This window comes from Oncorhynchus keta, chromosome 25 (genome assembly GCF_023373465.1).
Source record: "Oncorhynchus keta strain PuntledgeMale-10-30-2019 chromosome 25, Oket_V2, whole genome shotgun sequence".
In the NCBI taxonomy this organism is placed as follows: Eukaryota; Metazoa; Chordata; class Actinopteri; order Salmoniformes; family Salmonidae; genus Oncorhynchus; species Oncorhynchus keta.
In genome coordinates this window covers 48,266,476-48,554,833 of record NC_068445.1, presented here as the reverse complement: position 1 = coordinate 48,554,833, position 288,358 = coordinate 48,266,476, and the positions used below count along the sequence as shown (strand labels likewise).

General features: G+C 47.9%; 5 protein-coding genes and 9 long non-coding RNA genes across 32 annotated transcripts; 3 read left to right on the top strand and 11 right to left on the bottom strand.

The window, feature by feature from the left end:
* Positions 1–50,207: 50,207 nt before the first annotated feature.
* ppil2 (peptidylprolyl isomerase (cyclophilin)-like 2) lies at positions 50,208–106,049 on the bottom strand. Of its 2 annotated transcripts, none has more exons than XM_052479813.1 (20): positions 105,902–106,049; positions 100,865–100,914; positions 100,667–100,712; positions 100,463–100,525; positions 100,090–100,141; positions 95,545–95,596; positions 94,928–95,019; positions 93,506–93,595; positions 93,284–93,359; positions 91,648–91,808; positions 89,296–89,371; positions 85,410–85,516; positions 80,606–80,695; positions 72,520–72,553; positions 64,791–64,908; positions 60,511–60,567; positions 58,154–58,226; positions 57,042–57,104; positions 50,558–50,709; positions 50,208–50,324 (listed from the first exon to the last, which is right to left on the bottom strand). In XM_052479813.1, the coding sequence occupies exons 1-20, from the start codon at positions 105,931–105,933 to the stop codon at positions 50,231–50,233; spliced, it is 1,578 nt and encodes a 525-aa protein (XP_052335773.1). In that variant the 5' UTR covers positions 105,934–106,049; the 3' UTR covers positions 50,208–50,230. The 2 variants fall into 2 exon arrangements, with proteins under 2 accessions (XP_052335773.1, XP_052335774.1); XM_052479814.1 differs by lacking the exon at positions 105,902–106,049 and adding an exon at positions 105,473–105,491.
* On the bottom strand, positions 102,607–104,449 carry LOC127911876 (uncharacterized). Of its 4 annotated transcripts, none has more exons than XR_008079744.1 (4): positions 104,013–104,449; positions 103,628–103,957; positions 103,280–103,572; positions 102,607–102,747 (listed from the first exon to the last, which is right to left on the bottom strand). It is a non-coding gene; the product is annotated as an uncharacterized LOC127911876 (long non-coding RNA). The 4 variants fall into 4 exon arrangements; XR_008079741.1 differs by lacking the exon at positions 102,607–102,747 and adding an exon at positions 102,790–103,132 and having other exon boundaries at positions 103,500–103,572; XR_008079742.1 differs by lacking the exons at positions 102,607–102,747; positions 103,280–103,572 and adding an exon at positions 102,776–103,150.
* A 7,037-nt stretch (positions 106,050–113,086) lies between the features above and the next one.
* Positions 113,087–154,732, bottom strand: LOC118372989 (phosphoserine aminotransferase). The gene is given in 10 exon segments (XM_052479812.1): positions 113,087–113,594; positions 117,693–117,765; positions 117,768–117,823; positions 119,792–119,920; positions 139,821–139,990; positions 142,757–142,929; positions 148,219–148,424; positions 153,382–153,451; positions 153,825–153,885; positions 154,519–154,732. Coding segments are annotated over 10 exon segments (1,104 nt in total). The 5' UTR covers positions 154,576–154,732; the 3' UTR covers positions 113,087–113,485.
* Positions 154,733–155,034: 302 nt separating this feature from the next.
* LOC127911875 (uncharacterized) lies at positions 155,035–201,819 on the bottom strand. 3 transcript variants are annotated; one of them, XM_052479810.1, is made up of 5 exons: positions 201,656–201,815; positions 200,597–201,013; positions 168,417–168,519; positions 164,301–164,403; positions 155,035–156,550 (listed from the first exon to the last, which is right to left on the bottom strand). In XM_052479810.1, exons 1-4 carry the CDS (start codon positions 201,710–201,712, stop codon positions 164,306–164,308), a joined length of 675 nt encoding a protein of 224 aa, XP_052335770.1. In that variant the 5' UTR covers positions 201,713–201,815; the 3' UTR covers positions 155,035–156,550; positions 164,301–164,305. The 3 variants fall into 3 exon arrangements, with proteins under 3 accessions (XP_052335770.1, XP_052335771.1, XP_052335769.1); XM_052479811.1 differs by lacking the exon at positions 164,301–164,403 and having other exon boundaries at positions 201,656–201,819; XM_052479809.1 differs by lacking the exon at positions 155,035–156,550 and having other exon boundaries at positions 158,968–164,403; positions 201,656–201,813.
* Positions 201,820–202,157: 338 nt separating this feature from the next.
* LOC127911874 (uncharacterized) lies at positions 202,158–204,195 on the bottom strand. The gene is made up of 2 exons (XR_008079740.1): positions 202,791–204,195; positions 202,158–202,741 (listed from the first exon to the last, which is right to left on the bottom strand). It is a non-coding gene; the product is annotated as an uncharacterized LOC127911874 (long non-coding RNA).
* A 23-nt stretch (positions 204,196–204,218) lies between these two features.
* Positions 204,219–213,253, bottom strand: LOC118379733 (iron-sulfur cluster assembly 1 homolog, mitochondrial). Its single transcript, XM_035766747.2, has 4 exons — positions 213,097–213,253; positions 210,257–210,310; positions 208,998–209,103; positions 204,219–205,695 (listed from the first exon to the last, which is right to left on the bottom strand). Exons 1-4 carry the CDS (start codon positions 213,178–213,180, stop codon positions 205,547–205,549), a joined length of 393 nt encoding a protein of 130 aa, XP_035622640.1. The 5' UTR covers positions 213,181–213,253; the 3' UTR covers positions 204,219–205,546.
* Positions 209,142–209,725, bottom strand: LOC127911873 (uncharacterized). 2 transcript variants are annotated; one of them, XR_008079738.1, is made up of 3 exons: positions 209,709–209,725; positions 209,401–209,461; positions 209,142–209,213 (listed from the first exon to the last, which is right to left on the bottom strand). It is a non-coding gene; the product is annotated as an uncharacterized LOC127911873 (long non-coding RNA). The 2 variants fall into 2 exon arrangements; XR_008079739.1 differs by lacking the exon at positions 209,709–209,725 and adding an exon at positions 209,648–209,664.
* A 5,807-nt stretch (positions 213,254–219,060) lies between the features above and the next one.
* Positions 219,061–277,931, bottom strand: LOC118378004 (terminal uridylyltransferase 7-like). Its single transcript, XM_052479969.1, has 26 exons — positions 277,790–277,931; positions 276,410–276,700; positions 276,019–276,152; positions 275,243–275,400; positions 266,406–266,522; positions 266,123–266,300; positions 263,266–263,354; positions 261,924–261,975; positions 261,696–261,765; positions 261,363–261,489; positions 260,661–260,780; positions 260,210–260,341; positions 259,096–259,273; positions 249,288–249,957; positions 242,457–242,551; positions 241,036–241,139; positions 240,841–240,930; positions 239,594–239,638; positions 239,440–239,514; positions 238,479–238,556; positions 238,154–238,325; positions 237,385–237,432; positions 237,174–237,265; positions 225,151–225,266; positions 219,929–220,167; positions 219,061–219,182 (listed from the first exon to the last, which is right to left on the bottom strand). Exons 2-26 carry the CDS (start codon positions 276,682–276,684, stop codon positions 219,112–219,114), a joined length of 3,525 nt encoding a protein of 1,174 aa, XP_052335929.1. The 5' UTR covers positions 276,685–276,700; positions 277,790–277,931; the 3' UTR covers positions 219,061–219,111.
* LOC127911868 (uncharacterized) lies at positions 229,551–233,050 on the bottom strand. 5 transcript variants are annotated; one of them, XR_008079728.1, is made up of 4 exons: positions 229,986–233,050; positions 229,866–229,907; positions 229,703–229,786; positions 229,551–229,660 (listed from the first exon to the last, which is right to left on the bottom strand). It is a non-coding gene; the product is annotated as an uncharacterized LOC127911868 (long non-coding RNA). The 5 variants fall into 5 exon arrangements; XR_008079730.1 differs by lacking the exon at positions 229,866–229,907 and having other exon boundaries at positions 229,703–229,828; positions 230,028–233,050; XR_008079727.1 differs by having other exon boundaries at positions 229,563–229,786.
* On the top strand, positions 235,373–236,524 carry LOC127911872 (uncharacterized). The gene is made up of 5 exons (XR_008079737.1): positions 235,373–235,465; positions 235,595–235,723; positions 235,768–235,939; positions 236,209–236,295; positions 236,425–236,524. It is a non-coding gene; the product is annotated as an uncharacterized LOC127911872 (long non-coding RNA).
* Positions 238,565–239,192, top strand: LOC127911870 (uncharacterized). Of its 2 annotated transcripts, none has more exons than XR_008079735.1 (3): positions 238,565–238,935; positions 239,011–239,076; positions 239,110–239,192. It is a non-coding gene; the product is annotated as an uncharacterized LOC127911870 (long non-coding RNA). The 2 variants fall into 2 exon arrangements; XR_008079734.1 differs by having other exon boundaries at positions 238,978–239,076.
* Positions 243,329–245,220, bottom strand: LOC127911867 (uncharacterized). Of its 7 annotated transcripts, none has more exons than XR_008079724.1 (4): positions 245,181–245,220; positions 245,060–245,119; positions 243,566–244,663; positions 243,329–243,529 (listed from the first exon to the last, which is right to left on the bottom strand). It is a non-coding gene; the product is annotated as an uncharacterized LOC127911867 (long non-coding RNA). The 7 variants fall into 7 exon arrangements; XR_008079725.1 differs by having other exon boundaries at positions 243,329–243,637; positions 243,674–244,663; XR_008079722.1 differs by having other exon boundaries at positions 243,329–243,601; positions 243,674–244,663.
* LOC127911869 (uncharacterized) lies at positions 262,073–263,258 on the top strand. The gene is made up of 3 exons (XR_008079733.1): positions 262,073–262,448; positions 262,666–262,758; positions 263,163–263,258. It is a non-coding gene; the product is annotated as an uncharacterized LOC127911869 (long non-coding RNA).
* Positions 267,054–269,287, bottom strand: LOC127911871 (uncharacterized). The gene is made up of 3 exons (XR_008079736.1): positions 267,319–269,287; positions 267,216–267,285; positions 267,054–267,182 (listed from the first exon to the last, which is right to left on the bottom strand). It is a non-coding gene; the product is annotated as an uncharacterized LOC127911871 (long non-coding RNA).
* Positions 277,932–288,358: the final 10,427 nt, after the last annotated feature.

Here is a 288,358-nt window from a genome sequence, read left to right as displayed (position 1 = left end):
TTATTCTCTAAGTTGATTACACACCCTGTCTCGCCCTGACCATAGAGAGCTGTTTATTCTCTAAGTTGATTAAGCACCCCTTACAGTTGCACTTGACACATTTATGAAATTGCTTATCCCATTTACTAATAAACACCCATTTAGAAAATGACTGTAAAAACTGTTCAATCCCAGTGGATTGATGAGGAATTTAAAAATTGTATGGTTGAGAGATACGAGGCTATCAAAATAAAGAAAGCCGCACACTCCATGTGTAATCTCCCAGCAATTTAATGGGTTTTTACCAACGTTTCAGCATCACTGTGCCAATTTAATGGGTTTTTACCAATGTTTCAGCATCACTGTGCCAATTTAATGGGTTTTTACCAACGTTTCAGCATCACTGTGCCAATTTAATGGGTTTTTACCAACGTTTCAGCATCACTGTGCCAATTTAATGGGTTTTTACCAACGTTTCAGCATCACTGTGCCAATTTAATGGGTTTTTACCAACGTTTCAGCATCACTGTGCAAATTTAATGGGTTTTTACCAACGTTTCAGCATCACTGTGCCAATTTAATGGGTTTTTACCAACGTTTCAGCATCACTGTGCCAATTTAATGGGTTTTTACCAACGTTTCAGCATCACTGTGCCAATTTAATGGGTTTTTACCAACGTTTCAGCATCACTGTGCCAATTTAATGGGTTTTTACCAACGTTTCAGCATCACTGTGCCAATTTAATGGGTTTTTACCAACGTTTCAGCATCACTGTGCCAATTTAATGGGTTTTTACCAACGTTTCAGCATCACTGTGCCAATTTAATGGGTTTTTACCAACGTTTCGGCATCACTGTGCCAATTTAATGTTTTTTTACCAACGTTTCAGCATCACTGTGCCAATTTAATGGGTTTTTACCAACGTTTCAGCATCACTGTGCCAATTTAATGGGTTTTTACCAACGTTTCAGCATCACTGTGCCTTACTCAAGGGTGAGCAAATTGAGAAATCACGTGACTAAACTGAATAAAAAGAAGAAGAATCTACTCTATGAAACAAAGATAAATGACATAAAGAATGATAGTAAAATGCTTTGGAGCACCTTAAATTCATTGAATCAGAAAACCCACTCATATTGCCTACTACTTCAATCATTGTTTCATTGGCAAGATTAGCAAATGTAGAAATGAAATGTGGATGAGGTGAACAAATGATTGTCTATCAACAATGACAAGCCACCGGGGTCTGACAACTTGGATGGAAAATTACTGAGGATAATAGCGGACGGTATTGCCACTTCTATTTGTCATATCTTCAATTGAAGCCTACTAGAGAGTGTGTGCCCTCAGGCCTGGGGGGAAGCAAAAGTCATTGCGCTACCCAAGAATATCAAAGTGCTGTTTACTGACTCAACTAGCCGACCAATCAGCCTGCTACCAACCCTTAGTAAACAGACTTTCAGCATGCTTATAGGGAAGTAAATTCAACAAGCACAGCACTTACACAAATGACTGATTATTGGCTGAGAGAAATTGACAATACAAATATTGTGGGGGCTGTTTTGTTAGTCTTCAGTGCAGCTTTTGATATTATCGATCATAGTCTGCTGCTGGAAAAACGTATGTGTTATGGCTTTACACCCTCTGCTATAATGTGGATAAAGAGTTACCTGTCTAACAGAACACAGAGGGTGTTCTTTAATGGAAGCCTCTCCAAAATAAATTCCTGGAATTCCCCAGGGCAGCTGTCTAGGCCCCCTACTTTTTTCAATATTTACTAATGACATGCCACTGACTTTGAGAAAAGCCAAAGTGCCTATGTATGCTGATGACTCAACACTAGATACGTCAGCTACAACAGTGACTGAAATGACTGCAACACTTAACAAAGAGCTGCAGTTAGTTTCAGAGTGGGTGGCAAGAAAATAGTTAGCCCTAAATATTTAAAAAACTAAGAACATTGTATTTGGGACAAATCATTCACTAAACCCTAAACCTCAACTAAATATTGTAACGAGTAATGTGGAATTTAGCAAGTTGAGGTGCCTAAACTGCTTGGAGTAACCCTGGATTGTAAACTGTCATGGTCAAAACATATTGATACAACAGTAGCTAAGATGGAGAGAAGTCTGTCTATAATAAAGCGATGCTCTACCTTCTTAACAGCACTATCAACAAGGCAGGTCCTACAGGCCCTAGTTTCTACCTTCTTAACAACACTATCAACAAGGCAGGTCCTACAGGCCCTAGTTTCTACCTTCTTAACAGCACTATCAATAAGGCAGGTCCTACAGGCCCTAGTTTCTACCTTCTTAACAACACTATCAACAAGGCAGGTTCTACAGGCCCTAGTTTCTACCTTCTTAATAACACTATCAACAAGGCAGGTACTACAGGCCCTAGTTTCTACCTTCTTACCAACACAATCAACAAGGCAGGTCCTAGTTTCTACCTTCTTAACAACACTATCAACAAGGCATGTCCTACAGGCCAATAAGGCAGGTTTATACCTAGTTTTACCAACACAATCAACAAGGCAGGTCCTAGTTTATCTACCTTCTTAATAACACTATCAACAAGGCAGGTCCTAGTTTATACCTTCTTAACAACACTATCAATAAGGCAGGTCCTACAGGCCCTAGTTTCTACCCTTAACAACACTATCAACAACAACAGGCCCTAGTTTCTACCTTCTTAACAACACTATCAACAAGGCAACAGGTAACAACACTATCAACCTAGTTTCTACCTTCTTAACAACACTATCAACAAGGCAGGTACTACAGGCCCTAGTTTCTACCTTCTTAACAACACTCTTAATAACAACAAGGCATGTCCTACAGGCCCTAGTTTCTACCTTCTTAACAGCACTTCAATAAGGGTCCTACAGGCCCTAGTTTCTACCTTCTTAATAACACAATCAACAAGGCAGGTCCTACAGGCCCTAGTTTCTACCTAACACTTCAACAAGGCAGGCCCTGGTTTCACTATCTATCAACAAGGCAGGTCCTACAGGCCCTAGTTTCTACCTTCTTAACAACACTATCAACAAGGCAGGTCCTACAGGCCCTAGTTTCTACCTTCTTAACAACACTATCAACAAGGCAGGTCCTACAGGCCCTAGTTTCTACCTTCTTAACAACACTATCAACAAGGCAGGTCCTACAGGCCCTAGTTTCTACCTTCTTAACAGCACTATCAATAAGGCAGGTCCTACAGGCCCTAGTTTCTACCTTCTTAACAACATTATCAACAAGGCAGGTTCTACAGGCACTAGTTTATACCTTCTTAACAACACTATCAACAAGGCAGGTCCTACAGGCCCGAGTTTCTACCTTCTTAATAACACTATCAACAAAACAAAAAAATGACTCTAGGTCTATCCTATAGCCTGTGTTGTAGTGTGACTCCAAGAAGCTCCGTTTATATTATTAATTTAGCGGGCTAATACCCGCTAATTATCCAAATCCAGAAAAGAGACTTTAAATTCTACAACCACCTAAAAGGACAAAGCCATCATCTACAGAGAAATTAACCTGGAGAAGAGTCCCCTAAGCAAGCTGGTCTTGGGGCTCTGTTCACAAACACACCCCACAGAGCCCCAGAACAGAAACACAATTAGACCCAACCAAATCACGAGAAAACAAAAAGATAATTACTTGAAATATTGGAAAGAATCATCATGTCATCAAGTCATCATGTCAGGTAGTCCTGAGGCATGGTCCTAGGGCTCAGGTCCTCCGAAAGAGAGAATTAGAGAGAACGTACTTAAAAGATGCTTAAAATAGTTTTTCCTGGCCACCGTGCTTCTACACCTGCATTGCTTTCTGTTTGGGGTTTTAGGCTGGGTTTCTGTACAGCACTTTGAGATATCAGCGGATGTACGAAGGGCTATATAAATACATTTGATTTGATTTGTAAGTGCTGTTATTGTGAAGTGAAAACATCTAGGAGCAACAACGGATCAGCCATGAAGTGGTAGACCACACAAGCTCAAAGAACGGGACGGCCGTGTGCTGAAGTGCATAGCGCGTAAAAATTGCCTGTCCTCGGTTTCAACACTCACTACCGAGTTCCTAACTGCCACTGGTAGCAACATCAGCACAAGAACAGTTGCACAATCACACTAACCTACAGACAACAACAACAGCCTCATCATCAGTTGGTTGAGGTCACTGTAGATCAAAGTTTCCCAGCCAATCAATGATCCTGATCCATACAGTCACATGTCTGTCTCTCCTCTACCCTCCTTTTCTGGAATGATTAAAAGAACAACACCCTCACTCTCACCCAAACCTCAAACCTCTCAGCCAACTAAAATACAACACCTTCACCCTCACCAAAACCTCAAACCTCTCAGCCAACTAAAATACAACACCTTCACCTTCACCCAAAACCTCAAACCTCTCAGCCAACTAAAATACAAGAACCAATCCATACAAACTAACCTCAGGTCACTATATAGATAATGATGTGAGATGGATGAGCAGATCAATGTTGAGTTGTCACACACAGGTGCTGTTCACTGCCGACCTTACAATAACAGACAGCGACGAGATGTTGTTCTGTGTGCATGTGTCTATGTCCTCACAATGCTGATATGTGTCTATGTCCTCACAATGCTGATATGTGTCTATGTCCTCACAATGCTGATATGTGTCTATGTCCTCACAATGCTGATATGTGTCTATGTCCTCACAATGCTGATATGTGTCTATGTCCTCACAATGCTGGTATGTGTCTATGTCCTCACAATGCTGATATGTGTCTATGTCCTCACAATGCTGATATGTGTCTATGTCCTCACAATGCTGATATGTGTCTATGTCCTCACAATGCTGATATGTGTCTATGTCCTCTGATACAATGCTGATATGTGTCTATGTCCTCACAATGCTGATATGTGTCTATGTCCTCACAATGCTGGTATGTGTCTATGTCCTCACAATGCTGGTAATGCAATGCTGATATGTGTCTATGTCCTCACAATGCTGATATGTGTCTATGTCCTCACAATGCTGATATGTGTCTATGTCCTCACAATGCTGATATGTGTCTATGTCCTCACAATGCTGATATGTGTCTATGTCCTCACAATGCTGATATGTGTCTATGTCCTCACAATGCTGATATGTGTCTATGTCCTCACAATGCTGGTATGTGTCTATGTCCTCACAATGCTGATATGTGTGTACATACACTACCGTTGAAAAGTTTGGGGTCACTTAGAAATGTCCTTGTTTTCCATGAAAACATACAGTGCCTTGTGAAAGTATTCGGCCCCCTTGAACTTTGACCTTTTGCCACATTTCAGGCTTCAAACATAAAGATATAAAACTGTATTTTTTTGTGAAGAATCAACAACAAGTGGGACACAATCATGAAGTGGAACGACATTTATTGGATATTTCAAACTTTTTTAACAAATCAAAAACTGAAAAATTGGGCTTGCAAAATTATTTTCAGCCCCCTTAAGTTAATACTTATTATAATTGCAATTATTTATAAGGTTATAAATAATGACTTTTAATTGAAATAATAATTGTGTCTTTCAGACTTTGCTTTTGTCAAAGAATCCTCCATTTGCAGCAACTACAGCCTTGCAGATCTTTGGCATTCTAGTTGTCAATGTTTATTTTTATTTTTTATTTCACCTTTATTTAACCAGGTAGGCTAGTTGAGAACAAGTTCTCATTTGCAACTGCGACCTGGCCAAGATAAAGCATAGCAGTGTGAACAGACAACACAGAGTTACACATGGAGTAAACAATTAGCAAGTCAATAACACAGTAGAAAAAAATGGGCAGTCTATATACAATGTGTGCAAAAGGCATGAGGAGGTAGGCGAATAATACAATTTTGCAGATTAACACTGGAGTGATAAATGATCAGATGGTCATGTACAGGTAGAGATATTGGTGTGCAAAAGAGCAGAAAAGTAAATAAATAAAAACAGTATAAAAAATGTGTTGAGGTCATCTGAAGATATATCACCCCATGCTTCCTGAAGCACCTCCTACAAGTTGGATTGGCTTGTTTGGCACTTCTTATGTACCAAGCTGCTCCCACAACAGCTCAATAGGGTTGAGATCCAGCGACTGTCCTGGCCACTCCAAGTTTTGTAGTGATTAAAATGTTGTTGATGTAAATAATATTTGTTGGTCTGTGGTGTGTAATGAGAAGCAACCAGACGCTGCTGGTCTGTGGTGTGTAAATGAGGAGCAACCAGACGCTGCTGGTCTGTGGTGTGTAATGAGGAGCAACCAGACGCTGCTGGTCTGTGGTGTGTAATGAGGAGCAACCAGACGCTGCTGGTCTGTGGTGTGTAATGAGGAGCAACCAGACGCTGCTGGTCTGTGGTGTGTAATGAGGAGCAACCAGACGCTGCTGGTCTGTGGTGTGTAATGAGGAGCAACCAGACGCTGCTGGTCTGTGGTGTGTAATGAGGAGCAACCAGACGCTGCTGGTCTGTGGTGTGTAATAAGGAGCAACCAGACGCTGCTGGTCTGTGGTGTATAATGAGGAGCAACCAGACGCTGCTGGTCTGTGGTGAGTAATGAGGAGCAACCAGACGCTGCTGGTCTGTGGTGAGTAATGAGGAGCAACCAGACGCTGCTGGTCTGTGGTGTGTAATGAGGAGCAACCAGACGCTGCTGGTCTGTGGTGTGTAATGAGGAGCAACCAGACGCTGCTGGTCTGTGGTGTGTAATGAGGAGCAACCAGACGCTGCTGGTCTGTGGTGTGCAATGAGGAGCAACCAGACGCTGCTGGTCTGTGGTGTGTAATGAGGAGCAAACAGACGCTGCTGGTCTGTGGTGTGTAATGAGGAGCAACCAGATGCTGCTGGTCTGTGGTATGTAATGAGGAGCAAACAGACGCTGCTGGTCTGTGGTGTGTAATGAGAAGCAAACAGACGCTGCTGGTCTATGGTGTGTAATGAGAAGCAAACAGGCGCTGCTGGTCTGTGGTGTGTAATGAGGAGCAACCAGGTGCTGCTGGTCTGTAGTGAGTAATGAGGAACAACCAGATGCTGCTGGTCTGTGGTGTGTAATGAGGAGCAACCAGATGCTGCTGGTCTGTGGTGTGTAATGAGGAGCAACCAGATGCTGCTGGTCTGTGGTGTGTAATGAGGAGCAACCAGATGCTGCTGGTCTGTGGTGTGTAATGAGGAGCAACCAGACGCTGCTGGTCTGTGGTGTGTAATGAGGAGCAACCAGACGCTGCTGGTCTGTGGTGTGTAATGAGGAGCAACCAGATGCTGCTGGTCTGTGGTGTGTAATGAGGAGCAACCAGACGCTGCTGGTCTGTGGTGTGTAATGAGGAGCAACCAGACGCTGCTGGTCTGTGGTGTGTAAATGAGGAGCAACCAGACGCTGCTGGTCTGTGGTGTGTAATGAGGAGCAACCAGACGCTGCTGGTCTGTGGTGTGTAAATGAGGAGCAACCAGACGCTGCTGGTCTGTGATGTGTAATAAGGAGCAACCAGACGCTGCTGGTCTGTGGTGTGTAATGAGGAGCAACCAGACGCTGCTGGTCTGTGGTGTGTAATGAGGAGCAACCAGACGCTGCTGGTCTGTGGTGTGTAATGAGGAGCAACCAGACGCTGCTGGTCTGTGGTGTGTAATGAGGAGCAACCAGATGCTGCTGGTCTGTGGTGTGTAATGAGGAGCAACCAGACGCTGCTGGTCTGTGGTGTGTAATGAGGAGCAACCAGACGCTGCTGGTCTGTGGTGTGTAATGAGGAGCAACCAGACGCTGCTGGTCTGTGGTGTGTAATGAGGAGCAACCAGACGCTGCTGGTCTGTGGTGTGTAATGAGGAGCAACCAGACACTGCACACATTTATGAAACTACTTATTCCAGTTACTAATAAGACCATTCAGAAAAGGACTGTAAAAACTGTTAAATCCCCATGGATTGATGAGGAATTGTATGGTTGAGAGGGATGAGGCAAAGGGTATGGCAATTAAGTCTGGTAGCACAACTGATTGGTAAACGTACTGCAAATCAAGAAATCATGTGACTAAACTGAATAAAAAAATAAACTACACTATGAAACAAAGATGGGGCGGAAGGGTAGCCTAGTGGTTAGAGCATTGGACTAGTAACCGAAAGGTTGCAAGTTCAAATCCCCGAGCTGACAAGGTACGAAATCCGTCATTCTGCCCCTGAACAGGCAGTTAACCCACTGTTCCTTGGCCGTCATTGAAAATAAGAATTTGTTCTTAATAATTCTTGTTCCTAGTTAAAATAAAGGTTAAAAAGATACATTATATAAAGAGTGATAGTAAAAAGCTTTGGAGCACCTTAAATGAAAACTCAGCACCATCATTCATTGAATCAGATGGCTCAGTCATCACAAAGCACACTGATATTGCAAACTACTTTAATTGCTTTTTTATTGGCAAGATAAGCTAAATTATGAAAGACAAGAATTGTACTTTTGAATTCTGTAAAGTCAGTATGGAAGAGGTGAAAAATTAACAATCTGGATGGAAAATTACTGAGGATAATAGCAGACAACATAGCCACTCCTATTTGCCACATCTTCATTCTAAGCCTACTAGAAAGTGTGTTCCCTCAGGCCTGGAGGGAAGCTCAAATCATTCCGCTAGCCATCAATAGTAAAGCCCCCTTCACTGGCTCAAATAGCCAACCAATTGTCTTGTTACCAACCCTTGGTGTTTGTGTTTGACTAGATAAAATGCTATTTCACAGTAAACAAATTGACAACAGACTTTCAGCATGATTATAAGGAAGGACATTCAACAAGCACAGCACTTACACAAATGACTGATGATTGGCTGAGAGAAATTGATGATAAATGATTGTGGGGGCTATTTTGTTAGACTTCAGTGCAGCCTTTGACACTATCCGTCATAGTCAGCCGCTGGAAAAACTTGTGTTATGGCTTTACACCCCCTGCTATAATGTGGATAAAGAGTTACTTGTCTAACAGAACACAGAGGGTGTTCTTTAATGGAAGCCTCTCCAACACAATCCAGGTAGAATCAGGAATTCCCCAGGGAAGCTGTTTAGGCCCCTTGCTTTTTTCAATTTTTACGAACGACATGCCACTTTAACTTTGAGTAAAGCCAGTGTGTCTATGTATGAGGATGACTCAACACTAGACACGTCAGCTATTACAGTGACTGAAATGACTGCAACACTCAACAAGGAGCTGCAGTTAGTTTCAGAATGGGTAGCAAGGAATAAGTTACTCCTAAATATTACAATTTTTTAAAGCATTGTATTTGGGACAGATCATTCACTAAACCCTAAACCTCAACTAAATCTTGTAATAAATCATGTGGAAACTGAGCAGGTTGACATGATTAAACTGCTTGGAGTAACCCTAGATTGTAAACTGTCCTGGTCAAAGCATATTGACACAACAATAGTAGCTAAGATGGGGGGGGAAGTCTGTCCATAATAAAGATCTGCTCTTAACAACACTATCAATAAGACAGGTCCTACAGGTCCTAGTTTAGTTGTACCTGAATGACTGTTCAGTCGTGTGGTCAGGTGACACAAACAAGTACTTAGGAAAATTGCAATTGGCTCAGAACAGGGCAGCAGTACTAAGAGCATAGCACTAAGAGCCATGTCTGCATGGAACTCTAATTCCACATCAAGTAACTGATGCAGCAGTACAATTAGATTTATAAAACAGATTTAAAAAACACCTGATGGGGACCGTGAAGCAACACAAACAGACACATGCAGACACACACATGATAACATACACACTATACATACACATGGATTTAGTAGATTAGAGGTCAACCGATTATGATTTTTCAACGCAGATCCCAATTATTGGAGGACCAAAAAAGCAGATGCCGATTTTTTACATTTATTTGTAATAATGACAATCACAACAATACTGAATGAACACTTATTTTAACTTCATATAAAACATCAATAAAAATCTATTTAGCCTCAAATAAATAATGAAACATGTTTAATTTGGTTTAAATAATGCAAAAACAAAGTGTTGGAGAAGAAAGTAAAAGTGCAATATGTGCCATGTAAGAAAGCTAATGTTTAAGTTCCTTGCTCAGAACATGAGAACATATGAAAGCTGGTGGTTCCTTCTAACATGAGACTTCAATATTCAAAGGTAAGAAGTTTTAGGTTGAAGTTATTATAGGAATTATAGGACTATTTCTCTCTATACCATTTGTATTTCATATACATTTGACTATTGGATGTTCTTATAGGCATTTTAGTAATGCCAGTGTAACAGTATAGCTTCCGTCCCTCTCGGTCCTCACCTGGGCTTGAACCAGGAACACAACGACAACAGCCACCATCGAAGCAGCGTTACCCATGCAGAGCAAGGGGAACAACTACTCCAAGTCTCAGAGCAAGTGATGTTTGAAACGCTATTAGCGAGCACCCCGCTAACTAGCCGGCCATTTCACTTCGGTTACACCAGTCTCATCTCGGGAGATGATGGGCTTGAAGTTATAAACAGCTCAATGCTTGAAGCACAGCGAAGAGCTGCTGGCAAAACGTATGAAAGTGCTGAATGCTTACGAGCCTGCTGCTGCCTACCACCACTCAGTCAGACTGCTCTATCAAATATCAAATCATAGACTTAATTATAACATAACACACAGAAATACTTTGGTCATTAATATGGTCGAATCTGGAAACTATAATTTAGAAAACAAAACGTTTATTATTTCAGTGAAATACGGAACCATTCCGTATTTTATCTAACGGGTGGCATCCATAAGTCTAAATATTGCTGTTACATTGTACAATCTTCAATGAATGTTATGTCATAATTATGTAAAATTCTGGAAAATTAGTTCTCAATGAGCCAGGCGGCCCAAACTGTTGCATATTCCCTGACTCTGCGTGCAATGAACGCAAGAGAAGTGACAATTTCACCTGGTGGTGAGAGCATTAGACTAGTTAACTGTAAGGTTGCAAGATTGAATCCCCGAGCTGACAAGGTACTAATCTGTCCTTCTGCCCCTGAACAAGGCAGTTAACCCACTGTTCCCCGGTAGGCCGTCATTGAAAATAAGAATTTGTTCTTAACTGACTTGCCTTGTTAAATAAAGGTGTGGAAAAAAATATATATATAAAAAAATTGTCCAAAACTGATTTCCGATTGTCATGAAAACTTGAAATCGGCCTTAATTAATCGGCCATTCTGATTAATCTGTCGACCTCTACTGTAGATATGTGGTAGTGGTGGAGTAGGGGCCTGAGGGCACACAGTATGTTGTGAAATCTGTGAATGTATTACAACGTAGACATCGTTAATGTTGTAAATAACTATTGTAGCTAGAAACTGAAGATTTTTTATGGAATATCTACATAGGCAAACAGAGGCCCATTATCAGGAACCATTCCTCCGGTGTTCTAATAGCACGTTGTGTTAGCTAATCCAAGTTTATCATTTTAAAAGGCTAATTGATTATTAGAAAATTGTTATGTTAGCACAGCTGAAAACTGTTGTTCTGATTAAAGAAACAATAAAACTGGCCTTCTTTAGACTAGTTGAGTATCTGGAGCATCAGCATTTGGGGGTTCGATTACAGGCTCAAAATGGCCAGAAACAAAGACCTTTCTTCTATAACTCATCAGTCTATTCTTGTTCTGAGAAATGAAGGCTATTCCATGCGAGAACTTGCCAAGAAACTGGAGATCTTGTACAACTCTGTGTACTACTCCCTTCACAGAACAGGGAAAACTGGCTCTAACCAGAATAGAAAGAGGAGTGGGAGGCCCCGGTGCACAACTGAGCAAGAGGACAAGCACATTAGAGTATCTAGTTTGAGAAATAGACATATCACAAGTCCTCAACTGGGAGATGGTAGCCAGGACTAGAGCTAGGAGATGGGAGCCAGGACATGGGAGCCAGGACTAGAGCTGGGAGATGGGAGCCAGGGCTAAAGCTAGGAGATGGGCACCAGGACTAGAGCTAGGAGATGGGAGCCAGGACTAGAGCTGGGAGATGGGAGCCAGGGGCTAAAGCTAGGAGATGGGCACCAGGACTAGAGCTAGGAGATGGGAGCCAGGACTAGAGCTAGGAGATGGGAGCCAGGAGATGGGAGCCAGGACTAGAGCTGGGAGATGGGAGCCAGGACTAGAGCTGGGAGATGGGAGCCAGGACTAGAGCTAGGAAATGGGAGCCAGGACTAGAGCTAGGAGATGGGAGCCAGGATTAGAACTGGGAGATGGGAGCCAGGACTAGAGCTAGGAGATGGGAGCCAGGACTAGAGCTGGGAGATGGTGGGAGCCAGGACTAGAGCTAGGAGATGGGAGCCAGGACTAGAGCTGGGAGATGGGAGCCAGGACTAGAGCTAGGAGATGGGAGCCAGGATTAGAGCTGGGAGATGGGAGCCAGGACTAGAGCTGGAAGATGGGAGCCAGGTAGAGGAAGACCAAGAACAAGGACAGTAATCTCTGATGAAATTCAGGCGGCTGTGGTGGACCATGTGGTCCTTGAGAGAGGCTGGGCAGAGATGTCAGCACAATCTGAGCCGCTTCACCATAACAGCCATCATGCGGACGTTCCAAAATGGGAATAGGTACAGTGGGGCAAAAAAGTATTTAGTCAGCCACCAATTGTGCAAGTTCTTCCACTTAAAAAGATGAGAGAGGCCTGTAATTTTCATCATAGGTTCAACTTCACTTCAACTATGACAGACAAAATTAGAAAAGAAATCCAGAAAATCACATTCTAGGATTTTTAATGAATTTATTTGCAAATTATGGTGGAGAGACTAGACAAGGATCATATCACCTCCAACCTACCTGACACCCTAGACCCACTCCAATTTGCTTACCACCCCAATAGGTCCACAGACGACACAATCTCAATCACACTGCCCTAACCCATCTGGACAAGAGGAATACCTATGGAAGAATGCTGTTCATCGATTACAGCTCAGCATTTAACACCATAGTACCCTCCAAACTTGTCATTAAGCTGGTCTCGACCCCGCCCTGTGCAACTGGGTCCTGGACTTTGACGGGCCGCCCCCAGGTGGTGAGGGTAGGAAACAACATCTCCACCCCGCTGATCCTCAACACTGGGGCCCCACAAGGGTGTGTTCTCAGCCCTCTCCTATACTCCCTGTTCACCCATGACTGCATGACCACGCCTCCAACTCAATCATCAAGTTTGCAGATGATTCTGTCGTAACTGGGAGGCCCATGGGGCCAATTGGCCCAGCGTCATCCGGGTTCGGGAGGGTTTGGCCGGCAGGGATATCCTTGTCTCATCGCGCACTAGCAACTCCTGTGGTGGGCCGGGTGCAGTGCATGCTGACCAGGTCGCCAGGTGTCCAGGTCGCCAGGTGTACAGTGTTTCCTCTGACACATTGGTGCGGCTGGCTTCCGGGTTGGATGGGCATTGTGTTAAGAAGCAATGAGGCTTGGTTTGGTTGTGTTTCAGAGGACGCATGGCTCTCGACCTTCGCCTCTCCTGAGTCCGTACAGGAGTTGCAGCGATGAGACAAGACTGTAACTACTACCAATTGGATACCACGAAATTGGAGAGAAAAAAAGTATGATTTTTTTTTTTTAAGTTTGCAGACGACACTACAGTGGTAGGCTTGATTACCAACAACGACGAGACGGTCTACAGGGAGGAGGTGAGGGCCCTCGAAGTGTGGTGTCAGGAAAACAACTGGAAGCTCTAGTCCTGGCTCCTATCTCCCAGCTCTATTTCAGATGGTAAATTAATTACAAAAAATAGATATATCTGTCGCTCTATTTTGCGGTTGGGGAACACTGACTGGACCAGGAATAGAGTACCCTAACTACTCTCCCTTCCTAGCTTGCACTTAACGTTCTGAGAACCTTACTGCTTGGTGAGAGCAGCTTTCTGCTGAACGGTTTCAACTTTCTGGGAACGGTGCAGGATAGTTGCTTGTCTTTGAAACATTCTCAGCGTATTTAAAGAACTTAACAAAAACATATTTTTGGGGGGCATTGCATTACTTTAATAGAACATTTCAAACATGGTTTTACATTTAATTTAAATTTTGGTCATGTTATAGGAAGGTTTTCCAACTGGTTTGACATTGGGAATATTTTCAAATAGTTCAGAGAACATTACGAAACAACGCTGTTGAACTTTCAGTACTTCAGCATAATTGTTTCATACAGGTTTGCTCATGGTTCTATTGAAATTCATGATCTCAATTTGTTCCAAGAACGTTAATTAAGAAAACGTCAAAACCACAAGAAAACATTGGTTACGTTCCGACTATGTTCTAAGAATGTTATTTAAAAACAAACATTCCGTTCTCAGCATCTATGAAACTCTCTCTATCCTCTATCTTAAGTGTGTTCAGGTGTGTTCACCACACCCACTAATTGGCCAAACCGGATCTTAATGAGTACTTGTTTTCTTTGAAATGGGGTCTGATTGATTAGACTAAAATGAACAGCTTTGTATGAGTAATAAAACATGGCATGCTAGCTCCATACTAGCTCCATGCTAGCTCCATACTAGCTCCATGCTAGCTCCATGCTAGCTCCATGCTAGCTCCATGCTCGCTCCATACTAGCTCCATACTAGCTCCATGCTAGCTCCATGCTAGCTCCATGCTAGCTCCATACTAGCTCCATACTAGCTCCATGCTAGCTCCATGCTAGCTCCATACTAGCTCCATGCTAGCTCCATGCTAGCTCCATGCTAGCTCCATACTAGCTCCATGCTAGCTCCATGCTAGCTCCATACTAGCTCCATGCTAGCTCCATACTAGCTCCATACTAGCTCCATGCTAGCTCCATGCTCGCTCCATACTAGCTCCATACTAGCTCCATGCTAGCTCCATGCTAGCTCCATGCTAGCTCCATACTAGCTCCATGCTCGCTCCATACTAGCTCCATACTAGCTCCATCCTGGTGGCACAGTGGACTAATTCCATTGGATAAAAAAACAAGATTATAGTTTCGAATCTCACTGATGCATGTCAAAATAAAAACAAATTAAATGCGTTTGCGTGATTAATGTCAAAGGAATTCATTTCTATGTGTTTTATCTGTGCTTGGACTTCAACAAGGTTATCCCAAAATAAACTAGCAGTGTTATTAAACATTTAATTGAAACAAATACCAGGGATGTAGTGGAGGGTAAACACACGTAAAAGCCATTTATGCACCTTTTTGTTTTGTTAATAATGTTTTCCCACTTATTATTACGTTCCCAGCGATGTTCAACACTCAGAAGGCTTCTCGATCTGTGTTCTAATTTAACCTTTGATGTGCTCCTCATGTTCCCCTGCTCCCCTCTGATTGGCCGTGTTACCAGCACATTCATTCACCACTATCCAACTGCAAACTCCGCCCACGGCGGGCCCGAGACGTGAAATGAACTACCTCAGCCCAGACCAATGCTGGCAAGTAGCAGAGAGACGCCGTGGATTTTCAAGATGCCAGGACATAACGTCATTGCTTTAACGGCCCTCGAACCCTGCCGTGTCAACAGACATCCCCTAAAGAGAAAACACAAACTCTCAGAGAATGAGTGAGTGTACAGTCTACCACTGGTAAATAGTCGCTGAAATTTCAGTCAGATGGCTAGCTAGCTAGCTCAAGGGCTTTGGCTACTGCTAGCCAGGGAGCTAGCTATAATTAGCTGGCTAGAAGAATGGAGTTAGAAGCTAACATTGCACAAAGCCTGACCTCAGCAGGAGCAGTTTAAGCTAATTAAACTAATTATAATCTTAAGAAAAGATGGGCTACTTAAGTTCTCATAACAAAATAACTTTGCTTTACAGAGAGTAGTGAGACAGAAAGTGTTGGGTCATGCTGCAATGAGAGAGGAAGCATTAAGCAAGCAGGGAGAGAGGTTCTACACAGAGAGAGGAAGCAAGCAGGGAGAGAGGTTAATACACAGAGAGAGGAAGCATTGAAGCAAGCAGGGAGAGAGGTTCTACACAGAGAGAGGAAGCAAGCAGGGAGAGAGGTTCTACACAGAGAGAGGAAGCAAGCAGGGAGAGAGGTTCTACACAGAGAGAGGAAGCAAGCAGGGAGAGAGGTTCTACACAGAGAGAGGAAGCAAGCAGGGAGAGAGGTTCTACACAGAGAGAGGAAGCAAGCAGGGAGAGAGGTTCTACACAGAGAGAGGAAGCAAGCAGGGAGAGAGGTTCTACACAGAGAGAGGAAGCAAGCAGGGAGAGAGGTTCTACACAGAGAGAGGAAGCAAGCAGGGAGAGAGGTTCTACACAGAGAGAGGAAACATTGAAGCAAGCAGGGAGAGAGGTTCTACACAGAGAGAGGAAGCAAGCAGGGAGAGAGGTTTTCTACACAGAGAGAGAAAACATTGAAGCAAGCAGGGAGGGAGGTTAGTAGCACACTGGTTCCCAAACTTGGGGTCCGGGACCCACAAGTTTCACTGTGCATGAAGTTTCAAATGCAAATCTGTCATTACTAAATGTGTTATAGGTATTTTAACAAAAAAAAAAAAACATTAAAAAAATATGGCATCAGTCATCTTCGTCAAATAAATGGGAAAATGATGGAATCGTTGTTAAAGGGGAGGGAATCTGATTTCATTGGTCTCAGACACTTTATTCTGGATAAATGGAGTTGGTTCGAAGTCAGCCTGCCTGGAATCAGGTTAGTTCCGATGGATTTGTTGCCTCAGAACGATTCCTGGCTAAAAGGTGAGCCACTTTCGTAATATCTGTGTTTTTTCAGAGTTTAACTTTGGTCAACATCCTCACTAACTCCTCAGGACAGGTACATCGTATAGGGCTTCTGGTCTACAGAGACTTCATATGATATGCCTGGAGGTTTCACATGTCCGTGTCTGAGATTTAATATGTCTTTCGGATCAGTGTCGGATCAGTGTCTCAATTTCTTAACCTATTTCTGTTGGATGCTAAGCTACGTCGTAAGAAAACAACAGAACAGCATGATCTGCTATGACGCTCCTGTCTGGTCTGGCTATACTGCCTTGAGATGACACTGTGACATGCTCGCTCCCTCCCTCCCTGCTATCTATTCTCTCTCATCTCACTCTACGAAGAATCAGGTCAGCAGTACGTAAACACAGACGATGTGTCTCAGAACAGAGAGGGAAAAGAGGAACTCCATATATGGAAGCTATACGGACATAGAGAGGGAAAAGAGGAACTCCATATATGGAAGCTATACGGACATAGAGAGGGAAAAGAGAGAGACAGAAGGGGCTCTACGCTGAACTCGTCACAAGGAGCACGTGTGCACACAAAATACATTTAGGAGCACAGTGAAAAATATTAGAAGTAAAAACAAATTTTCTAGGCTCGCTGATGCTTCTAAATTCAAAATTCCAGGTTGGACAGCACAAATTGTTACGGTGTAAAATGGTCGCACTGTAGAGCCCTGAGGGGGTTTGAGGTAAATGTAATTTAGAAAGCAATTTCAGGAGGAGCGTTAAAAGCTTATGATGATATCAAATCCACAGCAGGAACTGTTCCTTCATATTGGAATGCAGCCTTCGAGCAGGAAATCCATACACGGGCACAGACGTTCCTATTGGAATGCAGCCTTCGAGCAGGAACTCCATACACGGGCACAGACGTTCCTATTGGAATGCAGCCTTCGAGCAGGAAATCCATACACGGGCACAGACGTTCCTATTGGAATGTAGCCTTCGAGCAGGAACTCCATACATGGGCACAGACGTTCCTATTGGAATGCTGCCCAGAACAGGAACTCCATACATGGGCACAGATTATCCTATTGGAATGCTGCCCAGAACAGGAACGCTGCCCAGAACAGGAACTCCATACGAAATTCATATTGTAACATGGCCATGGAGCAGGAACTCCATATATGGAAGCTATACGGACATAGAGAGGGGACCTTGCTAATTCCAAACCTGCATCCAGTCTTCATTAGCCACAAGCCCGCCTCACTCACCTGAATCCCCTTGCTTCATCAACCCCCCTCATAGTATTTAAACGGTATCCTTCTTCACTCCATCTGTCTCACATGCAGACCGTACTGCAGGATTCCTGCACAACGGCAGGCCAGCTCAACCCCGGTCGACTACCAGGGGCTGTCCCCGCCAGCAGGGGGACCAGCACAATCTCTGATTATGGCTGGGGGTTGGCCTCGCCAGCAGGCTCAGCAAAACCAGAGTTCATGACTGGGGGCTGACCCTGTTAGGCCAGATACCAACCTCGGTCCATGACCACCATCCATGCCAGAACCCTCTACTACTACCCCCACCTTCTACGACACCTCTGCTACCTTCTACGACACCTCTACTACCTTCTACGACACCTCTACTACCTTCTGACACCTCTACTACCTTCTGACACCTCTACCACCTTCTACGACACCTCTACCACCTTCTGACACCTGTACTACCTTCTACGACACCTCTACTACCTTCTGACACCTCTACCACCTTCTACGACACCTCTACCACCTTCTGACACCTGTACTACCTTCTACGACACCTCTACTACCTTCTGACACCTCTACCACCTTCTACGACACCTCTACCAACTTCTGACACCTCTACTACCTTCTGACACCTCTACCACCTTCTACGACACCTCTACCAACTTCTGACACCTCTACTACCTTCTGACACCTCTACCACCTTCTACGACACCTCTACCACCTTCTGACACCTCTACCACCTTCTACGACACCTCTACCACCTTCTGACACCTCTACTACCTTCTGACACCTCTACTACCTTCTGACACCTCTACGACCTTCTACGACACCTCTACCACCTTCTGACACATCTACTACCTTCTGACACCTCTACTACCTTCTGACACCTCTACTACCTTCTGACACCTCTACCACCTTCTGACACCTCTACTACCTTCTGACACCTCTACTACCTTCTGACACCTCTACCACCTTCTGACACCTCTACTACCTTCTGACACCTCTACCACCTTCTACGACACCTCTACCACCTTCTGACACCTGTACTACCTTCTACGACACCTCTACTACCTTCTGACACCTCTACCACCTTCTACGACACCTCTACCAACTTCTGACACCTCTACTACCTTCTGACACCTCTACTACCTTCTGACACCTCTACTACCTTCTACAACACCTCTACCACCTTCTGACACATCTACTACCTTCTGACACCTCTACTACCTTCTGACACCTCTACTACCTTCTGACACCTCTACTACCTTCTGACACCTCTACCACCTTCTACGACACCTCTACCACCTTCTCACACCTGTACTACCTTCTACGACACCTCTACTACCTTCTGACACCTCTACCACCTTCTACGACACCTCTACCAACTTCTGACACCTCTACTACCTTCTGACACCTCTACCACCTTCTACGACACCTCTACCACCTTCTGACACCTCTACTACCTTCTACGACACCTCTACTACCTTCTGACACCTCTACTACCTTCTGACAACTCTACCACCTTCTACGACACCTCTACCACCTTCTGACACCTGTACTACCTTCTGACACCTCTACTACCTTCTGACACCTCTACCACCTTCTACGACACCTCTACCACCTTCTGACACCTGTACTACCTTCTGACACCTCTACTACCTTCTGACACCTCTACCACCTTCTACGACACCTCTACCAACTTCTGACACCTCTACTACCTTCTGACACCTCTACCACCTTCTACGACACCTCTACCACCTTCTGACACCTCTACCACCTTCTACGACACCTCTACCACCTTCTGACACCTCTACTACCTTCTGACACCTCTACTACCTTCTGACACCTCTACGACCTTCTACGACACCTCTACCACCTTCTGACACACCTCTACTGACACCTTACTACCTTCTGACACCTCTACTACCTTCTGACACCTCTACCACCTTCTGACACCTACTACCTTCTGACACTACCTTCTGACACCTCTACCACCTTCTGACACCTCTACTACCTTCTGACACCTCTACCACCTTCTACGACACCTCTACCACCTTCTGACACCTGTACTACCTTCTACGACACCTCTACTACCTTCTGACACCTCTACCACCTTCTACGACACCTCTACCACCTTCTGACACCTCTACTACCTTCTGACACCTCTACTACCTTCTGACACCTCTACTACCTTCTGACACCTCTACTACCTTCTACGACACCTCTACCACCTTCTGACACATCTACTACCTTCTGACACCTCTACTACCTTCTGACACCTCTACTACCTTCTGACACCTCTACTACCTTCTGACACCTCTACCACCTTCTACGACACCTCTACCACCTTCTCACACCTCTACTACCTTCTACGACACCTCTACTACCTTCTGACACCTCTACCACCTTCTACGACACCTCTACCAACTTCTGACACCTCTACTACCTTCTGACACCTCTACCACCTTCTACGACACCTCTACCACCTTCTGACACCTCTACTACCTTCTGACACCTCTACTACCTTCTGACACCTCTACTACCTTCTGACACCTCTACTACCTTCTGACACCTCTACTACCTTCTACGACACCTCTACCACCTTCTGACACATCTACTACCTTCTGACACCTCTACTACCTTCTGACACCTCTACTACCTTCTGACACCTCTACTACCTTCTGACACCTCTACCACCTTCTACGACACCTCTACCACCTTCTGACACCTGTACTACCTTCTACGACACCTCTACTACCTTCTGACACCTCTACCACCTTCTACGACACCTCTACCAACTTCTACGACACCTCTACTACCTTCTACGACACCTCTACCACCTTCTGACACCTCTACCACCTTCTGACACCTCTACTACCTTCTGACACCTCTACCACCTTCTGACACCTCTACTACCTTCTGACACCTCTACTACCTTCTGACACCTCTACTACCTTCTGACACCTCTATCACCTTCTGACACCTCTACTACCTTCTACGACACCTCTACTACCTTCTGAAACCTCTACTACCTTCTGACACCTCCACGACACTTCTACCACCTTCTGACACCTCTACTACCTTCGAACACCTCTACGACACCTCTACCACATTCTACGACACGTCTATCACCTTCTGACGCCTCTACCACCTTCTACGGCACCTCTACCACCTTCTGACACCTCTACCACCTTCTACGACCTCTACCACCTTCTTACGACACCTCTACTACCTTCTGACACCTCTACTACCTTCTACGACACCTCTACGACACCTCTACCACCTTCTACGACACCTCTATCACCTTCTGACGCCTCTACCACGGTCTACGGCACCTCTACCACCTTCTGACACCTCTACCACCTTCTACGACCTCTGCCACATTCTTACGACACCTCTACTACCTTCTGACACCTCTACTACCTTCTACGACACCTCTACCACCTTCTACGACACCTCTACCACCTTCTGACACCTCTACCACTTTCTACGACACCTCTACCACCTTCTGACACCTCTACCACCTTCTGACACCTCTACTACCTTCTTACACCTCTACTACCTTCTGACACCTCTACTACCTTCTACGACACCTCTACCACCTTCTGACACCTCTACCACCTTCTGACACCTCTACCACCTTCTACGACACCTCTACCACCTTCTGACACCTCTACTACCTTCTTACACCTCTACTACCTTCTGACACCTCTACTACCTTCTACGACACCTCTACCACCTTCTGACACCTCTACCACCTTCTACGACCTCTACCACCTTCTGACACGTCTACTACATTCTACGACACCTCTACTACCTTCTGACACCTCTACTACCTTCTGACACCTCTACCACCTTCTACGACCTCTACCACCTTCTGACACGTCTACTACCTTCTACGACACCTCTACTACCTTCTGACACCTCTACTACCTTCTGACACCTCTACTACCTTCTACGACACCTCTACCACCTTCTAACACCTCTACCACCTTCTGACGACCTCTACCACCTTCTGACACCTCTACCACCTTCTACGACACCTCTACCACCTTCTGACACCTCTACCACCTTCTGACACCTCTACTACCTTCTTAAAACCTCTACTACCTTCTGACACCTCTACTACCTTCTGACACCTCTACTACCTTCTGACACCTCTACTACCTTCTGACACCTCTATCACCTTCTGACACCTCTACTACCTTCTACGACACCTCTACTACCTTCTGAAACCTCTACTACCTTCTGACACCTCCACGACACTTCTACCACCTTCTGACACCTCTACTACCTTCGAACACCTCTACGACACCTTCTGACACATTCTACTGACACCTCTATCACCTTCTGACGCCTCTACCACCTTCTACGGCACCTCTACCACCTTCTGACACCTCTACCACCTTCTACGACCTCTACCACCTTCTTACGACACCTCTACTACCTTCTGACACCTCTACTACCTTCTACGACACCTCTACGACACCTCTACCACCTTCTACGACACCTCTATCACCTTCTGACGCCTCTACCACGGTCTACGGCACCTCTACCACCTTCTGACACCTCTACCACCTTCTACGACCTCTGCCACATTCTTACGACACCTCTACTACCTTCTGACACCTCTACTACCTTCTACGACACCTCTACCACCTTCTGACACCTCTACCACCTTCTGACACCTCTACCACCTTCTGACACCTCTACCACCTTCTGACACCTCTACCACCTTCTGACACCTCTACTACCTTCTTACACCTCTACTACCTTCTGACACCTCTACTACATTCTACGACACCTCTACCACCTTCTGACACATCTACTACCTTCTGACACCTCTACCACCTTCTGACACGTCTACTACATTCTACGACATCTCTACTACCTTCTGACACCTCTACTACCTTCTGACACCTCTACTACCTTCTACGACACCTCTACCACCTTCTGACACCTCTACCACCTTCTACGACCTCTACCACCTTCTGACACGTCTACTACCTTCTACGACACCTCTACTACCTTCTACGACACCTCTACCACCTTCTGACACCTCTACCACCTTCTATGACCTCTACCACCTTCTGACATGTCTACTACCTTCTACGACACCTCTACTACCTTCTGACACCTCTACTACCTTCTGACACCTCTACTACCTTCTACGACACCTCTACCACCTTCTAACACCTCTACCACCTTCTACGACCTCTACCACCTTCTGACACCTCTACCACCTTCTACGACACCTCTACCACCTTCTGACACCTCTACCACCTTCTGACACCTCTACTACCTTCTTACACCTCTACTACCTTCTGACACCTCTACTACCTTCTGACACCTCTACTACCTTCTGACACCTCTACTACCTTCTACGACACCTCTACCACCTTCTGACACCTCTACCACCTTCTACGACCTCTACCACCTTCTGACACGTCTACTACCTTCTACAACACCTCTACCACCTTCTGACACCTCTACCACCTTCTACGACCTCTACCACCTTCTGACACCTCTACTACCTTCTACGACACCTCTACCACCTTCTGACACCTCTACTACCTTCTACGACCTCTACCACCTTCTACGACATCTCTACCACCTTCTATGACACCTCTACCGCCTTCTACGACACCTCTACTACCTTCTGACACCTCTACTACCTTCTGACACCTCTACTACCTTCTACATTTACATAATTTACATTTAAGTCATTTAGCAGACACTCTTATCCAGAGCGACTTACAAATTGGTGCATTCACCTTATGACATCCACGACACCTACCACCTTCCACGACACCTCTACCACCTTCTACGACACCTCTACTACCTTCTACGACACCTCTACCACCTTCTGACACCTCTACTACCTTCTACGACACCTCTACTACCTTCTGACACCTCTACTACCTTCTGACACCTCTACTACCTTCTGACACCTTTACTACCTTCTGACACCTCTACGACACCTCTACCACCTTCTGACACCTCTACTACCTTCTGACACCTCTACTACCTTCTGACACCTCTACGACACCTCTACCACCTTCTGACACCTCTACTACCTTCTACGACACCTCTATCACCTTCTACGACACCTCTATCACCTTCTGACACCTCTATCACCTTCTATGGCACCTCTACCACCTTCTGACACCTCTACCACCTTCTACGACACCTCTACTACCTTCTGACACCTCTACTACCTTCTGACACCTCTACTACCTTCTGACACCTCTACTACCTTCTGACACCTCTACTACCTTCTGACACCTCTACTACCTTCTGAAACCTCTACTACCTTCTGACACCTCTACTACATTCTGACACCTCTACTACATTCTGACACCTCTACTACCTTCTAACACCTCTACTACCTTCTAACACCTCTACTACCTTCTGACACCTCTACTACCTTCTGACACCTCTACTACCTTCTACGACACCTCTACTACCTTCTACGACACCTCTACTACCTTCTGACACCTCTACTACCTTCTGACACCTCTACTACCTTCTGACAACTCTACTACCTTCTACGACACCTCTACTACCTTCTGACACCTCTACTACCTTCTACGACACCTCTACTACCTTCTGACACCTCTACTACCTGCTGACACCTCTACCACCTTCTGACACCTCTACTACCTTCTACATTTACATAATTTACATTTAAGTCATTTAGCAGACACTCTTATCCAGAGCGACTTACAAATTGGTGCATTCACCTTATGACATCCACGACACCTACCACCTTCCACGACACCTCTACCACCTTCTACGACACCTCTACTACCTTCTACGACACCTCTACCACCTTCTGACACCTCTACTACCTTCTACGACACCTCTACTACCTTCTGACACCTCTACTACCTTCTGACACCTCTACTACCTTCTGACACCTTTACTACCTTCTGACACCTCTACGACACCTCTACCACCTTCTGACACCTCTACTACCTTCTGACACCTCTACTACCTTCTGACACCTCTACGACACCTCTACCACCTTCTGACACCTCTACCACCTTCTGACACCTCTACTACCTTCTGACACCTCTATCACCCTCTGACACCTCTATCACCTTCTATGGCACCTCTACCACCTTCTGACACCTCTACCACCTTCTACGACACCTCTACTACCTTCTGACACCTCTACTACCTTCTGACACCTCTACTACCTTCTGACACCTCTACTACCTTCTGACACCTCTACTACCTTCTGACACCTCTATCACCTTCTGAAACCTCTACTACCTTCTGACACCTCTACTACCTTCTACGACACCTCTACTACATTCTGACACCTCTACTACCTTCTAACACCTCTACTACCTTCTAACACCTCTACTACCTTCTGACACCTCTACTACCTTCTGACACCTCTACTACCTTCTACGACACCTCTACTACCTTCTACGACACCTCTACTACCTTCTGACACCTCTACTACCTTCTGACACCTCTACTACCTTCTGACAACTCTACTACCTTCTACGACACCTCTACTACCTTCTGACACCTCTACTACCTTCTACGACACCTCTACTACCTTCTGACACCTCTACTACCTGCTGACACCTCTACCACCTTCTGACACCTCTACCACCTTCTACGACACCTCTACCACCTTCTACGACACCTTCCACCTTCTACGACACCTACCACCTTCTACGACACCTCTACCACCTTCTACGACACCTCTACTACCTTCTGACACCTCTACTACCTGCTGACACCTCTACCACCTTCTGACACCTCTACCACCTTCTGACACCTCTACCACCTTCTGACACCTCTACTACCTTCTACGACACCTCTACCACCTTCTGACACCTCTACCACCTTCTACGACACCTCTACCACCTTCTACGACACCTACCACCTTCTACGACACCTACCACCTTCTACGACACCTCTACCACCTTCTACGACACCTCTACTACCTTCTGACACCTCTACTACCTGCTGACACCTCTACCACCTTCTGACACCTCTACCACCTTCTGACACCTCTACTACCTTCTACGACACCTCTACCACCTTCTGACACCTCTACCACCTTCTGACACCTCTACTACCTTCTACGACACCTCTACCACCTTCTGACACCTCTACCACCTTCTACGACACCTCTACAACCACCTACGACACCTACTACCTTCTACGACCTCTACCACCTTCTACGACCTCTACCACCTTCTACCACCTTCTACGACACCTCTACTACCTTCTACGACGTCTACCACCTTCTATGACACCTATATCACCTTCTACGACACCTCTACCACCTTCTACGACACCTACCACCTTCTGATACCTCTATGACACCTTCTACGACACCTCTACCACCTTCTACGACACCTCTACTACCTTCTGACACCTCTACTACCTTCTGACACCTCTACTACCTTCTACGACACCTCTACTACCTTCTGACACCTCTACTACCTTCTACGACACCTCTACTACCTTCTACGACACCTACCACCTTCTGACACCTCTATGACACCTTCTACGACACCTCTACCACCTTATATGACACCTCTACCACCTTCTACGACACCTCTATCACCTTCTACGACACCTCTATCACCTTCTACGACACCTCTACCACCTTCTACGACACCTACCACCTTCTACGACACCTACCACCTTCTACGACACCTCTACCACCTTCTACGACACCTCTACAACCACCTACGACACCTACCACCTTCTACGACACCTCTACTACCTTCTACGACACCTCTACAACCACCTACGACACCTACCACCTTCTACGACACCTACCACCTTCTACGACACCTCTACAACCACCTACGACACCTCTACTACCTTCTACAACCTACGGCACCTCTACCATCTTCTACGACCTCTACCACCTTCTACGACACCTCTACCACCTTCTACGACACCTCTAGCACCTTCTGACACCTCTACCACCTTCTACGACCTCTCCCACCCTCTGACACCTCTACCACCTTCTGACACCTCTACCACCTTCTACGACACCTCTACCACCTTCTACGACACCTCTACCACCTTCTACGACCTCTCCCACCCTCTGACACCTCTACCACCTTCTGACACCTCTACCACCTTCTACGACACCTCTACCACCTTCTACGACACCTACCACCTTCTACGACACCTACCACCTTCTACGACACCTACCACCTTCTACGACACCTCTACCACCTTCTACGAAACCTCTACCACCTTCTGACACCTCTACCACCTTCTACGACACCTCTACAACCACCTACTGCACCTCTACCACCTTCTACGGCACCTCGGACACCCTCTACTGCACCTCTACCACCTTCTACGACACCTCTACAACCTTCTACGACACCTCTACCACCTTCTACGACATCTCTATCACCTTCTACGACACCTCTACCACCTTCTGACACCTCTACCACCTTCTACGACACCTCTACCACCTTCTACGACACCTCTACCACCTTCTACGACACCTCTACCACCTTCTGACACCTCTACCACCCTCTACTGCACCTCTACAACCTTCTACGACACCTCTACAACCTACGGCACCTCTACCACCTTCTACGACACCTCTATCACCTTCTACGACACCTCTACCACCTTCTACGACACCTCTACCACCTTCTACGACACCTCTACAACCTTCTACGCCACCTCTACAACCTTCTACGGCACCTCTACCACCTTCTGACACCTCTACAACCTTCTACGGCACCTCTACCACCTTCTACGACATCTCTACCACCTTCTACGACACCTCTACCACCTACGGCACCTCTAGCACCTTCTACAACACCTCTACTACCTTCGGACACCTCTACCACCTTCGGACCCCTCTACGACACCTCTACAACCTTCTACGACACCTCTGACTACTCTACCCAAACTACATCAACTATTACTCCGACCGACTTTGTTAGTTTTTCAGATGGCGAGAAGACGAACTCTTGGGATGACAACATCCTGATTAGGAGGGAAGAGAGAGAGGCTGGTGTCCTCATTTTAAAGAGACTCCAAATGTCAACACTGCTGGTGCTTCTCTGTCTGGTCAAAACTGTTCCGTCAAACTCTGTTCTACTGAATTCTACTGTATTTGATTGAACTTTTCTTCTTCTTCCGGGACTCCATCTAGCTTCTGATGTGATCTCTCTCACAGCTGGATGTAGTGGTCACACATACTCCCTCCCTCCCGGCCACTCAGTAGGCTCCCACTGCTTTAAGCCCCGGTGTTGCTGCTGCTATTTACAGAACAGTGACATCGTCAGAGGGAGGGGCCAACGTCCTTGGTGAGTCAGAGAGAAAGTAGCAGGAATAAAGAGCCTACAAGAACGTTCCCTAAATGTTCTCCTGCGACGTTTCCCTGCCAGCCGTCACCCCGGGTAACAGACTGATGGGAGCAACAAAACGACAACAGAGTCCCCAGATAGCCATCACACTATGAGCTGGAGAGAGATCCCCCCTACACCACGGGAAGGGGGAGGAGGGACAGCAGAGAGCTGCAGTTAGACAGGTGGGGGTGGGGCACTCGGGCAAGGGGGCCCAATCTCCACCTGCTACCAAGGCCGCAAAGGGGCACCACTCCATCCAGCCAGCTCCCTACCCCAGCTATAGGCCTCAGCCCTACACACAACGGAGGCCCAGTGGGCCAAAACAAAAAGGTTGACAGAACAGCCACAGAGGACCACATACAACAGAGCTCTTCATCTTCATCTTCCTCACACCTTTTGCACTATCTTCAACTCAATCTCAACGTATGTTTACGTTGAAATTAGATTGATGGAACAACCTGTTTAGTCAGGTTAAGTCATTGTATTGGAGTTGCGGTTTTACTCTAATTTCAATGTCTACAACACTGGTTGAAATTAGATGAAAACAGTTTGATGCTTGATGACTTTTTGCAAATCCAAATATGTTTTCAAGATGGATTCTACAGGTTAACAAATTAATTTGAAACAACGTTGATTCAACCAGTGTGTGTGGTCAGTGGGATGGAGCTGGTTGGCGGCCATATTGGAAAATGTGTCCCCTATGATTAAAATCAGTAGTAGCTAGGCACCATTGTGTAGACCCCATAAACTCAACTCTGGACCTCCCAGCCAGTTCCACTGCATTTAAAAAAAAATGTTCCCCTCTAATCAGGGACTGAGTTAGACCTGTGACACCAGGTGTGTGATTCCCCTCTAATCAGGGACTGAGGTAGACCTGTAACACCAGGTGTGTGATTCCCCTCTAATCAGGGACTGGTTTAGACCTGTAACACCAGGTGGGTGATTCCCCTCTAATCAGGGACTGGTTTAGACCTGTAACACCAGGTGTGTGATTCCCCTCTAATCAGGGACTGGTTTAGACCTGTGACACCAGGTGTGTGATTCCCCTCTAATCAGGGACTGGTTTAGACCTGTAACACCAGGTGTGTGACTAATCAGGGACAGGTGACACCAGGTGTGTGATTCCCCTCTAATCAGGGACTGAGTTAGACCTGTGACACCAGGTGTGTGATTCCCCTCTAATCAGGGACTGAGGTAGACCTGTGACACCAGGTGTGTGATTCCCCTCTAATCAGGGACTGAGTTAGACCTGTGACACCAGGTGTGTGATTCCCCTCTAATCAGGGACTGGTTTAGACCTGTGACACCAGGTGTGTGATTCCCCTCTAATCAGGGACTGGGTTAGACCTGTGACACCAGGTGTGTGATTCCCCTCTAATCAGGGACTGAGTTAGACCTGTGACACCAGGTGTGTGATTCCCCTCTAATCAGGGACTGGTTTAGACCTGTGACACCAGGTGTGTGATTCCCCTCTAATCAGGGACTGGTTTAGACCTGTGACACCAGGTGTGTGATTCCCCTCTAATCAGGGACTGGTTTAGACCTGTGACACCAGGTGTGTGATTCCCCTCTAATCAGGGACTGGTTTAGACCTGTGACACCAGGTGTGTGATTCCCCTCTAATCAGGGACTGAGTTAGACCTGTGACACCAGGTGTGTGATTCCCCTCTAATCAGGGACTGAGTTAGACCTGTGACACCAGGTGTGTGATTCCCCTCTAATCAGGGACTGAGGTAGACCTGTGACACCAGGTGTGTGATTCCCCTCTAATCAGGGACTGAGTTAGACCTGTGACACCAGGTGTGTGATTCCCCTCTAATCAGGGACTGAGTTAGACCTGTGACACCAGGTGTGTGATTCCCCTCTAATCAGGGACTGAGGTAGACCTGTGACACCAGGTGTGTGATTCCCCTCTAATCAGGGACTGAGTTAGACCTGTGACACCAGGTGTGTGATTCCCCTCTAATCAGGGACTGAGGTAGACCTGTGACACCAGGTGTGTGATTCCCCTCTAATCAGGGACTGAGGTAGACCTGTGACACCAGGTGTGTGATTCCCCTCTAATCAGGGACTGAGGTAGACCTGTGACACCAGGTGTGTGATTCCCCTCTAATCAGGGACTGGTTTAGACCTGTGACACCAGGTGTGTGATTCCCCTCTAATCAGGGACTGAGGTAGACCTGTGACACCAGGTGTGTGATTCCCCTCTAATCAGGGACTGAGTTAGACCTGTGACACCAGGTGTGTGATTCCCCTCTAATCAGGGACTGAGTTAGACCTGTGACACCAGGTGTGTGATTCCCCTCTAATCAGGGACTGAGGTAGACCTGTGACACCAGGTGTGTGATTCCCCTCTAATCAGGGACTGGTTTAGACCTGTGACACCAGGTGTGTGATTCCCCTCTAATCAGGGACTGGTTTAGACCTGTGACACCAGGTGTGATTCCCCCTAATCAGGGACTGAGGTAGACCTGTGACACCAGGTGTGTGATTCCCCTCTAATCAGGGACTGGGTTAGACCTGTGACACCAGGTGTGTGATTCCCCTCTAATCAGGGACTGAGGTAGACCTGTGACACCAGGTGTGTGATTCCCCTCTAATCAGGGACTGGTTTAGACCTGTGACACCAGGTGTGTGATTCCCCTCTAATCAGGGACTGAGGTAGACCTGTGACACCAGGTGTGTGATTCCCCTCTAATCAGGGACTGAGGTAGACCTGTGACACCAGGTGTGTGATTCCCCTCTAATCAGGGACTGAGGTAGACCTGTGACACCAGGTGTGTGATTCCCCTCTAATCAGGGACTGAGGTAGACCTGTGACACCAGGTGTGTGATTCCCCTCTAATCAGGGACTGAGGTAGACCTGTGACACCAGGTGTGTGATTCCCCTCTAATCAGGGACTGAGGTAGACCTGTGACACCAGGTGTGTGATTCCCCTCTAATCAGGGACTGAGTTAGACCTGTGACACCAGGTGTGTGATTCCCCTCTAATCAGGGACTGAGTTAGACCTGTGACACCAGGTGTGTGATTCCCCTCTAATCAGGGACTGAGGTAGACCTGTGACACCAGGTGTGTGATTCCCCTCTAATCAGGGACTGAGGTAGACCTGTGACACCAGGTGTGTGATTCCCCTCTAATCAGGGACTGAGTTAGACCTGTGACACCAGGTGTGTGATTCCCCTCTAATCAGGGACTGAGTTAGACCTGTGACACCAGGTGTGTGATTCCCCTCTAATCAGGGACTGAGTTAGACCTGTGACACCAGGTGTGTGATTCCCCTCTAATCAGGGACTGAGTTAGACCTGTGACACCAGGTGTGTGATTCCCCTCTAATCAGGGACTGGTTTAGACCTGTGACACCAGGTGTGTGATTCCCCTCTAATCAGGGACTGAGGTAGACCTGTGACACCAGGTGTGTGATTCCCCTCTAATCAGGGACTGAGGTAGACCTGTGACACCAGGTGTGTGATTCCCCTCTAATCAGGGACTGAGGTAGACCTGTGACACCAGGTGTGTGATTCCCCTCTAATCAGGGACTGAGGTAGACCTGTGACACCAGGTGTGTGATTCCCCTCTAATCAGGGACTGAGTTAGACCTGTGACACCAGGTGTGTGCAATGAATTATCAGGTAGAACAGAAAACCAGCAGGCGTCTTACCTCATAGAGCCAGAGTTCAGAACCATCTGGTTTAGACTTTCCCTCGATTTATGTCAAATTTGGTGCAGTCATTACGAAGTCATTTAGCAGAAATGGTTAATTAACCTGTCTAACTGCAGCTCTCTGCTGGACCTAATGCCTTCCTATTGGATTTCATATAGGGTGCAATGTACGAGGAACTTCTTATTAACACAAGTTATAGAATCAATGCATTTCATTTTAATCAAGACATCTGTAAACACACAATATATATATATATATATATATATACACAGTGGGGCAAAAAAGTATTTAGTCAGCCACCAATTGTGCAAGTTAACCCACTTAAAAAGATGAGAAGCCTGTAATTATCATCATAGGTACACTTCAACTATGACAGACAAAATTAGAAAATCACATTGTAGGATTTTTAATGAATTTATTTCAAGGTATGGTGGGAAGTCGGACCAAACTGCAGCGTGTAGATTAAGGTAATATTTTGAAAAAACAAACGATAATAAACACAAAACACTACAAAACAATAAATAATGAAAACCCAAACAGCCTATTTGTCAACTAAATACAGCGACAGGAACAAAGACACTAAGGACAATCACCCACTCACAAACTCATGAATATATTTCTAAATATGGTTCCCAATCAGAGACATGACGATAAATTTCTGCCTCTGATTGAGAACCATTTCCAGACAGCCATAGACTTTCTAGATCACCCCATGCTACAATCCCAAATACATTCTACCAAAACCCCAAGACAAAACACTACAATTTCAAAAACTCCATGACTCTGACCCAATACATGAAGAAAAACACAACATATTTAGACCATGACTGACATTTCTACCATGAATTTATTTCAAATTATGGTGAAAATAAGTACTGTGTTTTACCATGATATATTTGAAACAGATGACTCTATTTCTACCATGACTCTATTTCTACCATGACTCTATTTCTACCATTGGCTAAATACATATAAACATCCCTGGTCATTTAGCATTTTCCTCAATGTAACTCTGGAGCTCTGTCAGAGTGACCTCCCTGGTCACCTTGGTCACCTCCCTGACCAAGGTCCTTCTCCCCCGATTGCTCAGTTTGTCCAGGCGGCCAGCTCTAGGAAGAGTCTTGGTGGTTCCAAACTTCTTCCATTTAAGAATGATGGAGGCCACTGTGTTCTTGGGGACCTTCAATGCTAAAGAAATGTTTTGGTACCCTTCCCCAGATCTGTGCCTCGACAATCCTGTCTTGGAGCTCTACGGACAATTCCTTCAACCTCATGGCTTGGTTTTTGCTCTGACATTCACTGTCAACTGTGGGACCTTATATAGACAGGTGTCTGCCTTTCCATATCATGTCCAATCAATTGAATTTACCACAGGTGGACTCCAAGTTGTAGAAACATCTCAAGGATGATCAATGGAAACAGGAGGCACTTGAGCTCAATTATGATTCTCATAGCAAAGGGTCTGAATACTTAAGTAAATAAGGTATCTGTTTTTTATTATGGGGTATTGTGTGTAGATTTATTTTTATTTAAATCAATCCTCATCAATTTTAGATTAAGGCTGTAACGTAACAAAATGTGGAAGGAGGGAAGGGGTCTGAATACTTCCTGAATGCTCTGTATATTCAAAACATACTTCAGCAAAAGTACTGACCTTGAAAAATCCTCAAAGAACTCGGAAAACCTACTCAATTACAGTAAGGATTACAGTAACGATTACAGTAAGGATTACAGTAAGGAGAGTATTTAGTTACCCCTGGATGTCATTACTGTTACACATTCCAACCCTGAGTTGCACATTTCACTCCCACCACTCACAACAGGAGCCTGAGTCTCTAGGGAGCACTATGAGCCTGCCTCTCAAATGCTCTCTGACCTGCGTGACCTGTGCCCTGGTAGGTTGCCAGGGAGGTTACTAGGGGGCCGTACATCTGCCCATCTCGACTCCACAGGTCACACAGTACTGTCAGTCTCCCTCAAGCAGTGGCCAGACCGCAACATCTCAGTGGCCAGACAGCAACGTCTCAGTCTCTGTGGCCAGACAGCAACGTCTCTGTCTCTGTGGCCAGGCCGCAACGTCTCAGTCTCTGTGGCCAGACAGCAACGTCTCAGTCTCTGTGGCCAGGCCAGCAACGTCTCAGTCTCTGTGGCCAGGCCGCAACGTCTCAGTCTCTGTGGCCAGGCCGCAACGTCTCAGTCTCTGAGGCCAGGCCGCAACGTCTCAGTCTCTGTGGCCAGCCACGTCTCAGTGTCCAGACCGCAACGTCTCAGTCTCTGTGGCCAGACAGCAACGTCTCAGTCTCTGTGGCCAGACAGCAACGTCTCAGTCTCTGTGGCCAGACAGCAACGTCTCAGTCTCTGTGGCCAGACAGCAACGTCTCAGTCTCTGTGGCCAGACAGCAACGTCTCAGTCTCTGTGGCCAGACAGCAACGTCTCAGTCTCTGTGGCCAGACAGCAACGTCTCAGTCTCTGTGGCCAGACAGCAACGTCTCAGTCTCTGTGGCCAGACAGCAACGTCTCAGTCTCTGTGGCCAGACAGCAACGTCTCAGTCTCTGTGGCCAGACAGCAACGTCTCAGTCTCTGTGGCCAGACAGCAACGTCTCAGTCTCTGTGGCCAGACAGCAACGTCTCAGTCTCTGTGGCCAGACAGCAACGTCTCAGTCTCTGTGGCCAGACAGCAACGTCTCAGTCTCTGTGGCCAGACAGCAAAGTCTCAGTCTCTGTGTCTCAGTCTCTGTGGCCAGACCGCAACGTCTCAGTCTCTGCCCATCAACACCTGGACTCAAACATCTTTCTGGACTTGTGAGATGGTGTGTGAGGTCAAAGAGAGTTGTGTGACATGTTCATGTTGTTCTTTATAGTTAGTTGATAGTATTATATGTTGCCCTCTGAGTTGACTGGGTGGTGTAATACTCTGCATGTGGCATATATCATCTATACAGTCCTTACTGCTAGATTCTGTATCTGTGACCTGGTGTTTTCCACTACATCTGTTCCAGTCCATCACAGAACCACTGTTATTCCACTACAGAACCACTGTTATTCCACTACAGAACCACTGTTATTCCACTACATCTGTTCCAGTCCATCACAGAACCACTGTTATTCCACTACAGAACCACTGTTATTCCACTACCTCTGTTCCAGTCCATCACAGAACCACTGTTATTCCACTACCTCTGTTCCAGTCCATCACAGAACCACTGCTATTCCACTACAGAACCACTGTTATTCCACTACAGAACCACTGTTATTCCACTACAGAACCACTGTTATTCCACTACAGAACCACTGTTATTCCACTACCTCTGTTCCAGTACATCACAGAACCACTGTTATTCACTACAGAACCACTGTTATTCCACTACAGAACCACTGTTATTCCACACCTCTGTTCCAGTACATCCCAGAACCACTGTTATTCCACTACAGAACCACTGTTATTCCACTACATCTATTCCAGTCCATCCCAGAACCACTGCTATTCCACTACATCTGTCCCAGTCCATCCCAGAACCACTGCTATTCCACTACATCTGTTCCAGTCCATCACAGAACCACTGCTATTCCACCATCTGTCCCAGTCCATCCCAGAACCACTGCTATTCCATTACATCTGTTCCAGTCCATCACAGAACCACCATTCCACTACAGAACCACTGTTATTCCACTACAGAACCACTGTTATTCCACTACAGAACCACTGTTATTCCACTACATCTGTTCCAGTCCATCCCAGAACCACTGCTATTCCACTACATCTTCCCAGTCCATCCCAGAACCACTGTTAATCCACTACCTCTGTTCCAGTCCATCCCAGAACCACTGTTATTCCACTACAGAACCACTGTTATTCCACTACAGAACCACTGCTATTCCACTACCTCTGTTCCAGTCCATCACAGAACCACTGTTATTCCACTACAGAACCACTGTTATTCCACTACAGAACCACTGCTATTCCACTACATCTGTTCCAGTCCATCACAGAACCACTGCTATTCCACTACAGAACCACTGTTATTCCACTACCTCTGTTCCAGTACATCACAGAACCACTGCTATTCCACTACATCTGTTCCAGTCCATCCCAGAACCACTGCTATTCCACTACCTCTGTTCCAGTACATCACAGAACCACTGTTATTCCACTACAGAACCACTGTTATTCCACTACAGAACCACTGTTATTCCACTACAGAACCACTGTTATTCCACTACCTCTGTTCCAGTCCATCCCAGAACCACTGTTATTCACAGAACCACTGTTATTCCACTACAGAACCACTGTTATTCCACTACAGAACCACTGTTATTCCACTACAGAACCACTGTTATTCCACTACAGAACCACTGTTATTCCACTACCTCTGTTCCAGTCCATCACAGAACCACTGTTATTCCACTACAGAACCACTGTTATTCCACTACAGAACCACTGTTATTCCACTACAGAACCACTGTTATTCCACTACCTCTGTTCCAGTCCATCACAGAACCACTGTTATTCCACTACAGAACCACTGTTATTCCACTACCTCTGTTCCAGTCCATCACAGAACCACTGTTATTCCACTACAGAACCACTGTTATTCCACTACATCTGTTCCAGTCCATCACAGAACCACTGTTATTCCACTACCTCTGTTCCAGTCCATCACAGAACCACTGTTATTCCACTACCTCTGTTCCAGTCCATCCCAGAACCACTGTTATTCCACTACAGAACCACTGTTATTCCACTACAGAACCACTGTTATTCCACTACAGAACCACTGTTATTCCACTACAGAACCACTGTTATTCCACTACAGAACCACTGTTATTCCACTACCTCTGTTCCAGTCCATCACAGAACCACTGTTATTCCACTAACTCTCTCACTATTCATCTTCCTCCTGTGTGTTTAAATAAAGCTCCTGTTAACTCTGGGGCTGATTTATTCCCCTATAACGGGAGGCGGTGTCAGTGAGTCACAGAGCAGTGAAACACGTACTGCCGGGTAGCTCTCTCTTCATTATGTTTTCATGTTGACATAAAACTCCTGTCAGCCAAACACAGACACTGTTTTCATTATTTCTCACGACTTTTAAATCAAAGACTAGAGCGGTTAAAGCGTTGGGTCAGTAACAGAAAAGTCGCTAGTTTGAATCCGCGCGCTGACAATGTGCAGATTTTGCCCCCCCCCATCATAGAGAACCAGGAATAACCTCCTCCCCCATCATAGAGAACCAGGAAGAACCCCCTCCCCCATCATAGAGAACCAGGAAGAACCCCTCACCCATCACAGAGAACCAGGAAGAACCCCTCCCCATCATAGAGAACCAGGAAGAACCCCTCCCCCATCATAGAGAACCAGGAAGAACCCCTCCCCCATAATGAAGAGAACCAGGAAGAGCCCCTCCCCCATAATGAAGAGAACCAGGAAGAACCCCCTCCCCCATAATGAATAGGACCAGGAAGAACCCCTCCCCCATAATGAAGAGAACCAGGAAGAACCCCCATCCCATCATAAAGAGAACCAGGAAGAACCCCCTCCCCCCATAATGAAGAGAAACAGGAGGAACCACTTCCCCCATAATGAAGAGAACCAGGAAGAACCCCCTCCCCCCATAATGAAGAGAACCAGGAAGAACCCCCCCCCCATAATGAAGAGAACCAGGAAGAACCCCCTCCCCCCATAATGAAGAGAACCAGGAAGAACCCCCTCCCCCCATAATGAAGAGAACCAGGAAGAACCCCTCCCCCATAATGAAGAGAACCAGGAAGAACCCCTCCCCCATAATGAAGAGAACCAGGAAGAACCCCTCCCCCATAATGAAGAGAACCAGGAATAACCCCTCCCCCATAATGAAGAGAACCAGGAAGAACCCCTCCCCCATAATGAAGAGAACCAGGAAGAACCCTCTCCCCCATAATGAAGAGAACCAGGAAGAACCCCTCACCCCCATCATAGAGATCCAGGAAGAACCCCTCCCCCATAATGAAGAGAACCAGGAAGAACCCCCTACCCCCATCATAGAGATCCAGGAAGAACCCCCTCCCCCATCATAGAGAACCAGGAAGAACCCCTCCCCCATAATGAAGAGAACCAGGAAGAACCCCTCCCCCATCATAGAGAACCAGGAAGAACCCCTCCCCCATAATAAGGAGAACCAGGAAGAACCCCTCCCCCATCATAGAGAACCAGGAAGAACCCCTCCCCCATAATGAAGAGAACCAGGAAGAACCCCCCCCCCATAATGAAGAGAACCAGGAAGAACCCCCTCCCCCCATAATGAAGAGAACCAGGAAGAACCCCTCCCCCATAATGAAGAGAACCAGGAAGAACCCCTCCCCCATAATGAAGAGAACCAGGAAGAACCCCTCCCCCATAATGAAGAGAACCAGGAAGAACCCCTCCCCCATAATGAAGAGAACCAGGAAGAACCCCTCCCCCATAATGAAGAGAACCAGGAAGAACCCCTCCCCCATAATGAAGAGAACCAGGAAGAACCCCTCCCCCCATAATGAAGAGAACCAGGAAGAACCCCCTCCCCCATAATGAAGAGAACCAGGAAGAACCCCTCCCCCATAATGAAGAGAACCAGGAAGAACCCCCATCCCATCATAAAGAGAACCAGGAAGAACCCCTCCCCCATAATGAAGAGAACCAGGAAGAACCCCTCCCCCATAATGAAGAGAACCAGGAAGAACCCCTCCCCCATAATGAAGAGAACCAGGAAGAACCCCTCCCCCATAATGAAGAGAACCAGGAAGAACCCCTCCCCCATAATGAAGAGAACCAGGAAGAACCCCCCCCCCATAATGAAGAGAACCAGGAAGAACCCCCTCCCCCCATCATAGAGAACCAGGAAGAACCCCCTCCCCCATAATGAAGAGAACCAGGAAGAACCCCTCCCCCATCATAGAGAACCAGGAAGAACCCCCCATAATGAAGAGAACCAGGAAGAACCCCTCCCCCATCATAGAGAACCAGGAAGAACCCCTCCCCCATCATAGAGAACCAGGAAGAACCCCCTCCCCCATCATAGAGAACCAGGAAGAACCCCTCCCCCCATCATAGAGAACCAGGAAGAACCCCTCCCCCATCATAGAGAACCAGGAAGAACCCCTCCCCCATCATAGAGAACCAGGAAGAACCCCTCCCCCATAATGAAGAGAACCAGGAAGAACCCCTCCCCCATAATGAAGAGAACCAGGAAGAACCCCTCCCCCATCATAGAGAACCAGGAAGAACCCCTCCCCCATCATAGAGAACCAGGAAGAACCCCTCCCCCATCATAGAGAACCAGGAAGAACCCCTCCCCCATCATAGAGACCAGGAAGAACCCCTCCCCCATCATAGAGAACCAGGAAGAACCCCTCCCCCATCATAGAGAACCAGGAAGAACCCCTCCCCCATCATAGAGAACCAGGAAGAACCCCTCCCCCATCATAGAGAACCAGGAAGAACCCCCTCCCCCCATCATAGAGAACCAGGAAGAACCCCTCCCCCATCATAGAGAACCAGGAAGAACCCCCTCCCCCCATCATAGAGAACCAGGAAGAACCCCCTCCCCCATCATAGAGAACCAGGAAGAACCCCCTCCCCCCATCATAGAGAACCAGGAAGAACCCCTCCCCCATCATAGAGAACCAGGAAGAACCCCCTCCCCCCATCATAGAGAACCAGGAAGAACCCCTCCCCCATCATAGAGAACCAGGAAGAACCCCCTTCCCCCATCATAGAGATCCAGGAAGAACCCCCTCCCCCCATCATAGAGATCCAGGAAGAACCCCCTCCCCCCATCATAGAGAACCAGGAAGAACCCCCTCCCCCCATCATAGAGAACCAGGAAGAACCCCTCCCCCATCATAGAGATCCAGGAAGAACCCCCTTCCCCCATCATAGAGAACCAGGAAGAACCCCCCCCCCATCATAGAGATCCAGGAAGAACCCCCTCCCCCCATCATAGAGATCCAGGAAGAACCCCCTCCCCCCATCATAGAGATCCAGGCCTCTCTCTGCGCTGCATCTATTATCCAACACTCACGTCACAGGTCAACGTTAGCTCTAAATAAAGACCTGCTGTTTATTTCAACCACACAGGGTTGGGTGGGTTACTTTTTAAATGTAATCTGTTACTAGTTACCGGTCTAAAATACCTCAACTCAGTCATGTAATCTGATTACTTTCAGTTACTTTTGGATTATTTCACCCGTAAATTAGTATTTTTTTCTTGTTTTAACATTTATTTCAGGATGTTTGAGCCACTAATTTTGAGCCACATTAGAACAGATCACAAAACATTGTGTCCAGAATGTATTAAAGCCCTGAATACCTGCCTCTAACATGTGTCCTTCATCCTGATCTGATTTACACCCATAAGATCTGATCACAGTCAGGCCACAATGCATATTTTAATCATGTACGCCTGTTAAGATCTGATCACAGTCAGGCCACAATGCATATTTTAATCATGTACGCCTGTTAAGATCTGATCACAGTCAGACCACAATGCATATTTTAATCATGTACGCCTGTCTAAAAAGTGGGCACAAACACAACATGCAGGACAAAAGATACATTTTAAAACCTGGATCAGAGAGTCTGTTAAATGACTCACTACTGTAGTGGATCAGAGTCTGTTAAATGACTCACTACTGTAGTGGCTCTGGATCAGAGTCTACTAAATGACTCACTACTGTAGTGGCTCTGGATCAGAGAGTCTGCTAAATGACTCACTACTGTAGTGGCTCTGGATCAGAGTCTGCTAAATGACTCACTACTGTAGTGGCTCAGAGAGTCTGCTAAATGACTCACTACTGTAGTGGATCTGGATCAGAGAGTCTGTTAAATGACTCACTACTGTAGTGGCTCAGAGAGTCTGCTAAATGACTCACTACTGTAGTGGATCAGAGAGTCTGCTAAATGACTCACTACTGTAGTGGATCTGGATCAGAGAGTCTGTTAAATGACTCACTACTGTAGTGGCTCAGAGAGTCTGTTAAATGACTCACTACTGTAGTGGCTCTGGATCAGAGAGTCTGCTAAATGACTCACTACTGTAGTGGATCAGAGAGTCTGTTAAATGACTCACTACTGTAGTGGCTCTGGATCAGAGAGTCTGTTAAATGACTCACTACTGTAGTGGCTCTGGATCAGAGTCTGCTAAATGACTCACTACTGTAGTGGATCAGAGAGTCTGTTAAATGACTCACTACTGTAGTGGATCAGAGAGTCTGTTAAATGACTCACTACTGTAGTGGCTCTGGATCAGAGTCTGCTAAATGACTCACTACTGTAGTGGCTCTGGATCAGAGAGTCTACTAAATGACTCACTACTGTAGTGGCTCTGGATCAGAGAGTCTGTTAAATGACTCACTACTGTAGTGGCTCTGGATCAGAGAGTCTGTTAAATGACTCACTACTGTAGTGTCTCTGGATCAGAGAGTCTGCTAAATGACTCACTACTGTAGTGGCTCTGGATCAGAGTCTGCTAAATGACTCACTACTGTAGTGGCTCTGGATCAGTCTGTTAAATGACTCACTACTGTAGTGGCTCTGGATCAGAGAGTCTGTTAAATGACTCACTACTGTAGTGGATCAGAGAGTCTGTTAAATGATTCACTACTGTAGTGACTCTGGATCAGAGAGTCTGCTAAATGACTCAATGGATCAGAGAGTCACTAAATGACTCACTACTGTAGTGGCTCTGGATCAGAGAGTCTGCTAAATGACTCACTACTGTAGTGTCTCTGGATAAGAGAGTCTGTTAAATGACTCACTACTGTAGTGTCTCTGGATCAGAGAGTCTGCTAAATGACTCACTACTGTAGTGGATCAGAGAGTCTGTTAAATGACTCACTACTGTAGTGTCTCTGGATCAGTCTGCTAAATGACTCACTACTGTAGTGACTCTGGATCAGAGAGTCTACTAAATGACTCACTACTGTAGTGGCTCTGGATCAGAGAGTCTGTTAAATGACTCACTACTGTAGTGGCTCTGGATCAGAGAGTCTGCTAAATGACTCACTACTGTAATGGCTCTGGATCAGAGAGTCTGTTAAATGACTCACTACTGTAGTGGATCAGAGAGTCTGCTAAATGACTCACTACTGTAGTGGCTCTGGATCAGAGAGTCTACTAAATGACTCACTACAGTAGTGGCTCTGGATCAGAGTCTGCTAAATGACTCACTACTGTAGTGGCTCTGGATCAGAGAGTCTACTAAATGACTCACTACTGTAGTGGCTCTGGATCAGAGAGTCTGCTAAATGACTCACTACTGTAGTGGCTCTGGATCAGAGAGTCTGCTAAATGACTCACTACTGTAGTGGCTCTGGATCAGAGAGTCTGTTAAATGACTCACTACTGTAGTGGATCAGAGAGTCTGTTAAATGACTCACTACTGTAGTGGCTCAGAGAGTCTGTTAAATGACTCACTACTGTAGTGGCTCTGGATCAGAGAGTCTGCTAAATGACTCACTACTGTAGTGGCTCTGGATCAGAGAGTCTGCTAAATGACTCACTACTGTAGTGGCTCTGGATCAGAGAGTCTGCTAAATGACTCACTACTGTAGTGGCTCTGGATCAGAGAGTCTACTAAATGACTCACTACAGTAGTGGCTCTGGATCAGAGAGTCTGCTAAATGACTCACTACTGTAGTGGCTCTGGATCAGAGAGTCTGTTAAATGACTCACTACTGTAGTGGCTCTGGATCAGAGTCTGCTAAATGACTCACTACTGTAGTGGCTCTGGATCAGAGAGTCTGCTAAATGACTCACTACTGTAGTGGCTCTGGATCAGAGAGTCTGCTAAATGACTCACTACTGTAGTGGCTCTGGATCAGAGAGTCTACTAAATGACTCACTACTGTAGTGGCTCTGGATCAGAGTCTGCTAAATGACTCACTACTGTAGTGGCTCTGGATCAGAGAGTCTGTTAAATGACTCACTACTGTAGTGGCTCTGGATCAGAGAGTCTGCTAAATGACTCACTACTGTAGTGGCTCTGGATCAGAGAGTCTACTAAATGACTCACTACAGTAGTGGCTCTGGATCAGAGTCTGCTAAATGACTCACTACTGTAGTGGCTCTGGATCAGAGAGTCTACTAAATGACTCACTACAGTAGTGGCTCTGGATCAGAGAGTCTGTTAAATGACTCACTACTGTAGTGGCTCTGGATCAGAGTCTGTTAAATGACTCACTACTGTAGTGACTCTGGATCAGAGTCTGCTAAATGACTCACTACTGTAGTGGCTCTGGATCAGAGTCTGTTAAATGACTCACTACTGTAGTGTCTCTGGATAAGAGAGTCTGTTAAATGACTCACTACTGTAGTGTCTCTGGATCAGAGAGTCTGTTAAATGACTCACTACTGTAGTGACTCTGGATCAGAGAGTCTGTTAAATGACTCACTACTGTAGTGTCTCTGGATAAGAGAGTCTGTTAAATGACTCACTACTGTAGTGGCTCTGGATCAGAGAGTCTACTAAATGACTCACTACTGTAGTGGCTCTGGATCAGAGAGTCTACTAAATGACTCACTACTGTAGTGACTCTGGATCAGAGAGTCTGTTAAATGACTCACTACTGCAGTGGCTCTGGATCAGAGTCTGCTAAATGACTCACTACTGTAGTGGCTCTGGATCAGAGAGTCTGTTAAATGACTCACTACTGTAGTGACTCTGGATCAGAGAGTCTGTTAAATGACTCACTACTGTAGTGGCTCTGGATCAGAGAGTCTGCTAAATGACTCACTACTGTAGTGGCTCTGGGTCAGAGAGTCTGTTAAATGACTCACTACTGTAGTGTCTCTGGATCAGAGTCTGTTAAATGACTCACTACTGTAGTGGCTCTGGATCAGAGAGTCTGTTAAATGACTCACCACCTCATTGGTGGAGGTGAGGTTGAGGGTGCGCTATACAACGTCGATGTGGAGAGAGGAAAAGATTCTTGCTCAACAACCTCACTCCATCATCCGTCTCTTCAATACCACTGAACTCCCAGAATGCCTTGACAAAAAGGAGCTTACACTGTCTGTCACTGTGGCCCTCACTTTGTGCAGAAATTTAAAGAAGTCTGCATGTATTTCACTTAACGTGGCAACAATCACATCATAGGTGTGATTTCCTCTGTCTCGCACAAACCAAAGCAGCCGGCTTCCTCTCCAAGGCATTCTCCTCGATCCAGTGGCATGTCATGGCGAGAGAGCTTCGGTTATGGGCAAACCGGATGTCTGCTGTGGTGCACACCGACTGGTGGAGAGAGAGAGCTTCGGTTATGGGCAGCCCAGATGTCTGCTGTGGTGCACACCGACTGGTGGAGAGAGAGAGCTTCGGTTATGGGCAGCCCAGATGTCTGCTGTGGTGCACACCGACTGGTGGAGAGAGAGAGCTTTGGTTATGGGCAGCCCAGATGTCTGCTGTGGTGCACACCGACTGGTGGAGAGAGAGAGCTTGGTTATGGGCAGCCCAGATGTCTGCTGTGGTGCACACCGACTGGTGGAGAGAGAGAGCTTCGGTTATGGGCAGCCCAGATGTCTGCTGTGGTGCACACCGACTGGTGGAGAGAGAGAGCTTGGTTATGGGCAGCCCAGATGTCTGCTGTGGTGCACACCGACTGGTGGAGTTATGGGAGCCCAGATGTCTGCTGTGGTGCACACCGACTGGTGGAGAGAGAGAGCGGTTATGGGCAGCCCGGATGTCTGCTGTGGTGCACACCGACTGGTGGAGAGAGAGAGTTATGGGCAGCCCGGATGTCTGCTGTGGTGCACACCGACTGGTGGAGAGAGAGAGCTTTGGTTATGGGCAGCCCAGATGTCTGCTGTGGTGCACACTGACTGGTGGAGAGAGAGAGCTTTGGTTATGGGCAGCCCGGATGTCTGCTGTGGTGCACACCGACTGGTGGAGAGAGCTTCGGTTATGGGCAAACCGGATGTCTGCTGTGGTGCACACCGACTGGTGGAGAGAGAGAGCTTCGGTTATGGGCAGCCCAGATGTCTGCTGTGGTGCACACCGACTGGTGGAGAGAGAGAGCTTCTTTCATGGACTCAAATTCCCTTTCGGTTTGTCGCGTCATCATTCTCCAACCAGCGATTCCTTCTTACTAGCTATGCAGAATGAAGGCTCTCTACTAAGTGAACAGTGTTACACATCTTCTACGATGAAGTGAAATATCAGGTGATTAAGCCGGCTTTGTGAGCTGTGTGGTCGTCCTGGTTGTAGTTTTGCTTGTTTCAGTGGTGTAAAATATGTCCCTTTTTGGCCATCTGTAGACGGCTGGGCATCTCTGCACTCCTTCCTACATGTCACCTGGCTGGCTGTTCCCACTCGGGGTCCTTCCATTGTTATGCCTCCTCTGAAAAAAAAACCCATGTCAATGACTTAACTATGACGCTACAGTAGAAGTAGAACAACAGTGGGAGTGAACACCTTGTTATTGTTTTATTTTATTGTTTTACCCAACTTTTGTCCACCATTTTGAAACACATATGTTACACTTTATATTGTTGTCGCACTGCTTTGTTTCATCTTGGCTTCAGTCACACCAGTATCTCGACTCGTCTTTATTCCATGTGTAACTCTGTGTTGTTGTTTCTGTCGCATCTTGGCCAGGCCTCAGTCACACCAGTATCTCTACTTGCATCACCATCTTTTATTTCTATTGTGTTATTGACTGTATTGGCCTCTTTACTCCATGTTAACTCTGCCATCTTTTATTTGTTTCTGTCACACTGTACACTTAGCTTTATTCTTGTAACTCTGTGTTGATGTTGTAAATGAGAACTTGTTCTCAACTGGCCTACCTGGTTGTAAATGAGAAGGTGTTCTCAACTGGCCTACCTGGTTCAATAAAGGTGTTCTCAACTGGCCTACCTGGTTAAATAAAGGTGTTCTCAACTGGCCTACCTGGTTCAATAAAGGTGTTCTCAACTGGCCTACCTGGTTAAATAAAGGTGTTCTCAACTGGCCTACCTGGTTAAATAAAGGTGTTCTCAACTAGCCTACCTGGTTAAATAAAGGTGTTCTCAACTGGCCACCTGGTTAAATAAAGGTGTTCTCAACTGGCCTACCTGGTTAAATAAAGGTGTTCTCAACTAGCCTACCTGGTTAAATAAAGGTGTTCTCAACTGGCCTACCTGGTTAAATAAAGGTGTTCTCAACTAGCCTACCTGGTTCAATAAAGGTGTTCTCAACTGGCCACCTGATTCAATAAAGGTGTTCTCAACTGGCCTACCTGGTTAAATAAAGGTGTTCTCAACTGGCCTACCTGGTTAAATAAAGGTGTTCTCAACTGGCCTACCTGGTTAAATAAAGGTGTTCTCAACTAGCCTACCTGGTTAAATAAAGGTGTTCTCAACTGGCCTACCTGATTAAATAAAGGTGTTCTCAACTGGCCACCTGATTAAATAAAGGTGTTCTCAACTAGCCTACCTGGTTAAATAAAGGTGTTCTCAACTGGCCTACCTGGTTAAATAAAGGTGTTCTCAACTGGCCTACCTGGTTAAATAAAGGTGTTCTCAACTGGCCTACCTGGTTAAATAAAGGTGTTCTCAACTGGCCTACCTGGTTAAATAAAGGTGTTCTCAACTGGCCTACCTGGTTAAATAAAGGTGTTCTAAACTGGCCTACCTGGTTAAATAAAGGTGTTCTAAACTGGCCTACCTGGTTAAATAAAGGTGTTCTCAACTGGCCTACCTGGTTAAATAAAGGTGTTCTCAACTGGCCTACCTGGTTAAATAAAGGTGTTCTCAACTGGCCTACCTGGTTAAATAAAGGTGTTCTAAACTGGCCTACCTGGTTAAATAAAGGTGTTCTCAACTGGCCTACCTGGTTAAATAAAGGTGTTCTCAACTGGCCTACCTGGTTAAATAAAGGTGTTCTCAACTGGCCTACCTGGTTAAATAAAGGTGTTCTCAACTGGCCTACCTGGTTAAATAAAGGTGTTCTTAACTGGCCTACCTGGTTCAATAAAGGTGTTCTCAACTGGCCTACCTGGTTAAATAAAGGTGTTCTCAACTGGCCTACCTGGTTAAATAAAGGTGTTCTCAACTGGCCTACCTGGTTAAATAAAGGTGTTCTTAACTGGCCTACCTGGTTAAATAAAGGTGTTCTCAACTGGCCTACCTGGTTCAATAAAGGTGTTCTCAACTGGCCTACCTGGTTAAATAAAGGTGTTCTCAACTGGCCACCTGGTTAAATAAAGGTGTTCTCAACTGGCCTATCTGGTTAAATAAAGGTGTTCTCAACTGGCCTACCTGGTTAAATAAAGGTGTTCTCAACTGGCCTACCTGGTTAAATAAAGGTGTTCTCAACTGGCCTACCTGGTTAAATAAAGGTGTTCTTATAAACCTTGGATCTTATCATTAGTTGTCTGTCTTTTTCCTCCATGTGTGTATTCCAATATTTGTGGGTATCAGATTTCTGAAATTAAACTCTTTTTCATCTTAGTCTTTCTTGATGTTTTTCTATCCCGCAATTAATTAATTAATATATATATATCCGGTCATATGACCGGTACCGACCGAATATATATAAGCATTAGAGATGACACATTTCTAGAACAAATTCATATATATATATAAATATCTGCTAACCAGACCTCTCATTAAGCGACAGTCAGACGATGGTCTTGTATTGCTAAAGAATTCAGATGGTTAGTCATTCATTAAGGGCTGGGTTTCATCCATATCACAGAAGATCCAGGTTCAAATGTTAAGGTACACATATACATATACACACACTTTTGCTGACCTTTTGCCCTATGACCCCTGCCCTATGGGCCGTATGCTGCTGACTGTTGCCCAGGGCCCATAGGATAGTAGTGCACTATACAGGGGATAGGGTGCCATAGGGCTCTGGTCTATAGTAGTGCACTATATAGGGATAGGGTGCCATATGGCTCTGGTCTATAGTAGTGCACTATATAGGGATAGGGTGCCATATGGCTCTGGTCTATAGTAGTGCACTATATAGGGGATAGGGTGCCATATGGCTCTGGTCTATAGTAGTGCACTATATAGGGGATAGGGTGCCATATGGCTCTGGTCTATAGTAGTGCACTATATAGGGGATAGGGTGCCATATGGCTCTGGTCTATAGTAGTGCACTATATAGGGGATAGGGTGCCATAGGGCTCTGGTCTATAGTAGTGCACTATATAGGGGATAGGGTGCCATATGGCTCTGGTCTATAGTAGTGCACTATATAGGGGATAGGGTGCCATAGGGCTCTGGTCTATAGTAGTGCACTATATAGGGGATAGGGTGCCATAGGGCTCTGGTCTATAGTAGTGCACTATATAGGGGATAGGGTGCCATAGGGCTCTGGTCTATAGTAGTGCACTATATAGGGGATAGGGTGCCATATGGCTCTGGTCTATAGTAGTGCACTATATAGGGGATAGGGTGCCATATGGCTCTGGTCTATAGTAGTGCACTATATAGGGGATAGGGTGCCATATGGCTCTGGTCTATAGTAGTGCACTATATAGGGGATAGGGTGCCATATGGCTCTGGTCTATAGTAGTGCACTATATAGGGGATAGGGTGCCATATGGCTCTGGTCTATAGTAGTGCACTATATAGGGATAGGGTGCCATAGGGCTCTGGTCCTGCACTATAAACCGGGAAAGGTGCCAATTTGTCAAATAGTAGTGCATATAGGGATAAAATACTGGGCTCTGGTCTTATTAACTACAAAATAAAAGGGTGCCATATGGCCAACATCTATTAGTGATGTCACTATATAGGGGATAGGGTGCCATATGGCTCTGGTCTATAGTAGTGCACTATATAGGGGATAGGGTGCCATAGGGCCCAGAAAATAAAACAAAATGGGATGAGGTGCCATATGGCTCTGGTCTATAGTAGTGCACTATATAGGGGATAGGGGGTGACTAGTAGTAGCAGGGGATAGGGTGCCATAGGGCTCTGGTCTATAGTAGGGCACTATATAGGGATAGGGTGGGCTGACTGGTCTAGTAGTAGTGCACTATATAGGGATCAGGGTGCCATAGGGGGTCTAGGGTATCAGGGGGTGACTATAGTAGCAGGGGGTAATATACCAGGGTGCCATAGGGCTCTGGTCTATAGTAGTGACTATATAGGGGATAGGGTGCCATAGGGCTCAGGTCTATAGTAGTGACTATAGTAGCAGGGATAGGGCCATATCAGGGGTCTATAGTAGTGCACTATATAGGGGATAGGGTGCCATAGGGCTCTGGTCTATAGTAGTGCACTATATAGGGGATAGGGTGCCATATAAAAAACAGCAGGGCTCGGCCTCACAAGAAACCGATGAAAGATATGAATTTGTGCAAATTGTGAAGCATTAATAAAAATACTGGAAAAAACTTGAATTTATTAAAACACAAAAAAAAAATGCATCATTAGAAAGCCAACATTATTTGATGATGTCATACTAAGTGAAAGACAACATTCTATATAATTCACATGACCCAGAAAATAAAAACAAAATGTCTATGAGAGGCGAATGGCAGGGGGTGACTGGTAGTAGCAGGGGGGTAATAGGGTATCAGGGGGTGACTGGTAGTAGCAGGGGGGTAATAGGGTATCAGGGGGTGACTGGTAGTAGCAGGGGGGTAATAGGGTATCAGGGGGTGACTGGTAGTAGCAGGGGGGTAATAGGGTATCAGGGGGTGACTGGTAGTAGCAGGGGGGTAATAGGGTATCAGGGGGTGACTGGTAGTAGCAGGGGGGTAATAGGGTATCAGGGGGTGACTGGTAGTAGCAGGGGGGTAATAGGGTATCAGGGGGTGACTGGTAGTAGCAGGGGGGTAATAGGGTATCAGGGCGTAACTGGTAGTAGCAGGGGGTAATAGGGTATCAGGGGGTGACTGGTAGTAGCAGGGGGTAATAGGGTATCAGGGGTGACTGGTAGTATCAGGGGTAATAGTAGCAGGGGGGGTGACAGGGGGTAGGGTATCAGGGGGTGACTGGTAGTAGCAGGGGGTAATAGGGTATCAGGGGTGACTGGTAGTAGCAGGGGGTAATAGGGTATCAGGGGTGACTGGTAGTAGCAGGGGTAATATACCAGCGTATCAGGGAGTGACTGGTAGTAGCAGGGGGTAATAGGGTATCAGGGGTGACTGCACTATTTCGGGAACAGGGTGCCATAGGCTCTGGTCTAAACTGGTAGTAGCACTATATAGGGAATAGGGCTCTGGTCTAAAGTAGGGGCTATGTAGGGAATAGGGCTCTGGTCTAAAGTAGTGGTGGGACACAGAGGTGTCCAAGGGGCTGTGTGTCCAAGGGGCTGTGTGTCCAAGGGGCTGTGTGTCCAAGGGGCTGTGTGTCCACGGGGCTGTGTGTCCACGGGGCTGTGTGTCCAAGGAGTTACCAGGAGCTGAAGTCTCCAAAGCCAGTCTTTCCTTTGGGCTTCTTGGCTCCGCTGGTAGACGGTCCGCTGTCCTCTACTGCTGGACGTTTCCTACACACACACACACACAGGATGGGGTTAATGGTGTGTGTGTGGTGTGTGTGTGCGCGGGGTGTGTGGTGTGCGTGCGGGGTGTGGTGTGCGTGTGTGTGCGTGCGGGGTGTGTGCGTGTGTGTGTGTGTGTGGTGTGTGGTGTGTGTGCGTGTGTGGTGTGTGGTGTGTGTGGTGTGCGGTGTGTATGGTGTGGTGTGCGTGGTGTGTGGTGTGTGTGTGTGGTGTCTCACGTGGTGGTAGAGGTCACAGGGTTGATGTATTTCCCTATGCCAGCCTTGAAGGTCTTGGGAGCTTGATCTGCTTTAGTCTTCCTCTGAGACAAACTGGTCTGAGCTCGATCCTCCTCCTGCTTCTCAAACTCCTTCTGACGCTCCGCTGCAATCTACACACACAAGACGGTAGTGTATTTTACAATCTCAGTGCTCATCAGAAACTCAGGTCTCCTGATTGTATGTTTAGTTGAAACGCGTCGGGCAGCTAACCGACAACAGTTGAAACGCGTCGGGCAGCTAACCGACAACAGTTGAAACGCGTCGGGCAGCTAACCGACAACAGTTGAAACGCGTCGGGCAGCTAACCGACAACAGTTGAAAGACAACAGTTGAAACGCGTCGGGCAGCTAACCGACAACAGTTGAAACGCGTCGGGCAGCTAACCGACAACAGTTGAAACGCGTCGGGCAGCTAACCGACAACAGTTGAAACGCGTCGGGCAGCTAACCGACAACAGTTGAAACGCGTCGGGCAGCTAACCGACAACAGTTGAAACGCGTCGGGCAGCTAACCGACAACAGTTGAAACGCGTCGGGCAGCTAACCGACAACAGTTGAAACGCGTCGGGCAGCTAACCGACAACAGTTGAAACGCGTCGGGCAGCTAACCGACAACAGGGCAGCTAACCGACAACAGTTGAAACGCGTCGGGCAGCTAACCGACAACAGTTGAAACGCGTCGGGCAGCTAACCGACAACAGTTGAAACGCGTCGGGCAGCTAACCGACAACAGTTGAAACGCGTCGGGCAGCTAACCGACAACAGTTGAAACGCGTCGGGCAGCTAACGGACAACAGTTGAAACGCGTCGGGCAGCTAACTGACAACAGTTGAAACGCGTCAGGCAGCTAACTGACAACAGTTGAAACGCGTCAAGCAGCTAACTGACAACAGTTGAAAGGCAGCTAACCGACAACAGTTGAAACGCGTCGGGCAGCTAACCGACAACAGTTGAAACGGGCGCTCGGGCAGCTAACTGACAACAGTTGAAACGCGTCAGGCAGCTAACCGACAACAGTTGAAACGCGTCAGGCAGCTAACCGACAACAGTTGAAACGCGTCAGGCAGCTAACCGACAACAGTTGAAACGCTTCATGCAGCTAACCGACAACAGTTGAAACGCGTCAGGCAGCTAACTGACAACAGTTGAAACGCGTCGGGCAGCTAACTGACAACAGTTGAAACGCGTCGGGCAGCTAACCGACAACAGTTGAAACGCGTCGGGCAGCTAACCGACAACAGTTGAAAGGCGTCGGGCAGCTAACTGACAACAGTTGAAACGCGTCAGGGAGTCAGGCAGCTAACCGACAACAGTTGAAACGCGTGTCGGGCAGCTAACCGACAACAGTTGAAACGCGTCGGGCAGCTAACTGACAACAGTTGAAACGCGCCAGGCAGCTAACTGACAACAGGCAGCGACAACAGTTGAAACGCAGCTAACTGACAACAGTTGAAACGCGTCAGGCAGCTAACCGACAACAGTTGAAACGCGTCAGGCAGCTAACCGACAACAGTCGTCGGGCAGCTAATTGACAACAGTTGAAACGCGTCGGGCAGCTAACTGAGAACAGTTGAAACGCGTCAAGCAGCTAACTGACAACAGTTGAAAGCGTCGGGCAGCTAACTGACAACAGTTGAAACGCGTCGGGCAGCTAACTGACAACAGTTGAAACGCATCAGGCAGCTAACCGACAACAGTTGAAACGCTGGCGTCGGGCAGCTAACTGACAACAGTTGAAACGCGTCATGCAGCTAACTGACAACAGTTGAAACCGACAACGCGTCAGGGGAGTCAGCTAACTGACAACAGTTGAAACGCGTCGGGCAGCTAATTGACAACAGTTGAACAGTTGAAAGGCGTCGGGCAGCTAACTGACAACAGTTGAAACGCATCAGGCAGCTAACGACAACAGTTGAAACGCAGGGGAGTCGGGCAGCTAACTGAGAACAGTTGAAACGCAGTCGGGCAGCTAACCGACAACAGTTGAAACGCATCAGGCAGCTAACCGACAACAGTTGAAAGCGTCAGGCAGCTAACTGACAACAGTTGAAAGCGTCAGGCAGCTAACTGACAACAGTTGAAAAGCGTCGGGCAGCTAACTGACAACAGTTGAAACGCGTCAGGCAGCTAACTGACAACAGTTGAAACGCGTCAGGCAGCTAACTGACAACAGTTGAAACGCGTCGGGCAGCTAATTGACAACAGTTGAAACGCTCAGGGGAGTCGGGCAGCTAACTGACAACAGTTGAAACGCATCAGGCAGCTAACTGACAACAGTTGAAACGCTGGCGTCGGGCAGCTAACTGAGAACAGTTGAAACGCGTCAAGCAGCTAACTGAGAACAGTTGAAACGCATCAGGCAGCTAACCGACAACAGTTGAAAAGCGTCAGGCAGCTAACTGACAACAGTTGAAAAGCGTCAGGCAGCTAACTGACAACAGTTGCAAAAGCGTCAAGCAGCTAACTGACAACAGTTGAAAAGCGTCAAGCAGCTAACTGACAACAGTTGAAACGCTCAGGGAGTCGGGCAGCTAACCGACAACAGTTGAAACGCGCGTCAGGCAGCTAACCGACAACAGTTGAAACGCGTCAGGCAGTTAACCGACAACAGTTGAAACGCGTCGGGCAGCTAACCGACAACAGTTGAAAGGCGTCATGCAGCTAACTGACAACAGTTGAAACGCGTCAGGGGAGTCAGGCAGCTAACTGACAACAGTTGAAACGCGTCGGGCAGCTAACCGACAACAGTTGAAACGCGTCAGGCAGCTAACCGACAACAGTTGAAACGCGTCAGGCAGCTAACTGACAACAGTTGAAACGCGTCAGGCAGCTAACTGACAACAGTTGAAACGCGTCAGGGGAGTCAGGCAGCTAACTGACAACAGTTGAAACGCGTCGGGCAGCTAACCGACAACAGTTGAAACGCGTCGGGCAGCTAACTGACAACAGTTGAAACGCGTCAGGCAGCTAACTGACAACAGTTGAAACGCGTCAGGCAGCTAACTGACAACAGTTGAAACGCGTCGGGCAGCTAATTGACAACAGTTGAAACGCGCAGCCGGGCAGCTAACCGACAACAGTTGAAACGCATCAGGCAGCTAACCGACAACAGTTGAAACGCGTCGGGCAGCTAACCGACAACAGTTGAAACGCGTCGGGCAGCTAACTGACAACAGTTGAAACGCATCAGGCAGCTAACCGACAACAGTTGAAAAGCGTCGGGCAGCTAACTGACAACAGTTGAAAAGCGTCGGGCAGCTAACCGACAACAGTTGAAAAGCGTCGGGCAGCTAACCGACAACAGTTGAAACGCGTCGGGCAGCTAACCGACAACAGTTGAAACGCGTCGGGCAGCGACAACAGACAACAGTCGGGCAGCTAACCGACAACAGTTGAAACGCGTCGGGCAGCTAACTGACAACAGTTGAAACGCGTCAGGCAGCTAACCGACAACAGTTGAAACGCGTCAGGCAGCTAACTGACAACAGTTGAAACGCGTCGGGCAGCTAACTGACAACAGTTGAAACGCGTCAGGCAGCTAACTGACAACAGTTGAAACAGCGCGTCAGGCAGCTAACTGACAACAGTTGAAACGCGTCAGGCAGCTAACTGACACAGTTGAAACAGTTGACAACAGTTGAAAAGCGTCAGGCAGCTAACTGACAACAGTTGAAACGCGTCAGGCAGCTAACTGACAACAGTTGAAAGCGTCAGGCAGCTAACTGACAACAGTTGAAACGCGTCAGGCAGCTAACCGACAACAGTTGAAAGCGTCGGGCAGCTAATTGACAACAGTTGAAACGCGTCAAGCAGCTAACTGACAACAGTTGAAACGCGGGCAGCTAACCGACAACAGTTGAAACGCGTCGGGCAGCTAACTGACAACAGTTGAAACGCGTCGGGCAGCTAACTGACAACAGTTGAAACGCGTCAGGGGAGTCAGGCAGCTAACCGACAACAGTTGAAACGTGTCGGGCAGCTAACTGACAACAGTTGAAACGCGTCGGGCAGCTAACTGACAACAGTTGAAACGCGCCAGGCAGCTAACTGACAACAGTTGAAACGCGTCAGGCAGCTAACTGACAACAGTTGAAACGCATCAGGCAGCTAACTGACAACAGTTGAAACGCGTCGGGCAGCTAACTGACAACAGTTGAAAAGCGTCAAGCAGCTAACTGACAACAGTTGAAAACGCGCCGGGCAGCTAATTGACAACAGTTGAAACGCGTCGGGCAGCTAACTGACAACAGTTGAAACGCGTCAGGCAGCTAACCGACAACAGTTGAAACGCGTCGGGCAGCTAACCGACAACAGTTGAAACGCGTCGGGCAGCTAACTGACAACAGTTGAAACGCATCAGGCAGCTAACCGACAACAGTTGAAACGCGTCGGGCAGCTAACTGACAACAGTTGAAAGCGCGTCGGGCAGCTAACTGACAACAGTTGAAACGCAGTCGGGCAGCTAACTGACAACAGTTGAAATGCATCAGGCAGCTAACCGACAACAGTTGAAACGCGTCGGGCAGCTAACTGACAACAGTTGAAACGCGTCGGGCAGCTAACTGACAACAGTTGAAACGCATCAGGCAGCTAACCGACAACAGTTGAAAAGCGTCAGGCAGCTAACTGACAACAGTTGAAAAGCGTCAGGCAGCTAACTGACAACAGTTGAAAAGCGTCGGGCAGCTAACTGACAACAGTTGAAACGCGTCAGGCAGCTAACTGACAACAGTTGAAACGCGTCAGGCAGCTAACTGACAACAGTTGAAACGCGTCGGGCAGCTAACTGACAACAGTTGAAACGCGTCAGGCAGCTAACTGACAACAGTTGAAACGCATCAGGCAGCTAACTGACAACAGTTGAAACGCGTCAGGCAGCTAACTGACAACAGTTGAAACGCGTCAAGCAGCTAACTGACAACAGTTGAACGCATCAGGCAGCTAACCGACAACAGTTGAAAAGCGTCAGGCAGCTAACTGACAACAGTTGAAAAGCGTCGGGCAGCTAACTGACAACAGTTGAAAAGCGTCAAGCAGCTAACTGACAACAGTTGAAAAGCGTCAAGCAGCTAACTGACAACAGTTGAAACGCGTCGGGCAGCTAACCGACAACAGTTGAAAGTCGGGCAGAAACAGTTGACGTCAGGCAGTTGAAAGCGTCAGGCAGCTAACTGACAACAGTTGAAACGCGTCAGGCAGCTAACCGACAACAGTTGAAACGCGTCGGGCAGCTAACCGACAACAGTTGAAAGGCGCTAACTGACAACAGTTGCAGCTAACTGACAACAGTTGAAACGCGTCGGGCAGCTAATTGACACAGTTGAAAGTCAGGCAGCTAACTGACAACAGTTGAAACGCGTCGGGCAGCTAACCGACAACAGTTGAAACGCGTCAGGAGTCAGGCAGCTAACTGACAACAGTTGAAACGCGTCAGGCAGCTAATTGACAACAGTTGAAACGCGTCAGGCAGCTAACTGACAACAGTTGAAACGCGTCAGGCAGCTAACCGACAACAGTTGAAACGCGTCAGGCAGCTAACTGACAACAGTTGAAACGCGTCAGGCAGCTAACGACAACAGTTGAAACGCGTCAGGCAGCTAACGACAACAGTTGAAACGCGTCGGGCAGCTAACTGACAACAGTTGAAACGCGCCGGGCAGCTAATTGACAACAGTTGAAACGCGTCGGGCAGCTAACTGACAACAGTTGAAACGCATCAGGCAGCTAACCGACAACAGTTGAAACGCGTCGGGCAGCTAACTGAGAACAGTTGAAGCGCGTCAAGCAGCTAACTGACAACAGTTGAAACGCATCAGGCAGCTAACCGACAACAGTTGAAAAGCGTCAAGCAGCTAACTGACAACAGTTGAAAAGCGTCGGGCAGCTAACTGACAACAGTTGAAAAGCGTCGGGCAGCTAACTGACAACAGTTGAAACGCGTCGGGCAGCTAACCGACAACAGTTGAAACGCGTCAGGCAGCTAACCGACAACAGTTGAAACGCGTCAGGCAGCTAACCGACAACAGTTGAAACGCGTCGGGCAGCTAACCGACAACAGTTGAAACGCGTCGGGCAGCTAACCGACAACAGTTGAAACGCGGGCAACTAACCGACAACAGTTGGAGTCAGGCAGCTAACCGACAACAGTTGAAACGCGTCGGGCAGCTAACCAACAACAGTTGAAACGCAGGGGAGTCGGGCAGCTAACTGACAACAGTTGAAACGCGTCAGGCAGCTAACTGACAACAGTTGAAACGCGTCGGGCAGCTAACTGACAACAGTTGAAACGCGTCAGGCAGCTAACTGACAACAGTTGAAACGCGTCAGGCAGCTAACTGACAACAGTTGAAACGCGTCAGGCAGCTAACTGACATCAGTTGAAACGCGTCGGGCAGCTAACTGACAACATCTTACTGTATCATAGACCAAACACACAAACCAACCTGGGCATCTGCCTCTTCATACGGGTCCACGAACACAGTGGCACTCAGCAGCTTGATCTCAGACTGGAGATGGAGAAGAGAGAGTATAGTTTAAGCCCTCGATGGGTTAGTGGTCGCTGGTGTCTTCAGTCAGTTCTAGATAAGTTACAACTGAATTCTGGGAGTCTGTTTCTACTTAAGTGAGTGACAGGTAACAGGTGTGAACAGGGGATCACAACAGCAGACAGGAGGAAGGAGATAAAACGAGGGATATTGATTGTACTTCTCTGCTCCATACAGTGTGGGTGTCAGTTTCCGTTAGCCGGTAATAGCTGGCTTTTAGCCGATGAATAAAAATAAAAAAAGATAGAAAAGACGATAAATAAGATTGCCGCTGGCCCATTGTCCGAGAGAAGAAGAAAAATAATGCTTTTTAGCATATCCATTGATGGAAATACATTTGACTGAACATGCTTATCAGTCGGTGAATTTGCATAATTGAGTGGAATGCGTTAAACGTGTACAGTGAACATGCTGTTGACAGTGTTCTCCCGTTTACACTGTGGATCTCACATTTACGCATCGCCTACTAACCCTAAGTCATTGCTGCGCTTACGTGAATAAATTGTCGAGCAACATTTTAAGCTAAACGTTCTGATCTGTTGCATTAGACACTTAACTTTTTTAATTTTTAAATTCAAAATGTAGCCTAGGCCTGCTGGTTGTATGAATTAGGGATCTGTCATCCCACAACTGTCCCAGAGTCTGTTTGAGAAGAGGCCGTTTTTTTCTCAACAAGCTGACCAATAGAATAGGTTCACTTTTCTACTCTGGCAGACGGTAGATTTACATTGGCTAGTGATTTTTGCTGTTCGTTACTCGTCTCGTTGGCTGATGAAAAGTAAACTTAACATCCTCAAAGTGGGTAAGAAGGGCCCCCCATATCTCTGTTTCCTCGACTTGTTCTGTTAAGACTGTATGAATTACTATATTCTAAATGTTATTTCATATTAACCCAATGCATATGGGTCCTGTACATTTCTCAAAATGTCCAGTCAATTTAAAACGCTGCTGGTTAAAATATACCACGCCACATTTTCCTAACGGAAACCCTGGTGTGTGTGTGTGTGTACCTTGGGTTTATCGGATTTAGGATCAGCTTCTATGTTCTCCATGGCTGTCAGAGCCTCGAATCCTCCCACCACCCTGGGAAGAAACAAGACAACATCTTCAAAACTACACAAAGCTTCCCTTCTACGTGTCGGCCGGACAGAACCACAACGTCGGGTGAGCTTAAGGGGGGGGTGTCTCTGTTTGCAGCAGCTGGTGTGTGAGCTTTAATATTAAGGAAGTCTCGAGGTTATTCTCTCCTCCGTTAGAATACCTCATGATCAGCTGTAGACCATACTATTTACCAAGAGAGTTCATCTATATTTTTCGTAGCCGTCTATATACCATCTGAGCTGTAAAAAAGGCCATAAGCAAACAAGAAAACGCTCATTCAGAGGTGGCGCTCCTAGTGGCTGGGGACTTTAATGCAGGCAAACTTAAATCAGTTTCACCTCATTTCTACCAATATGGTCACGTGTGCAACCAGAAGGGGAAAAAAACCCTCTAGATTATCTTCACTCTTCACACTGTGACACATACATACAGTGCCTTTGGAAAGTATTCAGACCCCTTGACTTTTTCCACTTTGCGAGGCTACAACCTTTTTCTAAAATTGATTAAATTGTTATTTATTTGTCCTGATGGAAGGTGAACCTTCACCCCAGTCTGAGGTCCTGAGCGCAATCAAGGATCTCTGTACTTTGATCCGTTCATCTTTGCCTCGATCCTGACTAGTCTCCCAGTCCCTGCCACTGAATAACATCCCCACAGCATGATGCTGCCACCACCACGCTTCACTGTAGGGATGGTGCCAGATTTCCTCCAGAAGTGGCAAAGATTGGCATTCAGGCCAAAGAGTTCAATCTTGGTTTCATCAGACCAGAGAATCTTGTTTCTCATAGTCTGAGAGTCCTTCGGGTGTATTTTGGCAAATTCCATGCGGGCCCTTGTGCCTTTTACTGAGGAGTGGCTTCCGTCTGGCCACTCTACCATAAAGGCCTGATTAGTGGAGTGCTGCAGAGATGGTTGTCCTTCTGGAAGGTTCTCCCAACCTGTTTAGGGGTCTGAATATTTTCTGAATACCCTGTACGTGGTAGTAGAGTAGTGGCCTGAGGGGGAACAACACTGTGTTGCCAAAAGTGTTTTGAAATGTCATGTATACTGAACTAAAATATAAAAGCAACCATTTTGAAACAGTTTACTGAGTTACAGTTCATATAAGGAAATCAGTCCACTTAAATTCAAATTCATATGGATTTGACATGACTGGGAATACAGATATGACTCTGTTGGTCACAGACACCTTAAATAAAAGTAGGGTCGTGGATCAGAAAACCAGTCAGTATCTGGTGTGACCATTTGCCTCATGCAGCGTGACATATCCCCTTCACATAGAGTTGATCAGGCTGTTGATTATGGACTGTGGAATATTGTCCCACTCCTCTTCAATGGCTGTGAGAAGTTGATGGATATTGGTGGGAACTGGAACACAACGATCCAGAGCATCCCAAACATGCTCAATGGGTGACATGTCTGGTGAGTACGCAGGCCATGGAAGAACTGGGACATTTTCAGCTGCCAGCTGCCTTTTATTGTCCCCAGCACAAGGTGCACCTGTGTAATGATCCGCTTCTTGATATGTCACACTTGTCAGGTGGCTGAATTAAACAAATTGTGCACAAAAGTTGAGAGAAACTTGACTGGCCTGCAGAGCCCTGACCTCAACCCCATCGAACACCTTTGGGATGAACTGGAACGCCGACTGCGAGCCAGGCCTAATCGCCCAACAGCAGTGCTCAGCCTCACTAATGCTCTTGTTCCTACATCTAGTGGAAAGCCTTCCCAGAAGAGTGGAGGCTGTTATAGCAGCAATGTTTCAACATCTAGTGGAAAGCCTTCCCAGAAGAGTGGAGGCTGTTATAGCAGCAATGTTCCAACATCTAGTGGAAAGCCTTCCCAGAAGAGTGGAGGCTGTTATAGCAGTAATGTTCCGACATCTAGTGGAAAGCCTTCCCAGAAGAGTAGAGGCTGTTATAGCAGCAATGTTCCGACATCTAGTGGAAAGCCTTCCCAGAAGAGTGGAGGCTGTTATAGCAGCAAAGGAGGGACCATCTCCATATTAATGCCCATTACAACCAAACCGGGCTCTCCGGTCCGGGGTTAGAACCCGGGCTCTCCGGTCCGGGGTTAGAACCCGGGCTCTCCGGTCCGGGGTTAGAACCCGGGCTCTCCGGTCCGGGGTTAGAACCCAGGCTCTCTTTTCCGGGGTTAGAACCCGGGCTCTGGCCAGTCTGGTACCCAGAGCACAGACATGCCATCTGCATCACATATTCAACCAATACAACAGAGATATTTTAAATGAAATCTGTATGTCTCTTACCTTCCAAACACGGTATGTTTCCTGTCCAGGTAGGGACATGACCGGAAGGTGATGAAGCTAGGAAACAACACATTCAAGTATGGTCAATGTCTCTTCGGCCCCACTAACGGGAGGAAATGGGGGGGGGACTAACGGGAGGAAATGGGGGGGGACTAACGGGAGGAAATGGGGGACTAACGGGAGGAAATGGGGGACTAACGGGAGGAAATGGGGGACTAACAGGAGGAATGGGGGACTAACGGGAGGAAATGGGGGACTAACGGGAGGAAATGGGGGACTAACGGGAGGAAATGGGGGGGACTAACGGGAGGAAATGGGGGGGACTAACGGGAGGAAATGGGGGGACACTAACGGGAGGAAATGGGGGACACTAACGGGAGGAAATGGGGGACTAACGGGAGGAAATGGGGGACTAACGGGAGGAAATGGGGGGACTAACGGGAGGAAATGGGGGACTAACGGGAGGAAATGGGGGGACTAACGGGAGGAAATGGGGGACTAACGGGAGGAAATGGGGGACTAACGGGAGGAAATGGGGGACTAACGGGAGGAAATGGGGGACTAACGGGAGGAAATGGGGGGGACTAACGGGAGGAAATGGGGGGACTAACGGGAGGAAATGGGGGGACTAACGGGAGGAAATGGGGGGACTAACGGGAGGAAATGGGGGGGGACTAACGGGAGGAAATGGGGGGACTAACGGGAGGAAATGGGGGGGGACTAACGGGAGGAAATGGGGGGGGACTAACGGGAGGAAATGGGGGACTAACAGGAGGAAATGGGGGGACTAACAGGAGGAAATGGGGGACTAACAGGAGGAAATGGGGGGACTAACAGGAGGAAATGGGGGAACTAACAGGAGGAAATGGGGGACTAACGGGAGGAAATGGGGGACTAACGGGAGGAAATGGGGGTACTAACGGGAGGAAATGGGGGGACTAACAGGAGGAAATGGGGGGACTAACAGGAGGAAATGGGGGACTAACAGGAGGAAATGGGGGACTAACAGGGGAGGAAATGGGGGACTAACGGGAGGAAATGGGGGACTAACGGGAGGAAATGGGGGACTAACGGGAGGAAATGGGGGGACTAACGGAGGAAATGGGGGGGACTAACGGGAGAAATGGGGGACTAACGGGAGGAAATGGGGGACTAACGGGAGGAAATGGGGGACTAACGGGAGGAAATGGGGGGACTAACGGGAGGAAATGGGGGGACTAACGGGAGGAAATGGGGGGGACTAACGGGAGGAAATGGGGGGACTAACGGGAGGAAATGGGGGGGGACTAACGGGAGGAAATGGGGTGGGGACTAACGGGAGGAAATGGGGGGACTAACGGGAGGAAATGGGGGGACTAACGGGAGGAAATGGGGGATTAACGGGAGGAAATGGGGGATTAACGGGAGGAAATGGGGGACTAACGGGAGAAATGGGGGGGACTAACGGGAGGAAATGGGGGGGACTAACAGGAGGAAATGGGGGGATTAACGGGAGGAAATGGGGGATTAACGGGAGGAAATGGGGGGACTAACGGGAGAAATGGGGGACTAACGGGAGGAAATGGGGGACTAACGGGAGGAAATGGGGGGACTAACGGGAGAAATGGGGGGGGACTAACGGGAGGAAAACGGGAGGAAATGGGGGGGGACTAACGGGAGGAAATGGGGGGACTAACGGGAGGAAATGGGGGGACTAACGGGAGGAAATGGGGGGGACTAACGGGGAGGAAATGGGGGACTAACGGGAGGAAATGGGGGACTAACGGGAGGAAATGGGGGACTAACGGGAGGAAATGGGGGACTAACGGGAGGAAATGGGGGACTAACGGGAGGAAATGGGGGTGGGACTAACGGGAGGAAATGGGGTGGGGACTAACGGGAGGAAATGGGGGGGGACTAACGGGAGGAAATGGGGGGGGGGACTAACGGGAGGAAATGGGGGGATTAACGGGAGGAAATGGGGGACTAACGGGAGGAAATGGGGTGGGGGGAGGAAATGGGGGATTAACGGGAGGAAATGGGGGGGGACGGGAGAAATGGGAGATTAACGGGGGAAATGGGGGACTAACGGGAGAAATGGGGGACTAACGGGAGAAATGGGGGGACTAACGGGAGGAAATGGGGGATTAACGGGAGGAAATGGGGGATTAACGGGAGGAAATGGGGGACTAACGGGAGGAAATGGGGGGGGGACTAACGGGAGGAAATGGGGTGGGGACTAACGGGAGGAAATGGGGGATTAACGGGAGGAAATGGGGGGATTAACGGAGAAATGGGGGATTAACGGGAGGAAATGGGGGACTAACGGGAGGAAATGGGGGACTAACGGGAGAAATGGGGGACTAACGGGAGGAAATGGGGGATTAACGGGAGGAAATGGGGGATTAACGGGAGGAAATGGGGGGGATTAACGGGGAGGAAATGGGGGGGACTAACGGGAGGAAATGGGGGACTAACGGGAGGAAATGGGGGACTAACGGGAGGAAATGGGGGTGACTAACGGGAGGAAATGGGGGTGACTAACGGGCGGAAATGGGGGTGACTAACAGGAGGAAATGGGGGGACTAACAGGAGGAAATGGGGGGGACTAACAGGAGGAAATGGGGGGGACTAACAGGAGGAAATGGGGGGACTAACAGGAGGAAATGGGGGGCCTAACAGGAGGAAATGGGGGGGCCTAACAGGAGGAAATGGGGGACTAACGGGAGGAAATGGGGGGACTAACGGGAGGAAATGGGGGACTAACGGGAGGAAATGGGGGACTAACGGGAGGAAATGGGGGACTAACGGGAGGAAATGGGGGACTAACGGGGAGGAAATGGGGGTAGACTAACGGGAGAAATGGGGGACTAACGGGAGGAAATGGGGGACTAACGGGAGGAAATGGGGGACTAACGGGAGAAATGGGGTGGGACTAACGGGAGGAAATGGGGTGGGGACTAACGGGAGGAAATGGGGGGTACTAACGGGAGGAAATGGGGGACTAACGGGAGAAATGGGGGATTAACGGGAGGAAATGGGGGATTAACGGGGGGAGGAAATGGGGGATTAACGGGAGGAAATGGGGGACTAACGGGAGAAATAGAGGGGGGACTAACAGGAGGAAATGGGGGATTAAGGAGGAAAGGGGGATTAACGGGAGAAATGGGGGGGATTAACGGGAGAAATGGGGGGATTAACGGGAGGAAATGGGGGACTAACGGGAGGAAATGGGGGACTAACGGGAGGAAATGGGGGGGACTAACGGGAGAAATGGGGGACTAACGGGAGGAAATGGGGGTGACTAACGGGAGGAAATGGGGGTGACTAACGGGGGGCGGAAATGGGGGTGACTAACAGGAGGAAATGGGGGACTAACAGGAGGAAATGGGGGACTAACAGGAGGAAATGGGGGGACTAACAGGAGGAAATGGGGGGACTAACAGGAGGAAATGGGGGGACTAACAGGAGGAAATGGGGGGGACTAACAGGAGGAAATGGGGGACTAACAGGAGGAAATGGGGGACTAACAGGAGGAAATGGGGGGACTAACAGGAGGAAATGGGGGGACTAACAGGAGGAAATGGGGGACTAACAGGAGGAAGTGGGGGGACTAACGGGAGGAAGTGGGGGGACTAACGGGAGGAAGTGGGGGGACTAACGGGAGGAAGTGGGGGGACTAACGGGAGGAAGTGGGGGGACTAACAGGAGGAAATGGGGGAGGGACTAACAGGAGGAAATGGGGGAGGGACTAACAGGAGGGGGGGGACTAACAGGAGGAAATGGGGGGGAGGGACTAACAGGAGGAAATGGGGGGGGAGGGACTAACAGGAGGAAATGGGGGGAGGGACTAACAGGAGGAAATGGGGGACTAACAGGGAAATGGGGGGGTGACTAACAGGAGGAAATGGGGGAGACTAACAGGAGGAAATGGGGGGGACTAACGGGAGGAAATGGGGGGGGACTAACAGGAGGAAATGGGGGGACTAACAGGAGGAAGGGGGGACTAACGGGAGGAAATGGGGGGACTAACAGGAGGAAATGGGGGACTAACAGGAGGAAATGGGGGACTAACAGGAGGAAATGGGGGGAGCAAAAGACAGTATCACTTCATGCTGAAGTGTACACTCGTTCACTGCTTCCCACAAATTTAAAAGCATTGGAGACGGCTTGGGCTAGTGGAGGTTTCCACCACATTTCTGATACCAGCCATTTCCTTTCAGATCGGTTAAGGGAAGTGAACAAGTGCACACTTTAGGAGGAAAGAGGGCTAACTGGGACATAAGACAATGACAACTCACAACTGGGACTTGTTGGTGTTGGGCCCTGAGTTGGCCATGCTGAGAACCCCTCGTCCAGTGTGGGACAGGTTGGGACGAAACTCATCTTTGAAGGGCTTACCCCAGAATGACTCTCCTCCTGAAGAGGGGCAGAGAGCGAGGGGCAGACAGAGAGCGAGCAAGCGAAGGGGGGACAGAGAGAGCGAGAGAGAGAGAGGGGGGTGGGGCAGACAGAGAGAGAGCAAGCGAAGGGGGGACAGACAGAGTGAGAGAGCAGACAGAAAGAGAGCGAGGGGGGGGTGGGGCAGACAGAGAGAGAGAGCAGACAGAAAGAGAGCGAGCGAGCGGGGGGTGGGGCAGACAGAGAGAGAGAGCAGACAGAAAGAGAGCGAGGGGGGGGGCAGACAGAGAGAGAGAGCAGACAGAAAGAGAGCGAGCGAGCGGGGGGTGGGGCAGACAGAGAGAGAGAGCAGACAGAAAGAGAGCGAGCGAGCGGGGGGGCAGACAGAGTGAGATATACCAACTTGTAATTAGGATTCTAAGTATGGGGAGAAAAATCCAATAGAACATCTAGACCCATAATGATCCGACATGAAGGAGCAGTATTCAGACGACTCCCTTTGACTGGAAATCTAAATTACAGGGAAATGGTGGCACCATTGGAAATGAAGTCACAAAACCTCCTAATAATTCAATGCACTGAAAACCCAAGGGATGAACCCTGAGAGAGTCTCCTGTTAAAACCACTAAACACCGTTATTCAAACACACAAGGAAATCAAATCCACGCCCCTGCGTCGCCCGCCCCGCCCCGCGTCGCCACCCCGCGTCGCCGCCGCCCCTAGGGCCGCCCCCTGCGTCGCCGCCGCCCTAGGGCCGCCCCTGCGTCGCCGCCGCCCTAGGGCCGCCCCTGCGCCGCCGCCCTAGGGCCGCCCCTGCGTCGCCGCCGCCCTAGGGCCGCCCCTGCGTCGCCGCCCTAGGGCCGCCCCCTGCGTCGCCGCCCTAGGGCCGCCCCCTGCGTCGCCGCCCCTAGGGCCGCCCCCTGCGTCGCCGCCCTAGGGCCGCCCCCTGCGTCGCCGCCCTAGGGCCGCCCCCTGCGTCACCGCCAAATAACATCCTTTTAAAAACATAAAATAATGTATACCCTGAAATGATATTTTGGCCATATTGCCCAGCCCAACAGGACCGGTGTCTTGTCTAAACCAGACCTTGTTAAACATTCATTTCAAAACAAGCTGGCTAGGATCTCGTCTTTTCACAACGACAACGGAGAATCTATTGAACGGAGGAGTGTTCTACTGTGTGTGTGCGCCATGCTGGGATCATTTTACAGCTAGCTGGCCAATCATCTCCTGATTGTCTCCTCTCATCCATAAACACACCTGGTGACATTAGTGCATAATTTATCACCTGGCTGACACATTTCCCTCCGCACAGCGGGCTCTCTGCCAAACATACAGACATTATCACATCCACCCAGGGCTACAAATTAACATCCGCAACCTGACAAATGGCGGTCGATTTTGGTGGGTAAGATGTCCACTTCACCAGCCTAGTTGGTGGGTCAGATGTCCACTTCACCAGCCTAGTTGGTGGGTCAGATGTCCACTTCACCAGCCTAGTTGGTGGGTCAGATGTCCACTTCACCAGTCTAGTTGGTGGGTCAGATGTCCACTTCACCAGCCTAGTTGGTGGGTCAGATGTCCACTTCACCAGCCTAGTTGGTGGGTCAGATGTCCACTTCACCAGCCTAGTTGGTGGGTCAGATGTCCACTTCACCAGCCTAGTTGGTGGGTCAGATGTCCACTTCACCAGCCTAGTTGGTGGGTAAGATGTCCACTTCACCAGCCTAGTTGGTGGGTCAGATGTCCACTTCGCCAGCCTAGTTGGTGGGTCAGATGTCCACTTCGCCAGCCTAGTAGGTGGGTAAGATGTCCACTTCACCAGCCTAGTTGGTGGGTCAGATGTCCACTTCACCAGCCTAGTTGGTGGGTCAGATGTCCACTTCGCCAGCCTAGTTGGTGGGTCAGATGTCCACTTCGCCAGCCTAGTTGGTGGGTCAGATGTCCACTTCGCCAGCCTAGTAGGTGGGTAAGATGTCCACTTCACCAGCCTAGTTGGTGGGTCAGATGTCCACTTCACCAGCCTAGTTGGTGGGTCAGATGTCCACTTCACCAGCCTAGTTGGTGGGTAAGATGTCCACTTCACCAGCCTAGTTGGTGGGTCAGATGTCCACTTCACCAGCCTAGTTGGTGGGTCAGATGTCCACTTCACCAGCCTAGTTGGTGGGTCAGATGTCCACTTCACCAGCCTAGTTGGTGGGTCAGATGTCCACTTCACCAGCCTAGTTGGTGGGTCAGATGTCCACTTCACCAGCCTAGTTGGTGGGTCAGATGTCCACTTCACCAGCCTAGTTGGTGGGTCAGATGTCCACTTCACCAGCCTAGTTGGTGGGTCAGATGTCCACTTCACCAGCCTAGTTGGTGGGTCAGATGTCCACTTCACCAGCCTAGTTGGTGGGTCAGATGTCCACTTCACCAGCCTAGTTGGTGGGTCAGATGTCCACTTCACCAGCCTAGTTGGTGGGTCAGATGTCCACTTCACCAGCCTAGTTGGTGGGTCAGATGTCCACTTCACCAGCCTAGTTGGTGGGTCAGATGTCCACTTCACCAGCCTAGTTGGTGGGTCAGATGTCCACTTCGCCATCCTAGTAGGTGGGTCAGATGTCCACTTCACCAGCCTAGTTGGTGGGTCAGATGTCCACTTCACCAGCCTAGTTGGTGGGTCAGATGTCCACTTCACCAGCCTAGTTGGTGGGTCAGATGTCCACTTCACCAGCCTAGTTGGTGGGTCAGATGTCCACTTCACCAGCCTAGTTGGTGGGTCAGATGTCCACTTCACCAGCCTAGTTGGTGGGTAAGATGTCCACTTCGCGAGCCTAGTTGGCGGGTCAGATGTCCACTTCACCAGCCTAGTTGGTGGGTCAGATGTCCACTTCGCCAGCCTAGTAGGTGGGTCAGATGTCCACTTCACCAGCCTAGTTGGTGGGTCAGATGTCCACTTCACCAGCCTAGTTGGTGGGTAAGATGTCCACTTCGCGAGCCTAGTTGGCGGGTCAGATGTCCACTTCACCAGCCTAGTTGGTGGGTCAGATGTCCACTTCACCAGCCTAGTTGGTGGGTCAGATGTCCACTTCACCAGCCTAGTTGGTGGGTCAGATGTCCACTTCACCAGCCTAGTTGACAACTCCATTGTGTCCTCCTCCCAGAGCGCTAAGAACCTTGGCGTGATCCTGGACAACACCCTGTCGTTCTCAACTAACATCAAGGCGGTGGCCCGTTCCTGTAGGTTCATGCTCTACAACATCCGCAGAGTACGACCCTGCCTCACACAGGAAGCGGCGCAGGTCCTAATCCAGGCACTTGTCATCTCCCGTCTGGACTACTGCAACTCGCTGTTGGCTGGGCTCCCTGCCTGTGCCATTAAACCCCTACAACTCATCCAGAACGCCGCAGCCCGTCTGGTGTTCAACCTTCCCAAGTTCTCTCACATCACCCCGCTCCTCCGCTCTCTCCACTGGCTTCCAGTTGAAGCTCGCATCTGCTACAAGACCATGGTGCTTGCCTACGGAGCTGTGAGGGGAACGGCACCTCAGTACCTCCAGGCTCTGATCAGGCCCTACACCCAAACAAGGGCACTGCGTTCATCCACCTCTGGCCTGCCCGGCTCCCTACCACTGAGGAAGTACAGTTCCCGCTCAGCCCAGTCAAAACTGTTCGCTGCTCTGGCCCCCAATGGTGGAACAAACTCCCTCACGACGCCAGGACAGCGGAGTCAATCACCACCTTCCGGAGACACCTGAAACCCCACCTCTTTAAGGAATATCCTTCTCACCCCCCTTTAAGATTTAGATGCACTATTGTAAAGTGACTATTCTACTGGATGTCATAAGGTGAATGCACCAATTTGTAAGTCGCTCTGGATAAGAGCGTCTGCTAAATGACTTAAATGTAAATGTAAATGTAGTTGGTGGGTCAGATGTCCACTTCACCAGCCTAGTTGGTGGGTCAGATGTCCACTTCACCAGTCTAGTTGGTGGGTCAGATGTCCACTTCACCAGCCTAGTTGGTGGGTCAGATGTCCACTTCACCAGCCTAGTTGGTGGGTCAGATGTCCACTTCACCAGCCTAGTTGGTGGGTCAGATGTCCACTTCACCAGCCTAGTTGGTGGGTCAGATGTCCACTTCACCAGCCTAGTTGGTGGGTCAGATGTCCACTTCACCAGCCTAGTTGGTGGGCAAGATGTCCACTTCACCAGCCTAGTTGGTGGGTCAGATATCCACTTCACCAGCCTAGTTGGTGGGCAAGATGTCCACTTCACCAGCCTAGTTGGTGGGTCAGATGTCCACTTCACCAGCCTAGTTGGTGGGTCAGATGTCCACTTCACCAGCCTAGTTGGTGGGTCAGATGTCCACTTCACCAGCCTAGTTGGTGGGTCAGATGTCCACTTCGCGAGCCTAGTTGGTGGGTCAGATGTCCACTTCGCGAGCCTAGTTGGTGGGTCAGATGTCCACTTCACCAGCCTAGTTGGTGGGTCAGATGTCCACTTCACCAGCCTAGTTGGTGGGTCAGATGTCCACTTCACCAGCCTAGTTGGTGGGTCAGATGTCCACTTCACCAGCCTAGTTGGTGGGTCAGATGTCCACTTCACCAGCCTAGTTGGTGGGTCAGATGTCCACTTCACCAGCCTAGTTGGTGGGTCAGATGTCCACTTCACCAGCCTAGTTGGTGGGTCAGATGTCCACTTCCCCAGCCTAGTTGGTGGGTCAGATGTCCACTTCCCCAGCCTAGTTGGTGGGTCAGATGTCCACTTCACCAGCCTAGTTGGTGGGTCAGATGTCCACTTCACCAGCCTAGTTGGTGGGTCAGATGTCCACTTCACTAGCCTAGTAGGTGGGTAAGATGTCCACTTCACCAGCCTAGTTGGTGGGTCAGATGTCCACTTCACCAGCCTAGTTGGTGGGTCAGATGTCCACTTCGCCATCCTAGTTGGTGGGTCAGATGTCCACTTCACCAGCCTAGTTGGTGGGTCAGATGTCCACTTCACCAGCCTAGTTGGTGGGTCAGATGTCCACTTCACCATCCTAGTAGGTGGGTCAGATGTCCACTTCACCAGCCTAGTTGGTGGGTCAGATGTCCACTTCACCATCCTAGTAGGTGGGTCAGATGTCCACTTCCCCAGCCTAGTTGGTGGGTCAGATGTCCACTTCGCCATCCTAGTTGGTGGGTCAGATGTCCACTTCACCAGCCTAGTTGGTGGGTCAGATGTCCACTTCACCAGCCTAGTTGGTGGGTCAGATGTCCACTTCACCAGCCTAGTAGGTGGGTCAGATGTCCACTTCCCCAGCCTAGTTGGTGGGTCAGATGTCCACTTCACCAGCCTAGTTGGTGGGTCAGATGTCCACTTCACCAGCCTAGTTGGTGGGTCAGATGTCCACTTCACCAGCCTAGTTGGTGGGTCAGATGTCCACTTCCCCAGCCTAGTTGGTGGGTCAGATGTCCACTTCACCAGCCTAGTTGGTGGGTCAGATGTCCACTTCACCAGCCTAGTTGGTGGGTCAGATGTCCACTTCACCAGCCTAGTTGACAACTCCATTGTGTCCTCCTCCCAGAGCGCTAAGAACCTTGGCGTGATCCTGGACAACACCCTGTCGTTCTCAACTAACATCAAGGCGGTGGCCCGTTCCTGTAGGTTCATGCTCTACAACATCCGCAGAGTACGACCCTGCCTCACACAGGAAGCGGCGCAGGTCCTAATCCAGGCACTTGTCATCTCCGTCTGGACTACTGCAACTCGCTGTTGGCTGGGCTCCCTGCCTGTGCCATTAAACCCCTACAACTCATCCAGAACGCCGCAGCCCGTCTGGTGTTCAACCTTCCCAAGTTCTCTCACATCACCCCGCTCCTCCGCTCTCTCCACTGGCTTCCAGTTGAAGCTCGCATCTGCTACAAGACCATGGTGCTTGCCTACGGAGCTGTGAGGGGAACGGCACCTCAGTACCTCCAGGCTCTGATCAGGCCCTACACCCAAACAAGGGCACTGCGTTCATCCACCTCTGGCCTGCCCGGCTCCCTACCACTGAGGAAGTACAGTTCCCGCTCAGCCCAGTCAAAACTGTTCGCTGCTCTGGCCCCCCAATGGTGGAACAAACTCCCTCACGACGCCAGGACAGCGGAGTCAATCACCACCTTCCGGAGACACCTGAAACCCCACCTCTTTAAGGAATATCCTTCTCACCCCCCCCTTTAAGATTTAGATGCACTATTGTAAAGTGACTATTCTACTGGATGTCATAAGGTGAATGCACCAATTTGTAAGTCGCTCTGGATAAGAGCGTCTGCTAAATGACTTAAATGTAAATGTAGTTGGTGGGTCAGATGTCCACTTCACCAGCCTAGTTGGTGGGTCAGATGTCCACTTCACCAGCCTAGTTGGTGGGTCAGATGTCCACTTCACCAGCCTAGTTGGTGGGTCAGATGTCCACTTCACCAGCCTAGTTGGTGGGTCAGATGTCCACTCCGCCAGCCTAGTTGGTGGGTAAGATGTCCACTTCGCGAGCCTAGTTGGTGGGTAAGATGTCCACTTCCCCAGCCTAGTTGGTGGGTCAGATGTCCACTTCCCCAGCCTAGTTGGTGGGTCAGATGTCCACTTCACCAGCCTAGTTGGTGGGTCAGATGTCCACTTCACCAGCCTAGTTGGTGGGTCAGATGTCCACTTCACCAGCCTAGTTGACAGGTGGTCAGTGAGACTTTGTTGTTGTGTTTCTTGAATATTTACATTGTTTTGTTCACAAGCTGGGTTGTTTTTCTCCTAACGTTTGACTTTCAACTGCTAGGGAAGAAAAGACAAGGCTTCTACTAGTCAGACTCAATCTCACAGGCACTAACATGACCCCAGTGACGTTACCACGGTAAGCTCCCGCCCTTAAAGGGGCAGGTGAACATTTTTGACGTCGTCTCTATGATATTTTGGTTAAAAGACTCGGGCCACGAAATGTTTAATTATTACATTTACCAGTTACCTCTTACCAGTAATAGATGTGTTGTTTCAGAGACATCAAAGCTCATTCTTTTTTCTTGGAGTAATTTTAGTGTCCCAGACATATTTTGGCTGGCACACACACAAACTAGTCTAATAGGTAGTACTGGGGGCAATAAAGGCCCCTCCTCCGCCTGCTAGAGCAGCTACCCCCCCCAATAGTACGGCCCCCGCCCCCTCCCCACACACACATAGTCTAATAGGTAGTATATATATATATATGCCATTTAGCAGACGCTTTTATCCTTATTGCGACTGGGGGGGGGGTCGCAATAAAGGCCCCTCCTCCGCCTGCTAGAGCAGCTACCCCCCCAATAGTACGGCCCACGCCCCCACCCCACACACACTAGTCTAATAGGTAGTACTGGGGGTCGCAATAAAGGCCCCTCCCCCTTGCCCACAGTACGGCCCCCTCTCCCCCACAGTACGGCCCCCCCTCCCCCACAGTACGGCCGTCCCTCCCCCACAGTACGGCCGTCCCTCTCCCCCACAGTACGGCCGTCCCTCCCCCACAGTACGGCCCCCTCCCCCACAGTACGGCCCCCCCTTCCCCACAGTACGGCCCCCCCTCCCCCACAGTACGGCCCCCCCTCCCCCTCAGTTGTCAAGGGGTTTTACTCTCCACTACTCATGTTGTAGGGTCTAAACTTACCTAAACCAGTCCCAGTTGGGTCTCCTCCTTGGATCTGAAACACATTGGGAAATATATCTATTTACAAACATTGATGAATTAACCATGTGTTTGTTGTGGTAACAGGTGGTGAGTATAGTTAATTCTAGACAGAGTCAGAGAGAAGCAGTAGTGACGAGACAGGCGAGTCAGAGAGAAGCAGTCGTGATGAGACAGGCGAGTCATAATGAATCAGTAGTGATGAGACAGGCGAGTCATAATGAATCAGTAGTGATGAGACAGGCGAGTCAGAGAGAATCAGTAGTGAAGAGACAGGCGAGTCATAATGAATCAGTAGTGACGAGACAGGTGAGTCATAATGAATCAGTAGTGACGAGACAGGCGAGTCATAATGAATCAGTAGTGATGAGACAGGTGAGTCATAATGAATCAGTAGTGACGAGACAGGCGAGTCAGAGAGAATCAGTAGTGATGAGACAGGCGAGTCATAATGAATCAGTAGTGACGAGACAGGCGAGTCATAATGAATCAGTAGTGACGAGACAGGCGAGTCATAATGAATCAGCCGTGATGAGACAGGCGAGTCATAATGAATCAGTAGTGATGAGACAGGCGAGTCATAATGAATCAGTAGTGATGAGACAGGCGAGTCATAATGAATCAGTAGTGATGAGACAGGCGAGTCAGAGAGAAGCAGTAGTGATGAGACAGGCGAGTCAGAGAGAAGCAGTAGTGATGAGACAGGCGAGTCATAATGAATCAGCCGTGATGAGACAGGCGAGTCATAATGAATCAGTAGTGATGAGACAGGCGAGTCATAATGAATCAGTAGTGATGAGACAGGCGAGTCAGAGAGAATCAGTAGTGATGAGACAGGCGAGTCATAATGAATCAGTAGTGATGAGACAGGTGAGTCAGAGAGAAGCAGTAGTGATGAGACAGGCGAGTCATAATGAATCAGTAGTGATGAGACAGGTGAGTCAGAGAGAAGCAGTAGTGATGAGACAGGCGAGTCAGAGAGAAGCAGTAGTGATGAGACAGGCGAGTCATAATGAATCAGTAGTGATGAGACAGGCGAGTCATAATGAATCAGTAGTGATGAGACAGGCGAGTCATAATGAATCAGTAGTGATGAGACAGGCGAGTCATAATGAATCAGTAGTGATGAGACAGGCGAGTCATAATAAATCAGTAGTGATGAGACAGGTGAGTCATAATGAATCAGTAGTGATGAGACAGGCGAGTCAGAGAGAATCAGTAGTGATGAGACAGGCGAGTCATAATAAATCAGTAGTGATGAGACAGGCGAGTCATAATAAATCAGTAGTGATGAGACAGGCGAGTCATAATGAATCAGTAGTGATGAGACAGGCGAGTCAGAGAGAATCAGTAGTGACGAGACAGGCGAGTCATAATGAATCAGTAGTGATGAGACAGGCGAGTCAGAGAGAATCAGTAGTGATGAGACAGGCGAGTCAGAGAGAATCAGTAGTGATGAGACAGGCGAGTCAGAGAGAATCAGTAGTGATGAGACAGGCGAGTCAGAGAGAATCAGTAGTGATGAGACAGGCGAGTCAGAGAGAAGCAGTAGTGATGAGACAGGCGAGTCAGAGAGAAGCAGTAGTGATGAGACAGGCGAGTCATAATGAATCAGTAGTGATGAGACAGGCGAGTCATAATGAATCAGTAGTGATGAGACAGGTGAGTCAGAGAGAAGCAGTAGTGATGAGACAGGCGAGTCATAATGAATCAGTAGTGATGAGACAGGCGAGTCATAATGAATCAGTAGTGATGAGACAGGCGAGTCATAATGAATCAGTAGTGATGAGACAGGTGAGTCATAATGAATCAGTAGTGATGAGACAGGTGAGTCAGAGAGAAGCAGTAGTGATGAGACAGGTGAGTCAGAGAGAAGCAGTAGTGACGAGACAGGCGAGTCATAATGAATCAGTAGTGATGAGACAGGCGAGTCAGAGAGAATCAGTAGTGATGAGACAGGCGAGTCAGAGAGAATCAGTAGTGATGAGACAGGCGAGTCAGAGAGAATCAGTAGTGATGAGACAGGCGAGTCAGAGAGAATCAGTAGTAATGAGACAGGCGAGTCAGAGAGAAGCAGTAGTGATGAGACAGGCGAGTCAGAGAGAAGCAGTAGTGATGAGACAGGCGAGTCATAATGAATCAGTAGTGATGAGACAGGCGAGTCATAATGAATCAGTAGTGATGAGACAGGTGAGTCAGAGAGAAGCAGTAGTGATGAGACAGGCGAGTCATAATGAATCAGTAGTGATGAGACAGGCGAGTCATAATGAATCAGTAGTGATGAGACAGGCGAGTCATAATGAATCAGTAGTGATGAGACAGGTGAGTCATAATGAATCAGTAGTGATGAGACAGGTGAGTCAGAGAGAAGCAGTAGTGATGAGACAGGTGAGTCAGAGAGAAGCAGTAGTGACGAGACAGGCGAGTCATAATGAATCAGCCGTGATGAGACAGGCGAGTCATAATGAATCAGTAGTGATGAGACAGGCGAGTCATAATGAATCAGTAGTGATGAGACAGGCGAGTCATAATGAATCAGTAGTGATGAGACAGGCGAGTCAGAGAGAAGCAGTAGTGATGAGACAGGCGAGTCAGAGAGAAGCAGTAGTGATGAGACAGGCGAGTCATAATGAATCAGCCGTGATGAGACAGGCGAGTCATAATGAATCAGTAGTGATGAGACAGGCGAGTCATAATGAATCAGTAGTGATGAGACAGGCGAGTCAGAGAGAATCAGTAGTGATGAGACAGGCGAGTCATAATGAATCAGTAGTGATGAGACAGGTGAGTCAGAGAGAAGCAGTAGTGATGAGACAGGCGAGTCATAATGAATCAGTAGTGATGAGACAGGCGAGTCAGAGAGAAGCAGTAGTGATGAGACAGGCGAGTCAGAGAGAAGCAGTAGTGATGAGACAGGCGAGTCATAATGAATCAGTAGTGATGAGACAGGCGAGTCATAATGAATCAGTAGTGATGAGACAGGCGAGTCATAATGAATCAGTAGTGATGAGACAGGCGAGTCATAATGAATCAGTAGTGATGAGACAGGCGAGTCATAATGAATCAGTAGTGATGAGACAGGCGAGTCATAATAAATCAGTAGTGATGAGACAGGTGAGTCATAATGAATCAGTAGTGATGAGACAGGCGAGTCAGAGAGAATCAGTAGTGATGAGACAGGCGAGTCATAATAAATCAGTAGTGATGAGACAGGCGAGTCAGAGAGAATCAGTAGTGATGAGACAGGCGAGTCAGAGAGAATCAGTAGTGATGAGACAGGCGAGTCAGAGAGAATCAGTAGTGATGAGACAGGCGAGTCAGAGAGAATCAGTAGTGATGAGACAGGCGAGTCAGAGAGAAGCAGTAGTGATGAGACAGGCGAGTCAGAGAGAAGCAGTAGTGATGAGACAGGCGAGTCATAATGAATCAGTAGTGATGAGACAGGCGAGTCATAATGAATCAGTAGTGATGAGACAGGTGAGTCAGAGAGAAGCAGTAGTGATGAGACAGGCGAGTCATAATGAATCAGTAGTGATGAGACAGGCGAGTCATAATGAATCAGTAGTGATGAGACAGGCGAGTCATAATGAATCAGTAGTGATGAGACAGGTGAGTCATAATGAATCAGTAGTGATGAGACAGGTGAGTCAGAGAGAAGCAGTAGTGATGAGACAGGTGAGTCAGAGAGAAGCAGTAGTGACGAGACAGGCGAGTCATAATGAATCAGTAGTGATGAGACAGGCGAGTCAGAGAGAATCAGTAGTGATGAGACAGGCGAGTCAGAGAGAATCAGTAGTGATGAGACAGGCGAGTCAGAGAGAATCAGTAGTGATGAGACAGGCGAGTCAGAGAGAATCAGTAGTAATGAGACAGGCGAGTCAGAGAGAAGCAGTAGTGATGAGACAGGCGAGTCAGAGAGAAGCAGTAGTGATGAGACAGGCGAGTCATAATGAATCAGTAGTGATGAGACAGGCGAGTCATAATGAATCAGTAGTGATGAGACAGGTGAGTCAGAGAGAAGCAGTAGTGATGAGACAGGCGAGTCATAATGAATCAGTAGTGATGAGACAGGCGAGTCATAATGAATCAGTAGTGATGAGACAGGCGAGTCATAATGAATCAGTAGTGATGAGACAGGTGAGTCATAATGAATCAGTAGTGATGAGACAGGTGAGTCAGAGAGAAGCAGTAGTGACGAGACAGGCGAGTCAGAGAGAAGCAGTAGTGACGAGACAGGCGAGTCATAATGAATCAGTAGTGACGAGACAGGCGAGTCATAATGAATCAGTAGTGACGAGACAGGCGAGTAAGAGAGAAGCAGTAGTGACGAGACAGGCGAGTCATAATGAATCAGTAGTGACGAGACAGGCGAGTCATAATGAATCAGTAGTGATGAGACAGGCGAGTCATAATGAATCAGTAGTGATGAGACAGGCGAGTCATAATGAATCAGTAGTGATGAGACAGGCGAGTCATAATGAATCAGTAGTGACGAGACAGGCGAGTCATAATGAATCAGTAGTGACGAGACAGGCGAGTCATAATGAATCAGTAGTGACGAGACAGGCGAGTCATAATGAATCAGTAGTGACGAGACAGGCGAGTCATAATGAATCAGTAGTGACGAGACAGGCGAGTCATAATGAATCAGTAGTGACGAGACAGGCGAGTCAGAGAGAAGCAGTAGTGACGAGACAGGCGAGTCATAATGAATCAGTAGTGACGAGACAGGCGAGTCATAATGAATCAGTAGTGATGAGACTGGCGAGTCATAATGAATCAGTAGTGATGAGACTGGCGAGTCATAATGAATCAGTCGTGACGAGACAGGCGAGTCATAATGAATCAGTAGTGATGAGACTGGCGAGTCATAATGAATCAGTAGTGACGAGACAGGCGAGTCATAATGAATCAGTAGTGACGAGACAGGCGAGTCATAATGAATCAGTAGTGACGAGACAGGCGAGTCATAATGAATCAGTAGTGACGAGACAGGCGAGTCATAATGAATCAGTAGTGACGAGACAGGCGAGTCATAATGAATCAGTAGTGACGAGACAGGCGAGTCATAATGAATCAGTCGCGACGAGACAGGCGAGTCATAATGAATCAGTCGCGACGAGACAGGCGAGTCATAATGAATCAGTCGCGTCGAGACAGGCGAGTCATAATGAATCAGTCGCGTCGAGACAGGCGAGTCATAATGAATCAGTCGCGTCGAGACAGGCGAGTCATAATGAATCAGTCGCGTCGAGACAGGCGAGTCATAATGAATCAGTCGCGTCGAGACAGGCGAGTCATAATGAATCAGTCGCGTCGAGACAGGCGAGTCATAATGAATCAGTCGCGTCGAGACAGGCGAGTCATAATGAATCAGTCGCGTCGAGACAGGCGAGTCATAATGAATCAGTCGCGTCGAGACAGGCGAGTCATAATGAATCAGTCGCGTCGAGACAGGCGAGTCATAATGAATCAGTCGCGTCGAGACAGGCGAGTCATAATGAATCAGTCGCGTCGAGACAGGCGAGTCATAATGAATCAGTCGCGTCGAGACAGGCGAGTCATAATGAATCAGTCGCGTCGAGACAGGCGAGTCATAATGAATCAGTCGCGTCGAGACAGGCGAGTCATAATGAATCAGTCGCGTCGAGACAGGCGAGTCATAATGAATCAGTCGCGTCGAGACAGGCGAGTCATAATGAATCAGTCGCGTCGAGACAGGCGAGTCATAATGAATCAGTCGCGTCGAGACAGGCGAGTCATAATGAATCAGTCGCGTCGAGACAGGCGAGTCATAATGAATCAGTCGCGTCGAGACAGGCGAGTCATAATGAATCAGTCGCGTCGAGACAGGCGAGTCATAATGAATCAGTCGCGTCGAGACAGGCGAGTCATAATGAATCAGTCGCGTCGAGACAGGCGAGTCATAATGAATCAGTCGCGTCGAGACAGGCGAGTCATAATGAATCAGTCGCGTCGAGACAGGCGAGTCATAATGAATCAGTCGCGTCGAGACAGGCGAGTCATAATGAATCAGTCGCGTCGAGACAGGCGAGTCATAATGAATCAGTCGCGTCGAGACAGGCGAGTCATAATGAATCAGTCGCGTCGAGACAGGCGAGTCATAATGAATCAGTCGCGTCGAGACAGGCGAGTCATAATGAATCAGTCGCGTCGAGACAGGCGAGTCATAATGAATCAGTCGCGTCGAGACAGGCGAGTCATAATGAATCAGTCGCGTCGAGACAGGCGAGTCATAATGAATCAGTCGCGTCGAGACAGGCGAGTCATAATGAATCAGTCGCGTCGAGACAGGCGAGTCATAATGAATCAGTCGCGTCGAGACAGGCGAGTCATAATGAATCAGTCGCGTCGAGACAGGCGAGTCATAATGAATCAGTCGCGTCGAGACAGGCGAGTCATAATGAATCAGTCGCGTCGAGACAGGCGAGTCATAATGAATCAGTCGCGTCGAGACAGGCGAGTCATAATGAATCAGTCGCGTCGAGACAGGCGAGTCATAATGAATCAGTCGCGTCGAGACAGGCGAGTCATAATGAATCAGTCGCGTCGAGACAGGCGAGTCATAATGAATCAGTCGCGTCGAGACAGGCGAGTCATAATGAATCAGTCGCGTCGAGACAGGCGAGTCATAATGAATCAGTCGCGTCGAGACAGGCGAGTCATAATGAATCAGTCGCGTCGAGACAGGCGAGTCATAATGAATCAGTCGCGTCGAGACAGGCGAGTCATAATGAATCAGTCGCGTCGAGACAGGCGAGTCATAATGAATCAGTCGCGTCGAGACAGGCGAGTCATAATGAATCAGTCGCGTCGAGACAGGCGAGTCATAATGAATCAGTCGCGTCGAGACAGGCGAGTCATAATGAATCAGTCGCGTCGAGACAGGCGAGTCATAATGAATCAGTCGCGTCGAGACAGGCGAGTCATAATGAATCAGTCGCGTCGAGACAGGCGAGTCATAATGAATCAGTCGCGTCGAGACAGGCGAGTCATAATGAATCAGTCGCGTCGAGACAGGCGAGTCATAATGAATCAGTCGCGTCGAGACAGGCGAGTCATAATGAATCAGTCGCGTCGAGACAGGCGAGTCATAATGAATCAGTCGCGTCGAGACAGGCGAGTCATAATGAATCAGTCGCGTCGAGACAGGCGAGTCATAATGAATCAGTCGCGTCGAGACAGGCGAGTCATAATGAATCAGTCGCGTCGAGACAGGCGAGTCATAATGAATCAGTCGCGTCGAGACAGGCGAGTCATAATGAATCAGTCGCGTCGAGACAGGCGAGTCATAATGAATCAGTCGCGTCGAGACAGGCGAGTCATAATGAATCAGTAGCGTCGAGACAGGCGAGTCATAATGAATCAGTAGCGACGAGACAGGCGAGTCATAATGAATCAGTAGCGACGAGACAGGCGAGTCATAATGAATCAGTAGCGACGAGACAGGCGAGTCATAATGAATCAGTAGCGACGAGACAGGCGAGTCATAATGAATCAGTAGCGACGAGACAGGCGAGTCATAATGAATCAGTAGTGACGAGACAGGCGAGTCATAATGAATCAGTAGTGACGAGACAGGCGAGTCATAATGAATCAGTAGTGACGAGACAGGCGAGTCATAATGAATCAGTAGTGACGAGACAGGCGAGTCATAATGAATCAGTAGTGACGAGACAGGCGAGTCATAATGAATCAGTAGTGACGAGACAGGCGAGTCATAATGAATCAGTAGTGACGAGACAGGCGAGTCATAATGAATCAGTAGTGACGAGACAGGCGAGTCATAATGAATCAGTAGCGTCGAGACAGGCGAGTCATAATGAATCAGTAGCGACGAGACAGGCGAGTCATAATGAATCAGTAGCGACGAGACAGGCGAGTCATAATGAATCAGTAGCGACGAGACAGGCGAGTCATAATGAATCAGTAGCGACGAGACAGGCGAGTCATAATGAATCAGTAGTGATGAGACAGGCAAGTCAGAGAGAATCAGTAGTGATGAGACAGGTGAGTCATAATGAATCAGTCGTGTGTTTAGTCTCACCATGAAGTTCCTGATAGATCTGTGGAAGACAGTTCCGTCGTAGTAACCCTTCTTACACAGCTTGGTGAAGTTCTCTCCTGCTTTAGGAACCTGGGCGAGAGAGCAGGAGTTTTTAAAACCACAGTCCTGTACGAGACAAAGTTAAAGACCTGTCCTGTGTCACTCCACATCATATTTCCAGAAGGCTTGTTAATGGCCCCCATGACAGGGTCTAGGACTAATGGTTCAGTACCACTACGCCTTGGCTGGTTCAGTGAGACAGGGTCTAGGTCTGCTGGTTCAGTACCACTACGTCTTAGCTGGTTCAGTGTGACAGGGTCTAGGTCTGTTGGTTCAGTACCACTACGTCTTGGCTGGTTCAGTGAGACAGGGTCTAGGACTAATGGTTCAGTACCACTACTCCTTGGCTGGTTCAGTGAGACAGGGTCTAGGACTAATGGTTCAGTACCACTACGCCTTGGCTGGTTCAGTGAGACAGGGTCTAGGTCTGCTGGTTCAGTACCACTACGCCTTGGCTGGTTCAGTGAGACAGGGTCTAGGTCTGCTGGTTCAGTACCACTACGTCTTGGCTGGTTCAGTGTGACAGGGTCTAGGTCTGTTGGTTCAGTGCCACTACGCCTTGGCTGGTTCAGTGCCACTACGCCTTGGCTGGTTCAGTGTGACAGGGTCTAGGTCTGCTGGTTCAGTGCCACTACGCCTTGGCTGGTTCAGTGCCACTACGCCTTGGCTGGTTCAGTGTGACAGGGTCTAGGTCTGCTAGTTCAGTGCCACTACGCCTTGGCTGGTTCAGTGAGACAGGGTCTAGGTCTGCTGGTTCAGTACCACTACGTCTTGGCTGGTTCAGTGTGACAGGGTCTAGGTCTGTTGGTTCAGTACCACTACGTCTTGGCTGGTTCAGTGCCACTACGCCTTGGCTGGTTCAGTGCCACTACGCCTTGGCTGGTTCAGTGCCACTACGCCTTGGCTGGTTCAGTGCCACTACGCCTTGGCTGGTTCAGTGCCACTACGCCTTGGCTGGTTCAGTGCCACTACGCCTTGGCTGGTTCAGTGTGACAGGGTCTAGGTCTGCTAGTTCAGTGCCACTACGCCTTGGCTGGTTCAGTGAGACAGGGTCTAGGTCTGCTGGTTCAGTACCACTACGTCTTGGCTGGTTCAGTGAGACAGGGTCTAGGTCTGCTGGTTCAGTGTGACAGGGTCTAGGTCTGTTGGTTCAGTACCACTACGTCTTGGCTGGTTCAGTGAGACAGGGTCTAGGTCTGCTGGTTCAGTACCACTACGTCTTGGCTGGTTCAGTGTGACAGGGTCTAGGTCTGTTGGTTCATTGCCACTACGCCTTGGCTGGTTCAGTGTGACAGGGTCTAGGTCTGCTGGTTCAGTGAGACAGGGTCTAGGTCTGCTGGTTCAGTGAGACAGGGTCTAGGTCTGCTGGTTCAGTGAGACAGGGTCTAGGTCTGCTGGTTCAGTGAGACAGGGTCTAGGTCTGCTGGTTCAGTGAGACAGGGTCTAGGTCTGCTGGTTCAGTGAGACAGGGTCTTGGCTGGTTCAGTGAGACAGGGTCTAGGTCTGCTGGTTCAGTGAGACAGGGTCTAGGTCTGTTGGTTCAGTGCCACTACGCCTTGGCTGGTTCAGAGAGACAGGGTCTAGGTCTGCTGGTTCAGTGTGACAGGGTCTAGGTCTGCTGGTTCAGTGCCACTACGCCTTGGCTGGTTCAGTGAGACAGGGTCTAGGTCTGTTGGTTCAGTACCACTACGTCTTGGCTGGTTCAGTGTGACAGGGTCTGGGTCTGCTGGTTCAGTGAGACAGGGTCTAGGTCTGCTGGTTCAGTACCACTGCGTCTTGGCTGGTTCAGTGTGACAGGGTCTAGGACTGCTGGTTCAGTACCACTACGTCTTGGCTGGTTCAGTGAGACAGGGTCTAGGTCTGCTGGTTCAGTACCACTACGTCTTGGCTCCTCGTTCAGTGAGACAGGGTCTCGGTCTGCTGGTTCAGTACCACTACGTCTTGGCTGGTTCAGTGTGACAGGGTCTAGGTCTGTTGGCTCAGTACCACTACGTCTTGGCTGGTTCAGTGAGACAGGGTCTAGGTCTGCTGGTTCAGTGAGACAGGGTCTTGGCTGGTTCAGTGAGACAGGGTCTAGGTCTGCTGGTTCAGTGAGACAGGGTCTAGGTCTGCTGGTTCAGTGAGACAGGGTCTTGGCTGGTTCAGTGAGACAGGGTCTAGGTCTGCTGGTTCAGTGAGACAGGGTCTAGGTCTGTTGGTTCAGTGCCACTACGCCTTGGCTGGTTCAGAGAGACAGGGTCTAGGTCTGCTGGTTCAGTGTGACAGGGTCTAGGTCTGCTGGTTCAGTGCCACTACGCCTTGGCTGGTTCAGTGAGACAGGGTCTAGGTCTGTTGGTTCAGTACCACTACGTCTTGGCTGGTTCAGTGTGACAGGGTCTGGGTCTGCTGGTTCAGTGAGACAGGGTCTAGGTCTGCTGGTTCAGTACCACTGCGTCTTGGCTGGTTCAGTGTGACAGGGTCTAGGACTGCTGGTTCAGTACCACTACGTCTTGGCTGGTTCAGTGAGACAGGGTCTAGGTCTGCTGGTTCAGTACCACTACGTCTTGGCTCCTCGTTCAGTGAGACAGGGTCTCGGTCTGCTGGTTCAGTACCACTACGTCTTGGCTGGTTCAGTGTGACAGGGTCTAGGTCTGTTGGCTCAGTACCACTACGTCTTGGCTGGTTCAGTGAGACAGGGTCTAGGTCTGCTGGTTCAGTGAGACAGGGTCTAGGTCTGCTGGTTCAGTACCACTACGTCTTGGCTGGTTCAGTGAGACAGGGTCTAGGTCTGCTGGTTCAGTACCACTACGTCTTGGCTGGTTCAGTGAGACAGGGTCTAGGTCTGCTGGTTCAGTGAGACAGGGTCTAGGTCTACTGGTTCAGTACCACTACGTCTTGGCTCCTCGTTCAGTGAGACAGGGTCTAGGTCTGCTGGTTCAGTGAGACATGGTCTAGGTCTGCTGGTTCTGTGAGACAGGGTCTAGGTCTGCTGGTTCAGTGAGACAGGGTCTAGGTCTGCTGGTTCAGTAACACTACATCTTGGCTGGTTCAGTGAGACAGGGTCTAGGTCTGCTGGTTCAGTAACACTACATCTTGGCTGGTTCAGTGAGACAGGGTCTAAGTCTGCTGGTTCAGTACCACTACGTCTTAGCTGGTTCAGTGTGACAGGGTCTAGGACTGCTGGTTCAGTACCACTATGTCTTGGCTGGTTCAGTGAGACAGGGTCTAGGTCTGCTGGTTCAGTGTGACAGGGTCTAGGTCTGCTGGTTCAGTACCACTACGCCTTGGCTGGTTCAGTGTGACAGGGTCTTGGTCTACTGGTTCAGTGTGACAGGGTCTAGGTCCGCTAGTTCAGTGCCACTACGCCTCGGCTGGTTCAGTGTGACAGGGTCTAGGTCTGCTGGTTCAGTGAGACATGGTCTAGGACTGCTGGTTCAGTGTGACAGGGTCTAGGTCTGCTAGTTCAGTGCCACTACGCCTCGGCTGGTTCAGTGTGACAGGGTCTTGGTCTGCTGGTTCAGTACCATTACGCCTTGGCTGGTTCAGTGTGACAGGGTCTTGGCTCCTCGCTCAGTGAGACAGGGTCTAGGTCTGCTGGTTCAGTACCACTACGTCTTGGCTGGTTCAGTACCACTACGTCTCGGCTCCTGGTTCAGTACCACTACGTCTTGGCTCCTCGTTCAGTACCACTACGTCTTGGCTCCTCGTTCAGTACCACTACGTCTTGGCTCCTCGTTCAGTACCACTACGTCTTGGCTCCTCGTTCAGTACCACTACGTCTTGGCTCCTCGTTCAGTACCACTACGTCTTGGCTCCTCGTTCAGTACCACTACGTCTTGGCTCCTCGTTCAGTACCACTACGTCTTGGCTCCTCGTTCAGTGAGGTCGTAGGCGCCCACAAAGTTCTGGCAGTGCCTTCATCGTGTTGTGTGGCTGGTGATACGAGCCAATCCCGGTGACTGACCAATAGGAACACGGCTGGCACACAATAATACGATTATTCTGAATAGAATGGTTTCTATAATAGTTGGATTATGAGGGAAAACCATGCATGGAGGGAGGAGGAGAGAGAGAAAGCGAGAGGGTTGGAGGGAGGAGGAGAGCGAGAGGGATGGAGGGAGGAGGAGAGCGAGAGGGATGGAGGGAGGAGGAGAGCGAGAGGGATGGAGGGAGGAGGAGAGAGAGGGGGATGAGGACAGAGAGAGAGAGGGGGATGAGGACAGAGAGAGAGAGGGGGATGAGGACAGAGAGAGAGAGGGGGATGAGGACAGAGAGAGAGAGGGGATGAGGACAGAGAGAGAGAGGGGATGAGGACAGAGAGAGAGAGGGGGATGAGGACAGAGAGAGAGAGGGGGATGAGGACAGAGAGAGAGAGGGGGATGAGGACAGAGAGAGAGAGGGGGATGAGGACAGAGAGAGAGAGGGGATGAGGACAGAGAGAGAGAGGGGATGAGGACAGAGAGAGAGAGGGGATGAGGACAGAGAGAGAGGGATGAGGACAGAGAGAGGGGGATGAGGACAGAGAGAGGGGGATGAGGACAGAGAGAGAGGGATGAGGACAGAGAGAGAGGGGGATGAGGACAGAGAGAGAGGGGGATGAGGACAGAGAGAGGGGGATGAGGACAGAGAGATGAGGACAGAGAGAGGGATGAGGACAGAAAGAGGGAGGAGAAAGGGGGGGTTGGAAGAGGAGAATAGGGAAATGGAACACACTATCCCACCATAGCAAGAGCCATGTTCGACCAAAGCACGAAGGACCACACACCTTGTCACAGTACAGCTCCAGGTTGATGTCTCCCTTGTTGGTGTGGAGGCGAACATAGCCTTTCTTCTTCACATAGGAATAACGCACCGTGTCGTCTGAGATGGCATCTACAACAACCAGAGAAAACATCATGTGTTCCTCAAACACAGACATGTTGCTGAGCTGTTCTCTGTGTGGAGAGACTACTAACCCGCAGTGTGTTGTTACCAGAGACTACTAACCCGCAGTGTGTTGTTACCAGAGACTACTAACCCGCAGTGTGTTGTTACCAGAGACTACTAACCCGCAGTGTGTTGTTACCAGAGACTACTAACCCGCAGTGTGTTGTTACCAGAGACTACTAACCCGCAGTGTGTTGTTACCAGAGACTACTAACCCGCAGTGCGTTGTTACCAGAGACTACTAACCCGCAGTGCGTTGTTACCAGAGACTACTAACCCGCAGTGCGTTGTTACCAGAGACTACTAACCCAGTGTGTTGTTACCAGAGACTACTAACCCGCAGTGTGTTGTTACCAGAGACTACTAACCCGCAGTGTGTTGTTACCAGAGACTACTAACCCAGTGTGTTGTTACCAGAGACTACTAACCCGCAGTGTGTTGTTACCAGAGACTACTAACCCGCAGTGTGTTGTTACCAGAGACTACTAACCCGCAGTGTGTTGTTACCAGAGACTACTAACCCCCAGTGTGTTGTTACCAGAGACTACTAACCCGCAGTGTGTTGTTACCAGAGACTACTAACCCGCAGTGTGTTGTTACCAGAGACTACTAACCCGCAGTGTGTTGTTACCAGAGACTACTAACCCGCAGTGTGTTGTTACCAGAGACTACTAACCCGCAGTGTGTTGTTACCAGAGACTACTAACCCGCAGTGCGTTGTTACCAGAGACTACTAACCCGCAGTGCGTTGTTACCAGAGACTACTAACCCGCAGTGCGTTGTTACCAGAGACTACTAACCCCCAGTGTGTTGTTACCAGAGACTACTAACCCCCAGTGTGTTGTTACCAGAGACTACTAACCCGCAGTGTGTTGTTACCAGAGACTACTAACCCGCAGTGTGTTGTTACCAGAGACTACTAACCCGCAGTGTGTTGTTACCAGAGACTACTAACCCGCAGTGTGTTGTTACCAGAGACTACTAACCCGCAGTGTGTTGTTACCAGAGACTACTAACCCGCAGTGTGTTGTTACCAGAGACTACTAACCCGCAGTGCGTTGTTACCAGAGACTACTAACCCCCAGTGTGTTACCAGAGACTACTAACCCGCAGTGTGTTACCAGAGACTACTAACCCGCAGTGCGTTGTTACCAGAGACTACTAACCCGCAGTGTGTTGTTACCAGAGACTACTAACCCGCAGTGCGTTGTTACCAGAGACTACTAACCCGCAGTGCGTTGTTACCAGAGACTACTAACCCGCAGTGCGTTGTTACCAGAGACTACTAACCCGCAGTGCGTTGTTACCAGAGACTACTAACCCGCAGTGCGTTGTTACCAGAGACTACTAACCCGCAGTGCGTTGTTACCAGAGACTACTAACCCGCAGTGCGTTGTTACCAGAGACTACTAACCCGCAGTGTGTTGTTACCAGAGACTACTAACCCGCAGTGTGTTGTTACCAGAGACTACTAACCCAGTGTGTTGTTACCAGAGACTACTAACCCCCAGTGCGTTGTTACCAGAGACTACTAACCCCCAGTGCGTTGTTACCAGAGACTACTAACCCCCAGTGTGTTGTTACCAGAGACTACTAACCCCCAGTGTGTTGTTACCAGAGACTACTAACCCCCAGTGTGTTGTTACCAGAGACTACTAACCCAGTGTGTTGTTACCAGAGACTACTAACCCCCAGTGTGTTGTTACCAGAGACTACTAACCCCCAGTGTGTTGTTACCAGAGACTACTAACCCAGTGTGTTGTTACCAGAGACTACTAACCCGCAGTGTGTTGTTACCAGAGACTACTAACCCAGTGTGTTGTTACCAGAGACTACTAACCCGCAGTGCGTTGTTACCAGAGACTACTAACCCCCAGTGCGTTGTTACCAGAGACTACTAACCCCCAGTGCGTTGTTACCAGAGACTACTAACCCAGTGTGTTGTTACCAGAGACTACTAACCCGCAGTGCGTTGTTACCAGAGACTACTAACCCAGTGTGTTGTTACCAGAGACTACTAACCCGCAGTGCGTTGTTACCAGAGACTACTAACCCGCAGTGCGTTGTTACCAGAGACTACTAACCCGCAGTGCGTTGTTACCAGAGACTACTAACCCGCAGTGCGTTGTTACCAGAGACTACTAACCCGCAGTGCGTTGTTACCAGAGACTACTAACCCGCAGTGTGTTGTTACCAGAGACTACTAACCCGCAGTGTGTTGTTACCAGAGACTACTAACCCGCAGTGTGTTGTTACCAGAGACTACTAACCCGCAGTGCGTTGTTACCAGAGACTACTAACCCGCAGTGCGTTGTTACCAGAGACTACTAACCCGCAGTGCGTTGTTACCAGAGACTACTAACCCGCAGTGCGTTGTTACCAGAGACCAGAGACTACTAACCCGCAGTGCGTTGTTACCCCAGAGACTACTAACCCGCAGTGCGTTGTTACCAGAGACTACTAACCCGCAGTGTGTTGTTACCAGAGACTACTAACCCGCAGTGCGTTGTTACCAGAGACTACTAACCCGCAGTGCGTTGTTACCAGAGACTACTAACCCGCAGTGTGTTGTTACCAGAGACTACTAACCCGCAGTGCGTTGTTACCAGAGACTACTAACCCGCAGTGTGTTGTTACCAGAGACTACTAACCCGCAGTGTGTTGTTACCAGAGACTACTAACCCGCAGTGTGTTGTTACCAGAGACTACTAACCCGCAGTGTGTTGTTACCAGAGACTACTAACCCGCAGTGTGTTGTTACCAGAGACTACTAACCCGCAGTGTGTTGTTACCAGAGACTACTAACCCGCAGTGTGTTGTTACCAGAGACTACTAACCCGCAGTGTGTTGTTACCAGAGACTACTAACCCGCAGTGTGTTGTTACCAGAGACTACTAACCCGCAGTGTGTTGTTACCAGAGACTACTAACCCGCAGTGTGTTGTTACCAGAGACTACTAACCCGCAGTGTGTTGTTACCAGAGACTACTAACCCGCAGTGTGTTGTTACCAGAGACTACTAACCCAGTGTGTTGTTACCAGAGACTACTAACCCAGTGTGTTGTTACCAGAGACTACTAACCCAGTGTGTTGTTACCAGAGACTACTAACCCAGTGTGTTGTTACCAGAGACTACTAACCCAGTGTGTTGTTACCAGAGACTACTAACCCAGTGTGTTGTTACCAGAGACTACTAACCCAGTGTGTTGTTACCAGAGACTACTAACCCAGTGTGTTGTTACCAGAGACTACTAACCCAGTGTGTTGTTACCAGAGACTACTAACCCAGTGTGTTGTTACCAGAGACTACTAACGCAGTGTGTTATCAGAGACTACTAACCCAGTGTGTTGTTACCAGAGACTACTAACCCAGTGTGTTGTTACCAGAGACTACTAACCCAGTGTGTTGTTAACAGAGACTACTAACCCAGTGTGTTGTTACCAGAGACTACTAACCCAGTGTGTTGTTACCAGAGACTACTAACCCAGTGTGTTACCAGAGACTACTAACGCAGTGTGTTACCAGAGACTACTAACCCAGTGTGTTACCAGAGACTACTAACCCAGTGTGTTACCAGAGACTACTAACCCAGTGTGTTACCAGAGACTACTAACCCAGTGTGTTGTTACCAGAGACTACTAACCCAGTGTGTTGTTACCAGAGACTACTAACCCAGTGTGTTGTTACCAGAGACTACTAACCCAGTGTGCTACCAGACTACTAACCCGCAGTGTGTTCGGTAGCAGGGGTCATGGCTGTGGAGGTGAAGGAAGCAGACACTCTGCCAGTAGAGTAATGAGCCTAGGGGAGGGAGAGAAAACAGTTAGTATCCTACACACTAAACCCTTAGCCCCTAGATACTCTGCCTGTAAACCCGAGGGAGGGAGGGAGGTGAGTCATTGGTCCTGTCAATAACACCTTGACACTGAACAGCTAGGCTCTACATCCCTACAGCTCTCCATCCCTGCAGCTCTCCATCCCTGCAGCTCTCCATCCCTGCAGCTCTCCATCCCTACATCCCTACAGCTCTACATCCCTACAGCTCTACATCCCTACAGCTCTACATCCCTGCAGCTCTACATCCCTACATCCCTGCAGCTCTACATCACTGCAGCTCTCCATCACTGCAGCTCTCCATCACTGCAGCTCTACAGCCCTGCAGCTCTCCATCCCTGCAGCTCTCCATCCCTGCAGCTCTCCATCCCTGCAGCTCTCCATCTCTACAGCCCTACAGCTCTACATCCCTGCAGCTCTACATGCCTGCAGCTCTACATCCCTGCAGCTCTACATCCCTCCATCCCTGCAGCTCTCCATCCCTGCAGCTCTCCATCCCTGCAGCTCTCCATCCCTGCAGCTCTCCATCCCTGCAGCTCTACATCCCTGCAGCTCTACATCCCTGCAGCTCTACATCCCTGCAGCTCTACATCCCTGCAGCTCTACATCCCTGCAGCTCTACATCCCTGCAGCTCTACATCCCTGCAGCTCTACATCCCTGCAGCTCTACATCCCTGCAGCTCTACATCCCTACATCCCTGCAGCTCTACATCCCTGCAGCTCTACATCCCTACATCCCTGCAGCTCTCCATCCCTGCAGCTCTACATCCCTGCAGCTCTACATCCCTGCAGCTCTACATCCCTGCAGCTCTACATCCCTGCAGCTCTACATCCCTGCAGCTCTACATCCCTACATCCCTGCAGCTCTCCATCCCTGCAGCTCTCCATCCCTGCAGCTCTCCATCCCTGCAGCTCTACAGCTCTATAGCCTTACAGCTCTACAGCTCTACAGCCCTACAGCCCTACAGCCCTACAGCTCATGGCCAACAGTAGTCCACTGCTCCCACTACCCAACATTCCTGTTTCCCAGAAGTAGGAAACGTCAGAACAGTGGGAATGTGGGAACGTCGCCTGGGCTGAGCAGTGACCTCTTAGAACGTTAACAACACCCAGACAGACTGACGTTACCATGGTGACTCCCCTCACACCAACATCTTTCAGCCCAGCCACCAATGAGGAAAACACTGACTAGCTACAGACTAGTCACTAGGTACTGACTAGCTACAGACTAGTCACTAGGTACTGACTAGCTACAGACTAGTCACTAGGTACTGACTAGCTACAGACTAGTCACTAGGTACTGACTAGGTACAGACTAGTCACTAGGTACTGACTAGGTACAGACTCAGAGAGGACAGTCTGGCTATAGAGACCGGTCGTCACAGACAAACCTGGCTGCCCAGAGAGGACAGTCTGGCTATAGAGACCGGTCATCACAGACAAACCTGGCTGCCCAGAGAGGACAGTCTGGCTGGCTATAGAGACCGGTCGTCACAAACAAATCTGGCTGCCCAGAGAGGACAGTCTGGCTATAGAGACCGGTCGTCACAGACAAACCTGGCTGCCCAGAAAGGACAGTCTGGCTATAGAGACCGGTCGTCACAGACAAACCTGGCTGCCCAGAGAGGACAGTCTGGCTATAGAGACCGGTCATCACAGACAAACCTGGCTGCCCAGAGAGGACAGTCTGGCTATAGAGACCGGTCGTCACAGACAAACCTGGCTGCCCAGAGAGGACAGTCTGGTTACAGAGACCTGTCGTCACAGACCAACCTGGCTGCCCAGAGAGGACAGTCTGGCTGCCCAGAGATGACAGTCTGGCTATAGAGACCGGTCGTCACAGACAAACCTGGCTGCCCAGAGAGGACAGTCTGGCTATAGAGACCGGTCGTCACTGAGCACAGTCTGGCTATAGAGACCGGTTGTCAGAGACAAACCTGGCTGCCCAGAGATGACAGTCTGGCTGCCCAGAGATGACAGTCTGGCTGCCCAGAGATGACAGTCTGGCTATAGAGACCGGTCGTCACAGAGCACAGTCTGGCTGCCCTCGGAGCAGTCTGTTTCCACTACTACTATCATTGATACCTTATGACAGACACAGACAGGACAGAGACAGACAGAACACAGACAGACAGACAGGACAGAGACAGACAGACAGGACAGAGACAGACAGACAGGACAGAGACAGACAGACCAGACAGGACAGACAGACAGGACAGACAGACAGGGGTCTGTGTCATCACCGCGTTAAGTTTGTCTGTCTTCTTGGCCTGTGGTTCCTTCATGGTGGAGGCCAGTAGAGCGTCTCCTTTATAATCCTTATAGAGCTCAGCCAGGGTCTCTCTGGTCTCCATGTTCGTACTGTTCAGGTGGTAACCAGGGTCCAGCTTAGCCTTCTCCTCATCTACACACAGCAAAAACATTGGAGTTTAGAAAAACAACTTCCTCCTCAACGCCATCTCAAACAGGAACATCCAGAGAGGTCCTTCCATCAAACATCTCCTACCCCCTACATAGTGCACTACTGTAGACCAGAGCCCTATGGCCCCCTATATAGTGCACTACTTTAGACCAGAACACTATGGCCCCCTACCCCCTACATAGTGCACTACTGTAGACCAGAGCCCTATGGCCCCCTACCCCCTACATAGTGCACTACTGTAGACCAGAGCCCTATGGCCCCCTACATAGTGCACTACTTTAGACCAGAGCCCTATGGCCCCCTACATAGTGCACTACTGTAGACCAGAGCCCTATGGCCCCCTACCCCCTACATAGTGCACTACTGTAGACCAGAGCCCTATGGCCCCCTACCCCCTACATAGTGCACTACTGTAGACCAGAGCCCTATGGCCCCCTACCCCCTATATAGTGCACTACTTTAGACCAGAGCCCTATGGGCCCCTACTTTAGACCAGAACCCTATGGCCCCCTACATAGTGCACTACTTTAGACCAGAGCCCTATGGCCCCCTACCCCCTATATAGTGTACTACTTTAGACCAGAGCCCTATGGCCCCCTACCCCCTATATAGTGCACTACTTTAGACCAGAGCCATATGGCCCCCTACCCCCTATATAGTGCACTACTTTAGACCAGAGCCCTATGGCCCCCTACCCCCTATATAGTGCACTACTTTAGACCAGAGCCCTATGGCCCCCTACCCCCTATATAGTGCACTACTTTAGACCAGAGCCCTATGGCCCCCTACCCTCTATATAGTGCACTACTTTAGACCAGAGCACTATGGCCCCCTACATAGTGCACTACTTTAGACCAGAGCCCTATGGCCCCCTACATAGCGCACTACTTTAGACCAGAGCACTATGGTCCCCTACATAGTGCACTACTTTAGACCAGAGCCCTATGGCCCCCTACATAGTGCACTACTTTAGACCAGAGCCCTATGGCCCCCTACATAGCACACTACTTTAGACCAGAGCACGATGGCCCCCTACATAGTGCACTACTTTAGACCAGAGCACTATGGGCCCCTACATAGCGCACTACTTTAGACCAGAGCACGATGGCCCCCTACCCTCTATATAGTGCACTACTTTAGACCAGAGCCCCATGGCCCCCTACATAGTGCACTACTTTAGACCAGAGCCCTATGGCCCCCTACATAGTGCACTACTTTAGACCAGAGCCCTATGGCCCCCTACATAGCGCACTACTTTAGACCAGAGCCCTATGGCCCCCTACATAGCGCACTACTTTAGACCAGAGCCCTATGGCCCCCTACCCTCTATATAGTGCACTACTTTAGACCAGAGCACTATGGCCCCCTACATAGTGCACTACTTTAGACCAGAACCGTATGGTGCAATAGATAGGGAATAGTTGACCATTTGGGACTCAGACCCAACAGTTACCCACCAGGGTCCAGTACTTTGAGGTTGTTCTTGACGTGGAAGAAGTCCGAGACATTGAACTTATCCAGGTTGGTTGGATCCTGTCGTGTAGAAACAAACACCAGAAAAGGTTAAGGACTCAGGACTACATTAACAACCTGAATCCTACATTTCCCATGATGCTTCATAGCAGGCTTCAGGCTCAGAACAGACACGATGTAGATCAGTAAACATCCATATTGAATACCTGCAGGGTGATGATGTCCTGTCTGGTGAAAGGTTCATCAGAGAGCAGGTCTCTGTAACTCTTCGTCTTGACGTTGAGCTGTTCCACAGCCTGAGGTAAAGACACTTCTTAGAAACGACGTGTGGAATCATCATCATCATCATCAGGTGGGTGCTAATTTAACCTTTAACCAGGCAAGTCAGTTAAGAACAAATTCTTATTTTCAATGACGGCCTAGGAACAGTGGGTTAACTGCCTGTTCAGGGGCAGAATGACAGATTCTAACCACTAGGCTACCTGCTGGTTACTAGTCCAAAGCTCTAACCACTAGGCTACCTGCTGGTTATTAGTCCAACACTAACCACTAGGCTACCTGCTGGTTACTAGTCCAACACTAACCACTAGGCTACCTGCTGGTTACTAGTCCAACACTCTAACCACTAGGCTACCTGCTGGTTACTAGTCCAACACTCTAACCACTAGGCTACCTGCTGGTTACTAGTCCAACACTCTAACCACTAGGCTACCTGCTGGTTACTAGTCCAACACACTAACCACTAGGCTACCTGCTGGTTACTAGTCCAACACTAACCACTAGTCTACCTGCTGGTTACTAGTCCAACACACTAACCACTAGGCTACCTGCTGGTTACTAGTCCAACACACTAACCACTAGTCTACCTGCTGGTTACTAGTCCAACACACTAACCACTAGTCTACCTGCTGGTTACTAGTCCAACACTAACCACTAGGCTACCTGCTGGTTACTAGTCCAACACTCTAACCACTAGGCTACCTGCTGGTTACTGGTCCAACACTCTAACCACTAGGCTACCTGCTGGTTACTGGTCCAACACTAACTACTAGGCTACCTGCTGGTTACTGGTCCAACACTCTAACCACTAGGCTACCTGCTGGTTACTGGCCCATCGCGCTAACCACTAGGCTACCTGCTGGTTACTGGTCCAACACTCTAACCACTAGGCTACCCGCTGGTTACTGGTCCAACACTCTAACCACTAGGCTACCTGCTGGTTACTGGCCCATCGCGCTAACCACTAGGCTACCTGCTGGTTACTAGTCCAACGCTCTAACCACTAGGCTACCTGCTGGTTACTAGTCCAACACTCTAACCACTAGGCTACATGCTGGTTACTAGTCCAACGCTCTAACCACTAGGCTACCTGCTGGTTACTAGTCCAACGCTCTAACCACTAGGTTACCTGCTGGTTACTAGTCCAACGATCTAACCACTAGGCTACCTGCTGGTTACTAGTCCAACGCTCTAACCACTAGGCTACCTGCTGGTTACTAGTCCAACACTAACCACTAGGCTACCTGCTGGTTACTGGTCCAACACTAACCACTAGGCTACCTGCCGCCCTCGTGTGTGTGTGTGTGTGTGTGTGTGTGTGTGTGTTAAAACCCCCCAGAATATCTTACCTCGTGAGAGAACACATTGCCAGTGAGCTTGTTGGTGACGATATGGGAGTTGTTTGTGAAGACTGTGTACAGGACGGGACAGTGGTATTTACCTGGCCAAATGAAAAAGCAGGGTCGTTACCATGACGCTCCTGTGGTCAGTTAGCAGTCTGGCCTACGATGACGGTCTTGTGGTCAGTTAGCAGTCTGTCCTACCATGACGGCCCCGTGGTCAGTTAGCAGTCTGTCCTACGATGACGGTCTTGTGGTCAGTTAGCAGTCTGTCCTACGATGACGGTCTTGTGGTCAGTTAGCAGTCTGTCCTACGATGACGGTCTTGTGGTCAGTTAGCAGTCTGTCCTACGATGACGGTCTTGTGGTCAGTTAGCAGTCTGTCCTACGATGACGACCCCGCGGTCAGTTAGCAGTCTGTCCTACCATGACGGCCCCGCGGTCAGTTAGCAGTCTGTCCTACGATGAATGCTTCTGTGGTCAGTTAGCAGTCTGTCCTACGATGACGGCCCTGTGGTCAGTTAGCAGTCTGTCCTACGATGACGGTCCTGCAGTCAGTTAGACTTGAGACTAAAGTTGGGAACGAAGGTCGTTCGGAACGCTTTGAATATCACTGAAAAACCTACCATCGTTGTTCTTGGCGAAGTTCAGCTTGATGAGGGACTTCGCTTCCAATTTCTGAGGGAGAAGAGAAGGAATGAGAATGTGCCTTTGAATGAAGAGATAAAAACGTCCAGTTTGAGTATTTGTTGGAGCTCGTTCCAGTCGCAAGCTGCAGTGAACTGAAAAGTGGAGCGACCCGGGGATGTGTTTGCTTTGAGGACCTTTAACAGAATGTGACTGGCAGAATGGGTGTTGTATGTGGAGGATGAGGGCTGCAGTAGATATCTCAGATAGGGGGGAGTGAGGCCTAAGAGGGTTTTATAAATAAGCATCAACCAGTGGGTCTTGTGACGGGTATACGGAGATGACCAGTTCACAGAGAGTATAGAGTGCAGTGATGTGTCCTATCTTATTTATCCGTTATTTTACCAGGTAAGTTGACTGAGAACACGTTCTCATTTGCAGCAACGACTTGGGGAATAGTTACAGGGGAGAGGAGGGGGATGTGGTCCTTCTGTAGCTCAGTTGGTAGAGCATGGCGCTTGTAACGCCAGGGTAGTGGGTTCGATCCCCGGGACCACCCATACGTAGAATGTATGCACACATGACTGTAAGTCGCTTTGGATAAAAGCGTCTGCTAAATGGCATATATTATTATTATATTATTATTATTATTATTATGAATGAGCCAATTGTAAGCTATAAGGAGAGTTGGTGGCACATCTGATGGCCGGATGGTACTGGCTCAAATTGATGATGAATTATTTATAAAGGAGCCAATTGGTTTTCTACCCTGAGTTGAAGAGGCAATGTTCTAATACATTTTAAAACACACAAGAGACCAGCAAAATGGACAGTGTGGAGCTGTACCAGGAACAGCGACCTCTAATGGTCAAATACGGGTACTTCATGGTAAATAATGCTGGCGACTAAAATGACTCATTTACTCTGAGTGGTTTAATAGACGCAGGAGTGGCTTCGGGACACGTTTCTGAATGTCCGTGTGTGGCCCAGCCAGAGCCCGGTCTTGAACCCGAGCGATCATATGTGGAGACCTGAGAATAGCTGTGCAGCGACACTCCCCATTCAACCTGACAGCTTGAGAGGATCTGCAGAGAAGAATGGGAGGAACTTCCCAAATACAGATGTGCCAAGCTGGTAGCATCAAACCCAAGAAGACTGGAGGCTGTAATTACTGCCAATGGTGCTTCAACAAAGTACTGAGTCAAGGGTCTGAATACTAACAGTTGAAGTAGGAAGTTTACGTACACTTGTGTTCGAGTCATTAAAACTCGTTTTTCAACCACTCCACGAATTTCTTGTTAACAAACTATAGTTTTGGCAAGTCGGTTAGGACATCTACTTTGTGCATGACACAAGTCATTTTTTTCCAACAATTGTTTACAGACAGATCATTTCACTTATAATTCACTGTATCACAATTCCAGTGGGTCAGAAGTTTATGTACACTAAGTTGACTGTGCCTTTAAATAGCTTGGAAAATTCCAGAAAAGTATGTCTTGGCTTTAGAAGTTTCTGATAGGCTAATTGACATCATTTGAGTCAATTGGAGGTGTACCTGTGGATGTATTTCAAGGCCTACCTTCAAACTCAGTGCCTTTTTGCTTGACATCATGGGAAAAATCAACAGAAATCAGCCAAGAACTCTCTGGTTCATCCTTGGGAATAAGTTGGAGACCTCCACAAGTCTGGTTCATCCTTGGGAGCAATTTCCAAACGCCTGAAGGTACCACGTTCATCTGTACAAACAATAGTACGCAAGTATAAACACCATGGGACCACACAGCCGTCATACCGCTCAGGAAGGAGACGCATTCTGTCGCCTAGAGATGAACGTGCTTTGGTGCAAATCAATCCCAGAACAGCAAAGGACCTTGTGAAGATGTTGGAGGAAACAGGTACAAAAGTATCTAAATCCACAGTAAAACGAGTCCTATATCGACATAACCTGAAAGGCAGCTCAGCAAGGAAGAAGCCACTGCTCCAAAACAGCCATGGTCTGATGAAACAAATATAGAACTGTTTGGCCATAATCACCATCGTTATGTTTGGAGGAAAAATAGGGAGGCTTGCAAGCCGAAGACCACCATCCAAACCGTGAAGTACGGGGGTGGCAGCATCATGTTGTGGGGGTGCTTTGCTTCAGGAGGGACTGGTGCACTTCTCTAAATAGATGGCTCATGAGATAGGAAAATGATGTGGATATATTGAAGCAACATCTCAAGACATCAGTTGGTCCAAATGGGTCTTCCAAATGGACAATGACCCCAAAGAAACTACCAAAGTTGTGGCAAAGTGGCTAAGGGACAACAAAGTCAAGGTATTGGAGTGGCCATCACAAAGCCCTGACCTCAATCCTATAGAACATTTGTGGGCAGAAGTGAAAAAGCATGTGTGAGAAAGGAGGCCTACAAACCTGACTCAGTTACACCAACTCTGCCAGGAGGAAGTGGGCCAAAATTCATCCAACTTACTGTGGAAGGCTAACCGAAACGTTTGACCCAAGTTAAACAATTTAAAGGTAATGCTACCAAATACTAATTGAGTGTTTGTAAACTTCTGACCCACTGGGAATGTGATGAAAGAAAAGATTATCTACTATTATGACATTTCACATTTTTTAAATAAAGTGGTGATCCTAACTGACCTAAGACAAGGATTTTCTACATTTCAGGAATTGTGAAAAATGTAGTTTAAATGTATTTGGCTAAGGTGTATGTAAACGTACATACAGTTGGGTCCATTTGATACAACTTACCCATTAGAAGAAATAAGTTTGGTCCAAATTGGATGTTGGATATAATATTGAATACTATCCAAATACTATAATTATTTTTTAAATGCCAATTTGGGTGCAAAACCTTAATTGATCAGAGATCACATTAAGATGTTTACAAAATAATGCTTCAGAAATTATAATTATCTGTTCCTAACTACAGAAACGATTTCAGAACAGGCTCAGATGGTGGAAGCTGGGATAAACAACCACAGCCTCAGCAGGACTAGTCCAGACGTATCTAGAACAGGGATAAACAACCACAGCCTCAGCAGGACTAGTCCAGACGTATCCAGAACAGGGATAAACAACCACAGCCTCAGCAGGACTAGTCCAGACGTATCTAGAACAGGGATAAACAACCTCAGCCTCAGCAGGACTAGTCCAGACGTATCCAGAACAGGGATAAACAACCACAGCCTCAGCAGGACTAGTCCAGACGTATCTAGAACAGGGATAAACAACCTCAGCCTCAGCAGGACTAGTCCAGACGTATCTAGAACAGGGATAAACAACCACAGCCTCAGCAGGACTAGTCCAGACGTATCTAGAACAGGGATAAACAACCACAGCCTCAGCAGGACTAGTCCAGACGTATCTAGAACAGGGATAAACAACCACAGCCTCAGCAGGACTAGTCCAGAAGTATCTAGAACAGGGATAAACAACCACAGCAGGACTAGTCCAGACGTATCTAGAACAGATGGTGGAAGCTGGGATAAACAACCACAGCCTCAGCAGGACTAGTCCAGACGTATCTAGAACAGGGATAAACAACCACAGCCTCAGCAGGACTAGTCCAGACGTATCTAGAACAGGGATAGACAACCACAGCCTCAGCAGGACTAGTCCAGACGTATCTAGAACAGGGATAAACAACCACAGCCTCAGCAGGACTAGTCCAGACCTATCTAGAACAGGGATAAACAACCACAGCCTCAGCAGGACTAGTCCAGACCTATCTAGAACAGGGATAAACAACCACAGCCTCAGCAGGACTAGTCCAGAAGTATCTAGAACAGGGATAAACAACCACAGCCTCAGCAGGACTAGTCCAGACGTATCCAGAACAGGGATAGACAACCACAGCCTCAGCAGGACTAGTCCAGAAGTATCTAGAACAGGGATAGACAACCACAGGTACAGTAGGATTTGGTTCCAACTTGGCACCACACCTGACCAACTGAGCTAATTGATCAGTTCAATGATTGTCTTAATTAATTCAATACGCCTGGTTTTCCAGCACGTCTCATCTATCAGTTGGTGCACGTGTAATTATTATTATTATTATTATTATTATTATTATTATTATTATTAGAAACCTGTCATGGCGTGACCTGGACATGTGTTTTATCCACCAAGTTGAAACTCAGTTACTTTAATTGAGGAAAGAATGGTAGCTGGTGTGCTAGGGGGTGGCTTCCCTGTAAAGTCCACATGGGAAGACATGCACTCAGCCAGAGAAGAAGAGGCCAAGCCAGAGGTTTCACTCTATAACCTAAATCTGTCCAAAATGAGTCCAATTCGTTACTATGGGCTTATTTTGGACCGAAGCTTGTCGCCTTCCCGCCTTTGGGACAATGACTCTGATCGTTGGGACGGAGTCATGAGCATCTTGTCATTATATACAGATCTCTGACTCAGACGACCGTCACAATATGCTGTGGAGGTTGACTCCCTCCAGTGGCTGGGAGAGGTACTGTCATGCTTAAAATATTATATTTCTTAGACCTGCCAGGAACAATCCTGTTGTGGATGGTTGACTACTTACCTCTCCAGAGATGGGATTGGTGCCAAACTTCTTTATCCAAGGAACGATGCTCCTAAAAGCACAGGACACAGAAGGGGGTTGGTCAACAATACAGGCTGGTTTATACTTACTCTACGTAAGAATGCTTAGCAAAATGGTGATCCTGCGTCGAGATAAATCGAGGGGCTGTTCACGCCTGCGTGGGTTTTGCTACTCAACGGCATTTATGCGTAGCTTCTTGTACTTCTGTCATACGTACATACGTTGGTTATAGACCAGGCTTCAAAATGACAGTACTATTACAGATTTCAGCTTCCCTTTTCCATCAGTAAACAACCTTCCAGACTAAACCAACCAGGGTATATCATAGAACTACATATAGATCTCTACTCACAGCAGGTCAAAGACGATTCCCTCGGGAGTGCACATGGGATATTCAAACGGCTGCAGAGACAAGCTGAAATGGGACAGGGGTAAGATTACTGAGTACACACAATTAAAATGTAGCGTCACTGCAAAGACCTTACATTCAACACTAAGGTCTTTTTGCCTCTTACAAACTGTACTTTAGCTCAGGACTGGTGAAATGATGTCTTACCTGCAATGGTCGAATGGAAGACGTCGAAAATTTGACTTTGGAATTTCTTAAAGATATACATTTTTTTTTAAAAAGGACAGAATGCATCAACATTGTTAGTGAAGAACTGTTCCTAATCATCAACATGATTCAGTATGTTTAGTAGTGAACAACTGGGTTCTACTCCGCCTCTTAAGGGACAATAGCAAAGAATCCTACCTGATCTTTTCCCTCCATAGAAATGGGTGTACTCAGCACATGTGATGTACCTGGAGACAAAATGACAAGAAACAAACCGTGACAGTCCTTGAACATTAGAAACAGGATAAAAACTCAAACTCATCAAACTCAAGTGGAAAACTTGGTTAGATGGCAACATGTTCAGAAAACAACATTAAGTCAATGATCCAGCATGGCTAGCATACACACAGGCATGGCTAGCATACACACAGGCATGGCTAGCATACACACAGGCATGGCTAGCATACACACAGGCATGGCTAGCATACACACAGGCATGGCTAGCATACACACAGGCATGGCTAGCATACACACAGGCATGGCTAGCATACACACAGGCATGGCTAGCATACACACAGGCATGGCTAGTATACACACAGGCATGGCTAGCATACACACAGGCATGGCTAGCATACACACAGGCATGGCTAGCATACACACAGGCATGGCTAGCATACACACAGGCATGGCTAGCATACACACAGGCATGGCTAGCATACACACAGGCATGGCTAGCATACACACAGGCATGGCTAGCATACACACAGGCATGGCTAGCACACACACAGGCTAAAGTTACAAAACGCTGACAAAGTTCTCCCTATCACAAATTAAACCCTACCTAAAAGTTTTGATGACGGTCTGTCAAGCGGATTTAAATTGAATAAAATTTGGGCAAATAATAAATAGTTAGCAAAAGCTAGGTAGTTACTAGCTAGCACCAATTATTATATTGCTAGCACCAATTATTATATTGCTAGCACCAATTATTATATTGACATGTCCTCAACGATTGAAGGCAGGCGACATCGGGTGGGAACCATTCTAGCCAATTAATCCTTATCTTAATTAGCACTTAAAATTAGGGCCAAATTCGAATTAGGGTTCAAATGGAGTGGAAACCTGGAAATCTGGGGCCAACGTCACAACTGGTGCCAAGCTCGACCAGAATTCAGTCTGGTGACAACATGAAGTTAAGGCCACCAAGAGTAGAGAAGACATGATGAAGAATAAAATCCCAGATAGAAGTGGGTCTTGCAATTATAATATTGACAAAGTTCCAGTGAAACTTTCTGCTTTTCATCGGCAGGTTCTCTTGTCATGGTCCTTAATTTATAAACACAATTTTTCTCCGTACAGATATTATATATGGAATAATTGGGATATATTGTCTAAAATATTGTCTCTGTTTTTAGAATATTGGTTCCAAAATAATATCCTATTGGTGAGTCAACTGGTAAATGCAGAGGGTCTTTTACTCAGTTATAAAGAATTCTTATCACTTTACAAGGTCCCTGTAACACCTAAAGATTTTGCAATTGTTTTAGATGCCATTCCCTCAGGTGTTGCTATGTTATTCAGGAACGTGTCAAGCCCTGACCCTCAGAGCCTACCTTCTATTGACCCTGTTGACTCATCAGTAGGAAAGACCTGACCCTCAGAGCCTACCTTCTATTGACACTGTTGACTCATCAGTAGGAAAGACCTGACCCTCAGAGCCTACCTTCTGTTGACCCTGTTGACTCATCAGTAGGAAAGACCTGACCCTCAGAGCCTACCTTCTATTGACCCTGTTGACTCATCAGTAGGAAAGACCTGACCCTCAGAGCCTACCTTCTGTTGACTCATCAGTAGGAAAGACCTGACCCTCAGAGCCTACCTTCTATTGACCCTGTTGACTCATCAGTAGGAAAGACCTGACCCTCAGAGCCTACCTTCTGTTGACCCTGTTGACTCATCAGTAGGAAAGACCTGACCCTCAGAGCCTACCTTCTGTTGACCCTGTTGACTCATCAGTAGGAAAGACCTGACCCTCAGAGCCTACCTTCTGTTGACCCTGTTGACTCATCAGTAGGAAAGACCTGACCCTCAGAGCCTACCTTCTGTTGACCCTGTTGTCTCATCAGTAGGAAAGACCTGACCCTCAGAGCCTACCTTCTATTGACCCTGTTGACTCATCAGTAGGAAAGACCTGACCCTCAGAGCCTACCTTCTGTTGACCCTGTTGACTCATCAGTAGGAAAGACCTGACCCTCAGAGCCTACCTTCTGTTGACCCTGTTGACTCATCAGTAGGAAAGACCTGACCCTCAGAGCCTACCTTCTATTGACCCTGTTGACTCATCAGTAGGAAAGACCTGACCCTCAGAGCCTACCTTCTATTGACCCTGTTGACTCATCAGTAGGAAAGACCTGACCCTCAGAGCCTACCTTCTATTGACCCTGTTGACTCATCAGTAGGAAAGACCTGACCCTCAGAGCCGACCTTCTATTTACCCTGTTGACTCATCAGTAGGAAAGACCTGACCCTCAGAGCCTACCTTCTGTTGACTCATCAGTAGGAAAGACCTGACCCTCAGAGCCTACCTTCTGTTGACTCATCAGTAGGAAAGACCTGACCCTCAGAGCCGACCTTCTATTGACCCTGTTGACTCATCAGTAGGAAAGACCTGACCCCCAGAGCCTACCTTCTATTGACCCTGTTGACTCATCAGTAGGAAAGACCTGACCCTCAGAGCCGACCTTCTATTGACCCTGTTGACTCATCAGTAGGAAAGACCTGACCCTCAGAGCCTACCTTCTATTGACCCTTTTGACTCATCAGTAGGAAAGACCTGACCCTCAGAGCCTACCTTCTGTTGACCCTGTTGACTCATCAGTAGGAAAGACCTGACCCTCAGAGCCTACCTTCTATTGACCCTGTTTACTCATCAGTAGGAAAGACCTGACCCTCAGAGCCTACCTTCTATTGACCCTGTTGACTCATCAGTAGGAAAGACCTGACCCTCAGAGCCGACCTTCTATTGACCCTGTTGACTCATCAGTAGGAAAGACCTGACCCTCAGAGCCTACCTTCTGTTGACCCTGTTGACTCATCAGTAGGAAAGACCTGACCCTCAGAGCCTACCTTCTGTTGACCCTGTTGACTCATCAGTAGGAAAGACCTGACCCTCAGAGCCGACCTTCTATTGACCCTGTTGACTCATCAGTAGGAAAGACCTGATCCTCAGAGCCTACCTTCTATTGACCCTGTTGACTCATCAGTAGGAAAGACCTGACCCTCAGAGCCTACCTTCTGTTGACCCTGTTGACTCATCAGTAGGAAAGACCTGACCCTCAGAGCCTACCTTCTGTTGACCCTGTTGACTCATCAGTAGGAAAGATTTGTTTCTCTTTTGGTCCATTCAACAACAGAGCGATACGATCCTTGTTTCAGCAGGATGTTGTATCTATACTTTATGTCATGCCTTATTGGAATGGATTTATTGATAATATCTGTTGGAAAAAAGTTTGGATGTTGCCACACACATACCTACTTGTTAACAAAATTAAGGAAGTTTCCTTTAAAATGATTCATAAATATTATCCTGCCAACCACTATATGAAGAAGTTTAAGGAAAACATCAACTCAAATTGCTCCTTTTGTAATGACCACCCAGAAACAGTTTTGCATCTTTTTTGGCATTGTATGCATGTAAGAAAACTGTGGCAAGACATCAGTAGGTTTATAATTGAACACATTTATGAAGATTTTACACTATTGTGGAGAGATGTACTGTTTGGATTCTTTACATAAAAATGATTACGCTTATTTCTATTGTATGTAATTAATTTAATTATTCTTTTTGGCCAAATTTCATATACACAAATGTAAATTTACAAACAGAAAACCACATTTTCGTATCCTACAAAAAGAAATGGAACTGTATTTTGACAAGGTTAAATGCCCTACTAACAAAAAAGCTGTTAGAATTGTAAGTATATGCATGTCCCTTAAGGTCCTTGTGTAATTGTAATGTGATATTGTACCCCCTAGCCCCGCCCCCAGCCCCGCCCCCAGCCCCGCCCCCAGCCCCGCCCCTAGCCCCCCCCCTAGCTCGATTGTCTATTGTTTGTAATTTATGTATGCTTGTGTTCCCTCATATGCTTTATGTATTGATTTGTTATTATTAAAAATAAAAATCGGTCTGGTGACGCCGTTGCTATGCAACCACCAGCTAGCTGACGGCACCGTGTTTAGCTAGCTAGCTCGTCTGGACTGGTTGCTGTTAGCTAGCATATGTGGTCCTTCTGTAGCTCAGTTGGTAGAGCATGGCGCTTGTAACGCCAGGGTAGTTGGTTCGATTCCCGGGACCACCCATACGTAGAATGTATGCACACATGACTGTAAGTTGCTTTGGATAAAAGCGTCTGCTAAATGGCATATTACTTACTATTACTTACTTATATGGACAAACAGTGCTCATACAGTAGTAAGACATGACACGAATTACCACCGGAAACTACATTCAACTTTTATGAGAAAACAGGTTGCCCTCGAATGTTATAGAGACCTAACGTTCAATAGCAAATCAGAGTTGAAACAAGCCAACTGGAATTGTAGCTGGCCAGGTCGTATTGAAAGCGACGTCATATCAAACCGTATATATTAAACGGCCAATACATTGGCATGGTAGGAATTACACGAGCGACGACGATAACCGTTTAGCAAGCTAAATACAAGGGTCCGAGTCTGTCTGGCACGACTATAGGGGACACGTTGGATACAACACGGCGAGAGGGTGAACATCATTCTTCAACATCTTACCAAGTTAGTTAGCGAAGCCAGCTGTAGTCACATATTGGCGACCGAGCAACAAAACCGGGTTGACTTCAAAGTGTCGATGGAAACGGGGCTTGAGAGGGGAGACGTGCGTTTGTGATCGACAGGCACAAATAAATCGTTTTTTCCCCTCCTCAGTTACCGGAATACCACGTGCGTCCACCTACATCTGTACATTTATAACAGCCTAAACATTAACTACGGAACGTAATCACCGATCAAATAACCCTCACGTAATTCAACAATGGCATAGACGTCCATACAACATCGTATCTTCCTCTCTGCTAGAGCAGATAGATAGCTAGCCGCTAATCTGTTTCTTTGCCCTCTGTTAGTGCAGTAACGTTATTTGGCTGGCTACTTTATCAAGCTTTTTGACGTTACATACTTGAAAATATTATATTCAGAACTTACATTTTATCCTTCTGATGTTGACGCTTCCCCATTTTGATTGAGGTGTTAATAAATTACTATTAAACTTATTTCATAAACTATGTCGCTAGCGAGACAAAATATCAAAATAGACTTCGTCGTTTGACTAAACCGGAAGTTTTGAATTGTATTCGAGTTTGCGGAAGTACCATAGATATAGAGAGGCAGGATCTATCACAGATAGAACAATGAGACAGATATTTTACCGGATGTATAAATATGAAGCATCCACTTGGCGTTTCCACTCATTACCAAATATGGTAGTGAGAGGAAGCCCAATACCCGGCAGTTTGAGAGGATTATTTGGTTTATTTTTTGTTACAAACTGGCTTTTGGAAGAAATTATTCGATGAAGCATTAGATCTCAAAACAGTTTTCTGTTCCCAAAACTACAATATGTTATGAACAGAGTGTAGGTTTTGTAGACTTTTCCCTTTGCAAAAGTTTTTTAATTTTTTTTTTATTGCTTTGTTTTGTTGTGCAATGTCGAATATAAGTGTTCCCTAAAGGGAATAATATGCAGATGCTTGCTAGAACGCGCCAATAGGATCTCGCAAGCTCGTGCTTGGATCGACCCACCTCTTTGCTTTTTCTGTCCACTATGACTCATTTATTCCCATTGGAAATGACAGGCTGTGGTCTATCCTGGTTTAGTTATGAAAATCTTTGACTCTAGTGCCCAAAAGCAAAGGGAAAGAGATGTCGAACTATATTGCCCAATTGCAGAAAGGAAAAGGCGAAGCAAGAGATTTTACACAGCCCAAAATCTTTCCAATCATTTTTGTATGGAGGCCAATGAGAGAGTGCGTTGCTAATTAGCTACATTAGGCTTATTTGATAGAATATCATTTTCGTAATGGCTAGGTTGATAAGAATGCACTGGTATAGAGCCCCACAGTGGAGGTGTCATAATATCCATAAAATCTAGCAGTCAAACAGGAAAACGGTTCCAATCGTTTTTCCCATAGAGAATTTTAAAAACACTTAAAATAAGGTCTGTGTTACATGTGTACATACCCTGGCGTGACATTTTGATAACCAATGCTCCTTATTAGACACATCGCTGCACTCTATACTCCTCTGTAAACTGGTCATCTCTGAATACCCGTCGCAAGACCCACTGATGCTTATTTATAAAACCCTCTTAGGCCTCACTCCCCCCTATCTGAGATACCTACTGCATCCCTCATCCAACACCTGTCCTGCCAGTCACATTCTGTTGAAGGTCCCCAAAGCAAACACATCCCTGGGTTGCTCGTCTTTTCAGTGAGCTGCAGCTAGCGACTGGAACGAGCTGCAACAAACACTCAAACTGGACAGTTGTATCTCTTAATTCAAAGACTCAATCTTGGACACTCTTACTGACAGTTGTGGCTGATTTGCGTGATGTATTGTTGTCTCTACCTTCTTGCCCTTTGTGCTGTTGTCTGTGTCCAATAATGTTTTTACCATGTTTTGTGTTGCTACCATGTTGTTGTCATGTTGGGTTGCTACCATGTGTTGCTACCATGTTGTTGTCATGTTGTGCTGCTGCCATGCTGTGTTGCTACCATGTTGTTGTCATGCTGGGTTGCTACCATGTTGTTGTCATGTTGTGTTGTCATGTGTTGCTGCCATGCTATGTTGTTGTTTTAGGTCTCTCTTTTGTCGTGATGTGTGTTTTGGCCTATATTCTATTATATATATATATATATACAGTGGGGAGAACAGGTATTTGATACACTGCCGATTTTGTAGGTTTTGCTACTTAAAGCATGTAGAGGTCTGTAATTTTTATCATAGGTACACTTCAACTGTGAGAGACTGAATCTAAAACAAAGATCCAGAAAATCACATTGTATGATATTTAAGTAATTCATTTGCATTTTATTGCTCACTAAGTTGAGCACTTAGTGTATCAGGACATTTGCATGTATAGGACTATAGGCTTAGGAGTCCAGTGAATGATATGAATATTTACAAAATAAATATACAAGGAAGAGAGAACCTGAGAGCGAGGCTGCATTCCAAACACGTTATTTTTACTCCCTCAGCGCTAGGCACTTTCCCCCGGGGGAATCCCGGTCGAAAACCGGATGCAGTTTGATTGCCATATTAAGTAGAGTTCCAATTGTCCCTCAATTTAGCTTGAGGGAGCAAGTGAACAACTTTGGTTGTGGGGTTGATATGACCCACAATTCAATGCAAACTGTAGTCACATGTCAAACTCTGGTGGCTCGCAAAGTGTCGAATTGAATCAACAAGGCTGCATTTTCGGCATGTCAGAAAAAAGTATGCAGCAAGCTTGCAAAAAAAAAATATATATATATATAGAAATTGATTGTAGTGTTGGCAAATTGGCTTAGTCTCATAGTGAGGAGCCTGTAAAATGTAGCTAGATTCATAAACAGATTTTGGGTAATTCTGAAACGTATTGTTATAAATGACCAAACTATAAAACTACTCAGCTATGGGTAACTGTAGCTAGCTACCTGACAGGAGTGCTAGCTAGATACGTTAATAGCTTACGGTTGGTTGTTTTTAAGCTCAACTTCCAGATTTCCACCAAAGACGTTGCCTCTCCGATCATAGGCATACTTGCTTGGGCAAGGGACATTTAACTTGTTATGGCTGCAGGGGCAGTATTGAGTAGCTTGGATGAAAGGTGCCCAGAGTAAACGGCCTGCTCCTCAGTCCCAGTTGCTAATATATGCATATTATTATTAGTATTGGATAGAAAACACTCTGAAGTTTCTAAAACTGTTTGAATGATGTCTGTGAGTATAACAGAACTCATATGGCAGGCAAAAACCTGAGAAGAAATCCAAACAGGAAGTGAGAAATCTGAGGTTGATCGATTTTCAACCGTGGCCCTATTGAATTCACAGTGGGATATGGATGAAGTTGCACTTCCTATGGATTCCACTAGATGTCAACAGTCTTTAGAAACTTGAATGAGGCTTCTACTGTGTTGTGGGACTGAATAAGAGCTGAATGAGTCAGGTTACTGGCAGAGAGCCATTTCCTAGTCATGCGCATTTCACATATCGACCTGCGTTCGTTCCATTGCTTCTCTAGACACAAAGGAATTCTCCGGTTGGAACGGTATTGAAGAATTATGATAAAAACATCCTAATGATTGATTCTATACTTAGTTTGAAATGTTTCTTCGACCTGTTATATAACTTTTTGAGTTTTTGTCCTAAGTTATGCTGGACCTGCACCAGCGTTTGGATATGTATACCTAACGCCCTAACAATAGTAGCTCGTAAATAATGGACATAATCAAGCATTTATTGTGGAACTAGGATTCCTGGGTGTGCATTCTGATGAAGATCATCAAAGGTAAGGGAATATTTATCATGTTATTTTTGGTTTCTGTTGACTCCAACATGGCAGCTAATTTTATTATTTTTATTGCATGGTTTGCTTTTTACGTAGAGTTTTAAAAAAAAATGACACAGTAGTTGCATTAAGGAGAGGTATATCTATAATTCCACGTGTATAACTTGTATTTTCATCTACATTTATGATGAGTATTTCTGTTGAATCGATGTGATTATGCAAAATCACTGCATGTTTTTGGAACTAGTGAACGTAACGCACCAATGTAAACTCAGATTGTTTTTATATAAATATGAACTTTATCAAACAAAACATACATGTATTGTGTAACATGAAGTCCTATGAGTGTCATCTGATGAAGATCATCAAAGGTTAGTGATTCATTTTATCTCTATTTGTGCTTTTTGTGACTCCTCTCGTTGGCTGTAAAAATAGCTGTTTTTCTGTGGCTTGGTGGTGACCTAACATAATCGTTTGTGGTGCTTTCGCTGTAAAGCCTATTTGAAATCAGACACTGTGGTGGGATTAACAACAAGATTACCTTTAAAACGGTATAAGATACATGTATGTTTGAGGAATTTTAATTATGAGATTTTTGATGTTTTGAAATTGGCGCCCTGCACTTTCACTGGTTGTTGTCATATCATCCCGTTAACAGGATTGCAGCCTTAAGAAGTTTTAAGGTACACTTGGATGTGACGATGTAAAATGTCATTCAAGGACTGAGTGTTTATGGCCGGGGGCTGTCTACTTTGAGATTGAAACGCAGCCCCTCCCTCCTCAGCAGCAGGCGCACTTGAGGGGAACAGCCGGAACCAGTTTCCCACTGGACAGAAGCTATACGTTTTATTGAGTTGTAACTGGCTGAAACAAATAACAAGCTTGCTCAGTTCTCATCACACTCACACATATTAACAGAGGTCATGTCCAATCGGGTCCAGTTGGAGTGGCCTGTTCAGTATCGTGGATTCATCCATGTGTCAGTAACTCCACCTAGTGGCCTGTTCAGTAACGTGGATTCATCCATGTGTCAGTAACTCCACCTAGTGGCCTGTTCAGTAACGTGGATTCATCCCTGTGTCAGTAACTCCACCTAGTGGCCTGTTCAGTAACGTGGATTCATCCCTGTGTCAGTAACTCCACCTAGTGGCCTGTTCAGTAATGTGGATTCATCCCTGTGTCAGTAACTCCACCTAGTGGCCTGTTCAGTAACGTGGATTCATCCATGTGTCAGTAACTCCACCTAGTGGCCTGTTCAGTAACGTGGATTCATCCCTGTGTCAGTAACTCCACCTAGTGGCCTGTTCAGTAACGTGGATTCATCCCTGTGTCACTAACTCCACCTAGTGGCCTGTTCAGTAACGTGGATTCATCCCTGTGTCAGTAACTCCACCTAGTGGCCTGTTCAGTATCGTGGATTCATCCCTGTGTCAGTGTCTCATACAATACAAGAAGACAGGAATAACGTTACAAGTTACAGAGTTAGTCTTTAATGGAATGTCAATAACACTTTAGACAGAAAAACAGATTCAACATTTATCTATGTAAATCAATGCCCTGATCGTCTGCAGTAAATCCACTGACGTGACACAGCTGGAGCTAACGAGCGACAGAGAGACAATATCAAAGTGGTTAATTAAGGAGATGTGACATTGCCTTTCCAACACTCTGGTAAAAAGTGCACCCTACCAGAGCTATATATATATATATCCACTATGGTGTCTGACCCACATGACACCCCGAACCCATGGGTTCTACTACCAGTAACACAGAGAGTTAAACAGTCTGGAGAGATTGGAGATATCTACGACTGACTGGCCAGTAGTTCAAATGAAGTGAGTTGAGCTGGTCTGGGTTGAGTTGGTCTGGGGTCAGTGAGTTGAGCTGGTCTGGGGTCAGTGTGTTGAGCTGGTCTGGGTTGAGTTGGTCTGGGGTCAGTGAGTTGAGCTGGTCTGGGGTCAGTGTGTTGAGCTGGTCTGGGTTGAGCTGGTCTGGGGTCAGTGAGTTGAGCTGGTCTGGGGTCAGTGAGTTGAGCTGGTCTGGGTTGAGTTGGTCTGGGGTCAGTGAGTTGAGCTGGTCTGGGGTCAGTGAGTTGAGCTGGTCTGGGGTCAGTGAGTTGAGCTGGTCTGGGGTCAGTGAGTTGAGCTGGTCTGGGGTCAGTGTGTTGAGCTGGTCTGGGTTGAGTTGGTCTGGGGTCAGTGAGTTGAGCTGGTCTGGGGTCAGTGTGTTGAGCTGGTCTGGGTTGAGCTGGTCTGGGGTCAGTGAGTTGAGCTGGTCTGGGGTCAGTGAGTTGAGCTGGTCTGGGGTCAGTGAGTTGAGCTGGTCTGGGGTCAGTGAGTTGAGCTGGTCTGGGGTCAGTGAGTTGAGCTGGTCTGGGGTCAGTGAGTTGAGCTGGTCTGGGGTCAGTGAGTTGAGCTGGTCTGGGGTCAGTGTGTTGAGCTGGTCTGGGTTGAGTTGGTCTGGGGTCAGTGAGTTGAGCTGGTCTGGGGTCAGTGTGTTGAGCTGGTCTGGGTTGAGCTGGTCTGGGGTCAGTGAGTTGAGCTGGTCTGGGGTCAGTGAGTTGAGCTGGTACAACATGTGGTCTGGGGTCAGTGAGTTGAGCTGGTCTGGGGTCAGTGAGTTGAGCTGGTCTGGGGTCAGTGAGTTGAGCTGGTCTGGGGTCAGTGAGTTGAGCTGGTCTGGGGTCAGTGAGTTGAGCTGGTCTGGGGTCAGTGAGTTGAGCTGGTCTGGGTTGAGCTGGTCTGGGGTCAGTGAGTTGAGCTGGTCTGGGGTCAGTGAGTTGAGCTGGTCTGGGGTCAGTGAGTTGAGCTGGTCTGGGGTCAGTGAGTTGAGCTGGTCTGGGGTCAGTGAGTTGAGCTGGTCTGGGGTCAGTGAGTTGAGCTGGTCTGGGGTCAGTGAGTTGAGCTGGTCTGGGGTCAGTGAGTTGAGCTGGTCTGGGTTGAGCTGGTCTGGGGTCAGTGAGTTGAGCTGGTCTGGGGTCAGTGAGTTGAGCTGGTCTGGGTTGAGCTGGTCTGGGGTCAGTGAGTTGAGCTGGTCTGGGGTCAGTGAGTTGAGCTGGTCTGGGTTGAGCTGGTCTGGGGTCAGTGAGTTGAGCTGGTCTGGGGTCAGTGAGTTGAGCTGGTCTGGGTTGAGCTGGTCTGGGGTCAGTGAGTTGAGCTGGTCTGGGGTCAGTGAGTTGAGCTGGTCTGGGTTGAGCTGGTCTGGGGTCAGTGAGTTGAGCTGGTCTGGGGTCAGTGAGTTGAGCTGGTCTGGGTTGAGCTGGTCTGGGGTCAGTGAGTTGAGCTGGTCTGGGGTCAGTGTGTTGAGCTGGTCTGGGGTCAGTGAGTTGAGCTGGTCTGGGGTCAGTGAGTTGAGCTGGTCTGGGGTCAGTGAGTTGAGCTGGTCTGGGGTCAGTGAGTTGAGCTGGTCTGGGGTCAGTGAGTTGAGCTGGTCTGGGGTCAGTGAGTTGAGCTGGTCTGGGGTCAGTGTGTTGAGCTGGTCTGGGGTCAGTGTGTTGAGCTGGTCTGGGGTCAGTGAGTTGAGCTGGTCTGGGGTCAGTGAGTTGAGCTGGTCTGGGGTCAGTGAGTTGAGCTGGTCTGGGGTCAGTGAGTTGAGCTGGTCTGGGGTCAGTGAGTTGAGCTGGTCTGGGGTCAGTGTGTTGAGCTGGTCTGGGTTGAGCTGGTCTGGGGTCAGTGTGTTGAGCTGGTCTGGGGTCAGTGAGTTGAGCTGGTCTGGGGTCAGTGAGTTGAGCTGGTCTGGGTTGAGCTGGTCTGGGGTCAGTCAGATATAAATGTATCCTATACATCATATACACTGCTCCCTTTAATTACTTGTTAGTATTATCTATTATTCTTATCCATATCGTTTAAACTGCACTGTTGGTTAGTGGCTCGTAAGTAAGCATTTCACTGTTAAGGCTACACCTGTTGTATTCAGCGCATGTAACTAATATCATTTCATTTGATTGGCTGTCAGGTGCAATATTATTGGCTGTCAGGTGCAATATGATTGGCTGTCAGGTGCAATATGATTGGCTGTCAGGTGCAATATGATTGGCTGTCAGGTGCAATATGATTGGCTGTCAGGTGCAATATGATTGGCTGTCAGGTGCAATATGATTGGCTGTCAGGTGCAATATGATTGCCTCTATTCAGTGCATCTCCATCTGTAACGTTGTGAATGTTTCACCTTACTGAACCCTGGTCCCACAGATCCAGCAGCATAGCCTGCTCTGATTGGTCCAGCATGCCGTATGGCCTTCTCCTATTGGTGCGCCTTGAGGAACTCCTTCATGTAATTGGCCAGAGCCTGAGCGTCTTCCACTGTCACAGCGTTGTAGAGAGACGCACGTATTCCTCCCACTGACCTGTAGGGGGAGACACAAACACCATGAGCAAGTAGAGACAGATCGACAGACAGAAATGGTTAGGGTTAAACAGACAGACAGACAGGATTAGACAGACAGGGTTAGGGTTAAACAGACAGACAGGGTTAGGGTTAAACAGACAGACAGGGTTAGGGTTAAACAGACAGGGTTAGACAGACAGACAGGGTTAGACAGACAGACAGGGTTAGGGTTAAACAGACAGACAGGGTTAGGGTTAAACAGACAGACAGGGTTAGGGTTAAACAGACAGACAGGGTTAGACAGACAGACAGGGTTAGGGTTAAACAGACAGACAGGGTTAGTGTTAGACAGACAGGGTCTAAAAGGGGAGGTCACCATTCTGTTAGTACTTGTTGACAGGGTCTAAAAGGGGAGGTCACCATTCTGTTAGTACTTGTTGACAGGGTCTAAAAGGGGAGGTCACCATTCTGTTAGTACTTGTTGACAGGGTTAGTGTTAGACAGACAGGGTCTAAAAGGGGAGGTCACCATTCTGTTAGTACTTGTTGACAGGGTTAGTGTTAGACAGACACGGTCTAAAAGGGGAGGTCACCATTCTGTTAGTACTTGTTGACAGGGTTAGTGTTAGACAGACAGGGTCTAAAAGGGGAGGTCACCATTCTGTTAGTACTTGTTGACAGGGTTAGTGTTAGACAGACAGGGTCTAAAAGGGGAGGTCACCATTCTGTTAGTACTTGTTGACAGGGTTAGTGTTAGACAGAAAGGGTCTAAAAGGGGAGGTCACCATTCTGTTAGTGTTGACAGGGTTAGTGTTAGACAGACAGGGTCTAAAAGGGGAGGTCACCATTCTGTTAGTACTTGTTGACAGGGTTAGTGTTAGACAGACAGGGTCTAAAAGGGGAGGTCACCATTCTGTTAGTACTTGTTGACAGGGTTAGTGTTAGACAGACAGGGTCTAAAAGGGAGGTCACCATTCTGTTAGTACTTGTTGACAGGGTTAGTGTTAGACAGACAGGGTCTAAAAGGGGAGGTCACCATTCTGTTAGTACTTGTTGACAGGGTTAGTGTTAGACAGACAGGGTCTAAAAGGGGAGGTCACCATTCTGTTAGTACTTGTTGACAGGGTTAGTGTTAGACAGACAGGGTCTAAAAGGGGAGGTCACCATTCTGTTAGTACTTGTTGACAGGGTTAGTGTTAGACAGACAGGGTCTAAAAGGGGAGGTCACCATTCTGTTAGTACTTGTTGACAGGGTTAGTGTTAGACAGACAGGGTCTAAAAGGGGAGGTCACCATGTTAGTAGTATTTTCTGTTAGTACTTGTTGACAGGGTTAGTGTTAGACAGACAGGGTCTAAAAGGGGAGGTCACCATTCTGTTAGTACTTGTTGACAGGGTTAGTGTTAGACAGACAGGGTCTAAAAGGGGAGGTCACCATTCTGTTAGTACTTGTTGACAGGGTTAGTGTTAGACAGAAAGGGTCTAAAAGGGGAGGTCACCATTCTGTTAGTACTTGTTGACAGGGTTAGTTTTAGACAGACAGGGTCTAAAAGGGGAGGTCACCATTCTGTTAGTACTTGTTGACAGGGTTAGTGTTAGACAGACAGGGTCTAAAAGGAGGTCACCATTCTGTTAGTACTTGTTGACAGGGTTAGTGTTAGACAGACAGGGTCTAAAACTGGGGAGGTCACCATTCTGTTAGTACTTGTTGACAGGGTTAGTGTTAGACAGACAGGGTCTAAAAGGGGAGGTCACCATTCTGTTAGTACTTGTTGACAGGGTTAGTGTTAGACAGACAGGGTCTAAAAGGGGGTCACCATTCTGTTAGTACTTGTTGACAGGGTTAGTGTTAGACAGACAGGGTCTAAAAGGGGAGGTCACCATTCTGTTAGTACTTGTTGACAGGGTTAGTGTTAGACAGAAAGGGTCTAAAAGGGGAGGTCACCATTCTGTTAGTACTTGTTGACAGGGTTAGTGTTAGACAGACAGGGTCTAAAAGGGGAGGTCACCATTCTGTTAGTACTTGTTGACAGGGTTAGTGTTAGACAGACAGGGTCTAAAAGGGGAGGTCACCATTCTGTTAGTACTTGTTGACAGGGTTAGTGTTAGACAGAAAGGGTCTAAAAGGGAGGTCACCATTCTGTTAGTACTTGTTGACAGGGTTAGTGTTAGACAGACAGGGTCTAAAAGGGGAGGTCACCATTCTGTTAGTACTTGTTGACAGGGTTAGTGTTAGACAGACAGGGTCTAAAAGGGAGGTCACCATTCTGTTAGTACTTGTTGACAGGGTTAGTGTTAGACAGACAGGGTCTAAAAGGGGAGGTCACCATTCTGTTAGTACTTGTTGACAGGGTTAGTGTTAGACAGACAGGGTCTAAAAGGGGAGGTCACCATTCTGTTAGTACTTGTTGACAGGGTTAATGTTAGACAGACAGGGTCTAAAAGGGGAGGTCACCATTCTGTTAGTACTTGTTGACAGGGTTAGTGTTAGACAGACAGGGTCTAAAAGGGGAGGTCACCATTCTGTTAGTACTTGTTGACATGGATCTGTTTCTTACTAAAAACATATTTGAAACAAGCCATTACACTTCATAATTATAATCACATTTCTTCTTCTTCTTCTTCTTCTTCTTATTATTCAGGTTATTACTTATAAATATGAATAAAACATGAAGAAATGGCAGGTTTCGTATGGACAACATGAACCGAGTCAACATGAAGATCTGCCTTCGTTGTCTGTTGGCTTTTATGCAGACCCACTAAACGGAGAACATCCCTGTAAAACACTTATTACAGATCACATTTCAACGACGGTTTTCTAACACTTTTCCCGGAATAGTCACGTAACATCAACAAACCCTGCTACGGTCATTACTGGTTGACTTTTACTTCAGTCATTCTTTAAAAGAGATGCCGCCGTAATGAGATGTAATGCAATGGAAGTGAAAACAGGCCCTTTATACAAGACGTCATCATGTCAAGAGCATTGTATTTATGACTAAAGAGAGTCCAGTCTACTTGAGGAAACTTTTTGCGAATGGACATTTAAAGAAAATCAGACAACTCCCCTTTAAAAGGACCCGCCAATCAAAGCCAACAGCAGCGTCTAATGGGTCTAAGGCACTGCATCGCAGTGTATGAGGCGTCACTACAGACCCGGGTTCGATCCCAGCCGTGACAGGGAGTTCCATATGAGTATATGTTAGCGATCACATTTACTTTTGATACTGAAGTATATTTAAAACCAAATACTTTTGGACTTTTACTCTAGTAGTATTTTACTGGTTGACTTTTACTCTAGTAGTATTTTACTGGTTGACTTTTTACTCTAGTAGTATTTTACTGGTTGACTTTTACTCTAGTAGTATTTTACTATTTGACTTTACTCTAGTAGTATTTTACTGGTTGACTTTTACTCTAGTAGTATTTTACTGGTTGACTTTTACTCTAGTAGTATTTTACTTGTTGACTTTTACTGGTTGACTTACTCTAGTAGTATTTTACTGGTTGACTTTTACTTCAGTTATTTTCTATTAAGCATCTTTACTCTAGTAGTATTTTACTGGTTGACTTTTACTTCCGTTATTTTCTATTAAGCATCTTTACTCTAGTAGTATTTTACTGGTTGACTTTTACTCTAGTAGTATTTTACTGGTTGACTTTTACTTCAGTTATTTTCTATTAAGCATCTTTACTCTAGTAGTATTTTACTGGTTGACTTTTACTTCAGTTATTTTCTATTAAGCATCTTTACTCTAGTAGTATTTCACTGGTTGACTTTTACTTCAGTCATTTTCTATTAAGCATCTTTACTCTAGTAGTATTTTACTGGTTGACTTTTACTTCAGTTATTTTCTATTAAGCATCTTTACTCTAGTAGGACATGTACCTTTCCATCACTGTTTACATGGTTATTAAATGACACAAACACACCTTGAGCAGAGACACAGACGGAAGGGCCCCTTACCCACCAGGCACACATGTACACTGTGTGTGTGTGTGTGTGTGTGTACCTGTGTGTGTGTACCTGTGTGTGTGTGTGTGTACCTGTGTGTGTGTGTGTGTACCTGTGTGTGTGTGTGTGTGTGTGTGTGTGTGTGTGTGTGTGTGTGTGTGTGTACCTGTGCCCTTCAGTGAGATCATCCCCAGTTTGGAGGCTCCATCCAGGAAGTCCTTCTCCAGAGTTTCGTCACCCTGTTTCTTCCCACGCGGAACGGAACGTTCATACGACTACGACACGCCACGTCCACCGGACACCTGACCACGTAACAACACACACACCAGTTACCATGGAGACAGGCACGTTATTTTCACAGCATGTTACACAGGTATTTTATACACTTTACAAACGCCATCTCGTATACCGAACACCTTGTCACACTTCCCAATACAAGGCAGTTACCATGGAGACAGGTTTGAGCCTCCTACTGAATGTTATTTTCTGTTCAGAATTTCTCTCGCCCCCTCCCTCCCTCTCCACTTTCTCCCTCCCTCGCCTCTCCACTTTCTCCCTCCCCTCGCCTCTCCCTCTCCGCTCCTCCCCCTCCCTCCTCTCCCTCGCTCTCCCTCGCTCGCTTCCTCCCTCGCCACTTTCTCCCTCCCTCCAACCCTCGCTTACTCCTCTCCACTTTCGCCTCCTCCTCTCCCTCTCCACTTTCTCCCTCCTCTCCACTCTCCCTCCCTCCCTCTCCCCTCTCCACTCTCTCTCCCTCCCTCTCCACTCTCTCCACTCTCCCCTCCCTCCCTCTCCACTCTCCCTCCTCCCTCTCTCTCCCTCTCCACACTCTCTCCCTCTCCACACTCTCTCCCTCCCCCTCCCCTCTCTCTCCCTCCACTCTCTCCCCCTTCCCCTCTCCACCTCCCTCTCCACTCTCCTCCTCCCTCCCTCCCTCCACTCTCTCCCCCCTCTCCTCCCCTCTCCACTCTCTCCACTCTCCCCTCCTCCCTCTCCACTCCTCTCCCCTCCCCTCTCTCTCCCCTCCACACTCTCTCCTCTCCACACTCTCTCCCTCCCCCTCCACTCTCACTCGCCTCCCCCTCCCTCTCACTCGCCTCCCCCTCCACTCTCTCCCCTCCCTACTCTCTCCCCTCCTCTCCACTCTCTCCCTCCACACTCTCTCCCTCCCCCCTCTCTCCACTCTCTCTCCCTCCACACTCTCTCCCTCCCCTCCCCACTCTCTCTCCCTCTCCACACTCTCTCCCTCTCCACACTCTCTCCTCCCTCCACACTCTCTCCCTCCTCCACACTCTCTCCCTCTCCACACTCTCTCCCTCGCCTCCCCCCACTCTCTCTCCCTCCACTCTCTCTCCCTCCACCCTCTCTCCACACCCTCTCCCTCCCCCCTCAACTCTCTCCTCTCCCTCCCTCTCCACTCTCTCTCTCCCCCTCCCTACTCCCTCCCTCCCCCCCCTCTCTCCCCTCTCCACACTCTCTCCCTCCCTCTCCACACTTTCCCCCTCCCTCTCCACTCTCCCCCTCCCTCTCCACACTCTCCCCTCCCTCCCACTCTCTCCCTCCACTCTCTCCCTCCACTCTCTCCCCACTCTCTCCCTCCCCCTCCACTCTCCTCTCCCTCACTCCTCCCCCTCTCCTCCCTCTCCCTCTCTCCTCCCCACCTCCACTCTCTCCCTCCCCTCTCTCTCCCTCTCCCACTCTCTCCCTCCCCTCCTCTCTCTCTCTCTCTCTCTCTCTCTCCCTCCTCTCCACTCTCTCCCCTCTCTACTCTCTCCCTACTCTCCCTCTCCACACTCTCTCCCTCCCCCTCCTCTCTCTCCCTCCTCCTCCACCTCTCTCCCTCTCCACTCTCTCCCTCTCCACTCTCTCCCTCTCCACTCTCTCCCCTCCCTCCACTCCCCTCCTCTCCACTCCCTCCTCCCTCCACTCTCCCCTCCTCCCCCTCCACTCTCTCTCCCTCTCCACTCTCTCCCTCCCCCTCCACTCCCCTCCACTCCCCTCCTCTCTCTCTCCCTTCCCTCCACTCTCTCCCTCCCCTCCACTCCTCTCCCCCTCTCTCTCCCTCCCCTCCACTCTCTCTCCCTCCCCTCCACTCTCTCCCTCCCTCCACTCTCTCTCCCCCCCCTCCACTCCTCCCCCTCTCCCCTCCACTCTCTCCCTCCCCCTCCACTCTCTCCTCTCCTCCCCTCCCTCTCTCTCCCCTCCTCCACTCTCTCCCCTCCCCTCTCCCTCCACTCCCCTCCTCCCCTCCCCTCTGAAAGGATACTCACGTGTAGAAGTGGTTGGAGGAGTTGATGATATCATAGATCATACTGGACTTCTTCTTGTTGAGCGTTTCCATGGCGTCTACACCTCCGTTGTTCTTTATCCACTCCAGAACCAGACTCATGATGTAGATACTAGAGACAAGAGAGAGAGAGATGACGATGTAGATACTAGAGACAAGAGAGAGAGAGAGAGACGACGATGTAGATACTAGAGACAAAGAGAGAGAGAGATGACGATGTAGATACTAGAGACAAGAGAGAGAGAGATGACGAGATACTAGAGACAAGAGAGAGAGAGAGATGACGTGAGATACTAGAGACAAGAGAGAGAGAGAGATGACGTAGATACTAGAGACAAGAGAGAGAGAGATGACGTAGATACTAGAGACAAGAGAGAGAGAGAGATGACGTAGATACTAGAGACAAGAGAGAGAGAGAGATGACGAGATACTAGAGACAAGAGAGAGAGAGATGACGAGATACTAGAGACGAGAGAGAGAGAGATGACCTAGATACTAGAGACAAGAGAGAGAGAGAGATGATGTAGATAGAGACAAGAGAGACAGAGATGATGTAGATAGAGACAAGAGAGAGAGAGATGATGTAGATACTAGAGAGAAGAGAGAGAGAGATGATGTAGATACTAGAGAGAAGAGAGAGAGAGATGTAGATACTAGAGACAAGAGAGAGAGAGAGATGATGTAGATACTAGAGAGAAGAGAGAGAGAGAGATGATGTAGATACTAGAGACAAGAGAGAGAGAGAGATGATGTAGATACTAGAGACAAGAGAGAGAGAGAGATGATGTAGATACTAGAGACAAGAGAGAGAGAGAGATGATGTAGATACTAGAGACAAGAGAGAGAGAGATGATGATGTAGATACTAGAGACAAGAGAGAGAGAGAGATGATGTAGATACTAGAGACAAGAGAGAGAGAGATGATGTAGATACTAGAGACAAGAGAGAGAGATGATGATGTAGATACTAGAGACAAGAGAGAGAGAGATGATGATGTAGATACTAGAGACAAGAGAGAGAGAGAGATGATGTAGATACTAGAGACAAGAGAGAGATGATGTAGATACTAGAGACAAGAGAGAGATGATGTAGATACTAGAGACAAGAGAGAGAGAGAGAGATGATGTAGATACTAGAGACAAGAGAGAGAGATGATGCAGATACTAGAGACAAGAGAGAGAGATGATGTAGATACTAGAGACAAGAGAGAGATGACGATGTAGATACTAGAGAGAGAGAGAGATGACGATGTAGATACTAGAGACAAGAGAGAGAGAGAGATGACGATGTAGATACTAGAGAGAAGAGAGAGAGAGAGATGACGATGTAGATACTAGAGAGAGAGAGAGATGATGTAGATACTAGAGACAAGAGAGAGAGATGACGATGTAGATACTAGAGAGAAGAGAGAGAGATGACGATGTAGATACTAGAGAGAAGAGAGAGAGATGACGATGTAGATACTAGAGAGAAGAGAGAGAGAGATGATGATGTAGATACTAGAGAGAAGAGAGAGAGAGATGATGATGTAGATACTAGAGAGAAGAGAGAGAGAGATGATGATGTAGATACTAGAGAGAAGAGAGAGAGAGATGATGATGTAGATACTAGAGAGAAGAGAGAGAGAGAGATGATGTAGATACTAGAGAGAAGAGAGAGAGATGATGATGTAGATACTAGAGAGAAGAGAGAGAGAGATGATGATGTAGATACTAGAGAGAAGAGAGAGAGAGATGATGATGTAGATACTAGAGAGAAGAGAGAGAGAGAGAGATGACGATGTAGATACTAGAGAGAAGAGAGAGATGACGATGTAGATACTAGAGAGAAGAGAGAGAGAGATGACGATGTAGATACTAGAGAGAAGAGAGAGAGAGATGACGATGTAGATACTAGAGAGAAGAGAGAGAGAGATGACGATGTAGATACTAGAGAGAGAGAGAGATGACGATGTAGATACTAGAGAGGAGAGAGAGAGAGATGACGATGTAGATACTAGAGAGAAGAGAGAGAGAGAGATGACGATGTAGATACTAGAGAGAAGAGAGAGAGAGAGATGACGATGTAGATACTAGAGAGAAGAGAGAGAGAGATGACGATGTAGATACTAGAGAGAAGAGAGAGAGATGATGATGTAGATACTAGAGAGAAGAGAGAGAGAGAGATGACGATGTAGATACTAGAGAGAAAGAGAGAGAGATGACGATGTAGATACTAGAGAGAAGAGAGAGAGAGATGATGATGTAGATACTAGAGAGAAGAGAGAGAGAGATGACGATGTAGATACTAGAGAGAAAGAGAGAGAGAGAGATGACGATGTAGATACTAGAGAGAAGAGAGAGAGAGAGATGACGATGTAGATACTAGAGAGAAGAGAGAGAGAGAGAGATGACGATGTAGATACTAGAGAGAAGAGAGAGAGAGAGATGACGATGTAGATACTAGAGAGAAGAGAGAGAGATGATGATGATACTAGAGAGAAAGAGAGAGAGATGATGATGTAGATACTAGAGAGAAGAGAGAGAGAGATGACGTATGTAGATACTAGAGAGAAGAGAGAGAGAGATGATGATGTAGATACTAGAGAGAAGAGAGAGAGAGATGATGATGTAGATACTAGAGAGAAGAGAGAGAGATGATGATGTAGATACTAGAGAGAAGAGAGAGAGAGAGATGATGTAGATACTAGAGAGAAGAGAGAGAGAGAGATGATAGATACTAGAGAGAAGAGAGAGAGAGAGATGAGATATAGAGAGAAGAGAGAGATGATGTAGATACTAGAGAGAAGATAGAGATGATGTAGATACTAGAGAGATGATACTAGAGAGAAGAGAGAGAGAGATGATGTAGATACTAGAGAGAGAGAGATACACTGAGTGTACAAAACATTAGGAACACCTTCCTAATATTGAGTTTCACCCTGTCATTTGCCCCAGAACAGCCTCAATTGGCCGGGGCATGGACTCTACAAGGTGTTGAAAGCGTTCTACAGGGATGCTGGCCCATGTTGACTCCAATGTTTCCACAGCTGTCAAGTTGGCTGGATGTCCTTGGGTGGTGGCCCGTTCTAGATACACACGGAAACTAAAAAGAGACCCAGCAGCGTGCAGTTCTTGACACAAACCGGTGCGCCTGACACCTACTACCATACCCTGTTCAAAGACACTTAAATCTATTGGTCTTGCCCCATTCACCCTCTGAATGACACACATACACAATCCATGTCTCAAGGCTTAAAAATCCCTCTTTAACCCCGTCTCCTCCCCTTCATCTACATGTCTCCTCCCCTTCATCTACATGTCTCCCCCCTCATCTACATGTCTCCTCCCCTTCATCTACATGTCTCCTCCCCTTCATCTACATGTCTCCTCCCCTTCATCTACATGTCTCCCCCCCCCTCATCTACATGTCTCCTCCCCTTCATCTACATGTCTCCTCCCCTTCATCTACACTGATTGAAGTGGATTTAACAGGTGACATCAATAAGGGATCATAGCTTTCACCTGGATTCACCTGGTCAGTCTGTCATGGAAAGAACAGGTGTCCCTAATATGTTGTATTATGTATGTATGTATGGCAGTGAAGGGTCCACTATATGGCAGTGAAGGGTGGGGTCCACTATATGGCAGTGAAGGGTAGGGTCCACTATATGGCAGTGAAGGGTGGGGTCCACTATATGGCAGTGAAGGGTGGGGTCCACTATATGGCAGTGAAGGGTAGGGTCCACTATATGGCAGTGAAGGGTCCACTATATGGCAGTGAAGGGTGGGGTCCACTATATGGGTCCACTATATGGCAGTGTGGGGTCCACTATATGGCAGTGAAGGGTGGGGTCCACTATATGGCAGTGAAGGGTGGGGTCCACTATATGGGTCCACTATATGGCAGTGAAGGGTGGGGTCCACTATATGGCAGTGAAGGGTGGGGTCCACTATATGGCAGTGAAAGGTGGGGTCCACTATATGGCAGTGAAGGGTGGGGTCCACTATATGGGTCCACTATATGGCAGTGAAGGGTCCACTATATGGCAGTGAAGGGTGGGGTCCACTATATGGCAGTGAAGGGTGGGGTCCACTATATGGCAGTGAAGGGTGGGGTCCACTATATGGCAGTGAAGGGTGGGGTCCACTATATGGCAGTGAAGGGTGGGGTCCACTATATGGCAGTGAAGGGTGGGGTCCACTATATGGCAGTGAAGGGTGGGGTCCACTATATGGGTCCACTATATGGCAGTGAAGAGTGGGGTCCACTATATGGCAGTGAAGGGTGGGGTCCACTATATGGGTCCACTATATGGCAGTGAAGGGTCCACTATATGGCAGTGAAGGGTCCACTATATGGCAGTGAGGGGTCCACTATATGGCAGTGAAGTGTCCACTATATGGCAGTGTGGGGTCCACTATATGGCAGTGAAGGGTCCACTATATGGCAGTGAAGGGTCCACTATATGGCAGTGAAGGGTCCACTATATGGCAGTGAAGGGTCCACTATATGGCAGTGAAGGGTCCACTATATGGCAGTGAAGGGTCCACTATATGGCAGTGAAGGGTCCACTATATGGCAGTGAGGGGTCCACTATATGGCAGTGTGGGGTCCACTATATGGCAGTGAAGGGTCCACTATATGGCAGTGAAGGGTCCACTATATGGCAGTGAAGGGTCCACTATATGGCAGTGAAGGGTCCACTATATGGCAGTGAAGGTCCACTATATGGCAGTGAAGGGTCCACTATATGGCAGTGAAGGGTCCACTATATGGCAGTGAAGGGTCCACTATATGGCAGTGAAGGGTCCACTATATGGCAGTGAAAGGGTGGGGTCCACTATATGGCAGTGAAGGGTGGGGTCCACTATATGGCAGTGAAGGGTGGGGTCCACTATATGGGTCCACTATATGGCAGTGAAGGGTGGGGTCCACTATATGGCAGTGAAGGGTGGGGTCCACTATATGGCAGTGAAGGGTCCACTATATGGCAGTGAAGGGTCCACTATATGGCAGTGAAGGGTGGGGTCCACTATATGGCAGTGAAGGGTCCACTATATGGCAGTGAAGGGTCCACTATATGGCAGTGAAGGGTCCACTATATGGCAGTGAAGGGTCCACTATATGGCAGTGAAGGGTCCACTATATGGCAGTGAAGGGTCCACTATATGGCAGTGAAGGGTCCACTATATGGCAGTGAAGGGTCCACTATATGGCAGTGAGGGGTCCACTATATGGCAGTGAGGGGTCCACTATATGGCAGTGAAGGGTCCACTATATGGCAGTGAAGGGTCCACTATATGGCAGTGAAGAGTCCACTATATGGCAGTGAAGGGTCCACTATATGGCAGTGAAGGGTCCACTATATGGCAGTGAAGGGTCCACTATATGGCAGTGAAGGGTCCACTATATGGCAGTGAAGGGTCCACTATATGGCAGTGAAGGGTCCACTATATGGCAGTGAAGGGTCCACTATATGGCAGTGAAAGGGTGGGGTCCACTATATGGCAGTGAAGGGTGGGGTCCACTATATGGGTCCACTATATGGCAGTGAAGGGTGGGGTCCACTATATGGCAGTGAAGGGTGGGGTCCACTATATGGGTCCACTATATGGCAGTGAAGGGTGGGGTCCACTATATGGCAGTGAAGGGTGGGGTCCACTATATGGCAGTGAAGGGTGGGGTCCACTATATGGCAGTGAAGGGTGGGGTCCACTATATGGCAGTGAAGGGTGGGGTCCACTATATGGCAGTGAAGGGTGGGGTCCACTATATGGCAGTGTGGGGTCCACTATATGGCAGTGAAGAGTGGGGTCCACTATATGGCAGTGAAGGGTGGGGTCCACTATATGGGTCCACTATATGGCAGTGTGGGGTCCACTATAATACAGTGAAGGGTGGGGTCAACTATATGGGTCCACTATATGGCAGTGAAGGGTCCACTATATGGCAGTGAAGGGTGGGGTCCACTATATGGCAGTGAAGGGTGGGGTCCACTATATGGCAGTGAAGGGTGGGGTCCACTACATGGCAGTGAAGGGTGGGGTCCACTACATGGCAGTGAAGTGTGGGGTCCACTATATGGCAGTGAAGGGTCCACTATATGGCAGTGAAGGGTCCACTATATGGCAGTGAAGGGTCCACTATATGGCAGTGAAGGGTGGGGTCCACTATACGGCAGTGTAGGGTGGGGTCCACTATACGGCAGTGTGGGGTCCACTATACGGCAGTGTGGGGTCCACTATACGGCAGTGTGGGGTCCACTATACGGCAGTGTGGGGTCCACTATACGGCAGTGTGGGGTCCACTATACGGCAGTGTGGGGTCCACTATACGGCAGTGTGGGGTCCACTATACGGCAGTGTGGGGTCCACTATACGGCAGTGTGGGGTCCACTATATGGCAGTGTGGGGTCCACTATATGGCAGTGTGGGGTCCACTATATGGCAGTGTGGGGTCCACTATATGGCAGTGTGGGGTCCACTATATGGCAGTGTGGGGTCCACTATATGGCAGTGAAGGGTCCACTATATCAAATCAAATTTATTTATATAGCCCTTCGTACATCAGCTGATATCTCAAAGTGCTGTACAGAAACCCAGCCTAAAACCCCAAACAGCAAACAATGCAGGTGTAAAAGCACGGTGGCTAGGAAAACTCCCTAGAAAGGCCAAAACCTAGGAAGAAACCTAGAGAGGAACCGGGCTATGTGGGGTGGCCAGTCCTCTTCTGGCTGTGCCGGGTAGAGATTATAACAGAACATGACCAAGATGTTCAAATGTTCATAAATGACCAGCATGGTCGAATAATAATAAGGCAGAACAATTGAAACTGAGCAGCAGCACAGTCAGGTGGACTGGGGACAGCAAGGAGTCATCATGTCAGGTAGTCCTGGGGCATGGTCCTAGGGCTCAGGTCAGTTGAAACTGGAGCAGGAGCATGGCCAGGTGGACTGGGGACAGCAAGGAGTCCTCATGTCAGGTAGTCCTGGGACATGGTCCTAGGGCTCAGGTCCTCCGAGAGAGAGAAAGAAAGAGAGAAGGAGAGAATTAGAGAACGCACACTTAGATTCACACAGGACACCGAATAGGACAGGAGAAGTACTCCAGATATAACAAACTGACCCTAGCCCCGACACATAAACTACTGCAGCATAAATACTGGAGGCTGAGACAGGAGGGGTCAGGAGACACTGTGGCCCCATCCGAGGACACCCCGGACAGGGCCAAACAGGAAGGATATAACCCCACCCACTTTGCCAAAGCACATCCCCCACACCACTAGAGGGATATCTTCAACCACCAACTTACCATCCTGAGACAAGGCCGAGTATAGCCCACAAAGATCTCCGCCACGGTACAACCCAAGGGGGGCAACCCAGACAGGCCGACCACAACAGTGAATCAACCCACCCAGGTGACGCACCCCCACCCAGGGACGGCACGAGAGAGCCCCAGCAAGCCAGTGACTCAGCCCCCGTAACAGGGTTAGAGGCAGAGAATCCCAGTGGAAAGAGGGGAACCGGCCAGGCAGAGACAGCAAGGGCGGTTCGTTGCTCCAGAGCCTTTCCGTTCACCTTCCCACTCCTGGGCCAGACTACACTCAATCATATGACCCACTGAAGAGATGAGTCTTCAGTAAAGACTTAAAGGTTGAGACCGAGTTTGCGTCTCTGACATGGGTAGGCAGACCGTTCCATAAAAATGGAGCTCTATAGGAGAAAGCCCTGCCTCCAGCTGTTTGCTTAGAAATTCTAGGGACAATTAGGAGGCCTGCGTCTTGTGACCGTAGCGTACGTGTAGGTATGTACGGCAGGACCAAATCAGAGAGGTAGGTAGGAGCAAGCCCATGTAATGCTTTGTAGGTTAGCAGTAAAACCTTGAAATCAGCCCTTGCTTTGACAGGAAGCCAGTGTAGAGAGGCTAGCACTGGAGTAATATGATCAAATTTTTTGGTTCTAGTCAGGATTCTAGCAGCCGTATTTAGCACTAACTGAAGTTTATTTAGTGCTTTATCCGGGTAGCCGGAAAATAGAGCATTGCAGTAGTCTAACCTAGAAGTGACAAAAGCATGGATTAATTTTTCTGCATCATTTTTGGACAGAAAGTTTCTGATTTTTGCAATGTTACGTAGATGGAAAAAGCTGTCCTCGAAATGGTCTTGATATGTTCTTCAAAAGAGAGATCAGGGTCCAGAGTAACGCAGAGGTCCTTCACAGTTTTATTTGAGATGACTGTACAACCATTAAGATTCATTGTCAGATTCAACAGAAGATCTCTTTGTTTCTTGGTACCTAGAACAAGCATCTCTGTTTTGTCCGAGTTTAAAAGTAGAAAGTTTCCAGCCATCCACTTCCTTATGTCTGAAACACAGGCTTCTAGCGAGGGCAATTTTGGGGCTTCACCATGTTTCATTGAAATGTACAGCTGTGTGTCAGCCGCATAGCAGTGAAAGTTAACATGTTTTCGAATGACATCCCAAGAGGGAAAATATATAGTGAAAACAATAGTGGTTCTAAAACAGAACCTTGAGGAACACCGAAATGTACAGTTGATTTGTCAGAGGACAAACCATTCACAAGAACAAACTGATATCTTTCCGATAGATAAGATCTAAACCAGGCCAGAACTTGTCAGTGTAGACCAATTTGGGTTTCCAATCTCTCCAAAAGAATGTGGTGATCGATGGTATCAAAAGCAGCACTAAGGTCTAGGAGCACGAGGACAGATGCAGAGCTCGGTCCGATGCCATTAAAATGTCATTTACCACCTTCACAAGTGCCGTCTCAGTGCTATGATGGGGTCTAAAACCAGACTGAAGCATTTCGTATACATTGTTTGTCTTCAGGAAGGCAGTGAGTTGCTGCGCAACAGCCTTCTCTAAAATCTTTGAGAGGAATGGAAGATTCGATATAGGCCGATAGTTTTTATATTTTCTGGGTCAAGGTTTGGCTTTTTCAAGAGAGGCTTTATTACTGCCACTTTTAGTGAGTTTGGTACACATCCAGTGGATAGAGAGCCGTTTATTATGTTCAACATAGGAGGGCCAAGCACAGGAAGCAGCTCTTTCAGTAGTTTAGTTGGAATAGGGTCCAGTATACAGCTTGAAGGTTTAGAGGCCATGATTATTTTCATCATTGTGTCAAGAGATATAGTACTAAAACACTTGAGCGTCTCTCTTGATCCTAGGTCCTGGCAGAGTTGTGCAGACTCAGGACAACTGAGGTTTGGAGGAATACGCAGGTTTAAAGAGGAGTCCGTAATTTGCTTTCTAATAATCATAATCTTTCCTCAAAGAAGTTCATGAATTTATCACTGCTAAAGTGAAAGTCATCCTCTCTTGGGGAATGCTGCTTTTTAGTTAGCTTTGCCACAGTATCAAAAAGGAATTTCGGATTGTTCTTATTTTCCTCAATTAAGTTAGAAAAATAGGACGATCGAGCAGCAGTAAGGGCTCTTCGGTACTGCACGGTACCGTCCTTCCAAGCTAGTCGGAAGACTTCCAGTTTGGTGTGGCGCCATTTCCGTTCCAATTTTCTGGAAGCTTGCTTCAGAGCTCGGGTATTTTCTGTGTACCAGGGAGCTAGTTTCTTATGAGACATTTTTTTAGTTTTTAGGGGTGCAACTGCATCTAGGTATTGCGCAAGGTTAAATTGAGATCCTCAGTTAGGTGGTTAACGGATTTTTGTCCTCTGGCGTCCTTGGGTAGGCAGAGGGAGTCTGGAAGGGCATCAAGGAATCTTTGTGTTGTCTGTGAATTTATAGCACGACTTTTGATGTTCCTTGGTTGGGGTCTGAGCAGATTATTTGTTGCAATTGCAAACGTAATAAAATGGTGGTCCGATAGTCCAGGATTATGAGGAAAAACATTAAGATCCACAACATTTATTCCATGGGACAAAACTAGGTCCAGCGTATGACTGTGACAGTGAGTGGGTCCAGAGACATGTTGGACAAAACCCACTGAGTCGATGATGGCTCCAAAAGCCTTTTGGAGTGGGTCTGTGGACTTTTCCATGTGAATATTAAAGTCACCAAAGATTAGAATATTATCTGCAATGACTACAAGGTCTGATAGGAATTCAGGGAACTCAGTGAGAAACGCTGTATATGGCCCAGGAGGCCTGTAAACAGTAGCTATAAAAAGTGATTGAGTAGGCTGCATAGATTTCATGACTAGAAGCTCAAAAGACGAAAACGCTATTTTTTTTTTTTTGTAAATTGAAATTTGCTATCGTAAATGTTAGCAACACCTCCGCCTTTGCGGGATGCACGGGGATATGGTCACTAGTGTAGCCAGGAGGTGAGGCCTCATTTAACACAGTAAATTCATCAGGCTTAAGCCATGTTTCAGTCAGGCCAATCACATCAAGATTATGATCAGTGATTAGTTCATTGACTATAATTGCCTTTGAAGTAAGGGATCTAACATTAAGTAGCCCTATTTTGAGATGTGAGGTATCATGATCTCTTTCAGTAATGACAGGAATGGAGGTGGTCTTTATCCTAGTGAGATTGCTAAGGCGAACACCGCCATGTTTAGTTTTGCCCAACCTAGGTCGAGGCACAGACACGGTCTCAATGGTGATAGCTGAGCTGACTACACTGACTATGCTAGTGGCAGACTCCACTATGCTGGCAGGCTGGCTAATAGCCTGCTGCCTGGCCTGCACCCTATTTCATTGTGGAGCTAGAGGAGTTAGAGCCCTGTCTATGTTGGCAGATAAGATGAGAGCACCCTCCAGCTAGGATGGAGTCCGTCACTCCTCAGCAGGTCAGGCTTGGTCCTGTTTGTGGGTGAGTCCCAGAAAGAGGGCCAATTATCTACAAATTCTATCTTTTGGGAGGGGCAGAAAACAGTTTTCAACCAGCGATTGAGTTGTGAGACTCTGCTGTAGAGCTCATCACTCCCTAACTGGGAGGGGGCCAGAGACAATTACTCGATGCCGACACATCTTTCTAGCTGATATGCACGCAGAAGCTATGTTGCGCTTGGTGATCTCTGACTGTTTCATCCTAACATCGTTGGTGCCGACGTGGATAACAATATCTCTATACTCTACACTCGCCAGTTTTAGCTTTAGCCAGCACCATCTTCAGATTAGCCTTAACGTCGGTAGCCCTGCCCCCCGGGTAAACAGTGTATGATCGCTGGATGATTCGCTTTAAGTCTAATACTGCGGGTAATGGAGTCGCCAATGACTAGAGTTTTCAATTTGTCAGAGCTAATGGTGGGAAGCTTCGGCGTCTCAGACCCCGTAACGGGAGGAGTAGAGACCAGAGAAGACTCGGCCTCTGACACCGACCCGCTGCTTAATGGGGAAAACCGGTTGAAAGTTTCTGTCTGCTGAATGAGCGACACCGGTTGAGCGTTCCTACAGCATTTCCTTCCAGAAACCGTGAGAAAGTTGTCCGGCTGCGGGGACTGTGCCAGGGGATTTATACTACTATCTGCACTTACTGGTGGCACAGACGCTGTTTCATCCTTTCCTACACTGAAATTACCCTTGCCTAACGATTGCGTCTGAAGCTGGGCTTGCAGTACAGCTATCCTCGCCGTAAGGCTAACACAGCGGCTGCAATTAGAAGGCATCATGTTAATGTTACTACTTAGCTCGGCTGTTGGAGGTCCTGACGAATCGTGTCCAGATAAAGCGTCCGGAGTGAAAAAGTTGAGGAAAAATAAATATATGAACGGTAATTAAAAAGTGAAACCCGTAAAGTTGTCAGGTAGCAAAATAGGTTGGCAACAAAACGCACAGCAATTCGAAAACAAGCCTGCAAGTTCAAAACCTCAACCTACTTGAAGGTAACAGCTCTCCAGTGAAGGGTATAGTGGACCCAGTGAGGGGTCCACTATACGGCAGTGTGGGGTCCACTATACGGCAGTGTGGGGTCCACTATACGGCAGTGTGGGGTCCACTATACGGCAGTGTGGGGTCCACTATACGGCAGTGTGGGGTCCACTATACGGCAGTGTGGGGTCCACTATACGGCAGTGTGGGGTCCACTATACGGCAGTGTGGGGTCCACTATACGGCAGTGTGGGGTCCACTATACGGCAGTGTGGGGTCCACTATACGGCAGTGTGGGGTCCACTATACGGCAGTGTGGGGTCCACTATACGGCAGTGTGGGGTCCACTATACGGCAGTGTGGGGTCCACTATACGGCAGTGTGGGGTCCACTATACGGCAGTGTGGGGTCCACTATACGGCAGTGTGGGGTCCACTATACGGCAGTGTGGGGTCCACTATACGGCAGTGTGGGGTCCACTATACGGCAGTGTGGGGTCCACTATATGGCAGTGTGGGGTCCACTATATGGCAGTGTGGGGTCCACTATATGGCAGTGTGGGGTCCACTATATGGCAGTGTGGGGTCCACTATATGGCAGTGAAGGGTGGGGTCCACTATATGGGTCCACTATATGGCAGTGAAGGGTGGGGTCCACTATATGGGTCCACTATATGGCAGTGAAGGGTGGGGTCCACTATATGGCAGTGAAGGGTGGGGTCCACTATATGGGTCCACTATATGGCAGTGAAGGCTGGGGTCCACTATATGGCAGTGAAGTGTGGGGTCCACTATATGGCAGTGAAGGGTGGGGTCCACTATATGGGTCCACTATATGGCAGTGAAGGGTCCACTATATGGCAGTGAAGGGTGGGGTCCACTATACGGCAGTGTGGGGTCCACTATATGGCAGTGTGGGGTCCACTATATGGCAGTGTGGGGTCCACTATATGGCAGTGTGGGGTCCACTATATGGCAGTGAGGGGTCCACTATATGGCAGTGAAGGGTGGGGTCCACTATATGGCAGTGAAGGGTCCACTATATGGCAGTGAAGGGTCCACTATATGGCAGTGAAGGGTCCACTATATGGCAGTGAAGGGTCCACTATATGGCAGTGAAGGGTCCACTATATGGCAGTGAAGGGTCCACTATATGGCAGTGAAGGGTGGGGTCCACTATATGGCAGTGAAAGGGTGGGGTCCACTATATGGCAGTGAAGGGTGGGGTCCACTATATGGCAGTGAAGAGTGGGGTGCACTATATGGCAGTGAAGGGTGGGGTCCACTATATGGCAGTGAAGGGTGGGGTCCACTATATGGCAGTGTGGGGTCCACTATATGGCAGTGAAGAGTGGGGTCCACTATATGGCAGTGAAGGGAGGGGTCCACTATATGGGTCCACTATATGGCAGTGTGGGGTCCACTATAATACAGTGAAGGGTGGGGTCAACTATATGGGTCCACTATATGGCAGTGAAGGGTCCACTATATGGCAGTGAAGGGTCCACTATATGGCAGTGAAGGGTGGGGTCCACTATATGGCAGTGAAGGGTGGGGTCCACTACATGGCAGTGAAGGGTGGGGTCCACTACATGGCAGTGAAGGGTGGGGTCCACTATATGGCAGTGAAGGGTGGGGTCCACTATATGGCAGTGAAGTGTGGGGTCCACTATATGGCAGTGAAGAGTGGGGTCCACTATATGGCAGTGAAGTGGGGGTCCACTATATGGCAGTGAAGGGTCCACTATATGGCAGTGAAGGGTCCACTATATGGCAGTGAAGGGTGGGGTCCACTATACGGCAGTGTGGGGTCCACTATACGGCAGTGTGGGGTCCACTATACGGCAGTGTGGGGTCCACTATATGGCAGTGTGGGGTCCACTATACGGCAGTGTGGGGTCCACTATACGGCAGTGTGGGGTCCACTATACGGCAGTGTGGGGTCCACTATATGGCAGTGTGGGGTCCACTATATGGCAGTGTGGGGTCCACTATATGGCAGTGTGGGGTCCACTATATGGCAGTGTGGGGTCCACTATATGGCAGTGTGGGGTCCACTATATGGCAGTGTGGGGTCCACTATATGGCAGTGTGGGGTCCACTATATGGCAGTGTGGGGTCCACTATATGGCAGTGAAGGGTGGGGTCCACTATATGGCAGTGAAGGGTCCACTATATGGCAGTGAAGGGTGGGGTCAACTATATGGGTCCACTATATGGCAGTGAAGGGTGGGGTCCACTATATGGGTCCACTATATGGCAGTGAAGGGTGGGGTCCACTATATGGCAGTGAAGGGTGGGTCCACTATATGGGTCCACTATATGGCAGTGAAGGCTGGGGTCCACTATATGGCAGTGAAGTGTGGGGTCCACTATATGGCAGTGAAGGGTGGGGTCCACTATATGGCAGTGAAGGGTCCACTATATGGCAGTGAAGGGTGGGGTCCACTATATGGCAGTGTGGGGTCCACTATACGGCAGTGTGGGGTCCACTATACGGCAGTGTGGGGTCCACTATATGGCAGTGTGGGGTCCACTATATGGCAGTGTGGGGTCCACTATACGGCAGTGTGGGGTCCACTATATGGCAGTGTGGGGTCCACTATATGGCAGTGTGGGGTCCACTATATGGCAGTGTGGGGTCCACTATATGGCAGTGTGGGGTCCACTATATGGCAGTGAAGGGTGGGGTCCACTATATGGCAGTGAAGGGTGGGGTCCACTATATGGCAGTGAAGTGTGGGGTCCACTATATGGGTCCACTATATGGCAGTGAAGGGTGGGGTCCACTATATGGGTCCACTATATGGCAGTGAAGGATGGGGTCCACTATATGGCAGTGAAGTGTGGGGTCCACGATATGGGTCCACTATATGGCAGTGAAGTGTGGGGTCCACTATATGGGTCCACTATATGGCAGTGAAGTGTGGGGTCCACTATATGGCAGTGAAGGGTGGGGTCCACTATATGGGTCCACTATATGGCAGTGAAGGGTCCACTATATGGCAGTGAAGGGTCCACTATATGGCAGTGAAGGGTGGGGTCCACTATATGGCAGTGAAGTGTGGGGTCCACTATATGGCAGTGAAGTGTGGGGTCCACTATATGGGTCCACTATATGGCAGTGAAGGGTGGGGTCCACTATATGGCAGTGTGGGGTCCACTATATGGCAGTGTGGGGTCCACTATATGGCAGTGTGGGGTCCACTATATGGCAGTGTGGGGTCCACTATATGGCAGTGAAGGGTGGGGTCCACTATATGGCAGTGAAGGTGGGGTGGGGTCCACTATATGGGTCCACTATATGGCAGTGAAGGGTGGGGTCCACTATATGGGTCCACTATATGGCAGTGAAGGGTGGGGTCCACTATATGGCAGTGAAGGGTGGGGTCCACTATATGGGTCCACTATATGGCAGTGAAGGCTGGGGTCCACTATATGGCAGTGAAGTGTGGGGTCCACTATATGGGTCCACTATATGGCAGTGAAGGGTCCACTATATGGCAGTGAAGGGTGGGGTCCACTATACGGCAGTGTGGGGTCCACTATATGGCAGTGTGGGGTCCACTATATGGCAGTGTGGGGTCCACTATATGGCAGTGTGGGGTCCACTATATGGCAGTGAGGGGTCCACTATATGGCAGTGAGGGGTCCACTATATGGCAGTGAAGGGTGGGGTCCACTATATGGCAGTGAAGGGTCCACTATATGGCAGTGAAGGGTCCACTATATGGCAGTGAAGGGTCCACTATATGGCAGTGAAGGGTCCACTATATGGCAGTGAAGGGTCCACTATATGGCAGTGAAGGGTCCACTATATGGCAGTGAAGGGTCCACTATATGGCAGTGAAAGGGTGGGGTCCACTATATGGCAGTGAAGAGTGGGGTGCACTATATGGCAGTGAAGGGTGGGGTCCACTATATGGCAGTGAAGGGTGGGGTCCACTATATGGCAGTGTGGGGTCCACTATATGGCAGTGAAGAGTGGGGTCCACTATATGGCAGTGAAGGGTGGGGTCCACTATATGGGTCCACTATATGGCAGTGTGGGGTCCACTATAATACAGTGAAGGGTGGGGTCAACTATATGGGTCCACTATATGGCAGTGTGGGGTCCACTATAATACAGTGAAGGGTGGGGTCCACTATATGGCAGTGAAGGGTCCACTATATGGCAGTGAAGGGTGGGGTCCACTATATGGCAGTGAAGGGTGGTCCACTATATGGCAGTGAAGGGTGGGGTCCACTACATGGCAGTGAAGGGTGGGGTCCACTACATGGCAGTGAAGGGTGGGGTCCACTATATGGCAGTGAAGGGTGGGGTCCACTACATGGCAGTGAAGGGTGGGGTCCACTACATGGCAGTGAAGGGTGGGGTCCACTACATGGCAGTGAAGGGTGGGGTCCACTATATGGCAGTGAAGGGTGGGGTCCACTATATGGGTCCACTATATGGCAGTGAAGTGTGGGGTCCACTATATGGCAGTGAAGAGTGGGGTCCACTATACGGCAGTGAAGTGTGAGGTCCACTATATGGCAGTGAAGTGTGAGGTCCACTATATGGCAGTGAAGGGTCCACTATATGGCAGTGAAGGGTCCACTATACGGCAGTGAAGGGTGGGGTCCACTATACGGCAGTGTGGGGTCCACTATACGGCAGTGTGGGGTCCACTATACGGCAGTGTGGGGTCCACTATACGGCAGTGTGGGGTCCACTATACGGCAGTGTGGGGTCCACTATACGGCAGTGTGGGGTCCACTATATGGCAGTGTGGGGTCCACTATATGGCAGTGTGGGGTCCACTATATGGCAGTGTGGGGTCCACTATATGGCAGTGTGGGGTCCACTATATGGCAGTGTGGGGTCCACTATATGGCAGTGTGGGGTCCACTATATGGCAGTGTGGGGTCCACTATATGGCAGTGTGGGGTCCACTATATGGCAGTGTGGGGTCCACTATATGGCAGTGAAGGGTGGGGTCCACTATATGGCAGTGAAGGGTGGGGTCCACTATATGGCAGTGAAGGGTGGGGTCCACTATATGGCAGTGAAGGGTGGGGTCCACTATATGGGTCCACTATATGGCAGTGAAGGGTGGGGTCCACTATATGGGTCCACTATATGGCAGTGAAGGGTGGGGTCCACTATATGGCAGTGAAGGGTGGGGTCCACTATATGGGTCCACTATATGGCAGTGAAGGCTGGGGTCCACTATATGGCAGTGAAGTGTGAGGTCCACTATATGGCAGTGAAGGGTGGGGTCCACTATATGGGTCCACTATATGGCAGTGAAGGGTCCACTATATGGCAGTGAAGGGTGGGGTCCACTATATGGCAGTGAAGGGTGGGGTCCACTATACGGCAGTGTGGGGTCCACTATATGGCAGTGTGGGGTCCACTATATGGCAGTGTGGGGTCCACTATATGGCAGTGTGGGGTCCACTATATGGCAGTGTGGGGTCCACTATATGGCAGTATGGGGTCCACTATATGGCAGTGTGGGGTCCACTATATGGCAGTGTGGGGTCCACTATATGGCAGTGAAGGGTGGGGTCCACTATATGGCAGTGAAGGGTGGGGTCCACTATATGGCAGTGAAGGGTGGGGTCCACTATATGGGTCCACTATATGGCAGTGAAGGGTGGGGTCCACTATATGGGTCCACTATATGGCAGTGAAGGGTGGGGTCCACTATATGGCAGTGAAGGGTGGGGTCCACTATATGGGTCCACTATATGGCAGTGAAGGCTGGGGTCCACTATATGGCAGTGAAGTGTGGGGTCCACTATATGGCAGTGAAGGGTGGGGTCCACTATATGGGTCCACTATATGGCAGTGAAGGGTCCACTATATGGCAGTGTGGGGTCCACTATACGGCAGTGTGGGGTCCACTATACGGCAGTGTGGGGTCCACTATACGGCAGTGTGGGGTCCACTATATGGCAGTGTGGGGTCCACTATATGGCAGTGTGGGGTCCACTATATGGCAGTGTGGGGTCCACTATATGGCAGTGTGGGGTCCACTATATGGCAGTGTGGGGTCCACTATATGGCAGTGTGGGGTCCACTATATGGCAGTGTGGGGTCCACTATATGGCAGTGAAGGGTGGGGTCCACTATATGGCAGTGAAGGGTGGGGTCCACTATATGGCAGTGAAGGGTCCACTATATGGCAGTGAAGGGTGGGGTCCACTATATGGGTCCACTATATGGCAGTGAAGGGTGGGGTCCACTATATGGGTCCACTATATGGCAGTGAAGGGTGGGGTCCACTATATGGCAGTGAAGGGTGGGGTCCACTATATGGGTCCACTATATGGCAGTGAAGGGTGGGGTCCACTATATGGCAGTGAAGTGTGGGGTCCACTATATGGGTCCACTATATGGCAGTGAAGTGTGGGGTCCACTATATGGCAGTGAAGGGTGGGGTCCACTATATGGGTCCACTATATGGCAGTGAAGGGTCCACTATATGGCAGTGAAGGGTGGGGTCCACTATATGGCAGTGAAGGGTGGGGTCCACTATATGGCAGTGAAGTGTGGGGTCCACTATATGGCAGTGAAGTGTGGGGTCCACTATATGGGTCCACTATATGGCAGTGAAGGGTGGGGTCCACTATATGGGTCCACTATATGGCAGTGAAGGGTCCACTATATGGCAGTGAAGGGTGGGGTCCACTATATGGCAGTGAAGGGTGGGGTCCACTATATGGCAGTGAAGGGTGGGGTCCACTATATGGCAGTGAAGGGTGGGGTCCAGAAGCCTGCACACCCATACCTGAAACAGGCTGGTGTGTGTTACCTGAAGCAGGCTGTGTGTGTGTTACCTGAAGCAGGCTGGTGTGTGTGTTACCTGAAGCAGGCTGGTGTGTGTGTTACCTGAAGCAGGCTGGTGTGTGTGTTACCTGAAGCAGGCTGGTGTGTGTGTTACCTGAAGCAGGCTGGTGTGTGTGTTACCTGAAGCAGGCTGGTGTGTGTTACCTGAAGCAGGCTGGTGTGTGTGTTACCTGAAGCAGGCTGGTGTGTGTGTTACCTGAAGCAGGCTTGTGTGTGTGTTACCTGAAGCAGGCTGGTGTGTGTTACCTGAAGCAGGCTGGTGTGTGTTACCTGAAACAGGCTGGTGTGTGTGTTACCTGAAAACAGGCTGGCTGGTGTGTGTTACCTGAAACAGGCTGCGTGTGTGTTACCTGAAGCAGGCTGGTGTGTGTTACCTGAAGCAGGCTGGTGTGGGTGTTACCTGAAGCAGGCTGGTGTGGGTGTTACCTGAAGCAGGCTGGTGTGGGTGTTACCTGAAGCAGGCTGGTGTGGGTGTTACCTGAAGCAGGCTGGTGTGGGTGTTACCTGAAGCAGGCTGGTGTGTGTTACCTGAAGCAGGCTGGTGTGTGTGTTACCTGAAGCAGGCTGGTGTGTGTGTTACCTGAAGCAGGCTGGTGTGTGTGTTACCTGAAGCAGGCTGGTGTGTGTGTTACCTGAAGCAGGCTGGTGTGTGTGTTACCTGAAGCAGGCTGGTGTGTGTGTTACCTGAAGCAGGCTGGTGTGTGTGTTACCTGAAGCAGGCTGGTGAGGGTGTTACCTGAAGCAGGCTGGTGAGGGTGTTACCTGAAGCAGGCTGGTGAGGGTGTTACCTGAAGCAGGCTGGTGAGGGTGTTACCTGAAGCAGGCTGGTGAGGTGTTACCTGAAGCAGGCTGGTGAGGGTGTTACCTGAAGCAGGCTGGTGAGGGTGTTACCTGAAGCAGGCTGGTGTGTGTGTTACCTGAAGCAGGCTGGTGTGTGTGTTACCTGAAGCAGGCTGGTGTGTGTGTTACCTGAAGCAGGCTGGTGTGTGTGTTACCTGAAGCAGGCTGGTGTGTGTTACCTGAAGCAGGCTGGTGTGTGTGTTACCTGAAGCAGGCTGGTGTGTGTGTTACCTGAAGCAGGCTGGTGTGTGTGTTACCTGAAGCAGGCTGGTGTGTGTGTTACCTGAAGCAGGCTGGTGTGTGTGTTACCTGAAGCAGGCTGGTGTGTGTGTTACCTGAAGCAGGCTGGTGTGTGTGTTACCTGAAGCAGGCTGGTGTGTGTGTTACCTGAAGCAGGCTGGTGTGTGTGTTACCTGAAGCAGGCTGGTGTGTGTTACCTGAAGCAGGCTGGTGTGTGTTACCTGAAGCAGGCTGGTGTGTGTTACCTGAAGCAGGCTGGTGTGTGTGTTACCTGAAGCAGGCTGGTGTGTGTTACCTGAAGCAGGCTGGTGTGTGTTACCTGAAGCAGGCTGGTGTGTTGTACAGGGAGTTGTTCTGAGCCTGCACTTGGTAGTTAAGGACAATGGGACACTCCTTCAGGGCGTGGTCAATGAGATCCTCTCTCACGATCACCACAGCAACACCAGCGCAGCCCACGTTCTTCTGAGCCCCAGCGAAGATCAGCCCAAACTATTAATAACACAATAAACACCAACACACAGGAAGTTATGACTGGGTTATTGTCCTTTAAATGTTTTAGGTCATTTCTGTAGGGTGAAATAACATGCAGTAGTTGGTAGGCTTTCCTTTACCGTACATTATGCTGCATAACCATAACCTCAAATCAGCACCTCAAATCTCATTCCCATGCATTTTAATGATGTAAATATGTCGTTCTGCCCCTGAACAAGGCAGTTAACCCACTGTTCCTAGGCCAGTTAACCCACTGTTCCTAGGCCAGTTAACCCACTGTTCCTAGGCCAGTTAACCCACTGTTCCCCTGAACAGGCAGTTAACCCACTGTTCCTAGACCAGTTAACCCACTGTTCCCCTGAACAGGCAGTTAACCCACTGTTCCTAGACCAGTTAACCCACTGTTCCTAGACCAGTTAACCCACTGTTCCTAGGCCAGTTAACCCACTGTTCCCCTGAACAGGCAGTTAACCCACTGTTCCTAGACCAGTTAACCCACTGTTCCTAGACCAGTTAACCCACTGTTCCCCTGAACAGGCAGTTAACCCACTGTTCCTAGACCAGTTAACCCACTGTTCCTAGGCCAGTTAACCCACTGTTCCTAGGCCAGTTAACCCACTGTTCCTAGACCAGTTAACCCACTGTTCCTAGACCAGTTAACCCACTGTTCCTAGACCAGTTAACCCACTGTTCCTAGACCAGTTAACCCACTGTTCCTAGACCAGTTAACCCACTGTTCCTAGACCAGTTAACCCACTGTTCCTAGACCAGTTAACCCACTGTTCCCCTGAACAGGCAGTTAACCCACTGTTCCTAGACCAGTTAACCCACTGTTCCTAGACCAGTTAACCCACTGTTCCCCTGAACAGGCAGTTAACCCACTGTTCCTAGACCAGTTAACCCACTGTTCCTAGACCAGTTAACCCACTGTTCCTAGACCAGTTAACCCACTGTTCCTAGACCAGTTAACCCACTGTTCCTAGGCCAGTTAACCCACTGTTCCTAGGCCAGTTAACCCACTGTTCCTAGGCCAGTTAACCCACTGTTCCTAGACCAGTTAACCCACTGTTCCTAGGCCAGTTAACCCACTGTTCCTAGACCAGTTAACCCACTGTTCCTAGACCAGTTAACCCACTGTTCCTAGACCAGTTAACCCACTGTTCCCCTGAACAGGCAGTTAACCCACTGTTCCTAGACCAGTTAACCCACTGTTCCTAGACCAGTTAACCCACTGTTCCCCTGAACAGGCAGTTAACCCACTGTTCCTAGACCAGTTAACCCACTGTTCCTAGACCAGTTAACCCACTGTTCCTAGACCAGTTAACCCACTGTTCCTAGACCAGTTAACCCACTGTTCCTAGACCAGTTAACCCACTGTTCCTAGACCAGTTAACCCACTGTTCCTAGACCAGTGTTCTGTTCCCCTGAACAAGGCAGTTAACCCACTGTTCCCTGAACAAGGCAGTTAACCCACTGTTCCTAGGCCAGTTAACCCACTGTTCCCTGAACAAGGCAGTTAACCCACTGTTCCTCTGAACAAGGCAGTTAACCCACTGTTCCTCTGAACAAGGCAGTTAACCCACTGTTCCTCTGAACAAGGCAGTTAACCCACTGTTCTCCTGAACAAGGCAGTTAACCCACTGTTCTCCTGAACAAGGCAGTTAACCCACTGTTCTCCTGAACAAGGCAGTTAACCCACTGTTCTCCTGAACAAGGCAGTTAACCCACTGTTCTCCTGAACAAGGCAGTTAACCCACTGTTCCCCTGAACAAGGCAGTTAACCCACTGTTCCCCTGAACAAGGCAGTTAACCACTGTAGACCACTGTTCCCCTGAACAAGGCAGTTAACCCACTGTTCCTAGGCCAGTTAACCCACTGTTCCTAGGCCAGTTAACCCACTGTTCCTAGGCCAGTTAACCCACTGTTCCTAGGCCAGTTAACCCACTGTTCCTAGGCCAGTTAACCCACTGTTCCTAGGCCAGTTAACCCACTGTTCCTAGGCCAGTTAACCCACTGTTCCTAGGCCAGTTAACCCACTGTTCCCAGGCCAGTTAACCCACTGTTCCCAGGCCAGTTAACCCACTGTTCCCAGGCCAGTTAACCCACTGTTCCCAGGCCAGTTAACCCACTGTTCCCAGGCCAGTTAACCCACTGTTCCCAGGCCAGTTAACCCACTGTTCCCAGGCCAGTTAACCCACTGTTCCTAGGCCAGTTAACCCACTGTTCCTAGGCCAGTTAACCCACTGTTCCTAGGCCAGTTAACCCACTGTTCTCCTGAACAAGGCAGTTAACCCACTGTTCCTAGGCCAGTTAACCCACTGTTCCTAGGCCAGTTAACCCACTGTTCCTAGGCCAGTTAACCCACTGTTCCTAGGCCAGTTAACCCACTGTTCCTAGGCCAGTTAACCCACTGTTCCTAGGCCAGTTAACCCACTGTTCCTAGGCCAGTTAACCCACTGTTCCTAGGCCAGTTAACCCACTGTTCCTAGGCCAGTTAACCCACTGTTCCTAGGCCAGTTAACCCACTGTTCCTAGGCCAGTTAACCCACTGTTCCTAGGCCAGTTAACCCACTGTTCCTAGGCCAGTTAACCCACTGTTCCTAGGCCAGTTAACCCACTGTTCCTAGGCCGTCATTGTAAAGAAGAATTTGTTCTTAAAGGGACTTGCCTAGTTAAATAAATGTAAAAAATTAAATGATGTAGCCGATTTTGACTTTGCAGCGTGGTTGTGTCGTGGGAACCAAGTAAGATGCTCAACCTTACCTTGGAAACGTCGACGGGTCGGGACAGGAAGTTAGATGACATGTCAGAGACCAGGACGGCTCCATGGGTTTCGGGGATGAAGTTGTACTCCACGCCGTGCACCGTCTCGTTGCAGCAGTAATACACGTAGGACGATCCAGGGGTCAACGACCAACTGCTGGGGTCAGGGATCTCTGGAGGACCACACAGTCAGAATCATTAGACCACACGGTCAGAATCATTAGACCACACGGTCAGAATCATTAGACCACACGGTCAGAATCATTAGACCACACGGTCAGAATCATTAGACCACACAGTCAGAATCATTAGACCACACAGTCAGAATCATTAGACCACACAGTCAGAATCATTAGACCACACAGTCAGAATCATTAGACCACACAGTCAGAATCATTAGACCACACAGTCAGAATCATTAGACCACACAGTCAGAATCATTAGACCACACAGTCAGAATCATTAGACCACACAGTCAGAATCATTAGACCACACAGTCAGAATCATTAGACCACACAGTCAGAATCATTAGACCACACAGTCAGAATCATTAGACCACACAGTCAGAATCATTAGACCACACGGTCAGAATCATTAGACCACACAGTCAGAATCATTAGACCACACGGTCAGAATCATTTGTCAATGACTGACCACGAGAATCTAAATAGGTCAGATCAGGTGAATAACTTCAATCACTAGTGGTGATTAACAACTCACGTCCTGTCGTAAATCAAGGGGGGGGCTTTCAGGTCTCCCTCTCCAATATTCACCTAAGGAATGTAATTTGTTTCCAAGATACTTTTTCCCGCCGAAACTCTAACACTCTCAAAAGCAACGACTGGAACAATATTTCTAACGTAGACCGTGGGGAATGGTCAGAGGCGATCTATAGAACACTAATGTCATTTTATTATTTTGTGATGTCATTAAAAAATATAACAAAGGAAATACTGTAACTTGGAAAGTATACCCATTACATGTACCAAGTTTCCATACGTTGTACATGTAATATGAAAAATTATGAAAGTGTTTTTGTTAAGAGAGGGATGTGATTTGAGAAACAATAAGATAATTGTTTTACATAACTTTGTACAAGTGACAAGTCACGACTCCGAGTGAGGTCAGAGAGCGTGTCAGCCTGACGGAACTGCTCCTTTCAAACAAACTGTATAAATGATGAATTAAGAAATGAACATAGCAGACCAGAAAAGCATGACGCTGCAGCTGCACATTTAAAGTGGTTTTAACTTTGAATCTCAACACGAGGTGGAGACGATAAACTCACCTCCCGGACAATCACTGGTACGGCTGATTAGCTGTCCTCAGTAAAGTATATCTAGAAAGCGAAATTATGTGGGACCATCATATTACACTGCTCTCATCACCCCACTGGGAACCATCATCACCCTACTGGGAACCATCATCACCCCACTGGGAACCATCATCACCCCACTGGGAACCATCATCACCCCACTGGGAACCATCATCACCCCACTGGGAACCATCATCACCCTACTGGGAACCATCATCACCCCACTGGGAACCATCATCACCCTACTGGGAACCATCATCACCCCACTGGGAACCATCATCACCCCACTGGGAACCATCATCACCCCACTGGGAACCATCATCACCCCACTGGGAACCATCATCACCCCACTGGGAACCATCATCACCCCACTGGGAACCATCATCACCCCACTGGGAACCATCATCACCCCACTGGGAACCATCATCACCCCACTGGGAACCATCATCACCCCACTGGGAACCATCATCACCCCACTGGGAACCATCATCACCCCACTGGGAACCATCATCACCCCACTGGGAACCATCATCACCCCACTGGGAACCATCATCACCCCACTGGGAACCATCATCACCCTACTGGGAACCATCATCACCCTACTGGGAACCATCATCACCCTACTGGGAACCATCATCACCCCACTGGGAACCATCATCACCCCACTGGGAACCATCATCACCCTACTGGGAACCATCATCACCCCACTGGGAACCATCATCACCCCACTGGGAACCATCATCACCCCACTGGGAACCATCATCACCCCACTGGGAACCATCATCACCCCACTGGGAACCATCATCACCCCACTGGGAACCATCATCACCCCACTGGGAACCATCATCACCCCACTGGGAACCATCATCACCCCACTGGGAACCAGCATCACCCCACTGGGAACCAGCATCACCCCACTGGGAACAAGCATCACCCCACTGGGAACCAGCATCACCCCACTGGGAACCAGCATCACCCCACTGGGAACCATCATCACCCCACTGGGAACCATCATCACCCCACTGGGAACCATCATCACCCCACTGGGAACCATCATCACCCCACTGGGAACCATCATCACCCCACTGGGAACCATCATCACCCCACTGGGAACCATCATCACCCCACTGGGAACCATCATCACCCCACTGGGAACCATCATCACCCCACTGGGAACCATCATCACCCCACTGGGAACCATCATCACCCCACTGGGAACCATCATCACCCCACTGGGAACCATCATCACCCTACTGGGAACCATCATCACCCCACTGGGAACCATCATCACCCCACTGGGAACCATCATCACCCCACTGGGAACCATCATCACCCCACTGGGAACCATCATCACCCCACTGGGAACCATCATCACCCCACTGGGAACCATCATCACCCCACTGGGAACCATCATCACCCCACTGGGAACCATCATCACCCCACTGGGAACCATCATCACCCCACTGGGAACCATCATCACCCCACTGGGAACCATCATCACCCCACTGGGAACCAGCATCACCCCACTGGGAACCATCATCACCCTACTGGGAACCATCATCACCCTACTGGGAACCATCATCACCCTACTGGGAACCATCATCACCCTACTGGGAACCATCATCACCCCACTGGGAACCATCATCACCCTACTGGGAACCATCATCACCCCACTGGGAACCACACGGCTGACTAGCCCATCTTCAAAGAAGCATCTTCCAGAGTGAATGGAAGGAAAATCAACTCTGCAGTTCTGTTCAGGACGACACGACAAGGCACCGGATGGATGACTGCAGAGACAAACAGTAGAAGTCTTGTTGGAACCCTTTTGGACAATCAGAGCCTTACAAGCCACAACAAGACCTAAACCGTCATGAACAAATACTGTATAACAAGCATTCGACCTGAAAGATCCCAGTTAAATCCCGTTATCCCTGGTTAGTTACTATTGGCTTAACCACACATGAAATTAACAGCACATTCCTTCATTGATTAATTTCCTTTCTGACCCACAAAATATATTCTGATGTGATTTAAGCATTGACATGGACTCAGAATATCCAATTTAATCTATGAACAATTGTAATCGAGTACAAAACTGACAATTTGGGAAAATATCAAATATAGCTTGCATATATAGTTACATTTTTCATGCTAGAAAAGGTTGGAGACCCCTGCTATATGCCTATAGGTTGTTTATTTACAACGTCACTCATTTGATTTCTTTACTATGTTACGTTAATTACTAAACTACATGGCCAAAAGTATGTGGACATCCCTTCAAGTTAGTGAATTCGGCTATTTCAGCCACATCCGTTGCTGACAGGTGTATAAAACCCGAGCAGAGCCATGCAATCTCCATAGACAAACACTGGCAGTAGAATGGCCTTACTGAAGAGCTCGGTGACTTTCAACCTGGCACCGTCATAGGAAATGTCTAGGAGCAACAACGGCGCAGCCGCAAAGTGGTAGGCCACACAAGCTCACAGAATGGGAGCCCCGAGAGCTGAAGAACTTTAAAAAATTGTCTGTCCTCAGTTGCAACACTCACAACAGTGTTCTAAACTGCCTCTGGAAGCAACGTGAGCACAATAACTGTTCTCTGGGAGCTTCATGAAATGGATTTCTATGGCCGAACAGCCGCACACAAGCATAAGATCACCATGCGCAATGTCAAGCGTCAGATGGAGTGGTGTAAAGCTCACCGCCATTGGACTCTGGAGCAGTGGAAACGCATTCTCTGGAGTAATGCATCACGCTTCACCATCTGGCAGTCCAACGGACAAATCTGTGTTTGGCGGATGCCAAGAGAATGCTACCTGGCCGAATGCATAGTTCCAACTGTAAAGTTTGGTGGAGGATGAATAATGGTCTGGGGCTGTTTTTCCTGGTTCAGGCGCCTTAATTCCAGTGAAGGGAAATCTTAACGCTACAGCATACAATTAAATTCTAGACAATTCTGTGATTACAACTTGGTGGCAAAAGTTTGGGGAAGGCCCTTTCCTGTTTCAACATGACAATGCGCCCGTGCACAAAGCGAGGTCCATACAGAAATGGTTTGTCAAGATCGGTGTGGAAAAATTTGCCGCTCGATCACTCTGGAGGGATGCCGGCCTCCCGAGTGCTCATTGCTAACTGGGCTAGTCTGAGTGATCAGGATAAGGTTTTGGATGAGGACACACGGGCTACCCAGTCTGAGACTGACCGGGATAAAGTCTAGCTATGTATGAGGACATTGTCAAAACCTGCTCATTCTACACTGATGAGTGTGAAGATAACAATGCAGACAACTATGCAGTCCAAACACATAGCCTGCCCAACCACGTAGAAACATAGCCTGCCCTGAACTGATGCCCAACCACGTAGAAACATAGCCTGCCCAACCATGTAGAAACATAGCCTGCCCTGAACTGATGCCCAACCACGTAGAAACATAGCCTGCCCTGAACTGATGCCCAACCACGTAGAAACATAGCCTGCCCAACCATGTAGAAACATAGCCTGCCCAACCATGTAGAAACATAGCCTGCCCAACCACGTAGAAACATAGCCTGCCCAACCACGTAGAAACATAGCCTGCCCAACCACGTAGAAACATAGCCTGCATGCCAGACAGTCTCTCAGAGAATGACAAGCTCCATTGTATTTGGTGTAACGCTCTAGAACAGCCAGGTGAGTATCAGATTGAGTTTTATAGCTTGGACACCATGCATTAGTGTAATTATCCACTGCACCAGAAAAGTTTCTAAAATACTGTAGAAAACCCTTTCAGTTGCTCTTGGAACACTTTCTCTCAAACACAAATGTTGCTTTTCGACATATTTTTTTAAATTATTGATTATTATAAAAAAATAAAATGACTCGCTCGACTCACTTTTCTAAAAGAAAAGTTAATCAATTTTGTCAGGCCTTAGTGTGGGAATCAGTCACATGTTGTTAGTGTGGTTATCAGTCACATGTTAGTGTGGTTATAAGTCACATGTTGTTAGTGTGGGTTAATGGTGTGAGGCAGATAGATAGTGTCAACAGGAGACATGAGGAGTCATTCTGCTACGTTAAACTGTTAACACGGAACACTGTGTCTCCTGTTATCACTCATGGGCAACAACTGGCGCCACACACACACACACACCCAACCCCCCCTTACTGGTGTAGGTGTCCAGTTTGGGGTGAACCACGTTGACCTTGCCGTATTTCTCAGCTTCCTTGGCAGCATTGGACGACCAGGTGCCCGTCACTAGGTAATCAGCACACCTGTCCTCCTTTAGACCAATCAGATTGAGGGGGACGGCACTAAACTGGCCCGTCCCGCCCCCCTGGAAGAACATGACTTTGTAGTTGGCTGGGATACTCCTGGAGAGAGAGAGAGAGAGAGAGAGAGAGAGAGAGAGAGAGAGAGGAGAAAGAGAGAGGAGAAAGAGAGGAGAAAGAGAGAGAAAGAGAGAGAGAGAGAAGAGAGAAAGAGAAGAAAGAGAAGAAAGAGAGAGAGAGAGAGAAAGAGAGGGCGAGAGAGAGAAGAGAGAGAAAGAGAAGAGAGAGAGAGAGAAAGAGAAGAGAGAGAAAGAGGAGAGAGAGAAGAAAGAGAGAGAGAGAAAGAGAAGAGAGAGAAAGAGAAAGAGAAGAGAGAGAAAGAGAAGAGAGAGAAAGAGAAGAGAGAGAAAGAGAAAGAGAAAGAGAGAGAAAGAGAAAGAGAGAGAAAGAGAAAGAGAAAGAGAGAGAAAGAGAGAGAGAAAGAGAGAGAAAGAGAGAAGAGAGAGAAAGAGAAGAGAGAGAAAGAGAGAGAGAAAGAGAGAGAGAAAGAGAGAGAGGAGAAAAGAGAGGAGAGAGAGAAGAGAGAGAAGAAAGAGAAGAGAGAAGAGAGGAGAGAAGAGAGAAGAGAGGAGAGAAAGAGAGAAGAGAGAGAGAGAGAGAGAAGAGAGAGAGAGAAGAGAGAGAGAGGAGAAAGAGAGAGAGAGGAGAAAGAGAGAGAGAGGAGAAAGAGAGAGAGAGGAGAAAGAGAGGAGAGAGAGAGAGAAAGAGAGGAGAGAGAGAGAGAAAGAGAGGAGAGAGAGAGAGAAAGAGAGGAGAGAAGAGAGAGGAGAAAGAGAGAAGAGAGAGAGAGAAAGAGAGGAGAGAAGAGAGAAGAGAGAGGAGAAAGAGAGAAGAAAGAGAGAGAGAAGAGAGAGAGAAGAGAAAGAGAAAGAGAGAGAGAGAAGAGAAAGAGAGAGAGAGAAGAGAAAGAGAGAGAGAGAGAGAGAAAGAGAGAGAGAGAGAGAGAAAGAGAGAGGAGAAAGAGGAGACAGAGAGAGAGAGAAAGAGAGAGAAAGGGCGAGAAAGAGAGAGGGCAAGAGAGAGAGCGAGAGAGGAGAAAGAGAGGGAGAGGAGACAGAGAGAGAGAGAAAGAGAGAGAAAGGGCGAGAAAGAGAGAGGGCAAGAGAGAGAGCGAGAGAGGAGAAAGAGAGAGAGAAAGAGGAGAGAGAAAGAGAAGAGAGAGAAAGAGAGAGAGAGAAAGAGAAGAGAGAGAAAGAGAGAGAGAAAGAGAGAGAGAAAGAGAGAGAGGAGAAAGAGAAGGCGAGAGAGAGGAGAAAGAGAGAGGAGAAAGAGAAGAGAGAAGAAAGAGAGGAGAGAGAAGAGAGAAGAAAGAGAGAAGAGAGGAGAGAGAAGAAAGAGAAGAGAGAAGAGAGAGAGAAGAGAGGAGAGAAGAGAGAGAGAAAGAGAAGAAAGAGAGAAGAAAGAGAGAGAGAAGAGAGAGAGAGAGAGAAAGAGAAGAGAAAGAGAGAAGAGAGAAAGAGAGGAGAGAAGAGAGAGAGAGAGAAGAAAGAGAGAAGAAAGAGAGAGAGAAGAGAGAGAGAGAAAGAGAAGAGAAAGAGAAAGAGAAAGAGAAAGAGAGAGAGAGAGAAAGAGAGAAAGAGAGAAAGAGAGGGACAGAGGGCGAGAGAGAGAAAGAGAGAGAAAGGGCGAGAAAGAGAGAGGGCAAGAGAGAGAGCGAGAGAGGAGAAAGAGAGGGAGAGGAGACAGAGAGAGGGCGAGAGAAAGGAGAAAAGAGAGAGAATCTCATTAAAAAAAAAATTCAACTAGATAAGAATGCAAATCCCTAAAAAAGGATTTGAGGAATCTGTCCAACCAAAAACACAGAGACCCAGAAAACCCGAGCCCTCACTATGGTGACTCACTAAAACAATACAGAAATACACTATCGGGATAAGAAGGAACAGCACGTCAGAAATCAGCTCAATGCATTTGAAGAATACAGAGAATGTAATCACTTCAACAACAAAAAAACTGGAACACACTAAACAAACAAAGATGTATCTATTCAAACACAACGATGTGTGGAAAACCCTCCAACCTAGAATGATACCACTGCTGGCTCGGCAACAATGTGGAGTGTTCTAGAACAGGTATTCTCAAACTGGGGGACCCCAGGGGGACCCACATCAAAATATGATTCACATTTTTTTCTTCATGTTCAAACAGTCCATTTATATTGTCCAGATGGACTAAACATTTGGTCAAGTTTTTTTCTCTTGTATCAGGAGCCTCATTTCTCTGCCAAAAATAAAATTAAACCATCTGGTGTTCAGCGAAAAAAACAACACAATGTCAAATACAGGTATCCCAGTCAAATAATTAACATCCAATCACATTAACCGTTACTCATCCAATCACATTAACCGTTACTCTCTCGTAGTCAAACGTAGGGAGACCTAGTGGAGTGGTAAAGCATGTATGTGCAAGCAGTTGCTCCCAACGCCACTTGGGTACACTGTAGTATCCACCGAGAGGCTCTTCCTGCCAAGGGAATGCCTGACAGTTTGAAAGATGTTTTTCACTTGTCTGACCGTTTGCATGATGATGAGTTTCTCACACGACTGGCCTGTCTGGGTGATGTTTTTTCTCACCTGAATGATCTGAATCTAGGATTACAGGGACTCTCCGCAACTATATTCAATGTGCGGGACAAAATTGAGGCCATGATTTAGAAGTTGGAGCTCTTCTCTGTCTGCATTAACAAGGACAACACACAGGTCTTTCCATCATAGTATGATTTTTTGTGTGCAAATGGACTCAAGCTTAACGGACAATGCCAAATGTGATATAGCGAAGCACCTGATGAGTTGGGTGCTCAATTACGCAGGTACTTTCCTGAAACGGACGACACAAACAACTGGATTCTTTATCCCTTTCATGCCCTGCCTCCAGTCCACTTACCCATATCTGAACCAGAGAGACTCATCCAAATTGCAACAAGCAGTTCTGTGAAAATGTATTTAATCAGAAGCCGCTGCCAGATGTCTGGATAGGGCTGCACTCAGAGTATCCTGCCTTGGCAAATCACACTGTTAAGACACTGATGCCCTTTGCAACCACGTACCTATGTGAGAGTGGATTCTCAGCCCTCACTAGCATGAAAACTAAATACAGGCACAGACTGTATGTGGAAAATGATTTAAGACAGACTCTCTCCAATACAACTCAACATTGCAGAGTTATGTGCATCCTTTCAAGCACACCCTTCTCATTAACCTGTGGTGAGTTATTCACCATTTGTTACAGTTTTACGGTTTTATATGTAAGATGGTTAAATAAAGAGAAAAATAATTGATTATTATAATATTATTATTTGTGCCCTGGTCCTATAAGAGCTCTTTGTCACTTCCCACGAGCCGGGTTGTGACAAAAACTCACACTCATTCTTATGTTTAATAAATGTATCGTATAGTGTGTGTGTGGCAGGCTTATAATTATGGCAAAAAAACAACATTTGAGAGTGTGCTGACCCTGGTGCTAGAGGGGGTACAGCTGGCCCTGGTGCTAGAGGGGGTACAGCTGGAGGTTGAATGTTTGAAGGAATACGGGACTTTAAAAACTTTGGGAACCACTGTTCTAGAATGATACACTGTTGCCTAGCCAACGATGTGGGGTGTTCTAGAATGATACACTGTTGCCTAGCCAACGATGTGGGGTGTTCTAGAATGATACACTGTTGCCTAGCCAACGATGTGGGGTGTTCTAGAATGATACACTGTTGCCTAGCCAACGATGTGGGGTGTTCTAGAATGATACACTGTTGCCTAGCCAACGATGTGGGGTGTTCTAGAATGCACAACTAGTCTGAAAGGCAGTCAACAGTCCCAGACAGTTGAAAACACATGCAGACACCAACACGGTCTCCCAGACACCAACACGTTCTCACAACACGTTCTCCCAGACACCAACACATGCAGACACCAACACGGTCTCCCAGACACCAACACATGCAGACACCAACACGGTCTCCCAGACACCAACACGGTCTCCCTGACACCAACACGGTCTCCCAGACACCAACACGGTCTCCCAGACACCAACACGGTCTCCCTGACACCAACACGGTCTCCCAGACACCAACACGGTCTCCCAGACACCAACACGGTCTCCCAGACACCAACACGGTCTCCCTGACACCAACACGGTCTCCCAGACACCAACACGGTCTCCCAGACACCAACACGGTCTCCCAGACACCAACACGGTCTCCCTGACACCAACACGGTCTCCCAGACACCAACACGGTCTCCCAGACACCAACACGGTCTCCCAGACACCAACACGGTCTCCCAGACACCAACACATGCAGACACCAACACGGTCTCCCAGACACCAACACATGCAGACACCAACACGGTCTCCCAGACACCAACACGGTCTCCCTGACACCAACACGGTCTCCCTGACACCAACACGTTCTCCCAGACACCAACACGTTCTCCCAGACACCAACACGTTCTCCCAGACACCAACACGTTCTCCCAGACACCAACACGTTCTCCCAGACACCAACACGTTCTCCCAGACACCAACACGTTCTCCCAGACACCAACACGTTCTCCCAGACACCAACACGTTCTCCCAGACACCAACACGGTCTCCCAGACACCAACACGGTCTCCCAGACACCAACACGTTCTCCCAGACACCAACACATGCAGACACCAACACGTTCTCCCAACACGTTCTCCCAGACACCAACACGTTCTCCCAACACGTTCTCCCAGACACCAACACGTTCTCCCAACACGTTCTCCCAGACACCAACACGTTCTCCCAACACGTTCTCCCAGACACCAACACATGGTCTCCCAGACACCAACACGTTCTCCCAGACACCACACCAACACGTTCTCCCAGACACCAACACGTTCTCCCAACACGTTCTCCCAGACACCAACACGGTCTCCCAGACGGTCGTTTCTGATTTAAACAGAAATCAGGAGCAGAGCCAGAACATAATGGATAGATAGAGGGAGAGAAGCTCATGACCAGTAGGATGGTGTGTGTTTATACTCACAGTAGCTCCCGCAACAGGTTTTCTGTGGTGTTCATGATCTTGGTGAAGTCTGACGACCGATGGCTCATCTCTGCAAGGACAGAATCAAATACAATAAATAGCTATTAAGACACCCTGAGGATGCCAAGAGTGTGCAAAGCTGTCATCAAGGCAAAGGGTGGCTACTTTGAAGAATCTCAAAACATATATTTTAATTTGTTTAACACTTGTTTGGTTACTACATGATTCTATATGTGTTATTTCATAGTTTTGATGTCTTCACTATTATTCTACAATGTAGAAAATAGTACAAATAAAGAGAAACCCTTGAATGAGTAGGTGTGTTCAAACTTTTGACTGGTGCTGTATGTGTGATATATATATATATTTCTATAATAAATAGGTGGAAACAACGTTGATTCAACCAGTGTGCGCCTCGCTGTCTGAGAGAGACACACACTCACCCAGGACACTGACTCCGCTACCATTATAGTCGAGCAGTTCTTTCTGCGCCTGTAACAGCACCTGAAAACACAGCATCACTTCAATGAAAACCCCTTACAAGTCCTTGAATAAAATTATTTCAGTTTGAATACAGGTCATTCTAAAAATAAAAGTAAAAAATATCGGGGAACTGAATGAATATGTCTATAAAAAACCAGACCGGTGGCACCGGGATAAATCAACAACTTTTGGATAAGCCCGACCGATTTGACAGTGGTTCTAGCGCCGTCTAGAGGCGTTCTAGTGTCGCTTGGCACCGGAGAAGACACCGGAACATTTCCCGCATGGATGTTTACCCGGCTGATGCAACTACCTCGTTTCACCAAAGGCCGTCCAGCCTGCTCTTCTTCCGTGATAAAATATATTTCGTCATGTTTTAACACGCCGTTTCTGTTCACAGTCATCAAATGGTCAGTTTACAAAAGATAAATGTATCATGCCGTTTCAACGACGAAAGAGATGCAACCGCTTGCCTGCTCTCATCAAATAAAACGCTTGATTTTGTATCAAATATTTTGTATTAAACTTTGCACTTTTGCAAATTGCATGACGGAAAAAGTAGCATCCATACAATTCATTTCGGTTTATCTTCATGTTACAGGCTACAATCATTACATTTTCGGGTTTCAATGCACAGTAAAAAGTCAGACTTACAGACTGTGGTAGTTTTGCAGGTCCAGCACCGAAGTTAATGGTCTGTTTTTTGTCCATGTTTAAAGTGATTGAGTTCCTTCTGTAAAGTGTCTGTTGCGTCCTGCTCCGTCCAAATCAGATCCTCGGTGATGCGGTTTACACAACTGCGCCTCTAGCTCCTCTCTCTGTTCATCATGTAGCAGGACCGCATCCAAACCCACAGTCAGCGTTTCCTATTGGGCAATATCACATGCCAAGGGAGGAATGTTCAGGCAGTCATTGGTTGATATCATTTTTTTTGTTGCGATTGTGATTGGTTTATCTATCACGCCACCAAAACGTGTTCAGCACACACGCACGCAAAGTACCCCGCCAGCAGGTCACAGAACATCACATCAATTTCTGAGAACCATGTTTCTTAAAGCTTGGTTGTCCTATGGTTATTTTTTTGTTGTATAAAACCTTCCAACAACTTCACGGGAATGCTGCAGGATATATTTGCTATTCTCAGCACATTTAAGGAACGTAACAAACATGTATTTTTGTTGCTATTTATTTCATTACTTTAACAGAATTTTCCTAAAGATCAAACATGGCTACGTTTAATTTAATTTTCTCATTTTCGGTAATGTTCTAGGAATGTTGTCCAGCTGGTTTGATATTGGGAATGTTCTCCAATAGTTCAGAGAACGATAAGACTGTTCATCTGTGAGGAGTTCAGTACTCGCACAGAACATTCTGCACAAGTTCCGATGTGGTTGTATTTAATACATTGTTTTAGTACATTCTGTTCTCAGAACGTTCATATAATGTATGGTTCTCTTTTATATCAGTTCTTGGCAATATTCTGGGAATGTAAAAAAAAGAAATATATATATATATTCTATACATTAACATCAATTAGCTTTCAATTGTTCTCAAAACATGAAACATTTCCATAAAAATCACAAGAAAACATAAGTAACATTCAGAAAACATTGTAAGAATGTTATTTGAAAACATAAACAGTATATTCCGTTCTCAGGGTCAACAACACTCTCTATCATCTCTTGTTAAAGTGTCTTCAGGTGTGTAATGTAATGTGTGTTGGCTGCGCCCACGAATTGGTCACAGTTGATCTTAATGTGGTCCTATGTGTCTCAGTAGGTAGAGCATAGTACGTACAAACGCCAAGGGCCCCTCCCATATGTTAAATGTATGCACTTGTCTACTAAAAGGATAATATTATCTGTGACCGCGCTTGTTTTCTTTGAAATGGGGTCTGTTTGAATAGACATAAAAGGAACCGTTTTGTTTGTGTAAAATCCATGGCATGCTAACTCCATCCGGGTGGCTCAGTGGACTCATTTCCAGGGCTCGAGAAATATCAATGATGCCATCTCACAATAAAACATTTTTTTGGTGACAAATGTGCTCATTTTCCCACCAGAGATGTTTCAATTCAATGGACTGGTGGCAAAAGACTGTTCGTGATGACATAACGCACATAAAACTATATTTTGCGGGGGGCATTCCCATATACAGACAAAATAAATACAAGTTAAATGGGTTTCGATGCATTTAACTCAACTGATTTTTTTTCTCACACAAAAAGTTGCATTATCCAGTTGTGGCCAAAAGAAGATCAGTCTTTCCATGGCTAAAAGAAAAGGAATATAACGTATACTGTTTGCAGGAAATTCACTCTACATCCTACAGTCGAGGCCAAAAGTTTTGAGAATGACACAAATATTAATTTTCACAAAGTCTGCTGCCTCAGTTTGCATGATGTCAATTTGCATATACTCCAGAATGTTATGAAGAGTGAGCAGATGAATTGCAATTAATTGCAAAGTCCTCCTTTGCCATGCAAATGAACTGGATCCCCCCCCAAAAAATCCACTGCATTTCAGCCCTGCCACAAAAATGATCTTGTTAACACAGGTGTGAGTATTGACGAGGACAAGGCTGGAGATCACTCTGTCATGCTGATTGAGTTCGAATAACAGACTAGAAGCTTCAAAAGGAGGGTGGTGCTTGGAATCATTGTTCTTCCTCTGTCACCCATGGTTACCTGCAAGGAAACAGGTTCCGTTATCATTGCTTTGCACAAAAAGGGCTTCACAAGCAAGGATATCGCTGCCAGTAAGATTGCAAGAACTTCAAGGAGAGTGGTTCCATTGTTGTGAAGAAGACTTCAGGGCGTGACTTATTTAGACATGATGGTTATTAGATCAAACATTTATTACATTTTACAGACACAAAAAGTTGTCCCCTTGTCTAGTATATTTTGTTTTGTTGACATTTGTTAAGTCAACCAAAAATAATTATGTTTCCATCAGGCCTGTCACAAAAATGTATTTTATCTGACATGTACTTTACTCAAATAAAAAAGTTGAACATAAACCTGTGCATAAATAAATATATACATTTATTTATTTATTTATATACATGAACCTATACAGTGAAAGTATTCAGACCCCTGGACTTGATCCACATTTTTTGTTAGATCACAGCCTTATTCTAAAATGGATTCAAATTGGGTTTTTTCCTCATCAATCTACACACAATACCCCATAATGACAGCACAATACCCCATAATGACATCACAATACCCCATAATGACATCACAATACCCCATAATGACATCACAATACCCCATAATGACATCACAATACCCCATAATGACAAGAAAAACAGGCTTAGAACTTTTGGTATTTTATTAACATTTTTTAAAATATTTTTTTAAATATCACATTTACATAAGTATTCAGACTCTTTACTCAGTAGTTTGTTGAATCACCTTTGGCAGCGATTACAGCCTCCAGTCTTCTTGGGTGTGACATGACAAGCTTGGCACACCTGTATTTGGGGAGTTTCTCCCATTCTTCTCTGCAGATCCTCTCAAGCTCTGTCAGGTTGGCGTTGCTGCACAGCTATTTTCAGGTCTCTCCAGAGATGTTCGATCTGGTTCAGGTCTGTGCTCCGGCTGGGCCACTCACGGTCATTGAGACTTGTCCAGAAGCCACTCCTGCGCTGTCTTGGCTGTGTGCTTAGGGTCGTTGTCCTGTTGGAAGGTGAACCGTTGCCCCAGTCTGAAGTCCTGAGTGCTCTGGAGCAGGTTTTCATCAAAGATCTCTGTACTTTTCTCCATTCAGCTTTTCCTTGATCCTGACTAGTCTCCCAGTCGCTGGCGCTGAAAAGCATCCCCACAGCATGATGCTGCCACCACCATGCTTCACCATAGGGTTTGTGCCAGGTTTCCTCCAGACGTGACGCTTGGCATTCAGTCCAAAGAGATCAATCTTGGTTTCACCAGACCAGAGAATCTTGTTTCTCTGAGAGTCCTTAAGGTGCCCATTGGCAAACTCCAAGGAGGCTGTCACGTGCCTTTTACTGAGGAGTGGCTTCTGTTTGGCCACTTTACCATAAAGGCCTGATTTGTGGGGTGATGCAGAGATGGTTGTCCTTCTGGAACCATCTCCACAGAGGAACTCTGGAGCTCTGTCAGAGTGACCATCGGGTTCTTGGCACTCCCTAACCAAGGCCCTTCTCCCCGATTACTCAGTTTGGCCGGGCAGCCAGCTCTAGTAAGAGTCTTGGTGGTTCCAAACTTCTTCCATTTAAGAATAATGGAGGTCACTGTGTTCTTGGGGACCTGCAATGCTGCAGAAATTAAATGTTTTTGTACCCTTCCCCAGACCTGTGCCTTGACAAAAATCCTGTCTCAGAGCTCTACGGACAATTCCTTCGATCTCATGGCTTGCTTTTTACTCTGACGTGCACTGTCAACTGTCGGACCTTATATAGACAGGTGTGTGCCTTTCCAAATCATGTCCAATCCAATCCATATCCTCATATGCTCCTGATAACCACCCCCAAAAATGTTGGGGAAAAAAACAATGAAATAATATTTTTATTTCTGATTTATTGCCCATAGGATTCAGTTGATAGTAAATATGAAACATGTAACATGACAGTAAATGGAGACAGTAGGTAAAAAAACAAAACATGATTGCTCTGAAAACGCACTAAACTATTCCTGATATAGTAACCTAATTAGAAACCATTTGAATATAAAACTCACAGAAATTATAATTACAAAATTACCAAAAAAAACATGTGCTAATTGTGATGGTAGCCATTTTGAAGAACCGGAAACGATTATCAAGATGACACGCCCCCCTACACGTAATGTCATTGAAAAGCCCAGAATGCCCTGTCGAATGTACAACAGGATTTATCATGGTGGCATGTATGGCCTTAGAGATATGGATGAAAAACGAATTTCCATCACAGAGGACAAAAAATGAATTCCTGGATATACTGTGGCACCAGACAGACAATGTTACCTTGTAGGAGTGCAGGTGAAAGATCCCGGCCTGGATGGGCCCTCAGGCAGGGTTGGAGAAAATGTTGTGGTCATACTCACATCCTTAAAAACATAGGTGCTGAGCTAATAAAGAACACTAGTATAGAACAAGAAGGCACCCAATTCATCGCTTTTATTGACATCGTTTAGATCCTCTTTAGATAAGAAACAGCCCCATAAGCTCGCTCCAAAGTGTCACAGAACACATGCAGTTCCAGGCATGATCCCGGTTGGTCAGCACAGAGTGGTACATAACATTTTGGCATTTGGACTTCAGAGAGCTCCGATAACTCTGTTTTCCAACAGGTCCATCATTCCACTAGGTCAGCCGGGTGGATCGGTTCATCCCAGTCCCTCTTGGTCTGCCACAGGTCCTGGACTAAGACTTTGGCCCGGGTTGCGTATGGCAGGATATACCCAAGGGGATCGTATTGACTGGCCAGGTTCCGGTAGACGGTGCGCAGAGTGAGGGTTTCGGTACTCATGGCTAAGCGATGCTTGTACCCAAGGGTATCCGGTATGCAGCTCCATCTCAGTCCTAGAGTGGGCTCTTGTGGGTTAGCGCCAGACTGCGATAGCCATAGTTCACTGCTACTGGACCTGGCTGGTGGCGGGAGGTGCTGGATAACCTCTGCTCTGTTACTCGCCCACTGTACGTACTCTATGAAGGAGTGCTTTCGCTTCAGCCGTGGATGGGATGCTCTGTAAGCAGTTATCCACATAGAAGGCATTTTCCACTGAATCCAATACTTCTGGGTCACTGTCTGGATGCTCCCGTGCGTGTCTCTGCAGAGCGTATATGGCACAGCAAGGACTGCAGGTGGTGCCAAATGGGAGTACCTGCCATTCATAGATTGTGGGCTCTGCATCTCGTTCCATATCTCGCCATATGAACCGGAGCAGTGTGGTGTCGGAAGGCAGTAAACGAATCTGATGAAACATGGCTTTGATGTCTCCACTGATGGCTGTAGAGTGCTGCCGGAACCGGAGAAGGACACCGAGCAAAGGAAGGACCTAAGGTTGGTCCGGGGAGTAGACAGTCATTCAGGCTTTGACCAGCAGCTTGGAATGTACAGTTGAAGACAAGTCTATACTTCCCACCATGTTGCTGGATAACATGGTGAGGGAGATACCAGGATTCACAGAGTGCGTTTCCCTCTTCATGAGCTGTCACTTCTGCCTTCACAAGGTTATGAATCTCTCGGTTATGAACTTCTGCAAGCTCAGGATTCTTCACCAGGCGCCGCTCCGTTCCATGCAGTAGTGGGAGTACAGCCCGTGTCGTGGTTGCCAGAGGAGGATGGTTGGGCACCCGTAGCAGTGGGGTTGCATACCTGCGAACGCCATCCATTTCAGTGGTGGTGGTGCTCTTCTCCAGGAGGTCTAATGCATAGGAGTCATGTTTCGAGCGAGTGACCTCCTGTAGCTTCCGGTTGGAGAAGGTGTCCATCTTCCAGAGCATCTCAACATTCCGAAGGAGGTTAATGGCTGCATCTGGATTGCTTCTGGTGAAGAGGACTTGCTGTGACTGTACAGCTTGGGTGGAGAGAAGTAGATGGGCTGGACCTTGCACAGCCCAACCCAAGGATGTATGGACAGCAATGGGCCCTTCTGGTCCAGCTCGTATAGGCTCCGTCGGGGTGACGAGATGTGGGTGGTCTGACCCAATCAGGATAAGTGGAGGGTGAAGTGCAGTGGATAAAGGGTTGCTGTAGCGGGTAGCAGGTAAAGGGTAGAGGGAAGCGGGTAGTAGGAGGAAGGTAAACAATAGTAAGAGGGTAGCGGGTAAATGGTAGAGGGTAGCGGGTAATGTGGGTAAAGGGAGGTGGGTAAATGGTAGAGGGATTCGGGTAAAGGGAGGTGGGTAAATGGCAGCGGGTAAAGGGAGGTGGGTAGATGGTAGAGGAATTCGGGTAAAGGGAGGTGGGTAAATGGTAGAGGGATTCTGGTAAAGGGAGGTGGGTAAATGGTAGAGGGATTCTGGTAAAGGGAGGTGGGTAAATGGTAGAGGGATTCGGGTAAAGGGAGGTGGGTAAATGGTAGAGGGATTCGGGTAAAGGGAGGTGGGTAAATGGTAGAGGGATTCTGGTAAAGGGAGGTGGGTAAATGGTAGCGGGTAGAAGGTAAATGGTAGAGGGATTCGGGAAAAGGGAGGTGGGTAGAAGGTAAATGGTAGAGGGATTCGGGTAAAGGTAGGTGGGTAAATGGTAGAGGGTAATGTGTAGATGGTACCGGGTAAAGGATAGAGGGTTGAGTTTAAAGGGTAGTGGTTAAACGGTAGTGGGTAAAGGGTAGCGGGTAAAGGGTAGTGGTTAAACGGTAGTGGGTAAAGGGTAGTGGGTAAAGGGTAGTGGGTAAAGGGTAGTGGTTAAACGGTAGCGGGTAAAGGGTAGTGGGTAAAGGGTAGTGGTTAGACAGTAGTGGGTAAAGGGTAGTGGTTAAACGGTAGCGGGTAAAGGGTAGCGGGTAAAGGGTAGTGGTTAGACGGTAGTGGGTAAAGGGTAGTGGGTAAAGGGTAGTGGGTAAAGGGTAGCGGGTAAAGGGTAGTGGTTAGACGGTAGTGGGTAAAGGGTAGTGGTTAAACGGTAGCGGGTAAAGGGTAGTGGTTAGACGGTAGTGGGTAAAGGGTAGTGGTTAAACGGTAGCGGGTAAAGGGTAGTGGGTAAAGGGAGGTGGGTAAATGGTAGAGGGTAATGTGTAGATGGTACCAGGTAAAGGGTAGAGGGTTGAGTTTAATGGGTAGTGGGTAAAGGGATGTGGGTAAATGGTAGAGGGTAATGTGTAGATGGTACCGGGTAAAGGGTAGAGGGTTGTGGGTAAACGGTAGTGGTTAAACGGTAGTGGTTAAACGGTAGTGGGTAAAGGGTAGTGGGTAAAGGGTAGTGGTTAGACGGTAGCGGGCAGAGGGTTGTGGGTAAAGAGAAGCGGGTGAAGGGAAGCTGGTAAAGGGTAGTGGGTAAAGGGTGGATGGTAGTGGGTAAAGGGTAGAGTTCAGAGGGTAAATGGTAAAGGGTGAGAGGGTCAAATCAAATCAAAGTTTATTTGTCACGTGCGCCGAATACAACAGGTAGACCTTACAGTGAAATGCTTACTTACAGGCTCTAACCAATGGTGTGGGGAAAAAAAGGTATATGTGTGTGTGTGTGTGTGTGTGTGTGTAGCTAAGTATAGAAATAAAACAACAGTAAAAATACATTTGAACAAAGAGTAGCAAAAGCTATATACAAACACCTGTTAGTCAGGCTTATTGAGGTAATACATGAGGGTATGGTTAACCTCTAGCGACGAGCAATCCCGTATCCGGGAGCGTAATCATAGCCTCAAGCTCATTACCATAACGCAACGTTTCCTATTCATGAAAATCCCAAATTAAATGAAAGAAATACATTGAAACACAAGCTTAGCCTTTTGTTAACAACACTGTCATCTCAGATTTTCAAGATATGCTTTTCAACCAAAGCTACACAAGCATTTGTGTAAGACTATTGATAGCCTAGCATAGCATTAAGCCTAGCATTCAGCATTCAAATAAAATAATTTACCTTTGAAGAACTTCGGATGTTTTCAATGACGAGACTCTTAGTTAGATAGCAAATGTTCATTTTTTCCAAACAGATTATTTGTGTAGACCAAATAGCTCCGTTTTGTTCATCACGTTTGGCTAAGAAAAAGACCGGAAAATGCAGTCACTTACAACGCCAAACTTTTTTCCAAATTATCTCCATAATATCGCCAGAAACATGGCAAACGTTGTTTAGAATCAATCCTCAAGGTGTTCATATCTATTCGATAATCTATCAGTGGTGGCAGTTGGCTTCTCATCAGAATCAAACGGAAAAATACTGCAGCTGGAGATTACGCAATAATTGCGACAGAGGACACCAAGCGACCACCTGGTAGATGTAGTTTCTTATGGTCAATCTTCCAATGACATGCCTACAAATACGTCACAATGCTGTCGACATCTTGGGGAAGCGACAGAAAGCCTAAGCTCATTCGTGGCCCATTCACAGCCATATAAGGAGTCATTGGCATGAGGCGGTTTCACTTCCTGATTGGATTTTTATCTGGGTTTTTTTCTGTAACATCAGTTCTGTGGCACTCACAGACAATATCTTTGTAGTTTTGGAAACGTCAGAGTGTTTTCTTTCCAAAGCGGTCAATTATATGCATAGTCGAGCATCTTTTCATGACAAAATATCTTGTTTAAAACGGGGATATGTTTTTCATCCAAAAATTAAAATAGCGCCCCCCTATATTCAAGAAGTTAAAGTGACTATGCATATATGACAATAAATTCATTAAAAATCCTACAATGTGATTTTCTGAATTTTTTTTCTCATTTTGTCTGTCATAGTTGAAGTGTACCTATGATGAAAATTACAGGCCTCATCATTTTAAGTGGGAGAACTTGCACAATTGGTGGCTGACTAAATACTTTTTTGCCCCAATGTATAAGATGAGTCGAGAGTCGCAGAAGCGTAAAAGAGGGGTTGGGGGGGGGCACACAATGCAAATAGTCCGGAGTCTTATGGCTTGGGGGTAAAAACTGTCGAGAAGCCTTTTTGTCCTAGACTTGGCACTCCGGTACCGCTTGCCATGCAGGTCGAGGGTAAACCTTACCCACAGGCCAACGTCATGACAATGGTGTATCAATACACCCAGTCACTATAAAGATAAAGGCATCCTTCCGAAGGAAACCACTCAGCGAGTTTACCATGAGGCCAATGGTGACTTTAAAATAGTTACAGAGTTTATTGGCTGTGATAGGAGAAAACTGTGGATGGATCAATGACATTGTAGTTACTCCGCAATACTAACCTAAAACGACAGAGTGAAAATAATGCTTACACTTGAGACATAACTCTGCCGTTATGCTGTAGATGTTGTGAATTTTGTCTCTGGTATAATACATTCTATACATGAGTTTATACTGGTTTAAGCGGCCATTTTTGTTAACTGTAATTTTGTTCGTTATGTTCTAACACTCCCCCAATACCTGTTTGTGTGGGTCCTGTCTAATTCTTTCTGCAAGTGGTTCAATTACCAGTGCAAACAGAAGAGGGGAGAAAGGACATCCCTGTCTTGTGCCCCTTTCTAAAGCAATTTCATCAGATAATGTATATTTAAATCAGATAATGTATATTTCAATCAGAAAATGTTATATTTAAATAAGATAATGTTGTATTTAAATGAGAAAATGTTATATTTAAATGAGAAAATTTTATTTTAATATATGTATGTATATATGTATATTTGCACTTTAGGACATTTACATAATATTTTTATTAAATGTCTTTCAGGTAGGGAGGTGTGGGGGGAGCAAAGGAGGGAGGCGTGGGGGGAGCAAAGGAGGGAAGCATGGTGGTGGGGGAGCAGAGGAGGGAGGTGTTGTGAGAGGTGCGTTTGAGGCTGATGGTGTATAAAGTCCTGGAGAGGTTGTCATGTTCACCCAGCTCAAAGGTCGCGACCCCTGCTGGACATCCACCGGATCCCCCTGAACAACTTCCTCTGCAGGTCCCTCAGGTCCTCAAAGTAATGCACGCTATTCACACCTGGAACACAGTACATTGATTGGTTGGTTGGTTGATTGACATTCATACAGTGTCTTCAGAATGTATTTCACACCCCTTGACTTATTCCACATTTTGCTGTGTTACAGACTGAATTCAACACGGATTAACTTCTTGACGCACCCATCCCTTTAGCGGGATCATTTTCAACAACATCCTCTGATGTTGGCTCCAGTGGTCACGACATCGCAGACGAAAATTCCAAGTAGTATCCGTAATGCCCACAGAAACATGTCAAACATTTTTTTTATAATCAATCCTCACGTTGTTTTTAAAATATATCATCGATAATATATCAACCGGGACTGTCGCTTTTTCAATAGGAGAGGGAGAGACAATGGCTGCCCCACTCTGTTGCGCCAGCAAAACTCTGCGAACACCCAGCTATCCACTGACGTGATGTTATCTTTCTAGCTCATTTTTCAAAATAAAAGCCCAAAACTATGTCTGGTTGATATCCCTTTAAATGGAGGCATCCAATGGAACAGAGAGCTTTCAGGGAAAACAGCACTTCCTGGTTTGATTTTCCTCAGGTTTTCGCCTGATATAATATGATGTATTATATCAGGCGAAAACCTGAGGAAAATCAAACCAGGAAGTATATAAATATATAATTTTATATAATTGACAGCTTAGGTTAGAATACACTCTAAAGTTTCCAAAACTGTCAAAATATTGTCTGTGAGTGTAACAGAACTGACATTGCAGGCGAAAGCCTAAGAAAAATCCAATCGGGAAATGACTCATGTTTTGAAACCGTTGTGTTCCTATCTTGGATTTCTGAACATAACGTGACAAACAAACAGAGGTATTTTGGGTATAAAAATAGTCTTTATGGAACAAAAGGAACATTCTAACTGGGAGTGTCGTCAGTGAAAAGATCCAAAGATCATCAAAGGTAAACGGTTAATTTGATTGCTTTTCTGATTTTCGTGACCAAGCTTCCTGCTGCTAGCTGGACATAATGCTATGCTAGGCTATCGATAAACTTACACAAATGCTTGTCTTGCTTTGGCTGTAAAGCATAATTTCAAAATCTGAGAAGACAGGGTGATTTAACAAAAGGCTAAGTTGTGATGTCATGAATATGAATATTTTCTAGTAATATTTTTTGACCGTTGCGCTATGCTAATTAGTGTAGTTGATGACAATTCTCCCGGATCCGGGATGGGTAGTTCCAAGAGGTTTTAAACAACCGACCCGTCTGTAGGTTGTGTTGCTAGTTGCTAAACAACCAACCCGTCTGAAGTTAGATCTAAAACATGGTGAAGTTCCAAATTGCCCTCGCTAGACGAGTGTGTTTCAGACATAAGGAAGTGGATGGCTGCAAATGTTCTATTTTTAAACTCGGACAAAACAGAGATACTTGTTCTAGGTCCCAAGAAACAAAGAGATCTTCTGTTGAATCTAACAATTAATCTTGATGGTTATACAGTCGTCTCAAATAAAACTGTGAAGGACCTCGGCGTTACTTTGGACCCTGATCTCTCTTTTGACGAACATATCAAGACTGTTTCAAGCTTTTTCCCCAAACTGCATAACATTGCAAAAATCATAAGCTTTCTGTCCATAAATGATGCAGAAAAATGAATCCATGCTTTTGTTACTTCTAGGTTAGACTACCGCAATGCTCTACTTTCCTGCTACCCGGATAAAGCACTAAATAAACTTCAGTTAGTGCTAAATACGGCTGCTAAAACTCTGACTAGAACCAAACAAATTGATCATATTACTCCAGTGCTAGCCTCCCTACACTGGCTTCCTTTTAAGGCAAGGGCTGATCTCAAGGTTTTACTGCTAACCTACAAAGCATGACATGAGCTTGCTCCTACCTATCTCTCTGATTTGGTCTTGCCGTACATACCTATACGTACGCTACGGTCACAAGACGCAGGCCTCCTAATTGTCCCTAGAATTTCTAAGCAAACAGCTGGAGGCAGGGCTTTCTCCGAAAGAGCTCCAATTTTATGGTATGGTCTGCCTACCCATGTGAGAGACGCAGACTCGGTCTCAACCTTTAAGTATTTAAAGGTCATAGGTCATATGATTAAGTGTAGTCTGGCCCAGGAGTGTGAAGGTGAACGGAAAGGCTCTGGAGCAACGAACCACCCTTGCTGTCTCTGCCTGGCCGGTTCCTCTCCACTGGGATTCTCTGCCTCTAACCCTATTACAGGGGCTGAGTCACTGGCTTACTGGTGCTCTTCCATACCGTCCCTAGGAGGGGTGCGTCACTTGAGTGGGTTGAGTCACTGACGTGATCTTCCTGTCCGGGTTGGCACCCCACCTTGGGTTGTGCCGTGGCGGAGATCTTTGTGGGCTATACTCGGCCTTGTCTCAGGATGGTAAGTTGGTGGTTGAAGTTATCCATCTAGTGGTGTGGGGGCTGTTCTTTGGCCAAGTGGGTGGGGTTATATCCTGCCTCTTTGTTCCTGTCCAGGGGTATCATCGGATGGGGCCACAGTGTCTCCTGACCCCTCCTGTCTCAGCCTCCAGTATTTATGTTGCAGTAGTTTATGTGTCGGGGGGCTAGTCTGTTATATCTGGAGTACTTCTCCTGTCTTATCCGGTGTCCTGTGTGAATTTAAGTATGCTCTCTCTAATTCTTTCTGTCTCTCTCTCTCTCTGAGGACCTGAGCCCTAGGACCATGCCTCAGGACTACCTGGCATGATGACTCCTTGCTGTCCCCAGTCCACCTGGCCGTGCTGCTGCTCCAGTTTCAACTGTTCTGCCTGTGGCTATGAAACCCTGACCTGTTCACCGGACGTGCTACCTGTCCCAGATCTGCTGTTTTCAACTCTCTAGAGACAGCAGGAGCGGTAGAGATACTCTTAATGATCGGCTATGAAAAGCCAACTGACATTTACTCCTGACATTTACCTGTTGCACCCCCAACAACCACTGTGATTATTATTATTTGACCCTGCTGGTCATTTATGAACATTTGAACATCTTGGCCATGTTCTGTTATAATCTCCACCCGGCACAGCCAGAAGAGGACTACCCACCCCACATAGCCTGGTTCCTCTCTAGGTTTATAATCTCCACCCGGCACAGCCAGAAGAGGACTGGCCACCCCTCATACCCTGGTTCCTCTTTAGGTTTCTTCCTAGGTTTTGGCCTTTCTAGGGAGTTTTTCCTAACCACCGTGCTTCTACACCTGCATTGCTTGCTGTTTGGGGTTTTAGGCTGGGTTTCTGTACAGCACTTTGAAATATCAGCTGATGTACGAAGGGCTATATAAATACATTTGATTTGGTCAGATTTACAAAATTCAGGGAGAGGGAGAGCTTTGTACACATCTCTGTGTGTGAAGTAAAGGTGGTCTTGATTTCTTTTTTTACCTCTTGGTTGCACATTTAACATGCTGATAGAAATTTGGTAAAACTGATTTAAGTTTCCCTGCATTAAAGTCTCCAGCCACTAGGAGCGCTGCCTCTGGATGAGCGTTTTCCTGTTTGCTTATGGCCCTACACAGCTCATTTAGTGCTAATCGCTCTGTGGTGATATGTAGACAGCTACGAAAAATACAGATGAAAACTCTCTAGGTTGATAGTGTGATCTACATCTTATCATGAGATACTCTACCTGTTTACATAAATGCATAGACCCATGTCTTAAAGGTATTGACATGTTGAATGCACCGAGGTGTCTGTTCAAACGACTAGTACACAGCTCAGACACCCATGCATATCCCACAAGACATGCTACAAGAGGTCTCTTCACAGTCCCCAAATCCAGAACAGACTCTGGGAAACACAGTACTACATAGAGACATGACTACATGGAACTCTATTCCACATCAAGTAACACATGCAAGCATTTTAAACACAATTATTTAAAAAAAAAACTAAAACTGCACCTTATGGAACTGTGAACATTTCATTTAGATACCGTATGCGGTGCTGTAATGTCTGTAAAATTTCAGGAAATACACTTTCAAAACAACAACATTTTCACCCCAGGGGGAAAACACATGGTACCATGTTGGGCTTACCAGGTTCTATCGCCATGCGTTGTGCTGTTACTGTTGTATCCTTGATCCAGGCTGCAGTTCTCTGGTTCGACCACTCCTTCAACCCCAGGATGTCTGGACACACCTGAATTGATTGATTGGATTTATTTGAGAATTTAAAAAGTTGAAGATTGGTCCTACCGGAGACAGCAAGGGAGTTAAGGGTACCAGGTTTTAGCCCATGACTTGATCTGGAAAAAGCAGTGAAGGAGGAGCATAGAACAGTAATCTGCTTCTCAAATAGAACAGTAATCTGCTTCTCAAATAGAACAGTAATCTGCTTCTCAAATAGAACAGTAATCTGCTTCTCAAATAGAACAGTAATCTGCTTCTCAAATAGAACAGTAATCTGCTTCTCAAATAGAACAGTAATCTGCTTCTCAAATAGAACAGTAATCTGCTTCTCAAATAGAACAGTAATCTGCTTCTCAAATAACGCCAGGGTAGTGGGTTCGATTCCCGGGACCACCCATACGTAGAATGTATGCACACGTGACTGTAAGTCGCTTTGGATAAAAGCGTCTGCTAAATGGCATATATTATATATTAAATAGAACAGTAATCTGCTTCTCAAATAGAACAGTAATCTGCTTCTCAAATAGAACAGTAATCTGCTTCTCAAATAGAACAGTAATCTGCTTCTCAAATAGAACAGTAATCTGCTTCTCAAATAGAACAGTAATCTGCGGCTCGGTCATGTTGTCAACAAGGCAGCATGGTGCATCGTCCAGAAACATCTTCCATAAAATATGTTACAATTTTCAAAATAGTTTTCATTGGGAAGTCAGATCAAAGCCTTTTTTTAATCAACAGCAATCACAAAAAAATTCCTACTCATTACTCCACGTCACTTTTGTATTGAGCCGACTTCGCCACCAGCCAAAACGGGGCACCTGGCTCCACGCGGGAAAGGCCTGGGGCCTTAATCAACACTAACCAGCGGAAGGCCTGGGGCCTTAATCAACACTAACCAGTGGAAGGCCTGGGGCCTTAATCAACACTAACCAGTGGAAGGCCTGGGGCCTTAATCAACACTAACCAGAGGAAGGCCTGGGGCCTTAATCAACACTAACCAGTGGAAGGCCTGGGGCCTTAATCAACACTAACCAGAGGAAGGCCTGGGGCCTTAATCAACACTAACCAGAGGAAGGCCTGGGGCCTTAATCAACACTAACCAGCGGAAGGCCTGGGGCCTTAATCAACACTAACCAGCGGAAGGCCTGGGGCCTTAATCAACACTAACCAGCGGAAGGCCTGGGGCCTTAATCAACACTAACCAGTGGAAGGCCTGGGGCCTTAATCAACACTAACCAGCAGAAGGCCTGGGGCCTTAATCAACACTAACCAGCGGAAGGCCTGGGGCCTTAATCAACACTAACCAGCGGAAGGCCTGGGGCCTTAATCAACACTAACCAGAGGAAGGCCTGGGGCCTTAATCAACACTAACCAGTGGAAGGCCTGGGGCCTTAATCAACACTAACCAGTGGAAGGCCTGGGGCCTTAATCAACACTAACCAGTGGAAGGCCTGGGGCCTTAATCAACACTAACCAGAGGAAGGCCTGGGGCCTTAATCAACACTAACCAGTGGAAGGCCTGGGGCCTTAATCAACACTAACCAGTGGAAGGCCTGGGGCCTTAATCAACACTAACCAGTGGAAGGCCTGGGGCCTTAATCAACACTAACCAGAGGAAGGCCTGGGGCCTTAATCAACACTAACCAGCGGAAGGCCTGGGGGCCTTAATCAACACTAACCAGCGGAAGGCCTGGGGCCTTAATCAACACTAACCAGAGGAAGGCCTGGGGCCTTAATCAACAATAACCAGAGGAAGGCCTAGGGCCTTAATCAACACTAACCAGCGGAAGGCCTGGGACCTTAATCAACACTAACCAGCGGAAGGCCTGGGGCCTTAATCAACACTAACCAGAGGAAGGCCTGGGGCCTTAATCAACACTAACCAGAGGAAGGCCTGGGGCCTTAATCAACACTAACCAGTGGAAGGCCTGGGGCCTTAATCAACACTAACCAGTGGAAGGCCTGGGGCCTTAATCAACACTAACCAGAGGAAGGCCTGGGGCCTTAATCAACACTAACCAGTGGAAGGCCTGGGGCCTTAATCAACACTAACCAGTGGAAGGCCTGGGGCCTTAATCAACACTAACCAGTGGAAGGCCTGGGGCCTTAATCAACACTAACCAGAGGAAGGCCTGGGGCCTTAATCAACACTAACCAGAGGAAGGCCTGGGGCCTTAATCAACACTAACCAGAGGAAGGCCTGGGGCCTTAATCAACACTAACCAGCGGAAGGCCTGGGGCCTTAATCAACACTAACCAGCGGAAGGCCTGGGGCCTTAATCAACACTAAATGAGGCTGAATGAACTGTTTCGCTGCCACCGCTGATAACCAGGTGTAACAGTGGTAAGGTGTTGGGACTCTGCTGATAACCAGGTGTAACAGTGGTAAGGTGTTGGGACTCCGCTGATAACCAGGTGTAACAGTGGTAAGGTGTTGGGACTCTGCTGATAACCAGGTGTAACAGTGGTAAGGTGTTGGGACTCCGCTGATAACCAGGTGTAACAGTGGTAAGGTGTTGGGACTGCTGTTGGGACTCTGCTGATAACCAGGTGTAACAGTGGTAAGGTGTTGGGACTCTGCTGATAACCAGGTGTAACAGTGGTAAGGTGTTGGGACTCCGCTGATAACCAGGTGTAACAGTGGTAAGGTGTTGGGACTGCTGTTGGGACTCTGCTGATAACCAGGTGTAACAGTGGTAAGGTGTTGGGACTCTGTTGATAGCCAGGTGTAACAGTGGTAAGGTGTTGGGACTCTGCTGATAGCCAGGTGTAACAGTGGTAAGGTGTTGGGACTGCTGTTGGGAATCTGCTGATAACCAGGTGTAACAGTGGTAAGGTGTTGGGACTCTGTTGATAGCCAGGTGTAACAGTGGTAAGGTGTTGGGACTCTGCTGATAGCCAGGTGTAACAGTGGTAAGGTGTTGGGACTCTGCTGTTGGGACTCTGCTGTTGGGACTCTGCTGTTGGGACTCTGCTGTTGGGACTCTGCTGTTGGGACTCTGCTGTTGGGACTCTGCTGTTGGGACTCTGCTGTTGGGACTCTGCTGTTGGGACTCTGCTGTTGGGACTCTGCTGTTGGGACTCTGCTGTTGGGACAGCTTTATGTAGGCCCTAACAGTTTGTGGGCACCGTTTGTCACCGTTATAGTGCAATTCATGTATTTCTTAGTGTTGTGGCTTTGCTGGCATGCACCCCCCCGCCAAGATGTACATGCTCAAACTTCCACTGTGCCTTACTCCCAGTCAAACTGACACTGTGCCTTCCTCCCAGTCAAACTACCACTGTGCCTTACTCCCAGTCAAACTGACACTGTGCCTTCCTCCCAGTCAAACTACCACTGTGCCTGCCTCCCAGTCAAACTGACACTGTGCCTGCCTCCCAGTCAAACTGACACTGTGCCTTCCTCCCAGTCAAACTACCACTGTGCCTGCCTCCCAGTCAAACTGACACTGTGCCTGCCTCCCAGTCAAACTGACACTGTGCCTGCCTCCCAGTCAAACTGACACTGTGCCTGCCTCCCAGTCAAACTGACACTGTGCCTGCCTCCCAGTCAAACTGACACTGTGCCTGCCTCCCAGTCAAACTACCACTGTGCCTGCCTCCCAGTCAAACTACCACTGTGCCTGCCTCCCAGTCAAACTACCACTGTGCCTGCCTCCCAGTCAAACTACCACTGCCTCCCAGTCAAACTGACACTGCCTCCCAGTCAAACTGACACTGCCTCCCAGTCAAACTGACACTGTCTCCCAGTCAAACTGACACTGTGCCTGCCTCCCAGTCAAACTGACACTGTGCCTGCCTCCCAGTCAAACTGACACTGCGCCTGCCTCCCAGTCAAACTGACACTGCGCCTGCCTCCCAGTCAAACTGACACTGCGCCTGCCTCCCAGTCAAACTGACACTGCGCCTGCCTCCCAGTCAAACTACCACTGTGCCTGCCTCCCAGTCAAACTACCACTGTGCCTGCCTCCCAGTCAAACTACCAATGTGCCTGCCTCCCAGTCAAACTACCACTGTGCCTGCCTCCCAGTCAAACTACCACTGTGCCTGCCTCCCAGTCAAACTGACACTGTGCCTGCCTCCCAGTCAAACTACCACTGCCTCCCAGTCAAACTACCACTGTGCCTGCCTCCCAGTCAAACTACCACTGTGCCTGCCTCCCAGTCAAACTACCACTGTGCCTGCCTCCCAGTCAAACTGACACTGTGCCTGCCGCCCAGTCAAACTACCACTGTGCCTTCCTCCCAGTCAAACTGACACTGTGCCTGCCTCCCAGTCAAACTACCACTGTGCCTGCCTCCCAGTCAAACTCCCACTGTGCCTGCCTCCCAGTCAAACTACCACTGTGCCTGCCTCCCAGTCAAACTACCAATGTGCCTGCCTCCCAGTCAAACTACCACTGTGCCTGCCTCCCAGTCAAACTACCACTGTGCCTGCCTCCCAGTCAAACTGACACTGTGCCTGCCTCCCAGTCAAACTACCACTGCCTCCCAGTCAAACTACCACTGTGCCTGCCTCCCAGTCAAACTACCACTGTGCCTGCCTCCCAGTCAAACTACCACTGTGCCTGCCTCCCAGTCAAACTACCACTGTGCCTGCCTCCCAGTCAAACTGACACTGCCTCCCAGTCAAACTGACACTGTGCCTGCCTCCCAGTCAAACTGACACTGTGCCTGCCTCCCAGTCAAACTACCACTGTGCCTGCCTCCCAGTCAAACTAACACTGCCTCCCAGTCAAACTACCACTGTGCCTGCCTCCCAGTCAAACTACCACTGTGCCTGCCTCCCAGTCAAACTACCACTGTGCCTGCCTCCCAGTCAAACTACCACTGTGCCTGCCTCCCAGTCAAACTACCACTGCCTCCCAGTCAAACTACCACTGTGCCTGCCTCCCAGTCAAACTACCACTGTGCCTGCTTCCCAGTCAAACTACCACTGTGCCTGCCTCCCAGTCAAACTACCACTGTGCCTGCCTCCCAGTTAAACTACCAATGTGCCTGCCTCCCAGTCAAACTACCACTGTGCCTGCCTCCCAGTCAAACTACCACTGTGCCTGCCTCCCAGTCAAACTGACACTGTGCCTGCCTCCCAGTCAAACTGACACTGTGCCTGCCTCCCAGTCAAACTACCACTGTGCCTGCCTCCCAGTCAAACTGACACTGCCTCCCAGTCAAACTACCACTGTGCCTGCCTCCCAGTCAAACTACCACTGTGCCTGCCTCCCAGTCAAACTACCACTGTGCCTGCCTCCCAGTCAAACTACCACTGTGCCTGCCTCCCAGTCAAACTACCACTGCCTCCCAGTCAAACTACCACTGTGCCTGCCTCCCAGTCAAACTACCACTGTGCCTGCCTCCCAGTCAAACTACCACTGTGCCTGTCTCCCAGTCAAACTACCACTGTGCCTGCCTCCCAGTCAAACTACCACTGTGCCTGCCTCCCAGTCAAACTACCACTGTGCCTGCCTCCCAGTCAAACTGACACTGCCTCCCAGTCAAACTGACACTGTGCCTGCCTCCCAGTCAAACTGACACTGCCTCCCAGTCAAACTACCACTGCCTCCCAGTCAAACTACCACTGTGCCTGCCTCCCAGTCAAACTGACACTGCCTCCCAGTCAAACTGACACTGTGCCTGCCTCCCAGTCAAACTGACACTGCCTCCCAGTCAAACTACCACTGCCTCCCAGTCAAACTACCACTGTGCCTGCCTCCCAGTCAAACTACCACTGTGCCTGCCTCCCAGTCAAACTACCACTGTGCCTTCCTCCCAGTCAAACTACCACTGCCTCCCAGTCAAACTACCACTGTGCCTGCCTCCCAGTCAAACTACCACTGTGCCTGCCTCCCAGTCAAACTACCACTGTGCCTGCCTCCCAGTCAAACTACCACTGTGCCTGCCTCCCAGACAAACTACCACTGTGCCTGCCTCCCAGTCAAACTGACACTGTGCCTGCCTCCCAGTCAAACTGACACTGTGCCTGCCTCCCAGTCAAACTACCACTGCCTCCCAGTCAAACTACCACTGTGCCTGCCTCCCAGTCAAACTACCACTGTGCCTGCCTCCCAGTCAAACTGACACTGTGCCTGCCTCCCAGTCAAACTGACACTGTGCCTGCCTCCCAGTCAAACTGACACTGTGCCTGCCTCCCAGTCAAACTAACACTGTGCCTGCCTCCCAGTCAAACTACCACTGTGCCTGCCTCCCAGTCAAACTACCACTGTGCCTGCCTCCCAGTCAAACTACCACTGTGCCTGCCTCCCAGTCAAACTACCACTGTGCCTGCCTCCCAGTCAAACTGACACTGTGCCTGCCTCCCAGTCAAACTACCACTGTGCCTGCCTCCCAGTCAAACTGACACTGTGCCTGCCTCCCAGTCAAACTACCACTGTGCCTGCCTCCCAGTCAAACTACCACTGCCTCCCAGTCAAACTGACACTGTGCCTGCCTCCCAGTCAAACTTACACTGTGCCTGCCTCCCAGTCAAACTACCACTGTGCCTGCCTCCCAGTCAAACTACCACTGTGCCTGCCTCCCAGTCAAACTACCACTGTGCCTGCCTCCCAGTCAAACTACCACTGTGCCTGCCTCCCAGTCAAACTACCACTGTGCCTGCCTCACAGTCAAACTGACACTGTGCCTGCCTCCCAGTCAAACTACCACTGCCTCCCAGTCAAACTACCACTGTGCCTGCCTCCCAGTCAAACTACCACTGTGCCTGCCTCCCAGTCAAACTACCACTGTGCCTGCCTCCCAGTCAAACTACCACTGTGCCTGCCTCCCAGTCAAACTGACACTGCCTCCCAGTCAAACTGACACTGTGCCTGCCTCCCAGTCAAACTGACACTGCCTCCCAGTCAAACTACCACTGTGCCTGCCTCCCAGTCAAACTACCACTGTGCCTGCCTCCCAGTCAAACTACCACTGCCTCCCAGTCAAACTACCACTGTGCCTGCCTCCCAGTCAAACTACCACTGTGCCTGCCTCCCAGTCAAACTGACACTGCCTCCCAGTCAAACTGACACTGTGCCTGCCTCCCAGTCAAACTACCACTGTGCCTGCCTCCCAGTCAAACTACCACTGTGCCTGCCTCCCAGTCAAACTACCACTGTGCCTGCCTCCCAGTCAAACTACCACTGTGCCTGCCTCCCAGTCAAACTGACACTGCCTCCCAGTCAAACTGACACTGTGCCTGCCTCCCAGTCAAACTACCACTGTGCCTGCCTCCCAGTCAAACTACCACTGTGCCTGCCTCCCAGTCAAACTACCACTGTGCCTGCCTCCCAGTCAAACTACCACTGTGCCTGCCTCCCAGTCAAACTGACACTGCCTCCCAGTCAAACTGACACTGTGCCTGCCTCCCAGTCAAACTGACACTGCCTCCCAGTCAAACTACCACTGTGCCTGCCTCCCAGTCAAACTACCACTGTGCCTGCCTCCCAGTCAAACTGACACTGTGCCTGCCTCCCAGTCAAACTACCACTGTGCCTGCCTCCCAGTCAAACTACCACTGTGCCTGCCTCCCAGTCAAACTGACACTGTGCCTGCCTCCCAGTCAAACTGACACTGCCTCCCAGTCAAACTGACACTGTGCCTGCCTCCCAGTCAAACTGACACTGTGCCTGCCTCCCAGTCAAACTGACACTGTGCCTGCCTCCCAGTCAAACTGACACTGTGCCTGCCTCCCAGTCAAACTGACACTGCCTCACAGTCAAACTACCACTGTGCCTGCCTCCCAGTCAAACTACCACTGTGCCTTACTCCCAGTCAAACTGACACTGTGCCTGCCTCCCAGTCAACCTGACACTGCCTCCCAGTCAAACTGACACTGCCTCCCAGTCAAACTGACACTGTGCCTGCCTCCCAGTCAAACTACCACTGTGCCTGCCTCCCAGTCAAACTACCACTGTGCCTGCCTCCCAGTCAAACTACCACTGTGCCTGCCTCCCAGTCAAACTACCACTGTGCCTGCCTCCCAGTCAAACTACCACTGTGCCTGCCTCCCAGTCAAACTACCACTGTGCCTGCCTCCCAGTCAAACTGACACTGTGCCTGCCTCCCAGTCAAACTGACACTGCCTCCCAGTCAAACTACCACTGTGCCTGCCTCCCAGTCAAACTACCACTGTGCCTGCCTCCCAGTCAAACTACCACTGTGCCTGCCTCCCAGTCAAACTACCACTGTGCCTGCCTCCCAGTCAAACTACCACTGTGCCTGCCTCCCAGTCAAACTGACACTGCCTCCCAGTCAAACTGACACTGTGCCTGCCTCCCAGTCAAACTACCACTGTGCCTGCCTCCCAGTCAAACTACCACTGTGCCTGCCTCCCAGTCAAACTGACACTGTGCCTGCCTCCCAGTCAAACTGACACTGTGCCTGCCTCCCAGTCAAACTGACACTGCCTCACAGTCAAACTACCACTGTGCCTGCCTCCCAGTCAAACTACCACTGTGCCTTACTCCCAGTCAAACTGACACTGTGCCTGCCTCCCAGTCAACCTGACACTGCCTCCCAGTCAAACTGACACTGCCTCCCAGTCAAACTGACACTGTGCCTGCCTCCCAGTCAAACTACCACTGTGCCTGCCTCCCAGTCAAACTACCACTGTGCCTGCCTCCCAGTCAAACTACCACTGTGCCTGCCTCCCAGTCAAACTACCACTGTGCCTGCCTCCCAGTCAAACTACCACTGTGCCTGCCTCCCAGTCAAACTACCACTGTGCCTGCCTCCCAGTCAAACTACCACTGTGCCTGCCTCCCAGTCAAACTACCACTGTGCCTGCCTCCCAGTCAAACTGACACTGTGCCTGCCTCCCAGTCAAACTGACACTGTGCCTGCCTCCCAGTCAAACTACCACTGTGCCTGCCTCCCAGTCAAACTACCACTGCCTCCCAGTCAAACTACCACTGTGCCTGCCTCCCAGTCAAACTGTCACTGTGCCTGCCTCCCAGTCAAACTACCACTGTGCCTGCCTCCCAGTCAAACTACCACTGTGCCTGCCTCCCAGTCAAACTACCACTGTGCCTGCCTCCCAGTCAAACTACCACTGTGCCTGCCTCCCAGTCAAACTGACACTGTGCCTGCCTCCCAGTCAAACTGACACTGTGCCTGCCTCCCAGTCAAACTACCACTGTGCCTGCCTCCCAGTCAAATTACCACTGTGCCTGCCTCCCAGTCAAACGGACACTGTGCCTGCCTCCCAGTCAAACTGACACTGCCTCCCAGTCAAACTACCACTGTGCCTGCCTCCCAGTCAAACTACCACTGTGCCTTACTCCCAGTCAAACTGACACTGTGCCTGCCTCCCAGTCAAACTGACACTGCCTCCCAGTCAAACTGACACTGTGCCTGCCTCCCAGTCAAACTACCACTGTGCCTGCCTCCCAGTCAAACTACCACTGTGCCTGCCTCCCAGTCAAACTACCACTGTGCCTGCCTCCCAGTCAAACTACCACTGTGCCTGCCTCCCAGTCAAACTACCACTGTGCCTGCCTCCCAGTCAAACTACCACTGTGCCTGCCTCCCAGTCAAACTGACACTGTGCCTGCCTCCCAGTCAAACTGACACTGTGCCTGCCTCCCAGTCAAACTACCACTGTGCCTGCCTCCCAGTCAAACTACCACTGTGCCTGCCTCCCAGTCAAACTACCACTGTGCCTGCCTCCCAGTCAAACTACCACTGTGCCTGCCTCCCAGTCAAACTGACACTGTGCCTGCCTCCCAGTCAAACTACCACTGTGCCTGCCTCCCAGTCAAACTACCACTGTGCCTGCCTCCCAGTCAAACTGACACTGTGCCTGCCTCCCAGTCAAACTACCACTGTGTCTGCCTCCCAGTCAAACTACCACTGCCTCCCAGTCAAACTGACACTGTGCCTGCCTCCCAGTCAAACTGACACTGTGCCTGCCTCCCAGTCAAACTACCACTGTGCCTGCCTCCCAGTCAAACTACCACTGTGCCTGCCTCCCAGTCAAACTACCACTGTGCCTGCCTCCCAGTCAAACTACCACTGTGCCTGCCTCCCAGTCAACACTGTGCCTGCCTCCTACCAAACTGACACTGTGCCTGCCTCCCAGTCAAACTACCACTGTGCCTGCCTCCCAGTCAAACTGACACTGTGCCTGCCTCCCAGTCAAACTACCACTGCCTCCCAGTCAAACTACCACTGTGCCTGCCTCCCAGTCAAACTACCACTGTGCCTGCCTCCCAGTCAAACTACCACTGTGCCTGCCTCCCAGTCAAACTGACACTGTGCTTGCCTCCCAGTCAAACTGACACTGTGCTTGCCTCCCAGTCAAACTACCACTGTGCCTGCCTCCCAGTCAAACTGACACTGTGCCTGCCTCCCAGTCAAACTGACACTGCCTCCCAGTCAAACTGACACTGTGCCTGCCTCCCAGTCAAACTGACACTGTGCCTGCCTCCCAGTCAAACTGACACTGCCTCACAGTCAAACTACCACTGTGCCTGCCTCCCAGTCAAACTACCACTGTGCCTGACTCCCAGTCAAACTGACACTGTGCCTGCCTCCCAGTCAAACTGACACTGCCTCCCAGTCAAACTGACACTGCCTCCCAGTCAAACTGACACTGCCTCCCAGTCAAACTGACACTGTGCCTGCCTCCCAGTCAAACTACCACTGTGCCTGCCTCCCAGTCAAACTACCACTGTGCCTGCCTCCCAGTCAAACTACCACTGTGCCTGCCTCCCAGTCAAACTACCACTGTGCCTGCCTCCCAGTCAAACTACCACTGTGCCTGCCTCCCAGTCAAACTACCACTGTGCCTGCCTCCCAGTCAAACTGACACTGCCTCCCAGTCAAACTGACACTGTGCCTGCCTCCCAGTCAAACTACCACTGTGCCTGCCTCCCAGTCAAACTACCACTGTGCCTGCCTCCCAGTCAAACTACCACTGTGCCTGCCTCCCAGTCAAACTACCACTGTGCCTGCCTCTCAGTCAAACTGACACTGCCTCCCAGTCAAACTGACACTGTGCCTGCCTCCCAGTCAAACTACCACTGTGCCTGCCTCCCAGTCAAACTACCACTGTGCCTGCCTCCCAGTCAAACTGACACTGTGCCTGCCTCCCAGTCAAACTACCACTGTGCCTGCCTCCCAGTCAAACTACCACTGCCTCCCAGTCAAACTGACACTGTGCCTGCCTCCCAGTAAAACTACCACTGTGCCTGCCTCCCAGTCAAACTACCACTGCCTCCCAGTCAAACTGACACTGTGCCTGCCTCCCAGTCAAACTACCACTGTGCCTGCCTCCCAGTCAAACTGACACTGTGCCTGCCTCCCAGTCAAACTGACACTGTGCCTGCCTCCCAGTCAAACTGACACTGCCTCCCAGTCAAACTGACACTGTGCCTGCCTCCCAGTCAAACTGACACTGTGCCTGCCTCCCAGTCAAACTGACACTGCCTCCCAGTCAAACTACCACTGTGCCTGCCTCCCAGTTAAACTACCACTGTGCCTTACTCCCAGTCAAACTGACACTGTGCCTGCCTCCCAGTCAACCTGACACTGCCTCCCAGTCAAACTGACACTGCCTCCCAGTCAAACTGACACTGCCTCCCAGTCAAACTGACACTGCCTCCCAGTCAAACTGACACTGTGCCTGCCTCCCAGTCAAACTACCACTGTGCCTGCCTCCCAGTCAAACTACCACTGTGCCTGCCTCCCAGTCAAACTACCACTGTGCCTGCCTCCCAGTCAAACTACCACTGTGCCTGCCTCCCAGTCAAACTACCACTGTGCCTGCCTCCCAGTCAAACTACCACTGTGCCTGCCTCCCAGTCAAACTACCACTGTGCCTGCCTCCCAGTCAAACTGACACTGCCTCCCAGTCAAACTGACACTGTGCCTGCCTCCCAGTCAAACTACCACTGTGCCTGCCTCCCAGTCAAACTACCACTGTGCCTGCCTCCCAGTCAAACTACCACTGTGCCTGCCTCCCAGTCAAACTACCACTGTGCCTGCCTCCCAGTCAAACTGACACTGCCTCCCAGTCAAACTGACACTGTGCATGCCTCCCAGTCAAACTACCACTGTGCCTGCCTCCCAGTCAAACTACCACTGTGCCTGCCTCCCAGTCAAACTACCACTGTGCCTGCCTCCCAGTCAAACTGACACTGTGCCTGCCTCCCAGTCAAACTACCACTGTGCCTGCCTCCCAGTCAAACTACCACTGTGCCTGCCTCCCAGTCAAACTGACACTGTGCCTGCCTCCCAGTCAAACTACCACTGTGCCTGCCTCCCAGTCAAACTACCACTGCCTCCCAGTCAAACTACCACTGTGCCTGCCTCCCAGTCAAACTGCCACTGTGCCTGCATCCCAGTCAAACTACCACTGTGCCTGCCTCCCAGTCAAACTACCACTGTGCCTGCCTCCCAGTCAAACTACCACTGTGCCTGCCTCCCAGTCAAACTGACACTGTGCCTGCCTCCCAGTCAAACTACCACTGTGCCTGCCTCCCAGTCAAACTACCACTGTGCCTGCCTCCCAGTCAAACTGACACTGTGCCTGCCTCCCAGTCAAACTGACACTGCCTCCCAGTCAAACTGACACTGTGCCTGCCTCCCAGTCAAACTGACACTGTGCCTGCCTCCCAGTCAAACTGACACTGTGCCTGCCTCCCAGTCAAACTGACACTGCCTCCCAGTCAAACTACCACTGTGCCTGCCTCCCAGTCAAACTACCACTGTGCCTTACTCCCAGTCAAACTGACACTGTGCCTGCCTCCCAGTCAAACTGACACTGCCTCCCAGTCAAACTGACACTGCCTCCCAGTCAAACTGACACTGCCTCCCAGTCAAACTGACACTGTGCCTGCCTCCCAGTCAAACTACCACTGTGCCTGCCTCCCAGTCAAACTACCACTGTGCCTGCCTCCCAGTCAAACTACCACTGTGCCTGCCTCCCAGTCAAACTGACACTGTGCCTGCCTCCCAGTCAAACTACCACTGTGCCTGCCTCCCAGTCAAACTGACACTGTGCCTGCCTCCCAGTCAAACTACCACTGTGCCTGCCTCCCAGTCAAACTACCACTGTGCCTGCCTCCCAGTCAAACTAACACTGTGCCTGCCTCCCAGTCAAACTACCACTGTGCCTGCCTCCCAGTCAAACTACCACTGCCTCTCCCAGTCAAACTGACACTGTGCCTGCCTCCCAGTCAAACTGACACTGTGCCTGCCTCCCAGTCAAACTACCACTGTGCCTGCCTCCCAGTCAAACTACCACTGCCTCCCAGTCAAACTACCACTGTGCCTGCCTCCCAGTCAAACTACCACTGTGCCTGCCTCCCAGTCAAACTGACCACTGTGCCTGCCTCCCAGTCAAACTACACTGTGCCTGCCTCCCAGTCAAACTACCACTGTGCCTGCCTCCCAGTCAAACTACCACTGTGCCTGCCTCCCAGTCAAACTACCACTGTGCCTGCCTCCCAGTCAAACTGACACTGTGCCTGCCTCCCAGTCAAACTGACACTGCCTCCCAGTCAAACTGACACTGTGCCTGCCTCCCAGTCAAACTGACACTGTGCCTGCCTCCCAGTCAAACTGACACTGTGCCTGCCTCCCAGTCAAACTGACACTGCCTCCCAGTCAAACTACCACTGTGCCTGCCTCCCAGTCAAACTACCACTGTGCCTGCCTCCCAGTCAAACTACCACTGTGCCTGCCTCCCAGTCAAACTGACACTGTGCCTGCCTCCCAGTCAAACTACCACTGTGCCTGCCTCCCAGTCAAACTACCACTGCCTCCCAGTCAAACTGACACTGTGCCTGCCTCCCAGTAAAACTACCACTGTGCCTGCCTCCCAGTCAAACTACCACTGCCTCCCAGTCAAACTACCACTGTGCCTGCCTCCCAGTCAAACTGTCAAACTGACACTGTGCCTGCCTCCCAGTCAAACTACCACTGTGCCTGCCTCCCAGTCAAACTGACCACTGTGCCTGCCTCCCAGTCAAACTACCACTGTGCCTGCCTCCCAGTCAAACTGACACTGTGCCTGCCTCCCAGTCAAACTACCACTGTGCCTGCCTCCCAGTCAAACTACCACTGTGCCTGCCTCCCAGTCAAACTACCACTGCCTCCCAGTCAAACTGACACTGTGCCTGCCTCCCAGTCAAACTGACACTGTGCCTGCCTCCCAGTCAAACTGACACTGTGCCTGTCAAACTGACACTGTGCCTGCCTCCCAGTCAAACTGACACTGTGCCTCCCAGTCAAACTGACACTGCCTCCCAGTCAAACTACCACTGTGCCTGCCTCCCAGTCAAACTACCACTGTGCCTGCCTCCCAGTCAAACTGACACTGTGCCTGCCTCCCAGTCAAACTGACACTGCCTGCCTCCCAGTCAAACTGACACTGCCTCCCAGTCAAACTGACACTGCCTCCCAGTCAAACTACCACTGTGCCTGCCTCCCAGTCAAACTACCACTGTGCCTGCCTCCCAGTCAAACTACCACTGTGCCTGCCTCCCAGTCAAACTGACACTGTGCCTGCCTCCCAGTCAAACTGACACTGTGCCTGCCTCCCAGTCAAACTACCACTGTGCCTGCCTCCCAGTCAAACTACCACTGTGCCTGCCTCCCAGTCAAACTACCACTGTGCCTGCCTCCCAGTCAAACTGACCACTGTGCCTGCCTCCCAGTCAAACTGACCACTGTGCCTGCCTCCCAGTCAAACACTGCCTGCCTCCCAGTCAAACTGCCTGCCTCCCAGTCAAACTACCACTGTGCCTGCCTCCCAGTCAAACTACCACTGCCTCCCAGTCAAACTGACACTGTGCCTGCCTCCCAGTCAAACTACCACTGTGCCTGCCTCCCAGTCAAACTACCACTGTGCCTGCCTCCCAGTCAAACTACCACTGTGCCTGCCTCCCAGTCAAACTGACACTGTGCCTGCCTCCCAGTCAAACTACCACTGTGCCTGCCTCCCAGTCAAACTACCACTGTGCCTGCCTCCCAGTCAAACTACCACTGTGCCTGCCTCCCAGTCAAACTACCACTGTGCCTGCCTCCCAGTCAAACTGACACTGTGCCTGCCTCCCAGTCAAACTGACACTGTGCCTGCCTCCCAGTCAAACTGACACTGTGCCTGCCTCCCAGTCCCACTGTGCCTGCCTCCCAGTCAAACTGACACTGTGCCTGCCTCCCAGTCAAACTGACACTGTGCCTGCCTCCCAGTCAAACTACCACTGTGCCTGCCTCCCAGTCAAACTACCACTGTGCCTGCCTCCCAGTCAAACTACCACTGTGCCTGCCTCCCAGTCAAACTGACACTGCCTCCCAGTCAAACTGACACTGTGCCTGCCTCCCAGTCAAACTACCACTGTGCCTGCCTCCCAGTCAAACTACCACTGTGCCTGCCTCCCAGTCAAACTACCACTGTGCCTGCCTCCCAGTCAAACTACCACTGTGCCTGCCTCCCAGTCAAACTACCACTGTGCCTGCCTCCCAGTCAAACTACCACTGTGCCTGCCTCCCAGTCAAACTACCACTGTGCCTGCCTCCCAGTCAAACTACCACTGTGCCTGCCTCCCAGTCAAACTGACACTGTGCCTGCCTCCCAGTCAAACTACCACTGTGCCTGCCTCCCAGTCAAACTGACACTGTGCCTGCCTCCCAGTCAAACTGACACTGTGCCTGCCTCCCAGTCAAACTGACACTGTGCCTGCCTCCCAGTCAAACTACCACTGTGCCTGCCTCCCAGTCAAACTACCACTGTGCCTGCCTCCCAGTCAAACTACCACTGTGCCTGCCTCCCAGTCAAACTACCACTGTGCCTGCCTCCCAGTCAAACTACCACTGTGCCTGCCTCCCAGTCAAACTACCACTGTGCCTGCCTCCCAGTCAAACTGACACTGTGCCTGCCTCCCAGTCAAACTACCACTGTGCCTGCCTCCCAGTCAAACTGACACTGTGCCTGCCTCCCAGTCAAACTACCACTGTGCCTGCCTCCCAGTCAAACTGACACTGTGCCTGCCTCCCAGTCAAACTGACACTGTGCCTGCCTCCCAGTCAAACTACCACTGTGCCTGCCTCCCAGTCAAACTACCACTGTGCCTGCCTCCCAGTCAAACTGACACTGCCTCCCAGTCAAACTGACACTGTGCCTGCCTCCCAGTCAAACTACCACTGTGCCTGCCTCCCAGTCAAACTACCACTGTGCCTGCCTCCCAGTCAAACTGACACTGTGCCTGCCTCCCAGTCAAACTGACACTGTGCCTGCCTCCCAGTCAAAAACTGACCACTGTGCCTGCCTCCCAGTCAAACTGACACTGTGCCTGCCTCCCAGTCAAACTGACACTGTGCCTGTCTCCCAGTCAAACTGACACTGTGCCTGCCTCCCAGTCAAACTACCACTGTGCCTGTCTCCCAGTCAAACTGACACTGTGCCTGCCTCCCAGTCAAACTGACACTGTGCCTGCCTCCCAGTCAAACTACCACTGTGCCTGCCTCCCAGTCAAACTGACACTGCCTGCCTCCCAGTCAAACTGACACTGTGCCTGCCTCCCAGTCAAACTACCACTGTGCCTGCCTCCCAGTCAAACTGCCTGCCTCCCAGTCAAACTACCACTGTGCCTGCCTCCCAGTCAAACTGACACTGCGCCTGCCTCCCAGTCAAACTACCACTGTGCCTGCCTCCCAGTCAAACTGACACTGTGCCTGCCTCCCAGTCAAACTGACACTGTGCCTGCCTCCCAGTCAAACTGACACTGTGCCTGCCTCCCAGTCAAACTGACACTGCCTCCCAGTCAAACTACCACTGTGCCTGCCTCCCAGTCAAACTACCACTGCCTCCCAGTCAAACTGACACTGTGCCTGCCTCCCAGTAAAACTACCACTGTGCCTGCCTCCCAGTCAAACTACCACTGCCTCCCAGTCAAACTACCACTGTGCCTGCCTCCCAGTCAAACTGACACTGTGCCTGCCTCCCAGTCAAACTGACACTGCCTCCCAGTCAAACTACCACTGTGCCTGCCTCCCAGTCAAACTACCACTGCCTCCCAGTCAAACTGACACTGTGCCTGCCTCCCAGTAAAACTACCACTGTGCCTGCCTCCCAGTCAAACTACCACTGCCTCCCAGTCAAACTACCACTGTGCCTGCCTCCCAGTCAAACTGTCACTGTGCCTGCCTCCCAGTCAAACTACCACTGTGCCTGCCTCCCAGTCAAACTACCACTGTGCCTGCCTCCCAGTCAAACTACCACTGTGCCTGCCTCCCAGTCAAACTACCACTGTGCCTGCCTCCCAGTCAAACTACCACTGTGCCTGCCTCCCAGTCAAACTACCACTGTGCCTGCCTCCCAGTCAAACTGACACTGTGCCTGCCTCCCAGTCAAACTACCACTGTGCCTGCCTCCCAGTCAAACTACCACTGTGCCTGCCTCCCAGTCAAACTGACACTGTGCCTGCCTCCCAGTCAAACTGACACTGTGCCTGCCTCCCAGTCAAACTACCACTGTGCCTGCCTCCCAGTCAAACTACCACTGCCTCCCAGTCAAACTGACACTGTGCCTGCCTCCCAGTAAAACTACCACTGTGCCTGCCTCCCAGTCAAACTACCACTGCCTCCCAGTCAAACTACCACTGTGCCTGCCTCCCAGTCAAACTGTCACTGTGCCTGCCTCCCAGTCAAACTACCACTGTGCCTGCCTCCCAGTCAAACTACCACTGTGCCTGCCTCCCAGTCAAACTACCACTGTGCCTGCCTCCCAGTCAAACTGACACTGTGCCTGCCTCCCAGTCAAACTGACACTGTGCCTGCCTCCCAGTCAAACTGACACTGTGCCTGCCTCCCAGTCAAACTGACACTGTGCCTGCCTCCCAGTCAAACTGACACTGCCTCCCAGTCAAACTACCACTGTGCCTGCCTCCCAGTCAAACTACCACTGTGCCTTACTCCCAGTCAAACTGACACTGTGCCTGCCTCCCAGTCAAACTGACACTGCCTCCCAGTCAAACTGACACTGCCTCCCAGTCAAACTGACACTGTGCCTGCCTCCCAGTCAAACTACCACTGTGCCTGCCTCCCAGTCAAACTACCACTGTGCCTGCCTCCCAGTCAAACTACCACTGTGCCTGCCTCCCAGTCAAACTGACACTGTGCCTGCCTCCCAGTCAAACTACCACTGTGCCTGCCTCCCAGTCAAACTGACACTGTGCCTGCCTCCCAGTCAAACTACCACTGTGCCTGCCTCCCAGTCAAACTACCACTGTGCCTGCCTCCCAGTCAAACTGACACTGTGCCTGCCTCCCAGTCAAACTACCACTGTGCCTGCCTCCCAGTCAAACTACCACTGCCTCCCAGTCAAACTGACACTGTGCCTGCCTCCCAGTCAAACTACCACTGTGCCTGCCTCCCAGTCAAACTACCACTGTGCCTGCCTCCCAGTCAAACTACCACTGCCTCCCAGTCAAACTACCACTGTGCCTGCCTCCCAGTCAAACTGACACTGTGCCTGCCTCCCAGTCAAACTACCACTGTGCCTGCCTCCCAGTCAAACTACCACTGTGCCTGCCTCCCAGTCAAACTACCACTGTGCCTGCCTCCCAGTCAAACTGACCACTGTGCCTGCCTCCCAGTCAAACTGACACTGCCTCCCAGTCAAACTGACACTGTGCCTGCCTCCCAGTCAAACTGACACTGTGCCTGCCTCCCAGTCAAACTGACACTGTGCCTGCCTCCCAGTCAAACTGACACTGCCTCCCAGTCAAACTACCACTGTGCCTGCCTCCCAGTCAAACTGACACTGTGCCTGCCTCCCAGTCAAACTGACACTGTGCCTGCCTCCCAGTCAAACTGACACTGCCTCCCAGTCAAACTGACACTGCCTCCCAGTCAAACTGACACTGCCTCCCAGTCAAACTTACACTGTGCCTGCCTCCCAGTCAAACTACCACTGTGCCTGCCTCCCAGTCAAACTACCACTGTGCCTGCCTCCCAGTCAAACTACCACTGTGCCTGCCTCCCAGTCAAACTACCACTGTGCCTGCCTCCCAGTCAAACTGACACTGTGCCTGCCTCCCAGTCAAACTACCACTGTGCCTGCCTCCCAGTCAAACTGACACTGCCTCCCAGTCAAACTGACACTGTGCCTGCCTCCCAGTCAAACTACCACTGTGCCTGCCTCCCAGTCAAACTACCACTGTGCCTGCCTCCCAGTCAAACTACCACTGTGCCTGCCTCCCAGTCAAACTACCACTGTGCCTGCCTCCCAGTCAAACTACCACTGTGCCTGCCTCCCAGTCAAACTGACACTGTGCCTGCCTCCCAGTCAAACTACCACTGTGCCTGCCTCCCAGTCAAACTGACACTGTGCCTGCCTCCCAGTCAAACTACCACTGTGCCTGCCTCCCAGTCAAACTGACACTGTGCCTGCCTCCCAGTCAAACTGACACTGTGCCTGCCTCCCAGTCAAACTGACAATGTGCCTGCCTCCCAGTCAAACTACCACTGTGCCTGCCTCCCAGTCAAACTGACACTGCCTCCCAGTCAAACCGACACTGTGCCTGCCTCCCAGTCAAACTACCACTGTGCCTGCCTCCCAGTGAAACTACCACTATGCCTGACTCCCCGTCAAACTGACACTGTGCCTGCCTCCCAGTCAAACTGACACTGTGCCTGCCTCCCAGTCAAACTACCACTGTGCCTGCCTCCCAGTCAAACTACCACTGTGCCTGCCTCCCAGTCAAACTACCACTGTGCCTGCCTCCCAGTCAAACTGACACTGTGCCTGCCTCCCAGTCAAACTACCACTGTGCCTGTCTCCCAGTCAAACTGACACTGTGCCTGCCTCCCAGTCAAACTGACACTGCCTGCCTCCCAGTCAAACTACCACTGTGCCTGCCTCCCAGTCAAACTGACACTGCCTCCCAGTCAAACTGACACTGTGCCTGCCTCCCAGTCAAACTACCACTGTGCCTGCCTCCCAGTCAAACTGACACTGCCTCCCAGTCAAACTACCACTGTGCCTGCCTCCCAGTCAAACTGACACTGCGCCTGCCTCCCAGTCAAACTACCACTGTGCCTGCCTCCCAGTCAAACTGACACTGTGCCTGCCTCCCAGTCAAACTGACACTGTGCCTGCCTCCCAGTCAAACTGACACTGTGCCTGCCTCCCAGTCAAACTGACACTGTGCCTGCCTCCCAGTCAAACTGACACTGTGCCTGCCTCCCAGTCAAACTACCACTGTGCCTGCCTCCCAGTCAAACTGACACTGTGCCTGCCTCCCAGTCAAACTGACACTGTGCCTGCCTCCCAGTCAAACTACCACTGTGCCTGCCTCCCAGTCAAACTGACACTGCCTCCCAGTCAAACTACCACTGTGCCTGCCTCCCAGTCAAACTGACACTGCGCCTGCCTCCCAGTCAAACTACCACTGTGCCTGCCTCCCAGTCAAACTGACACTGTGCCTGCCTCCCAGTCAAACTGACACTGTGCCTGCCTCCCAGTCAAACTACCACTGTGCCTGCCTCCCAGTCAAACTGACACTGCCTCCCAGTCAAACTGACACTGTGCCTGCCTCCCAGTCAAACTACCACTGTGCCTGCCTCCCAGTCAAACTGACACTGCCTCCCAGTCAAACCGACACTGTGCCTGCCTCCCAGTCAAACTACCACTGTGCCTGCCTCCCAGTCAAACTACCACTGTGCCTGCCTCCCAGTCAAACTGACACTGTGCCTGCCTCCCAGTCAAACTGACACTGTGCCTGCCTCCCAGTCAAACTGACACTGTGCCTGCCTCCCAGTCAAACTGACACTGTGCCTGCCTCCCAGTCAAACTACCACTGTGCCTGTCTCCCAGTCAAACTGACACTGTGCCTGCCTCCCAGTCAAACTGACACTGTGCCTGCCTCCCAGTCAAACTGACACTGTGCCTGCCTCCCAGTCAAACTACCACTGTGCCTGCCTCCCAGTCAAACTGACACTGCCTCCCAGTCAAACTGACACTGTGCCTGCCTCCCAGTCAAACTACCACTGTGCCTGCCTCCCAGTCAAACTGACACTGCCTCCCAGTCAAACTACCACTGTGCCTGCCTCCCAGTCAAACTGACACTGCGCCTGCCTCCCAGTCAAACTACCACTGTGCCTGCCTCCCAGTCAAACTGACACTGTGCCTGCCTCCCAGTCAAACTGACACTGTGCCTGCCTCCCAGTCAAACTGACACTGTGCCTGCCTCCCAGTCAAACTGACACTGCCTCCCAGTCAAACTACCACTGTGCCTGCCTCCCAGTCAAACTACCACTGCCTCCCAGTCAAACTGACACTGTGCCTGCCTCCCAGTAAAACTACCACTGTGCCTGCCTCCCAGTCAAACTACCACTGCCTCCCAGTCAAACTACCACTGTGCCTGCCTCCCAGTCAAACTGTCACTGTGCCTGCCTCCCAGTCAAACTACCACTGTGCCTGCCTCCCAGTCAAACTACCACTGTGCCTGCCTCCCAGTCAAACTACCACTGTGCCTGCCTCCCAGTCAAACTGACACTGTGCCTGCCTCCCAGTCAAACTACCACTGTGCCTGCCTCCCAGTCAAACTGACACTGTGCCTGCCTCCCAGTCAAACTGACACTGCCTCCCAGTCAAACTACCACTGTGCCTGCCTCCCAGTCAAACTACCACTGCCTCCCAGTCAAACTGACACTGTGCCTGCCTCCCAGTCAAACTACCACTGTGCCTGCCTCCCAGTCAAACTACCACTGCCTCCCAGTCAAACTACCACTGTGCCTGCCTCCCAGTCAAACTGACACTGTGCCTGCCTCCCAGTCAAACTGACACTGTGCCTGCCTCCCAGTCAAACTGACACTGTGCCTGCCTCCCAGTCAAACTGACACTGTGCCTGCCTCCCAGTCAAACTGACACTGTGCCTGCCTCCCAGTCAAACTGACACTGTGCCTGCCTCCCAGTCAAACTGACACTGCGCCTGCCTCCCAGTCAAACTACCACTGTGCCTGCCTCCCAGTCAAACTGACACTGTGCCTGCCTCCCAGTCAAACTGACACTGTGCCTGCCTCCCAGTCAAACTACCACTGTGCCTGCCTCCCAGTCAAACTGACACTGCCTCCCAGTCAAACTACCACTGTGCCTGCCTCCCAGTCAAACTGACACTGCGCCTGCCTCCCAGTCAAACTACCACTGTGCCTGCCTCCCAGTCAAACTGACACTGTGCCTGCCTCCCAGTCAAACTGACACTGTGCCTGCCTCCCAGTCAAACTGACACTGCCTCCCAGTCAAACTACCACTGTGCCTGCCTCCCAGTCAAACTGACACTGTGCCTGCCTCCCAGTCAAACTACCACTGTGCCTGCCTCCCAGTCAAACTGACACTGTGCCTGCCTCCCAGTCAAACTGACACTGTGCCTGCCTCCCAGTCAAACTGACACTGTGCCTGCCTCCCAGTCAAACTGACACTGTGCCTGCCTCCCAGTCAAACTGACACTGTGCCTGCCTCCCAGTCAAACTGACACTGTGCCTGCCTCCCAGTCAAACTGACACTGTGCCTGCCTCCCAGTCAAACTGACACTGCCTCCCAGTCAAACTGACACTGCCTCCCAGTCAAACTGACACTGCCTCCCAGTCAAACTGACACTGCCTCCCAGTCAAACTGACACTGCCTCCCAGTCAAACTGACACTGCCTCCCAGTCAAACTACCACTGTGCCTGCCTCCCAGTCAAACTGACACTGCGCCTGCCTCCCAGTCAAACTACCACTGTGCCTGCCTCCCAGTCAAACTGACACTGTGCCTGCCTCCCAGTCAAACTGACACTGTGCCTGCCTCCCAGTCAAACTGACACTGTGCCTGCCTCCCAGTCAAACTGACACTGTGCCTGCCTCCCAGTCAAACTGACACTGTGCCTGCCTCCCAGTCAAACTGACACTGTGCCTGCCTCCCAGTCAAACTGACACACTGCCTCCCAGTCAAACTGACACTGTGCCTGCCTCCCAGTCAAACTGACACTGTGCCTGCCTCCCAGTCAAACTGACCTGTGCCTGCCTCCCAGTCAAACTACCACTGTGCCTGCCTCCCAGTCAAACTGACACTGCCTCCCAGTCAAACTGACACTGCCTCCCAGTCAAACTGACACTGCCTCCCAGTCAAACTACCACTGCCTCCCAGTCAAACTGACACTGTGCCTGCCTCCCAGTCAAACTACCACTGCCTCCCAGTCAAACTACCACTGCCTCCCAGTCAAACTACCACTGCCTCCCAGTCAAACTACCACTGCCTCCCAGTCAAACTACCACTGCCTCCCAGTCAAACTGACACTGCCTCCCTGTCAAACTGACACTGCCTCCCTGTCAAACTGACACTGCCTCCCTGTCAAACTGACACTGCCTCCCAGTCAAACTGACACTGCCCCCCTGTCAAAGCCTCCTGTCAAACTGACACTGCCTCCCAGTCAAACTACCACTGCCTCCCAGTCAAACTACCACTGCCTCCCAGTCAAACTACCACTGCCTCCCAGTCAAACTACCACTGCCTCCCAGTCAAACTACCACTGCCTCCCAGTCAAACTGACACTGTGCCTGCCTCCCAGTCAAACTACCACTGCCTCCCAGCACTGCCTCCCAGTCAAACACCACTGCCTCCCAGTCAAACTACCACTGCCTCCCTGTCAGTCAAACTACCACTGCCTCCCAGTCAAACTGACACTGCCTCCCTGTCAAACTGCACTGCCTCCCTGTCAAACTGACACTGCCTCCTCCCTGTCAAACTGACACTGCCTCAAACTACCACTGCCTCCCAGTCAAACTACCACTGCCTCCCAGTCAAACTACCACTGCCTCCCAGCCTCCCAGTCAAACTACCACCTGCCTGCCTCCCAGTCAAACCACTGCTGCCTCCCAGTCAAACTGACACTGTCAAACTGACCTGCCTCCCAGTCAAACTACACTGCCTCCCAGTCAAACTGACACTGCCTCCCAGTCAAACTGACACTGCCTCCCACTGCACTGCCCCAGTCAAACTACCACTGCCTCCCTGCCTCCCCCACTGCCTCCAAACAGTCAAACTACCACTGCCTCCCAGTCAAACTACCACTGCCTCCCAGTCAAACTGACACTGCCTCCCAGTCAAACTACCACTGCCTCCCAGTCAAACTACCACTGCCTCCCAGTCAAACTGACACACTGCCTCCCAGTCAAACTACCACTGCCTCCCAGTCAAACTACCACCTCCCAGTCCTGACCTGCCTCCCAGTCAAACTGACACTGCCTCCCTCCCAGTCAAACTGACACTGCCTCCCTGTCAAACTACCACTGCCTCCCCAGTCAAACTACCACTGCCTCCCAGTCAAACTACCACTGCCTCCCAGTCAAACTACCACTGCCTCCCAGTCAAACTACCACTGCCTCCCAGTCAAACTCACATTTACATTTACATTTAAGTCATTTAGCAGAGGCTCTCCAGTCAAACTGACTTACAAACTGCCTCCCAGTCAAACTACCACTGACACTGCCTCCCCAGTCCCAGTCCCAGTCAAACTACCACTGTGCACTGCCTCCCAGTCAAACTGACACTGCCTCTCCTGTCAAACTGACCACTGCCTCCTGTCAAACTACCACTGCCTCCCAGTCAAAAACAGTCAAACTACCACTGCCTCCCAGTCAAACTACCACTGCCTCCCTGCCCTGCCCCCAGCCTCCCTGTCAAACTGACACTGCCTCCCAGTCACTGCCTCCCAGTCAAACTACCACTGCCTCCCAGTCAAACTACCACTGCCTCCCAGTCAAACTACCACTGCCTCCCAGTCAAACTACCACTGCCTCCCAGTCAAACTACCACTGTCTCCCAGTCAAACTGACACTGTGCCTGCCTCCCAGTCAAACTACCACTGCCTCTCCCAGTCAAACTACCACTGCCTCCCAGTCAAACTACTGCCTCCCAGTCACTGACACTGCTCCCAGTCAAACTGCCTCCTAGTCAAACTGACACTGCCTCCCAGTCAAACTGACACTGCCTCCCTGTCAAACTGACACTGCCTCCCAGTCAAACTACCACTGCCCCAGTCAAACTACCACTGCCTCCCAGTCAAACTACCACTGCCTCCCAGTCAAACTACCACTGCCTCCCAGTCAAACTACCACTGCCTCCCAGTCAAACTGCCTCCCCAGTCAAACTACCACTGCCTCCCTGTCAAACTACCCTCCCAGTCAAACTACCACTGCCTCCCAGTCAAACCACTGCCTCCCAGTCAAACTACCACTGCCTGCCCTCCCAGTCAAACTGACACTGCCTCCCTGTCAAACTGACACTGCCTCCCTACCACTGCCTCCCTGTCAAACTACCACTGCCTCCCAGTCAAACTGACACTGCCTCCCACTGACACTGCCTCCCAGTCAAACTACCACTGCCTCCCAGTCAAACTACCACTGCCTCCCAGTCAAACTACCACTGCCTCCCCAGTCAAACTACCACTGCCTCCCAGTCAAACTACCACTGCCTCCCAGTCAAACTCCCAGACCACTGCCTCCCAGTCAAACTACCACCACTGCCTCCCAGTCAAACACCACTGCCTCCCTCAAACTACCACTGCCTCCCAGTCAAACTGACACTGTGCCTGCCTCCCAGTCAAACTACCACTGCCTCCCAGTCAAACTACCACTGCCTCCCAGTCAAACTACCACTGCCTCCCAGTCAAACTACCACTGCCTCCCAGTCAAACTGACACTGCCTCCCTGTCAAACTGACACTGCCTCCCAGTCAAACTGACACTGCCTCCCAGTCAAACTGACACTGCCTCCCAGTCAAACTACCACTGCCTCCCAGTCAAACTACCACTGCCTCCCAGTCAAACTACCACTGCCTCCCAGTCAAACTACCACTGCCTCCCAGTCAAACTACCACTGCCTCCCAGTCAAACTACCACTGCCTCCCAGTCAAACTACCACTGCCTCCCAGTCAAACTACCACTGCCTCCCAGTCAAACTACCACTGCCTCCCAGTCAAACTGACACTGCCTCCCAGTCAAACTGACACTGCCTCCCAGTCAAACTGACACTGCCTCCCAGTCAAACTACCACTGCCTCCCAGTCAAACTACCACTGCCTCCCAGTCAAACTACCACTGCCTCCCAGTCAAACTACCACTGCCTCCCAGTCAAACTACCACTGCCTCCCAGTCAAACTACCACTGCCTCCCAGTCAAACTGACACTGTGTCTGCCTCCCAGTCAAACTACCACTGCCTCCCAGTCAAACTACCACTGCCTCCCAGTTAAACTACCACTGCCTCCCAGTCAAACTACCACTGCCTCCCAGTCAAACTACCACTGCCTCCCAGTCAAACTACCACTGCCTCCCAGTCAAACTACCACTGCCTCCCAGTCAAACTACCACTGCCTCCCAGTCAAACTACCACTGCCTCCCAGTCAAACTACCACTGCCTCCCAGTCAAACTGACACTGCCTCCCAGTCAAACTGACACTGCCTCCCAGTCAAACTGACACTGCCTCCCAGTCAAACTGACACTGCCTCCCAGTCAAACTACCACTGCCTCCCAGTCAAACTACCACTGCCTCCCAGTCAAACTACCACTGTCTCCCAGTCAAACTGACACTGCCTCCCAGTCAAACTACCACTGTCTCCCAGTCAAACTACCACTGTCTCCCAGTCAAACTACCACTGCCTCCCAGTCAAACTACCACTGCCTCCCAGTCAAACTACCACTGCCTCCCAGTCAAACTACCACTGCCTCCCAGTCAAACTACCACTGTCTCCCAGTCAAACTACCACTGCCTCCCAGTCAAACTACCACTGTCTCCCAGTCAAACTACCACTGCCTCCCAGTCAAACTACCACTGCCTCCCAGTCAAACTACCACTGCCTCCCAGTCAAACTACCACTGCCTCCCAGTCAAACTACCACTGCCTCCCAGTCAAACTACCACTGCCTCCCAGTCAAACTGACACTGCCTCCCAGTCAAACTGACACTGCCTCCCAGTCAAACTGACACTGCCTCCCAGTCAAACTGACACTGCCTCCCAGTCAAACTGACACTGCCTCCCAGTCAAACTGACACTGCCTCCCAGTCAAACTGACACTGCCTCCCAGTCAAACTACCACTGCCTCCCAGTCAAACTACCACTGCCTCCCAGTCAAACTACCACTGCCTCCCAGTCAAACTACCACTGCCTCCCAGTCAAACTGACACTGCCTCCCAGTCAAACTACCACTGCCTCCCAGTCAAACTACCACTGCCTCCCAGTCAAACTACCACTGCCTCCCAGTCAAACTACCACTGCCTCAAATCAAATCAAATCAAAATCAAATTTATTTATATAGCCCTTCGTACATCAGCTGATATCTCAAAGTGCTGTACAGAAACCCAGCCTAAAACCCCAAACAGCAAACAATGCAGGTGTAAAAGCACAGTGGCTAGGAAAAACTCCCTAGAAAGGCCAAAACCTAGGAAGAAACCTAGAGAGGAACCGGGCTATGTGGGGTGGCCAGTCCTCTTCTGGCTGTGCCGGGTAGAGATTATAACAGAACATGACCAAGATGTTCAAATGTTCATAAATGACCAGCATGGTCGAATAATAATAAGGCAGAACAGTTGAAACTGGAGCAGCAGCACAGTCAGGTGGACTGGGGACAGCAAGGAGCCTTCATGTCAGGTAGTCCTGGGGCACGGTCCTAGGGCTCAGGTCAGTTGAAACTGGAGCAGGAGCATGGCCAGGTGGACTGGGGACAGCAAGGAGTCCTCATGTCAGGTAGTCCTGGGACATGGTCCTAGGGCTCAGGTCCTCCGAGAGAGAGAAAGAAAGAGAGAAGGAGAGAATTAGAGAACGCACACTTAGATTCACACAGGACACCGAATAGGACAGGAGAAGTACTCCAGATATAACAAACTGACCCTAGCCCCCGACACATAAACTACTGCAGCATAAATACTGGAGGCTGAGACAGGAGGGTCAGGAGACACTGTGGCCCCATCCGAGGACACCCCGGACAGGGCCAAACAGGAAGGATATAACCCCACCCACTTTGCCAAAGCACATCCCCCACACCACTAGAGGGATATCTTCAACCACCAACTTACCATCCTGAGACAAGGCCGAGTATAGCCCACAAAGATCTCCGCCACGGTACAACCCAAGGGGGGCAACCTGAGACAGGCCGACCACAACAGTGAATCAACCCACCCAGGTGACGCACCCCCAGGGACGGCACGAGAGAGCCCCAGCAAGCCAGTGACTCAGCCCCCGTAACAGGGTTAGAGGCAGAGAATCCCAGTGGAAAGAGGGGAACCGGCCAGGCAGAGACAGCAAGGGCGGTTCGTTGCTCCAGAGCCTTTCCGTTCACCTTCCCGCCTCCCAGTCAAACTACCACTGCCTCCCAGTCAAACTACCACTGCCTCCCAGTCAAACTACCACTGCCTCCCAGTCAAACTACCACTGCCTCCCAGTCAAACTACCACTGTCTCCCAGTCAAACTACCACTGTCTCCCAGTCAAACTACCACTGTCTCCCAGTCAAACTACCACTGCCTCCCAGTCAAACTACCACTGCCTCCCAGTCAAACTACCACTGCCTCCCAGTCAAACTGACACTGCCTCCCAGTCAAACTGACACTGCCTCCCAGTCAAACTACCACTGCCTCCCAGTCAAACTACCACTGCCTCCCAGTCAAACTACCACTGCCTCCCAGTCAAACTACCACTGCCTCCCAGTCAAACTACCACTGCCTCCCAGTCAAACTACCACTGCCTCCCAGTCAAACTGACCACTGCCTCCCAGTCAAACTGACACTGCCTCCCAGTCAAACTGACACTGCCTCCCAGTCAAACTACCACTGCCTCCCAGTCAAACTACCACTGCCTCCCAGTCAAACTACCACTGCCTCCCAGTCAAACTACCACTGCCTCCCAGTCAAACTACCACTGCCTCCCAGTCAAACTACCACTGCCTCCCAGTCAAACTACCACTGCCTCCCAGTCAAACTACCACTGCCTCCCAGTCAAACTACCACTGCCTCCCAGTCAAACTACCACTGCCTCCCAGTCAAACTACCACTGCCTCCCAGTCAAACTACCACTGCCTCCCAGTCAAACTACCACTGCCTCCCAGTCAAACTACCACTGCCTCCCAGTCAAACTACCACTGCCTCCCAGTCAAACTACCACTGCCTCCCAGTCAAACTACCACTGCCTCCCAGTCAAACTACCACTGCCTCCCAGTCAAACTACCACTGCCTCCCAGTCAAACTACCACTGCCTCCCAGTCAAACTACCACTGCCTCCCAGTCAAACTACCACTGCCTCCCAGTCAAACTGCCTCCCACCACTGCCTCCCAGTCAAACTACCACTGCCTCCCAGTCAAACTACCACTGCCTCCCAGTCAAACTCCCAGTCAAACCACTGCCTCCCAGTCAAACTGACACTGCCTCCCAGTCAAACTGACACTGCCTCCCAGTCAAACTGACCACTGCCTCCCAGTCAAACTACCACTGCCTCCCAGTCAAACTACCACTGCCTCCCAGTCAAACTACCACTGCCTCCCAGTCAAACTACCACTGCCTCCCAGTCAAACTACCACTGCCTCCCAGTCAAACTACCACTGCCTCCCAGTCAAACTACCACTGCCTCCCAGTCAAACTACCACTGCCTCCCAGTCAAACTACCACTGCCTCCCAGTCAACTACCACTGCCTCCCAGTCAAACTACTGCCTCCCAGTCAAACCACTGCCTCCCAGTCAAACTACCACTGCCTCCCAGTCAAACTACCACTGCCTCCCAGTCAAACTACCACTGCCTCCCAGTCAAACTACCACTGCCTCCCAGTCAAACTACCACTGCCTCCCAGTCAAACTACCACTGCCTCCCAGTCAAACTACCACTGCCTCCCAGTCAAACTACCACTGCCTCCCAGTCAAACTACCACTGCCTCCCAGTCAAACTACCACTGCCTCCCAGTCAAACTACCACTGCCTCCCAGTCAAACTACCACTGCCTCCCAGTCAAACTACCACTGCCTCCCAGTCAAACTACCACTGCCTCCCAGTCAAACTACCACTGCCTCCCAGTCAAACTACCACTGCCTCCCAGTCAAACTACCACTGCCTCCCAGTCAAACTACCACTGCCTCCCAGTCAAACTACCACTGCCTCCCAGTCAAACTACCACTGCCTCCCAGTCAAACTACCACTGCCTCCCAGTCAAACTACCACTGCCTCCCAGTCAAACTACCACTGCCTCCCAGTCAAACTACCACTGCCTCCCAGTCAAACTACCACTGCCTCCCAGTCAAACTACCACTGCCTCCCAGTCAAACTACCACTGCCTCCCAGTCAAACTACCACTGCCTCCCAGTCAAACTGCCTCCCAGTCAAACTACCACTGCCTCCCAGTCAAACTACCACTGCCTCCCCAGTCAAACTACCACTGCCTCCCAGTCAAACTACCACTGCCTCCCAGTCAAACTACCACTGCCTCCCAGTCAAACTACCACTGCCTCCCAGTCAAACTACCACTGCCTCCCAGTCAAACTACCACTGCCTCCCAGTCAAACTACCACTGCCTCCCAGTCAAACTACCACTGCCTCCCAGTCACCACTGCCTCCCAGTCAAACTACCACTGCCTCCCAGTCAAAACCACTGCCTCCCAGTCAAACTACCACTGCCTCCCAGTCAAACTACCACTGCCTCCCAGTCAAACTACCACTGCCTCCCAGTCAAACTACCACTGCCTCCCAGTCAAACTACCACTGCCTCCCAGTCAAACTACCACTGCCTCCCAGTCAAACTACCACTGCCTCCCAGTCAAACTACCACTGCCTCCCAGTCAAACTACCACTGCCTCCCAGTCAAACTACCACTGCCTCCCAGTCAAACTACCACTGCCTCCCAGTCAAACTACCACTGCCTCCCAGTCAAACTACCACTGCCTCCCAGTCAAACTACCACTGCCTCCCAGTCAAACTACCACTGCCTCCCAGTCAAACTACCACTGCCTCCCAGTCAAAGTCTACCACTGCCTCCCAGTCAAACTACCACTGCCTCCCAGTCAAACTACCACTGCCTCGTCAAACTACCACTGCCTCCCAGTCAAACTCACTGCCTCCCAGTCAAACTACCACTGCCTCCCAGTCAAACTACCACTGCCTCCCAGTCAAACTACCACTGCCTCCCAGTCAAACTACCACTGCCTCCCAGTCAAACTACCACTGCCTCCCAGTCAAACTACCACTGCCTCCCAGTCAAACTACCACTGCCTCCCAGTCAAACTACCACTGCCTCCCAGTCAAACTACCACTGCCTCCCAGTCAAACTACCACTGCCTCCCAGTCAAACTACCACTGCCTCCCAGTCAAACTACCACTGCCTCCCAGTCAAACTACCACTGCCTCCCAGTCAAACTACCACTGCCTCCCAGTCAAACTACCACTGCCTCCCAGTCAAACTACCACTGCCTCCCAGTCAAACTGACACTGCCTCCCAGTCAAACTACCACTGCCTCCCAGTCAAACTACCACTGCCTCCCAGTCAAACTACCACTGCCTCCCAGTCAAACTACCACTGCCTCCCAGTCAAACTACCACTGCCTCCCAGTCAAACTGACACTGCCTCCCAGTCAAACTACCACTGCCTCCCAGTCAAACTACCACTGCCTCCCAGTCAAACTACCACTGCCTCCCAGTCAAACTACCACTGCCTCCCAGTCAAACTACCACTGCCTCCCAGTCAAACTACCACTGCCTCCCAGTCAAACTACCACTGCCTCCCAGTCAAAAATACGGCACCAAACATCTTAGATGGAAAATTGCGCAATGAGGACCTCCTCGGCAAAAGCAAACATTTATTAAAAATGTCTTGATTTACCTTAGACTCATTCAAACTATTTTAAGGAAGTGTGTCCTGGATATGTTGTTGCTACGACGTCTCAAGAGGGACAAACGATAATATTGCCGCTAAGGTGTTTTTCAGTGATGCGAGGCACAGACATTCCCTTCGTCTAGCCGAGTTCTGCTAGGAGCAAAACCCAATTTGAGTCACCTTAAACTTGGGAGGCTCGGGGCATAAATCATCGCTAACACGTTTCACCTGGAGCGATAACAGAATCCCGTCAACATTTACATACCTCACCCTTCTGGAACAGATCCCTCACCAAGGACAGCGAATCACAGCTCTTCGCAGTCCTCCATGCCGCAAGATAGGGTAGGAAAAACAGGCTGGGTCTCTCACTCCTTGGTTGGCTGCTATTTGTGGAGGCGGGACCAGTGGGGTGTCCCGGGGTGTTGGGGGCAGGCCTAGGGTTAAGGGCTGGGGTGGGGGTAGAGGCGGAGAAGGGCGTGGCTGGTCTCTGGTGGTACCACTTCCGACACTGGGTGTCTGAGAGTCTCGTGATGCATTCTGGGAGCTGGGCCTTGGAGCGGGTGGTGGCGGTCGTTTCTCGGACTGCGGGGAGGGTGAAGGAGGGGAGGAGGCTGACGTTACAGGGGAGGGGCCCATTAGGGGGTGTGGTTCTCACAGCCAATTGGGTCAGCAGCTCAGAGATCTGAAACAGGGGTGTATTCATTAGATTCCTCTGCAAAACGTTTTGCAATAGAAACTATACGGTTTACTCCAGGAACCAAACTGAAGCAAACGATGTGAAACAAAGCGGGACCAACGCGGATGTTTCCATTAGAAACTCATGTTGCTTTCATTGAAAAACATTTTCCATTTGGAGTAAACCGTTTATATTGGAAACGTTTTGCACCAGACCAAACGTTTTGGCAACGGAATTGACTAATGAATACACCCCAGGGTTGTTTTCATTAGTGGAAACCTCAGTGAAACGTTTTGCAACGGAAAACAATGTTTGGTCCCTGCTGAATTACACCCCAGGAGGACGGAACACGTAAACCCCGGACTGTTTTACTGTCTCAACATCTGACAGACAACTCCTGTATAGGTTAACATCAGCTAACCAACCACACGATACGATATAGCAAGCGGATGCCCGACTGCAGTCGAAGACGTGGCACACAAATATTGTTTAACGCAATACAAAGCCTGCTCACCTAGTCAAGCAGGAACTTGACAATTGTTTCATGCCGCGTGATGATTTGCCCTCATTTTTTAAATATATATTTTTTTTATCTTCCCGAGTTTCCAGTTGAATAAATGACATTGACATAATTCCATGGTTACCTACCTTAATCCCGTAAGAATCTCTGTGTTCTCGCCTTCTCTTCCTCCGTCGGTTTCCCATGATTCATCTCAGTAGTGACTCGGCAGAACATTTAAAAACATCGCATACAGTAAACCCACTGACTCTGCTAACGGTCCTGGAGGTGATGTCATAATTACAACAGGAAGCGTCCTTTCTGACGTAATAGTGACCTGGAGTGACGACGTCCTTTGGGATCAGAAACGGGCCAGTTGATTCTGGTCAGTCTATTCATCGACCTAGACTAGTGGATACATTACAGTGACCGATACTTTAACAATTACAGAGGACAAAAAAAATTCTAGCTAACTATCAGTCACTACACAATCCTGAAATAATTTCACTATCACTCACTACACAATAGAAATCTAACCAAAACTTCAAAAATAAATCATCACAACAGAAATGATCATTCACTTCACAACCCTTAATGATCCATACCATGTTTTACTGAGACAGAAACAGTGGAAACGACAAGGAGAGTAACCACAGATTTAAAATATATTTATTCTCGTCGACGAGTCACCAACTGTACACTAGTTACATATCTGTAGTATTCACAGCACACAGGCTATATAGCTATACACTGAGTGTACAAAACATTAAGGACACCTGCTCTTTCCATGACAGACTGACCAGGTGAATCCAGGTGAAAGCTAATATCCCTTATTGATGTCACTAAATCAGTGTAGATGAGGGGGAGGAGATGGGTTAAAGAAAGATTTTTAATCATTCAGAGGGTGAATGGGGCAACACAAAATATTGAAGTGCCTTTGAACAGGGTATGGTAGTGGGTGCCAGGCGCACCTGTTTGTGTCAAGAACTGCAACGCTGCTGGGTTTTTCACACTCAACAGTTTCCTGTGTGTATCAAGAATGGTCCACCACCCAAAGGACATCCAGACAACTTCACACAACTGTGGGAAGCGTTGGGGTCAACATGGACCAGCATCCCTGTGGAACGCTTTCGACACCTTGTAGAGTCAACATGGGGCCAGCATCCCTGTGGAACGCTTTAGACACCTTGTAGAGTCAACATGGGGCCAGCATCCCTGTGGAACGCTTTAGACACCTTGTAGAGTCAACATGGGGCCAGCATCCCTGTGGAACGCTTTAGACACCTTGTAGAGTCAACATGGGGCCAGCATCCCTGTGGAACGCTTTGGACACCTTGTAGAGTCAGTCCACGTCCCAGTGAATTGAGGCTGTTCTGAGGGCAAAAGTAAGTGCAGCTCAATATGAGGAAGGTGATCCTAATGTTTTGTACACTCAGTTCATTCTTTATAGGTCTATATACACACACATATATACACACCACTGGTCAAAAGTCTTAGAACACCTACTCATTCAAGGGGTTTTATTTTATTTTTACTATTTTCTACATTGTAGAATAATAGTGAAGACATCAAAACTATGAAATAACACTTAGAATCACGTAGTAACCAAAAATAAGTGTTAAACAAATCTGAATATATTTTAATATTTGAGATTCTTCAAAATAGCCACCCTTTGCCTTGATGACAGCTTTGCACACTCTTGGCACCGTTGCGCCACTTGGGAGGCCCCAGCCAGTTAATAAAATGGACTACTTTAAAATTGAGATAGCATGGGCAGCACTATTGAGGCGGTCACAGACCTCCATTTCTCTCTCAGGAAACAATGTCGTACTGCTTCCTCGACTCGTCTACAGTCGCTGACTTTAGCATTACCCATCAAACACGCCCAACAAGTCCTTGTCTTTATGTGACTCTATTCAACCTACAGGTAACTACTAAAATAATGGGAACACTGGAGTAAATTAGGGAAACAAAGTATATTGAAAGCAGGTGCTTCCACACAGGCGTGGTTCCTGAGTAAAATTCAGTAATTAACATCCCATCATGCTTAGGGTCACGTATACAAATTTTGGGTGGGCCATTAGTTTCATGCCCTGTGGATGGCAGTGGTCACTGAATGGTTTGATGAGCATGAAAACGATGTAAACCACATGCCATGGCCGTCTCAGTCACCAGATCTCAACCCAGTTGAACACTACTGGGAGATTCAGATCTCAACCCAATTGAACACTACTGGGAGATTCAGATCTCAACCCAATTGAACACTACTGGGAGATTCAGATCTCAACCCAATTGAACACTACTGGGAGATTCAGATCTCAACCCAATTGAACACTACTGGGAGATTCAGATCTCAACCCAATTGAACACTACTGGGAGATTCAGATCTCAACCCAATTGAACACTACTGGGAGATTCAGATCTCAACCCAATTGAACACTACTGGGAGATTCAGATCTCAACCCAATTGAACACTACTGGGAGATTCAGATCTCAACCCAGTTGAACACTACTGGGAGATTCAGATCTCAACCCAATTGAACACTACTGGGAGATTCAGATCTCAACCCAATTGAACACTACTGGGAGATTCAGATCTCAACCCAATTGAACACTACTGGGAGATTCAGATCTCAACCCAGTTGAACACTACTGGGAGATTCAGATCTCAACCCAGTTGAACACTACTGGGAGAGAGTTTCTGGGAGATCTCAACCCAGTTGAACACTACTGGGAGATTCAGATCTCAACCCAGTTGAACACTACTGGGAGATTCAGATCTCAACCCAGTTGAACACTACTGGGAGATTCAGATCTCAACCCAGTTGAACACTACTGGGAGATTCAGATCTCAACCCAATTGAACACTACTGGGAGATTCAGATCTCAACCCAGTTGAACACTACTGGGAGATTCAGATCTCAACCCAATTGAACACTACTGGGAGATTCAGATCTCAACCCAGTTGAACACTACTGGGAGATTCAGATCTCAACCCAATTGAACACTACTGGGAGATTCAGATCTCAACCCAGTTGAACACTACTGGGAGATTCAGATCTCAACCCAGTTGAACACTACTGGGAGATTCAGATCTCAACCCAATTGAACACTACTGGGAGATTCAGATCTCAACCCAATTGAACACTACTGGGAGATTCAGATCTCAACCCAATTGAACACTACTGGGAGATTCAGATCTCAACCCAATTGAACACTACTGGGAGATTCAGATCTCAACCCAGTTGAACACTACTGGGAGATTCAGGAGCGACACCAGAGACAGAGTTTTTCACCACCATCAACAAAAAAACACAAAATGATGGAATTTCTCGTGGAAGAATGGCGTCTCATCCCTCCAATAGAGTTCCAGACACTTGTAGAATTCATGCCAAGATGGACTGAAGCTGTTCTGATTGGTGGAGGCCCAACGCCCTATTGAGACACTATATATTGGTGTTTCCTTTACTTTGGCAGCTCTCCAAGTCTCTCAGGTACTGTGCATGCATGTCTTTGTAACAAGGTTTCAAGGGGCTCGGCATGTCACAGCCCAGTGTTTAGATTCATGGTAGATGTAGTTTTAGGGGGCTCAGCATGCCCAGTGTTTAGATAGATTATATTAGCCCTACAGTACACCATCACACGTCTCACTCCTTCTCTCACGTCTCACTCCTCTCACGTCTCACGTCTCACTCCTTCTCTCACGTCTCACTCCTTCTCTCACGTCTCACTCCTTCTCTCACGTCTCACTCACGTTGTGTTTATCAGGCCTTTATTCACTTCACTCACAGGCCTCAAGGTAAAGGGTGTGTGTGTGAGTGAGAGAGGGTTGGGAGGTGTGTGTGAGAGAGAGGTTTGGGAGGTGTGTGTGTGTGTGTGTGAGAGAGGGTTTGGAGGTGTGTATGAGTGAGAGGGTTGGGAGGTGTGTATGAGTGAGAGGGTTGGGAGGTGTGTGTGAGTGGGGGTTTGTGGGTGGCGAGTCTGGGTGTGAGGATGACGTTTGGCTGTGTAGGGAGACCAGGCCTCAGCAGGAAGCCCTCTCACATGTTGAAGCTCTCTCCACAGCCGCAGGTGCCCTTGATGTTGGGGTTGTTGAAGACAAACTCACTGGACAGCTTGGACTCCACGAAGTCCATCTCAGTCCCCAGCAGAGTGAGCTGGGCCTTCTTCTCTATAAATACACGGACACCTGCAGGAGAGGACTAATAATTATTAGGGCTGTCGAAGTTAATGCGTGACGTTAAATGTAAAATAATTTCCTAATCTTTTCCTCAAAGACCTTTTTAAATGCAACACAACACACTCTGCTGTCCCGAGGTTTCCGTCAGGAAAATGTGTCTGCCGGACATTATGCCCAGCAGCATTTTAAAATGTACCCATGATGCATTGGGCGAGTAAGCGGATTAGGGCGTCCACTAACGGTGCTCAGAATGACAGATCACCTTTCGAATATGGTAATTTATATTAAACAGAACATTCAAGTCAAGGACGCAACAAGATCCTCCTTCTTAATAATATAATAATAATAATAATAATAATAATAATCTTAACCGATGATGATGATGCACTTTGAACACGTTAGAATAAGTGCCCACATTCACTTTTCTCCAGCCAACGAGACGAGTAACGGACAGCAAAAATCACTAGCCAATGTAAATCTACCGTCTGCCAGAGTAGAAAAGTGAACCTATTCTATTGGTCAGCTTGTTGAGAAAGAAACGGCCTATTCTCAAACAGACTCTGGGACAGTTGTGGGACGACAGATCCCTAATTCATACAACCAGCAGGCCTAGGCTACATTTTGTAAAACATTATTTTAAAGCAGTGTCTGACACAACAGATCAGAACGTTAATCTTAAAACGTAGCTGAACGATTTATTCACATTATAAGCAAAACAGGACATTCGGAAAGTACTCAGAGCCATGGCTTTTTTCTAAAATGGATTAAATTGTAACCCCCCAAAAAAACAATCTACACACTATATGACAAAGCAAAAAAAAACATTCTCTGCAGATCCTCTCAAGCTCTGTCAGGTTGGATGGGGAGCGTCGCTGCACAGCTATTTTCAGGTCTCTCCAGAGATGTTCGATCAGGTTCTAACTGGGCTACTCAAGGACATTCAGAGACTTGTCCCGAAGCCACTCCTGCGTTGTCTCAGCTGTGTGCTTAGGGTCGTTGCCCTGTTGGAAGGTGAACCGTCACCCCAGTCTGAGGTCCTGAGTGCTCTGGAGCAGGTTTTCATCAAAGATCTCCCTGTACTTTGCTCCGTTCATCTTTCCCTCGATCCTGACTAGTCTGACGCTGAAAAACATCCCCACTGAGGAGTGGCTTCCGTCTGGCCACTCTACCATAAAGGCCTGATTGGTTGAGTGCTGCAGAGATGGTTTTCCTTCTGGAAGATTCTCCCATCTCCACAGAGGAACACTAGAGCTCTGTCAGAGTGACCATGGGGTTCTTGGTCACCTCCCTGACCAAGGCCCTTCTCCCCAGATTACTCAGTTTGTTCAGGCCGCCAGCTCTAGGAAGAGTCTGGATGGTTCCAAACTTCTTAAATTTAAGAATGATGGAGGCCACTGTGTTCTTGGGGACCTTCAATATTGCAGAAATGTGTTGGTACCCTTCCCCAGATCTGAGCCTCGACACAATCCTGTCTCGGAGCTCTACGGACAATTCATTAGACGTCATGGCTTAGTTTTTGCTGACATGCACTGTCAACTGTGGGACCTTTATATAGTCAGGTGTGTGCCTTTCCAAATCATGTCCAAATAATTGAATTTACCACAGGTGAACTCCAATCAATTTGTAGAAACAACAAGGATGATCAATGGAAACAGGATGCACCTGAGCTCAATCTCCAGTCTCATAGCAAAGGGTCTGAATGCAAATAAGGCATCTGTATTTTATTTAATACATATGAACATTTCTAGAAACTTGTTTTCGGTTTGTCACTATGGGGCATTGTGATGTCACTATGGGGTATTGTGATGTCACTATGGGGTATTGTGATGTCACTATGGGGTATTGTGATGTCACTATGGGGTATTGTGATGTCACTATGGGGTATTGTGATGTCACTATGGGGTATTGTGTAGATTGATGAGTTAAAAAGCAAATGAGTCTGATGCAACAGATAAGAATGGTTACCTTCAAATGTTGCTGAACTCATTTCTTCACATTTCAAGCGCAGAATTGTACCATCTAAATCGCTGTGGAATATTTTCAATAGCATTTACATTTTAATTTTTTTAACAGATGTTAGAAGCTGGTGATAAAAAAAAAACACAGCTTCAAACTGTTTGTTTTTGTTGCTATTTAGAGACGGTGAAATGATTCCCTACACGACTCAGGGCTTGTTTTCTCTCAAACTAAAATTGAACAAACAATGAATCATTTCCTGGTTGCAAAGATTCTACGAGTGATTTCCAAAGCCAGAACAGCATTCCCATTTTGACAGATTCCACTCCGGTGGGAGAAATCAATAGGTTACTATTCCAGACAATGACAACACTGAGTAACACTAATATATCTGCAGTAATTGTGGAATAATAAAGATTCTGAAATTACAACGTAAAAACCCTAAACAATCCCATGTGTAGCACCTTAACGTCAAAGAACATTGATCAGAGGCCCACGGCAACATTGATCAGAGGGAGCAGAGGCCCACGGCAACATTGATCAGAGGGAGCAGAGGCCCACGGCAACATTGATCAGAGGGAGCAGAGGCCCACGGCAACATTGATCAGAGGGAGCAGAGGCCCACGGCAACATTGATCAGAGGGAGCAGAGGCCCACGGCAACATTGATCAGAGGGAGCAGAGGCCCACGGCAACATTGATCAGAGGGAGCAGAGGCCCACGGCAACATTGATCAGAGGGAGCAGAGGCCCACGGCAACATTGATCAGAGGGAGCAGAGGTCCACGGCAACATTGATCAGAGGGAGCAGAGGTCCACGGCAACATTGGAGCATTAAACAGCTGGGTGTTTATGGTGAAAATGTATTTTAAAAAAACATAATACAGATGATTCTGTTTCCATCCCTTATAATCAAAGCCTAGTTCGTCTGTAACTCAATACACTGCTTTTTAAAAAGGAAAAATATTTTACAGCAACATTAGGAGACATTGTAACATTACAGTAAAACCACAACAGTATTTTACAGCAATAATAATAAATCACTTATCACGTTAAGGAGAACATTTCAAGTCGCTCTGGATAAGAGCGTCTGCTAAATGACTTAAATGTAAATAATGTTGAGGATTTCATTTAGATTGTAGATTAAATAAAAACATCTGACAAGATGAGGATAACTCAACAACATTCATGGTTTTCCAAAGTGGTCTAACGAGGATGCAACTCTAAATATTAAGATAACGTTGGGATAATGTCACTTAGGATAACGTTGGGACAATGTCATTTAGGATAACGTTGGGATAATGTCATTTAGGATAACGTTGGGATAATGTCATTTAGGATAATGGTGTTTGCTCACCGTCCTGCAGCACCTCCTCGTCAGCCTGATCTTTCTGCTTGGTGAAGTCCAGAGTGTAGGTCATACCGTTACAGCCCCTGGTCCTCACACCCACCTTCAGACCAATCTGGAACACAACCATCATTATACCACTACCCATAACCCCTCACACCCACCTTCAGACCAATCTGGAACACAAACACCATTATACCACTACCCATAACCCCTCACACCCACCTTCAGACCAATCTGGAACACAAACACCATTATACCACTACCCGTAACCCCTCACACCCACCTTCAGACCAATCTAGACACAACACAACCATCATTATACCACTACCCATAACCCCTCACACCCACCTTCAGACCAATCTGGAACACAAACACCATTATACCACTACCCGTAACCCCTCACACCCACCTTCAGACCAATCTGGAACACAAACACCATTATACCACTACCCATAACCCCTCACACCCACCTTCAGACCAATCTAGACACAACCATCATTATACCACTACCCATAACCCCTCACACCCACCTTCAGACCAATCTGGAACACAACCACCATTATACCACTACCCATAACCCCTCACACCCACCTTCAGACCAATCTAGACACAACACAACCATCATTATACCACTACCCATAACCCCTCACACCCACCTTCAGACCAATCTGGAACACAACCATCATTATACCACTACCCATAACCCCTCACACCCACCTTCAGACCAATCTGGAACACAACCATCATTATACCACTACCCATAACCCCTCACACCCACCTTCAGACCAATCTGGAACACAAACACCATTATACCACTACCCATAACCCCTCACACCCACCTTCAGACCAATCTGGAACACAAACACCATTATACCACTACCCATAACCCCTCACACCCACCTTCAGACCAATCTGGAACACAAACACCATTATACCACTACCCGTAACCCCTCACACCCACCTTCAGACCAATCTAGACACAACACAACCATCATTATACCACTACCCATAACCCCTCACACCCACCTTCAGACCAATCTGGAACACAACCATCATTATACCACTACCCGTAACCCCTCACACCCACCTTCAGACCAATCTAGACACAACACAACCACCATTATACCACTACCCATAACCCCTCACACCCAACTTCAGACCACTACCCATAACACCACCTTCAGACCAATCTGGACACAGCACTAGGCCCAGAACAAAAGCATGCTCTAAAAAAGATTCCTGGGTTAGGTTGGAGGGATACTCACGTATTCTGGTTTATCCTCGAGTAAGTTCCTGATCCTATTCACAGCAGATGGGGTCTGGAGAGAGAGAGACCAGAGGGGTTGACGACACAGTCCATTACAGTATCATACACAAATCTTCCTACGGCAACTCTAGGAATCTCTGATACCAGATATAAATATGGCTAATCTGAGACTTCAACTCCTTGCGTCCCATTGTAGTATAGCCACAACACTGTCACAAACACAAATATAAAATTTCATTGATTTTACTGACTTACAGTTCATAAGGAAATCAGTCAATTTAAATCAATAAATTGGGTCCTAATCTATGGATTTGACATGACTGGGAATACAGATATGACTCTGTTGGTCACAGATACCTTAAATAAAAGTAGGGTCGTGGATCAGAAAACCAGTCAGTATCTGGTGTGACCATTTGCCTCATGCAGCGCGACACATCCCCTTCACACAGAGGGCCTTGCATTATCATTCCGAAACATGAGGTGATGGCGGTGGCTGAATGGCACGTCAATGGGCCTCAGGACCTCGTCACGGTATCTCCGTGCATTCAAATGGCCTTCGATGAAATGTAATCGTGTTGGTTGTCCGTAGCTTATGCCTTCCCATACCATAACCCCACCACAATGGGCCACTCTGTTCACAACGTTGACATCAGCAAACCACTCGCCCACATGATGCCATACACATCATCTGCCATCATCCCAGTCCAGTTGAAACCGGGATTCATCTGTAAAGAGCACACTTCTCCAGCGTGCCAGTGGCCATCGAAGGTGAGCATTTGACCACTGAAGCCGGTTACGACACCGAACTGCAGTCAGGTCAAGACCCCGCTGAGGACGATGAGCTTCCCTGAGGTTCTACAAAGTTTTTGAAGAAATTCTTTGGTTGTTTCATCAGCTGTCTAGGTGGCTGGTCTCTGATGATCCCGCAGGTGAAGAAGCCTAGATGCGGAGGTCCTGGGTTGGCGTGGTTACACGTGGTCTATGGTAGTGAGGCCAGTTGGACGTACTGCCAAATTCTCAAAAACTACATTGGAGGTGGCTTATGGTAGAGAATTGAACATTTTCTGGCAACAATTCTGGCAAGGCCAATTGCACACCTACCTCGAAACTTGAGACATATGTGGCATTGTGTTGTGAAAAAAAATGACGTCCCTAGCACAAGGTGCACCTGTGTAATGATCATGCCGTTCAATCAGCTTCTTGATATGCCACACCTGTCAGGTGGATGGATTATCTTGGCGAAGGAGAAACGCTCACTAACAGGGATGGAAACACATTTGTCCACAACATTTGAGAGAAATAAGCTTTTTGTTGTTATGGAACATTTCTGGGATCTTTTTATTTCAGCTCCATGAAACCAAAACTTGACAAGATATTTTTGTTCACTATAATAGTATATATAGTAGGTCTATAACATTAACACCAAAACACACCTAATTTCTAATGACATTTTAGGATGGTTAGCTGGAGCAGAATAGTCACATTTTCCTTCTCAAGCGCCCAAAACTCTGAGCGGACACCACTAGGCAGAACATACGCGTTGATTGAAACAAAATACAATTAAAGGCTACTAGTTTAAAACCATCTAGGAAATGGAAGTTATTTAAGAAGACCTAAACACATATTCCCATGAAATGGATTGAGGTCAGAAGATTGACACGGAGATTCAGGTGGGATGTTTTACCAGTAAAATGTAAAGAACGAGTAGGCATGATGAGTGGTGGCCTATTTTGGAAATTAGGTAGCCTGTGACTAACTTGGTGTTTGATGGTATTACAAATAGAAAATGTTATTGAGACAATGTGTAGCATAGGCAGACATTGCAATTTGAATATGCATTTAAAATGCATATTCTATAACAATAGGGTATTCAATTGGCTACATCTCTCGCGACAAACTCAGATAATCGTGACATTTAAATTACTTGGTCACCTAACAGCTCTACACCAAATAGGTAATACAGGTTTGCATCCCTATGAGCTCATATAATCACAAATCCATTCTAAGTTGTTAATGTTTTGTCCCATAACCATGTTGTCACAACAGCAGTTTGGGTCAACTCGACAGAGGGACTGGGCTGTCCAACAGCAACTACAGTGAGCTGAGCTACTTTATCACAACGCCACAGAGGCCTTAATCTCCAAAACCCCGTGCCTGCAGACAGTTGATGTTAACAAGCTGGTTAACATTTCATGTAAGAAACTGTGCTGCTCCCTTCTCATCGGGCCCGGAAGTAGCTTTCTGTGTCATTGGACATGAGTGACAAAACGTCCTTTAGGTAGCTACTGTAGCTATAGATGAAAACTAGTGTATTCCTAGTCACTTGCTCGCTCGCTAGAGATATTAGCTATGTTACCTAGTTAAAACACAGTTCTCAAATCACCACCACACTCACTCATTTTTGAAAAACCTCAATCCGAAATGAAGGCAAGGATTTAGCGGATTAAACAGCACGTAGTGTGAGCGGACAGGAGCTCCGAAACTATTAAAAACGACATTTCAGCACCAAAACAATAGCGGGCAAAACTTTGGGTGCTGAAATCAGTAGTTTGTTTATATATATATATATATAAAACAGTAATCATTTTGTGACGTCGGAGCTCCAGTCCGTTCACACCAGTCGGTCATCAACTCCATTGTAAATCGTTGAGTTTAATCGGCTTGGATTATGAGCATTTAATTGACACATGACGAGTGCCACCAAAAACGACGACATAAACTATATTACATGACAGCCAGCTCGCTTTCTGTAACTTCGGAGTAAACGGTCTTTAACAATATTCACCGACACTTAAGTGTTTGGAGAGGAAAATAATATAATATGTTATAAACACTTACCAGCGTTAAAGCCGCTCTAGTGGCTAATATCTTTCTTTTACTGACTGCTCGGACGGTCGCCCTAGCCACCATGGAGGCAGACATGACTGAACCACAGATGGGAACAATGACTCAGATAGTTCACTGGTTGTATAAATGTGACGTATCCGGTGGGCGTTTCCACCCACTACCAAATATGGTAGTGAGAGATTTGTACATCGTTACAACACTGTATTTTTTTTTTTTTTTTACATAATATGACATTTGTATTGTCTTTATTCTTTTGAAACGTCTGTATGTTTACTGTTAATTTTTATTGTTTATTTCACTTTTGTATATTATCTACTTCACTTGCTTTGACAATGTTAACACATGTTTCCCATGCCAATAAAGCTCCTTGAATTTAATTGGAAGCCCACTGGCACGCAGTGGGAGAAGATGAAACGAGATGGATTTTGGTCCGATATTTTCTCGTCGATTAAACATTTAAATTCAATACAGTTCTATTCAACAACAAAAAAAACTAGATTCTGTTATTAAAAGAGTGGACACATTTTTTCAGACTTTGCCTTTTGCAAAGGTTGTACAAAATCGCGCTGTTTAGGAGTGGAAAGGTAAATTGAGTTACTGAGCACTTCACAGAGTAGGCGTTCTCTAACGGAAATATGTAGACAGTTACAAGAATGCGCCACTAGCAGTGCTTGGCTCTGCCAACTATGACTCAAATTATACTATATCAAACTGTGGTCTATCTTGGTTTACTTATAAAAATCTTTATTTAAACCCTTTTAGCTACAGAACATATTTATGTAAACGAACATGAAAACACCGGTGTGCGCATGAGCGGGAAACAGCCAACCCTGCGGTTTAGCAAACGGATCCACAATAGGTTGATTTATTGAATGACAGGCGCTTGAGCCAATAGAAATCCAATGAGGTTTACGCCACTGTATGACACCTTCAAAAAATGTGTTCAACGCAACAATTAAGTTCATTAGGCAGGCTAGATCACGGAGTTATATAATAATATAATAAGAACTTGATACGGAGTCCAATAATACCTTGAAAACAACGGAACGGGCAGGTAATCTACTCACGCCTGCCCTAATACCGTCTATATGCGGGTTGGCAGAGTTTCTAAACCCAGAGGCGCAGCATAGCGAGACTTTCGGGAACATTGGCAAAACAAACAGCCAGACCAACCCAGGGTTTGAGAAGTCAACGGGGGAAGTGGACAATTCTTCATTAATTTTCTCGAAATCTAAAGGAACCTCCTAGATTTGAGACCATGTTTTAGTTAAGTCAACGTCTTACGTTACTCCAGCATCGTGAGTGAGACAAACTGACAGCCTGCACATGCGCAGTTCGGAGCGAGACGACCGTTAGTCAACGTCGCCATGTCTTCGCCTTCAACTGTCAGTTTGTCCCTTTCACGAGGTTTGAGTAAAAATACTTGTTCAATTACTTAAAAACATTGGCTCAAATCTAGATTGTGCCTTTTTAGATTTCAAGAAAATGTAAAACAATTAAATATTTTTTTTTTTACTTCTCTGGTCTGAAACAGACCAGGTTTGACAAATCAATGAGCGAAGTAAAAAAATATTTCATTGTTTTACATTTTCTTGAAATCTAAAAAGGCACAATCCAGATTTGATGCAATGTCTTAAGTAGTTGAACAAGTAATTCACGGAGATGTTGCTCCTCTGGGTTTAGAAACTCTGTGCTAGCCAGGGTTGCCAGGTCAAGCAAACATTTCTAGCACATTAACCATTGAAACCTTCCCAAAAGACCTGAACTCGCCCAAAGAGAGGAGTTGCCACATCTATACAATAAACTCCTTTTCCCCATAACGTTATCGAGCCAGTTAAGGACGATCATGGTAACTTGTAACGTCGTTAGAAGCAACAAAAAATCGGGTTTCCTTAAAATAATAATTGCAAGCTATGACATATGTAGGCCGTCATAGTAAATAAGAATTTGATTTTAACTGACTTGCCTAGGTGAAATAAATAAAGGTGAAATAAAACAAAAATGTAAAGTAATTTAAATGTGACAAGATAATAGTCCCTTAACTCGCCAGATCATTTTCCATTAAATGAATATCGATTTTACCCTCTTGACTGCTATGATTAAGGAATAAGGCACAAGGGGATATGTTATATGGCCAATACGCCACCGCTAAGGGTTGTTCTTAATCTCGACGCAACGCGGAGTGCCTGGATACAGCCGTTAGCGGTGGTAGGTTGGCCATATACCGCAAAACCCCCGGGGGATGGGGTGGTAATTTCAATCACTGAATTAAATGTTTAAATGTGTGTGGACCGAATATGTTTGTCAACAACAGCCAGTATTTATTTTTTAGACTTAATTTGACCTGTAGCCTAATCTGACTGTTACATCAATCTATTGATAATAACACAAGACTACAACAAACTGGAGTTACAGGCTATCTATTGATAATAACACAAGACTACAACAGGCTATCTATTGATAATAACACAAGACTACAACAGGCTATCTATTGATAATAACACAAGACTACAACAGGCTATCTATTGATAATAACACAAGACTACAACAGGCTATCTATTGATAATAACACAAGACTACAACAACCTGGAGTTACAGGCTATCTATTGATAATAACACAAGACTACAACAGGCTATCTATTGATAATAACACAAGACTACAACAGGCTATCTGATAATAACACAAGACTACAACAGGCTATCTATTGATAATAACACAAGACTACAACCACCTGGAGTTACAGGCTATCTATTGATAATAACACAAGACTACAACAACCTGGAGTTACAGGCTATCGATTGATAATAACACAAGACTACAACAACCTGGAGTTACAGGCTATCTATTGATAATAACACAAGACTACAACAGGCTATCTATTGATAATAACACAACAACAACCTGGAGTTACAGGCTATCTATTGATAATAACACAAGACTACAACAACCTGGAGTTACAGGCTATCTATTGATAATAACACAAGACTACAACAGGCTATCTATTGATAATAACACAACAACAACCTGGAGTTACAGGCTATCTATTGATAATAACACAAGACTACAACAACCTGGAGTTACAGGCTATCTATTGATAATAACACAAGACTACAACCACCTGGAGTTACAGGCTATCTATTGATAATAACACAACAACAACCTGGAGATACAGGATATCTATTGATAATAACAAGACTACAACAACCTGGAGTTACAGGCTATCTATTGATAATAACACAAGACTACAACAGGCTATCTATTGATAATAACACAAGACTACAACCACCTGGAGTTACAGGCTATCTATTGATAATAACACAACAACAACCTGGAGTTACAGGCTATCTATTGATAATAACACAAGACTACAACCACCTGGAGTTACAGGCTATCTATTTAATCTGTTTGCCAGCTCCAGGTAGGCTACACAAGTGGCACAAATGGATTTGCAATCACTCCAGTGATCCTAATTTCAACATATTTATTGTATCAAATGGTAGCTGACAATGGCATATATATTAATATCTTCATATCTTTGGATGAGTGAAAAAAATGTTTCGCTTGTCAGATAATCAAGTTAAAGATATGTAACTTTTTTTTTTTTAAATCATCCCTGTATAATTAGTTTCGCATCTTATGCTGTAGCCAAATGGTAAGAAAAATGCATCATACAGGGATGATTTCTGTATTTTGAAAGTTTCATATCTTGAAAACATGTTGGGACAATGTCAACAATGGACTTAATGAAGCAAATACCAAAAATATGTTTTTTTGGGGGGTGGAAGTTTCCATTTAACGTAATGTTATCTTCTAAACTTCAACAGGTAGAAAAATACATATCTGAAAAATATACGGTAACATCTTCAGGACATTAAATGAATGGCATGTTTCCTCTTTTTTTGTTTTGTTTTTGTAAAAGAAAGTTTATTTATAAAGCAGGTCTCAGAACACTAGCATCCCAGACCAGAGTGGACAGAATCTGACGTCACAGCTACCAGGCCCACCAATCAGAGGCACTGTGGCCACAAAAAGGCAACATAAACACACGTTTCCCGGTTTCCCCCTTTTACCACCAATCCCTGCACCAATCCCTGCACCCCGAACCCAAAATCAACCCTCAACCCAAACCCCTGATCATAAAAGACAAGTGGTTCGGTATATATACACAATATGGTGTCACCAGCTATAGACAAGGTTGTCATTTAATGTTTTACCATATTGCTTATATATATATATATATATCCAGTCCTCTCAGATCGACACACATTGGGGTTGGCTACTAGTAACCCAATACAGGACCATATATTCTGCACCCTATGGTGTGTTTAGAGGGAGCAGGCAGAAGCAATATGGAATTCATCTTTAGCTACCATGTTTGGAGACTCTGGCATGAAGGAGACAATTTAATACAAACTGTCCATTATTATCTAAAGAACCCACCTGTTTCAGGGCCGTTCATCCACCTCTGAATACAGATTCACCTCTTTTCACGCACGCGCACAGAGACGAGCAGACAAACACACACAGTCACACAGCCCGGCTCAAACTGGATTTGCCGAGACAAAGCGGAAGAGAGGGGGTGTTTGGGAGGACATCATTGCACGAGACAAATCTAACAAATAAATCACTTTTAAAATAACATTAAAAAATAAAAATCAACTTAGAGGAGGAGGAGGAGGAGGAGGAGCATGCAAAATGGCTTTTCAGTTAAAACACAATACAACGCTTTAAAAAGTTCCTCTGAGGCAGGAGGGGTAGTTAAAACATAAAATACCCTCTATGTCCCATATGACACCCTTTATAGTGCACTACTTATGACCAGGGCTCTGGTCAAACGTAAAGCCCTGGTCATAAGTAGTGCACTATATAAGGATTAGGGTGCCATTTGGGAGACAGGCACTCAGGCTCTGCCACCATCAACTGGGGTTCCATGTCAGGGTTCCAACGGGTAGGGTTCTGAGTTCCGGATGTTCTAGGTTCAGGCTGGTGCACTGGAGGTCAGACCTCAGAGGGAGTAGAGTAGAACCCGGAGGTTTGGGGCTAGAGCTGCCTCTCTCTCTCCCCATCTCCTCAGTCCACTGGGGTCCTTCTGGGACCAGACAGACCCATGTGTCTGCTGGCTAGACTGCCTGGAACACATGTGGATTCAATATAGCAGGGATGAGACGCACTGAAGCTTAAGGAAGGTAACACAATGCTGTAATGTAAAGCTACTGAAACATTGACATTTAGTTTGAAAAGTTTCTGTGAAATTACAGTAAAATAATTGGACAATGACCTGCTTGTGAACTCAATCATATTTTGGTGTTGCTTCTTTTTCTTTTTTTCCTCCTGTTGAGGTGAGTCCTGGACAAACAAACAAACACACTAGGATTAGACCAGGTTGAGGTGAGTCCTGGACAAACAAACAAACACACTAGGATTAGACCAGGTTGAGGTGAGTCCTGGACAAACAAACACACTAGGATTAGACCAGGTTGAGGTGAGTCCTGGACAAACAAACACACTAGGATTAGACCAGGTTGAGGTGAGTCCTGGACAAACAAACACACAAACAAACACACTAGGATTAGACCAGGTTGAGGTGAGTCCTGGACAAACAAACAAACAAACACACAAACAAACACACTAGGATTAGACCAGGTTGAGGTGAGTCCTGGACAAACAAACACACTAGGATTAGACCAGGTTGAGGTGAGTCCTGGACAAACAAACACACAAACAAACACACTAGGATTAGACCAGGTTGAGGTGAGTCCTGGACAAACAAACAAACAAACAAACAAACACACTAGGATTAGACCAGGTTGAGGTGAGTCCTGGACAAACAAACAAACAAACACACTAGGATTAGACCAGGTTGAGGTGAGTCCTGGACAAACAAACAAACAAACAAACAAACAAACACACTAGGATTAGACCAGGTTGAGGTGAGTCCTGGACAAACAAACACACTAGGATTAGACCAGGTTGAGGTGAGTCCTGGACAAACAAACACACTAGGATTAGACCAGGTTGAGGTGAGTCCTGGACAAACAAACAAACACACTAGGATTAGACCAGGTTGAGGTGAGTCCTGGACAAACAAACAAACACACTAGGATTAGACCAGGTTGAGGTGAGTCCTGGACAAACAAACAAACACACTAGGATTAGACCAGGTTGAGGTGAGTCCTGGACAAACAAACACACTAGGATTAGACCAGGTTGAGGTGAGTCCTGGACAAACAAACACACTAGGATTAGACCAGGTTGAGGTGAGTCCTGGACAAACAAACACACTAGGATTAGACCAGGTTGAGGTGAGTCCTGGACAAACAAACACACTAGGATTAGACCAGGTTGAGGTGAGTCCTGGACAAACACACTAGGATTAGACCAGGTTGAGGTGAGTCCTGGACAAACAAACACACTAGGATTAGACCAGGTTGAGGTGAGTCCTGGACAAACAAACACACTAGGATTAGACCAGGTTGAGGTGAGTCCTGGACAAACAAACACACTAGGATTAGACCAGGTTGAGGTGAGTCCTGGACAAACAAACAAACACACTAGGATTAGACCAGGTTGAGGTGAGTCCTGGACAAACAAACACACTAGGATTAGACCAGGTTGAGGTGAGTCCTGGACAAACAAACACACTAGGATTAGACCAGGTTGAGGTGAGTCCTGGACAAACACACAAGGATTAGACCAGGTTGAGGTGAGTCCTGGACAAACACACTAGGATTAGACCAGGTTGAGGTGAGTCCTGGACAAACACACGAGGATTAGACCAGGGTTGTGAGTGCATGTCAATGTTTGTGCGAGTATTTATCATACCTGTTTTTCTCTCTCTCAAATTCCTCATGTGGCTCGTAGAGGGAGATGAAGAGAAGGCCCCAGCTGGTCCTCTGTACTGGGGGCAGTCTTTCTTGATGTGGGCGTGGCTTCCACACAGGAAGCAGCACCGTTTCTCTTCCTGTCTTCTCCAGTATTCACCCTGACGATGTTCCCTGCCCCCTTCCGCCCAGTCCCTCCTTCCCTCTGCTCGGTCCTCCTGTTCACGACGCTGCCTAGACCTGGAGAGGAGGAGGAGATTAACGCACACACGCTTACGGATTTGATTTAACTCCTGAGTTATTTAGGGGTTGACAGGAAGTTCATGTCTACCAGAGAAATGTTTGATTTCTCTTTTTCTGTCAGTTATGTCTAGACCAATACAAAAGGACTCGTGGAAAAAGTCAGTCATGGAATAGAAACTTATCATAAACCCTTTACATTGAACTAAATAACTCCAAAAACAATGGTGGTCTTTCTGCATTTTTTTTGTATTATCACAAAATATATAAAAACAAACAAACAATATCAGTCACAAAATAATAATAACTTAGGTTTCTCAGGGAAAGTCCTGTACCTCAGGCATTAAAAAAAACAGTCCCGGCCCAGAAAATGATTCAAGTGAACCAATTCGATCTCATGCGCACGCAATGTTCATCAATAAGCGGTGTGCAAAACCAGTCACACACAAACCATAAACGTTTGTTCCACACATCAATACAAATGATTAGGATTCACAATATATTATTCCCCAACAACTCCTACAGTGCAGATACATTTTTTTAAAAAGGTGTGAGTCAATCAGATCCGACAACAGAAATCCAGCAGAGAACAGAGATTTGTCTGTTACTGTAATCTATTTATTTATTTATTACTGTAATCTATTTATTTATTTATTACTGTAATCTATTTATTTATTATTGTAATCTGTTTATTTATTACTGTAATCTATTTATTTATGTATTATTGTAATCTATGTATTATTGTAATCTATGTATTATTGTAATCTGTTTATCTATTTACATTTACATTACATTTAAGTCATTTAGCAGACGCTCTTATCCAGAGCGACTTACAAATTGGTGCATTCACCTTATGACATCCAGTGGAACAGCCACTTTACAATAGTGCATCTAAATCTTTTAAGGGGGGTGAGAAGGATTACTTTATCCTATCCTAGGTATTCGTTTATTACTGTAATCTATTTATTTATTTATTACTGTAATCTATTTATTTATTATTGTAATCTGTTTATTTATTACTGTAATCTATTTATTTATGTATTATTGTAATCTATTTATTATTGTAATCTATATATTATTGTAATCTATTTATCTATTATTATTGTAATTTATTTATTATTGTAATCTATGTATTATTGTAATCTATTTATGTATTTATTATTGTAATCTATGTATTTATTATTGTAATCTATTTATTTATTATTGTAATCTATGTATTTATTATTGTAATCTGTTTATTTATTATTGTAATCTGTTTATTTATTATTGTAATCTATGTATTTATTATCGTAATCTGTTTAGGAATGTTGGCCGCGTTATCGCTTTCTTGAGGTATGGCTACAGCGCACTTTAAAAAAAGAAGGTATGAACAAGCTTCAGAGCTGAGGGTTTGAAAACCTCCTCTTAGGCGCCACCGTCACCATTTTTATGCAGTTGATGAATTATAGGTGACGCGCAGTGCAGGGAGGAGACGCACCGAGGCAGTCACACACCCCTCTCCCCTGGAAAAAGCCAACCATTGCCATAAAAAAGGCAGATCTTCGTCTCCTCACTTCCCTCTCCAAGAAGATGACCAGCGCTCATCTCCTCCAATTCCTCAGCCGAGGGAGTAACACACTTTAAGGACAACGCGCATGTCTTCACCTGTGTCCTCCACATGAGGGCCCCATCTGATCCACAATCTTATATGGTCCTTGCCATTTTAGGGGCCAGCTTGGCCCAGAATAATTGTTCAGCTTTTGAATACGGCTAGCGCTTAGCCATACCCCGATCACTGACCAGAAACGACTTCTTATCATAGTTCCTCTTCTGCTTGAGACGAGCCTTGATCAGATTCTTTGAGACAAGAGCTCTCAAGTCGTGGAGATTGAATGATTGAATGCTATGACCAGGTAGTTTGAGTCTGGACTAAACGGTTGGGTCTGTAGCACCATGTCTAAGGGTTCTCTGAGGGGACGACTCCAGTTCACCTCTGCAGGAGTGACTCCAGTGGACTCTTGCACAGCAGAATTCAAGGCAAAACTAAACCCGCAAAAGGTGCTTGTCCCATTATTGGAGCTGGGTCCCTACATAGGTAACAACCATCGTCTTCAAGGTTTGATTCACATTCTCAATGAGGTTGGTCTGTGGGTGATAGAAGTTGACCACGGCCTGTCTCAGGTTCTCTCTTCGCCAGGTCTCCTCAGAGATCAGAGACGAATTTGGAACCTAGATCAGACAAGATCAGGCACTATCCAGCGAGTCAGGATCTCTTTCGTGAGGTTGTTAGAGACTGTGCTTTGACAGGCCACAGCAAGGACAAAGAGCTCCAGCCGCTTGGAATAGTCAATCGACAAAAACAAGCATGTACACATTCCGATTCGAGCTTCAAGGAAATGAACACATCAAATCCACTCCTAACATTTCCCAAGGTTGTGTAATCGCGGTTTGCTGCAACCTGCCGGCAGTCTTCCGGCCTTCCGGTTTGTACATTTGACAAACTTGACAGTTTCAGATGCGACTTTATAAACTCAGCAAAAAAAAAAGAAACGTCCCCTTTTCAGGACCCCGTCTTTCAAAGGAACCAGGAACGCACAATCCCTCCATCAGCGCCCAGACTGTCCGCAATAGGCTGAGAGAGTCTGGACTGAGGGCTTGTAGGCAGGTCCTCAACAGACATCACAGGCAACAACGTCGCCTATGGGCACAAACCCACTGTTGCTGAACCAGACAGGACTGGCAAAAAGTGCTCTTCACTGACGAGTTGCGGTTTTGTCTCACCAGGGGTGATGGTCAGATTCGGGTTTATCGTTGAAGGAATGAGCGGTACACTGAGGCCTGTACTCTGGAGCGGGATCGATTTGGAGGTGGAGGGTCCGTCATGGTCTGGGGCGGTGTGTCACAGCATCATCGGACTGAGCTTGTTGTCATTGCAGGCAATCTCAACGCTGTGCGTTACAGGGAAGACATCCTCCTCCCTCATGTGGTACTCTTCCTGCAGAATCATCCTGACATGACCCTCCAGCATGATAACGCCACCAGCCATACTGCTCGTTCTGTGCGTGATTTCCTGCAAGACAGGAATGTCAGTGTTCTGCCATGGCCATCGAAGAGCCCGGATCTCAATCCCATTGAGCACGTCTGGGACTTGTTGGATCGGAGGGTGAGGGCTAGGGCCATTCCCCCCAGAAATATCTGGGAACTTGGTGGAAGAGTGGGGTAACATCTCACAGCAAGAACTGGGAAATCTGGTGCAGTCCATGAGGAGGAGATGCACTGCAGTACTTAATGCAGCTGGTGGCCACACCAGATACTGACTGTTTTTGATTTTGACCCCCCCCCCCCTTTGTTCAGGGACACATTATTCAATTTCTGTTGGTCACATCTGTGGAACTTGTTCAATTTGTGTCTCAGTTGTTGAATCTTATGTTTATACAAGTGCTGAAACTAAATTCAGTTGACAGTGAGAGGACGTTTCTCTTGTTTTTGTTGCTAAGTTTATCTAGGCTGAGATTTGGCCAGTACAGTAGAGCTTCATCAGCAGGAGCTCTGGCACTATGCCGTTCATCAGAACTTCGCTCCTTTCCACTTCACCGCATTGAGTGGTTCTGCCACCAGGGAGAAGTTTGACACAAACCCGTGGTACCATCTTGTCATCCCAAGGAACCATTGAAGGGCCTTGAGAGTGGTTGGCACAGGGAAGTCTTGTACAGCCTTGGTCTTTTCAGGATCCACATGGATGCCGTTAGAGGACACAATATGGCCAAGGAATTTCAGGGAGGTTCGGCAGAAGTTGCTCTATTTCATGTTCACTGTCAGACCAGCTGCATCTTAGCTTGTCCAACACTGTTTGAAGATAGAAAGAAAGTGGTTGATGGTCTGGCTGGGTGATTTGGCTGTGGTTGATGGTCTGACTGGGTGACTTGGCTGTGGCTGATGGTCTGACTGGGTGACTTGGCTGTGGCTGATGGTCTGGCTGGGTGACTTGGCTGTGGCTGATGGTCTGGCTGGGTGACTTGGCTGTGGCTGATGGTCTGGCTGGGTGACTTGGCTGTGGCTGATGGTCTGGCTGGGTGACTTGGCTGTGGCTGATGGTCTGGCTGGGTGACTTGGCTGATGGTCTGGCTGGGTGACTTGGCTGATGGTCTGGCTGGGTGACTTGGCTGATGGTCTGGCTGGGTGACTTGGCTGTGGCTGATGGTCTGGCTGGGTGACTTGGCTGTGGCTGATGGTCTGGCTGGGTGACTTGGCTGTGGCTGATGGTCTGGCTGGGTGACTTGGCTGTGGCTGATGGTCTGGCTGGGTGACTTGGCTGTGGCTGATGGTCTGGCTGGGTGACTTGGCTGTGGCTGATGGTCTGGCTGGGTGACTTGGCTGTGGCTGATGGTCTGGCTGGGTGACTTGGCTGTGGCTGATGGTCTGGCTGGGTGACTTGGCTGTGGCTGATGGTCTGGCTGGGTGACTTGGCTGTGGCTGATGGTCTGGCTGGGTGACTTGGCTGTGGTTGATGGTCTGGCTGGGTGACTTGGCTGTGGCTGATGGTCTGGCTGGGTGACTTGGCTGTGGCTGATGGTCTGGCTGGGTGACTTGGCTGTGGCTGATGGTCTGGCTGCTGTCCCAGTCCATCTACAGTGGTGACTCATTCTCTGAGTTAACTGGCTAGTAGAGGGTTGATGTTCTTCAAGATCAACTTAATGAATTTCTTTCCTTCTCAATGCAAGGTTTCCACCATCTGCACAAGGAGTGGTAACTGTATGCAAAGTCTTAGATACACACACCCCCCCCTCTGCACTGAATTCCTGGCTGTCTGCCAGATCAAGGTATGAACAACCTTCAGAGGGGAGGGGTTGAAATCTTCCTCTCTCGCGCCACCATTTTGACCCAGCTGATACTGGCTATTGAACTGAAACGGGAATCGCAGCGCTGGGAGGAGCTGCACAGAGATGATTTAAACACACGGGTATACACCCATATACATGCTTACGCAACACAACACATTCTTACTTCCTGCGCATGGGGCAGTCTTTCATGAAGTGTCCGATCTTGCCACATATCCTGCAGCAGCGGTCGTTAGGAGCCAGCTGTCCCTCTGTCAGCACCTCAGGATCAAAGAAGAACTCCTGAGAGGAACAATATTACCGTTATATATTATTATAATACATCATTATATACTACTACTGCTGAGAGGAACAATATTACTGTTATATATTATTATAATACATCATTATATACTACTACTGCTGAGAGGAACAATATTACTGTTATATATTATTATAATACATCATTATATACTACTACTGCTGAGAGGAACAATATTACTGTTATATATTATTATAATACATCATTATATACTACTACTGCTGAGAGGAACAATATTACTGTTATATATTATTATAATACATCATTATATACTACTACTGCTGAGAGGAACAATATTACTGTTATATATTATTATAATACACTATAATAATAATAATACTACCATTTAGGAACACTATTATCCAAAGTTACTTATAGTCATGTGTGCATACATTCTACTACTACTGGTGGAGGAACGAACCTATTACCCTGGTTATATATTATTATGCTCTACCAACTAGCCACAGAAGGAACAATATATGCATGGTTAAATATATTATTATGCATGGTCTAAATCAGGACCACGAGCCTGAACAATAAATTAGCCTGTTATAATTATTATAATACATCATTAAATACTACTACTGCATGTCTAAATCAGGAACACTATTGCATGTTATATATTATTATAATACATCATTATAGCCTACATGGTCTAAATCACTACCACTGATATATGCATTATAATACATCATTATAGCCTACTGCTAAATCAGGAACAATATTATGGTTATATATTATTATAATACATCATTATATACTACTACTGCTGGAGGAACAATATTACTGTTATATAAATCATTATAAGCCATCATTAAATCAGGACTACGAGCCTATGCATGGAAAATCAGGATTATGTTAATACTGGTCATCAGAATGTGTTTATGTTAATACTGGTCATCAGAATGTATTTATGGTTAATACTGGTCACCAGAATGTGTTTATGGTTAATACTGGTCATCAGAATGTGTTTATGTTAAATACTGGTCATCAGAATGTGTTTATGTTAAATCTGGTCATCAGAATGTTTTTATGTTAATACTGGTCATCAGAATGTCTTTATGTTAATACTGGTCATCAGAATGTCTTTATGTTAATACTGGTCATCAGAATGTTTTTATGTTAATACTGGTCATCAGAATGTCGTTATGTTAATACTGGTCATCAGAATGTTTTTATGTTAATACTGGTCATCAGAATGTTTTTATGTTAATACTGGTCATCAGAATGTCGTTATGTTAATACTGGTCATCAGAATGTCTTTATGTTAATACTGGTCATCAGAATGTTTTTATGTTAATACTGGTCATCAGAATGTTTTTATGTTAATACTGGTCATCAGAATGTGTTTATGTTAATACTGGTCATCAGAATGTGTTTATGTTAATACTGGTCATCAGAATGTGTTTATGTTAATACTGGTCATCAGAATGTGTTTATGTTAATACTGGTCATCAGAATGTGTTTATGTTAATACTGGTCATCAGAATGTTTTTATGTTAATACTGGTCATCAGAATGTTTTTATGTTAATACTGGTCATCAGAATGTCTTTATGTTAATACTGGTCATCAGAATGTTTTTATGTTAATACTGGTCATCAGAATGTTTTATGTTAATACTGGTCATCAGAATGTTTTTATGTTAATACTGGTCATCAGAATGTTTTTATGTTAATACTGGTCATCAGAATGTTTTTATGTTAATACTGGTCATCAGAATGTCGTTATGTTAATACTGGTCATCAGAATGTTGTTATGTTAATACTGGTCATCAGAATGTTGTTATGTTAATACTGGTCATCAGAATGTTTTTATGTTAATACTGGTCATCAGAATGTTTTTATGTTAATACTGGTCATCAGAATGTCTTTATGTTAATACTGGTCATCAGAATGTTTTTATGTTAATACTGGTCATCAGAATGTCGTTATGTTAATACTGGTCATCAGAATGTTTTTATGTTAATACTGGTCATCAGAATGTTTTTATGTTAATACTGGTCATCAGAATGTGTTTATGTTAATACTGGTCATCAGAATGTCTTTATGTTAATACTGGTCATCAGAATGTTTTTATGTTAATACTGGTCATCAGAATGTTTTATGTTAATACTGGTCATCAGAATGTTTTTATGTTAATACTGGTCATCAGAATGTTTTTATGTTAATACTGGTCATCAGAATGTTTTTATGTTAATACTGGTCATCAGAATGTTTTTATGTTAATACTGGTCATCAGAATGTTTTTATGTTAATACTGGTCATCAGAATGTTTTTATGTTAATACTGGTCATCAGAATGTTTTTATGTTAATACTGGTCATCAGAATGTTTTTATGTTAATACTGGTCATCAGAATGTTTTTATGTTAATACTGGTCATCAGAATGTTTTTATGTTAATACTGGTCATCAGAATGTTTTATGTTAATACTGGTCATCAGAATGTTTTATGTTAATACTGGTCATCAGAATGTCTTTATGTTAATACTGGTCATCAGAATGTGTTTATGTTAATACTGGTCATCAGAATGTTTTATGTTAATACTGGTCATCAGAATGTTGTTATGTTAATACTGGTCATCAGAATGTTTTATGTTAATACTGGTCATCAGAATGTTTTATGTTAATACTGGTCATCAGAATGTTGTTATGTTAATACTGGTCATCAGAATGTTTTTATGTTAATACTGGTCATCAGAATGTTTTTATGTTAATACTGGTCATCAGAATGTCGTTATGTTAATACTGGTCATCAGAATGTTTTTATGTTAATACTGGTCATCAGAATGTCTTTATGTTAATACTGGTCATCAGAATGTTTTTATGTTAATACTGGTCATCAGAATGTTTTTATGTTAATACTGGTCATCAGAATGTCTTTATGTTAATACTGGTCATCAGAATGTTTTTATGTTAATACTGGTCATCAGAATGTCGAGTTATATGGTTAATACTCATGATTTGTCATGTCAGAAATGTTTTAGGTTAATACTGGTCAACAGGGAATGTTTTTGTTAATACTGGTCATCAGTGAATGTTTCTTTATGTTAATACTGGTCATCAGAATGTGAGCTAAAATTTAAATGGCCTGGTAGAATGATTGTTTATTTAAATGGTCAACAGAACAAATATTTAATGTTAAACCATGGTAGCAGTTCAGGGAAAGTTTGTTTAATGATTATTAACCAAAAGCTGAGGTCACAGAAGTTCACCTGACAAGACTGAATACAGATCGTTATGTTTGATTGTATTTACATTTTAATACTTTTCATCAGAATGTTTTGATGAAATTAATACTGGTCATCAGTAAATGTTTTTATGTCCTAATACTGGTCAACACAAGACTTTATGTTACAAATACTGGGGTAGATGAAACACAAGACAAAATGTTAGATACTGGTAGATCAGAATGTTTTTATGTTAATACTGGTCATCAGAATGTTTTTATGTTAATACTGGTAGATGAAACACAAGACAAAATGATTACAAGAATACTGGGTTAGATGAAACACAAGACAAAACTATTACAAGACTACCTGGTAGATGAAACACAAGTTTTTATGTTAATACTGGTCATGAAACAGAAGACTTTATGTTACAAGACTACCTGGGGTAGATGAAACATGACTTTATGTTACAAGATACTGGGGTAGATGAAACAGAAGTTTTTATGTTACAAGACTACTGGTAGATCAGAATGTTTTTATGTTAGACTACCTGGGGTAGATCAGAAAAACTTTACAAGTTAATACCTGGGGTAGATGTTTTTAAGACAAAACTATTACAAGAATGTTTTTATGAAACACAAGACAAAACTATTACAAGAATGTTTTTAGATTAATACTGGTCATTCAAGAATGGGGTAGATGTTAATACAAGACAAAACTATTACAAGACTACCTGGTAGATGAAACACAAGACAAAATGTTACAAGATACTGGTAGATGAAACAGAAGTTTTTATGTTACAAGACTACCTGGGGTAGATGAAACACAGACAATGTTTTTACAAGACTACCTGGGGTAGATCAGAATGTTTTTATGTTAATACTGGGGTCATCAGACAAAATGATTACAAGACTACCTTAGATATGTCGATTACATACTGGTCAAGAATGTTTTTAGTTAATACTGCAAGTCATTCAAGAATGTTTAGATGTTAAAACGGTCACAAGAATGGTTTAGATGAAACACGACAAAACGATCATCAGAACCTGGGGTTTTTATGCAAGAAAAACGATTACAAGACTACCTGGGGTAGATGAAACAAGACAAAACGATTACAAGACTACCTGGGGTAGATGAAACACAAGACAAAACTATTACAAGACTACCTGGGGTAGATGAAACACAAGACAAAACTATTACAAGACTACCTGGGGTAGATGAAACACAAGACAAAACGATTACAAGACTACCTGGGGTAGATGAAACACAAGACAAAACTATTACAAGACTACCTGGGGTAGATGAAACACAAGACAAAACGATTACAAGACTACCTGGGGTAGATGAAACACAAGACAAGACGATTACAAGACTACCTGGGGTAGATGAAACACAAGACGATTACAAGACAACCTGGGGTAGATGAAACACAAGACAAGACTATTACAAGACTACCTGGGGTAGATGAAACACAAGACTACCTGGGGTAGATGAAACACAAGACTACCTGGGGTAGATGAAACACAAGACTACCTGGGGTAGATGAAACACAAGACAAAACGATTACAAGACTACCTGGGGTAGATGAAACACAAGACAAGACGATTACAAGACTACCTGGGGTAGATGAAACACAAGACAAAACGATTACAAGACGACCTGGGGTAGATGAAACACAAGACAAGACGATTACAAGACTACCTGGGGTAGATGAAACACAAGACAAGACGATTACAAGACTACCTGGGGTAGATGAAACACAAGACAAAACGATTACAAGACTACCTGGGGTAGATGAAACACAAGACAAGACGATTACAAGACTACCTGGGGTAGATGAAACACAAGACAAAACGATTACAAGACTACCTGGGGTAGATGAAACACAAGACAAGACGATTACAAGACTACCTGGGGTAGATGAAACACAAGACAAAACGATTACAAGACTACCTGGGGTAGATGAAACACAAGACAAGACGATTACAAGACTACCTGGGGTAGATGAAACACAAGACAAAACTATTACAAGAGTCTGAGTGAGAAGACTACCTGGGGTGTCTCCAAGTGGCAACACACCTCTCCAGAGTTCAGAGTTCAGAGTTCATAAGACAAAACGATTACAAGGGTCTGAGTGAGAAGACTACCTGGGGTGTCTCCAAGTGGCAACACACATCTCCAGAGTTCAGAGTTCATAAGACAAAACGATTACAAGGGTCCGAGTGAGAAGACTACCTGGGGTGTCTCCAAGTGGCAACACACCTCTCCACAGTTCACAAGACATCTCAATGCACTTTTATGACTCAACGAACAGTCTTCAGCTATCAGGGGTTTTTCCTCCTCTCCCAGCTGTGAGGAACTAGAGGACACTTGTAGTTGTTTCGTCTTGGAACACAACCCTGCATCCCCACAGTCACACAATGACTGTTGTCGTTTCACCCAGTCCAGAAACGGTCCATGATGAATCTCAACCTGGGTCAGGTGGGCTTGAACTGAAAGCCTGTTCTACTGCCCGACATGGCTAGGGAAGTTATAAAATATGATATTGCAGTGTCAGACTTACACAAGGCAACTCAGACAAACGGATAGTAATTTGAGCAGACGGAGAGGAGTCATTCATGTCTTGTGTGACGCAGCGATTTTTTTCTTCACAATAAACAAACTGCCATTCTGCCAAGTCACCTTGTAACTCTACATCAAACATAACGATCAGAAATGTTTTTAATTTTTTATTTTTTTTTGTTTATTTAACCAGGCAAGTCAGTTAAGAACACATTCTTATTTTCAATGACGGCCTGGGAACAGTGGGTTAACTGCCTGTTCAGGGGCAGAACGACAGATTTGTACCTTGTCAGCTCGGGGGTTTGAACTCGCAACCTTCCGGTTACTAGTCCCAACGCTCTACCCACTAGGCTACGCTGCCGCCTCTACACTCTACCCACTAGGCTACGCTGCCGCCTCTACACTCTACCCACTAGGCTACGCTGCCGCCTCTACACTCTAACCACTAGGCCACCCTGCCGCCTCTACACTCTAACCACTAGGCCACCCTGCCGCCTCTACACTCTAACCACTAGGCCACCCTGCCGCCTCTACACTCTAACCACTAGGCCACCCTGCCGCCTCTACACTCTAACCACTAGGCCACCCTGCCGCCTCTACACTCTAACCACTAGGCCACCCTGCCGCCTCTACACTCTAACCACTAGGCCACCCTGCCGCCTCTACACTCTAACCACTAGGCCACCCTGCCGCCTCTACACTCTAACCACTAGGCCACCCTGCCGCCTCTACACTCTAACCACTAGGCTACCCTGCCGCCTCTACACTCTAACCACTAGGCTACCCTGCCGCCTCTACACTCTAACCACTAGGCTACCCTGCCGCCTCTACACTCTAACCACTAGGCTACCCTGCCGCCTCTACACTCTAACCACTAGGCTACCCTGCCGCCTCTACACTCTAACCACTAGGCTACGCTGCCGCCTCTACACTCTAACCACTAGGCTACGCTGCCGCCTCTACACTCTAACCACTAGGCTACGCTGCCGCCTCTACACTCTAACCACTAGGCTACGCTGCCGCCTCTACACTCTAACCACTAGGCTACCCTGCCGCCTCTACACTCTAACCACTAGGCTACCCTGCCGCCTCTACACTCTAACCACTAGGCTACCCTGCCGCCTCTACACTCTAACCACTAGGCTACCCTGCCGCCTCTACACTCTAACCACTAGGCTACCCTGCCGCCTCTACACTCTAACCACTAGGCTACCCTGCCGCCTCTACACTCTAACCACTAGGCTACCCTGCCGCCTCTACACTCTAACCACTAGGCTACCCTGCCGCCTCTACACTCTAACCACTAGGCTACCCTGCCGCCTCTACACTCTAACCACTAGGCTACCCTGCCGCCTCTACACTCTAACCACTAGGCTACCCTGCCGCCTCTACACTCTAACCACTAGGCTACCCTGCCGCCTCTACACTCTAACCACTAGGCTACCCTGCCGCCTCTACACTCTAACCACTAGGCTACCCTGCCGCCTCTACACTCTAACCACTAGGCTACCCTGCCGCCTCTACACTCTAACCACTAGGCTACCCTGCCGCCTCTACACTCTAACCACTAGGCTACCCTGCCGCCTCTACACTCTAACCACTAGGCTACCCTGCCGCCTCTACACTCTAACCACTAGGCTACGCTGCCGCCCTACACTCTAACCACTAGGCTACCCTGCCGCCTCTACACTCTAACCACTAGGCTACCCTGCCGCCTCTACACTCTAACCACTAGGCTACCCTGCCGCCTCTACACTCTAACCACTAGGCTACCCTGCCGCCTCTACACTCTAACCACTAGGCTACCCTGCCGCCTCTACACTCTAACCACTAGGCTACCCTGCCGCCTCTACACTCTAACCACTAGGCTACCCTGCCGCCTCTACACTCTAACCACTAGGCTACCCTGCCGCCTCTACACTCTAACCACTAGGCTACCCTGCCGCCTCTACACTCTAACCACTAGGCTACCCTGCCGCCTCTACACTCTAACCACTAGGCTACCCTGCCGCCTCTACACTCTAACCACTAGGCTACCCTGCCGCCCTACACTCTAACCACTAGGCTACCCTGCCGCCCTACACTCTAACCACTAGACCACCCTGCCCCTCTACACTCTACCCACTAGGCTACCCTGCCGCCCTACACTCTAACCACTAGGCTACCCTGCCGCCCTACACTCTAACCACTAGGCTACCCTGCCCCTCTACACTCTAACCACTAGGCTACCCTGCCGCCTCTACACTCTAACCACTAGGCTACCCTGCCGCCTCTACACTCTAACCACTAGGCTACGCTGCCGCCTCTACACTCTAACCACTAGGCTACGCTGCCGCCTCTACACTCTAACCACTAGGCTACGCTGCCGCCCTACACTCTAACCACTAGGCTACCCTGCCGTCCCTACACTCTAACCACTAGGCTACCCTGCCCCCTCTACACTCTACCCACTAGGCTACCCTGCCGCCTCTACACTCTAACCACTAGGCTACGCTGCCGTCCCTACACTCTAACCACTAGGCTACCCTGCCGCCCTACACTCTAACCACTAGGCTACCCCCCCTCTACACTCTAACCACTAGGCTACCCTGCCGCCTCTACACTCTAACCACTAGGCTACCCTGCCGCCTCTACACTCTAACCACTAGGCTACCCTGCCGCCTCTACACTCTAACCACTAGGCTACCCTGCCGCCTCTACACTCTAACCACTAGGCTACCCTGCCGCCTCTACACTCTAACCACTAGGCTACCCTGCCGCCTCTACACTCTAACCACTAGGCTACGCTGCCGCCTCTACACTCTAACCACTAGGCTACCCTGCCGCCTCTACACTCTACCCACTAGGCTACGCTGCCGTCCCTACACTCTAACCACTAGGCTACGCTGCCGTCCCTACACTCTACCCACTAGACCACCCTACCCCTCTACACTCTACCCACTAGGCTACGCTGCCGTCCCTACACTCTAACCACTAGGCTACGCTGCCGTCCCTACACTCTAACCACTAGACCACCCTACCCCCTCTACACTCTAACCACTAGGCTACGCTGCCGCCTCTACACTCTAACCACTAGGCTACCCTGCCGCCCTACACTCTAACCACTAGGCTACCCTGCCGTCCCTACACTCTAACCACTAGGCTACGCTGCCGTCCCTACACTCTAACCACTAGACCACCCTACCCCCTCTACACTCTAACCACTAGGCTACGCTGCCGCCTCTACACTCTAACCACTAGGCTACGCTGCCGTCCCTACACTCTAACCACTAGGCTACGCTGCCGTCCCTACACTCTAACCACTAGGCTACGCTGCCGTCCCTACACTCTAACCACTAGGCTACGCTGCCGTCCCTACACTCTAACCACTAGACCACCCTACCCCCTCTACACTCTAACCACTAGGCTAACCCTAGGCCGCCGTCCCTACACTCTAACCACTAGACCACCCTAGGCCACCCTGCCGCCTCTACACTCTAACCACTAGGCTACGCTGCCGCCTCTACACTCTAACCACTAGGCTACCCTGCCGCCTCTACACTCTAACCACTAGGCTACGCTGCCGCGTACGCCGTGTGACATGAGTTTTATGATTTGGAAATGTGACGTGCACTTCTTTTGGACTCACAGGTGTTTGGATTGATTAATGTACGATTCTTGTTCCCCGACAATACGGTCAAACGTTCCAGCTGTCTTGGTATTTGTACAGGACCTTCAGAAAGTATTCTGACTTTAAAATGGAATACATTTACATTGTGTCACAAACCCCATCATGTCAAAAGTGAAATTTTGTTTGTAGAACATTTTAATTTAAAAAAATGAAAAGCTGAAATGTCTTGATAAATGCCATAAATCAGCATCCAAAAATAACAATTAATCCGTCAACCTCTTTTACTAACTAACTCATCTGACTAGTGTACTCAGGAGGGTAGGTAGTGAATACTAACTCATCTGACTAGTGTACTCAGGAGGGTAGGTAGTGAATACTAACCATCTGACTAGTGTACTCAGGAGGGTAGGTAGTGAATACTAACCATCTGACTAGTGTACTCAGGAGGGTAGGTAGTGAATACTAACCATCTGACTAGTGTACTCAGGAGGGTAGGTAGTGAATACTAACCATCTGACTAGTGTACTCAGGAGGGTAGGTAGTGGATACTAACTCATCTGACTAGTGTACTCAGGAGGGTAGGTAGTGAATACTAACCATCGGACTAGTGTACTCAGGAGGGTAGGTAGTGAATACTAACCATCTGACTAGTGTACTCAGGAGGGTAAGTAGTGAATACTAACTCATCTGACTAGTGTACTCAGGAGGGTAGGTAGTGAATACTAACCATCTGACTAGTGTACTCAGGAGGGCAAGTAGTGGATAATAACAATCTGAGTAGTGTACTCAGGAGGGTAAGTAGTGGATACTAACCATCTGACTAGTGTACTCAGGAGGGTAAGTAGTGGATACTAACCATCTGACTAGTGTACTCAGGAGGGTAGGTAGTGAATACTAACCATTGGACTAGTGTACTCAGGAGGGTAAGTAGTGGATACTAACCATCTGACTAGTGTACTCAGGAGGGTAGGTAGTGAATACTAACCATTGGACTAGTGTACTCAGGAGGGTAGGTAGTGAATACTAACCATCTGACTAGTGTACTCAGGAGGGTAGGTAGTGAATACTAACCATCTGACTAGTGTACTCAGGAGGGTAGGTAGTGAATACTAACTCATCTGACTAGTGTACTCAGGAGGGTAGGTAGTGAATACTAACCATCTGACTAGTGTACTCAGGAGGGTAGGTAGTGAATACTAACCATCTGACTAGTGTACTCAGGAGGGTAGGTAGTGAATACTAACCATCTGACTAGTGTACTCAGGAGGGTAGGTAGTGAATACTAACCATTGGACTAGTGTACTCAGGAGGGTAGGTAGTGAATACTAACCATCTGACTAGTGTACTCAGGAGGGTAGGTAGTGAATACTAACCATCTGACTAGTGTACTCAGGAGAGTAGGTAGTGAATAGTAACCATCTGACTAGTGTACTAAGGAGGGTAGGTAGTGGATACTAACCATCTGACTAGTGTACTCAGGAGGGTAGGTAGTGAATACTAACCATCTGACTAGTGTACTCATCTGGTGTACTCAGGGGTAGGTAGTGAATACTAACCATCTGACTAGTGTACTCAGGAGGGTAGGTAGTGGATACTAACCATCTGACTAGTGTACTCAGGAGGGTAGGTAGTGAATACTAACTCATCTGACTAGTGTACTCAGGAGGGTAGGTAGTGAATACTAACCATCTGACTAGTGTACTCAGGAGAGTAGGTAGTGAATAGTAACCATCTGACTAGTGTACTAAGGAGGGTAGGTAGTGGATACTAACCATCTGACTAGTGTACTCAGGAGGGTAGGTAGTGAATACTAACCATCTGACTAGTGTACTCAGGAGGGTAGGTAGTGAATACTAACCATCTGACTAGTGTACTCAGGAGGGTAGGTAGTGGATACTAACCATCTGACTAGTGTACTCAGGAGGGTAGGTAGTGAATACTAACTCATCTGACTAGTGTACTCAGGAGGGTAGGTAGTGAATACTAACCATCGGACTAGTCTACTCAGGAGGGTAAGTAGTGAATACTAACCATTGGACTAGTGTACTCAGGAGGGTAGGTAGTGAATACTAACCATTGGTACTAGTGTACTCAGGAGGGTAGGTAGTGAATACTAACCATCTGACTAGTGTACTCAGGAGGGTAGGTAGTGAATACTAACCATCGGACTAGTGTACTCAGGAGGGTAGGTAGTGGATACTAACCATCTGACTAGTGTACTCAGGAGGGTAGGTAGTGAATACTAACCATCGGACTAGTGTACTCAGGAGGGTAGGTAGTGAATACTAACCATTGGACTAGTGTACTCAGGAGGGTAGGTAGTGAATACTAACCATCTGACTAGTGTACTCAGGAGGGTAGGTAGTGAATACTAACCATCGGACTAGTGTACTCAGGAGGGTAGGTAGTGAATACTAACCATTGGACTAGTGTACTCAGGAGGGTAGGTAGTGAATACTAACCATTGGTTCTAGTGTACTCAGGAGGGTAGGTAGTGAATACTAACCATCTGACTAGTGTACTCAGGAGGGTAGGTAGTGAATACTAACCATTGGACTAGTGTACTCAGGAGGGTAGGCTTTGACTGTTGTTCCAAACACACTTCTGCCATTGATGAACGCCTTCATGATGAAGTTGGTCACTGTGTGAGAGAGAAAGAGAGAGAGGACAGAGTGGGAGAGAGCAGAGAGAGGCAGGAGAGAAGTGAATGAAAAAGAGGATGATGCTATGAGAGAAAGAACATAAGATAGAGATACCTACTTCTCCTGGACAGGCCAGCTCCCAGGTTATGGTTCAGGTCAAAAGGATCTAGAGAGAAAAACATCAGATCAGATAACTTGATCCCTGGTTCACAACCCTCCCTGGAGAGCTGCAGGACGTACAGGCTTTTACTACAACCTAGCAGTGTTAAACCCCCAAACTGTTTATGATAAAATGAAACTACCGCCTGCACCAAAGCTCCCCTCAACGTTTACAACCCTCGACCAATAGCTGCCCTCAATCCTCACCGTTTACAACCCTCGACCAATAGCTGCCCTCAATCCTCACCGTTTACAACCCTCGACCAATAGCTGCCCTCAATCCTCAACGTTTACAACCCTCGACCAACAGCTGCCCTCAACGTTTACAACCCTCGACCAATAGCTGCCCTCAACGTTTACAACCCTCGACCAATAGCTGCCCTCAATCCCCTCAACGTTTACAACCCTCGACCAATAGATCTCCTCAATCCCCTCAACGTTAACAACCCTCGACCAATAGCTGCCCTCAACTTTAACAACCCTCGACCAATAGCTGCCCTCAACGTTCACATCCCTCGACCAATAGCTCCCCTCAATCCCCTCAACGGTTACGATCCTCGAGGAGAAATAAAGTCAAGAATCCCTATAAATGAAGTCAAGAATCCCTACAAATGAAGTCAAGAATCCCTATAAATGAAGTCAAGAAAGGTGTCCAGAACAGGGTTTGCAGAAGAGACGTAGACGCCGTTACGGCCCGTTGGTAGGAGTAAATCAAGTCTGGTACTGACCCTCGATGACGATGTACTTAGAGGTCCACTGCTTGTTGAAGGTGGTGAGAGCTGCGCTCTGTCTGATGGAGATGACGTGTTCTCTGAAGTCAAAGGTCTCGGTGTAGAACTGCAGCAGGCCCAGCCACAGAGCACCTACAGACTCCAGGTTCTTCTGCTGCCAGCGCTCAGGCTAGAGAGAGAGAGAGGTCAAAGGTCTCAGTGCAGAACTGCAGCAGGTCCAGCCAGAGCCCTATACACACCATGTTACCCTGGTACTGGGCCCACCGCCCAGGCGAGAGACACACACACACACCACAGCTGATGTTCTGATAGAGGGACTCACCAGTTTATCCAGATCATCGTAGAAGTAGACATTCCATCCATCTACCAAAACCTCAGGCTTCTTCTCCTCGTCATAAATCTATCGACACACACACACACACATCATATACATTTATTATATATTATATTATTATTATATTAATACATCTGCCAAAATATACAAACACATTGCAGGTCTTAGCGATGACAAATCCAGATTCAGTCAGCAAATCTCCCAAAATATCATTGGACTCACGGCCAGACTGCTCACAACTCAATCAATCAATCAAATGTATTTATATAGCCCTTCGTACATCAGCTGATATCTGCTCACAACTGTACTCATTGGCCCGGAGTCAGACAGATTCACTTGAGTTACCTCCTGTAGTACAGGTATAACAGGTGGGTTCCTCTCTGTCTAACCTCCTGTAGTACAGGTATAACAGGTGGGTTCCTCTGTCTAACCTCCTGTAGTACAGGTATAACAGGTGGGTTCCTCTGTCTAACCTCCTGTAGTACAGGTGGGTTCCTCTGTCTAACCTCCTGTAGTACAGGTGGGTTCCTCTGTCTAACCTCCTGTAGTACAGGTGGGTTCCTCTGTCTAACCTCCTGTAGTACAGGTGGGTTCCTCTGTCTTACCTCCTGTAGTACAGGTGGGTTCCTCTGTCTAACCTCCTGTAGTACAGGTGGGTTCCTCTGTCTAACCTCCTGTAGTACAGGTATAACAGGTGGGTTCCTCTGTCTTACCTCCTGTAGTACAGGTATAACAGGTGGGTTCCTCTGTCTAACCTCCTGTAGTACAGGTGGGTTCCTCTGTCTTACCTCCTGTAGTACAGGTGGGTTCCACTGTCTTACCTCCTGTAGTACAGGTATAACAGGTGGGTTCCTCTGTCTAACCTCCTGTAGTACAGGTATAACAGGTGGGTTCCTCTCTGTCTTACCTCCTGTAGTACAGGTATAACAGGTGGGTTCCTCTGTCTAACCTCCTGTAGTACAGGTATAACAGGTGGGTTCCTCTGTCTTACCTCCTGTAGTACAGGTATAACAGGTGGGTTCCTCTGTCTTACCTTGCAGTGGGTAGAATAGCACCTCTGGGTGAAGGTGGGCCTCTGTCTTACCTCCTGGTACAGGTATAACAGACTTACCTCCTGTAGAGGATGCATCACCTCCGATATCACACAACTAGACCAGGGGACCTCCATAGATACAGGTAAAACAGGTGGGTTCCCCTTTAACTAGACCTGGGGACAACAGATATTATACCCCTTTAAGGTAGACAGGTGGGGACCTCCAGTACAGGTATAACAGGTGGGTTCCCCTTTAACTAGACCAGGGGACAACAGATATTAAAAGGTGGGTTCCCCTTTAACTAGTACCTGGGGATAACAGATATGGGTTCCCCTTTAACTAGACCTGGGGACAACCTCCTGTAGATATTAAAACATCCCCTTTAACTAGTACACCAGGTGGGGACAGTACAGGTATAAAACCTCCCCTTTAACTAGACAGGTGGGGACAACCTCCAGTACAGGTTAAAGGTGGGTTCCTCTTTAACTAGACCAGGGATAACAGATGTTAAAACATCCCCCTTTAACAGGTAGACAGGTGGGTTCCTCTGACCTCCTGTAGTACAGGTATAACAGGTGGGTTATCCCCTGTTTAAATAGCACCATCAGGGGAAGCCACGACAGACTTTCGAGATGCATCCCGATTAACTAGACCAGGGGACCACATAGATATAAAACATCCCCTTTAACTAGACCAGGGGGGATCCCCAACTAGACCTGGGGACAACAGATATTAAAACATCCCCTTTAACTAGACCTGGGGACAACAGGGACAGGGGACAACAGATATTAAAACATCCCCTTTAACTAGACCAGGGGACAACAGATATTAAAACATCCCCTTTAACTAGACCTGGGGACAACAGATATTAAAACATCCCCTTTAACTAGACCTGGGGACAACAGATATTAAAACATCCCCTTTAACTAGACCTGGGGACAACAGATATTAAAACATCCCCTTTAACTAGACCAGGGGACAACAGATATTAAAACATCCCCTTTAACTAGACCAGGGGACAACAGATATTAAAACATCCCCTTTAACTAGACCAGGGGACAACAGATATTAAAACATCCCCTTTAACTAGACCTGGGGACAACAGATATTAAAACATCCCCTTTAACTAGACCAGGGGACAACAGATATTAAAACATCCCCTTTAACTAGACCTGGGGACAACAGGATATAGAGTATTCTCCCCAATATCTATATCATCAGCTGTTCATCAGGTTAAACTCCTAGGAAGTTGATCACCATCAAAACCTGTCAGTGGGTTGTGTGACTCTCTCATCTCAGCTGTAAACCGGTTATACCTTGGCAAACACCTTCGTGACATAACACAGCATCTTGACTCGGGGGTCGATGGCAGCGTACGACGCCAACAGACGCGTGTTGTGTAAGGCCTGATGGCCAAGAGAGAGAATTATTATTATTATTATTATTATTTTAAAGGGTTCAGTCACTGCTTCCTGCTCCCACATGACCAACCAGGTGTGTGTTCCTCTCACCAGCGTGTTGTAGAGACTGATGTCTCCCTCCAGGCCGGTCCTGGCGTGGTAGAACTTAACGATGGGGACCTTAGCCGTGGTGATGGGGAGGATGTTCCTCAGACCTGGGGCCACAGGGACATGTCAGATACAGCCTCCCACATCGACACGGGCTTACAGATACACACCTGGTGCACAGTACAGCAGTACAAGGGGACTATATGAATAATTCATACTCTACATTATCACAGGGCCGTGTCCAGACACTGACCCATACTCTACATTATCACAGGGTCCAGACGCTGACCCATACTCTACATTATCACAGGGTCCAGACGCTGACCCATACTCTACATTATCACAGGGTCCAGACGCTGACCCATACTCTACATTATCACAGGGTTCAGACACTGACCCATAGACTACATTATCACAGGGTCCAGACGCTGACGCATACTCTACATTATCACAGGGTCCAGACACTGGACTACATTATTCAGACACTGACCCATAGACTACATTATCACAGGGTCCAGACGCTGACCCATACTCTACATTATCACAGGGTTCAGACACTGACCCATAGACTACATTATCACAGGGTCCAGACGCTGACGCATACTCTACATTATCACAGGGTCCAGACGCCGACCCATTCTCTACATTATCACAGGGTCCAAACGCTGACCCAATCGCTACATTATCTTAGGGCCCAGACGCCGACCCATTCCCTACATTATCACAGGGTTCAGACACTGACCCATAGTCTACATTATCACAGGGTTCAGACACTGACCCATAGTCTACATTATCACATGGTTCAGGCACTGACCCATACTCTACATTATCACAGGGTCCAGGCACAGACCCATACTCTACATTATCACCGGTTCAGGCACTGACCCATACTCTACATTATCACCGGTTCAGGCACTGACCCATACTCTACATTATCACAGGGTCCAGGCACAGACCCATACTCTACATTATCACGTGGTTCAGGCACAGACCCATACTCTACATTATCACATGGTTCAGGCACAGACCCATACTCTACATTATCACCGGGTCTAGGCACTGACCCATACTCTACATTATCACCGGGTCTAGGCACTGACCCATACTCTCCATTATCACAGGGTCCAGGCACTGACCCATACTCTACATTATCACAGGGTCCAGGCACTGACCCATACTCTACATTATCGCAGGGTCCAGGCACTGACCCATACTCTACATTACCACAGGGTCCAGACACAGACCCATAGTCTACATTATCACAGGGTCCAGACACAGACCCATAGTCTACATTATCACAGGGTCCAGACACTTACCCATACTCTACATTATCACAGGGTCCAGACACTGACCCATACTCTACATTATCACAGGGTTCAGGCACAGACCCATACTCTACATTATCACAGGGTCCAGACACTGACCTGGGTGTTTCCTCAGGAGTCTGGCCAGAGACTCTATAATGCTGATACAGTCCAGACCCTGCAGGAGACAAAACCTGTTTTGAACCAAAACATTCCTGCAGAAGAGGTTTGTTTACAGCACATGTCAAACTCATTCCACAGAGGGCCAAGCGTCTGCAGGTTCACTCCTCCCTTCTACTTGATTGATGAATTAAGGTCACTGATAACTAAGGAACTCCCCTCACCTGGTTGTCTAGGTCTTAACTGAAAGGAAAAAACCTGCAGACACTAGGCCCTCCGTGGAAAGAGTTTGACACCCCTGGTTTATAGGATTTACAGTGGTTTATCAATAGAGACAATGGTTGTCTTGATGTGAGTGAGTAAGAGAGCAATAATTGCTTTGGATAAAAGTGTCTGCTAATATAGTATATTATATTAAAAGAGGCAGAGCGAGAAGAGAGGCAGAGCGAGAGAGAGAAGAGAGGCAGAGCGAGAGAGAGAGAGAAGAGGCAGAGCGAGAGAGAGAAGAGGCAGAGCGAGAGAAGAGAGGCAGAGCGAGAGAGAGAAGAGAGGCAGAGCGAGAAGAGAGGCAGAGCGAGAGAGAGAAGAGAGGCAGAGCGAGAGAGAGAAGAGAGGCAGAGCGAGAGAGAGAAGAGAGGCAGAGCGAGAGAGAGAAGAGGCAGAGCGAGAGAGAGAAGAGGCAGAGCGAGAGAGATGAGAAGAGGCAGGTCAGGCTCTGCTTGAAGAGAGAAGAGGCAGAGCGAGAGAGAGAAGAGGCAGCCGAGAGTCTGGCAGAGGCAGAGCAATCAGATACAATAGACACTTCAGTCGGTCTCCTGTTAATCAGCACCATACAGATGTCCAGGAACTCTGCTTAATCAATCACTGAACCAAACAGCCTCAGTCTGGCACCTGTCAATCAATCAATCAAACGACAATCAGTCTGGAACCTGTTAATCAATCACTAGTCAGTATAAGTCTGGAACCTGTTAATCAATCACTAGTCAGTATAAGTCTGGAACCTGTTAATCAATCACTAGTCAGTATAAGTCTGGAACCTGTTAATCAATCACTAGTCAGTATAAGTCTGGAACCTGTTAATCAATCACTGGTCAGTATAAGTCTGGAACCTGTTAATCAATCACTAGTCAGTATAAGTCTGGAACCTGTTAATCAATCACTGGTCAGTATAAGTCTGGAACCTGTTAATCAATCACTGGTCAGTATAAGTCTGGAACCTGTTAATCAATCACTAGTCAGTATAAGTCTGGAACCTGTTAATCAATCACTGGTCAGTATAAGTCTGGAACCTGTTAATCAATCACTAGTCAGTATAAGTCTGGAACCTGTTAATCAATCACTAGTCAGTATAAGTCTGGAACAAACAGCTATAAAACAAATCCTCTGAACATCAGCTACCACATCAAGTGGAAATTTCTTCACTTCTTCTATGGACAAATCTTTCCTTTCCTTTCCTTTCCCCTATCCGGTGTCCTGTGTGAATTTAAGTATGCTCTCTCTAATTCTCTCTCTCTAGGAGGATCTGAGCCCTAGGACCGTGCCTCAGGACTAACTGGCATGATGACTCCTTGCTGTCCCCAGTCCACCTGGCCGTGCTGCTGCTCCAGTTTAAACTGTTCTGCCTGTGATTATTATTATTTGACCATGCTGGTCATTTATGAACATTTGAACATCTTGGCCATGTTCTGTTATAATCTCCACCCGACACAGCCAGAAGAGGACTGGCCACCCCTCATAGCCTGGTTCCTCTCTAGGTTTCTTCCTAGGTTTTGACCTTTCTAGGGAGTTTTTCCGAGCCACCGTGCTTCTACACCTGCATTGCTTGCTGTTTGGGGGGTTTTAGGCTGGGTTTCTGTACAGCACTTTGAGATATCAGCTGAAATGAGATATCAACATTTGATTTGACGACATTCAGAGGGAACAATGTGCCGTCTCACCTGTTCAGAGGGAACAATGTGCCGTCTCACCTGTTCAGAGGGAACAATGTGCCGTCTCACCTGTTCAGAGGGAACAATGTGCCGTCTCACCTGTTCAGAGGGAACAATGTGCCGTCTCACCTGTTCAGAGGGAACAATGTGCCGTCTCACCTGTTCAGAGGGAACAATGTGCCGTCTCACCTGTTCAGAGGGAACAATGTGCCGTCTCACCTGTTCAGAGGGAACAATGTGCCGTCTCACCTGTTCAGAGGGAACAATGTGCCGTCTCACCTGTTCAGAGGGAACAATGTGCTGTCTCACCTGTTCAGAGGAACTGTGCCGTCTCACCTGTTCAGAGGAACAATGTGTTCGTCTCACCTCCCAGAGGGAATCATCTGAGCAAAGTCTCACCTGTTCAGAAATTATAATGAATGGTCTCACCTGTTCAGAGACAGGAACAATTTGAAGTCTCACCTGTTCACAGGGAACAATGTGCCGTCTCACCTGTTCACGGGAACACTGCTGGTCAGACTGTTCAGAGTGTTTTGAACAATGTGCAGGTGTCACCTGTTCAGAGGGAACAATGAACCGTCTCACCTGTTCAGAGGAACATGTCTTTCACCTGTTCAGATGGAACAATGTGCCGTCTCACCTGTTCAGAGGGAACACCATGTGGGACCGTCTCACCTGTTCAGAGGGAACAATGTGCCGTCTCACCTGTTCAGAGGGAACAATGTGCCGTCTCACCTGTTCACAGGGGAACAATGTGCCGTCTCACCTGTTCAGGGGAACAATGTGCAGATCTCACCTGTTCAGAGGGAACAATGTGCCGTCTCACCTGTTCAGAGGAACAATGTGAGTCTCACCTGTTCAGAGGGAACAATGTGTCTCACCTAGGTTCAGGGGAACAATGTCCGTCTCACCTGTTCAGAGGGAACAATGTGCATAGAGTCTCACCTGTTCAGAGTGGGAACAATGTCTGTCTCACCTGTGAACTGTCGTTTGATCTAGGATCAGCTCTCCAGGTCCAGCAGGATGTGTTCTAGGATCCCAGGCTCCACATCATCTGGAGCAAAGTCTCCTGGGAAGGTCAGTAATTTGAAAGCAAGTATAACTGGAATGGTGATCTAGGATCAGGTCAGAAAGAGTCTCAGTAATTTGATCTAGGATCAGGTCACAACACAGTCTCAGTACAGTGGTGATCAGGGTTAGGATCAGGTCACTGTCTCAGTCGGTGTTGGTGATCTGAGGAATCAGGTGTCATGGGAGTCTCAGTAGGAGTGCTGATCTAGGATCAGGTCATAAAGAGTCTCAGGACAGTGTTGATCTAGGATCAGGTCATAAAGAGTCTCAGTAGGTAGTGGTGATCTAGGATCAGGTCATAGAGTCTCAGTAGGAGTGCTGATCTAGGATCAGGTCATAAAGAGTCTCATTCGGAGTGGTGATCTAGGATCAGGTCATAAAGAGTCTCAGTAGGAGTGTTGATCTAGGATCAGGTCATAGAGTCTCAGTAGGAGTGGTGATCTAGGATCAGGTCATAAAGAGTCTCAGTAGGAGTGGTGATCTAGGATCAGGTCATAGAGTCTCAGTAGGAGTGCTGATCTAGGATCAGGTCATAAAGAGTCTCATTAGGAGTGGTGATCTAGGATCAGGTCATAAAGAGTCTCAGTAGGAGTGTTGATCTAGGATCAGGTCATAGAGTCTCCGTAGGAGTGGTGATCTAGGATCAGGTCATAAAGAGTCTCAGTAGGAGTGGTGATCTAGGATCAGGTCATAGAGTCTCAGTAGGAGTGCTGATCTAGGATCAGGTCATAAAGAGTCTCATTAGGAGTGGTGATCTAGGATCAGGTCATATATCAGGTCATATACAGAACTTATATTACATCAAATAAGCCACACGTAGGAAATAAACCATTACATTTTCTTGCTACCCAAATTTAACACTCATTGACCCTAAAGAACAAAAACTCATCGCTTGCTAAAAAATACAATAAAAAGGATAGTTGGAAAAAAATAAAACTATAAAACCCATCGAATGGACAACACAGATTTTGGGCCCAGTTATCCCTCTCACTTCAATTTCCCCTCTCCGATTAAATTATTGTATCTAGAAAGTTCAAACTGATCCTAAAATCAGTCCTCCAACAGAGACACTTGATGCATGCGATACCTGGTGGACACACCATCTACGCCCACCTACAGTACCAGTCAAGGGTTTTTCTTTATTTTTACTGTTTTCTACATTGTAGAATAATAGTGAAAACATCAAAACTATGAAATAACACATATGGAATCATGTGGAATCGTGTGTTAATCATATGGAATCATGTGTTAATCATATGGAATCATGTGTTAATCATATGGAATCATATGGAATCATGTGGAATCATGTGTTAATCATATGGAATCATGTGTTAATCATATGGAATCATGTGTTAATCATATGGAATCATATGGAATCATGTGTTAATCATATGGAATCATATGGAATCATGTGTTAATCATATGGAATCATGTGTTAATCATATGGAATCATGTGTTAATCATATGGAATCATATGGAATCATGTGTTAATCATATGGAATCATGTGTTAATCATATGGAATCATATGGAATCATGTGTTAATCATATGGAATCATGTGTTAATCATATGGAACCGTGTGTTAATCATATGGAATCATGTGTTAATCATATGGAACCGTGTGTTAATCATATGGAATCATGTGTTAATCATATGGAATCATGTGTTAATCATATGGAATCATGTGTTAATCATATGGAATCATATGGAATCATGTGTTAATCATATGGAATCATGTGTTAATCATATGGAATCATGTCTTAATCATATGGAATCATATGGAATCATGTCTTAATCATATGGAATCATATGGAATCGTGTGTTAATCATATGGAATCGTGTGTTAATCATATGGAATCGTGTGTTAATCATATGGAATCATCATCATCATTAAATCAAAATATATTTAAAATTTCTTAGATTCTAAGTTGCCCCCCTTTGCCTTGACAGCTTTGCACTCTTGGCATTCTCAACCAGCTTCACCTGGAATGATTTTCCAACAGTTTTGAAGGAGTTCCCACTTATGCTTAGTACTTATTGGCTGCTTTTCCTTCACTCTGTGGTCCAACTCATCCCAAACCATCTCAATTGGGTTGAGGTCTGGTGATTGTGGAGGCCAGGTCATCTGATGCATCACTCCATCACTCTCCTTGTTCAAATAGCCCTTGAACAGTCTGGAGGTGTATGGAGTCATTGTCCTGTTGAAAAACAAAATGTGTCCCACTCAGCCCAAACCAGATGGGATGGTGTATCGTTGCAGAATGCTGTGGTAGCCATGCCGGGTTAAGTGTGCCTTGAATTCTAAATAAATCACAGACAGTGTCACCAGCAATGCACCCCCACACCATCACACCTCCTCCTCCATGCTTTATGGTGGGAACCACACATGCAGAGATCATCCGTTCACCTACTCTGTGTCTCACAAGGCGGTTGGGAACCAAAACTCTCAAATTTGGACTCATCAGACCAAAGGCCAGATTTCACCGGTCTAATGTCCATTGCTCGTGTTTCTTGGCCCAAGCAAGTCTCTTCTTCTTATTGGTGTCCTTTTGTAGTGGTTTCTTTGCAGCTATTCGACCATGAAGGCCTGATTCACACAGTCTCCTCTGAACCGTTGATGTTGAGATGTGTGTTACTTGAACTCTGTGAAGCATTTATTTGGGCTGCAATCTGAGGTGCAGGTAACTCTAATGAACTTATCCTCTGCAGCAGAGGTAACTCTGGGTCTTCCTTTCCTGTGGCGGTCCTCGTGAGAGTCAGTTTCATCATAGCGCTTGATGGTTTTTGCGACTGCACTTTAAGGAACTTTCACAGTTCGTTACATTTTCCGGATTGACTTCATGTCTTTGCTTATTTGAGCTGTTCTTACAAAAATATGGACTTGGGTCTTTTACCAAATAGGGCTATTTTCTGTATACCAACCCTATCTCCTGTATAGCTCCCCTATCTCCTGTATACCACCCCTACCTTGTCACAACACGACTGGGTCAAACGCATTAAGGAAGAAAGATGTTCCACAAATTAACTTTTTACAAGGCACACCTGTTAGTTTAAATGCATTCCAGGTGACTACCTTATGATGCTGGTTGAGAGAATGTCAAGACTGTGCAAAACTTTGAATAATCTCATTTAAAATAATTATTGATTTGTTTAACACTTTTTTTGGTGACTACATGATTCTTTTATGTGTCATTTCATAGTTGTAATGTCTTCACTATTATTCTACAATGTAGAAAACAGTTACAAAATAAAGAAAATCCCTTGACTGAGTAGGTGTTCTAAAACCCTTGAATGAGTAGGTGTTCTAAAACCCTTGAATGAGTAGGTGTTCTAAAACCCTTGAATGAGTAGGTGTTCTAAAACCCTTGAATGAGTAGGTGTTCTAAAACCCTTGAATGAGTAGGTGTTCTAAAACCCTTGAATGAGTAGGTGTTCTAAAACCCTTGAATGAGTAGGTGTTCTAAAACCCTTGAATGAGTAGGTGTTCTAAAACCCTTGAATGAGTAGGTGTTCTAAAACCCTTGAATGAGTAGGTGTTCTAAAACCCTGGAATGAGTAGGTGTTCTAAAACCCTGGAATGAGTAGGTGTTCTAAAACCCTTGAATGAGTAGCTGTTCTAAAACCCTTGAATGAGTAGGTGTTCTAAAACCCTTGAATGAGTAGGTGTTCTAAAACCCTGGAATGAGTAGGTGTTCTAAAACCCTGGAATGAGTAGGTGTTCTAAAACCCTGGAATGAGTAGGTGTGTCCAAACTTTCGACTGGGTACTGTACTTCAAGCATGTTGTTGTGTCCTGTATATTTCATTGGTTATACCTCGGTGAGTTTTGATCACATGCTCTCATATCTACCTACCTTTCCACGGGTGAAGGCCTGTCTGATGAAGCCATAGCAGAGACCACTGGCCCCCTCGGTCTTGTTGTCAAGCACATCCTGTTTGGGCGAGGCTACCTCCTCCTCGTCCAATGAACTGGGAGTGTCTAGGTCTGGCCCCTCCTCGTCTGAGAGAAGCTCCTCCGAGACCTCGTCCAATGGGAACAGCTCTTCGTCCTCCGTGTTCACACTGTCTAGGTGATGTCTGGGATATACTTCCTCATCTAGCTCTTCATCCTCCTCTTCCTCCTCCGATAGGCTGTTCTTCCCCAAATCCTCATCTTCTTTCTCTCCTTCGTTATCAGAGTCTGAAGGGCTCTCCTCCTCTTCCTCCACCATACAGTCAGAGTCCTGCTTAAAGCCCGCCTCTCCTTTCTGCCCATTGGCTGCCTGAGACTCCAGTTTGAGACTGCTCAACCCTGATTGGACACGGCTCACGTCACTCAGAGCCTTCTGACGAGGCCCTTGCTTGTAATTAGCTCCTCGAGGCCCTGCCATCTTGTGGTTGGCTGATGGAAGGCTGAGGGGCAGGGCGAAGTACTTGTAGGTCGATTTGAGGCAGTGGAGGATGTACTCGTACATCTGTTGGCTGTTCAATGTACGAGCCACGTTCCTCTTCACAGCAAACGGATCTAAAACACACAATTAAATCTAGTCTCAAAAACAGAACTTGAGTATTATGATTTGCAGTGCTAAACAACAGTGTTTCCCTTAACATAGTCTACCTGGTAACCGCTGACACAGGTTTAACATTAAAGGGCTTTTCAGACAGCTGAATATCACAAGATCCCCGTTGAGTTCGCCACCGGCCCCTCTAGTCTACGCCACCGGTCCCTCTAGTCTACGCCACCGGTCCCTCGAGGCTACGCCACCGGTCCCTCGAGTCTACGCCACCGGTCCCTCGAGGCTACGCCACCGGTCCCTCGAGGCTACGCCACCGGTCCCTCGAGGCTACGCCACCGGTCCCTCGAGGCTACGCCACCGGTCCCTCGAGGCTACGCCACCGGCCCCTCGAGGCTACGCCACCGGCCCCTCGAGTCCACGCCACCGGCCCCTCCCACGCCACCGGCCCCTCTCACGCCACCGGCCCCTCTAGGCCACGCCACCGGCCCCTCCCACGCCACCGGCCCCTCTAGTCCACGCCACCGGCCCCTCTAGTCCACGCCACCGGCCCCTCTAGTCCACGCCACCGGCCCCTCTAGTCCACGCCACCGGCCCCTCTAGTCCACGCCACCGGCCCCTCTAGTCCACGCCACCGGCCCCTCTAGTCCACGCCACCGGCCCCTCGAGTCCACGCCACCGGCCCCTCGAGTCCACGCCACCGGTCCCTCTAGTCACGCCACCGGTCCCTCTAGTCTACGCCACCGGTCCCTCTAGTCCACGCCACCGGTCCCTCTAGTCCACGCCACCGGTCCCTCTAGTCCACGCCACCGGCCCCTCGAGTCTACGCCACCGGCCCCTCGAGTCTACGCCACCGGTCCCTCTAGTCTACGCCACCGGTCCCTCTAGTCAAAGCGGGCTACACCACCGGTCCCTCTAGTCAAAGCGGGCTACACCACCGGTCCCTCTAGTCAACGCCACCGGTCCCTCTAGTCAAAGCGGGCTACGCCACCGGTCCCTCTAGTCAAAGCGGGCTACGCCACCGGTCCCTCTAGTCAAAGCGGGCTACGCCACCGGTCCCTCTAGTCAAAGCGGGCTACACCGTATTTCCATGCGACACAAATTTTTTATAAAAAAAACTAAACAATTAGAAAACATTTACTGTTAAAAAGTCCCTCTGTAAAGTGAGAGTATTAGCCAGCTAGCCAGAGTGGGAAAGTTAGCCGGTCCTGCTGTACGTGCTGGAGAGGTCTTCAGTGAGGAATATTTGTCACCGGGACAACGTGACCCGAAATAATTTAAATTGACCGGACATCCATATTAGGACTTCCACCCACGATGCTCAAAACCACAGTTACATTTCAACAGTAGAAATTTGTGTTTAATTGAAGAGCAAGACATTGTATCTTTACTCCCCTTATAAATCATAAATTAATATAATTTAAAAACAAAATAGTTCAGCCTAGAAGAACAAGTTGCCTACCCAGTCATAAAAACTTAAAAATACAATATTTGTATAATACAAGGCTACTTTTATTAACGTTAATGATTAAACAACACACAGCTGTTTTTAAATGTAATCTATGCCTCTCTAATGTAATGTAGCCTAGGCATGAACATTGTAATTAGGCCTAATAAATAACACATGACTGTCTAGGAACACCAGGGCCAGCCGGTCATGGCAAGAAGGGATGCACCTTTTGTAGCAGGTTAGGAGAACTGACGCAGCAGGTTAGGAGAACTGACGCAGCAGGTTAGGAGAACTGAGGCAGCAGGTTAGGAGAACTGACGCAGCAGGTTAGGAGAACTGACGCAGCAGGTTAGGAGAACTGACGCAGCAGGTTAGGAGAACTGACGCAGCAGGTTAGGAGAACTGACGCAGCAGGTTAGGAGAACTGACGCAGCAGGTTAGGAGAACTGACGCAGCAGGTTAGGAGAACTGAGGCAGCAGGTTAGGAGAACTGACGCAGCAGGTTAGGAGAACTGACGCAGCAGGTTAGGAGAACTGAGGTTAGGAGAACTGACGCAGCAGGTTAGGAGAACTGAGGTTAGGAGAACTGACGCAGCAGGTTAGGAGAACTGAGGTTAGGAGAACTGACGTAGCAGGTTAGGAGAACTGACGCAGCAGGTTAGGAGAACTGAGGTTAGGAGAACTGACGCAGCAGGTTAGGAGAACTGAGGTTAGGAGAACTGACGTAGCAGGTTAGGAGAACTGACGCAGCAGGTTAGGAGAACTGAGGTTAGGAGAACTGACGCAGCAGGTTAGGAGAACTGACGCAGCAGGTTAGGAGAACTGACGCAACAGGTTAGGAGAACTGACGCAGCAGGTTAGGAGAACTGAGGCAGCAGGTTAGGAGAACTGAGGCAGCAGGTTAGGAGAACTGAGGTTAGGAGAACTGACGCAGCAGGTTAGGAGAACTGAGGTTAGGAGAACTGACGCAGCAGGTTAGGAGAACTGAGGTTAGGAGAACTGACGCAGCAGGTTAGGAGAACTGAGGTTAGGAGAAACGCAGCAGGTTAGGAGAACTGAGGTTAGGAGAACTGACGTAGCAGGTTAGGAGAACTGACGCAGCAGGTTAGGAGAACTGAGGCAGCAGGTTAGGAGAACTGAGGTTAGGAGAACTGACGCAGCAGGTTAGGAGAACTGACGCAGCAGGTTAGGAGAACTGAGGTTAGGAGAACTGACGCAGCAGGTTAGGAGAACTGAGGTTAGGAGAACTGACGCAGCAGGTTAGGAGAACTGACGCAGCAGGTTAGGAGAACTGACGCAGCAGGTTAGGAGAACTGACGCAGCAGGTTAGGAGAACTGACGCAGCAGGTTAGAAGAACTGACGCAGCAGGTTAGGAGAACTGAGGTTAGGAGAACTGACGCAGCAGGTTAGGAGAACTGACGCAGCAGGTTAGGAGAACTGACGTAGCAGGTTAGGAGAACTGCGAGCAGGTTAGGAGAACTGAGGCAGCAGGTTAGGAGAACTGACGTAGCAGGTTAGGAGAACTGACGCAGCAGGTTAGGAGAACTGACGCAGCAGGTTAGGAGAACTGACGCAGCAGGTTAGGAGAACTGACGTAGCAGGTTAGGAGAACTGAGGTTAGGAGAACTGACGTAGCAGGTTAGGAGAACTGACGTAGCAGGTTAGGAGAACTGACGCAGCAGGTTAGGAGAACTGACGCAGCAGGTTAGGAGAACTGAGGTTAGGAGAACTGACGTAGCAGTTTAGGAGAACTGAGGTTAGGAGAACTGACGCAGCAGGTTAGGAGAACTGAGGTTAGGAGAACTGACGCAGCAGGTTAGGAGAACTGAGGTTAGGAGAACTGACGCAGCAGGTTAGGAGAACTGACGCAGCAGGTTAGGAGAACTGACGCAGCAGGTTAGGAGAACTGACGCAGCAGGTTAGGAGAACTGACGCCACTCCAGCCCACACTTGGTATTGCACGTGGTGATCTAAGGCTTGTGTGCGTGCGGCTGCTCGGCTATGGAAAACCATTTCATGAAGCTCCGGACGAACAGTTATTGTGCTGACGTTGCTTCCAGAGGCAGTTTGGAACTCTGTAGTGAGTGACGCAACCAAGAATAACATTTTTTACTCGCTACGCACTTTAGCACTCTGCCGTCTTGTTCTGTGAGCTATTGTGGCCTACCACTTCACGGCTGAGCCGTTGTTGCTCATAGACGTTGTTGCTCATAGACGTTTACACTTCACAATAACAGCGCTTAAAAAGTTGAACGGGCCCGAAATTTGATGAACTGACTTGTTGGGAAGGTGGCATCCTATGACGATGCCTCGTTGAAAGTCACCGAGCTCTTCAGTAAGGCTATCCTACTGCCAATGTTTGTCTATGGAGATTGCATGGCGGTGTGTTCGATTTTATACACCTGTCAGCAAAGGGTGAGGCTGAAATAGCCAAATCCACTAATTTGTAGTGTTGTTCCACACGGTAAGTCAGTACTGATGTTGACTGGTTTCCTTCTATGAACTGTAATGCAGTCAAATCTTTGAACGTTGCATTAAAAATGTTGTTCAGCGTACATGACAATAATAGAAAAACATTTCTTTATAATATATATATATATATATATTCACAAAATGTTATCCTCTCTTGGATAAGGGGCAGTATTCTAACATCCAGATTAAGAGCGTGCCCAAAGTAAACTGCATGTTACTCAGGCCCAGAAGCTAGGATATGCAAATAATCGGTTATTTGGTTAGAAAACACTCTACAGTTTCAAAAAAATATTGAAATTATGTCTGTGAGTATAACAGAACTGATATGGCAGGCGAAACACCGAGGACACCATTTTATTTTAGTGCATTACACTTAAATAAGTTAAATATTTATAATACTGTAGTTCGCGCTCTGCAATTTCACAGGATGTTGGCCTACCCTCCCACACTACCGTCCCACCTGCCCATAAGAAGTTAAGTCCCAACACAGCACATAATGACATGAAAGGGAATTCTGACAGTGTAAAAGGCCCTTAGTTGACTGTAAAATGTTGTATTCTTTACCCATTTAAAGAGAAACAAGATTAAGATTAAAGATTCTCTCAGAGGACCCAACATGGGTCCCGGACCCCAAGTTTGGGAACCAGTGTGCTACTAACCTCTCTCCCTGCTTGCTTCAATGCTTTGTCTCTCTGTGTAGAACCTCTCTCCCTGCTTGCTTCAATGCTTTGTCTCTCTGTGTAGAACCTCTCTCCCTGCTTGCTTCAATGCTTCCTCTCTCTGTGTAGAACCTCTCTCCCTGCTTGCTTCAATGCTTTGTCTCTCTGTGTAGGACCTCTCTCCCTGCTTGCTTCAATGCTTCATCTCTCTGTGTAGAACCTCCCTCCCTGCTTGCTTCAATGCTTCGTCTCTCTGTGTAGAACCTCTGTCTCCTTCATTGCAGCCTGACTCAACACTGTGTCTCACTAATCTCTGTAAAGCAAAGTTATTTTGGTATGAGCTTAATTTCAGTCAACTGCTCCTGCTGAGGTCAGACTCTGTACAACATGAGCTTCTAACTTCATGCTTCTAGCCAGCTAGTTATAGCTAGCTACCTGGCTAACAGCCGGAGCCCTTGAGTGAGCTCGCTAGCTCAACATCTGACTGTAATATTATCAAGGCTTCCCCTACCCCGGTCAACTGCCCGGCACCCTCCACAGCAAACCGCCAATGCCACCACCATTTCTTCTTTACCCAAATCCAGATAGCTGATGATCTGAAAGAGCTGCAAAATCTGGACCCCCTACAAATCAGCCGGGCAAGACAATCTGGACCCTCTCTTTCTAAAAATGTCTGCCGAAAATGTTGCAACCCCTATTACCGGTCTGTTCAACCTCTCTCTCTGATAGTCTGAGATTCTCAAAGATTGGAAAGCTGCTTCGGGCATCCCCCTCTTCAAAAGGGGGAGACACTCTAGACCCAAACTGCTACAGACCTATATCTATCCTACCCTGTCTTTCAAAGGTCTACGAAAGTCAAGTTAACAAACAGATTTCCGACCATTTCGAATCCCACCATACCTTCTCCGCTATGCAATCTGGTTTCAGAGCTGAGGTGCACCCATGCACCTCAGACACACTCAATGTCCTAAACGACATCATAACCGCCATCGATAAGAGACATTACTGTGCAGCCGTATTCATTGACTGGCCATGGCGTTCGACTCTGTAAATCACCACATCCTCTTCGGCAGACTCGACAGCCTTGGTTTCTCTTGATTGCCTCGCCTGGTTTACCAACTACTTCTCTGATAGAGTTCCGTGTGTCAAATCAGAGGGCCTGTTGTCCGGACCTCTGGCAGTGTCTTTGGGGGTGCCACAGGGTTCAATTCTCGGGCCGACTCTCTTCTCAGTATACATCAATGATGTTGCTCTTGCTGCTGGTGAGTCTCTGATCCACCTCTACGCAGAGATCACCATTCTGTATACTTCTGGCCCCTCTTTGGACACTGTGTTAACTAACCTCCAGACGAGATTCAATGCCATACAACTCTTCTTTTGTGGCCTCCAACTGCTCTAAAACACAAGTAAAACTAAATGCATGCTATTCAACCAATCACTGCCCGCACCTGCTCGCCCGTCCAGCATCACTACTCTGGACGGTTCTGACTTAGAATATGTCGACAACTACAAATACCTAGGTGTCTCGTTAGACTGTTAACTCTCCTTCCAGACTCACATTAAGCATCTACAATCCAAAATTAAATCTAGAATTGGCTTCCAATATTGCAACAAAGCATCCTTCACTCATGCTGCCAAACATACCCTCGTAAAACTGACCATCCTACCGATCCTCGACTTCGGTGATGTCATCAAACTGGATGCAGTCTATCACAGTGCCATCCGTTTTGTAACCAAAGCCCCATATACTACCCAACACTGCGACCTGTACGCTCTCGTTGGTTGGCCCTCGCTTCATACTCGTCACCAAACCCACTGGCTACAGGTTATCTACAAGTCTCTGATAGGTAAAGCCCCGCGTTAGCTCATTGGTCACCATAGTAACACCCACTCGTAGCACGCGCTCCAGCAGGTATATCTCACTGGTCACCCCCAAAACCAATTCCTCCTTTGGTCGTCTTTCCTTCCAGTTCTCTGCTACCAATGACTGGAACGAACTGCAAAAATCACTGAAGCTGGAGACTCATATCTCCCTCACTAGCTTTAAGCACCAGCTGTCAGAGCAGCTCACAGATCACTGCACCTGTACATAGCCCATCGGTAAATAGCCCATCTGTAAATAGCCCATCCAACTACCTCATCCCCATATTGTATTTATTTATCTTGCTCCTTTGCACCCCAGTATCTCTACTTGCACATTCATCTTCTGCACATCTACCATTCCAGTGTTTAATTGCTATATTGTAATTACTTTGCCACCATGGCCTATTTATTGCCTTAACTCCCTTAACTTACCTCATTTGCACTCACTGTAGACTAGACTTTTTGTTTTCTTTTGTTCTATTGACTATGTTTTGTTTATTCAAACGTTATCTGTCACACGCACCAAATACAACAGGTTTCCTTTCCTACAAAAGTAGTTTGAAATGTTTGGACAAACCTTATAAAAGGTAACTTTTGTAGTCATTTTGGAACCGGTGTTTTCTGGATCAAACGCAACAAATGATGGTCTGTGTTTGTTTGCCTGGGTGCTATCGTCAGATAATAGCATTGTTTGCTTGGGTGCTATCGTCAGATAATAGCATTGTTTGCTTGGGTGCTATCGTCAGATAATAGCATTGTTTGCTTGGGTGCTATCGTCAGATAATAGCATTGTTTGCTTGGGTGCTATCGTCAGATAATAGCATTGTTTGCTTGGGTGCTATCGTCAGATAATAGCATTGTTTGCTTGGGTGCTATCGTCAGATAATAGCATTGTTTGCTTGGGTGCTATCGTCAGATAATAGCATTGTTTGCTTGGGTGCTATCGTCAGATAATAGCATTGTTTGCTGGGGTGCTATCGTCAGATAATAGCATTGTTTGCTTGGGTGCTATCGTCAGATAATAGCATTGTTTGCTGGGGTGCTATCGTCAGATAATAGCATTGTTTGCTGGGGTGCTATCGTCAGATAATAGCATTGTTTGCTTGGGTGCTATCGTCAGATAATAGCATTGTTTGCTGGGGTGCTATCGTCAGATAATAGCATTGTTTGCTGGGTGCTATCGTGCAGTCTATCGTCAGATAAAGCATCGTTTGCTTGGGTGCTATCGTCAGATAATAGCATTGTTTGCTTGGGTGCTATCGTCAGATAATAGCATTGTTTGCTGGGGTGCTATCGTCAGATAATAGCATCGTTTGCTGGGGTGCTATCGTCAGATAATAGCATTGTTTGCTTGGGTGCTATCGTCAGATAATAGCATTGTTTGCTTGGGTGCTATCGTCAGATAATAGCATCGTTTGCTGGGGTGCTATCGTCAGATAATAGCATTGTTTGCTGGGGTGCTATCGTCAGATAATAGCATCGTTTGCTGGGGTGCTATCGTCAGATAATAGCATTGTTTGCTGGGGTGCTATCGTCAGATAATAGCATTGTTTGCTGGGGTGCTATCGTCAGATAATAGCATTGTTTCCTGGGGTGCTATCCTCAGATAAAAGCATAGTTTGCTTTCGCCGTAAAGCATTTTTGAAATCTGACACGTTGGCTGGGTTCACAACAAGTGTAACTTTAATTTGGTATATTGAATGTGTGATTTCATGAAAGTTTAATCTTTATAGTAATTTAAAGGAATTTGGCGCTCTGCATTGTTACTGGATGTTGGCCAGTTGGGACGCGACCGTCCCACATCTCCCAGAGGTTAAGAACAAATTCTTATTTTCGATGATGGCCTAGGAACAGTGGGTAAACTGCCCTGTTCAGGGGCAGAACGACAGATTTGTACCTTGTCATCTCGGGTATTCGAACTTGCAACCTTTCGGTTACTAGTCCAACGCTCTAACCACTAGGATACCCTGCCGCCCCTTTTGAGCGAACTTAATGATGGTGTTAGAGTCGTGCCTGGCCGTGCAGTCATGGGTGAATAGGGAGTACAGGAGGGGACTGAGCATGGACCCCTGAGGGGCCCCTGTGTTGAAGATCAGCGTGGTGATGTGTTGTTACCAACACTTACCACCTGGGGGCGGACCATTAGGAAGTCCAGGATCCAGTTGCAGAGGGAGGTGTTAAGTCCCAGGGTCCTTTGCTTATTGATGAGCATTGAGGGCACTATGGTGTTGAACACTGGGCTGTAGTCAATGAACAGTATTCTCAACCCCCCGCCGCTCGGCCATTGAAAATGAATGGGCCACCCTGTCCGCCTCACGCTGTCTGCCAACGCCTTAAGAGTGAAAATATAGGACCTCCATTTTTTTTTTACCTTTATTTAACGAGGCAAGTCAGTTTAGAACAAATTCTTATTTTCAATGACAGATTTGTACCTTGTCAGCTCGGGGATTTGAACTTAAAACATTCCGGTTACTAGTCCAGCGCTCTAACCACTAGGCTACCCTGGTGCCCTCAATCTGGCCTCCCTGGAGAATATGACACATGTAACTACACTAGGCTGCTGGTTGGTCAGGCTGAAACCCCGCCCCCCCCACAGGTTATCCGGTTCCAAGGACCATGAAAAATAGATACCAATGCTAGAACATATTTGGTAGTGGAGTTCGATGGTTTGACAGGTCAATGGTAAAAAGGTCAAAGTTCGTACCCTCCACGGCAATGCGTTTCTTGGGCCAGTCCTTGGCGTCCCGTGATAAGACGAGGCTGGTGCGCACGCTGATGACACACTCCGTCATGTTGAACTCCAGCGAATAAAAACGCAGCATCTCCACCCACAGAAGACCCACCGATGGTGGAGAGACAGCGCTCTGGAACACCAGAGGAACCTGGAGAGAGACAAGCACTTGTTACACATACAGTGACAATATTATGTTTAACAGGGTCTATATGTGAGCACCAGGCTGACCACCCGCCACAGGGTGTAGTTACCCCCCCCCCTCAGGGTGTAGTTACCCCCCCACCCCCTACAGGGTGTAGTTACCCCCCTCGCCCCCACCAGGGTGTAGTTACACCCCCTCGCCCCCACCAGGGTGTAGTTACCCCCTCGCCCCCACCAGGGTGTAGTTACCCCCTCGCCCCCACAGGGTGTAGTTACCCCCTCCCCCCACAGGGTGTAGTTACCCCCTCCCCCCCAAGGTGTAGTTACCCCCCTCCCCCACAGGGTGTAGTTACCCCCCCACAGGGTGTAGTTACCCCCCCCCCCCACAGGGTGTAGTTACCTTGCCCTCCCACAGGGTGTAGTTACCCACCTCCCCTCCCACAGGGTGTAGTTACCTTGCCCTCCCACAGGGTGTAGTTACCACCCCCCCCCCCACAGGGTGTAGTTACCCCCTCCCTCCCACAGGGTGTAGTTACCTTGCCCTCCCACAGGGTGTAGTTACCTTGCCCTCCCACAGGGTGTAGTTACCCTCCCACAGGGTGTAGTTACCTTGCCCTCCCACAGGGTGTAGTTACCTTGCCCTCCCACAGGGTGTAGTTACCTTGCCCTCCCACAGGGTGTAGTTACCTTGCCCTCCCACAGGGTGTAGTTACCTTGCCCTCCCACAGGGTGTAGTTACCTTGCCCTCCCACAGGGTGTAGTTACCCCCCTCCCACAGGGTGTAGTTACCTTGCCCTCCCACAGGGTGTAGTTACCTTGCCCTCCCACAGGGTGTAGTTACCCCCCTCCCACAGGGTGTAGTTACCTTGCCCTCCCACAGGGTGTAGTTACCTTGCCCTCCCACAGGGTGTAGTTACCTTGCCCTCCCACAGGGTGTAGTTACCTTGCCCTCCCTGAAGATTTCTGGGGGTGAAGAGGAGTCCTTAGAGACGGGGTAGTAACCCCAGTGGACACAGCCATCCTCCATGTAGGTTAGACTGAAGTCATGTAGCCTGCTGATGGAGAACTCCTTTATCTGAGAATAAGGGGGAGGGGTGTTATGGTTAGATGTAGTACAGCCTGCTGATGGAGAACTCAGCAGGGTGGGTTGTTTCCTCTGCTGTGTGTGTGTGTGTGTGTGTTAGGTATTTTATTAGGATCCTCATTAGCTGTTGCGAAAGCAGCAGCTGCTCTTCCTGGGGTTCCACACAGAACATAAAACACAATACAGAACATTACTAGACAAGGGTTGTAAACTTTACGCATATTTGTACAGAACCGTGCGGTACGAGGACCTCGGTTGGGTCCGCACTGCGAACCAGAATGAAAACGTTAAAACAAGACTGCGTGTGTACCTCGTGTCCCAGGTAGGCAGGGAGGACGGGCCGTTTCCTCTGTTGGAGGAAGTAGATGACCATGAGAGCCAGGACGTACGAAGGCAGACCTCCCTCCTCCGCTCGGTCCACGTGACAGATCTGAGACAGTCAGACGGGGGAGCACACAATGTCAAAAACACTGTAAAGTCAGTCTTGGGACACAAAGGACAATTCTGAATATATGGAGTGAATCCTAACCGACACAAATCCAAGGTGAAGTTAATTTACCGATTATGTGAAAATGTGACTTAATTCACCCCTCAGTGATGAGGTGTTTAAAGGGCATAATGTCTGAGGAACCTCAGCGCCTCACCGAGAGATATAGCTAGGGCAGGGCAACTGGTGGCACGGGACTCCCTTTTTTGTAGACCCGCGGATCAACTCAAAGTCTTCTCTACGCCAAAATGGCAAAATGTCCAGAATTGCAGGGAAAATGTATCACATTCACATTTTTCTCTCCGCTATCAAGAGCCGAGAAAACAAAACTTAGGACCAAACAAACTCAGGGTCGGCTTCGACTGCATGTGTGGGGACGCATACCCACAAGCCACTGCTGACCCTCATGATAAGTTAGGATTCTTTGTGACCCCCACCCCCATCAAAGTTCCCCATGATCTAGAGGAAACACTGATAGGCTAACTGGTGATGTAACCAGGTATGAGGGCCAATGAATAAACTCACCCAGGCCCAGTGTCTGAAACCCAGGACCAGTGGCAGCAGGAGAGGCTCCCGACTGGACAGCTCAAACAGGAAGGAGGTGGTCAGGCAGGCGTTGTCATTTCCTGCGCTCACCTTACACACCAGACCACTTGGACAACAACAACAACAACAACCATCAGACAGGTTCTTCCTGAAAAACTACAGGTCCCCATCAGCCACACTTTCACATCAATCAGAAGGGAGATGTGGTTATATTCAGGAAGATTAGTGCTAAACAATACAACTGTCAGATAGCAGCACATGTGAAAGAACGTGATGATCCAGAACAATGGATGTGATTAATGAAGGACTGACCTGTCCTTGTCTTTACAGATGACCACCGGAACCCTGGCATGAAAGTCCACCTCCAGGTTACCGTAGAGATCTGGAAACAATCACCACCAACTCCATCATCAACATTATCTCAGGGGGGGGCGGGGTCACTCCACTAAATGACGATGCTAATGCTAACAGTATCATTGGTTATCATGGTGGTTTCTACAGTAGCGTGTCTCGAGGGGGGAACTGGTCAGTCATACTCACGGCTGACTGACAGACTCTTCTGGACCAGCAACAGAACGTCTGGCTGATGCATCTGTGAACATTGAATATTATTATTATTATTATTATATATATTAACATTGAAAAAAATGTATATAGAATTTAAAAGAATATATGATAGATTACACAGATATTCCCTTTGTGAACACAGACCCATTTCAAAACCTTAATAAAGTCATAGATTACAATATTATAGAGCTTCAGGAAAAACATGATCATCACAGCAAAATGGAAAATAAACGAATCATTCACTATTAGTCTAGGAACACACGCATCTCATTAGCAAGCAGGGCTACTCACACGCATCTCATTAGCAAGCAGGGCTACTCACACGCATCTCATTAGCAAGCAGGGCTACTCACACGCATCTCATTAGCAAGCAGGGCTACTCACACGCATCTCATTAGCAAGCAGGGCTACTCACACGCATCTCATTAGCAAGCAGGGCTACTCACACGCATCTCATTAGCAAGCAGGGCTACTCACACGCATCTCATTAGCAAGCAGGTCTACTCACACGCATCTCATTAGCAAGCAGGTCTACTCACACGCATCTCATTAGCAAGCAGGGCTACTCACACGCATCTCATTAGCAAGCAGGGCTACTCACACGCATCTCATTAGCAAGCAGGGCTACTCACACGCATCTCATTAGCAAGCAGGGCTACTCACACGCATCTCATTAGCAAGCAGGGCTACTCAGACGCATCTCATTAGCAAGCAGGGCTACTCACACGCATCTCATTAGCAAGCAGGGCTACTCACACGCATCTCATTAGCAAGCAGGGCTACTCACACGCATCTCATTAGCAAGCAGGTCTACTCACACGCATCTCATTAGCAAGCAGGGCTACTCACACGCATCTCATTAGCAAGCAGGGCTACTCACACGCATCTCATTAGCAAGCAGGGCTACTCAGACGCATCTCATTAGCAAGCAGGGCTACTCACACGCATCTCATTAGCAAGCAGGGCTACTCAGACGCATCTCATTAGCAAGCAGGGCTACTCAGACGCATCTCATTAGCAAGCAGGGCTACTCAGACGCATCTCATTAGCAAGCAGGGCTACTCACACGCATCTCATTAGCAAGCAGGGCTACTCAGACGCATCTCATTAGCAAGCAGGGCTACTCACACGCATCTCATTAGCAAGCAGGGCTACTCCCACGCATCTCATTAGCAAGCAGGGCTACTCCACACGCATCTCATTAGCAAGCAGGGCTACTCACACGCATCTCATTAGCAAGCAGGGCTACTCACACGCATCTCATTAGCAAGCAGGGCTACTCACACGCATCTCATTAGCAAGCAGGGCTACTCACATGAGGGGGGAACTGGATATCAATGTTGACATCAGAATCTTTGAAACCAAACTTGGTGCAGGAAGACCCATAGAGCCTGAGTTTCACCTCTGGGGGGGCAAATAGAGAACACACACACAAAAAAACATAAACCCTATTCATCCTTATTGATATTCTCATCTTTCTACTGTAAACATGCCTAGCCTTTCCAGGAAAAAACCCCACCTAAACTACATGTTCTGTAGACTTCCTCCCTGGCTAGAGTTTCTCCAGGACTCCCCATGTCCCCATCATTCCCACTCAGCAGGCTCGTCTAGTTCCAAATCCAATTCACATGCATATTAACCCACTCAGCAGGCTCGTCTAGTTCCAAATCCAATTCACATGCACATTAACCCACTCAGCACGCTCGTCTCGTTCCAAATCCAATTCACATGCACATTAACCCACTCAGCACGCTCGTCTCGTTCCAAATCCAATTCACATGCATATTAACACACACTTGTACCTGTGTTAAATAGGACAAATATATAATCACCCAACAAATGATTATAACTTTTAAACTAGAGGCCATGAATAAGTAAAAGAATGGCACCAGTTGGCCTGTAGGGGGTGTTGTTGTCAGCAGTAACACGTAAGCCCTTATTTTGGACATCTTGTTTGACAAGACTTGTTTGACAAGACTCCACTAAATATTAGGAACACCTGCTCTTTCCAGGTGAATCCAGGTGAAATCTATGATCCCTAATTGATGTAACTTGTTAAATTCACCTCTATCAGTGTAGGCGAAGGGGAGAAAATGGGTTTTTTCACACTGAACAGTTTCCTGTGTGTATCAAGAACGGTCCACCACCCAAAGGACATCCAGCCAACTTGACACAACTGTGGGAAGCATTGGACTCAACATGGGCCAGTATCCCTGTGGAATGTTTGACACCGCGTAGAGTCCATGACCTGACAAATTCAGGCTGTTATGAGGGCTAAACAGCGTGGCAACTCAACATTAGGAAGGCGTTCCTAATGTTTTGTACACTCAGTGTATGTAGGTGTCATTCCTCATGCTGAACAAATTTGTCTCAAGGACCCATAAGGATATATTCTCCTCCATCTTGGAAAAGCTTAGAAAAAGTTATCGTGAACCATAAGTCCAAATAACACCACACTTCCTGTGTTTGAGGAAAGCTAAGAGATTGGTTAAAAGGTGCTTACCTATAGAACAACGAGAGGAACTGCCCTTCCCTACCTTCAAACCCTACACCCCAACCCGAGCACTCCTCTGGTCTCTTGGCCCTTCCCCACCTTCAAACCCTACACCCCAACCCGAGCACTCCTCTGGTCTCTTGGCCCTCTCACCCCTACAGGACGGCAGCTCCCCTACGGGAAGGCAGCTCCCCTACGGGACGGCAGCTCCCCTACGGGACGGCAGCTCCCCTACGGGACGGCAGCTCCCCTACGGGACGGCAGCTCCCCTACGGGACGGCAGCTCCCCTACGGGACGGCAGCTCCCGCTCAGCCTAGTTCAAGCTCTTCTCTGTCCAGGCACCCCTAATGGTGGAACCAGCTTCCGACTGAAGGAAAACAGAGGCCATCTTCCAAAAACATCTAAAACCTCTTCAAAACAGTATCTTAAAGAGTAACCTCCCACCTGCACAAAAAAAAAAAAAAAAAAATTTTTTTTTTTTTTTTTTTTAAATAAACTGAACCAGCACTTGCAACCCCAATGCCACCATGGGGCATACTGTACACAACGTTGACATAAGCTAACCACACGCCCACACGCTGTCTGCCATCTTCCCGGTACAAACGGGATTCATCCGTGAAGAGCACACTTCTCCAGCGAGGCCAGTAGTCATCGAATGTGAGCATTTGCCCACTGAGGTCGGTTACGACGCCAAACTGTAGTCAAATCAAGACCCTGGTGGGTTGGCGCCCCCCCCCTTGGGTTGTGCCTTGGCGGAGATGTTTGTGGGCTATACTCGGCCTCGTCTCAGGATGGTAAGTTGGTGGTTGAAGATGTCCCTCTAGTGGTGTGGGGGCTGTGCTTTGGCAAAGTGGGTGGGGTTATATCCTTCCTGTTTGGCCCTGTCCGGGGGTACCATCGGATGGGGCCACAATGTCTCCTGACCCCTCCTGTCTCAGCCTCCAGTATTTATGCTGCAGTAGTTTATGTGTCGGGGGGCTAGGGTCAGTTTGTTATATCTGGAGTACTTCTCCTGTCCTATTCGGTGTCCTGTGTGAATTTAAGTATGCTCTCTCTAATTCTTTCTTTCTTTCTCCATCTCTAGGAGGACCTGAGCCCTAGGACCATGCCTCAGGACTACCTGGCATGATGATTCCTTGCTGTCCCCAGTCCTCGTGGCCGTGCTGCTGCTCCAGTTTCAACTGTTCTGCCTGCAGCTATGGAACCCTGACCTGTTCACCGGACGTGCTACCTGTCCCAGACCTGCTGTTTTTAACTCTCTAGAGACAGCAGGAGCAGTTGAGATACTCTGAATGATCGTCTATGAAAAGCCAACTGACATTTACTCCTGAGGGAGTTTTTCCTAGCCACCGTGCTTCTACACCTGCATTGCTTGCTGTTTAGGGTTTTAGGCTGGGTTTCTTTCCAGCACTTCGAGATATCAGCTGATGTGGTCTGTGGTTTAGGCCGGTTGGATGTACCCCCAAATTCTCAAAAAAGACATTGGAGGCGGCTTACAGTAGAGAAATTAACATTTGATCAGCTCTGTTGGACATTCCTGCAGTCAGCATGCCAATTGCACGCGAGACATCTGTGAAATTCTGTTGTCTGACAAAACTGCACATTTTAGAGTGGCTTTTTATTGTCCCCAAAACACTGGTCTAGTCTACACCTCTAGTCTAGTGTCCATTCTCTCACCAGGCAGGACGGCTGTTAGGACTTCCTGCATGTTGGAGACGATCTTTTGCCTGTTCTCTACATCCTGGTCACTCATCCCCCTCTCTCTGACCACACACTCCAGGGCCATGCCCACTGCTGCCACCTGCTCTGCCTTGGGGGGCGCAATCTCCGTCAGCATCTCCTCCTCACAACGCTCCTACAGAGGGCCGTCACAGAGCACACACACACACACACGTCATAATAAAACATTGTTATATCTTATTATTTTGAATAATATAACAATAGAATCAGCTGTTCTCACCTTGGCTCTCCTCTTGTGCCACTTGTCTTTGATGTGTCTGTGAGCTTCAGAGATAGAGTCCAGCAGTACCTCACACAGAGAGCAGGAGTAGACAGCACTGGGGTTACTGTGGGACCTCTGAGAGAGAGAGAGAGAGAGACAGAGAGAGCACTGGGGTTACTGTGGGACCTCAGAGAGAGAGAGCACTGGGGTTACTGTGGGACCTCAGAGAGAGACAGAGAGAGCACTGGGGTTACTGTGGGACCTCAGAGAGAGACAGAGAGAGCACTGGGGTTACTGTGGGACCTCAGAGAGAGAGAGCACTGGGGTTACTGTGGGACCTCAGAGAGAGAGAGCACTGGGGTTACTGTGGGACCTCAGAGAGAGAGAGAGCACTGGGGTTACTGTGGGACCTCAGAGAGAGAGAGCACTGGGGTTACTGTGGGACCTCAGAGAGAGAGAGCACTGGGGTTACTGTGGGACCTCAGACAGAGAGAGCACTGGGGTTACTGTGGGACCTCAGACAGAGAGAGCACTGGGGTTACTGTGGGACCTCAGACAGAGAGAGCACTGGGGTTACTGTGGGACCTCAGACAGAGAGAGCACTGGGGTTACTGTGGGACCTCAGACAGAGAGAGCACTGGGGTTACTGTGGGACCTCAGAGAGAGAGAGCACTGGGGTTACTGTGGGACCTCAGACAGAGAGAGCACTGGGGTTACTGTGGGACCTCAGACAGAGAGAGCACTGGGGTTACTGTGGGACCTCAGACAGAGAGAGCACTGGGGTTACTGTGGGACCTCAGAGAGAGAGCACTGGGGTTACTGTGGGACCTCAGACAGAGAGAGCACTGGGGTTACTGTGGGACCTCAGACAGAGAGAGCACTGGGGTTACTGTGGGACCTCAGACAGAGAGCACTGGGGTTACTGTGGGACCTCAGACAGAGAGAGCACTGGGGTTACTGTGGGACCTCAGACAGAGAGAGCACTGGGGTTACTGTGGGACCTCAGACAGAGAGAGCACTGGGGTTACTGTGGGACCTCAGACAGAGAGAGCACTGGGGTTACTGTGGGACCTCAGACAGAGAGAGCACTGGGGTTACTGTGGGACCTCAGACAGAGAGAGCACTGGGGTTACTGTGGGACCTCAGACAGAGAGAGCACTGGGGTTACTGTGGGACCTCAGACAGAGAGAGCACTGGGGTTACTGTGGGACCTCAGAGAGAGAGAGCACTGGGGTTACTGTGGGACCTCAGAGAGAGAGAGCACTGGGGTTACTGTGGGACCTCAGAGAGAGAGAGCACTGGGGTTACTGTGGGACCTCAGAGAGAGGGCAGTCAGTGGCAGAGTGGCCATAGAGTACACAGTAATCAATCCCCTGATTAGTTGAAATCAGTTGTGTGAATGTGAAGCCAGAACATCACATGTACAATGTAGGGGACAGTGAAGCACTGTGTTCTCAAAGTACATCGAGAAGCCAGCCAGCGTTTCCTGGCTGTCCAGCAGAGGCAATTTCTAAAAACATAATTCCACTTTGACATTATGGGGTATTGTGTGTAGGCCAGTGACAACACTCAATTTAATCGCATTTAAATTCAGGCTGTAAAAACAAAAAAATGAGGAACAATTCAAGGCGAGTGAATACACCACCACCGACACTGAATATACTAGAATATAGATAATATAGAATATAGAATATAATATACTAGTGACTGTGCTATCACAGCTAACCTTGTAGGTAAATATTATGTTGTTTGCGTTCACATTTTTGTTGGCTTTTATAAATCGTGACAGAAATTGAAGTGAATAGAAAGCTAGCTAACAAGGTTAGCGGAATTCTCAAAACAAAACGTCATTGATGGTCGCTACTTCCTGCCCCTCATGCTAGCCTACACAGTCAAATATCCCTTCAGAAAGGTAAAGATATTGATATGGTGAGCATTGGCTAGCATCGCAGACCATTTCCCCTTCTCTTGCTGCAGCCTTAGCTCATCTCTGAAACAGGTTTCCCTCAAGATTTTCCCGATTTTATTTAGCGTCGTCCATCATTCCTTCAAATCTGACCAGTTTCCCAGTCCCTGCCGATGGAAAAACATCCCCACAGCATGATGCTGCCACCACCATGCTTCACTGTGGGGATGATATTCTCGGGGTGATGAGGTGTTGGGTTTGCGCCAGACATAGCATTTTCCTTGATGGCCAAAGAGCTACATGTTCGTCTCATCTGACCAGAGTTTCTTCTTCCATATGTCTGGGGAGTCTCCCACATGCCTTTTGGCAATTTTTTTCTTAAAGCAATGGCTTTTTTTCTGGCCACTCTTCCGTACAGCCCAGCTCTGTGGAGTGTACGGCTTAAAGTCGTCCTATGGACAGATACTCCACAATCTCTTCCACAATCTCTTCAGGGTTATCTTTGGTCTCTTTGTTGCCTCTCTGATTAATGCCCTCCTTGCCTGGTCCGTGAGTTTTGGTGGGAGGCCCTCTCTTGGCAGGTTTGTTGTTGTTGTGCCATATTCTTTCCATTTTTTAATAATGGATTTAATGGTGCTCCGTGGAATGTTCAAATATATTTTTTAGAACCCAACCCTGATCTGTACTTCTCCACAACTTCCCTGACCTGTTTGGAGAGCTCCTTGGTTTTCATGGTGCCCCTTGCTCTTGGTGGTGCCCCTTGCTCTTGGTGGTGCCCCTTGCTCTTGGTGGTGCCCCTTGCTCTTGGTGGTGTTGCAGACTCTGGTTATTTTCCAAACAGGTGTGTATATACACTCCCCCAAAAAATAGAGGGAACACTTAAACAACACAATGTAACTCCAAGTCAATGACACTTCTGTGAAATCAAACTGTCCACTTAGGAAGCAACACTGATTGACAATACATTTCACATGCTGTTGTGCAAATGGAATAGACAACAGGTGGAAATTATAGGCAATTAGCAAGACACTAGTTGAGAACAAGTTCCCAATGGCCAAGAAAAGAGTGGTTCTGCAGGTGGTGACCACAGACCACTTCTCAGTTCCTAGGCTTCCTGGCTGATGTTTTGGTCACTTTTGAATGCTGGCGGTGCTTTCACTCTAGTGGTAGCATGAGACAGAGTCTACAACCCACACAAGTGGCTCAGGTAGTGCAGCTCATCCAGGATGGTACATCAATGCGAGCTGTGGTAAGAAGGTTTGCTGTGTCTGTCAGCGTAGTGTCCAGAGCATGGAGGCTCTACCAGGAGACAGGCCAGTACATCAGGAGACGTGGAGGAGGCCGTAGGAGGGCAACAACCCAGCAGCAGGACCGCTACCTCCGCCTTTGTGCAAGGAGGAGCAGGAGGAGCACTGCCAGAGCCCTGCAAAATGACCTCCAGCAGGCCACAAATGTTCATGTGTCTGCTCAAACAGTCATGAGGGTGGTATGAGGGCCCGACGTCCACAGGTGGGGGTTGTGCTTACAGCCCAACACCGTGCAGGACGTTTGGCATTTGCCAGAGAACATCAAGATTGGCAAATTCGCCACTGGCGCCCTGTGCTCTTCACAGATGAAAGCAGGTTCACACTGAGCACATGTGACATACGTGACAGAGTCTGGAGACACCGTGGAGAACATTCTGCTGCCTGCAACATCCTCCAGCATGACCGGTTTGGCAGTGGGTCAGTCATGGTGTGGGGTGGCATTTCTTTGGGGGCCGCACAGCCCTCCATGTGCTCGCCAGAGGTAGCCTGACTGCCATTAGGTACCGAGATGAGATCCTCAGACCCCTTGTGAGACCATATGCTGGTGCGGTTGGCCCTGGGTTCCTCCAAATGCAAGACAATGCTAGACCCCTCATGTGGCTGGAGTGTGTCAGCAGTTCCTGCAAGAGGAAGGCATTGATGCTATGGACTGGCCCGCCCCAGACCCTGAGCACATCTGGGACATCATGTCTCGCTCCATCCACCAACGCCACCAGGAGTTGGCGGATGCTTTAGTCCAGGACTGGGAGGAGATCCCTCAGGAGACCATCCGCCACCTCATCAGGAGCATGCCCAGGTGTTGTAGGGAGGTCATACAGGCACGTGGAGGCCACACACACTACTGAGCCTCATATTGACTTGTTTTAAGGACAGTACATCAAAGTTGGATCAGCCTGTAGTGTGGTTTCCAAATCCAGACCTCCATGGGTTGATAAATTTGATTTCCATTGATAATTTGTGTGTGATTTTGTTGTCAGCACATTCAACTATGTAAAGAAAAAAGTATTTAATAAGAATATTTCATTCATTCAGATCTAGGATGTGTTATTTTAGTGTTCCCTTTATTTATTTTTATATAAATATATAGACAGGAAGCAGATCCTGCTTCTGTTTCCTGTTTGAGTGTTTAATAACTTACTATGAGCCCTAAGCCTCATGCAACAGCAAAATGTCAGATAAAGCTATTTCCCAGATTTCAGTTGTTTTTAATCTCTGCAGTAATAATAAAGACTCTCATCCCCCCCCCCATTAGAACAGACTGCTATTACTTATAATTTATTTAATGTTCTTTACACTGTTCCAAACAGGAAGTAAAATAATATTATAATCCAACTGCACCTGTTTTGTCACATAATATGCACACAGCTCTCACTCCTATACACTAATTTATCTTGATCTCCTTACTGGTATTTTTTACAATTATTACTTATTATAATGATGATAATAATAATAATAATAATGTCGTTATTATTAGTGGTCTTAGTATAGCAGTCTTGTATAACCACCGTCGAGACAATACAGTGCCACTGACACGGCCTGCAACGAAAACATGCGGTCTCTCCTTCACTGCAGCCGAGGTGAGTAAGACATTTAAACGTGTCAACCCTCGCAAGGCTGCAGGCCCAGACGGCATCCCCAGCCGCGCCCTCAGAGCATGCGCAGACCAGCTGGCCGGTGTGTTTACGGACATATTCAATCAATCCCAAAACCAGTCTGCTGTTCCCACATGCTTCAAGAGGGCCACCATTGTTCCTGTTCCCAAGAAAGCTAAGGTAACTGAGCTAAACGCCTATTTCCGTCATCATGAAGCGCTTTGAGAGACTAGTCAAGGACCATATCACCTCCACCCTACCTGACACCCTAGACCCACTCCAATTTGCTTACCGCCCAAATAGGTCCACAGACCATGCAATCTCAACCACACTGCACACTGCCCTAACCCACCTGGACAAGAGGAATACCTATGTGAGAATGCTGTTCACCGACTACAGCTCTGCATTCAACACCATAGTACCCTCCAAGCTCGTCATCAAGCTCGAGACCCTGGGTCTCGACCCACGCCCTGTGCAACTGGGTACTGGACTTCCTGACGGGCCGCCCCCGGGTGGTGAGGGTAGGCAACAACATCTCCTCCCCGCTGATCCTCAACACGGGGGCCCCACAAGGGTGCGTTCTGAGCCCTCTCCTGTACTCCCTGTTCACCCACGACTGCGTGGCCACGCACGCCTCCAACTCAATCATCAAGTTTGCGGCGCACACAACAGTGGTAGGCTTGATTACCAACAACGACGAGACGGCCTACAGGGAGGAGGTGAGGGCCCTCGGAGTGTGGTGTCAGGAAAATAACCTCACACTCAACGTCAACAAAACTAAGGAGATGATTGTGGACTTCAGGAAACAGCAGAGGGAACACACCCCTATCCACATCGATGGAACAGTAGTGGAGAGGGTAGCAAGTTTTAAGTTCCTCGGCATACACATCACAGACAAACTGAATTGGTCCACTCACACTGACAGCGTCGTGAAGAAGGCGCAGCAGCGCCTCTTCAACCTCAGGAGGCTGAAGAAATTCGGCTTGTCACCAAAAGCACTCACAAACTTCTACAGATGCACAATCGAGAGCATCCTGGCGGGCTGTATCACCGCCTGGTACGGCAACTGCTCCGCCCTCAACCGTAAGGCTCTCCAGAGGGTAGTGAGGTCTGCACAATGCATCACCGGGGGCAAACTACCTGCCCTCCAGGACACCTACACCACCCGATGTTACAGGAAGGCCATAAAGATCATCAAGGACATCAACCACCCGAACCACTGCCTGTTCACCCCGCTATCATCCAGAAGGCGAGGTCAGTACAGGTGCATCAAAGCTGGGACCGAGAGACTGAAAAACAGCTTCCATCTCAAGGCCATCAGACTGTTAAACAGCCACCACTAACATTGAGTGGCTGCTGCCAACACACTGTCATTGACACTGACCCAACTCCAGCCACTTTAATAATGGGAATTGATGGGAAATGATGTAAATATATCACTAGCCACTTTAAACAATGCTACCTTATATAATGTTACTTACCCTACATTATTCATCTCATATGCATACGTATATACTGTACTCTACATCATCGACTGCATCCTTATGTAATACATGTATCACTAGCCACTTTAACTATGCCACTTTGTTTACATTGTCTACATACTCATCTCATATGTATATACTGTACTCGATACCATCTACTGTATGCTGCTCTGTACCATCACTCATTCATATATCCTTATGTACATATTCTTTATCCCCTTACATTGTGTATAATAAATTATTATTATTATTATTATTAGTATTGTGTATATAAATAATCACTGGCGCTCCAGAGAAAGGGGGGTCTAGGAGCAGTGTTGTGAGTATTATTATTATTAAATAGTATATATAATTATTTTTTCTTCTCTCCATTAGAACCAACTCTCCGGTGCACTTCATGTGTTGTTTACATTTCCAAAATGGTCACAAAAAAAAATATTTTGTAATCTAACATCAACTGTTTGGCACACACAATACTCACAACACTGCTCCTAGACCCTCCTTTCTCTGGAGCGCCAGTGATTATATATATATATATATATATAGATATCTCCGGTGCACTTCATGTGTTGCTCCTAGACCTTCCTTTCTCTGGAGCGCCAGTGATCTCCACAACAAACTCAAATGTCTTCCACACATCTGCCTTTCCCTTTCCCACCTGAGCAACCAGTTAATCCGGTTTGAGTTTATTTTTCACGTCCTCCTCCGCGTTCATTTTGCTTCCACGTGTTACAGTGTTCATGGTTTTGCTATATCCAATGTATTGATGTGATTATGATAGGCTATAGGAGGAGGTCACATGCATATAGAGGTCAGGCCCTATTGGTCACATACATGCGATGGGAAAGAGGGATACCTAGTCAGTTGTCCAACTGAATGCATTCAACTGAAATGTGTCTCTGAATCAGAGAGGTGTTTGTCTTCCCCATTTAACCCAACCCCTCTGAATCAGAGAGGTGTGTCTTCCCCATTTAACCCAACCCCTCTGAATCAGAGAGGTGTGTCTTCCCCATTTTTGTCTTCCCCATTTAAACCCCTCTGAATCAAGTGTGTCTTCCCCCCTCTGAATCAGAGAGGTGTGTCTTCCCCATTTAACCCAACCCCTCTGAATCAGAGAGGTGTCTTCCCATTTAACCCAACCCTCTTTGTCTTCCCAACCCCTTTAACCCAACCCCTCTGAATCAGAGAGGGTGTTTGAATCTTCCCCATTTAACCCAACCCCTCTGAATCAGAGAGGGTGTGTCTTCCCCATTTAACCCAACCCCTCTGGATCAGAGAGGTGTCTTCCCCATTTAACCCAAACCCTCTGTCTTCCCCATTTAACCCAACCCCTCTGAATCAGAGAGGTGTGTCTTCCCCATTTAACCCAACCCTCTGAATAACCCATTTAACCCCCTCTGGATCAGAGAGGTGTGTCTTCCCCATTTAACCCAACCCCTCTGAATCAGAGAGGTGTGTCTTCCCCATTTAACCCCAACCCCTCTGAATCAGAGAGGTGTGTCTTCCCCATTTAACCCAACCCCTCTGAATCAGAGAGGTGTGTCTTCCCCATTTAACCCAACCCCTCTGAATCAGAGAGGTGTGTCTTCCCCATTTAACCCAACCCCTCTGAATCAGAGAGGTGTGTCTTCCCCATTTAACCCAACCCCTCTGAATCAGAGAGGTGTGTCTTCCCCATTTAACCCAACCCCTCTGAATCAGAGAGGTGTGTCTTCCCCATTTAACCCAACCCCTCTGAATCAGAGAGGTGTGTGTGGGGCTGCCTTAATCGACAACCACGTCTTCGGCGCCCGGGGAACAGTGGGTTAACTGCCTCGCTCAAGGGCAGAACGACATATTTTTACCTCGTTAGCTCGGATGCTTACATGTTTCATGTAAAGAGAGCATGGGTTGAGGGAATAGAGAATGTTTTTCCTAAACAAATGAGCGATTTCGGTAAAAAAATCATTTTTCAGTCAGAAACAAGAAAGTAACTAAATGGCTGAAATTATGTTGCAGCTTCAGGACGGACAATAAACACTCGCTGTGCTGTGGTGCCCATTTCATCAGGCTCTTTGTTGAGCCATTTTTGTGTCTTAATTATTTAATTAAACTGTGTGCTTAAAGCATCAGACAAGCTCAGTGCCTATGTAGTTGATTTGATTCAAAACACATGGGGTGTGTCTATACGGGGAAAATAAGTTTAAACATTTCGACAAATTGACTCTCGGGCCAACCAGATCATTTTTTTGTTGTCGTTGTTGTCGGGGACAGCCCTAGTACCCTCAAATATGAATCACTTAGGAGAGACAAATTTTCACCGGCCCTTTTGACGGCAGGTGGTTAGTGTGGTAACAGGGTTCGGCTGTCTGTTGAAGCAAACATAAACTAATGTTGACCAACAACCAAGCGTTTAAAAACAACCGAGCGGGAGAAAGGCTATCCAGACTTTTCTGAGTAGTGAATTTAAAATGTTTAAAAGAAGAAGAGGGACAAAGTAGCTGCCCGAAAAGAAGTCCGTAACTTGCTGTTTAGCACACTGGATGGGAGTTGAGTGACGCTCCTCCTCTCCGGACGGATGGCTCACCTTCTTTAGACGGAAGATCTTCTCCCTGCCAATCTTGTCCTCCGCCTGTTTCAGTCCCAGCAGCTCTTTGGCTGACAGAGCCGACTCATCCACCACTGGCCCATGGTCCTCCTCACCTAGACCCCGCCTCCAGTTATGGTTTCTACGATTCCTGCCCCCTGGAAGCACACAAATTATGTTAGCCATAGTCCTCCCCCCGCGGAGACAAAAAACTACGTTACCTAGAGCACTTCACACACTTTCATGACTCCCCCGCTGTGTTTGAGACTATTACATCCATAATGTATCATGGGTAAATTATGACTGACTGATCTACAAATAATATTGAGTCGTTAATTATGATGCGAGATGATGGGTCTCAACTCCCCTTTTGAAGTGGAACGCGCCCCTACTGAAGATAAGACAGGAGAACTTTGTTTGGGTTGGCTGAGCTGTGAGGTGTGTTGTCTGCGGTCTCTCTCCTGCCATAATGCTCCCTGTCCTATCTTCCTGACTACATTATCTACACGCCCGGCCACATCATCCACCCGCCCGGCCGCATCATCCACCCGCCCGGCCACATCATCCACCCGCCCGGCCACATCATCCACCCGCCCGGCCACATCATCCACCCGCCCGGCCACATCATCCACCCGCCCGGCCACATCATCCACCCGCCCGGCCACATCATCCACCCGCCCGGCTACATTACCCACCCACCCGGCTACATTATCTACCCACCCGGCTACATTATCTACACTCGTGGACACCCCACCCGCCAGGAGGTGTTGGTTTACCTGAGTGATGTGTGTTGTCAACATTGTCTCTCCTCTGCTCCCTGTCCTCTCCCTGAGAAGTTCTCCTCCAGCGTTGTGTCGGGCGCTCTCTCCAGTTCTCCTCCCGGTCCTCGGCCTGCTGGCTCTCTGGGTACCTGCAAATAGTGTTAGCATGGCAACTTAGCATGACATGTTTTCCCATGAGAAATGATAACTATTTATATAATAATATAATAATATAATAATAATAATAATATATATGCCATTTAGCAGACGCTTTTATCCAAAGCGACTTACAGTCATGTGTGCATACATTCTACGTATGGGTGGTCCCGGGGATCGAACCCACTACCCTGGCGTTACAAGCGCCATGCTCTACCAACTGAGCTACAGAAGGCTCTCTGGAAGCTACCTGGCTCTCTGGAAGTCCTCCCTCTGTGAGGGGCTGTGGCCCTCCTTGAATCCCCCTGCAGGGGAGCTGCTCTGGGGCTCCATCGCTCCCTTCTTGGAGCTGGCGTGGTGAAGCCCTCCGTGGCCTCCCCTCTTCCCCTGGCCACGCCTCTCCGGCTTGGGGCTGTATCCTCTCCCTGCATCCTGGTTCCTCCAGGTCTCAGCCTCGTCTGCTACCGGGCCCCTCTCCCGGCCTTCCTTCTTGGGGTAGCGTGGCCTGCCTCCTGACTCTTCCATGGTGTTTCTACTAGGCCTGTGATGTGACAACGAGAGGGAGATGTCATCCATTACTACCCCTGGGGAATGTAGTGGCCACTAGCTCTGGCCCAGGGTGTTAAAGAAGCCCCGGACAATACATACGTGGCTACGAGCTCGTAAAGACATCACATATAAGGACAGTTCATTAATTTGGCTTACTTCTATATCTGTTAGCTAACTAGCTACTTCCTTAAAACTTAAGTGAGTTAATTCGCTATCATGCCAAACTGCTAGTCAACTAGGTAGCTATGAAGACTCACTCAGGAATGGGAACGGAGACAGATAAATAGTTTTAGATGCAATGAGTACTTTACTGAAAAGTTGTGTCTCCCATTTCTCCAGGAAGTCCTCTCTCAACAACCCACTTCAATACCCAATGATATTTAGCGTGATAGTATAATATACCATAACCACTGACTGATCTACAAACAACCTTACATCAAAAAATAACCAGTCATTATTATTTGTAGATCAGTCAGTCACATTTTACCCATGATACATCACAGTTTTGATCCACCCGAACAAATACTTAGTCTGAATACATAACAATGGCGTTAATTAGCCATCTGCTAGCTAACTATGAAGGCCCAACTGTTTAGTAACAATTGGTAGTAAGTGTGGTTGACTATTTCATGTTATTGAACACATTAACTAAGCCATTGCGTTACATTTTTAAAACAACTTGACTGGCAGGTGTTTGTTTTTGTTTTCTTCCCGAGTGTTAGCTATCTAACTTTAGCATGTTAGCATGTTGTCACAAGGTTACTGGCTAACTACGCTAGCCACCATGACTTGACATTTAGCAACTTGTCGCTCAGCTTAAAGGACTATGTGCTGACAAGTGTTGGATCTATTCTGTACAACTGGCTAATTTGACTACAAAACCAGTAACTAACCTGGTCTGATTTCACAATCTGTGACCTTTCTGTTTTTGTCGAATGAAACCGCTAACACCAGTTACTGTGTTTAGCTCGCTAGCTACACTAGCCTGTTAGCTATCCCGCTACTCATGTTACCTGTCTTTTGGGGTTGCCCTGCTAGCTACTACACAAACATAAACGGTGACCATAATATTTAGAAATACCTTGAGTGTTTGTATGGGCAGCATACTCCTGTGTTTATTCGTTATGGTATCGCTAGTTGGCCACAAACACCTTCCGCACCAACACAATGTTCTACGCACAAGAGTTTCCAGGGGAAGAGCAAAACATGTTTCCTGATGACGTTGAAATACACGTTTCACGTATTTATCTTATTTATTTTTGGTTTGTTGAGTGGTTACTGCACTCTACTGGTGAAAAGAGTGAATGACATGGAAATGGATTTTTAATTCAGAGGTGACACTGCCAAGTCATTCAATAAAGGAGCCCTTTGGGATATGGAGAGAGTTGGTTACAAATTAAGATTTTCGTTACTTGTGGAATATCGAAGCTCTAAATAAAGATTAATCAAGCTGGATGTTAAACCATGTTATCCATTTAGGGCTGGTTTCCCAGACACAGATTAAGAAGGGGTGGTAGGTAGACTGGCGGTTAGGAGCGTTGGGCCAGGAACAGCAAAGTTGCTGGATCGAATCTCAGAGCTGACAAGGTAAAAATCTGTTGTTCTACCCCTGAGCAAGGCAATTAACCCTAATTTGTCCAGGGTTGCCGTCAAGAATTGCTGACCCTGGCCGCGACCCCAGTCTCCGAGGGTCTCAGGGGGAGTGCGATATGCCAAAATCACATTTCCATTTCACACCTCACACCTGTACAGGTTACCCACTTGTAAATGCGGTGAAACAGGACTATTATAAGCAGTCAATAATTTAAATGCGCAGTTAAGCACTTTAGACCTCATGTTAGCTCATTCAGCACAAACACAGTTCGTAGGTCAGTGTGATCACAGTTAACATGAGCTTCGTCCTAAACAATACCCTCTTTCCTATACAGTGCACTACTTTTGACCAGAACCCTATGGGACCTGGTCACAAGTAGTGCACTATATAGGGAATAGGGCCCTGGTCTAAAGTAGTGTACTATATAGGGAATAGGGCCCTGGTCTAAAGTAGTGCACTATATAGGGAATAGGGTCCTGGTGTAAAGTTGTGCACTATATAGGGAATAGGGTCCTGGTGTAAAGTTGTGCACTATATAGGGAATAGGGGTCTGGTCTAAAGTAGTGCACTATATAGGGAATAGGGCTCTGGTCTAAAGTAGTGCACTATATAGGGAATAGGGCCCTGGCCTAAAGTAGTGCACTATATAGGGTTAGGCAAGTCAGTTAAGAACAAATTCTTATTTGAAATGACAGCCTTCCCCAGCCAAACGCGGACGACGCCGGGCCAATTGTGCTCCTTCCTATGGGACTCCCAATCACGGCCGTGATACAGCGTGGATTCGAACCAGGGACTGTAGAGACACCTTTTGCACTGAGATGCAATGCCTTAGGCCACTGCGTCCTTGACCTGAGTCTAGCAAACACATGTCAAATACATGTAATATCCAGTGGTCGGTTTTCTGGTTGCTTGATGTGTATTTTTATTTATTTACTTTTCTGCTCTTTTGCACACCAATATCTCTACCTGTACATGCCCATCTGATCATTTATCACTCCAGTGTTAATCTGCAAAATTGTATTATTCGCCTACCTCCTCATGCCTTTTGCACACATTGTATATAGACTGCCCATTTTTTTCTACTGTGTTATTGACTTGCTAATTGTTTACTCCATGTGTAACTCTGTTGTCTGTTCACACTGCTATGCTTTATCTTGGCCAGGTCGCAGTTGCAAATGAGAACTTGTTCTCAACTAGCCTACCTGGTTAAATAAAGGTGAAATAAAAAATAAAATAAATAAAAATAAAATAAAAAATCTCAAAGTTAGGTTTTTAGTGAGTTCAGTTGACTATTTACCATTCTGTTGGACCTGGAAGACAAAACATTTCTGTTTTTAGTAGTAAATGAACAGTCTGGAGTCTATTGAACTGCCATTTTGCTCCAGTTTATAGTGAGGGAGAAAGCCAATAATCCAACTTAATCCAGTTTACTTTGGAACACGAGGGAATATTGATCAACTTCATTGAATTCGATGTTCACAAATAAATTATGTTGTCATGTTTCAACCGTTACCTGAAATGAAGTATATGTCCTTTTCAGCTCATTGTGTAGTGACGAATAACCCTCCATACCACCCTCCATACCACCCTCCGTACCACCCTCCATACCATCCTCCGTACCATCCTCCATACCATCCTCCATACCATCCTCCATACCATCCTCCATACCATCCTCCGTACCACCCTCACAACCACCCTCCATACCACCCTCCATACCACCCTCCGTTCCACCCTCCATACCACCCTCCGTACCACCCTCCATACCATCCTCCATACCATCCTCCGTACCACCCTCACAACCACCCTCCATACCACCCTCCGTACCACCCTCCATACCACCCTCCGTACCACCCTCCATACCACCCTCCATACCACCCTCCGTACCACCCTCCATACCACCCTCCATACCACCCTCCATACCACCCTCCGTACCACCCTCCATACCACCCTCCGTACCACCCTCCATACCACCCTCCGTACCACCCTCCATACCACCCTCACAACCACCCTCCATACCACCCTCACAACCACCCTCTGTACCACCCTCCATACCACCCTCCGTACCACCCTCACAACCACCCTCCGTACCACCCTCCGTACCACCCTCCGTACCACCCTCCATACCACCCTCCATACCACCCTCACAACCACCCTCCATACCACCCTCCGTACCATCCTCCATACCATCCTCCATACCACCCTCCATACCACCCTCCATACCACCCTCACAACCACCCTCCATACCACCCTCCATACCACCCTCCGTACCACCCTCCATACCACCCTCCATACCACCCTCCATACCACCCTCCGTTCCACCCTCCATTCCATCCTCCGTACCACCCTCCGTACCACCCTCCGTACCACCCTCCATACCACCCTCCGTACCACCCTCCGTACCACCCTCCATACCACCCTCCATACCACCCTCCATACCACCCTCCATTCCACCCTCCGTTCCATCCTCCGTACCACCCTCCGTACCACCCTCCGTACCACCCTCCGTACCACCCTCCATACCACCCTCCATACCACCCTCCATACCACCCTCCATACCACCCTCCGTACCACCCTCCATACCACCCTCCGTACCACCCTCCATACCACCCTCCATACCACCCTCCATACCACCCTCCATACCACCCTCCGTATCATCCTCCGTACCACCCTCCATACCACCCTCCGTTCCACCCTCCATACCACCCTCCATACCACCCTCCGTACCACCCTCCATACCACCCTCCATACCACCCTCCATACCACCCTCCGTACCACCCTCCATACCACCCTCCGTACCACCCTCCATACCACCCTCCGTACCACCCTCCATACCACCCTCACAACCACCCTCCATACCACCCTCCATACCACCCTCACAACCACCCTCTGTACCACCCTCCATACCACCCTCCGTACCACCCTCACAACCACCCTCCGTACCACCCTCCGTACCACCCTCCGTACCACCCTCCATACCACCCTCCATACCACCCTCACAACCACCCTCCATACCACCCTCACAACCACCCTCCATACCACCCTCCGTACCACCCTCCATACCACCCTCCATACCACCCTCCATACCACCCTCCGTACCACCCTCCGTACCACCCTCCATACCACCCTCCGTACCACCCTCCATACCACCCTCCATACCACCCTCCATACCACCCTCCATACCACCCTCCATACCACCCTCCATACCACCCTCCGTTCCACCCTCCGTACCACCCTCCGTTCCACCCTCCATACCACCCTCCGTTCCACCCTCCGTACCACCCTCCGTACCATCCTCCGTACCACCCTCCGTACCATCCTCCGTACCACCCTCCATACCACCCTCCGTTCCACCCTCCATACCACCCTCCGTACCATCCTCCGTTCCACCCTCCATACCACCCTCCGTACCACCCTCCATACCACCCTCCATACCATCCTCCATACCATCCTCCGTTCCACCCTCCATACCACCCTCCATACCACCCTCCATACCACCCTCCATACCATCCTCCGTACCACCCTCCATACCACCCTCCGTACCACCCTCCATACCACCCTCCATTCCACCCTCCATACCACCCTCCATACCACCCTCCATACCACTCTCCATACCACCCTCCATACCACTCTCCGTACCACCCTCCATACCACCCTCCATACCACCCTCCATACCACCCTCCATACCACCCTCCGTACCACCCTCCATACCACCCTCCATTCCACCCTCCATACCACCCTCCATACCACCCTCCGTTCCACCCTCCGTTCCACCCTCCATACCACCCTCCATACCACTCTCCATACCACCCTCCATACCACCCTCCATACCACCCTCCATACCACTCTCCATACCACCCTCCATACCACTCTCCGTACCACCCTCCATACCACCCTCCATACCACCCTCCATACCACTCTCCATACCACCCTCCGTACCACCCTCCATACCACCCTCCATACCACCCTCCATACCACCCTCCATACCACCCTCCGTTTCACCCTCCATACCACCCTCCATACCACCCTCCATACCACCCTCCATACCACCCTCCATACCACCCTCCGTTTCACCCTCCATACCACCCTCCGTACCACCCTCCGTTCCACCCTCCATACCACCCTCCATACCACCCTCCATACCACCCTCCATACCACCCTCCATACCACCCTCCATACCACCCTCCATACCACCCTCCATACCACCCTCCATACCACCCTCCATACCACCCTCCATACCACCCTCCATACCACCCTCCGTTTCACCCTCCATACCACCCTCCGTACCACCCTCCATACCACCCTCCATACCACCCTCCATACCACCCTCCATACCACTCTCCATACCACCCTCCATACCACCCTCCGTTCCACCCTCCATACCACTCTCCATACCACTCTCCATACCACCCTCCATACCACCCTCCATACCACCCTCCATACCACTCTCCATACCACCCTCCGTTCCACCCTCCATACCACCCTCCGTTCCACCCTCCATACCACTCTCCATACCACCCTCCATACCACTCTCCATACCACCCTCCATACCACCCTCCATACCACCCTCCATATTTACATTTAAGTCATTTAGCAGACGCTCTTATCCAGAGCGACTTACAAATTGGTGCATTCACCTTATGACATCCAGTGGAACAGCCACTTTACAATAGTACCACCCTCCATTCCACCTCCATTCCACCCTCCATACCACCCTCCGTTCCACCCTCCATACCACCCTCCATACCACCCTCCATACCACCCTCCATACCACCCTCCGTTCCACCCTCCATACCACCCTCCATTCCACCCTCCATACCACCCTCCATACCACCCTCCATACCACCCTCCATACCACCCTCCATTCCACCCTCCATACCACCCTCCATACCACCCTCCATACCACCCTCCATTCCACCCTCCATACCACCCGTCGTACCACCCTCCATTCCACCCTCCATTCCACCCTCCATACCACCCTCCGTACCACCCTCCATACCACCCTCCATACCACCCTCCATACCACCCTCCATACCACCCTCCGTTTCACCCTCCATACCACCCTCCGTACCACCCTCCGTTCCACCCTCCATACCACCCTCCATACCACCCTCCATACCACTCTCCATACCACCCTCCATACCACCCTCCGTTCCACCCTCCATACCACCCTCCATACCACCCTCCATACCACCCTCCATACCACCCTCCATACCACCCTCCATACCACTCTCCATACCACCCTCCGTTCCACCCTCCATACCACCCTCCGTTCCACCCTCCATACCACCCTCCATACCACCCTCCATACCACCCTCCATACCACCCTCCGTATTTACATTTAAGTTATTTAGCAGACGCTCTTATCCAGAGCGACTTACAAATTGGTGCATTCACCTTATGACATCCAGTGGAACAGCCACTTTACAATAGTACCACCCTCCATTCCACCCTCCATACCACCCTCCATACCACCCTCCGTTCCACCCTCCATACCACCCTCCATTCCACCCTCCATACCACCAGTCGTACCACCCTCCATACCACCCTCCGTTCCACCCTCCATACCACTCTCCATACCACCCTCCATACCACCCTCCATTCCACCCTCCATACCACCCTCCATACCACCCTCCATACCACCCTCCGTTCCACCCTCCATACCACCCTCCATACCACCCTCCATACCACCCTCCATACCACCCTCCATACCACCCTCCATTCCACCCTCCATACCACCCTCCATACCACCCTCCGTTCCACCCTCCATACCACCCTCCATACCACCCTCCATACCACCCTCCATTCCACCCTCCATACCACCCTCCATACCACCCTCCATACCACCCTCCGTTCCACCCTCCATACCACTCTCCATACCACCCTCCATACCACCCTCCATACCACCCTCCATACCACCCTCCATTCCACCCTCCATACCACCCTCCATACCACCCTCCATACCACCCTCCATTCCACCCTCCATACCACCCGCCGTACCACCCTCCATTCCACCCTCCATTCCACCCTCCATACCACCCTCCATACCACCCTCCATACCACCCTCCATACCAACCGCCATACCACCCTCCATACCACCCGCCATACCACCCTCCATACCACCCTCCGTACCACCCTCCATACCACTCTCCATACCACCCTCCATACCACCCGCCATCAGTAGGCTATGCTTCTAGGATAGGTCAATGGAACTAGCCAAGGGCCATGGAGCTACTGCTGAGTGCCCCGTCAGTAGAATTGGCTTCTAGGATAGGTCAATGGAACTAGCCAAGGGCCATGGAGCTACTGCTGAGCGCCCCGTCAGTAGACTAGGCTTCTATGATGTGTCAATGGAACTAGCCAAGGGCCATGGAGCTACTGCTGAGTGCCCCGTCAGTAGACTAGGCTTCTAGGATAGGTCAATGGGTGCGGAGGAGTACTTTTGTTGGGAAGAACTCATTATGATTGGCTGGGCCTAGCTCCACAGTGGGTGGGCCTGGCTAACAAGTCGGTGGACCTAGGCCCTCCCAAGCCCACCGATGGCTGCACCCCTGCCCAGTTATGTGAAATCCATAAATTAGGGCCGAATGAATTGATTTCAATTTACTTATTTTCTTTTGTGAACTGTAACTCAGTCAAATCTTTGAAATTGTTGCATGATGCGTTTATATTTTTGGTCAGAATACTTGAAATACATATTTTATACCCTGCACTTGGAAATTGTTGGATGTTGGTCGATCGTATGATCGATGGATCGTTAGATCGCTTGATGTGTGTTCAGTACCCTCTGGCCTGTCTTCCTTCAGGTGGACGTATCCATGACGATCCAGGTTGGCAGTGAACCTGGACGTTCTGTGGGACTCCGGAGTACGTGGCTCTAGAGATCATTCTGAACAGGGGACACAACTTTAGTGTGGACATCTAGTCCTTAGGCATCCTGGTCCAGGGGATAAGGTTAGAGGTTATGGTCAGTGCTGGGAGATGTGTTTGGTTAGGGGTTAGGGTCAGTGCTGGGAGATGTGTTTTGGTTAGAGGACAGGGGATAAGGTTAGGGGTTAGGGTCAGTGCTGGGAGATGTGTTTAGTTAGAGGACAGGGGATAAGGTTAGGGGTTAGGGTCAGTGCTGGGAGATGTGTTTAGTTAGAGGACAGGGGATAAGGTTAGGGGTTAGGGTCAGTGCTGGGAGATGTGTTTAGTTAGAGGACAGGGGATAAGGTTAGGGGTTAGGGTCAGTGCTGGGAGATGTGTTTTGGTTAGAGGACAGGGGATAAGGTTAGGGGTTAGGGTCAGTGCTGGGATATGTGTTTGGGTTAGGGGTTAAGGTCAGTGCTGGGATATGTGTTTTGGTTAGAGGACAGGGGATACGGTTAGGGGTTAGAGTCAATGCTGGGAGATGTGTTTGGGTTAGGGGTTAAGGTCAGTGCTGGGATATGTGTTTTGGTTAGAGGACAGGGGATAAGGTTAGGGGTTAGGGTCAGTGCTGGGAGATGTGTTTGGGTCAGGGGTTAAGGTTAGGGGTTAGGGTCAGTGTTGAGAGATGTGGGATGTGTTCTCTGCGTTTGCCTTAAAAGGATAGTGCGAGATTTTGGCAATAAAGCGTTAGCGCAATGAATGGAAGTCTACAGGAACTGCTAGCATGCTAGTTGTTACAGTGGTGTAAAAAGTACCCAGTTGTCCTACTAGAGTAAAAGTAAAGATACCTTAATAGAAAATGACTCAAGTAAAAGTGAAAGTCACCCAGTAAAATACTACTTGAGTAAAAGTCTAAACGTATTTGGTTTGAAATATACTTACTTAAGTATTAAAAATAAAAGTTTAAATTATGTCAAATTCCTTATATTATTTACAGATAGCCAGGGGCACACTCCAACACTCAGACATAATTTACAAATTAATTAAGCATGTGTGCTTAGTGAGTCCTCCAGATCAGAGGCAGTAGGGATGACCATTTTCCTGTCCTGCTAAGCATTCAAAATGTAACAAGTACTTTTGGGTGTCAGTGACAATGTATGGAATAAAACGTACATTATTTTCTTTAAGAATGTAGTGAAGTTTAAAGTAAAAGTAGTCAAAAATATAAATTGTAAATGAAAAGTACAGATACCCCAAAAAACAACTTAAGTAGTACTTTAAAGTATTTTTACTTCAGTACTTTTAACCACAGATGTGTTACTGTAATTTTCACCACAGATGTTTTACTGTAATTTTCACCACAGATGTTTTACTGTAATTTTCAACACAGATGTTTTACTGTAATTTTCACCACAGATGTGTTACTGTAATTTTCACCACAGATGTTTTACTGTAATTTTCACCACAGATGTTTTACTGTAGACTTCCAGTCATTGCGCTAATGATAGTTAGCAGCTTCTTTTAATCTGTTCAAAGAGACAAAATAATGTCATCCATGAGTTCATCTATCCCTTTAATGCTTCTGTAATGCTTCAGTAATGCTTCAGTAATGCTTCAGTAATGCCTCAGTAATGCCTCAGTAATGTTTCTGTCATGCTTCAGTAATGCTTCAGTAATGCTTCAGTAATGCTTCAGTAATGTTTCAGTAATGTTTCTGTCATGCTTCAGTAATGCTTCAGTAATGCTTCAGTAATGTTTCAGTAATGTTTCTGTCATGCTTCAGTAATGCTTCAGTAATGCTTCAGTAATGCTTCAGTAATGCCTCAGTAATGCTTCAGTAATGCTTCAGTAATGTTTCAGTAATGTTTCTGTCATGCTTCAGTAATGCTTCAGTAATGCTTCAGTAATGCTTCAGTAATATTTCAGTAATGCTTCAGTAATGCTTCAGTAATGTTTCAGTAAAGGTCACGCTGTTTTATAGCTTCAGGTCAGCTGCATTTGTAATGAAGGTGGCTTGGTTAATGGAGGATAAAGTTCCCCAGTCCTTCGTTTCAACGACCCTATGATGACTCACACCTTCCTCCCTGAAGGTCGTCGAGAAGACGGGCTTCCCCAAGAAGCTCACCAGGAAACCAGAGGACTTCATACTGTGCAGGTAGGTACAACCAGAGAGCGACCGGTCAACCCGACAAAATGGAATCGCAGATATCACAGATACATGACATTGGTGAAATGGAATTATTCTTGTACGCATAGCCGGTCTATTCAATATACGATCTCTTTCCCTGGGTGGTTGAACATCTTCAACCGGGTGGGACCGAACGGAAAGACCTTTACATCTGCTCTGAGACTGGTCCAAATGGTACTCTATTCCAAATGAATACAGACATTACAAATGTCATGTTATGTCTATATAGAGTGTTGTAATGATGTGCCCATAGTTACAGTACAAAAGGAGGGGGACAGTCTCTTGGCTGCATCTCTGATCAGTCTTCTCCTTGTATGAGCTGAAAGTTTAGAGGGACGGCCAGGTCTTGGTAGTTTTGCAGTGGTCTGATACTCCTCCCATTTCAATATTATCGCTTGCACAGTGCTCCTTGGGATGTTTAAAGCTTGGGAAGTATTTTTGTATCCAAATCCGGCTTTAAACTTCTTCACAGCAGTATCTCGGACCTGCCTGGTGTGTTCCTTGTTCTTCATGATGCTCTCTGCACTTTTAACGGACCTCTGAGACTATCACAGTGCAGGTGCATTTATACGGAGACTTGATTACACACAGGTGGATTGTATTTATCATCATTAGTCATTTAGGTCAACATTGGATCATTCAGAGATCCTCACTGAACTTCTGGAGAGAGTTTGCTGCACTGAAAGTAAAGGGGCTGAATAATTTTGCAGTTTTTGATTTGTTAAAAAAGTTTGAAATATCCAATAAATGTCGTTCCACTTCATGTTTGTGTCCCACTTGTTGTTGATTCTTCACCAAAAAATACAGTTTCATATCTTTATGTTTGAAGCCTGAAATGTGGCAAAAGGTCACAAAGTTCAAGGGGGCCGAATACTTTCGCAAAGCACTGTCTGTATATGTGTCTCTAATATGGTCATATATTTGGTTGGAGGTTAGGAAGTGTGGCTGAGGGTAATATATGTGTCTCTAATATGGTCATACACTGTCTGGCAGAACGTTAAACTGCTGTTGTCAATCAT

Coding starts and splice junctions, on each gene's coding strand:
- ppil2 (XM_052479813.1), bottom strand. CDS start 105,933: ATGGGGAAGCGTCAACATCAGAAGGATAAAAT. Junction 100,713..100,864: donor CTATGGAGGGAAAAGATCAG/GTAGGATTCTTT, acceptor TATATCTTTAAG/AAATTCCAAAGTCAAATTTT. Junction 50,325..50,557: donor CCTGTGACCTCTACCACCAC/GTGAGACACCAC, acceptor GTGTGTGTGTAG/GAAACGTCCAGCAGTAGAGG.
- LOC127911875 (XM_052479810.1), bottom strand. CDS start 201,712: ATGGGAAACCGACGGAGGAAGAGAAGGCGAGAACACAGAGATTCTTAC. Junction 168,520..200,596: donor ATCTGTTCCAGAAGGGTGAG/GTATGTAAATGT, acceptor CAATCAATTCAG/GTGTGTCCAGACATCCTGGG. Junction 164,404..168,416: donor ACGCATGGCGATAGAACCTG/GTAAGCCCAACA, acceptor ACTGTGTTCCAG/GTGTGAATAGCGTGCATTAC.
- LOC118379733 (XM_035766747.2), bottom strand. CDS start 213,180: ATGTCTGCCTCCATGGTGGCTAGGGCGACCGTCCGAGCAGTCAGTAAA. Junction 210,311..213,096: donor CTAGAGCGGCTTTAACGCTG/GTAAGTGTTTAT, acceptor CTCTCTCTCCAG/ACCCCATCTGCTGTGAATAG. Junction 209,104..210,256: donor TCGAGGATAAACCAGAATAC/GTGAGTATCCCT, acceptor GTTGTGTTCCAG/ATTGGTCTGAAGGTGGGTGT.
- LOC118378004 (XM_052479969.1), bottom strand. CDS start 276,684: ATGGAAGAGTCAGGAGGCAGGCCACGCTACCCCAAGAAGGAAGGCCGG. Junction 249,958..259,095: donor GAAACGCATTGCCGTGGAGG/GTACGAACTTTG, acceptor TGTGTGTTTTAG/ATCCGTTTGCTGTGAAGAGG. Junction 240,931..241,035: donor TCAGTCTCTACAACACGCTG/GTGAGAGGAACA, acceptor CTTGGCCATCAG/GCCTTACACAACACGCGTCT.